This window comes from Pelecanus crispus, chromosome 11 (genome assembly GCF_030463565.1).
Source record: "Pelecanus crispus isolate bPelCri1 chromosome 11, bPelCri1.pri, whole genome shotgun sequence".
Taxonomy (NCBI): Eukaryota; Metazoa; Chordata; class Aves; order Pelecaniformes; family Pelecanidae; genus Pelecanus; species Pelecanus crispus.
Window position 1 is genome coordinate 6,548,010 of NC_134653.1, and position 282,606 is coordinate 6,830,615.

Sequence of the window (282,606 nt, forward strand, 5' to 3'; positions counted from 1 at the left end):
GAAAACGCTTACAGCTGCGTACACATCCATATGCATAAGAGAACAGGCCCTGATCCAGCACATGCTTACGTCAATCTGACGTCACCAAGATTTAGGAGAACATTTAAAATTAAGCAAAAATTTCCTTGCGCTGCAAACTAAGGACAAAGAAAGGAAATAACTCTTGTGGTTAGAGCAGAAGCAGGTGTCAAAGGACTTGGTCCCAGCACAGGCTCCAGCACCAATGCCTCAGGTAACCCTGGGCATGTCACTTCACCTCCGGCTTTACCCACTGAATGCAGCTGCCAGCTCTCCAGGCATGATTCTCTTTAATGCTCTAAGGGGCTCTCAGATGGTGGCAGAAAACCTGGCCAGCTTTGAAGGCTGTTTCCCATGTGGTGTCCATGACCGGCTCTTTATGTGCTGTTTGCAGAAGAGCAGGTCACCTGTAACTCAGCAGCTCCAAGGAACCCCACAAGCCCTGGCTCTGAGGAGCTGCTTGTAATCTAAGCCACGGAAGAAAGTCAGGATTTGCTTGCCTGCTGAAAATAAAGACAACAGCATTTTAAAATAAATGGGGATAAAAGCGAGATCAATAAATGAAACACACTTATTTTTCCAACCTAGACTAATTAAATGAAAAGCATATTACTCCATTCACCATCACAAGTTCCAGTGCAAAAAAGGTGCGTTGTCCTAAGGGCTATACAACATGATGCTGCTTTATGGCTATTTTGTTAGTAAGCCAGGGACCGGAAAGGGGGGGGGGGGGGGCGGGGGGAGCAGGGAATCAGAACAGGAACTAGTAATTCTTCATTGAGAGAGAGGGGAAAAAGCCATGCAGAAAGTTGGGGGCTTTTTCTTATAGTTAATGTGGCATTTAGAGAACCTACAACTGATTTCACAACTGGAAAGGATTTTAATACAGAAGAGGATGTTTCTGCAAAACCATTACTGAAGCTCAAGATTAGCAAACTGATCCACACAGTAAACAATGTGACAAACTTCAATGGGATGGTGGTGTTCACTTTTTCAGCATTTCTCGGGAAGCTTTAAGAATTTCACCCCACAGATTTATTTCTCCTTCTTTCTTTAAAGATGAAGCAGTTACACAAACTCCGCAGCCTAATTTCTGCTCCTTTGTGAATTGGGAAAGTTGTTGAAACATGTTGATTCATTGAAGTTTTCCTTTTACTCTTCTGTGGCAGATGTTCTGCAGAAGCAGTTGCATTATTCCTGTACCCGCACATTTCCCTAGGCAAGGTAAATAGGAGCCAGGCTGAGCAAGCAACACAGGGTGGGCTCAGCTGGGTGTCCATCCCTACTGGCCTGTTTGCACCCCGCAGCCCCAGTCCTACTTGCCTGCACAGCAGAGCTGGGCAGACACACAGCTCAGTCCCATGCCCACATCAGTGTCCTGCTCTGCGGCGCAGTTTGCAAAGAGCCTTTTCCTAGCACAGACCATGTCCTCGCAGCCTCTAGGGACAGAGGCTCAAACCCAGACAGCATAAACGTTCAGTGGTGCCATAAAACACAAGAGATAGGTTTGAACTCCTGGATTTTAAACAGAAAGCCACTTCCAGCAGCTCTCCTTCCCCTTGGGCTACACGCCAGACCTTGCAATTCACTGCTCACCACCGTCTTCCCAGGAGGAAGCAGCTGGAAGTGACATTACTGCACTGCCTCCCTCCATCCCCGGGAATTAATCGGCTCGACAACACCAGCAGTCACACCCCTTGTCCTGCCATCAGGATGGATGGATGCCCTGTCCGGCACCCTCACTACGTCTGCCCGCAGCATTTGTACCTGCTGCACCCTGAGCAGGGGCAGAACCAGCACGAGGGTTATGGGGTTTGTTTCCAGGACACATCCTGGGGCAGGGATAAAGCAGAAGCAGGTATTTTTATACCCCAAACCAGATGTTCAACACTTTTTTAATCATTGCCTTTTTTTGCATTGCTTTAACAACTTTACTTTTTTTTTTTTTTTTTTTTGCTATGAGAGCTCAGAAGGGTGGGCGGGAAAGGCCCCTTCAGTGCTGCTCCACACACACCCCTGCTTTTACTCAAACAGGGCCAAGCACAAACTTTTCGTCACTGCGCTGAGAAGAAACTACTTCAACTGCTCAGCTGTCCCAGGCTTTTTCCTTGTGATCAGACTGACCAACTGCCCAGCCTGGACAGGGAAGAGTTTATTAGTAATGTCACAAGATGAGCACCTGGGCCACACAATTACCATCTCCTGCTAAAATACCTTGGCAAACCAGCAGCATTGGAACCAGTACTGAGCTGAAGTAGAGACATTTATCCTTTGACAATACTCTGTTGCAACAACTTTATTTTGATGATACTGGATGATTAATGCTTACAGCCACTGTCATTTCCTTTGATAGATTTTTTGGGACTGTGAAGTGACATTTGCTCAATGCACCATTCTTGAAAAGCTGCACTCATCGTAGCGTAGAGGAGGGAGATGCTACGTGCATCCAGCCGTCGGCAACCAGACTCTCTGCAAGTTGCAGGTGGCCAGGAGAGTTACTTTGAAGAATATGGGGATGCTTACAGAAAGCCTTGCCTGGTAAAGGCTGTGGAGCAAGAGGAAGGCATATTAAACAGCCGGTGTTGTAAGAAATGGCGAGAGTTTGTTTTACCCAATGGAAAGAGAAGAGACTGTCAGTTACAAACATCACAGCCAAGAGCCGTAGCAGACTGTGCTGTTTTGCCACAAACATGTTGGAAGATCAGATCCCGAGCTGAGACTCTCCAGGGCTGAGCTGCAGCCATACCAAGTTCTCACAGCTGCTCTCAAAGCCAAAAAGCATCCAAAATCAGATCAATCAGTCAGTCAAACAAGACACAGACAAATGTCTTAACCATAGCATTCACTAAGCGGGGGGGGGGGGGGGGGGGGAACAAACAAAACAGAAATTTGGAAACCTAGTGTCTTAACCTCTATGACTCCAAGTTCCCCTCCACCTGTAACATGAGGACAAGAATCACCTACCTCACTCGGCTGTTGCAAGGTTTTCCTAATCAATCAGCTCATTAATTCATGTAATAGATAGATAGCAGATGGATGGCTTTACACAACAGTCTTTTCTACAGCGAAATATTTCTACTTAATTCTCTGCTGGCAGCTGCCTGCCTGCTCCCATCTCACCAGCATGGACTGGTCCAGGCTCACGTGGGGACACCCACAAGGTCTGGGGCAGTGGGGTCTCCCCCAGACCCCAACAGCACCCAGGGCCACAAGTCCCGCATAGGATTCCCAGGCTGGAGACACCCCTTTCACAAGGCTTCTTACAGATTTGATTTTCATCTTGTCATATTTAAAAGCTGTCTCAGGAGCATAATGATTTTAAATTCACTCAGCGCCACAGTCAATCAATGGAGCGGCAGTGGCTGCTAGTGCCTCGCTAGCAGGCGGTGATGAATGGGGCTTTCGAGGCTGCATCGCTCGCCTCCGAGCAAGAGGAGAGCGTGGGTAGCGGGTGGGGAAGAGAAGCAAAGCCAGAAACAAGAATTAAAAGGAAGAAACAGGGCGGGGGGTAGGAAAGCCCAACCTGCTCACTGCAAACTTGAGACAGGTGTTCATCTGCTCCCAGGAGGCACGGCTTGGCAGGAGCAATCTTGGCTTGCATTAGTCTCCCTGATCTGTTATTTAACACCCTATATTTGTAATAAATGTATTAGCTGGTTTATTTAGGATAAGTGCTAACCCTAAACCTCTCTTATGCAGAAGACCGGAGCCCTGGCTGCCAGCCTCTGCCCTGCACGTGTACCCCTGACCCAGCTTCCCCTTCCAGGAGGAGCTGAAGAGCAAACACCCGAGAGCAGCTCTCAAGAGCATGTCTTCCCTCCAGGACAAAGCGATAAAGGGCAGTGTTGAAGGCATTGTCCCTCAACTCATCCCATGCAGAAGCAGACAGACATGAGCTCCACTGGATGACACACAGCACCCTGTGCCTCCCTATCTCTGAGCAGCTTTGGGTGCCAGCAGCGGAGAGGAGCAGCCCTGTGTGCTCGCACCCATGCCAGAGACCACAGAGGGATGGGAGCACCCATGCCTACAACTACCACGAGTTTCCAGGGAGGAGACAACAACTAAATGCGTGCAAAAAATCCTCCTGCTTGGGGGAGCCCAAAGGGCCTAATCCTGCTCCAGCATGCTGCCAATCGTCCTGCTCTACTGAGAGAGGATGCTGCTCAGCATTTGAAAGGAGCCACTTCACATCTGGGCTCTTTTTCTCCCTCTTTCTCTAACTACAGCATCAGGTCAGTGCTGTGCAGCCTGTGAGCGCAAAAATATTCATAATATGGAAAGCTGGTATTACCAAAGAAGCTGCAGTTCCTGGCATGAGCATCACAGCTGGGTGTTATGAGTCCCACAAAGCAGAGAAGGGACAGAGTCAAAAAAATGAAACCCACCACACCAGCAAAATAAAAATAAGAGGCAGTAAAAGTAAATTAATGATGTTGCTCCAATTTGAGCAAACACTAATTAAGAATGTGTAATTGAATTAATGCATTATTTAGAAACTCCAGCAAATCCTGAGCAGGGATATAAATACATTATAGGGTTATTTTGACATCACATATATCTCACACTTCACTACCTGCAATTTATTTTAATGTCACCAGAATCTCCAGATTTATTTATGTCCTTGTCACTCACCATTGTTTTGTATTTATCCTGTATATCTATATCCTCTCTCCTCAATTCCACACACCCACTCCACTCCATATGGGGCAGCAATGCCCATTTGATAAGTCAAAGCTGTGTAATAAATTAGCTTAGCTCATCAGCTGCTTCCTCGCCCTATGCCCAGTAGCCACAGGTCTGGGTCTAGTTTGTTTAGAGCCTGGAAAAAACATCAAATGCCTCATTAAAAAACAAATCCATCTTCTAGAAAAACATTTTTTCCTACAGCCTCAAATGTCACTTTATGCTGGGAAAGGCCCTGCACAAGCAGGATCTAAGCCCAGCCCAGAATCGGTCAAGAAACCAGTGTCATCACACCCTGGATACTTCAGGAAAAAAAAAAAAAAAAAAAGATAGGGTCAGCCCCTCAAAGGTTTCACAGCAGATGTTTTTACCTGCAAAAGGTCCTGCATTTGCAGCTGGGACAGTTTACTACTGCTTTGGGTATTTAGCAAGAGGCTTTACATACATTATTCTTCCCTCCTTCTGAGCCCTTCGCAGTGAGGCTTACGGTTCTTACTACACCTGCGTTTCTAGGAAGAGATACAAATACACCAAAAGGAGAGAAAGAAATCCAGCGAAACTGTTTAAAACCGCTAAAGACACTTGTAAGGAAAGCAGCGTGAGAAAATAACACGGGCGAATCCAAGTTCACACACACATATATATAGCTCTAGGAAATGGAAAAAAGAGGCAGCATTAAAGCATCTTGTACTTAGGTATGAGCATATACTGTAGCAAAATATGCATGCTGTTTATAAAACATACTGGAAGACTTTTCCCTAAAAGATGTCATATAAAGTATAAAATTTTATTATCCCTGCCTGTCCATTTTACAAAGACATACACAAACAAGTTGCCAAATCTGCCTGCAGTTTAACTCCATTAAATCCAATGAATGAGTTTGGCCCACAAAAAACTCTGCACTTATTGTAATAAAGCTAAAAGCTCATAGCAGCCGATACAGTAAAACACATACATTTCCATACACTTATTCCTGCTGATTTAAAAATACGAGTGAGCTATAGAGATTGCCCTTGTCCAGCTCTTAAAGAAACACCGAAATAGTGGAGGAAAAAACCCCAAACCTTGGAGTTTTCCCCTCCAGTTCCCCCTAAGCACAAAGGAGAGAGAGTTGGGGGGAAGCCAGTGGGGTTGCGTTCGTTCGGCTTTTCCCACCAAAAGCCCTGAATGCATACGACGTGCGTGTTCGAACAAAACACCTTCCCAACAGTTTGGTCCCCAGGTTGGGCAGGTCCCACCCAGCAGGAACAGGGGTCTCAGGTCTGGACCCTGTCCTGGTACACCCACTTCTCCCCCACTGGTCCCCAGAGGGGAGAACATGCTCAGGCTCCCGGGGCAGGGATGCGGGATGCTCAGCTCCCCGAGGCAGCTGGCCGCAATTTTGCTTGCAGAGGGCTTTCCTCATGATCGGTGGTTCTCTGGCCACTGGGTCATCTTGAATTACACCTTGAACCTTACATTGCATGGGGGACCACACCAGGTGGTACAGAGGCCAGACCCAAATGAGAGATTGTAAGCCTCCCCTGACCGATAGGGGGTTTGGTTTTTTGTTGAGGGGTTTGTTGTGTTTTGGTTTTTTAAGTGCACACAGCTTTCTCTTAGTCTGTTGTCATAATCACACCAACTCCCATCTCCACCTCCCCAACCTCCTCCTGCATCCCACCAGCTCCCTTACGCAGGCTGATACGCACCCTGCACCCTCAGTGCCACCTCCTCCAGACCCTCCTGACCCAGCTGCACAGAGGCTCCAGGCCCCCTCACCCCGAGCTAACTCTCACACCTCCTTTCTTAGATATTTATTATTATTTCTTAGATATTTATTATATTATTATTTCCTCCTATTACAGGGATGTCTCAGGGACCCAGACAACCCTTGCACTGAGGGCAATACATAAATGCACTGCTCCGGCAGCTAAACCTCATGTATCATTTCATGTTCTTCCTCCTCCTTCTCCGCACCAAGTCCCTGCCACCCCTGTCCTGGGGGTGTAGCAGACATGGGACCAAGGCTCATGGTCTCCACTCTAGCCCCTTCGCCCCAAGGTCCCCACAGTCCTACTGCTTTCACAGCTCTGCCTCCTTCCTCACTCACAGTTTGGGGCCATGCATGGCTCCATAGCTGCCCCAGTGAGCCCCACCCAGGTCCTCTCCTCCCCACCAGTCTCCTCTGGGCCCAATTTGCTGCTGACCATCACACCTCCATGTCACCACACCAACACTCAGCCCCAGTGGTGCCCTGCCACCAGGCTCACTCAGACTCTCCCTAGGACCTTGGTTCATAACACAAAAAAAAAAAAAAAAAAAAAAAAAATCCAGCAACCATACCAGATCACACAAAACACTGCTCAAGGCTGTTCTCCCAGGTCATACCCCCTTGCAACCCTTGTGGTAGCTTCCCCCCCTCCTCCACCTCAAAGCCTTGCTGATGGCTCCACCAGCTGCCTCCCTACACCCCCAACACCCCAGACAGCCCCAAAAGGCACAGCCTACCTGCACCAAGTCACCTGCCCCACATCCTCTCCTCCTGAAACTCCTCACTGCCCTGCAGCAGCTCCTTCTTAAGTCCCTCTGCTCCCCTGGGCTTCCCAGTGCCCCTTGCTGAGAAACCACGTAATCCCAGGCTTTTGCTACACCTGGAGTTAACACCAATTCACTGCCAAACGCTGGCAGCTGGGATGCTGAGGGTGTTGCTGTGCTGCTGTGGCTTTCCTTGGCAGGAAATCTCAGCCCTGGAGCAGCCGGCAGAGAAAATCCACCTGGACCAGTGTCACTGGATGCGCCTGGCCACTGCTTTCTGTATCTCTCTGGGACATGGGGCTACACTGACATAACCCGCTCACTTGTCCCCAGCACATGCACAGGGAAAATAAGCATCGGAAAAAAAATTGCCCAAGGATGGGTTTGAGACTTTACAAACAGGCGGGAGAGCACTGGGCTCTCCAGGGCACGGACCGCATGTCCTGTCCCTGTCGCAGCTTCTCCAACCTCAGCGCTACATCCAGACCTCGGCTCGGAAACCTCAGAAGCACTGGCCACGTCCTTCTGTTTGCATGCATTGTGCAATCCTATATTTAGCATATGATGGGAGAACCTAAATAAATAATCCATAGCTCATAATAATAAACCTTGCACCTCGAACGAGCCAAAAGCCTGACCTTTCATAGTTAAGCCGTCCTGGTGAGAGGTTAGATCTTGTATTTTCTGATCATCAAACAGGAAAGCATTAGCCAGACAGGGAGAACAAGCTCTTATCTAGACCTGATTTCTCTCCCCTCCAGGGGATCCTGTAGGATATTTCAGCTCTCTCTCGCTCGCTGTATGAGTCTTCCCTCCCCCAGTTGCTTGAAATCAGCCAAATTCACAATCTAATCTGGCCGGGAGTCAAAGGGGAGAAAAATCAAGTCCTAATGCAGTGACTACTTTGAATGGGGAATTGAAGCCAATCAGAAAGGCATTATTGATCCCCGCTCGGAGCACCTCGGTCAGGGAGGGGAAAGCTGCGGGCAGCCGCAGAGCTGCCCACCGCAGCCAGCCGGGGCTGCTGCCCTGCCAAGGCCTGCAGCTTTCCCAGCGCTCGCCCGGGCTGGGAGCCGGCATGAGGGGGGAGCTGGCCGCATCCAGCACAAGTTCCCTGCCTCTGCATGTAGGCAGGGAGAGCACACAGCACCCCTGTGCCGGCACTGGCAAGCACCCTCGGCATACACTAGCCCACGGCATACACTAGCCCACGTGTGTGCAAGAGCGTGATCCATGTGCTACCTAGCGTGGTGTGTTTGTGTGCAAACACTTCCAGTGTGCATCACTTTGGAGTGGACCCATCTGCGAGAGCAAGGCTGCTACATCAAATGTTGTGTGTGCGCGTGCATGGGTGCGTGCACAGCCAGGGCTACACGCATTTAGGCAGCGTTAGTGCGGGGCGGCTCTGCGCGGGAGCCAAAGCGCAGGCTGCAGGGCAGGGAAGGGGATGTGCATGTGTATGTACGTGCGTACCTGTCCCCACCAGCTGCCCGCCTGCGTGCCCCGCAAGCGCAGCCCCTGCAGCGGGCAGGGGAAGGCAGCGGGGTGGCTCACCCCAGGCAGCGGGACAGGGGCGGCAGAGGATGGGGAGCAGGCGGACGGGGCTTGGCTCAGCTCTGGGCATCCCTGGGTGCGATCCCGATGCTTTGGCCCGCGTTAGCGCTGGCTACGCGCTCCTCTCCCTTATGTAACCGCAGCAGGGACGTAGCGGCGAAGGGGGGACCGAGACCGGGGGGGAGAGGAGCTCCCCACTGCAACCCCTCCCAAAGCAAAGGGGAACGGAGCAGAAGCTGGATGCCCCCGGCGGGGAGGTGAATCCGGCCGGCAGGCCGAGGCAGTGGCATCGCCACCGGCTGGGCCGGGCCCGGCTCGGGGCTGCCCCGGTGCGGGGCTGCTCCGGCCGCCGGTGCCGGTGCCCCGGGGAGCTGCCGCCCCGCTCGGCAGGGCCCGGGCACGGCTCCCGCCGCGGCGTGCAGCGCCGAGCACCGCCCGGCCGGGCCGAGCCCGCTGCCTCCCTGCCCGGCGGGGGCTGCCCCGGGGAAGGGGCTCAGCCCGGAGCCCCCCCCCGGAGCCAGGCGGGACGCGGGGCGGCGGTACCGGGGCGGGGGGAGTCCTAGGAAGTTTGGGAAATCCCACATTTTGCAAGGAGGCAAGAGAGAACCATTCCCCCTGAAAAAAAAAAAAAAAAAAACAAAACCAAAAAAAAAAACCAAAAAAACAAACCCACGCGGGGGCCCGGTGGCTCCTGTCCCCCCCCTCGGGCTGTGCCCCCCAAGCTGCCAGCGCGGGGCCGTGCGGCCACAGGCACCTCCTTACCTGCCGGCGTCACGTCTGCTGCTGCTGCCTGCCCTGCTCCGGCTCTTCCTCCTCTCCTCCTTCCTCCTCCTCTCTCCCTCTCCCTGCTGCTTGGGGCTCTTTATGAAGATTCATTCATTCATGCCTTCCCATCGGTCCCTCAGCCTTTCCCTGCCTCCCGGAGGCAGAGCGTGTGACGCCTCGCCCCTTTCCAGACACTTTCTGCTGTCACAGAGCGGCGCTGCCCCAGCCCGGAGGGGCGGCCGGGCTGGGACACGCGTGGGCAGCGACGGCCCGTGGGAGCGTCCCCCAGCGCGGGGGGTGGGCACCGACCCGCCCTGGGAGGTGGAGGGGGGGGTACAGGCGGCCTCCGGCGCCCGTCACCGGGGCGTCGGGTCGCCCCCAGGGCTCTCCGTGCTGCCCTCCGCCCTCCCCATCCCACGCCACGCCGCTGCCCATCGCCGCTCGCTCCCAGCCGGCCCTTCCCCGAGCAGCGGCTGCCGCGGGTGGGCCCGCACCCCCCGGCCGGCCCCCGGGTAACCCTCGCCCCCTCTTCCCCTCTCTGCTCGCCCCCCCCACCAGCCCAGCCCGTCCTTCCTCTCCCTCTGCCTCCGCACCCGCGCAGGACCGCAGCCCGCCCCACGGAGCTGCCCGCTCCACGCCGCTCACAAAAGCGCTGACTCAAGCCCGGGGAGGAGCGGCGGAGCCCGGCGTGGGGAGCCAGGGCTCCCCGGCCAGCCAGGCACTGCCCCCCCCGGCCGGTTCCCCCTCCCCGTGCCCCGGGGAGGGCTTTGCTCGCTCCCCCAGGTCACCGGGCAAAGTTTATCCCTGCCCCAGCCTTGCCCAGGACGGGGGTCCCTGCGCTGCCCAGCGCTGCCCGCCCTCCCGCTGCACTTTTGGGGGGCTGGCGGCACGCTCCCGGCCGCCCCCCCAGACAGCACCCCGCTGCCCCCCGCTGCCTGCACAGCCCGCCAAGCCGGGGCAAACCCGGGGTGTGTGGGGCGGGGGGGGTTAAGCCCTGCGAGGTGCTGGGCATCACGGCGGAAGGTGCTGAGGGGGGTGTTGTTTTAAGTGCTAAACTTCAGGCGGATTGCCTCCTCCCTGCACAGGCACGGGGTTATTCTTTCCAGCCAGGCAGGGCGGAAAAATCCGCTTTTTCCTTTAAAGGCACCGTCGGAAATTTGAAGAGCAGCGCCTGGGTTTGGGCGCTGCCGGAGCCTTCAGAGCGACTAACAGCTCCCTCGGGGTGAAACCCCTTAAAAATGCTCCCCGAAGGGCCCCGCCCGCTCCCCGGTGAGCCGTGCCGTGCCGTTTCCACAGGCGGTGCCACCCCCCCCCCCCCCCCCCCTTTGCAACGTCGCCATCCATTTCGATTACCGATCGCTTTATTCACCGCTGCAAACTTCTAAATATTTAATACAGTGCAAACCGGCCCCGAAACGCAGGGAGCTGCCGGGGGGAGGCGAGGCCCCGGCTGGGGAAGGCGTCAGCGGCTGAGCCCGGCGGCCCCGCTGCCTCTGCCCCGGGGCAGCCTGGTGATACCGCTCGCCCCGTGTCCCCCCCTTCCCCCCCTCCGCTGGGCTTTCCCGGGGCTGCAAATCACAGCCCGGACGTGGGCAGCATCGCGGCTCCCCCGGGCTGCGCGGCCCGGGGAAGGCCGGGATGAGCGGGGGTGCGGAGGTTTCTGTGGGGAAGAGCTGGGGGCGGAGGGCAGGGGGCGGGGGGGCACACACCGGCCGGCCCGTCCCCAGCACCGGCACGCTGCTGCCGGCCGGGTCCCGCCGCTCACGGGTGGAGCAGCCCCGCTCCACACCGAGCGGGACGGGGGCTGGGGACCGCCGGGGCTTTGGGCCGGTTGGAGGGGTCCTGCCCGGGGCGGGGGGGTGTCCCCCTTGTGCCCCCCACCGCCCTGGCATCCCCGGGCACAAGGGCATCGCGATGGCAGGCAGGACCCGGGCGGGGGGGGGCCGCGCACAGGGACCCCCCCAGGGAAGGAGGGGAGCGTCCCAGCCCCGCGGCGGGGAGCGGACGGGGGACCCCTCCTCACGCCGCCCCGCGGGCCCCCAGCCCCGGCCGGGCTTCATTAAAATGCAATCAAGAAAATTCTTTGGCAACTCCGGCCGCGGATTTAACACCGGCTCCGCCGACTGGCGAGCGCTCCGGTCCTCCGGGCTCAGCCTGAATTTGGGAACTGAGACGGAAGTTTACACCAACATCTGTCATGATAATTAAAACTGCAACACACCCACCGGGCAGGAACACGCTCCCGTCCGCCCCCCCTACCCCCCTTTTTAAAAAGAAAAAAAAAACCCAAGCGAAAGCGGCTCAAACTCATAGACAGGCACCTGCCCCCGCCTCCCCGGGCCAGCAGCCGTCCGTCCGTCCGTCCGTCCGTCCGCCCGCCCGCAGCCGCACCGGGCGAGGATGCGGGGCCGGCGCCGTCCCGGGGACCGGCCCCCGGCTGGACGCGGGGTCCCCCCCCTCCGGAGCACGGACACCACCACCCCCCCCAGCCACCGCCGCCCTCCTCCACTAATTTTCTTTAATTAAAGCTCTACGTGCGGCACGTTTGGCGAGGACAGAAATAGCCGCTGGGGGGGGGGCAGGTCCGAGCTACCGGCGTGGGAATGCAGAAGGGCTTGGGGGTGGCAGGGGGAGCAGAGCCGGGGAGCGGCTCTACCACAGCCCCCACCCCAAAGCCCCGAGCCGCCGGGGTTATTTGGGGTGGTGGGTGAGAGCTCCGCCCCCCCCCCCCAAGCGCTTGGCGCGGCGGGGAGGGGATGCAGGGAGGGGATGCGGGGGGAAGCCCCCTGCCCCCGGGGGACGCTGCTGCCCGCGGCACCGGGGCTTCCCACCGGCAACAGCTGCAGCGGCGGCACGCAGGGGCTCCCCAGGGCTGCTTCGGCTCGGGCGCACCCCGCAGGCGGTGGGGAGACCCCGAAATGGGGATCCCCCATGGGCGGGGGGGGGGGACGGGACGACGACACACAGGGCGGGCGGCTCCGCGCCCCCAACCCGGCCGGGGGAGCCGCTCCGGGCCCGACCCCTCCTCGCCCCTGGAGGAAGAGGGGAGCGGGAGCGGCTCCAGCCGAGCCCGGGGACCCCCCGCCCGCGGAGGGGAGGGCGCCCCGCTCCCCCCCGCCTGCCCCGCGGCCGTGTCCCGTCCCGCCCCCCCCGCCGAAGTCCCAACCTGGGTTGCAGCCGCCAAAAGTTTGGCGACACGGAGCGGCCACCGCGGGCTGCGCGGGGCTCGCCGGGCACCCGGGGCTCCCGGGGCAGCGCCGGGCGCCGCCGCGGCGAGGAGGCACCGGGCGGGGGCCGCGGGGGCCGGGGCGAGCGGGCCCCGGGCGTGGGGCCGGGGCGGGGCAGGGGCGGGGGGCTCAGCCCCGGGGTCGGGGCCGAGGTCGGGGTCGGGGCGGGGCGGGAGGGCTGCGGCGGGGGCTGCGGGCGCACCTACCTGCTTCGGCGGCGGCTCCCGGCTCCCGGCGCTCGGCGGCGCGCCCAGCCCCGAGGCGCGGTGATGGGCGGCGGGGCGCACCCGCGGCTGCGGCTCCCCGCGCCCCTCCAGGCGGGCGGACCGGGGGCAGGAGGGGGGCAGGGAAACGCAGCCGGAGCCGAGCAAATCCCAGCGCTGGAGCCGGCCTCCGAGAAGAGAAGGGCTGCAGCTCCTCACTGCGTCAGGCGGAGAGCCCTGCTTGTGCAGGCGGCGCCGGGCAGCGCTGCCAGGCCCGGGGGGCTCCCATCGGCACGGCTCGGCCCGGCCCGGCTCGGCTGGGATGGGCTCGGCTCGGCCCGGCTGGGATGGGCACGGCTCGGCACGGCTGGGCACGGCTCGGTTCGGCTGGGATGGGCACGGCTCGGTTCGGCTGGGATGGGCACGGCTCGGCTGGGCTGGGCACGGCTCGGCACGGCTGGGCACGGCTCGGCTGGGCTGGGCACGGCTCGGTTCGGCTGGGATGGGCTCGGCTCGGCTCGGCTCGGCTGGGCTGGGCACGGCCCGGCTGGGCTGGGCACGGCTCGGCTCGGTTCGGCTGGGATGGGCACGGCACGGCTCGGCTGGGCACGGCTCGGCTCGGCTCGGCTCGGCTCGGCTCGGCCTAGCACGGTCCGGTCCGGCTCGGCTCGGCTCGGTTGAGCCTGGCTCGCCTGCGCTCGGTGCGACCCGGCTGGGTGCGGCCGCGCTGCCCCGGCACGGAGCGATGGGCGAGGCGGGCTGGCACCGGGGCAGAGGGGCGGGGGGGGTGGGGGGCGTGTGTGCGTGTGCGAGACACTGTGTGCGTGTAACTGTGTGTGACACTGGCATGTGTGTGACACTGTGCCTGTGAGACGCTGCGTGACAGCTTGTGTGTGTGTGCGTGGCACTGTGTGCGTGTGGCACTGTGCGCTGTGTGGGTGACACCTTGTGAGAGTGTTGGGGGGGGGGTGAGTGTGTCAGGGTTTGGGAAGGTGTGAGGGTGCATGTCCGGGGGATATGCCTGCGTGTGACACTCTGCCTGTGTGTGTGTGCTGACACCTTGGGGCCGCTGCAGGGATGAGTGGTTTTGGGGGGGGTCTGTTGGGGGTATCTGTGTCTGTGACAGGCAGCGGGGGTGCAGGAGCCTGGTGTGTCTGTATTTATGCACATGTGTCTGTACCTCTGTGCGCCCATGTGAACATCTCTGTGTGTCCCCACGTGTGCATGACAGCCCCCCCCCCCCCACCAAACCAGAACCTCTGTGGGTCAAACTGGGCCCAGCTGGGCTGTGCCAGGTGACGCTGGGAGCCCGGGGGCTGGGGTGAGCTGGCTGGGAGAGCCAGGACAGTGATGGGGCTGGGCCAGGACCCCCACCGCAGCCCACCGGGGTCCCCAACCCCTGTGCTCAGCGCTTCCCAGGCATCCTCCTGCCCCAGACCACTCCTCGCCTGACTCAGAGACTGCCATCCCACCTCCCCATTCTGGTTTGGGTTTTTTTTTAATGACATTTTAGCAACACAACACACAACTTCATGGTGATTAAAGTGTGGCTGGCACTGAGCCGTCCCTTGGAATAAAAGTGCTCTTCTGTCTCCCCAGGCACTGTCATTTGAGGTAAGGACTGGCCAGTGTGTTTCTTGTGATGGCCTAAGGCGTCTCAAGGCATCTCCAAAACCATCTCCAAGCCTGCGAGTACCTTTTGCAGCCCTGCAAGGAGGTGGCAGGGGAGACAGAGAAGGTGGGGTGCAGGAGAGAAATTTCATTCCTTTCAGTTTAATAGCAACACCACCACCACCACAGCCAAAAAACCTGAAGTGTGGAGTAATAGAGCTGGGAGACAGCCTGGGAACAGGCAAGCCATGGCCCCTCTCCAAATGGCAGCTGGCAACCTGGCACCGTGCTCGGCTGCGTTAGACACGCAGCCCTGGGGAAGAGCCCGTGGAAACACAGGAGACACCCCTGCGTGATGGAGAGGATGGGGCAGGGAGAAGGGCTCCAACATCCTATGTTCCACAGCCCTGGCCTGGCCCCTGACCCACTGGGGAGGCTGTGGGGCTTGGTCTCCGTGTGATCTGGTTGCTTCCCCTTCCCCCTTCCCACCACCACCTGGGCTCCTACCCCTGAAGCATGGGAGACCCCTCCTGCCCTGGAGCAGGGATATCCCATTTCTCCCAGGTCCCATGGGATGGCCTGAAGTCAAGGAGTTCCCGTTGAAATTGGTTTGGACTAATAAATGTGCAGAGAGTGACATGAAATAGGCAGGGGGCCACCATGAGGGTGGCTCTGGGGTCGATGTCTTCCTGTGGAGGCTGGAGATAAGAGGTCCCACCCCTCTCTGCCTTTGCTGGAGAAGGCTCTCGAGCCCGGGGCTTGGATCAGCGAGCTGTCACGTCTCCCTGGGCAGGGAAAGGGCACTGCCAGGTCCCTCCCAGTGCCAGGAGCAGGGTGTCCCGGGGTGCAGGGCACAGTCCCCTCCTCAGTGCCACACAGCCTGCGGGGCAGCCAGAAGCACCGCGGGTTCATGTCAGCCCTAGAGCTCAATCTGGCCTCTGGCAGCAGACTCGCCTGGAGGGGACAGATATGCCACTGGTGCTGTGCTCCATTGCAGGTCTTCACCCGTGGAGATCAGCAGCGAGGAGAGGGAAGGTTTGCAAAAGGCTCTTTGCAAATTTGCTGCCCACTGGCATGCAGCGCTCAGCTCCCCAGGGCTGCTTTGGGAGAGGCAGCCCCCCCCAAACCTTGAGCCTCACCCATGGTTCAAGGACAGGCTTTAAAGCAGCATCATTCCCACCAGCTGCCAGGCCAACGGCGGGGGGTGGAAAGACTTGGTGCAATCAAACAACGTTGCAAACCAAGATAAATTAATAAAAGAAGCACTTCTGAGCGAGCTGTTCCAGTTCATCTGGGAGGAAGTGACGCCAGCCCAGCCTCTGGCCCTATATTTAGTAAAAATCTAAACCAGATATTGGTAATATTATTAAAGACAGGAAGGAGTAAAAGAAGACATAGCCTTGCTGGGATGACTGATCTATTTACGCGAGACGGCGGGAGGAGTGCTGTGAGAAAGGTGTCTCGGGTCAGGAGAGCCTCTGCGGGCCCTTCCCCTCGACCAGCAGAAGACGACGTCTGACACAGCAGGTTTGAGCAGCCCTAACCCAGTTTAGCAAGCAGTATGGGAGGGAGAGGTGGTTAATAAAACATTGGCTGCTTTTCCCAGCAATGTGGAGGTGGTATTGGAATGAGAGCTCTTCTGCTGCCTTTTGTAGCATCACCTGGAAGGGAAATGCTGGCCAAGGGACAAAGCGCTGCCTGCGCAGTGCTCTGTTTGCCGGTGCAGAACAGGGAGGTATTAAGTTAGGTAAGGATATCAATGGCTCTGAAATGCGGTGTGACCTTGGGCGAGTGACGTCCCTCCTGGCCTTGCTCAGGGCAGGAACCGTGCGGTGCCCACTGCAGCAGTGCTTGACTCTGGATTCTGTTTGTGTCACAGTGATGGCAACAGCCCACTGTCCTCTGAGAGGGGAAAGTGATCCCAAAAACAGGGGAGTCTGGAGGGAAATGCAGCAACGTGACAGCCTTGTGGCTGCCTCTGTGCAGAGCCTGGGGGAGAGTCAGACATCCCCACCCCACCTCCATGGGACCCCATGTGGGGCAAGGGATGGAGGTCTGGGGTCCTTTGCTCTCCCCCCAAAAGCAATGGCTTTAAGCATCTTAAAAATCACAAGCACCTGAACCCCTCCAGCGAGACCCACAACAGCAACGACCTACCACGCACAAAGGACGAAAGTCCAGCCAGCCTTGTGCCACCCAGGGCTCCCACGAGGGCTATGCCTGCAGCTCCCCGCTCCTGCTGCAGGCACGTGCAAAACGCACCAGGACAGGGAGCTCTCACCAGCAAAAAGGGAGAACGATCCTTCCGGGAAGGGCATGATCTCCCCCCTTCACATCCCTACAAGACCAGCTGGTGTACCCCAGCTTGGAGGGTGAGTAGATCTGCTCCACCACCGAGTCACCATCCAGCAACAGAAGGGGATGCTGCCGTGCGGTTCCCAGCGTTGCACCAGTGTGGCTGTGGGTGACTCGCCATGCAAGGGATAAGTTTTTACAGTCTGAGATGCTTCTTAGCTGTTGTTGTCAAATCCTATCCAAAAATCATCAGACTAATTAGAAAACAAAAAATGACATTTTACGGGCTGTTAGTGCTGTAAGTGGACTAAGGCCTTATGGTATTTAAAGAATGCTTGGAAAACAACTGCGATATTTACATCGGGGAAAGAGTTACCGGGCTCAGGCAGAAGCTGCATTTCAGAGCATTTTTGTTTAACATACTCAGCCTTGGTGATAACAAATATTACTGCACATCATTACCCCAATTTTTCAGGGTGTTAATACCTCATCCATTGCAAATCATATCTGCTGTAGACTTGGCAGCTTGGGTGCGTTTTTATAGTTTCCCATTTGTTCTGATTTTCTTTTTCATTTTTGTCTTTGAAACTCTGAAGAAGTCAATTTTGTGTCAGGGAAAGGTAACAGCGGTGGGGATGGTGGACTTCTGCCAGCCCACAGCCCAGGTACAGAGTGGTTGTGCATCATGAATCGTCCTGCTTAGGGCCTCCTGCCTGGAGCTGGTGGAGATGTCCAGGAGTGGTTTGGTCTCTAGATCTACCTTTACTAGGCCTTTGCTGGGCCTAGCAGCTAAGGTGCTGTCCATGAGGATGGTGGAGTTGTCATGCAGACACTCAACCACTCAACCATTTCTCAAAGCGGAGACACTTCCCTACACCATGTGCTGCTTGTACTGACCACCAAAGCTTGAAAATGGGCTTGATTTGGTCCTATTCCTCCTCGCTGATGCTGATCGCTATCTCCCGACCATGCTTGCATCCCTGTGGAGCATAAGGGATCCTACGGCTATGACTCTGGATTCAGCACAGCAAAGGTTGGATGTCCTTCACAAAGGCCCCAGGTGATTCATCCCACTCTTGATGGTTTCTTTTCCTCCCCCCCCCCCAATACCCTGACATGCTATTGTAGTGTAGATTACATAGCACCTTCCACCTGAGGACCTCCAAGCCAGTAAACAGAGTGAATAATTCACAATGAGTAATTTCTTTAAAGATTTTTGTCCTTTTTTTTTTTCCTCTCATACATTGTCCATGAAGAGAATGAGAAATTCTCCAATGCTCTTGTTCAGTGTTATTCACAAGTCTCTCTGGTGAATAACTCTCAGCTTGTGGGTGCTTTCAAACTGGGGAGTCTGTCATCAAATCTCCAAGTTGCAGTTTGGGTCATGGCCCAACAAAACACACATTTCAAACCACATGTCCCAGGGCAAGGTCCAAAATCCACCCTGCTTGTTTAGTCACCTCCAAATGTCAGTGGACGGAGAGAAAAGACTGCAGTCTGCCCTTCTTGCACTGCACAGACCCAAGCATAGACATTATGACCCCTATTTTCACAAGTGGCCACTGATTTGGGGGCCTCGTTTAAGATATTAAAGGCACGCTTCTGGAACCCAAGGCTTAGTTTCCTTTGGGGTGGTGATGGGAGCAAGTCAGCCTGGGTCTGAAGGTCTTCACAGCAAAACCTTTCCTTTGTTGCTGTGCCTTCAATTCTCCTACGCTCCTGGTGTCCATCTAAGGACATCTCCAGTGACCCTTTGCTCGAGGATTCTCACCTTGTCATGCATGAGGGACCTCATCTGTCCCTCAAAAGGCAGAGCTGGTTCAAGGCTTGTCGGTGGCAGTGGCCAAACCAAGCAATGCTATTCCAGGGCTGTCACTGCAATGAAGCTACTTGGCTTTGCCAGAGCCATCCCTGAAGCTGATCCCCAGCAAGAAAGGTTGACAGGGAGCACACGCCTGCCTCGGAGACATGTAGATGCAGCATGACTTTCTTTTTATTTACAGAGCATCAGACTGCACATTCCCTAAGAGCTCTGATTCATCCCTCCCAAACCCTAGAACAAATACTCCAAAATCAGTCTACAGCATGGGGACAGGCTTTGTTCAGTGCTTTGAAAGAAAGCAGGTAAAGTCATTACCCTCATTTTGCATAGCAAAAATGATATGCATAAAGCTGCATAGAACAACCCTGCAAAGCTCAAAGGAAACAAATGGGCGACTTGCACCATGAATTTCAATGGGACTTTGTGCCGCCAGGATAATAGCCAGCAAGACAGTGAAATATTGCATAGAGAGACACTGGGCAGTAAAAACAAGTGCGACTTGCTAATGCGGTGGAATATCCTGCAATATCGCATGGGGGGAGATTGCAGAGCAATTGCGCGGGGGCACATGGAGCAGCCTGAGAGATAACAGAGTGCACTCAGGCACAGGGCAGGAATAATTTGGGAGGGTGGCAAGGGCAGCTCTTTTAAACACAGGGAATTACTCTGCAGCTTCTCACTTGGAGCTGCCCCCCCCCGCCCCAGCTTGAAGAGCTATTTATCCAGCTTGTCTTGGAGGCAGCACCTGGTTTGCAAGGAGGTCTCCAGCCAATTTTTCACATGGGTTAGCTACAGCTTTTGGAGCACCCGACCTGCTGGAGGTCAGCACTGGATGCAGGATGGAGATCTGTAACCAGGTTTCTTATTATTCCCATCAGCTGCCTTCACACCAATCCCTGGCTGCCGAACACAGACCCACCTCAGGTTCCTGCTGTGCTGCAGTCCCAAGCAGGACAGACAAGGGAGAGTTTGCAGGAGAAGGTGCTGGGCCCAGAGAACCCCTGGCCAGGGCTGCACCACCCATGACAGCATCCCAGTTCCATGGGGACGGTGCCCCAAAGTCTCTCTGCATCCTGCGAGCTCCCTGCTCCCCCCACCAGCCTCAGCAGGATGCCCTGCAGACCATGGGCTCAGAAAAGTCTCTAAGTATTGACTGAGGAAAATCATCCTCCCATTTGACACCTGGAGAAAAGGAGGCTTCCACGCAGCTGGGTAACTCACCCGAGGCTGAAACAGAGTGAATTAACATCCTTTAAATTAAAGAGCTTTAAACAGCATCTTCTCCCCAAACTGCCACTATATCCATTTCAATAGTTGCAGCAAACACTTTGCAAGTAGACCCAGAGGAAGAGGAAGGAGGAGGGAGAAAGCCAAGACAGAGAGGATGGGCGATGCTCCCACACGGCGGGGAGGGGGCCGGGAGATGCCTGTTTGCACCAGGAGCAGCCGCTCTGCTACCGAGGCAAAGACGTTAAAGCAAGCAATTCCCTAAGGCACCCTAGAATTTTATAGATTGCTGATGGTGAAAGCAGTAAATGAAAGGACACCTTTGAGTGAGCACTCATGTATTAAACAGTTCCGGAGGTTGTCCCCTTGCTAAATAGAGTGTGTCTTTCAAGGCTGTGTAACTCCACAGCGGATACAACAGAAGAGGGGATGAGGGGTGCTAAATCCAGACAGGGAAACCTCACCAGGACCTCCAGGCTGCATTTTCAAGATGTCCACAACAAGGGGAAATGGCAGTGCAATAGTCTGACTGCCACCGTGGAGACTGGCTACTGGTTCCTGTGCATGGCCACCTGGCTATTTAAGGGTCAGTTGTGTTTTGGGCCAAAGGGAGATGGGGAGAAAGGAGAGAACAGCTGAGGTGTGTAGGTGAAGCTACAAGGCAGGATTGGTTCAGTCACAGCTGTGGCCACTTAAACTCTTTGGCTCCGAAAAGCAGAAAAAAATCTAAGATGGGTGAAAGCAGTGGACAAACTGGAAATTCAGCTGGGAATTCAGCTCTCCAATACACCAAATCTGGGATTAATGACACCATCTCAGCTTCCTCTCTTATTTTAAGGCTGACCGGAGATCCAGGAGAACATGAGCGTATTCAGGAAGAGATTTGGAAATGGGTTCAGAATGAGTCATGCAGTGCATCTCCTTTTCCCCAGGGTCCCGGGAGTGGAGACCTCTGAGTCCTTCATCTTCTTTACCTGACTCCAGGCAGGCTGAGCGCAGCCGTGAAATAAGAGTGCTCGTCCATCCACACCAACCCCGCGCGCCAGGACTCCGAAGGCAGCGCTGGGGTAATTTCGCTTTTATTGACATGCCGTTCAAAATAGCACAGCACGTGGGGCCGCTGACTCAGAGGTACCGAGGTAAGGAAGGAGCCGCCGGGGAGGCTGCAAAGCTGCGAGCAGATCCCACGACAAGACCTGGCCGTGCAGTGACTACAGCCATCCAAAATAGCATTTGTCTCTGCTGAGACTCACAAGACCCTTGGGAAAAGAAGGACCTGCTATTCAGCGATGCTGTCAGATCTCAGGGGAATATTTTGCTCAGAGAATGGGAGTTGGGAGGATTTCTGCAGCTTCCCCTCCCAATCTCAATTTACCTCACCGAATTAAAAGCCGTGTGGGCTGGAAACGACGTTAAAAGGAAAAAGGAGACAGAAAAATCATGCTGAGTGTATTGTTCTGGATAAATAAGACATAGGCATGTTGCGGAAGGTAGCTAAACCCATCCCACAAATGGTCTTCTCCTGCCAGCAAGATGTGACAAAAATAATTACTTGGGCTATACATAATTATTGTGCTGCTTTGAGCAGCCGCCTGCCCTTGGCACAGTTAAGGGAGCCTTTGCCTGGTATTGGTTAATGACATTAACCATTAGCCCATTAATGTCCTGACCCGCTAAACGGGCTGGGATGTAGCAAGTGATGCAGCCGGGCTCCCGCCACTGTGTCTGCCCACCCCAGGGGGGGAGCACCATGTGCCTATTGCAGGAGAAATGTTCCCGGTTGCCGTTCCCAGTTGCATGAGTGCCTGGAGACGGATGGACCCCAGTGCAATCCCACATCAAGATCTCTATTCGGGAGATGCTGGTTGCCACTGGCAGGGCCAGGTTGGCCCCATGGATGCCAGCAGTGCTTTGTGGCCCTCAGGGGAGGTAGGACCAATGCTGGAAAACACAGAATGCGTTTGACGATGAAAAAAGAAAGGAAAGAGGTAATGAAATCGCTTTTTTTTCTCCCCCAGCTGGAGAAAGCTCCAAATTCCTCCAGTTTTGGTCCAGCTGCCAGAAAGGGACCTGTTCCACAGGTCACTTCGGGAAACCTCCGTGGGATAAATTAAATGTTCTTCATTTAATTCTCTCAAAGGACGAAATAAGAGTTTTACAACCAGCTGTCAAATGCTCTGCAGCTAAAATATCAACATAGTATGACAGATGCAAGATGGAAAAAGCCTCTGAGGTTTCCTTTTATTGACTGGGAAGTCTCTGTTTCTTATCTTATTATCTTTCAAGCTAAACCGATATGAGCTGAACAATCAGGAAATTGAATAGGATCATTGGCAAAGACCATCCTCTCCACAAATAGCTGACAGTGATGAATACCTGAGAAGACCCATCGTTTCGGCACGGTGGGATCTAACAAAACAGAACGTTTGGTCTCATCCCAATCGACCCATTTGGCCGGAGGTGATGGAGACCCAAACGTCCTGCATCTCCTATAGGTTTATCTGGCAGTAATCTAATGTTTGGGTCATATGGAGCCGGGTCACAGATTGATAATCGCACACTTGAAGATCACAGGCTATGAAAATTATTGCTGTGCTGGCTGGAATAAATTATGCAAAGCAATGCATTATCTGGAAGCCTGCAACGCGCACGCACATGCACACACACACACTTCGGTGATCTATCACTCTCCATGCAGATGTTCTGCTGCAAAGACATTTTAATTAATACATTGAAAATACGTTTCCTGCCTTGTCTGAGCCGGAGATGAGCAGGGAAATGATGCCGAGTGGGGAAAAAGCCCCCACTGCAAAAGAAATGATGAAGGGAAATGCAGTGACTTAAAACCAGTCAGAACTAAGTGGTGTCTGAACTGGGGCCCAGTTGTGCATTGAGCTGCTGGTGGTGGGAGAATGAGCAGCGGGGATTGAAGACGCTCTCCTGAAAGCACTACGGGGCTGTAGCTGTAGCACAACTCTTCAATACTTATTACCCCTATTCCTCCTGCCGAGGACATCCCTGCACCCACTGTCCATCCCCAGCATCCCCACTGCCTCCATGGGCAGCACCAGGGAGGACCCAGGTTAAGGCTCAGTGAGTCACCGTTCAAAGCAGAAACCAAACCTGACGCATGAAAGCATGGCTCTTCCAGAAGGGCCACTGAAATGAAAAAGCCCAGTCGAGACACCATGCACACCACCACCATCTGGATATAAATGCCTCTTTTTCCAGCCAAGAGACATATCATAGAATCACAGAATGCTTTGGGTTGGAAGGGACCTTTAGAGATCATCCAGCCCAACCCCTGCAGCGAGCAGGGACAGCTTTAACCAGATCAGGGTGCTCACAGCCCCGTCCAACCTGGCCTGGAATGTTTCCAGGGATGGGGCCTCCACTGCCGCTCTGGGCAACCCCTTCCAGTGCTTCACCACCCTCACTGTAAAAAACTTCTTTCTAATGTCTAGTCTAAATCTACTCTTCTTTAGTTTAAATCCATTATTCCTTGTTCTGTCACAACAGGCCTTGCTAAAAAATAATTTGAGAAAGCAATTTCCATCTCTCAATGCAAACAGAAAGGGTGGGTGGGGCATTTGGCTTAAGTAGGAAAAGGATTTTTGCCTTTCATGCTTTTCTCCTTTTCTGTTTTATTTTTACTGACTCTCCTGCCTCACCCATGAGACTCTCCCATATGGACCAGCCAAGGACCGTAGTGGCAGCAATAAATAAAAATGGGCAATCATTGCCCAGCTGTCCTCAGTGCCTGCCCCGAGAGGTGCAGCCCTGTGTTCCCATGAGCTACCCCTCCCCTGTGATGCTGCAGAAGTTAGAAGTGGCTTCATCCATCACATCATAAAGAGGAGGCTTAAATCACCCCACCAGAAGGTGGTTGAAGAGACCCACAAAAGGATGGGAGAGGAGATGGGGAGGCTGGTCAGCAAGACATAGACCAAACAGAGGTGCTAATTCAAGTTTGCATCCTGATGGCTCGGGACAAAATCCCATGAGGAAGGGAGGGCAGAGGGAGGTGGGGAGTTGGGGCAGGAGGAAGGACGAGCCAGACAGCAGCCAGCCTCCCCAGAGCGCACATTCATGGGGACACCACTTGGCAAGCATGTCCTGCCTGGCTCACAGCTGATTTGGCTGCAGTGGGATCGTTGCAACCATCCAATGCATCCTTCTTGTAAAGTGACTCTTGGCCATGGCCCAGGATTAATCCTGGGTGGGAGAGTGGGAACCCAGAGCCGTTTTCCCCTGGAGAGGGGGACGTGCATGCTAAGACACCTTGTGCCAGGAGCTGAGCGGGTCTAATGAAAGGCGACAAGTTACCACCCCAGGGTCTGTCCTTGCCGAGGGGATGCACAGGCAGGTCAGCGTGTGGGCTGCAGCCCAGCTGGGCACCTCTGTCACGCTCCATCGGGACTCATGGAGAGCAATCACCAAAACCCCTGGCTGAATCTAATCAGCATAGAGGGCTCCAGCCTCAAGCAGGGAGAAACCCAGATATATTCCTTGGAGAAAAAGAGATGTGAAATTAGCCTTGCCAGGCTAGGGAGTGCTTTTAAATTGTAGCAGAAGTGTTTGAGAGATAGCTCTGCTCTCCACAGGAGCTTCTTCCCATCCTTGGGATTTAAGCCTGTTAATAGCGGAGTATGATGGTACTATCTGTTTGTATTGCACTTTTTATCATAAATGGTTCCCAAAGTGATTTGCTATCATGTCCTCCGAGAGCCGCTGAAACACAGGCCATGCCAGGAAGCAGCAGCAGAGCAGCCACCACCCCACTTACAGGCAGGGGAAAGGGGGAATTTGGACCAAGAAAACCACGTCCTTGGTTCCTCAGACCCTCGCAAAACAGCAAGGATGCAGGATTTATGGTCCTACCCAAAAGATCTGTGTACAAGAAAGTCTGCTCTGTCTATCTAGCTTGGTGGGATGACAGAGCAAACTCTGACCTTGGCCAGGTTTGGACCAGAGGCTCCCGGGAAAAGCAGCGGCTCCAGCCTCAAGCCTGACCCCTCCCTCGCTGCTCCCCACCAGACCCACGTTCCCGTCAAAGAACACAGCCTGCGTTCACCCCAGCTGCCGGGCCTGAGCCACCATCCTTAGTCCTCACGCAAGAAGACGTGGAAACTCATTTCTCCAGCTCTCCTTGTAGAAAGACACTCACACAGCAAAACTTGGGGTTATTTCTGTAGCCTCTGCTCAAAAAACTGCCTGACCCACCAATATGAGAGCATGGACATGGGGAAGATGGTGTTAGAGGGAAGAGCAGATGAAAGGTGGAGGGGTAGGGGAGCAGGAGGAGAGGAGGAGTGAGACTAGGAGAGGGGAAGCAAAGGAAAGGTTTACCTTCGGTGAGCAATGGCCAGGAAGGGTGGGAGAGGGAGAGACTCGCTGCAGCCATACGGTCCCTGCGCCATGTATCCCCAGAGGATGCACGCGATGCCTCTCCCCGAGGATATCTCTTCCTGCGAAAGCTGCAGACGAGATCCCAGCAGCTGATAGAAGCGGCAGCAGGAAAAAATGAAGCAAAAGCCCTTTGCCAGGTGGGGATACACCTGCATTTCTCACCCTCACATTGACTCTGAGAGGCTCAGGTGTTGGCATCTGTTCTCAGGCTCCCAGCCCAGAAAAGGGAGGATCAATGGGGGTACAGATCTGTGATGGAAAGCAGAAGCTCGCTACTGTGTTTAGAGACAAAATTGAGCAGCTTTCTCCCAAAGCGACTGACAGAGGAGCGCAAACCCTGCAGCCTCCAGGCCAAAACCCAAATAATCCACCCCACCTGGATCCAGAGTCCCCAACTCTGCAGAATTAACCCGGGCTGCCCTGACCTTCCCCCTGACCCTTGCATGGGGATTCCAGGAGCCTTTAGGCAGCTCCCCGTGCCGCCGCTGCCACCAGCCAGCTCCGCTCAAGGTCTGGCAGTCCTCCAGCGCCGTGCCACCGTCCCCCACATGCCTGCGAGGGCAGACAGCGTCTGCCACCGCGCATTTGTTGCAGCATGAGGAACGGCAAAAGATGGTCCCAGGAACCCCCGTGCCTGCACAGGGGAGGCAGCGTGCCATGGCTCATCGTGCAGGCAGACCTTCCCGGGAGCGTTGCCGCGGCTTCACTCAGGCTGAAGCCCGGGGCTGTGGGTGAGAGCGGCTGTGCATACAGCTCTCTGTTTGCCAGGACTAGCAAAGGCAGGACCAGCTTCTGCCTGAACCACCTGGACATCCAGGTTGGAGGACTGCAGTGCAGTTGCCTGTGAGCATCACCTGGCAATGCACATAATTAGGACAAGTACTGGTGCGTGTTTTCCTTTGATACAGGAAGATGGACAGATCCTTCGCAGAACCATTGCCTTCCCTAAAAGCCAAGCGCAGATGCTGTGCCCAATTCTCCTTCCTACGGCCAGTTTTTAATCAGACATACTGGGCACAGGCACACAGAACTCAAGAAACATTGTGGAGAGGGGAGAGCCTGCAGCTCCGTGCTGGGAATATCAGTGGAGACACAAAGCGATTTCACTCGCAGCTACATCGTCGCCTGATTGACACCCTGTAATAAAGAGATTCGCCATGTAATTACCATGCATTTGGGATGCAGCACCATGGGTTTTTTTTAACCCAGTGACAGCTTTAAACAATAGTTTAAGTATATGTTTATATTAATGTCATTAGTTATTTTCATGTATTTTACAGAAAAGGCTTTTCCTTGAAACGGCAATACAGTAAACAACAGCTCAGGTGTCTTCCAGACACATCTCTACCTCTACTTTCAGATGAACTGTTGAGGCAAATGGGAGGGGAAGGATCTGAGCTGAGATTAAACAAGCAGCAGCTTGACTTGATGATAACAAGGGGTGCAGGATCAGGCGCTGCTGTTGGGAGCTTCTCACTACTACAGGGTAAATGCAGGAGCCTGAAAAAATCTCTTCCACACTTAGTGTTTTGCCATGGCAGCAAGGACTTGCCACATCTTCACAAATGACACGCTGTCAGTGGCTGAGACCTGACCTCTGTTAGCACACCTACGACCAGGATGAGGGCAGAATTGCCGTCATATTCAGGTATCTATCCCAGCCTTGCCAGAAAAGATATTAAACTGGGCTTATAACAAATGAGGGAAGGAGCTTGGCATTTACTGGTAGGGAGAAACAATAATAAATGATGTTTTTTATTAAGAAATATTACCTAGAAAGTTTATTTCTATTCCAAGGGCCTCCAACAGCCAGCATTGTAATAAAGAGGAAAATGAAGATGGGAAGGGTAAAATTAGAATAATGAAGATGATCAAATAAAAACACATGCATATATATGCCTTAAGTCAATAACACCTAGACGTCATGGTTGGGTTTGTGTTTTTCTGCAATAAAAGAAAGGCCGCATTTCATAAACTGATACAAATTATCCTGCAATCAAAATGAAAATGGGTACAAAAGAGGTGGTGAAATATTATCAGTCAGGAACAGGAACATGGGTCCTTCCATCACTGTCACTGGGAAGTTGCGGCTCCAGCGGCTGCGCAGAGCTCAGCCCCAGGGCCTGCTGCTCCACCGCAAGGGTTTGGGCAGGTACCAGGAGCCCCAGGAGATGCTGTGGTCTCCCCTCCAGCCTCCACATGTCTCCAAACCCGCCTGGGTACCATCTGTGGCGGGGCACAGCAGCATGGGGGAGAGGCAGGCTGCCCTCCGCTCCCACCAGGCATGGGGGCAAATCCCTGTCCTTCACAATGACGCATTTTAAGGAATCATTTGGGAGTTGGGGGAAATCCAGCTACCAGCTTTCGTGAGGTTCCTGTGCCCTGCTCCTCAACATCCCACCGTCACCAGCAAGCCTTTGTAAATCAGAAACACCATTTCTTTTCTTCCAGAAGCATGATCCTGCCTAAGAGCTCCTCCTCCCACAGATATGCACAGCACAGATGCAGCCAGAGCTATCAGAGGTGCTTTGTACCAGCTCTGCTCTTTCCACAGGGCAATGCCAAAGAACCAGATCACTATAAAGCCCTTCAAGGTAACGCCATCACAGCCATACTGGAAATTCACTAACAGAGCATTTCTCTGAGTATTTCCAGCAGCCAGCCACTGCCCCATTACACCACGCTCTTGGAGGTACCAATGTGGTGGCTTCAGGCCTCTTCGCGAGCCTGGTACAGTTCCTGGTGGTGCCCCTTCATGCCATGGTGGTAACACACCACCTGGGAATACTCCTCTGCCTCCTACTTTGACTTACATCCACTTCTTGCTGTGATGTTGTGTGATGGACATGACAGACCCATCCCGGGGCTGGGTTGCATCTCCGCAGTGGTAGCCACCTATCATTAACTAGGTGACTCAGGCATTTTTCCTGAGCTGCTGCTCAGTTCCCAGCTGGTAGCAGAAGTTCTTGTCATCTGCCCTTATGTGTGCAACCTTGTGCTGCTGGCATTCTTAGATTTAATCACTTCTCTTCTACTCATGTTGAGATCACCCAGGTCTTCTGGTATGATATTACATGCCACCGTATTGAGGATACTTCCCAGCATTGCATCTCCAGAGCATTTCATTAGCATAAGACTAATTTTTATACCAAGGATATTAATTAAAACATTATACGTTGAAAACATTGTCATCCCTGAAACCTGTCCTTGAGAAACTTGGTGAACTGTCAGCCCTTTTTGCTCAGTGCTTCCTCGCTCCACATCGCCCCACCTTTTATCCCACTAATTCCCACCTCCTCTGGTTTAATTAACAGGACATGAGATAGGTGAGGCAGCCAGGCTGTGAAACTGCGCGGGAAGTGAATTTTGGGGTAATAATGGAAAAAAGATAGCACAGCTTTAGGGAAGAGGCTGGTCTGCACGCACACATTTTGCAAAGGTGAACCAGCTCTGAAGAGTGCATCTCGGCAGCCTTGTCTCCGTGGGGAGGAGGGGACCACGCAGCCGCTCTCAGGGACAGACCGAAGCCATCTGCGGTCCCAGCGATGGCCTGGCACAGTGTGACTCTCTGTTCCCACCTCCTGCCGGTCACTGCCTTCTCAGAAGGAGGAAGCAGTGTCTGGATTTAAAGGTGTGAATCTAAATTCACTTAGGAAACACCTTGAAACCTTCCTCTTTGCAGACACCCTTCCACGATGATGCCTGCACTCCACAGCAGGACCCTCAGCCCACTCCCGGGGCACCACAAACCTTTCCCAGCAGATTTTACCATGGTAAGGAGCAGCACGGCTGTAGCGCTGCCACATCACGGAGGGCTGTCACTATTAGCACTCACTGGATGTGGATCACCAAAATTAATAACTGTGTGTGTAACAAAAAGGAGGCCTGCAGAGACTATACTGAAGTGCAAGGGACAAGAAAGAGAAGATCCCCAGTAGATGGAGGAAGCCCCAGTATCCACAAGGAGCTCAGCTGATGGGAAGGGCAGCACACACGTCCTCATGGCCCAAAGTCTCCTTAACTCTTCCCTCCGGCTGAGTGGCAGGCAAGAAGTAACCTCGGTGATTGCATTTCTTTGTATGACCCCATCTAAAACTTTCGGCATCAGATAAACAACTCCCAAGGGTCAATTAACATGTCTTCAGATGATTAGAGTCTGACACTGATGAAACCCAGCAGTAATTAGCAAATTAAAAAAAAAAAAAAAACCCTTTTGATTAGTACTCAGCATAATTCCCTCCAATTATTCAAAGTTCATGACTACAGGGGGTGGAATATCTCCAGGAATATTTATTTATATCCCTATTTTTTTCCAATCAACTTTGTGAATCTAGTTAATCATCAGCACTTGAACTTGTTAACTTGGAGAGTTTCAGAGCTGTCACTCTGTCTGATTGCTGGAGACAGCCTGGGGAAGAGTTTGGGGAGCACAGAGAATCCAAATACCTGTCGCAGCCAAAGAAAAAGCAACCAAAAAACCAAGAAGAAAGCAAAAAAAAAAAAAAAAATCCCAACTCACTGCAGCAGCAGAGAAAATAAAAATACAGTGTTTTCCCTCTCTTTGTTTAGAGTCACAGCTTGGTGCTGGCATGTTTTGCATCAGCCTGTCAGACAGTGCTTTGCAAAGGCAGGCAATACACCTCCTTCTGCACACGGACAAAATTCTCTCCGAAGAGATGCTCGTGCCTGCAAAGCCCAAATATCTGGGCAGAAGCAGCTCAGGCAGCCAAGCTTCCCCTGCAAATATGCTCCACGGTAATGCAGGCAAAGAATGGCCTTAAGCTATTAAGCTCCTTGGCTGCAGGTGCAGTAATTCAGTCCGCCAGCCAGCCCCCACCCCGTTGCAGCTGGGGCAGGGCTGACCTGCCCACCATCCATGGGAAGCAAGGGCAAGCCGCAAAAAAAACAGAGTTACTCTGGAAGTCATCGTTGCCTGCAGGGAAGCTTTGCTAAAACATTTCATGCCTGTCTTCAGATGGTATGAGAACAGTTTTCCTGCCCTAAATCCTCCCACATCCTTTCCAGCAGGAGGGAAGGAACTGGGGACCATGAAGCCTCTCCTTCCCTATCCCTCCCCAAAGCTGCCCCAGCAACCAGTGCTCGTGGCTGCCTGAATGCAGAGGTGGGGTGGGGACCAGTATCCCCACGCTGCCATCAGGGGAGGGTGGATGTATGACCCCATCTGCCCCAGAACTACTGCTGTCTCCTTGCTCTTGCAGATGCTTCTAGACCTACGGGAGAGGCAGATGAACGGGGAGCCACAGATGTCGTTATCTCAAAGGATCAAGGTGGTCAGAGCACTGCGGAGCTTTATTGGAAAACCCTGCAGTGGAGTGAGTGCAAACCTTTTAGATTAAAGCTACACTTTGCAGAGAGGACAGGCACCCTCTCGTCTCCTGACACAAGGTCTCAGCAGCTGTCTCCACCAGCCCTTACCTGCTACAACCGACGATGCTTGAGCAGAGATGCTGTCCATCCTGGTGGCATGCAGGGACTGACCTTGCTGACCTACATGGGCAAGTGCCGGGGGCATGGAGATGTGACCTCCTGGAGAGTGGGCTTGCCAGGCTCTGAGCTGCAACTTCTCCACCCTCTGCTTCATTAAAACCTTCTTCCCTGCCTGAGCAAGCCCTGAGGGATGGAGAAGACTAGTGCCAGATAGGAAGACATACACTTAAACCTTTCAAAGCCATTTTTCATTGGACTTTTCTATATTCATCACTGCAGACTAACAGAGATTTTCTCTCTAGTTTAGATTTTTTTTTTTTTTTTTTTTTTTTTTTTAATTTAATCCTATCCAGCGAGAGCCCTCTAGGGAGCTCCTAACCCTGCTTTAATAACATGCTCATTAGCAAGGTTATTCAGGGAGTGGTTTCTAGTTGACACTCCAGCATCTTTCCAATTAATGTTGCTTTAAAACAAGCAAACCTTAAAAAAGAGAGAATATCAAACAGCTCAGAGTCAGCACTGCGGGAAGCCAGCAATTTCCTCTGGATTTTCATCTCCCTTCTCTCCAAAATTTGGTTCTTAGTTTCTCAGCCATTTGCTGAGACAGGACTAAATTAAAAGACTACAAGGTCCTACCATCCTGGCAGCTCAGAGACTGCAAACCAGCAGCCAGCACTCCAACTGGGACACCAAGGGGGATTTTCTTGAGCTGGATTAGGTCCTGCATGATGCACGCTCCGAGTCACGCATGTGCAAGGTTGTACCAATGCACATGGGCTCTCCCACAGGCCAAAGGACAACAGAGTGACATTCCTTGGCATCTCTGCAACTGGAAATCCCTCTGTCAGCACCTCCCAGCACAGGAGGTCTTTCCCTTGGTCCCTCACTTGAGTATGGCAGCATCTGGGCATGGCAGCATGGGCTGCTGCAGCAGCTGGCAGGATCCTGGGCATAGAGATTGTGTGAGCGAAGGGATGTTGCCACAGTTACTGGAGCAGGGACACAAAATTCTTCCAGTACCTCTCCAGGTGACCTGGCTTACCTCGGTATTTACAGATTGACTTTTCCCTTTGGCTTAGTTATTCCATAATGGGATGGCCCAAGGGCTGAAACAGCTCAGAGCTGAGCTCTGAGCTCACCTCCACCCAGTGGCCTCGCACATGGTATTTGCCAGGCGCGTGCCTCAGTTTCCCTTCCATGAGGGTGAGCTCTGGACACACATCCCACAGCCAGGTGCTGAGGTCTCTTGGTGACCAAGAAGATGGAGAGCTTTGCACAGCAGCTGCCGCAGGAGAAGCATTGCAACATCAGGACACAAGATACCGAAAATGGTTTCAAAACATGCTCAATTTGCCCACAATAAGTGGGACTGAAGCAATTCCTTCACTGCCTACCACTTCCCCCGCTGCAGTAACAGGACCTATTAATTTCATTTTAGATGTAGAAAATTGAAATCTGGGTCAGAAGCGGGGAAAGCAGAGGCACACATGGTACACAGCCAACTGCAAAGAAATACCACCCTTGGCAAGTCAGCAGCTGCAAAGGGAGCGTGACAGGGACAAATTCTGCCCCGTCAGAGGGTCAGCACTGTTCCACTGACCAAAGAGAGCTGCAGCCGTTTGCACCCTGGCTGAGCTTGGTCCCAGAAGGCTGAGAGCAAGTGCTGCTTGGGCCGGGAAGGAAATCAAAGCGGTAAAACAGCAAGAGAAGAGATAAGAGGGTTAAGAGCCTGTGAATTCCTAGAGCTGGTAACAATACCAAGCAGAGATTTGCACAGGGCTTCCCTCTGTGTTGTCCTCAAGTCATTCCCCATGATTTGGACTGAAATAAGTGGATAACTGTGTTGCCTACCACAGCTTGCCGAGCACATGTCTCTGCCTGTGACGCAGGGAATAATGTCGGTGTTACCCGGTTGTGTGAACAGCTAAACTCTGAGTAAGTCTGCTGGCATCCTCTGCTCTCTATTATCACAAGTCCCCCTTAGGCTCTTCTCTTTGCCTTCCCCAGTCTTACACAGAATTTTGGCTCTTTCTTTGTTAATTAAATGACAACCGTCTGCAGCCAGAGCTTGAAATACACCTGCCTAAAGCGATCAACAGTGATTGGAATTGTCATATCATTTTGATTGCAAAGATTCCCACGCAAGTCAAAACAAGCAGGGAGCGCAGGCATACCCTGAGCGCTATTACCAGGGCTGTGAGATGGCTTCCCTTCTGCTGACACGCGCCCAAGGCCTACCCTGAGCTCTTCTTTGCAAAAGCTTAACAGCAAGGCTGAGCAGAATGATTTATTATTTTTTTCCCCTTGGGCTGTGGCTCCTTGTAATGTTTTGCAGTGGGAGCAGAACACGCTGATGCTGGCTGGAGCTGTTTGTGGGACCCAAGGTAGTGCTAGAGATGAGGCACAGCCCACATGCATCCAGCTCCGCTGTTTCAGGATTATTTCTTTACATCAGGCTTGCAGCAGCTGGTGTTTCCCCAGCTTGTTTTATGGCTGTGGTGGAAGAAGAAAAGCCAATGAAAGGGATATAACTGAAATAGGGCAAGTGAGAAGCAGGCACATAAAGATGAAAGGGTACTGATCAGTGAGGCTATATGGAAGCTCTCCCTGGCTAGCATCGTGCCAGGATTTCCCCGGGGATTGTCCACTCCTCTCCACGCTGCACTGCGGTGCTAACGCCAGTCCTCCTCTGCAGTTGCTCTCCACTCCCCTGTAAAGTCCTGATCATACACACAGCAAATGGGATGCCCAAGACTCCCCGGTGTGTTGGGAAAAGTCTGTCCCCATTTGATACAGGCAGAGCTCATGGGAGGCTGTGATGGCACAGTTACATCAGGAGTGCTGGGAGAGGACCTGCGAGCAGCTCAGGGAAAGGAGGGTCAGGCATCGGCTGAACCCCTGATCCCCTGCTTTCACCAGCTCTCCAATCAAACCGGGTACAATGTTTTCAGTAAATATCAAACCAGCCACTAAATGGACAATCCAAGAAGCAAAATTGTTGGTGAAATCAGGCTGAATTTGGAAAATTGCAATGAAAATCCCTGGGGGAGTGAGGCAGAGGGAAGACGTTGCCCTTTTGTAAATGAAACTTTCCACCGTGATTTCAAAGGGCAGTTTTTTTAAGACCAGACCTCACTTCAAAAGTGAAGGAGGGAGAAGGCAGGAAAAGTTTTTGACAGGTCCAATAAAGCAAAACATTTCAATTCAGGTCCAGTGAGACAGCTGTGGTCCCCAGCTGAAAGACGAGGGGAGAGGAGAGGGGGGTACCTGAACCAAATTCTTCCCCCGTGATTTATTGGATCGGATACCAGCCAAAAGCCCTCTGACTCATCAGCTCTGCTTCCCAGCTCAGGACCATGTCAGGGGCACCCATGGGACAGTGCTGGGGGAACGTCTCCCTGCTGCTCAATCCTGCTACAGTGTCATTACTCGGTAATTGCGGTGCCCCTTTCTGTTGCTACAGAAACAGCCATGATGTCATCCCTGCAGATGAGGAGGTAGCTCAGGAGCTCCCGGGAAGGGCAGAGAGGTCACACAGGATCGCGTCCTCTCTGTGCCGAACCACAGGCACCCTGTCCTTGGGCATGTGGAGGTGTGCCGGGGAAGGCAAGAGCTGCAGGAGGAGAGGTGAACAGCTTTGTGTCCTCAGGAAGCACGTTTTAAGCTTTCTGTGCTGAAAAGTCACATTTTTTGGAGGTCTGGAATAGAGCCTTCGATGTATTTGTTTGGAGCAATAATGACATCCAGTGGCTGGTTAGCTTAGTCCTCAAGGGGAATTGTGCATGAGCATCCCCTGTCCTGTCCCTGTTCAAGGGTGTTAAAGTGGGACAGGCTGGAGCAGACAGGGTTGTTTGCAGGTCACTCCAGGCTTCTGTCGCACCTGGAAGGAACAGCACTAGGACGAGCCCTATGGCTCCTCCAGCAGCCAGAGAACCTGCTCCTGGGACATATTCCCACTGAATCCTCCTCGGCAAGCCCCAAGTCTGCTTCTTTTGAAGTTAAAAGGCTCTTGATTTCAGGGAGGGAGCGGAATGAGAGCCAAGAGCTCTGCTTCTTCTGGCTGCCCCGGGCATACTCCAGGCTTGCTGCAGGAGCATATATGGTGAACACCAACCTACAGAAGCGAATCAGGCAGTATGGACGCTATATGTTGACAGAGTTTGTGGCATTGAGTGACAGGAGCTGAGATGTTTGAGGCCAGCTGAGCTCTTTGTGTGCCCAGAGAAACCAGGGGACCCTGAAACACTGGGAGACTGTGACAGGGTACATGGGCCACAGGATGCCAACACAGGCCTACTCGGTGGGGTATTGCTGTGTCCATGCCAAGGGTGACACCGACTGCTGTCCCCACAGCCTTCTCAGCAACTGCCCTGAAAGGGGTCCCCAGGCATGTACACCATGGGGAAGGGGACAATGCCTGGGGCACATCTCAACTCCAGCAACCTCAGCACAGGAGAAGCACCTTTGTCTGCGTGGTGGGCAGGAGCGCATCTCCTTGATGTCAGTGGGATGGTCTGGATTCAGTACCTCCTCCCATCCATGCTGTCCCTCCATCAGTCCTAGCTAGGCTGCGTGCATGACATTTGCAGAAGCAGCAGCCGGAGATCCTCTTGGCAGCCCTCCTCCTGCAAGGTCAGGCTCCGAAGCAGGCACAAAGCCAACCCAAAACAACCCAAGCAGCATTTCAGGGCCTTTGGCAAGACACAGGGAGTTCTTGTCCCTTTTGCCCAAACCAGGGGTTGGGACAACGCCATTTGGGGATTTGAGGCACAGCATATCAGCAGGATTTACATGGGATGAAATGAGACTCGGTGTCTGGGGCTCAGCCACCACAGTGGCTTTGTCACATCCCCTGATGACAGCAAAGGGAAGAGAATGATTTATATGAAGCCAGAGCCCAGCTGTTGGGTCTTTGAGGTCTCTGAATGCGTCCCTTGCAGAAAGCTAAGTTGGCAAAGCCTGTCAGGAGCGGTTTCTCCACTCACCCCTGCCAATGATTGCTGGGTCAGGCAGAGGTTTCACTCCGGAGCTGATGGCTTTACATGCATGGATGTCCCTGGTTCCCCTCAAGGCTCCAGCAGCAAACGCAGCTCAGCTCACGTGCACCTGCCCAAACCCTGAGCAACTCACTGAGACATGAAGAATACAGTTATGCAAGTGGAGCAGCGAGCGCTAGTGCCTCTGCCCTGGCAACTCGCAAGGTGGGATGAACTGGCAGAGGAGCTGGCAGAGACCAGGCTGCCAGCGCTGCCGGCTGCAGCCAAGCATCCCACAGGGGCTCTGGCACCCCGCGTCACTGCCAGAGTGCACTGGATGATTTGGATAGATGTGGGTGCAGGCCATGGCCGTGAAATGGTCTCAGGAGCTTCTCACCCCTTGGCAGCAGCCATGAAGCTCTCCCTTGCATGTGCTGTGATAAGAGTGTGAGGTTTGTCCCACATCTGCTTCTCATCTGCTTCTCGTCTCAGCTGTAACTGCATCTCAGGAAGAGCTGCCTTTGCCCTGGATTAGTAGATGGAGCCATTCATCTAAAGGAGCCTGGGAGAATGCTGAAGTTGATTAAGCCAGGGGTAATACTTGCAGAAGGTCAACAGGCATCTCTCACTGCCCTGGAAGATGTGCAAAGACCCACGAACAGTCAGGGACCCAGAAGATTAGCTGATTTAAGGAATCACTTCTTTAAAAAGCCACCTTAACAGTAAGGTCACCACATTATTGCATGATCTGTGCCCTCCACAGCGGCTTATGTTTCCCCAGCACTGATTGCACCGGTTTCTATCACAGTCTACAAGCACTCATACACCTTCATTTCAGTGAGCCGGTTGCTGTGATGGCCTTTCTCACTCTCCTCGTTCCTTGGAGAGGATCACTGCGGGTGCCCTGCACCCAGGCATGACTGCAGGGGAAGGTGCCTCCGGCCATTAGCAGGGCACGTCCATGGTTTAACAGTTACATGGGCCTCAAAACTGCCTCTCTTGAGCTCACAGGGCAAAGGGACTCTGTCAATGTGGTGCTCCTCCACTGGGCGTTTCACCTAGGTGATTAATTAATAGGCTTCTTGTTCTTTTCTGCTCTTAAAATTAATAGCAAGTGCTCAGTCACACCTGCATGGGAGATGCACTGTAGAGTCTGATGTGTGTCTCTCCTGCTCTTTCTGATGGGCCACCAGTGTTTCAGCAGTGCCAGGAGAGGAGAAGCCCTGAGTCTCTCCCCTTGAAGTGCCTTGTGCCGGTGTGACAAGGAAACCTCTGCTGAAGCAAGGTAGAGATCAGTGATCAGCCACAGCTGGTCCAGGCGTTATCTTGGCCAACACATCAACTGGATGGGATGCCTTCATCTTCACAGAACCTTGGCCAGACACTGCCTGGGCCCGGGAGCCCGGTGGTCTCAGCCAGCTCTTTTTGGCCAGCTGCTGGTACACAGAGAGCAGGAGGTAATCCAGGACCAGCCCTGCTACAGAGCTTTCTCCAGCGAGGAGCAGAAGAAAGAGATTGTTGCACAAGTGCTGGAAAGAACTCAAATGTTTGGTAGAGAAGTTTTCTAGGGGAGGCATGAGGGAGAGCCAGCCTTCATGAGTATGCAGCGCGGTGCAAGAGCAGGGAAAGAGGACACAGGTCTGACCCCAGCAGTAACGGTGCACAACCGCAGGCAATGCTGCCAGCTAGTTTGCAATCTCATTTCGTACAGACGCTGTCTTCCCTGCCTTCAGTTCATTGCTGTTGTCCACTTCTGGTCTGTGGGGAAGGGAAGGAAGGGGAAAGAAGGGGAAATGAAGGGGGAAAAGGGAAAAAAGAAAAAAAGGAAAGAAAAAGGAAAGGGAAAAAGGAAAGAAAAAAGAGAAAAGCTATTGCAGACCCAAAGGATCCTTCCAGCACAACATTTAATAGGCTTTCTACTGTTGTATTAGCACTAGACAATCAAACTGTTCAGCACAAGGTTATTTCCCTCTAGGATAGAGCGGTGACTTGGCGAATGCTTATGGAGATCTAACAGACATGTTATTGCATTCCTGAAGGCTGAGGGATCACCAACAACCCGTGCTGGTCTCTAATTGCCTCTGTACTGCTGGGCACACTGGGTTTGGAATGAGACAAACCAGAGGTCTTGGCTGAGGGAAGTCACCCCAAGCCCTGCCTTTGTCCCAGGGAGGAAGGGACCCGTCCCCCGGCCAGCCTCTGGTATTTGGCATTCCTCTCCCAGCTCACCTGTGCAGACACACGGTTCCGCTGGGCTTCCCAACGCGCTGTTGCCAGCTGCCATTGAACAGCTGCCACTTCGCCCCCCTGAGAGGTCTGTTTCATAATGCTGGTGTCAAATCCTCCATCGCTTCGCAAAGTGCTGCGGGAACGAATACAAATTGTACCGACAGCATCCACCGATTACTCGCAGCAACCCCTCCTGCCCATGCTGGAGACCAGCTGAGCACAGCGAGTGCTGTGCACTGAGCGATCTGCTGCCCACTTCCACTGTGGGTCCCAAACTCCAGCCAGTCTTACTGCTAAAAAGTGGGGGTTGGTTATGTAAATTGATTTTTTTCTCTTCCAGCTCATGCCCATGAGGTACAGCTTTGTCAGTCACTAATTAAGGAAAATAATTTATTTCCTTCCTTTAGGCAGTGCTCCTTACAGCCTGAATCTCCCCTAGTTTCCTCCACAGATTTAATTTCCTTAATCTTTTGTCCTGTAAGTTCTCACTGCAACCTCCCACTCTGGTGCCTTATTGCCATGCCCCGAGCTGGATGGGATACCCCTGTGATCTCCCCTGTGCTGCACAACACAAACCACCTCCTGGGTCTTACATGCAGAACCTCCAAGTGGCACATCACCTGCCACAGGATCTTTTCTCACTTTGTTTCTTTCTCACTCTTTCTTTCTTTTTTCTTTCTTTCTCACTCTTTCTTTCTTTTTTCTTTCTTTCTTTCTCATTCTTTTTCCTTCTTTTCTTCTTTCTTTTTCTCCTTCCTTCCCTTTCTCCTTCCCTTCTTCCTTCCTTCCTTCCTTCCTTCCTTCCTTCCTTCCTTCCTTCCTTCCTTCCTTCCTTCCTTCCTTCCTTCCTTCCTTCCTTCCTTCCTTCCTTCCTTCTTTCTCTCTCTCCTTTTTCCTTCCTTGACTTCCTGCCCTTTTCCTTCCTTTTCCTTTTCCTTTTCCTTTTCCTTTTCCTTTTCCTTTTCCTTTTCCTTTTCCTTTTCCTTTTCCGTTTCCTTTTCCTTTTCCTTTTCCTTTTCCTTTCCCTTTTCCTTTTCCTTTCCCTTTTCCTTTCCCTTTTCTCCTTTTCTCCTTTTTTCCTTTTCCTTTTTCTCTTTTCCTTTTCCTCTTTCTTTTCCTCTCCTTTTTCTTTTCCCTTCTCCACTTTTTTATCTTTCTTTATTTCTCTTTCTTCTTCTCTTTCTTTTTCTTTCATACCTCATTTCCTTTGAATGCTCTGATTTCGGCCTACAGTCATCATTTCTGTCCTACTGTCCTATTGCCCTATTGCCCCCCCTATTACTACATTTTGGTTTAGGTCTCTGATTTACTTGGATCAAGTTATATTATCACAAATAAAAATGTCCATGTAGTTAAAGCTCTGGGTCTGAGAGATATGGGTTTAACTCCCAGCCCTGCCACATTCTGTTTGTACAGTAAGGTGCTTAGGTATGACAGCAGTGAGTCCCATAGAAAATGCCTCCTAGGCTTATTTATAGAGGATGGTACAGTGCATTTGAACATCTAGTCCCTACAGGTGCAGAGATGCTCAAGCCCACATTTTCCTAGTCCATGCAGCTCTTCTGGGAAGTTTAGAAACCTCAATACCTCCCCAGCCTGGCACCGCTATGTTGCTAGCATAAATCCTAGTTCCCCTGTGCTGCAGCAAGCCATTTAGCATGCTTTTAAATGACATTACCTTTTCCTTGTATATTTTTGATCCAACGCACAGGAGAAAACTAGCAGAGGGAAATCAGTATTTTAACTTGGTGATGTGGCAGTTCATAAGCAAGTCAGCTTATACGTGGGTTTGGATGATAAAGAAATTGGCTAGTGGGAAGAATATTTACAGGAGTCTTTTCCCAGCTTTGGAATTAGAGAAAATAATCCTACTAAATTAAACAAAAGTGATAATAATATAAGAGAGTGCTTCTTAAATGTAACAGCTTCCTTCCTTGCCAGCAACATAGAACTCAATGTTTTCAACACATGTATAATGCATTTTTAATGTAAACAGCGGGAGGCATAATTCCAGCATAGGATGTGAAATAGAAAGAGAAATTGTTCAGGAAGGGAGCTGGGGAAATTGCTAATGCTGCACACAGAATGAAACTTTCTCTAATTCCCAAGTGCTACCTGCGGGGCATTACAGCATCCATACCACTATTGCCACACACCATGGACAGCTTATTGCTATTAATTATGTCAGCAAAATAAAGGATCCTTTCTGGCCAGACTGGATGGACTATGTTAAGCCATGCTGGAAAAGCTGGATAAACCTCGTTAAGGAGAATTTGGCACTGGGAGAGATAAGGCTGCGTGCTCACTGAATTCAGGACACTTCAAAGGGAAAAATGGCTTGTGATAATGGATTTCTTGGGAGTCAGAACATGACTGGGCACCTTACTTATCCTGCAGCCAACTGCTCACAGAGGAAGGGAGATCTTCCTGGAAAAGGGCCCTCCACTCGCCTTGACACCTTCTCAGCCACGTGCTGTAATGGTACTGCGTCGTAACTGTAATTTTGGGGTCACAAGCCTCTGCCCCTTTGTTTCAGGGCTCCTTGGTTAAAGAGCAGGTGGTGAAAGGGCTGTTGCCCCAGGCATGCACACAATGGGATGGCAGATCCCTGGGGAGCTGCTGTTTCCAATAGTTGTGTGTCTGTATGGGTGGCTGGGCTGCGCATTCTCCTGGCTCCTGCTCCATCTTGTGTTTGCATTGAAGACATGGGTGAGTGATGAAAGAGTAGGTTTATTATGCATGCAGACAAAAGTGATCAGGGAGGGATGGCAAGGACACTTTGGGGACAAGGCTAGAATTCAAAATGATTCAGACAAGTTGGATGAAATGGCCCCAAACACTGAGGTGAAACAGCAACTGGGGACAACAGCAAGGCACTGCACTTTAGCAGGAGTCACAGACTGCTCACATCCAGGGTGGGAATGAATGAAGGCATGGCCATTCTTCCAGAAAGGAGTTGGGATAATGGCAGACATAGGGCAAGGGTCTGTTATGAGAAGGCACGGAGTCCTGCAGCTCTGTACCATAAGACGAATGGTCCCTCTCTTTATGTAGCCTAAGAAGCATCAGAGGAGGGATGTTAGCCTCGTCCCTCCCCCATCTTAACTGCTAAGTCCTTAAGGCCTTTAAAAGATAACCTTCAGGAGGAAGGGAACGGCCTGTTCTCCGTAGCTGCGGCAGACAGGACAAGATGTCATGGGTTTAAACTGCAGCAAGAGCAAATCAGGTTAGACACGGCGGACTGTCTAACAGGGCCTCTGGAGCAGATAACCTTGGGGTGCTGGGGAATCTCCATGTCAAGGGACTTAATAGCACGAGAGCTGTAAACTTTTCTCTCTTCTCAGTGTACAGGTCTTTTCTCCCTTCTGTGGTGTCTAAAATGCCATCTGTGTGGCAAGAGAAATTTGGGAATTTTACTCATCCTCAAGGAGAGAAGCTGGTCTGGATTCCCTTGAAGCATTTTCCCTAGCACAGGGAGAGGCAAAGCCAGCTCATCATCCTAGGTATTAATACTGCTCTGAATTTTGGGAAAAGATAGAAGTGTTGCTATTTTTGAAGGCAATATTGAACATAAATAGACATGGCAAGGTGCCAGCTTCAAAACACAACTGTTTCCAATAGAGCTGGTGGAGGCATTCAAAGAGTCTTTTGAAAAATCCATACGGCTCCATCAAAACAAGGAGCTTTTCAGGATGACAGACACATAGATGCCTCCTTCAGCTCATTCATTGAAACAAAAAAATCAGGCACGTTTTCTCCTCATTTTCTTTCACTCGGATTCAGCCCCTCCAGGGGGAAAAAGAAAAATCATTAAAGTTTCTGTTGCGGGGAAGAAGCAGCACCATTTCAAGTTTTAACAGACCTTCTATTGATCAGGCTTAAATCCGCTGCACGCTGCCTCCAGTCGAGCTCTCGGCTCTGCTGCACCGCTGCTGACATGGAAGGGACTTAGCAGGCAAGCGGAGAGCTCACCAGTCTGCAACCCTCATCCAACACTCAAAGCTTCAATATGCAGAAACCTTTCAAGGCTGAAAAGCCCAGGCTTTTGCCTTTCCACCAATAGGTCTTTGAACACCTCTGGGTCTTTGTAACAGCAGCGTCTGCTTCATCATTTCAATTTCTGCATGAGTCACAGTTCCCCTCATGTACTACTTTTCCTTTCCCTCTCTGCCTCAGAGATAAGATTTCAGTGTCCCAGAGCGGAGATTTGAGAAACCTCAGGCAATGGATTCATGTTCAGAAAAAAATGAATCTTATCTATGACAAAAAGGGAAAAGGAAGGGAGGGGAAAATGGGTTGGTAGTAAAATTGTTAAGAGACCAAATCGGTGCTTCCTTAGGAAGTCCCTGGGATGTAAAGTACCAATTAACGTGCACATGATGTGAAATATGAATAGGCCAGGGTTTTGACTCATCCCCCAACACAAACCAAGAGAAGAGCTTGAGTCGGCAACACAAGTAGCAATTTGAAGAGGGAAAAGGAAAGCCTTTCATTTCAATCTGGATATGCCTCCAGCCATAGCAGAGGGACGGAGGAAGAAATACAAGTTAGGAAGTGCCAAGATGTGGAGACAGGAGACGGGGGTGCCTGTGGTCTGCCTTGGACATATGCCAGATGAAAGCCCCGGGTAAACACAGTTCTTTCCCAATCATGAATCCAACGACGATTGCAAACTTGCGCACATGAGCAAGGACCTCAGACTGAAAAAGAACAACACACGCTTCAGCTGTGGATCCCCAAGCACTGGGTCACGCTAATCAACCAACCCACTCAGTGCCTCTGGCAGCGAGGTATTTTTAAAAGACTATTTTAGGAGACAGGACAAGGACCAAATTGTTGAGAAAGCCACCAGAACTGGTCATGTGATTGAAGAAGATGCTTGCTCTATATGTTTGCAAGTGAGCTGAAAGCCAGGGAGATTAGGCCCTCCTCTAGGGAAGGTCCTTGGGACCTATCCTTGGCTGCACCCTCAAACTGTCCCAGGCAAAACAGCATCGGGGCCCACGTCCTGCCTGGATGACTGATGCTCTGGTCCAAGCAGGGCTGGTGCTTGGGTGCTGAGGACAAACCAAAGCCTTTTTTGCTGCATCCTCTATTTCCAGCTGCAGCACAATCAAATCCATCAAACGGGAAGAAGAGTTCAGTTGTCACTGTCACATCCCAGAGGAAGGCTGGGCTTACTCAATTAGAAGACGTACATGAGTATTGATTATTGCCAAGTACAAATTCTTTCTCTCTCTCAACTATGTGGTACACTGTTAGTTTACTTGCCCCCTCCAGGTTATTCTTAATTTCAAAACAACGTGATTGTTGTTGTTCCAAATGTACAATACAAATTGACAATATAATATAGCTTGTATTACCGCAGTCCCTATTGGCCTCTGATGTGTTAGTAATTCAGCCATCTGACTTCCTCTTTTTTTTTTTTTCCTTTTTGCTTGTGGATTCTATACTGTCTGAAAATGTATTTCTTGTTCATGTTCAAAGCAAAGCCATCCTGCAGCTGTAGGCTGTCTGAAAGGTTTTTCTTGCCCTTCAACTCCACCATGGAGGAGGCCGGATCTGTTCCAAAGATCTCCTCCTGTAATAGCAGCCATCAGTCACTTATCTCATACCGAGGGAAACTTTCGCCCGAGGCATCCGTGTGGGGTGAGGGCAGGTTCCTGGGAGCCAGCCCCTCTCTGTATGCTGGGACAACTGTTTCAGAGGGGATGGTAGAGCCTGTGAGCCCCCTACCTCAGTTTACACACAAAACACATAGGCTGGCGCTAAGCAAGGAATGGGTGTAGCAAGATAAGGTCTGCCAGGATAAATAAAGTGTTAGATCCTCACCAAATGCATCTGCCTACAGAACTGTTTCTTCAAGTGGGAATTCATCACCTCTGCCTCTGGAAATAAAGCCATTTGAGTACCTTGCTACAAACTTATGCTACAAACTTTATGCTACAAACTGCAGCTCAGTCAGAGTAACCAGAAAGGTCTGACTTTCTACACAAGCATCATCACTCTCCTGTCCTTGCAGTGCAATCTAGGAGCTTAACTTCTTTTGCACCTGCAGTTTCTTGCACGGAACTGGCAAAATGCACTAACTGAGTTGAAGAAGGCTAGGGACTCAGAGGTCTCATGATCTCAACAGAAGATATTAAAATTCTCCATCTTCCTCTTGCCTGATGAAGGAGGGATGAACTGTGCTTGGGCCAGTTAGAAATTAAACTATTTCAAGTGTATAACATCTATTGCTCTCCTTGGGGATGACTCAGGATGTGAGCTACACATTTCTGGTGGAATGGTACTGGAGAGGACAGCAGGGACAGCACTTCAGCTCTGTATTTATGGGTATCATCAGAAAAGCTTTATTAGATACATATTTTGCATCTCTCTCTCTGGAGCACCCAGCTGACTTTCACAATATTTTTGTTCTTTTGCTTTCAGTAACTGATTTTGTACATGTATGTATATACATATATATACAGAGGGAATTTTGGTAAGAATTCCTCAAAGCAGTGGAGAAATGGTAGGTGTTTCCCACTTGACATAGGGAGGGAACACGGAACTCCAACTTTGAGTGCAAGGCCAAAGGGGCTGGAGTGGTTCTGACCCCTCTATCTGCTACTGCATCACGCTTCCCTCCTCTAAAGGAGAACTGCAAAGCGCTTGCCTTGCACAAAGGCTACCTGCCAAAGCTGCTTTTTCTTCTGGCTCCCCGCCAAGAAGTGCTGCTTTCTCCATTTAAGCCACCTGTCAAAGGCACCCGAGTGCCCTCCCTGAGGGCTAATTTTGAGAAGTGCCAGGTCCCTGAAGGCTAAACGCCAAGATGTATTCCTCCCGCCAGTGATCCCTGCCAAGGAGCCCTGTGTTGTGTTTCAGAAGGCATGAAGTCTTCAGTGCATTGTCCCAGAGGCCTGCCTGCCAAGCACTGAGCCCAGCTTCCCCCAGGAACAGTGCTCACACGGTGGCACGGCCAATATACAAGGCTAAACAAGAGACCCATCTGCATTCAGATGTACAACAGGGTGATTCAGTACCATGGCACCTTGATTTTGGCCTCTGTACCAGATGTCCTCATCAGAGTGCATTCTCCTTTCTCCAAAGGGTGAGAGGTCCTAGGATTTCCTCGCTAATGGGGAAAAAGTAAGCAATATTTTGAAATTTTTCACAAAAACAGCATGTCTCACAGGTAGTTTGGGTCAATCAAATGTTTTCTTTTGCTCTCTTTTCCCATGTAAGATAAAATGTGGATGAAAAATTGACATGAAGTGAAATGACTGTAACTTCGTTTGAAAAATCATCAAAGCGGAACACTGTAACCTGAAAGTTACTTTTGAAAAGGGAGTGATCAAAACAATATGGCCTGATGTGTCAAAATAACATTTCCAACAAAAATTGCTTTGACAACATTTTTCTCAAAAGCTCTTCATTGCACCATTCCCAAAAGGACCATTCCTGGTGATAGCATGAAGAGATCATCCAGGAATTTTCTCCTCTTATACTTCCTTTTAAGGCAGTGGCAATGTGCATCGGTCTCTCATTCTGTCTTCCTGTTCTGTCTTTGAGACTTTTAGTCTTTTGTACAAAGGTCTTGTTATTATTGTTGGCCATAGGGAGCATGTGTGTGAAGATACACAACGTTATAGACCCTTGCAGACTTCACAGCTGTATCATGTTTGCCTGCAATAACAGGGGATTGTTATGAACTGACACAGATGTCCCTAAGACAGCAGTGATTTATCAGAAGTGCAGGCACATGAAGGAAAGTGAGCCTGACATGAAGGTTGCACTACACGTTTTGCGCCATTCATATTCATAAGTCCAATGTGCATCTGTTAGCTGACGCACATGTATAGAGCAGATATTTAGATAGGATGGTGTGTGCTTACGCACTCATCAGCGTAGCACTGAGATGTCCAGCACGTAGTACAAATATATATAGGAAATGGTAGTTGGAGCATGATTATGTGATCCCTCAGCTCGAGATAGTACATGCTGAACTCCGTCCACACAAGCAGGATGGTACAGACCTGAACAGAGCATAATGAATGCCCTTCTTCATCATGCAGGTGTCACTTCTCCTGACTCAGATTCAATTACACTCGTGGAGCTGATTGCAGATTTCAGCCTACTCTTGCATATCAAGAGCATATTCAATGTTCCAGGGACTCGATGAAACAAAATGTCAGCACATGGTCTTCCTTACAGCCCCTGGGTCTTGTTCATCCCTGGTGGAGCTACCTAAAGAATGAGTTTGGCCTATTTTGTCACATGCAGAGATATCTGTGGAATAGTATGTTCAATCCTTTATGTCAGGCCATCTATCTCTTCTCAGCAAAATGCATCTGTGATTACTTCTCCGTTTGCTGGTTTTTTAAAATACAGAATTATACAGTAACCCTCAAACAGAAGGAGGGGGGAATGAAAATGTTTAATTTAAAAGTTTATCTAGTCAAAGTAAAGTTAGGGAAAGCACTGAGTATCTCAGGTGCCGGTTAACCTATAAATGAAAAATAATGAAGACAGGGAAGAGGAATATGAAATGAAGTGAATTCTTAGGGGAATCATATCTTGGCTCTCATACAAGTCTGAGCTGCTGCAGGAGAGGAATGGGAAGGCTGGGCTGGGCGAGAGGGGGCAATAGTGTCTTCCCAAGGAAAACAAGGGAAAACCTCAGTGGGGCTCAGGTAGGATGGAAAATAGCTCCACTTACAACACAGCCTCAGCCAGATTCACCCCACATAACAGCAGTGATGGGTTTTGCTCTCAAAAACAAATAGCAAAGCAAGTCCCATGCTCACATACAGCTTAACCACACATGCAGCTGACATACAGTCCTGTAAGGGTTGTTCCCTTTGCACAGAGCTCCTGCCTTATTGTAAAGAAGGGGCTGCAGTATCTGGAAAGCGCCCACAGAGATGGAGTTGCACACTGCTCTTTCTCCTCCAGACAGGGATCCTGTCTCTTGGGAACACACACAGGCTTTTTGCAGATACATCCCCCTTCATAACTTATGGCAGGCTACCTCAACATGGTCCCTGGATGCTTTGCTTTTATCCATGCAGGCATGCAAGACTCAGGACCGGTGCAAGAAACATCAAACCCCGCAGCAGGTCACTCGTCTGGTGGCAAAGATGGGTACTGACACGTTTTTCTCTTAGTCCTGCTCTCTCCAGATTCTCCGTGGGAGCTGATGCTGTGGGACCCATGTGGCATTGTTGCGTAGATAAGTAGAAACTCCACTCAAAACCTCTAACTTGGCTTCCAAGTCAACAGCAAATAAACTTCTGCAAAGAATGCTCAGTTGTAATGCAGGCCCCAGCTGGTTTTGGGCACGTTGTTCTGTTGGAAACCATATTTCATGGTATGTAACTGTGACAGGGTTTTCTGAAGAAGGCCAAACATGTGGGAACATTTCTCGCTCCCTGGAAGTTAATGGTTGTTCCTCAGTACAGATTTACAATTTAATTGAAAAACGGAGAGCAAGAGAAGAAATTTTGATTAGCGCTGCTCTTAATCATCAAGGCTTTCACTCGGCACCACCTGGTTCTGCCAGCCCAACCCATAACATGTATTAGAGCACTGACAGTAGAAACATTCAGAAAGGAGAATAAAACAAAAATGAGGCAAATGCTGGTCTTGCTTGCTCAGGAGTAACTCCATGACATAAGTAGCTATTCCACATTCATGTGGCTGCAGAAGCTCAGCTTGGCCCAGTGCCTTCTCCATGCTGAACATTTTTCCTGCCTTCTAATCTTTAGGACTTTTCCCCAACAAGCAACCCTTCATGCTCCTATTTGTAATGTTTGCATGATATATCAGGAAACATCTCTAAAAAGAGACATCAGTCTATGGCATGGAATCCTCTCTGGGAAATTATCTGCTGTGCTGCAGGCTGTGAAGGGGAGATCTGTTACCATTCAAGAGCTGCCCCATTCAAAAACTGCTGAAGCAAATAGCAAAAATTCTCTGAGCCAACCCTGAACCAAAGTCCTAGCCAATATCAGGGAGCCCTATTCTATTAGAAGAGCCTCTTTTCAGATTAGACTTTCATCCAAGGTTATCTGAACACTTGCAATCAAGTGGCATTTTGTGCTAACATTAATCCTGGTGTCCTGGCCACGCTCCAGTTCGAGTAACAACGTTCTGCCAACCTAAATTCCTCCAGAGGTTTCAGCAGGATGCAATTTTCGTCTTCCTTTTTGTCTTCCATTTCTGGGTAGTTAATTCTGGACAGTGTAAAAGACTGACTGTGTTCCACCCCAGCACTGGCTGCATTTCACTGATGGGGATAGTGGACCTTGAAGTGGGCAGGACCAAAATACTGTGTGAAAACACATTATTAATAACAAATGGCTTTTAAAACAGATTTGCACTTCTCTTTTAAATTCTTGTATCAATTTAAAGTGTAGAGCTGAAATACTACTGAGAGCCCTGAGAAAGATTATTGGCAATCCCAGCAATCAGAACAGAGAAGTACATTTTAAGTTGTAATCAATACACTTATGACACAAACGAAAGGGAGATGTTATATAAGGATTTTTTTTCCACTGGAGAGCGCCCTGACAGCCAGTTACTGCAGTGAGGAAAGGAAGTCATCCAGATGGACTCTCCGTCACACTAATGAAGCTGTCTCATAACTGTAACAGAGACCTCATGTATCTGCTGTGACACTTAGCAAATCTGGGCATGAATAAATAACCAAAGTCCAATTGAATTAACCTCCAGCTGATCAGCACTACTAAACAGATTATCCTAAACTCCGAACAAGATTAGAAGGACTGGCACAGGCCAGAATCATGTGGCAGGAGTGTTAATTCAGTTTAACACGTTTAAACCTAATCCCCCAGTGTTCTCTGATCTCAGGGTTTCAGGGCAAACTGGTTCCAAAATGCTCTTGGAAGAGATAGGAAAGGAGGCTCACATGAAGTTAAGAGCAAAAACATGAGCTCAGCCTAGAGTCGCCTAGAGAAGCAGAAGAATTGCAAGTGCAGAGCAGAGAAAGACTTAGGCAGAGCATTTCTTACAGAGGCAGAAGAGAGTAGGAAAATGACACTGATTTCCTTATGGAATATTCCAACCTCATTTCCAGGACGAAATTTAAAAAGTTGATAGCACATCTGCTTTTCTTGATTGTCATGTTTCTTGTACAGAAACAGGAGATAAGCACCTGTGAAATAAGGGACAATACTTTAATGCCATTTTCCTCAGTATATAATTGTATTTTTCTCCTAAGAGTACATTTCTACTGTCCATCAAATGCACAATTCAATTATCACAAACTTCAGTTCATTACTTAGAATGGCACTAACAAACAATTTCAATACTTATTCCTTTTTATGTTGATTCATAAAAGTCTTTATGTGGTCAGTTAACATTAACTTTAAACTTCAGCTTTAACAGACTCAACATTCTGCAGGCTTTTGAAATGTCAAATCTGCTTCCAAGAGAAAATATTTATTCTATTACTCTCTAGAGACAGGAGCGGATGTAGTAAACTCTACAAGTTTTCTGAAATGGAGATAACCAGGATTTGAAGCACTTCTCCATACCAATTCCTGCAGCATATGCACACGCCTCACAAAATCTTTCAAATCACAGTATTCCTCATAAATGTATTTCCAATCTTCTGTCATAGATAAGTCCTCCAATATGGCTTCCAGTTTCCTAAAATCTCACACTTTTTCAGAGACAGCAAGTGAATCAGGTTAGTGTAGGTAGATGAAGACCGAGATCTGAGAGCCTCTACAGCCCACCGAAGGGTATCTGCCCACATTCTTTTGCCTTGTCATGGTATGTCTTTCTGCAGGTTTGACTTTGATTCTTTATTGTGATTTACAGCATAACTAATGTTTTATGTGTTAAGCTTCAGCAACAGAGAGGATTTTAATTTTGACTAGATGGCAAAAAAATTTGTTTAATGTACTATGAAAGAGGAAGCATTCAGACACCAGGCATTTCCACCATCTCCATCTTCAGCTTCTATGAAGAACTTAAAAATCAGATGCGCCAATCTTCACCTAATATTCAAGAGTAAATCATAATACCCAGAAATTGTTTTGTTATTGTTTCATTGGCAAGACACAGAACCGCCCACTTTGTTGGGAAATGCCTCAACGTTTCCACATATTTAAGTTTTGCAAAATGAATACCTCCTGTAATTCTCAAACTTTTGTTATAGAACCCTCAAAATCGAATCATGACCTGTCTACTGCATACTGCTATTATTTATGCAGTATGTAAACAAAAAGTAAATATTTATTCTCATTTTCCACTGTGTGCACTGACTGATATCTCCCAAAGTTAACAGCAGCATTATGAACTGCAAATGATGACACATTGTCAAAGTTGAAACCATTTGGTTATATGCCTCTTACATTCTCAAATATTCCCAATGCAATTTCATAACTGTCTTGAACATAATGAGACAATGGATTTTTCCTCTTTCAACTGTGTAATAATGAACAACTATTAGACACACTTTATTATTTCCAGAGTTTGAGGGATCAGTGGCCACAGAGAAAATATGCCCTTTTAACCAAGTTTTTAATTGTTTTCTCACTTGAAAGAGGAACTAATTTATTACTGGCAGCACACAAGGCATTTGTCTCATCAAGATATATCATTTTAGCTATGGGTGAATTCTAGACAACACCACTATTTAATTTGCTGTCACAATTAAGTGATTTATACCACTGACTATACTATTAGTATCATACTAATACTCTGGCATTCTCTTGTTGCTTCTGCAAGAGCCATGATGTTATTTTCTGTGCTTTCCCACTTCTTAGGAACAGAGTGGTATGAGTTTTGTTCTTAGAAGCTATGCTACAATTATTTTCATGATCCACTCCATTTGCATGTTGTCTTTCATCTGACAGACCACCACGAGCAGCTGAAAAACTCCTGCATAAACTATAGTGAGCTTTATGGCAATTACTGCTGTCTTTACTGATCCATGGAAATAATTTCTTCAGCCGTTCCAATAATGCAAAGCTTCTGCTGTTCACAGGGTGGCTCTGTTGACGGATGATACCATCCACCAGCGCTGTCATGGTCATGATCTATGTAGGGCTGTTATTTGACAAATGAAAATTATGTAAACAGTACTCAAACTCAATCTTGCTTCATGATGACTCTGTCTGCTCCATACCCCCTGGCTACAGTGTCCAGTACAGCCAACTGTTCTCTTATGATAAATATCGGGGATAAAATTATCATTAGACAGCACCAGGTTGACTGCATGATGTAATCCTGACTCTTTTAGGTAGCTGGAGCTCTTTTAGCTGTCTTAGGTAGTCTGGAGCTATCCTGGAGATGTATTTCACACATTTCAAGAATGTCATTTTAATTTCAGTGGTTGTTGAGATGATTTCTGGATATTTTTTTGCAACAAAATATAGGATCTGCTGGTTTTAAAGGTACTGAATATATGAAAACTACTGCTGTTCGAGATCAAGCACCCAAGAAAGCGTTTTCAGCAACGTCCTTCTGTAGGTGTGACTTGCCTCACTTTTGCCAGGCTCTGCAATCTCAGCAGTAGCCCCCTTCTGAAACTCTCCCCCAGCACCAGGGGAGCTCCTTTCTCATCTCAGCCCCATGGATCTGAAGTACTCCCTCTCCAGCCTGCACAGCAGCTCAGAAAACACAAATGACACAGCATAACAAAGTCCTACAAGGGCTTGAGTACTCCTCTATTTATAGGTTGCTAAATCTGACTAAAAAAAAATTTCCAAAGAGCTCCAGTCAAATTGCTACCTAGATGTTTCCAGGCCCAGCCAGAGTGTGCTGGCTTACTGCCATGTTTTTAAATCCTACCCTGCACGTTGAGCTTTCACAGAAAAATATGCTAATGCTTATATGTGGGCAGTTACTATTTACATAAACATTAATGAACACTTACATATTGTTTCCTTACTAAGTTGCAAATGCAAGAAAACAAAACAATAGCATGACCTGACAGTCTCAGGCATGCAGACACCCGGCACTTCCATTTCAGATGTGCAGCTGAGTGCAGCTGACACAGAAAAGCAACAACTTGGTTTTGAGCTTTATGTTTATTTTTTCTTAAAAGACTGTGTTTTTTCCAGCTGAATTCTACACTGGAAAAAAGAAAAAAGGTTTGATCAACAATTAAATAGCTTAGAGTGGTTCTGCAATGCCTGATTGGTTGGCTTAGCCTTCCTCTTACTCATGCAATGAATGACATAAGAGATGTCCCATACAATAAGAGCCGTGTGGACAACTTAAGGACAAAGCAAACCTCTTAGACTTGTCTCTCAGAATAAGGAATTACACTACTCGTTATCTTAGGGAGCACAGAAAAGGCACCAATGCACAGAAAAGCCAGAATCCCCTCACCTTCCTTCAAAATATGAGCACATAAAATGAGAGCCTCAGAGCTTTAACTCGGAGAATGCTGATCAGCTGTCACCTAAGCCTGGACACGCCTGAACTCCTCAGCTGCTCACAGTTTAACCTCAGGCTTCCCGACAAACCTGATGTCCCGTTCCTGTCCATGTGCAGAAGCAGCTGGGTTTTGGTCACGTTTGGCAGGCCTATACCTATGTCAGGCTGAGATCTAGAAACCAGGAGATAAACCAGCCCACTTCAGCCGCAGCAGGCTTAACTCCTGACTGTGGATGGCCAGGTTCAAAGCTGTGTTTCCACTTTGCACCAAGCAGTGACAAAGCCTCTTTCCACTGACTGCAGAGAGAGCCAGCCAGGGAGACCAGACTTCTGGGGCTAAAGTCTTTGAGAACAGCCCCAGATGTGCTCCTCTACCCGCTTCCCCAAGGGCCTCAATTCTGTAGTATTTTCTGAACACTGCCCCTGCCAGGCTCTATTTAAATGCAGTGGGAACTGCTTGAAAGCACCAGGAGGTGGGTTTCTGCCATCCCTCCTGCCCCTTTGACACCACGGCCCCATGGAGAGAGTGCTCACACAACCCCACACCACCCACATCCCCCCGACCTTGCTGTGACAGTAATATGGGGAAGAGGAGCACACTGATATTGTCTGGCCAGAGGAATGTACTTAAAGGCTGCTCTGCTTCACGTACCTGATTTATAACAAGGGTCAGAATAATTCCCAAGCAGCTCCCGCATCAGGGAACAAACTAATTCCTTTCCTCTCTCCTTGGCTGCGCAGCCCAGAGCCCAGCTGCACCTGAGGTTCCAGCTCACAGTCTATATTCTGCATCATAAAAGATACAAGAGAGAAATCTAAACTAGAGAAGTAATAACCTGTAAACTAATAAACCAACCCAGCACTTTGATAGCTAGGCTCTCCCAAGAGCAGGGATTATTAATGGATGTCCTGAAACACCGTGTGTCTAGTTTTCAAGAGAAGTGGGAAACATTTCTGATGCTCTGTGGATCTTACGCATTTGCTCTATAAAATCAGTTCAGATAAATGCAAAGATTATTATAAAAAGCAGCCTCCTTCCAGTCTACACACACAGAGGCACTTAAGCAATTTAAAAAGACTAGTAGTAAGAAACTGTGCAAATAAATAATAATAAAGGTATAAAGCTGCAATATTATGGGTAGTTTTTCTTGTCAAAGTATGGGGCTGCACAGTCATTGATTTTCTCTGGTAATTGAGATAGTGACATGCATGACTTATGCTGCTTCAGCAGCGAGTGCATGCAAGTGGAAGAAAGGATCCTGAAATCCTGCAGAATCTCCAGCCGAGGATTTGATGGCCCTGAACTGCTGTCTGTCTCGATTCTTTTTTTCCCTTGGACCATAAAATGGGGTATATTAATAATCTCTTGTGTCGAAAGAGAGTTTATGAAGCTAAATGTAATAATATTTGCAATGTGATTAGGGATCTTTGGAGGAAAAGTGCTATAGATAACAGGAGTGTAAGTATGGATACACATCCTTCTCAGCCAGCAAATGCTGGGAAGCAGGTGACAGGCAGACAGACCCCTCGGGAAAGGCCCCGTTATCTGCCACGGTGTGTATTCTCAAATCTCCATCCCCTGCCTCCGTCACACAGACAATAGGAGCCTTCTCCTTAGTTCATTTTTTTTTTAATATATTTACTTTCAGTGATGAAGATTAAGTGCTCAGTTACCTCCTGCCGTCTGCTTCTTGAGTTTGCTATATCCTAGCTCAGCTCCATGCCAAAATGAGATATCCAATTGACTGAAACTGTTAAGGATAACCCTTTCATCCGAAACTAATGAAAAAGAGTGAAGTACAATGTTTCCATGTAAATCTGAACTAGAGTGGACTCTTTGTCCCCTTTTGTAAAAAATAAAACAGAGGCTGGCAAGGATGGCAGGAAGAATCCGGTCCTTTCTGTTTCCTGAAGTAAAATTATTTTCTGGAGAAGGCAGAGCAGGAATAAACTTCTCTGTGAGTCAGGAGGCTTTACTGACAAGAGCTGTTATTATCTCTGTCAAACAGGCAAAGCCTCGAGTGATTGTGGTAAGCAAGAAAGAGGAACGTTGGTTTTTCGCAGTGCTGGAAAACAGACTATTTGCCAGATTGGAAGGAGTGCCAAAAAGGTATCAAGCCTCTCTGAATTAACCACAAGACTAACCTGCTGAATTAAAAGCTTTTCCATGGAACTCTGCTGCTCTCTAACGGTACCTTGAAGGATACTCAGCACAAAGTTACAGCTCTTGCCGTAACTGTAGTGAAGTTTTGTTAAAACTCTTAATGCAAAACAAAACAAAACAAAAAAAAATCATGAGGTCCTTAAGACACGTTACCTGAACAGATAACCCACAACTCAGGTAGCTATTGCTGCAGCCATAGCCAGGACATTTTGTGTGTGGTGGGAATGACGGCAGAGGAGAACTAGCACATAGAAAGTCTGGAGCGTATTTTGGAGCCTCTTTTAGACACAGAAGTTGCAGAAGTCTGGAAGGGTGCAAACCTGTAAGAAATCCCCATTTTCAGAGCTTTGTATAAATAAGTATACAAAATTATTATTCATGAGTACTAGTATTTCAAAGAAAAAAAATAGCACTGAATTAGCTGTACGCAATTAACAGAAACCAATGTTTGCATGTATTTCTCATGGGACATAAACATTTCTTTTTGCACTCTTCACACAGGCGGCCGTATCTCCCATTGCCGCACCATCGGGCAGCCGCCATCGTTCCCTCAAGCCCCACGCTTTGCTCACGGAGGAGCTGGGCCACACGCGCAGAGTATTTCGGCGACAAACACGCCACCGCTCGCCCCATCAGCAGCGAGGTGCGAGGCTGGGCAGCCTGCCTGTGACGGGGAGGGCAAGGCCGAGGGCAAGGCTGCTGCAATGGCCCCAAACCAGCCTTATTTTGATGGGAAATCACACTGGGGGGCTTGCAGTGTGGCCCAACACCACCCACTGGGTGGGAGCAGTCGCATCCCATTGGAAACGGGGGAAAAAAGAATAAAAGATGAGAATTAGCAGCCTCCCCACAGCCCCCGGGTTCGCCGTGTCCCCTCACGGGCCTAAGGAGGGGCACACGCCGCTCCCTCACGGCCACGGGTGGGGCTCCTGCCCTGTGGCTCCCCGCTCCCCGCCACGATGACAGCCCCTGTAAAACGGGCAGAAAGCGGCCGAGGGCGCCGGGCCGGGGAAGGGGCCCAGCCCCGGGGCCGGCGAGGGGCGACGTCCCTGAGGAGAGCGGGGGGGGGCTGAGATGGCGGCTCCCCGGGCGGGAGCGCGGCGGGCGGGCGGGCGCGGGTAATGGCGGCGCAGCGCTGAGGGGCGCGGAGGCGGCGGCCGCCTGCGCCATCTCCCCGCGCCGCGGCCCGGCGGAGGGAGGGGAAAGGCGCCGCTTCCGCCGCGGCGGGGCGGGCCCGGGCGGAGAGCGGCGGGGCCCGGCGCGGGTAGGAGCGGCGGGGGCCGCTGCTCAGCCTCAGCCCGGCGCGGGGGGGACACGACGGTCGTGTCCCTCAGGAAACGCCGAGGCCTGCGGGACGCGGGGTGGGAAGCGGGGCTCGGGCGTCGCCCCCACGGGTGCCAGCGACCGGGAGGCTGCGAGGGAGGGCGCGGCGCAGCGGGTCGGGCGCGGGGGCGGCCTGCTCCGTAGGTGCGGTCACTGTTAAACCGCGATGAGCACGAAGCCCTATCAATGGCAGCTCGTTCGTGCGGGGGGAGTGCAGGCCGTTGCTGCGGGGCAGGTACATTTCCCCTCCCAGTCAGGGATGTGGGATGTTGACCGTCGTTCCTGCAGACACACACCTCCGGGTGCTTTTGTGCCCTGAAATTAACTTAGCGTGGGTATTTCAAATGAAGGGAATGATTCGGGCTTTTTGTAGCCCATGGTCCGTGTTTGTAATCTAATGTTACTTTACTGTTATTGTTGTTTTATTGTTACTTTCCGCAGCGATGGAACCGAGTCCCATCGTGACGTCCAAGCAGCGAGAGGAGGTGGTACGCGGGGTCCCGACAGAGGTGGTGTGCACGGCCTTCTCCAACTCCGTCCTCGTGGTAGTCACACAGTATGGCAAGATGGGGACGATCGTCTATGTGGACCCCAACACAGTCGGTGACAACGTGGGCAGGCCGTCACTCACCACAAAGGTGCTACTGGGCAAGGATGAGGTGAGAGTGCATACCCAGTGCACGGGCAGCAAGGATAAGGGGGAAGTGTAGTAGGTGGGGCTGTGCAAGTTGCCAGGGAGTTGATGAATCACAGCAGTTAAGCGGTGTTTGCACAGTGGTAAGATTAATTTAAAAATATCTTCTGAGGAGAGAGGGGTTCATCAGAAAAGTATGCGCGCTCATCTGCTCTTTGACGTAACAAAAGTTTAACTAACCCTGAGTGGGTTTGGGGATCCGTTATTTTGTGTCCTACAGGATATGGATTGCTTTGCCATGTTTATGGAAGGTTTGATAAAGCTCCTGTTGATCTAAGGGGTGCAAGATCAAACGTACAGCCTTTGATAACCTTTTTTGGGTTTCTGTTGCAGTGAGTTTGTTTTCCTTTTCAAGTCCCTTTTCTCACCACCACCCCCCCAGTCTATGCCAGCCCCATAATGGACTTCTGTTGCCCTCTCCCAGGTGTGCCTGCCAGCACCTACCCTTGATAAAGTTTAATTTGTTTTGCTTCAACAAAATGAGTTTTTATCGACCATTTCACAAAGCTGGAGAGAAAGCAGAAGAAAACATATTTCCAAAGCGTCAACTAGTCAAGCATTAAAACAGAAAGTTACAGAGCTACAAGATTATGAGGCTTTCCATCAGGGTTGGAGCTATCAAATACTACTTGCTAACCTTAACTAGAAAAACTCTAGCAACACAAGTTCCTGATTGTATCTGCAGCTTCCCCTTACGGAGTTCTCTGGATGGGAGATGCTTTGCTTTCCCTGGTGTGATGTCTACTAATTCTGACCACGTCCACCCCAAAGCTGGTTTTGTGTTTTATTTGGAAATGGGAAGTGCCTTTGTTTAGTCTGGCACTTGGTATTTTTAAATCATTTTACCAACTCAATCAATCTAAACTTTAAGAAAAGGCTTTCACTGTTTGTGAGTTTGCTGCCTTCCTGCTTGTCACCGTTAACATACCCATTTGGGATGATGCACACTTCCAAACTACAGTGGTAGCTAAAATCAAGCAAACTCATCCTTCTGATAAATACATAACTCTGGGTGTAAATAAAACCTAGACAAGCTGAATGTCTAGGTTCAGACCTGCACTGGGGGAGGTTTAGACTGGGCATTAGGAAGCATTTCTTTACCGAGAGAGTGGTCGAACACTGGAACAGGCTTCCTAGAGAGGTGGTTGATGCCCCAAGCCTGTCAGTGTTTAAGAGGCAATGCCCTTAATAACATGCTTTAACTTGGTCAGCCCTGCATTGGTCAGGCAGTTGGACTAGATGATCATAGTAGATCCCTTCCAGCTGAAATAATCTATGCTATTCTATTCCAGTCTATTCTTGTTAAAGAAACCTCATTAAGAGGATTATATCCCTTTTCTTCCCTCCTTCAGCCTCACTGCTTATTTCTGGTTTTCATTATTCTATTAAAATAAAACCCATCATGTCTTTTACACATGGCGTGCAAAAACTGTGTGTATAACAGCATTTTGGGGCCTCTAGGAATTGCAAAAATAACAGTTTTTTTTCCAGAGCTTGTCAGCGGAACATACCCTCTTCAGCAACAAATTTTTAAAAGAAAATTGTACTTGGAGACTTCTTCAGAAATCTGGCTATGATGGAAATAGAGGCATTTTGATTCATATAATTTGATATTTGGTGATGTAGTTTGGGTGGGAGGATTAGCGGAAGGAAAGATTCTCCATACCGACTTCCCAAGTTTTCCAAACCAGTGCAAAACTCAATTCAAGTGCAGCTTCTGTTAAGTTGTTTCAGGGTGGTTTGGGTGGCTGTCACTCACGGGTCCAAACTCTTCCCTTTTAAGCTGATTGAGAAAGTGCTTTCTAAAGTTCCCCGTACCGTGGCTTGGCCTTGCTGACCAGCCAAACTGTGTGTCTGTTCCCAGCCACGTTGGAACCGCTTAGCAAACTGCACGCTCAGTCCAAGTCCAGTATCGACAGGCTCTCGACGTGCCCCATGTCACTGCAGGACTCTTCCGCTCCTAACTGGTGTGGGAGGGCTCTCCCAGCTGTAAGAGTGTACATCTGTATACCTTTGCTTTTCAGCCCCTCGTCCATGTTTGTGCCAAAAATCTGGTGGCGTTCGTCTCTCAGGAAGCCGGGAACAAACCTGTTCTTCTCGCCATGGCTTTAAAGGACAAGACCGTGGAAGGAATACAAGCTCTACGGGAAGTGATCCGAAGTTGCCAAGTGTGGTGAAGTTGTGCCATCTGGATTCAAGGAAATGATCTTGAGTCCATGACTCATCACCACTTATTTAAAAGGACAAGAAATGAAAATGATGGAATGTCTTTGTGCTGGTTTTGGACGAACTGAGGAATTTCATGAATTTTTCTCTACTGTGTAGAACATTTGTGGGGTTTGTTACTGTGACAGGTTTGCAGCCCATATAGTCAGTGATGAGACAAGAACAATTGTCTCAATGTGCAAGAGGAGGAGTATTTTTATCACATTGGGTGGGATGTATATTTGGGAAACGGCATGGCTCTGCGTTTGTGTCCTGAGGAGCGATAGATGCCAAGCTCTGTAGCTACGCTGTACCACAAAGGGGGAACACCCAGTGCAGACTGAATAAAAGAAACATTGACGAATCTAATGTTACCTGTTTTCTTTTTTGCTCTGTGAAAATCACTTCAATTGAAATACGAGCGTTGGTAGCAAATCAACAGCAATTGCATAATAGGAAAGATTTTCTTGCCTGTTTTTAAGGAAATGAGTCCTATATGACTGCTTTTGTCCTTATGTCAGACCCTTTCTTGATGTAGTCTGAATCCATTTTCCACTTTCACTCCGATTTTAAAGAGAGGCAGATAATTATGCTCTGCAAATTTCATGAAAGCTGACGTCAGGGTGGAAGACAGGAACCCAAATTAGTGGTGAGAAAAAGACAAAATAACAGCTTATGGATTACATGGTACCAGCAGCACATTGGAGAGGCAGCACGTACATAGCTTGGACCACCTGCAATGAGTTGTCCCTCTCCTGAGGCACCTGTCGTAGCAGATGTGGGGACAGAAGGGTTTGGGGGGGCTACACAGGGGTTTTTCTTCTGAGTCTGTTGGAAAAAAAGCATTGGGTGAAGTTACACCAGTTGATGCAATGCGTAATAGCCAAACTTTTGCCATTTGCTTGTAAAGCACATTTGGTTTTACCTCTTGTAACAAGAAACACCAAGTAGTAAATTTTGAAGTGAGCTGTTACACACTTTTGTCACAGGTGAACTTGACTGAGCAGACAGAGGTCAGGTCTTGCATTCTGGGCAGGGAAGACTTGTGCTGCATTAAGACCTGCTGGTATCAGCAGTATCAGCACAGAGCCTGTGCCTGCCCCGTGTAGATGTTGCTGGGTCATTTCTGTTGCTAAAAAAACCCCCTAAAAGTAGAAAAGCAGAAAATGCATTTCGAAAGGACTTCTTTTCTCTGAAGTAAGGGTTATTTACAGTATTTAAAGGATTATGAGAAATGAAACTTTTTTTTTTTAAAGTACATCCAAACAGTGCAGGCTTGCAGCTGCCCTTGACAAGAAATTTCATCTAAAAATAATTTTCCGAACTCTGCTTCCAAGAATCAAAGATTTGCATCTGTCAGAACTCCAAATATTCCCTCTTTTACACTTTATTTTTTTTTGTCTAGGAGGGCTGAGAGAGGCATGTGGAATTTGTTAATGTTGATCCTGGTTTGCTAGTCGGGATTCTTTCCCGACACAAAATTCAATGTATTTCTCAAATCCTGGTGCTCTTATAGTGTCCATAGCTCCAGCAACTTGTGGAAACCATACATTAATTAGCAAATTGAACGCAAATCACATCCTCCACCACGGTGATATGGTGGCATGCCACCGCTATGCCCCAAAGACCTGAGTGTTACCACCTAAAAGCCAACCATGAGTTAACCACCTTAATTTCCTGGCTCTGTGTGCCGCCAGGTCTGCACAGGGTGGCGGGTAAAGAAAGGACATGGAGATCTCTCCCATTTGATGCCAAGAGCCAGGACAGACTTACTTTGCTGCCTTTCCACAGGCAATAAATCAGACCACGAGCAACTGGTCCTTCGTCTTTGCTCATCTCTGCTCTGCAGTAAACCAGGGGGAAGGCCTGCCCCAAAAAACATTCACAGGTCTGCCGGTACCACCATCTGCCTGCCTTTTAGTCATCGCTATCCTCCGGGTAAGGATTAATTCCCAACTGCAAGAAAACCTGCCTTTGCCGCCCACGCAGATCTCTCACCCACGGCCACAGGACGTGCGCCGGGCTGTGGGCAGCGGCATCAGGCTGCACCGCAGCTTTCCATCCATGTTTGCTTTCCGGGCGTGGGTGCAGAGCGTGGTGGACTGGAAAGGTAAGTTTGGTAGCTTTTCTGCAGGAGGCAAAGCCCAACCTGCTGCTCCGGCTCCCGCAGGGCCCAGGGTGCAGCCAGGGTGAGCGGGGTGCTGGCAGGGCCCGCCGCCAGCGGGCGGGCAGGGCTGGGACAGTGCCCGGAGGAGGAGTCTCCCGTGGGTGCAGGTGGAGGAGGGCGCAGGGGATGCGGAGGCAGGTGCACGGGAGCCAGGCCCGCTCCCGGAGGAGCCCCGCAGGGTGAGTGGGGCCCTGGGGGGGTGCGCAGCAACCCAGGGAGCAGAGGTTGCCCCAGCCATCGGTCCTGAGCACCCGTGGGAGCTGCTGGGAGGGCAGAGCCTGCTGCAGGAGCCCTGCGTGTGCGTCACCCACTCCTCCGGACGGGCTTTAAGGAGGGCTCCGTGCTGCCCTGCCTTAATTTATAGCTGTGTGCTATAGGTCTTTCCTCCTGGGTGGCCTGGGGGTGGTATGGAGAGGCTGGTGGGGTAAAAAACCCCCGTGCCCTGGCTTTATCCAAAAGCAATCAGGAAAGGCACGTCTGCTGCGCTGGTGGGGCTGAGCCTGGATGCTCCCCTCCCCGGGAAGGGGGTCAGGGATCTCTCCCCCCTTACCGGGGCACACAGCCAGCACCGCAGAGACGCTGGTGGGGGGCTGCAGGGGCTCGCCTCCCCTTTCTGACTGCCCCAGCCCCATAGGGGCTGCCGCCGAGGCAGGGATTTGTCCCGGGTGCTTCGGGAGACTGGGAGAGGTGTGAGTTGGGAGTCCGGGCTCCGGCAGCCTGCAGATGGAGGGGAATCCCTGACAAAGTGAAAAACCCCATCCGCAGGTGGCCCGCCTGAACGCAAGTTTCACTGCTCAGTTTATCTTCTCGGTGCTCACTTAGCATACCTAATATCCCAGGGAGTGAGCGTAACAAGCAGGCACTGCACGGCAGGTCTGGAAACAGCCAGACTGGATGTGGCACTGGTGTGGTCCCGTCAAGGAGCGGAGTTTTGCAGCTAATATTATTCTCTATGTCTCCTCACTGTCTTTGTTTTGGAAGCAAAAAGCCCTCTTACTGCATTGAATTGCCTGGCTACCTTGCACAGCCGGGATCTAATTACCTCCGGAGCTGGGAACCCTGTCTCCAAGTGGCACCGAGGCTTTTGTTTTTAATGACTTGTTCCGCCACATTCAGAGTGTGACAATGTAGGGGAGCCTGCCAGGACCGGCTGCTGGTGCCACCGTGCTCGTATGGCGATGGCTGGGAAAGCTAATAGGAGTTGGGATGTCTTGGGCCAAGCATCTGTGGCACAGCGCTGGGTCGAAAACAGAATAAATGGGTCTAGCGATGAGCACAGCTCTCCGCCGTGTCCTGGGAAGAGAGCTGGATCGCATCCTTCCTTATCGTGACGTTCTGGCAGAGGGAAAAATGGCCAAATCTGGCTGTACGGCCCCAACCTGTGGCAGGGCAGCCCCCAGAAAGAGCAAGGAGCTGCAGGGAACGGGGCACAGCCGGGTTCTCTCCTCCCTCCCTGCGCTGTGAGCTATCTCCGGCCTCCTGTTAATGTTTACAAGGCAGGTCTGGCGTCGTCTGTCCAAAGACCAGATCCCTTCCCGGCTCTCCCCGGGATCCTGCTTCCTGCTGGCCAGGGCAGGGCCACTGGACGGTCGCAGGGAGGGAAAACCCGGCTCCCTGCTGCCTCCGTAACACTATCGGCCCCGCTCTCCCTCCAGCCGTCGCCGGCTCCGCTTCCCCGCTCGCGGGCGCAGGTACGCCGGGTGAGCTCCTGGGACCTCGCCAGCACGACGCCGCCCCGGGCATCTCCACTTACAGGCGGCTCCTGCCAGGCAGAGGGGGGGAAGGTATTTTTAGGGCTGTTGATCAGACACCAGCTGAGTTTCCTCCCCTGTGAGGTTGGGGTTTCGGGGAAAGGGCAGGAGAGGAAGCCGCCAGGCGAGGTCCTGCTTTGGCTTCTGTGTTTAATTGAACCGAGGTCATTCCCTACCACTTTTATCTGTGGCAGATATTTTCTCGCCTCTCACCAGTTTGTGCTTACGGTTTTACCCCTAGGCGATAGCTATCCAGCAGCTAAAATCTTTGTTTATTAACAATGCACCAAGAACCATCTATATTGTTAGAGCTCTGCTCGCAGGTGGTTCGTTTTGTTTTTTTTTTTTTTAAACCACTATTGTTATACTTGGGAAAAAGCAGCTTTCCATAGATTAGCAGAGAGGCCAAACATGGCCGTTTATGCATCTGTTGGCCTTGAGATATGAAGCTGTCCTATAAATAATAGCATATTATTAGGTTGGTCCTTGCTGTCTGGAGCCGCAGGGTACACAGTGCCCGTACGCCCTGGTCACCCTCTGCGCTGGGAATGCTTGGCGCCTTGGGTGACTGGCTTCAAGGAGCACAGACCTGTCAGGGAGATGCCAGGGCGCTTCAGCATCCCGAAAGGGCAGCAGCTTTGCCTGCTCTGCCTGCAGCATGGCAGGCTTGCTCCCATGTGCTTAATTCGGGTGTGGGAGGGACCACTGGCCACCCTTCAGGTCTCAGGATTGGCGTTGCTGGCACAGGAAGACCCCCATGATCCCAAAATGGCCGAGGCTGGCCAAACACCCTGGGTGACGCCAAACCTCTGGCTTCTTGGGCAGCCCTGGTGTTTGCCCCTGGCAGGCCATGCACAAGGAAAGGAGACAAATCTGGGGGAGGAACCACAGGAATCCCAGTGTTTTCTGGGCTCCCAAGGAGGACATCAGTGTCTTGATGGCTCGTTGGTAAGGGGCTCGCTATTATCACGGGTGAGGGATGAGTTTAACCCTGAAGTCTGTGGTTCCTGATGGAAAAGGGTCCTGAGCCACAAGTGTGAATTCACAGGGGCACAAATGCAGCCAGGTCTTTCCCTTTCAAGCGGGATAGTGACCCCTGAGAAAATCAGAAGTAGCAAGGCTGGGAAGGAGAAGCATGTGTTTTGGGGGACACAGGGACTGCATACACCTCCTCAGAGAAAAGAGGGTCCACTCTTGAAGGACCTTTGCATTTTCCTGCTGCGAGAAGCAGACCCAACCATGGTGAATAGGCTGGTTTGGGTGAGGAACACCCTGGAAAAAGCTTGGGGAGGAGACAAACCTCACAGGAGGTTTGTCCACACTTTGTGGGCTGGGAAATCTGCTGGGGCCTTCCCCTTCACCAGCTTACCTCAGTCCTGCCTTCCTGCACTGCTCCCCTTGCCTCTCCTTCCCTGCAGATGAGTAATGCCACACGTGCCTTGCCCTCTCCCATGGCGCCCAGTGCCCCGGGGCCCGGCACGGCGGCCAGGCTGGCCTCGGCTCCCCCGTCCTTGGCCCTCGGCCTGCTCACGGCCGCCCACAACAACTCTGAGGATGGCCAGCAGCTTTTCCTGACCACCACAATGGCGCAGGTCATCTCCGGCATCTTCGTGTGGTCAGCACTCATCGTCACCTTCCACCAGGTACGGGCTGGAGCAAAGACGGGGCTCAGCACTGGGGTTGATGCAAGGGTGAAACTATTGACTGCCCTCAAGTTCATTGCAAATCACTCAGCTCCGGATAAATATTTCCTCCTGTTGGTGACCAGAGGGGATATCTCTGTTGTCAGGAGCCCAGTGCTGGCAGCTCGGGAGGGTGGACTTTGCCCATGCGCTCCCCGGGCGGCTGCCAGGCCCAGGAGAAGCTGCAGGGCATCAGCACTGCCCGGAGGCAACACCCAGCGGGGTTTCTCATCTGGCACCCCGGGTTCTGTGCCTTTGCGGTGTGCGCCACTGGCTGCCTTGAAATGTACTGCCAGTGGGTATGTTTTTGGGTGCTGCGTGGATCTGTGCTGCTGAAGGCAGCCGGTGGGGCAAGCTGCTGCCTCCGAGCGCTGGGACGGGGCTGCACGTGGGGTTGCATGGAGGAGGGCACGCTCCTCACACAGTGCCAGGGAAGGGACCCTATTTCCACGCGTTTTTGAGGAAGGGATTGCCCCGGGGACCAGGATGGAGCCCGTCTCACGTGTCTGTTCACTGCGGTGGGTCTGTGGTGGAAAGCCAGCAGTGCTCTCATCCCCGGGAGGAGGGTCAACATGGGACGAGCCTCCTGCAGCCCCCCAGGCTGGGGGCACCTCTGGTTCCCCTCCTGAGCAGCGGTAGCCACAGCTCTGCATGCTGGGCACTTTGCAGATCTACATGCACTTGAGGAATTACACCATCCCCAAGGAGCAGCGCTACATCATCCGCATCCTCTTCATTGTGCCCATCTATGCCTTTGACTCCTGGCTCAGCCTCCTCCTCCTCGGCAGCCACCAGTACTACGTCTACTTCGACTCAGTGCGTGACTGCTATGAAGGTGAGTGCAGCCTCTCCTTGGCAGGGAGGCTGATGGCAAAGCAAGGCTCTCGTCTTGCTGACCTGTGTCTCTGGAGTGTCCTGGATTGCACAAAGTGGCAAATCTCTCTCTCTTTCACTTCCCACTCTCCCTTCCTCCGTGCAGAGGTTTTTCCCCTGTCCTTCTCCATCAGCAGTGGGCAGGGGATGCCCCACGGGTAGACACGAGCTGGTGCCTTTCCGCTGCCTGCCTGCAGGCTCAGAGGGACCCCAGCATCATGTTCCTGGGGAAAGAGGTTTTCTGGTTGCTTTTGGGGTAGCAATGCAGCTTCTCTAGAGCAGAAGGCAGATGTACCTAAGAAATTGTGGAGTTGGGGTGTTTTGAGGTGCAGGGGAAGCTCATCAGGGTTGAGGTTGCCCTTCCATCTTGTTGCTCTCCCCCTAGGGAACAGAGGGATGTGGGCATGTGTATTACTTCAGGTTTGGAGTATATGAAAAATAAGTGATGGGGATGTTCAAGAAAACTGTTCAGGACCTGCTCCTTGCTGGCCACCAGCTACTTGTGCTTCCCCTTAGCAATTCTGAGGTCCTTCCATGCAGATGGTCCATGGCCATTGCACTCCTGCCTGGGCTTGTTTGGGTGTGCATGGGGGCCGGCTCCACGAGCACTGTTGCGACGTCCGACTGCTGCCACGTGCACTCAGGGTCTCTGTGTGCACGGAGGAGCTGCCGCATCTACAATGAACCCTGTGCACATGGTGCGGTGCATCTGACTCTGCTTGGAAGTCAGATGGATTTGACCTGCTCCTCCTCTTGCTGGGCTCCCACCTACCAGTGTCCCAAATTCTGATGCTGTGCTGGGGTGGATGAGAAGACACCTGAGCAGGAAGGGATGTGAAATGTAATAACACCCCCTTCCTGGATCTCCATCAGCCCCACTGATCGTGTCTGCCCTTGCCTTGCCAGCTTTCGTGATTTACAGCTTCCTGAGCCTGTGCTTCGAGTACCTCGGAGGGGAGAGCACCATCATGACAGAGATCCGAGGGAAGCCCATTGCGTAAGTCGCAGCATCCCATGAGTTCCTCGACCCTTCACCCGCTTTCCCCATCCAGCAGCCCCAACGGCATCTCCTCGGCTTCTGCTTCCAGGTCCAGCTGCTTTTATGGGACCTGCTGCCTTCAGGGTATGTCCTACTCGATCGGGTTCCTGCGCTTCTGCAAGCAGGTGGGTACCTGACAGGGCAAATGCTCCGCTCCCCTCCCATGAGGGCTCTCTGGGTGGCAGGTCCCTTCCCTGCTGCCCTGCCGAGAGGGCTCTGCTTCGCTGCTCTCCTGAGATGCTCTTTTTGGCTTTTTTTTTTTCCTCCGAGGGAGGCAGCTCACGCAGCTCGCCAGCACCTGGCCAGCAGCAGGGCGCCGCGCTCACTGCTCTTGCCTCTGACTCACTGCTGAGTCAGGGTCTCCTCCCACTGCAGAGCTGAGATTGCCATCTCTGTCCAGTCCCAGGTTAGCCTGGACGGCTCTCTAACTCTCCAGGGCTGCGCTGCGGGCCAAATCCTGGCACCGGTCTGTCCCCAGCCGCATGGTCACCCCCCCTCGGAGTGGCTACACTGCCTTTCAGGAGCTGCCTTTTGGGAGCCCTGCTCCCTCCCGCCTGCAGACCTTGAGCTGGTTCATATTTCACCGTGCAGCATTGGTCACTCCTGGGATGGAGAACTGCTCTCTCCTCTGTGTCTCTGTCCGAGGAGCAGAGGGGTTGGCTCGCGTGGAGGGGCCAGGGGTGGCTGGAGCTGCAGGGAGGGTGGTGGGACGTCCCCGCTGCCCAGGGTGCACCGTGTCTCTCCCCTGTGCAGGCCACGCTGCAGTTCTGCATTGTGAAACCCCTCATGGCGATCGTCACCATCATCCTGCAGGCATTCGGGAAGTACCACGACGGGGACTTCAAGTGAGGATGCTGGGTTGGGCTGGGTTGGGTGAAGGGGCCAGGAGGGGTCCCTGCTCGATCACAAGGGACAGGGTGTCCTGCCAGCCCTCCCCGGGAGCTGCTCCACAGGTAGTGAGAGCAGAGGGAGCCCAAAGCACCGGGGAACAGAGAGTCACTGCTCCCAAATAAGAAAAGGGACGAAACTCTTGTGAGCCATAATAAAAGAGGTCCCAGCAGCAGAGGAAAAGCTGAGAGTGGCCCCCTGCTCCCCCCTTTCTCCCGGCCTCTCCTTCCCCTCCTGGGCCGTGCTCTCCCCCGTGGCAAAGCCACACACTTCTCCCCCTCCATTTCTTCCTTCCTTGCCTCCAGTTGCACTCGCTTCGCTTCTCGCAGCCCAGGGCAGCAGCTCTCTCTCTCTCTCCCCCCCCTCGCAGCGTCCAAAGCGGCTACCTCTACATCACCATCATCTACAACTTCTCCGTCAGCCTGGCACTTTACGCCCTCTTCCTCTTCTACTTCGCCACCATGGACCTGCTGCGCCCGTTTGAGCCAGTCCTCAAGTTCATCACCATCAAGGCAGTCATCTTCCTCTCCTTCTGGCAAGGTGGGTCCCACCACAGATGCCCCGCACTTCTCCTCCTGTATCCCCACCTGACCTGGGGACGCAGGATCAGAGCTGATCCCTCTCCCTCCCCCTGCACAGGGACACTGCTTGCAATCCTGGAGAAATGTGGGGTGATCCCTGAAGTTCAGATCATCGATGGGAAGGAGGTGGGAGCTGGAACGGTGGCTGCTGGCTACCAGAACTTCATCATCTGCATTGAGATGCTCTTTGCTTCCATTGCCCTGCGCTATGCGTTCACCTGCCAGGTGTACAGAGAAAAGAAAGAAAACTCGACAGGTAACTTTTCCTCTCTTCTTCCTTCCTTAATCAGTGAATAAGGAAAGAGGAGACACCCCCACCCCCCTTATAGCATTACCAATGGGATGCTAAAAGCCACCAGAGTTTCTTCTCCTGTGCTCCATTAGTTCCTTCTCCCTCTTCCCTCGTGATACCCATGAGCCACAGTGAGTGGATAGGAAAAGAGACCTTGGTGCGGATGGGCAGAATTAGGGGATTATGGTATTACAGCACATGCTGCTGGAGAGGTTCCATCCTCTTTGAAACATGGAGCTGGGGTTGCCTTTCTTCTCCTTGGCGCTCACCACCGCAAGCTGATGTGGCCGACAATGAGGCCCTCATTTTGAATTTCTAAGGAAAAATGTCACTCCAGTCTTGGAGCGCTTGGGCACAATGACTGCTGTCCCATCACCCTCCCGCTCTCCCTGTTTTTCAGCAAACCTTGCCCCAATGCAGAGCATCTCGAGCGGGCTGAAGGAGACCATAAGCCCCCAGGACATCGTGCAGGATGCCATCCACAACTTCTCGCCTGCGTACCAGCAGTACACCCAGCAGTCGATGCAGGAGACAGAGCACAAAGTGCCAGGGGAGAAGGGACACGTGGCCTCCAAGGGGGAGGGACCGAGTGGCAGAAAGAGCAAAAACATCGAGAAGAGAGTGCTGATCCTGTCGGACGAGGAGCTGTAGGAGACATCAGAGGGGACAGTGACACTGGAGAGGTTTAAACCCATGCAAATGGGAGCTGTCTTGAGGCTGAGACAACCTGGTCTAATCGGAATATCGAGAAGCCAGGAACTCTACCCAAAAAGCCAGTCTCTTGAAGGGAAGATGCAATAACCCAGGGAAAGGTTAAATCAAATAGTGCCAGCTTCTGCTGTCCCATCTCCACTGGTGTTAGGGACTGGGCTGACTTTGCTCCTGCGACTCAGCAGCCCTGTGTTGCTGTCTGGGCTTTTCTGCCCCACTGCCGGTGTCTCGATGCCAGCCTCGTGCCTGTGCCCACGCTGGGGGATGCCAGGAAGGGAGGGAAGCCAGGCTGCGGGATGGACCAGCCGCCCTCGCCCTCCTCTTACCTCCAAGCAGTGCTGAGGCCCGAGACAAATGCTTTTCTCAGCACAGTTCTGCTCTAGTTTCTCCCAATTTGAGTAAAAAATGATCTCTAAGGGCCCCGCGGAGAAAACCAGCCCAGGAAGGTGACTTCACTTCACCTCAAAACCCGGTAACAGTTGAAAGACGTAATTTCTTATTTTTACATCTTCCCCCCTCTCCTTCTCCCAGAAAAGCCTACGGGGTTGTGCAGAAGACCTTTACTAGGGAGGAAGAATAAGTCATCCTCTTGTCACCCCAGCTGGGGATGCAGCTGTCTGAGTAACTCCCCTGGGAGCAGCAGTGAGGTCCCACTCGGGGCTAACGTGAGGTCTCACAGCTGCATTTCTGAGAGCTGCCGGTGACAGAAGCACTTGTTTATGTCTAAACCAACTTATCTCTGAATGGATCAGAAGTTAAAAGGGATTCCAGCTTCCTTATCAGAGCCTTTATTAGGAACCAGACTGTGACTGGTGGTGGTAGGAATGTGCTTATTGTGAGCTGTCTGTTCGTCCTAACCCCTCGCTATTTACCGTCCCTGGGCTTTGCCCAACCTGCGGGAAGGCAGGTGGGAGCTGAGCCCGGCCGGGTGACGGTGGCGGGGATGGAGCAGCACTGGGGGCTTCCACTGCTCGGGGCAGGACCGCCGGTGGAGGAAGATACTGCGTGGAGGGATTTTCCCCGTATCAGTGATGGAGAGCACACATCCTTCTGTTAAACTTCCTCTCTGTTTTTTTCCCAATTTTTAGTCCAATTTCTATTCCCCTATTAATCAGATGATTCCTGGGAACTTACTTAGGCACTGGCCAGGCTGTTGTTTCAGGGTGGGAGCTGGGTAGTGAAAGGACAAGGGCAAATCTGCAGCCTCAGATTCAGAGTCGCGTGGCAAACCAACGAATGGGTAAGGCTTAGAGCCATTCTACACACAAATCCTAGAGGGTTTTTTTTCCCCTTAGGCTGCACCCTTAAGCTGCAAAATGTAAATCACAACATGAAATTATTTTATTTATGAATTTTTTTCTAATAAACAGCAATTTCTACCACGGAGTGAGCAAGTGTTTTCACTTAGCTCAGCAAGCAAAGCCCACGATCTGCCTGTTCCTGCTCTAATGCTGATGCTCTTAAGCTCAACGTCCTCTCTGCCCTGCAATGCTGGTCCAGCAGAAATACCTGCACACACAGCATCCTGCACATTTTGGCATTCCCATGGGATTTATGCTCATCTTTTTCACTCCACAAAGAGCGTGTGTGTCCCCTGCTTCCTCTCCTTGCACTGCACCTCTTCCAACCCTCGCCTAAGCTGTGGATGCAGCAGTTCAGAGCTGCTGGAGCCACTTTAGCCAAGCTAAGCCCAGACTCCAGCAGCAACAAGACAACCTCTATTTATTATTATTGGTAAAATCTTATTGTGCTGGAAGCCCAGACTCCACACTAGCAGCCTATAGCTAAGCCAGTGTTGCAAGTCCCTCTGCTCCGAAGCACCGCTGCTCATACCTGCTCAGCTGGTGAGACTGCTGCCACTTTTCCCGCAATGAGGTCCATAAACAAGAGCCATACGCTCTGTGCATCCAGGCATCCATCCAGGATCCTGTGCATCCTGGAAGCAGGACCCTCCTGCCCGCAAAGTGCAGCCTCGATGCTCAGGGACGAGGCTGCCTGGCTTTGTAATGCAGCCGGCACCGAAGCAGGGACATCTCTCAGCTGAACATCTTGGTCTCCTCCACCCCTCTGGGAGAGGGCCGGCCACAGCTGCAGAAACAGAGGCTGCTCCGGCTCCCGGGGCGAGGACAGACTGCAAAGGTGATGATGGCGCATCTGTCGGTGCGCTCGCAGCCGCTGAGATAAAGACTTGCACAAGAACACAGCAAGAAACGTAGTTATACTTCATTGCACAGATGATCGACTCCGGTGCATAATGGGCTGCATTCATTGCTCTTGCCAGCAGGTGCAAGTCCCACTGCAGACAATAACATTTGCCTATTTATGTCAAGCCCTGATTACTGTATTATATGTAAAACAGGTCTTTCTTGCAAGCAAAACAAGGCAGGGGGCGCGGGGGGGGGGGGATCAGCTGTGACTCATCCAAGTCAGCAGTGTGATACCAGCCTGAAGGAGCCGTGCTGGGCTGGACACCAGCTGGCTGCTGCACCGTGCAACAGCAGGCAACGCTCCCCTCTCCAGCAGGCGCGAGCTCGGCCTCCCGGTCGTCCTTTTTCTTGGAGAACGGAGAGAGGCAAGAGCTCACGGCTCAGGCTGGGCGCTGTCACGGCCCTCAAACCGTTACGCTGTCAAAACGCATCCACAGGGAACAGAAATACCAACGGCATCGTAGGCTGAGCGCGTTCCCCAGCAGACACGGTCCTGCGCTCCTCTGCTAATGCGTCTCCTCCACCTCAACAAGGACGCGGGGAAAGCTGGCGGCGAGCGCACGGGTGACCTACACAGAGGCCCGGCTGTGCCTGGAGCCACGCCAGCAGGCAGCTTGGGAGGAACAGGCTTTTCTCGCTGCCAGCAGCAGGCTCCGGTGGTCGGCAGATTTGTTTTCCAGTTGTCGCTTGTCCTCAGGCTTTCCCCAAGGACAAGGCTGGGCTGCAGCTATTGTTTCTCCCGGTGCTTTTTGGGCTTGGGTCAGGCAGGTTTACAGCCTGCTGGTGTCGGGGATGCATCCTCATGGGGCACGCCCCGCCATCGCACCCGCCAGAGCTGGGGCCGACCACGCGTCCCCCGAGCGGAGGGGAAGGAAGGCGGCCGCGAGCGCCGCAGCAGAGCCCGTGCTCTCCCGCATGGCTGCTTGCCTCGCAGCGCCCAGTCGGAGGCAGAGAGCCTTCTTTTTTTTGGGTGCTAGCACCTACCAGTGAGCGCCCGGGCCCAGCTGCTGAGAGGCAGCTGACTGCCAGACCTACATCGGAGAGCAGGATTCGTGCTTTTGCAGCCCTGTTTGCAGAGACTCTTCTCCCCCCAGCTCTAGGACTTTCACCTCCCCTAAGCATGGTGAAGGTTGAGTTTCCTTTCACTGCTGAACCTCCACCTGGCCCATTCCCGATGCCCTTTTCCTCCTGAACTAACGCTCCTCCATCCCTCCAATAGACACAACTGGCCTACCTCCCTCTCTCCATCGTCACCGGCTGCTCGCTGCCCTCTTTCCAGGCAGGAGCTGAAGCAGCTGATGATGATTTTCTTGCTCAGCACAGTGACTGCAATCACCCCCCAGGCTTCACCCCCGTCCCTGCTCAGCCAAGCCTGCCTGGCCCCACCTCTGGCACCTAATGACCATCCATTACCTGCTGACACACAAAGCCTTTGCAGCCCTGCTCCTCTCCCCTCTGCCCTGCCTCTAATTCCAAATTTGGCCGACGCACCCATCTGTCTCCAACCTGTTGCCACAACCCAGCCCAGGCCAGGTATTTTCTTCCTTCAGCTGTCCCCTAAAAAAAAGAACAACCATTTGGAATAGGGGATTAAAGCTAACACAGACCCTAGGAGCTCACCGGCACAAGGTACCACCTCCTTAAAGCCCCAAAAGGGAAAACCAGAAACACTGATTTAAGGGGTTAAAATAGTTTATTCACAAGCAGCCGCAGAGGAAAGCGGTGAAGGGATTATTTCACAACCCAAAGGAGGAGAGGGGAGCACCTTTCGCCAGCACCGTGACCTGTCTCACAGCACAGGGTCCCCAGGCCTGGAGTGGCCTCGTGCAGCCAGCTTCAGCATCACGACTGCAGGCAGGTGCCCGCGGAGCTGTCGGGCCCCGCTTCCGCTGCCACAAATACCCTGGTTATACACAAAGGCGCAGCTGGGTTAGAACAGATATGTGTGGTCTGAGCATAGGATCTACCAGCCAAGCAGCTTGGACAAGAGCTATCCCGTGAGCGTGTTCCAAATACAGCAGGGAAGCACCACAGCCATGCTGGGAGATAGGTGAGCTGGCTGCGCCGGGCTGGGTCAGATGCTTGCAAAAGCCGGAGCAGCAGTGACACTCGCCTTAGGCCAGCCTGCCTCCTAAAAACACATCGCTCACCGGCAGCACGGCAGCCGACAGTCAGCTGTATGCTGCACCGGGGATGGGCAGGCAAAAAAAAAAAAAAACCCAACCCAACAACAACCAAAAAAACACCAAAAAAACCCAACAACAACAAAAAACCCCAAACAAACAAAAACAGAAAACCCCACACCAAAAAAACAACCAAGCCAAACCAAAAAAAAAAAAAAAAAAAAAAAACAACCCCACCAACCCCAAAAACCCCCATGCCACTGAAGATCAATTTAAGCTCTAAAATGCTGACCATAGACCAGGGCAAGTCTGAAACCAGAAAATGCTTTATTGGAAAGGTACAAAAAAACCAGTCACTGCAGCTAAATTTACAGCAATAAATTACGTTGTGGCTGTCAAGAGAAAGTAATGGACACATACACAGGGCTATTCGCCTTACAAACAGGAATCCACATTGCTTGGTATATCAATAATTTATTTTATAATAAAAAAGCAGCACAAAAATAAATATTGAAATGAAATTACTGAGTAACCACAGAGGATAGAATGAGCTGGTGATAAAAAACAACTTAAAACAGAAGACTTCTATCATTAAAAAAATGAAAGCAAGTATCCACCATCTACGGAAACACCCCAGCAGACTGAAATACAGACGAAGGAAAACAAATCCACGTTACAAAAGTTTTTCGGTTTTGTTTCTTTTTTTGTTTGTTTTTTTTTTAAATAAAAACAATCAGGACAATGAAGTTTAAATGATTCGAGAGAGAAAAAAATGCCACCTTCTCCTCCTCCCCGGGTCCGAGCCGTCCAGTGGCCTGAGCGCTCGGCGCTCCCGTGGCATCGCGCCCGGCCCTGCCACAGCTCGCCTCCGCGCCGGCTCGCCCGCCAGCACCTCGTCCCCTCCCCAGCCGTCCCCGGAGCTGCGGTGTCACCCAGGTCTCTAAGCTTGCGCTTTGCGGTCTCCTCCGGCAGACAGCAGAGTTGGGCAAGAGCAAGAGACGCTGACTTGCTTCAAAGGGATCTGGAGCTGCCCTGGAGGGAAAGGTTCCCCGCTCCCAACAGAGAGCACAGCAAACACGTCTACAAGAACAAGAGATGGCCCTCCCGGTCCGGGCCCAACGCTTTCGTCTTCTCCTGCCTCCCGCCAGCCCGCAGTTCCCACCTCACGCTGCGGATGGGGAGCAGCCAAAGAAAGGCCAGGCCCAGGGGAGAGGATCCCAGCACTCAAATCCAGAGCCCCCGCTCCTCAGCGGGGCGGGGGAGGACAAATTAAGAGGGGCAGAGAAGGGAGCCCCGGCATCCAAACTACTGCAGCAAAGAGACAAGCGAGAGGTACGGCTGCGGGGGAGCGCCGGAGCCGCCTGGGCGACTCTGCGGGCAGCAGCCAGCTCCCCACGCAGCGCTCGCCCTGGGTGTCAGGCTTGCAAGTGCAGGACGGAGAGAAAAACAAAACAAAACAAAAAAAAAACCCAACAGAAACAAACCAAACCCCAGAGGAATGCAATGCGACAACCCCAAGCTGGAGGGCCCTCCGGGGCGGAGGGTGGAGGAGCTGGGTCTCCAATGCAGTCAACAGCTTTCGGGTCATTCCTCCCTCCACGTTACCTTGCAATTCTGATCCCTCTGTGGAAGTTTAGCCAGGACATTTCATTCCCCTCCAGGTCACCACCCAGGGAGCCCTGGACTGGCAATTTCTTTTAATAAAGATTTACAGTATCAAACTTGGAAAAAAAATTATTTTTTTTTTTTTTTTACGAAAAATCTGTACGATAAAATGTATATAATTATATATTTATATATATATTTCTCTCTCTTTAAATATTTCCACGTGGTCCTTATGGATATCCAATATGGATTACCTACCATGGCTATGGTATCAACAGCTTTAACAACACCCAGGCCTCTTGTTCTTTATCGAGTGACCAGAGATTTAAGTGCCTACCAGCACTAAACTAGCAATCACTTGGACAAGCCTTTGGCACCCTTCCAAGAACTGGAAAAAAAGGAATACTTGGCCGCAAGGGAAGTGCCACGTAAAGATATGTTTCTCAACTCATTCCAACAGCAAGAAGACCCCATGGAACAAAGTTCGACCTCTTTCCCCCTCGGTGCGACTGGTCTGATTTCCCCGGCGGGGGGGGAGGGTCAAGGACAGCCAGAGGGTGTTCCTATCTAGCCAGGAATGTTATGGAGCTCTGGAGCTGTTTTAAAGACTGGAAGCATTTGGGCATTTTCAAGTCAACTGGCCTTTTTCATTAAAGTTTTCATTTAAAGCCCCAACAGTGCCAGGAGTCTCCATTTTGCCTGTTTTCGGAGGCACCTGTAAGGTCTGGGAAAGTTTCCAATGTCTGTGAGCTGGAGAACATGAGAGGACCAGGAAATGACAGTAACATCTTTCTCTTCCTCAGCTTCTGCTGTGGGAGTCAATAACTGGTACTGATACACAGGACATCGATCTGCCTGTTCGGAGATAGGGAGGGAGTGGAGGAGAAATGAGGTAACGCTAAGTGTCATCCAAACTCTACGTGTTGGAAAATCACTTGAAGGAAACTCCCTGCTCCCCTCCATAACACGTGGATCTGGCAGGGGTAACGAGCCTTCAGGAAGCGTTTCACTTACACCCTTTCTGGCTCAGTAAGGTCACGGATGTCGATGTTGAGGACTGAACGAGAACCAAGTCTGAGGTTTCTCTTTTCATTAACCTATTTCACAAAGGACCCTCCTGGGAAATCCAGAGACTCTGATGACAAGGTGAAAAAAAAAAGAAAAAGCAAGCTAACAACTTCTTCCAAAGACAAGTAGGGCTTCACTAAATTTCTACAAACTTACTGCCATTCAAGGCAAGACAAAGCCTCAAACAACAAATTATACTGGGTGCCTGTTCACTGTCCCCTTTGCAAAAACGGTGGCACTTGATTATTCTCTTTCAGTCCAAAACACTCGTGAATTCTCCGTGATCTTTGTTTTCTGTTGTGGAGCCCAAATCCTTTAAGCTCTTCTCCTCAACTTAAACTTCAGCAATCTCATTCTCTTCTCACCTGCGTGACAACAGGCATCGTCCATTCCACAAGTCTCTGACCTGCCCTGCAAAACTCACAGTCCCTTTTCTTTCCTACTCCAAAAAGAAAAACAAAACAACAACAAAACACACAAACACCAACATAGCTAATTTTTTTTTGTTTTTTTGTTTTTTTTACAGTGACCTGGAAACATTCGTCTTTTCAGCGCTGCTGCGCAACAGCAGAATCTCTCCTTTCGGCTTCTCACCTTCTGCCCATTGCCGAGCCAGAAATCCCTCTCCCAAACCATTGCTCAGAGCCATACGAACGACTTCTCGGTCCCAATTCTTCCATCCCCTACACACACACACACACACACTGATTTTCCATCCTGCCCTCTGTGGGCCTCTTGGGATAATTCACCCATTCCCAAGAGAAAGCATCAAGTTTCAGGGTCACATTCACACAGGTTGTCTGAACACTGAGGGTTGTACACTGTACTCTTTGGATCCCAACTTCAGCGCCTGACATACTGCGGAGAGGAAAAGACTTTTCCAGCTCCCATCCGACCTCTCCATAGCCCTTCTCCGGTCAAAGACTGGTGAGCCCAGCTCTCCAGCTGGGATGTTCACTGCTAACCTACCAATGCTTTTGTCAAAGAGGAGGCTCTGTAACTTCTCTCCTCCCGTCTGAACACCATTGCCCTCTAGTTACACTTCAGTGCTTTAAAAACATCTTTCTGAAATACTCTGCACAAACCCCTTCTCATAGTGCTGATCCCAGCAGAACTGTCCCACCTCCTCACAGCCAGTTCTGCCTCCACCTGGTAATACTTGCAGCATTTTTCCTCCTCATCTCCCCTTCTCCTCCCCATCACACAGCTCTTCACAGCATTTACTGTGCCCCCCTCCCTTCAGCTTCAGGGAATCCAGGAAAAAAAAAAAAAAAAAAAAAAAAAAAAAGAGCCACTACTTCAAGACCGCGGATCATTTGGAAGAAATAAACTGCATAAATATACCCAATTCACAGGCACACCTTAGGGAAGGAGCTATCAGGAAACTTGGGCTTGGAATACAGGAGGCTGCAATGTAGGTTTTTATAGGCCACACAGGTAATGGGGCATATTAAAATATGTAAAATATATGTATTTTTCCATATTTTAACAGCATGGATTGAAAACAAAAGGGTTATTCCTAATGGGTGTGGTCAGACCCAAGCATTAGTCTCCATCGTCCTCCCGCTCCCACCCACTCATAGCAGGATGAAATCTAATCGAAAAAGCCTATATCCCTGCCCTCGTAATATCAGATGGAAGTGGGGAAGGTAGGGGAGACCCTTCTTAAAGGGAGTAGGATGCCACTAAAGGAAACTCTTTTTGCCATACATTCATCTCACGTGATGATTTCTACGGTCCATCTGTTTCCTGGCTCTTGAGCATCATTCACAAAGACTCCGGAGGCTCCTCAAGTATCTTCTCCCAGCTGGAAAACTGCCCACAGCTGAGAGGGGTTTGGGGAGGCAGGGGGAAGAAGGAAGCAGATCTTGCAATTTGTACTGCATACAGAGCTCAAATCCTGGACACGAGAGGTTGATGGAGCCACCGAGTCCAGACAGAAGCAGCCAGTTAAGTTCCCTTTGTAGGTTTGGGTTTGTTTGTTTGTTTTTTTTTCTTTTTTTCTATTTTTTGCACTTTTGGAAGAGAATTGTTAAAATGCCAATTCTTGACGTGACCAAGGATTCCGGAACAATGCATAAGAGCCTTTTCCCCTCCCTTCTGAAAGGCTGCTAGTTCCCCCCACCGAGGGCACTAGGACGCTGCTGAAAACGGCACAGAACTGGATGAGATTTCGGCTGATTTCACAATGGTGATGACACTGGTGGTGGCAACTTTGGTCGGGGTAATAGGCCCTCGCGCCACAGTACGAGCAAAGGTCTGGAGTGCTTCGTACTTGGAGCGCAAGGCGTCCAGCTCTAGCTTCATGCTGCTGTTTTCTCTGGCCAGCTTCTCCACTTCTTGCTGCAGCTCAACCCGCTGCCTCTCGAGCTCCTCTTTCTGAGTCACGCGCTTGATGCGGCAGCTGGCAGCGTAGCCCCGGTTCTTCAGCGTGCGCCTCCGCTGCTTCAGACGGATGACCTCCTCTTTGGTGAGACCCCTCAGGTGCTGGTTCAGCTCCCGTACGGACATTGACACGAGTTCATCATCACTCAGCACTGGGGCATTCTCTCCTGACTCCTCCTTTACCTGCAAATACCAACAGCACAGGGGTAGCAGCAACCCTTACGCAAACTGCTGTTCTGGACAGTGAAAAGAGACAGGCCACCCCACAGCAACGTGACACCCCTACCTGGAAAACACCCCCGAAGCACGGTAGGGAGCACATGCTCCACTAAGACATCTGGATAAAACATGACAGAGATCTGAGCACTGCTGTTGTCTGGGTTTGGGTAACCCTCTTAAGTCGGAGAAAACAGTGAGCCTTACACACCCAGGATGAACTGAACAGCAAGATTTTTAAGGAGATAAATGTAAAGCAGACTGAAGCCCTTTGCATTCCTTTGCCAGGACCCAGAATTCATACTGAACGCTAAAGATGACACCTTTTCCCAGCATTATGCTGGGACACCAGTACAGCATCTCAAAAGCAGAACAGCCACTTGTATGCAGGGTTTAATCAACATTTTGTGGCTTTTCATTGAAGACTGCTCATCCAAGTAGTAAACAAAACCAACCCTGCTTGGCTTCAAGGACCACAGCCTGATTTGGGTCTCCTTGTGCACGGGCCAGACTCTGAAGTTACACGAGAAAGACACCAAGGCCTTGTGCCTTTTTCGCAAGCAGGTTTGCTGCCACAATTATTTTCAGAATCATAGAATCATTTAGGTTGGAAAAGACCTTTAAGATCATTGAGTACAGAACCTTTGAGCCATCATCCTTTTGTCTCTTCAGAAACTGCAGATCTGGAATGAAGAGCTAAGACACTGGAAAGAAACTGCAACAACGCATGCACAACCCATGCGCCGACCGCCACCAAGCTGGTACGTCCGAGGCATTTACTGTCTCACAGATCTGAGAGACACCAGCTGAACACAACCTTTCCCTGGTGCCTCCCGGTCCTTAGAGTAGAAGTACTTCATTGACAGGCCTGGGAGCACTGGTTTCAGGATGCTGCCAATACCTGCTACAGTCAAAAGTCTCGTGATAGCAACTGGGATACTCTAGTCTCCACACCATCCCAGAGACTTTAGACTTCTTTCTGGGTATCACCGGTATTCTTCTACCCTAACCTTTTCTGTAGATAGCGGGAAATTGTATTGGTACCCATTTATAAGAGTCTCTCAGAATGAAAAAGAACAGTCATGTACGACCGACGTCGCATGGAGCATGGTTTTGCAACAGCCCCCCCCGCCACCCAGCGTCACCCACTTGGCCTTCTTCCCTACCTTTAATGCCTTGTTCGGTTTGGGATTAGTCGTCATAACCTGAGCACAGTCTTCTGGACAAAACCGCTCAGAAATTGCAACTGGAAAAACAAAACAAGATTTTCAGGTTACAGTAATCTCGGAGATGAAGGTAGGAAGAAGATACCCAACACACAGTCCAAACCTCCAACTCAACCACCATTAAAAGAAATAACCACACAGTTGTTTAAAACACTGCGATGGATTCAGAGATCAGTTTACCCCACTCATCAGATACAAGAAAGAGAAATCTGTGTTGATAAGCGCATTGCTGTTTAACACTAAAGACCTCATACTTTGCTATTAACTATACTAAGATTAAGCAACGAAGACAGGGCAGGGAGGGGGGAAAGGACACCGGCTCCCGTCTGTAAACAACAGTGACCCTAACCACCATACACCGCCTTGCGATACGCCATCCCTTCTCACGGGGAGCGCAGAGTGCGGCCGCCCAGGCCCAGTCACCTGCTCACCTCCCTCCGGAGGAATCCCAGACGCTCAGAATGGCCTATTAGGGACTGAATTAAGAGTTACCTCCGCTCATAAAAGGCACTGAAAAGCCACAAGACAACAACTCCCTTCATTCTTATTTTGCTTATTATTACCCCGGCTCGAAATTGAATCAGCAACCCAGAAAGAAGCTGCCTGGTTTGTAACCTGCTTTCAGTGCCGTCCCCACCCAAAGGAGACACTACCAGAAAGCCCAAGCAACAGAAACAAAAGCCCCCCGATAACAAAGCAAGGCAGGAGTTCGCCTCTCCCAACGCACCAAGACTGTTGCTTCCCAACGCTCTTGGCCTCTCCAGGCTGTGAGAGCCGACCTGCCTGATATTTCTAGTGACGTGGAGGCATGTCCACCGACAGAGACCATCCCCTGCCGAGACGCTGCCCTTCACTCTCACCTTAGCCGGCGACTACACCCCTTCGATCAGCGCCTTGCAGAAAATCCACCTGCCCGCACCTCCACCCAAAACCTTCGCCCCGCGGTGACGGCAGCACGGCGGTCCGTCGGGTACCTACCGCGAGAGAGGCGACCGCAGCCGTGCCACCATCACAGCCTCTGCCTATCGCTCCCCCAGCGGGGAGGGCGCGAGGTGCCGGTCCCCCCCCCGACGCACGGCGGCTTCCAGGGCTGCACGCCCAGCGGCACCGCAGAGCGCACAGCCTGTCTGGGGGGAGTCCTCTCTCTTCCCCCCCCCCGCTCTCCAGCCCAGCCCAAACCCTCCCCGTTTCCACGTCTGCATCGTGTCACACATCCTAATCATTCATGAAAAATCCAGCCAAAGCATCCCAAGCATGATTCCCTTCTGATAGTTGCCATGGTGACCTTGGGAAAGTAGCCAACCCGGAGACAGTCGCCATGGAAACAGAGAAGCCCAAAAGCAATGACTTCAGGTCATGTCTGTGCAAAGACATCACGAGGTCGTCGGAGAGTAAACAAACTCATTCATATCTGCAAACAGGGGGTGGCGGGATTCGGGGGGGGGGCACAAAGGTGGGGTGCAGGGACCAGCGGGAGCTGTGTGGGTGAAGGTGCTGGCTCAGCCCGCGCTGCTGTCACTTGAATTTTATCAGTCCAGACACCTCACCGTCACACGACTTACGTAAAAAATCAAGATGAAGAGCGGGGTGGGGGCGGGGGGGGAATAAACCTGTATCGCAAAGCTGCGAGATACTATCCTAGATATTAGGGAGCGTATTTAGGCGCCTCCTCTATTTTTAAGCCTGAGACAGCACAGCTCTCCATGTCTGGAGGAGGGACAAGGACAGCCGCACAGCGCACAAGCCAAGATGCTCCGTGATGAATGGACCACTTACAGCAACTGGTGTGCGCTGCGTTTTCTAGAGCATCACCGAGTCCCTTCCTCCTCTCCTCCGGCACCGAACCCCACCCTGGGCACACCTCCAGCAGCCCCTGCCTCACCGGGGCTGCCGGAACGGGCCGGGCACGGGGCAGGGGAGCGAGTCCCAGTCCCCAGCAGCCGCCTCCGAGGGACGGGGATGCGCCCAACCTCCGGCTGCTGCCACGCTGCGCGTTTCGCGCGGGGGCTGACTGCAGGCAGGGTCTCCCGCGAGCACGGGCGCCTCTTCAGACCCCAGCCCATTCGCCGTCCATCGCTTCCCCTCTGTGCCGGGCGTTCGCCGCCCACCCCTACCTCCAGGCCAGAGGCGCAGACGTAGGCGCTAGCACGGAGGAGGAAGGAAAAAGTTCCTCGTCCCGGCCAAACGGTCCCGGCGAGTTCAGGAGAGCAGAGGCGCTGCCAGTGCGTAGAGGAAACGTCCGGCAGCCCCCTCCCTGCAGACGCAGAGCGCCGCGGGCCGCGCAGGCAGTTGGTGCCATAGTTATGCAGTGAGTCACCAGCTGTTTACAGAGTTTGAGAGCTCACATTCCCACAGCATCAGAAACTCTTCCTTCCCTCGGCATCCCCCCCTCCCTCGCCGCCCCCATCCCTACAAGGAAAGGGGCACGCTGCCGTCCCACTGGCGGCACTCCGCGCTGCTAAAACCGGAAAAGGAAAGTCAAAAAGGAGGGGGAGGCCGACGACAGACCCGTCACACCCACCGATTACACAAAAACCCTTTTGATCCTCACCCAGCGCGTCTTCAAAGCGCTTTCTACGCCAGCCGATGGAAAAACTGAACAGGGCCGCTTGGCTGCGTGGAGATGGAAAGAAATGTAAAGTGTCGCGGAAAACAAGAGCCGAGGGGTGAGGCTGCCTTCCAGCGGGGGTCAGCGCGTGGGCTCGCCTGCCACCCCGAGCAATGCTCCGGCTCCACGTGACAAAACCCCTTCTGGTCACCTGTTGCTCCGTGTCGCCAAAGCAACATCTCCTTACCCCGCGCATTCCTCGGCGGACGGCACGGACGCCTTCACGCTCGGCACGGGGTCTTGTGCCACACGCCTGTCACCGCTGCACACCAAAGCGCCCCGGATGGGCCGGCATCCCTCCGAGATGGGCTGCGATCCATCCTATTGCACCAGGGGCGATGTGCCAACGCTGCTGCTGGCACAGAGATGAGCAAGGAGGTTCGGGGCACCGTCAGGAATCGCGACGCCGGGCCCCCCCTCAAACAAGGGTGGGAGATGGGGGTCTGCCCTGACCATAAGGGCAGGATTTGGTAGCGCAAGTAGAAACGCTCAAACAAGCTCAAGTCTCGCGCTCAGACACGAGCGCCAGCACGAGTCTTATCGCTGCACCAGATGAACTCACAGGTGTGGTCTGGGCTCTACTCGAAACCGATACAACAACACTCGCAACCCTCACCGACAGGCCTCCAGGGCCTTGGGCTCTGCCTCCATCTCGCCACCTACAAAACTCTTCCCATCAGGACTATTTGGGACTATTCAGCTACCAACCACAAGCAACTAAAACCAGCACAGCATCTCCCACAGTTAGAAGGCAAAACCCCCATGACAAAAATCATAAACCATCGTGCAAACATGGCACATCCAGCAGCGTTCCCTAAACATGCCGCACAGGGGTCTTCGGGGACCCTGCCCGCGATTTGATTACTAGAACCCTTTTAGTCTTTACCCTATTCCTGCCCTTCTTTCCTTAATTGCATTTGCTGCATCACGTCTAAAATTAGGAGCTCAGCTTTTTGGAACAAGGACCACATTACATCTCTATTCTGTAAGCAGCGCGACACACTTTGAACGCTACATAAATAAAGCGGCGAGTAGTAATACACCAACTGTAAGGGGCAAAGGCTTTTCCAGTGCAGCTCCACGTTTGTATTTAAACCAAGTGTTTTGACTGTGGGTTACATAAAGAGCCCTTGTAATCCTGCAATAAAGTTACCCATTGATAGCCTTGCCAACGCCCTCTCCCTCTCTCAGACGACTCCTACGCCTCTTGCAGCATCCTCCCAAAAAACTGGAGGTCTCCAGCTGACATCCCAAGCCTGATGGTCTCTGCTTGGACCATCTAGACATCCCCTGTTCCTTTGCTTTGAAAGGGGAAGACGGCAGAAAGCCTGACTCGGGCAGAGGTAGGACAGAGTTTTCCACACAAGGCTTGCAAATTAAGAAAAAAAACATGCCAGAATGAGATTTCAGACTTTCCACGCTACAGGGCTTTCAAAGCACGTTACTCATTAAGGAATTACTATAAAGTCGCTGCCGACACCCGACAACTGCAGATGAACTCGAATTTTAAAAGTCTTTCTACACCGAAAGACAAAGCGCGGCCACAACACGAGTGCCTGGCAGACAGCCCTGCTGGTGTTTAGCTTCCATCCTCAGACACATACAGCAAACTGAAAACATGCAACCCTCACCTTCAGCCAGGCCAGCGATGACTTCCAGAGGGCAGAAAACCAGCGTAAGGTTCAAGCAGCGATGGGGATCTCTGCCATCACATCTCAATTCAGCACCGACAGCTATGCAGGGAATACTCTACTCATTCCCAAATGTGGTGATTTAATTCCCAGGCAGCCGTTTTACTAAAGTTATCTGAATTTCTCATTTATCCGCAAGTTATTCCCAGCTCCAGAATGGTAGCCAAACAGATGTGCCTACCAAGGATAACATGAGAGCTGACAGGTGAAGGGAACTACAGATGCTTAAATCTTCGTCACCGTGCCTCTGCCGCTCGGAGGCACGACACGGATTCCCAGCACATTGCAGCATGGTAGACAGAGCACCATCCCTCTCCCCATCATTCAAAAAGCCATTCTCCTGCTCTGACAGTCTTCACACATCCTGTAAGGCAGACTGACGCTTGTCACTCATTTGTAATGAGAGCGGGGAGGGATGGGCTGATGGTGTGAATCAGAGAGTAGAAGCATATGCGAGGCAATATATTTGACATGAAGAGAGAGAAGACACAAGGAGGGGGTGAGTCACTGTTTACTGTTCTAGAGGAGCTCCATGCAGCCCTCGCCCAGCTGGCCAGCTTTCCATTTCCCTTATGGATCGGAACCAGCATCCAACGGCAAAGAGGAGATTCAGGAACCTTCAGAGCGCATTTGAAAGCTGCCAGGACACGGCTCTCTGAGGCGCTCTCTGGGGAAGCCTGGACACGGATCAGACAGTCTTCAGTGGTTTGGTAAACAACCTAGTCAGATGCTGCAGAGAGCCTGTGGTTAGGAGCAGAGGATACAGAGTACCAGGATGGTACACTTGCGTGTCACCTCAGAAAATTCACAGAGGAGGTGGCTGAAGGGGAAGGGTATGCAGCAGACAGCCCCGGTACTGACAAGCATACAGTACTTCTTCCATCATGCGCTTATAAAACGCAGTGACAGAGGTACACGAGAATTACACTTCAGCATCACCAGCCCAGAGATGCATCTGCCCCAGACAGCCAAGCTGAGCCACCGAGCAACAAATAACTTGCTTGGACGCACAGACGGATCCTGGGGCAGAGCTGGGATTCCTAGCTTCACCGCTCCTGACCCCACGTGTCAGCCACCAAGTCAGACATCTTCACGGACTGCTAATAATGGAACACAACGGCATCGCTATTCAGGGTCCTGCAATATTGCAAAGCAGTGGGATTCACTACACAACCCGTCCCTCCGCTCGGGAGCTTAGCGGCAGGGCAATCGCTCTCACTACTGCCTTTGCCCCCTCAGCTCTTGTGTTGATGGTCACGCGGCGCTGCATCGCTTTCTGCTTGTTTCATGCTTGGAAGGCTACTCTGCCTGAGTTTGAAGATAGCCTGAAACAATAGCTCGGACAGAAGTGGAAACTGCCTGTTCATCTCTATAGGGTGCTGAGCCTGAAACTTCCCAATAATTGAAAGTGCTAGCGCTGCTCAAGTATTTCACAGCTGGATGTTTACAAAAATAATCAGTGAGAGAGCTTATCCCACAAACCCCGACTGCCGCGGGGGCCAGTGCTCCCAGCTGTCCTTTCTTTGCTTCCCAAACATCTCACGCAGCTAGAGGTTTTCAATACCAAGTTCTGCAGTGCATTCCACGCCATTAATCATTTTCCAATGTTGATGAAAACAAGAGTGCATCAAGCTGATCTGTATTTTTCCCTTTCAGGAGGCACACAGCGGTACCAAACTCCTTGCCGCAACAGATTGCCGAGACGGGCGACGGCGCAGAAATGAGATAAAACATGACAAAGCACACTGTCCTTGACAGGCAAGCAAAAGAGAAAAAAAAAAAAAAAGCGAACACATTTCTGCCTCTGGTTCAGAAACACTTGCAAAGCAGGGTACGAGCCTGGCGTAATACAGCTAGGAACATCTAACACGGCTCAGGTACAAAGCCCTGACAAGCTCAGAGCCCGCAGAAGCGGGCAGGGTGTCCTGACGGCGAGAGTCACCGCACGCCCTGATCTTGCGGCAATCGCCCCGTCGCCGCCGGACAGCCGTCCGGCACCTCGGCGGGTAGGAGCAGAGTTAACTCCGGTGCCGCGCAGTCCTGCGCGCTGCCATTGGGCAACCACGGCGTCCATCACCTCTAGGAAGTGACTGCACGAGGAAGGCTTCTCCGCAGGCAGCACCGCGTACACACGGAAGGAGAGGGGGAAAAGCGGAGGAACGCGCGCCCGTTTCATCAGTGAGAAAAATCACAAGGTAAAATCGTTTGCTGCTAAAACCCTGACAGCACCACGGCGCAGCGTGCCGGCTAGGGTGCAGGGCTGCGCTTCTCCATGGACAGAGCTTACAAAGACTGAAAGTTCAAGAAAAAGGCGTGCAGCTTTCCGGGGAAACACTTTCCTCTTACCGGCTCCCCCCGCCTCCACAGGCCCAGCTCAGCTCTAGGACTGCGCTGGCAAAGGAGGGGGCGGCCAGGTGAAAGCGAAAATGGAGGCCTTTCCCTTTTCTGTAACAACTTTGCCCAAAGGGGGCTCGTTCCTAATTTGAGACCTCATGGCCTGCTTTCGGCGGAATCTGTAAAATAAATCCTCCGCGGAGCAGCCCACGAGGGAGGGGAGCGGGTTCTCAGCCTGAGGAAGAGGAGGAGGCCTTTCTCAAACAGAGCCCGGCACACCGTGAGAGTTCGGAGATCCCAGCTCCCCTCGCTCGCGGCCTGGACGCTTCCCCAGCTTGTGCCACCGCCTTCAGCGGGAGCTGGGAAGAGGGTTCCCCCACCCGCCCCGTTTCTGGCTAAATCCCCAAGCCGTCCCGCGCCCACCGGACAGCCACACGCCGCTGCCCGCTCCCAGAACGTCGCCGTCCCCTCGCCTCCCGCCGGCGTGCCCCGGGAGGCCGCGGAGCGCCCCGTTTTCGGGGCTTCCCCCTCCTGCACAAGCATCCCTCCCGACAGGCTCCGGGACCAGCCCGAGCGCACCACGGGTCTCCCCCCCTCTCACCCCAAAAAGAAGCGGTGCTCGGGGGAGATAAGCCCCCCGCTCCCCACCACAGCCCTGACCCCCCCAGCCCATCCGACGGGGAGCGAGCAGCCCGGCCGGCGCTCCCCAGCGGCACCGGCTGCTCCCGCCCGATAAGGCGGGGCGGCCGGGGCTCACCGAGGCGCCCGCCACGCCCGGTCGCCGCCGCACGCCGCTGCCACGCTGCCCGGCACCGGCTGCGCCCCGGTTCCCTCCGTACTACAAAAGCAGCTATTTTTAGACTGCGCAGCGTGCGGCGTCACAACAGGTTTCCTCGCGTGTATTTTAAGAACCATTCAAAGGCAGAGGCAGGCTGCGCGCTCGTCCTCGGGGCGGGGGGGGGGGGGGGGGAATGAAAATAATAACAGGCGAGCGGAAAGCATCACCCGGGCGCACACCCGCCGCCCCCTCCCGAGGGCTCCCCGAGCCCCGCGTCCCCAGGGGGGCGGGGGGAGCCGCCCGCCCCGTCCCGCCGGCGACCGAGCAACGCGGGCCCCGCGCTGGGTTTGAGGCGGCGGGGAAGGCGGCACCGCTGCTCCCCGGCGCCCGCCGAGCCCCCGCCCCGGCTCCCCCGGGCGCTTGGGGGCAGCGCTCCGGGGGCAGCGCTCCCCGCTCCCCGCTCCCCCGCGGCGGGGCCGCCGCCCCCCCCCCCTTCGCCGGGGCCCACGTGCGCGCCGCCCGGCCCGGCCCGGTGCGAGGGGCGGCGGCACCACGTGCCCGGCGCGGTGGTGACTCAGCACTTTTACCTCCGCCGCCCCGCCCGCCCGCGCCCAACCGGACCCGACCGGACCGAGCCGGGCCGGACCGAGCCGCTCCCGCCAACACCCCCCACCCCCCCCCGCCAATCGGCGGCAGCGCGCGGCTCCCCCCTCCCCGCAGCTCCAACACCCCCCCCCGCCCCCGCCCCGCCGCGCCCCGGCGCCTCCTCACCTGCGTGCCGGCGGGAGCGCGCGCGCGCGCCCGGGGCGGGGGCGGCGGCGGGGGGCGGCGGCGGGGGCGGCGGGGGCGGCGGCGGGGGCGCTGCGCGGCTCCCTCCCTCCCTGCCAGCGAGTCCCGCGGACAACAACAAGCGCGGGGCGGCCCCCTCCCCCCCGCCGCGCCGCCGACCAACCAGCGCCCCCGCCGCTTCCGGCATGGCGCGTCACGCCGCGCGTCACCCCTGACGGCCCCGCCCCGCCGGCGACGCGTCACCCCGCCGCGGCCACGCCCGCGCGCGGTTCATTCATGGGGAAGGGCGCGGGGAGGGGGGCGGGGCGCCGCCGGCGGCACGTAGCCACCACCCCCGCCCCCCCCCCCCCCCCCGAGGCCTGCGGCGCCGAGCATCGCGCCCCGGCCCCCCCCGCCCCGCCCCCCGCGGGCCCCTCGCCGAAGGCTCCCGCTGGCCCGGGACAGCGCGGGTGGAGGGGGCGCGGCGTGGCCGTGGGGTTCGGCACCCCCGCGGGCGGGTGGGTTTGCAGTGAGCCGGGGCAGGCGGCGGCGGGGGAGCGCGTCCCGGACACCTTGAGGATCGCGGGGGTGACCGGTGGCGACTGTGGGCCCCGGGCTCCGTGAGGTGGCCACTGGCGGGGCTCGCCCTCCTCCACCGGCCACCGGACCGGCCTTGGCCCCGCCGCCGCCAGGTCCCAGACCCCCCCCCGAGGGCTGCCACAGGCCCAAATCCTGCCCCAGCGCCAGGTCCTGCGCCCAGTCCTCGCTCTTTGCTTGCGCGATTGCGAGAGGTGCTAAGACAGCGCCCTGACCCCAACGGCGTGAGCAGCGTTTCGGACCCTGGGAACATCCAACGATGATGAAAATGCGTCCAAAAAACGTAATAACAGGGCTGGTTGACCAAACCCAACTGCCTCCATCGAAACTGGGCTCCCTTTGATTTTTTTGCATTTGTAACTATATTAGAAAGTCTGAGTCGGCCCCGTGCAATTTGTGCTTTCCAGCCTTGGGGCCAAATATCCTCGTTGGGGCAGATCTAAGGGCCATAGTTGAGGCTTTGAGTAAGATCCCATCTTTCGCTGCTCCCTTTGCACAACATGAGCTGCAAAACGCAGAGAGCCCCACGCCTGGCATAGCCCCCCGGGTCCGCGCGGCCGGAGCGAGCCTGGGCTGAGGCAGGGTTTGGGCAGATGCACCACCCCGCTATTAAGAAACCCCTGTTTTTTATTGGATCTGGGCTAATGAGGTTGGTTAAAGCTCCCAGGCGATGGCACAAAGCTGGCGCCTGGTGTGACTGCAACAGCGTTGGCCTTCACCTCTCCCAGATTTGCAGGCTCTGGTTGAAAACCTGCCCCAGGCGCTGGGGCCAGGTGAGCTCAGGTTTGGAAGGCAGGTTTCACCCATCCCTCTGGTCCCCGCTGGTGCCTCTGAGGTTTGTCTCTGGATCTCCTTTACATTCATGGAGGGTTCTGGTGCCTCAGAGAGCCAAGACAAACAAGGAGAGGGGTGCTGGTCGTGGGAGCCTTGGGGCCACCGATGTCCCCAGCATGGCCACCTGCCCCGCTGCCTTCTCCGGGTGGTAATAACCAGGAGTGGCCAGAGCTGTCCTGCATCATCCAGGGCTTCTCCCTGAGATGCCCATAAGATGGCGGTCCCCCAGGGCAGGAGGGATGGGCTGGCTGTGTCCTAAGTGGGGGGTCTCACCCTCCCTGGTGACAGCCCCACGCATGGGGCTCAGCAGAATTCAGGTATTTTCCCCAGTCTTTGCAACAACATGAGCTTGATGGATCACGCATGGCATAGGGAGGGTCATGGTGCCTTGAATTCGATTTCTGGGTAAATCGCCCTGTTCCCAACAGCTCTTACTTTTTGTTTTCATTCCCTGCGGAAAGCAACTGTGTTCCAAAGGTCTGTTGTCCTTTGCTGCTGACCTTTAGACTGTAGGGGCCTTCGACAGCAAGCAGCGAGCAGCTCTCCCCCAAGAGTGGGAAAGCCTGGGCAGGGAGCGTGCAGTTGCCTACACTCGCTAACCAGATGAACAGGAGTGCATGGGAGAAAGGACCTCTGGTGAAAACCTGGATGGAAAAAGAGCTTTGTTTTGGGAAGTGTGGGGTTTTGTGGGGCTAGCCCACACGCTATGGGCTCAAAAGACACCCGGCATCACGATTCCCTGAAGCCATGGTGCAGGATTCAGCACAGGCACCTCTTCCCTGCTGCTTTGGGAAAAGTGCTGTCGCCCTAAAAGGAGGGTAGAGGAATTAATACACTGAGTTTTGAGCCCCTGCGTGCATTCAGGCTGGGGAAAATCTAAAAAATCGCTGATCTCCCATATTCTCCACCTCGGGGCTATTGAACGGCATTGCATGTAGATACATATATTTAAAAAAAACCAACCCAAAGCACACGAACCAGAGAAGCGAGCGGCTGAGGAGCCACCGGTGAGGCGTGTGTGGAGGCGCAGCTACTAGAGAGGAGCGGTAGGAGCCGGGCGCCTTGTAGGGTTTTTACGGTGGAGCAGGCAGAGCTGCAGCGGCTGGGAGCCCTGCCTGAGCCCTGCCTGCTGCCTGCTGCCTGCCCGCTGCCTGCTGCCTGCCCGCAGCCACAATGTCAAGAGGAGACACGTGTATGTAAGCGCCTGGCATGGCCGGAGCGGGGCCCAGGCAGGCCGAGCAGGGGGGTCCTGGGGTGCGATGCCTCCCTGTGCCAGGCTGGGGACCCCCCCCCAGTGCCACCGCTGCAGGGTGACATCGCGGGGCGGCCTGGCATGAGCATGGGTGCATGGGCCGGTGGCATGCCGAGGTCCTCGGGGAACGCATACCGGGTGCGACGGTGCTGGCTGGCCGCGGTGGGTGGGTGCTGCTGCCCCCAGTGCCACCCACGCGTGGGGAAGCCACCGGCGCTTGCATAAGGCTGAGGCGCTGCATGGGGCAGGCGCTGCCGCTCAGGGGTGGCTTCGGAGCCAGGCCCTGGCAGGTTGAGCCATTTTGGTGCCGGAGCTGGGGGGAGGGCTGCCAGGGAATAAAATCTGCTTTTGGGGGAGAGCCGTTTTGCCGAGCTTTTGCAGGTTGCAGGGCGGAGGCGAGCAGGGTCTGAGTGCCTATGGCTCGGGCAGGAGATGGCGAGAAGAAAGTTCTGTCTCTTATTTAAGGTGCAGAGATTGCTCCCTGCACTCAGAAGGAGCGTGGGGGTCTCCTTTGCTTACAGTCCGGGAGATGCTTGCCGGAGAGGTCGTTAAAATCAGATTTCATCAGTGAGAGGCAAAGACTTACGGCACATTCCCTGCCATCCCTCACCCAGCTCTCCCCAGGGCTAAAACCTCTGACTCAGGGTTTTGGGCGCTGACAGAGGATGCTCGAAGTAGAGGATGCTCTGCACCTCAGAGCCACAGTTCCCAGCACCACGGCTCTGCTCCGATGGGCAGAGCGAGCTTGGTTTTGCTTGCAGCTTCCAGAAACACTGCAGCCTATAAATTCAGAGCTGGGAAAAACTCCTTGAGGGGTCGCTCTGCCACCCCCAGACAGCAGGTGGGGTTCAGGCGGACGACGCTTTGACCCTTGGGGCTGCCGGAGAGTTGTTGGCAGCATCTCTTCCCGCTCCAGCAGGGTCAGGACCACCTGACCCTGGCAAAGCCATCCTTTGCAGAGTTTGCTGCATGCATCTTAGCTGAGGCCACAGACATCACGGTGCAAGGTGCAGAGGCGGGCAGAGGCGGTCAGGCTCTGCCTGAACCACAGGCGTCAGGAGCGGGGAAGCTGTCCTCGAGGCTCGGGTGAGCTCTCCCGCTCCAACTCCTTCACATCTGCCTCCATCTCCCCTTTGCTCCAGCACCAGGACGATGAAGTCGTACCAGAAGCTGACGACGGCCGTGCCACAGCCAGCGGCATGCCGGGGGGAGGAGGAAGGGGCCGCACCGATACCCGCCGGCCGTGGGAAGCTGGCCCCGTGGTGGGTGGGCAGCGGGCTGCTCGTGGCCACCGTGCTGCTGAGCACCATCACTGTCTGGGTGCTGCGGCAAGTATCAGGGGGCTGGCCCAGACCTGCGCTGCCCCCCAAATGTCTCCTGGTACCCGAAAGCCACCGCTTTGACTGCTACCCAGAGCGGCACGTGGTGGTGACCCAGGAGCTCTGCGAAAGCCGGGGGTGCTGCTTCATCGAGAGCCCCCTGCCAGCAGGGGGCAAGCGGGGGGTACCCTGGTGCTTCTACCCCCCTGACTTCCCCAGCTACACCCTGGAGAGCCTCAACCAGACGGCACTGGGCATGGTGGGGTTGCTGGTGCGGAGGAAGAAGGCCTATTACCCCCGGGACATCGAGATGCTGAGGCTGGACGTGGAGTTTGAGACAGACACGCGGCTGCACATCAAGGTGAGCTCCCCACTGGCTGCCCTCCAGAGCTCGTGGCCACGCTGCTGCACCCCTGCACCCTCCATCCCATAGGTGACCGTCCCCTGCTCAGACCGAGTCTGGAAGCTACCGTGCTCCAGGCATGGCTGTATGTGGCCTCAATGAGCACCTCTAACCCTTTGCCCCCTTGCTTTGCTGGTCTTTAAAGCGTGTTTTCTCCCTTTTGCAGATAACGGATGTGGCCAGCCCGCGGTATGAGGTTCCCCTCGAGGTTCCCCGGGTGATGAAGAGAGCAGAAAACCCCATCTACAGCCTGGACTTCTCCTGGGACCCCTTTGGGGTGGTGCTGCGGCGCAGGGCGACAGGGACAGTGCTGTAAGAACCCACCTCTTCTGCATCCCACAGTGGGTGGGGGAAAGCTCATCCCACCCTAGGCAGGCTCCAGCACGCTTCCTGGAATTTTTTTCTTAGGGAAAACCACACTGCGGGATCTCCAGCCAATAATTACTCTTTGTCTTCATCTTTCCAGCAGTGCTTACATGGGGATGCGGCAGCACGTGGCTTACCAGCCCCGTGGGCTGGCCACGTGCTTGATGTGACCGTGGCAGGGCTGGGTGGGATCAGCACCTCTCCAAAAACCTCCCAGTGCCCAAATTCCTTGCCAGGTCCTGCAGCAGCCAAACAGTGTGCAGGTCCCTGGAATGTCACCGATAAGCGACCTGGTGGCTCGGGGAAACGGCCACTGAAGGGTTGTGGCTTTGCCTGTTTCACCCTGCTTTTTGGTTTCCCTGGCTGTCCAAACTGCAGGGACACCCCCAGCTCCAGGCTTTTTGTGGAAAAGGACTGCAGGTGGCTTTGCTGCACTGCTGTCAGTCACCTCCATGGCTCTGTGCACTAAGCTGTTGGTGCGCACCAGGGGCTGGTCAATGTATGGCCTGGCCAGGGTGTTTTGAGACCCCATCCTTTCCTCCTCCTCGTTTGCTGGCGCCTGTGGTCCATACTTTACTTGGGAGCTGCTTATCAGCAACGACAGGCTGAGAAACCCAACCGCTGCATGCCTCGGTGGTTAATAATAACCTGGGTGGAAACTTGTGGTGTCAAAGGCAAGGCTGTGCCGCACTGGGTCAGGCTGGTTCAGGCTTGGGCTGTGCCTTGTATCCAACCGGACCCAAATTTGCCACCTGGACCAAAGTGTTGGGGCTGGATGCAAGGTGGGATGCTGCCCTGCTGGCCTTTGGGATGCTTCAAGAGGGAAGGGGTCAGTTGTTGGTGGGCAAATGGATCCAGATGGATCCCAGCATCCCTTCTTGACTCTCCCTCGGTGTCACCCCGGCAGGCTCAACACCACCGTGGCCCCTTTGATCTTTGCTGACCAGTTTCTGCAGATAGCCACATCGCTCCCATCCAGGTTCCTCTACGGGCTGGGGGAGCACCGTGGCACCCTCCTGCACAGCCTGGACTGGAGCACCCTCACGCTGTGGGCACGCGACGTCTCTCCCACGGTACCGTCTCCCCCCTCCCCGTGGTGCTGCGGGGGGCAAGGATGGGGGTGCCGCTCTCCAGTGCATTGGACAAGCCCTGGGAAAACATGGCAGGGGGGTGGGCAGCAGCACTGGGAGAGGCAGGGGGTGGTCGAAGCCAATGGGCAGAAATGTGCTGGGGAGGATTTCAGAGCAATTGCAAAACGCTCTTGGCACTCCGAGGGCCCCGGGTGTTTTCCGCTCCACCCTGCCGCTCGTGCAACAGGTTGTGGCGAGGCAGGAGGTTTCCCCCTTGCCCAGCCCAGCTCAGTAGCAGCCCCCAAGCTGTAAGGAAGAAGCAGCCTCCCATGGCCTTCAGCACCAGCTCCGAAACCATCCTCATCCCTCTCTGTGTCCTCCACAGGGGATGACAGATGCCTGTTTAGGTGGTGGCAGCAGATGCAACTCGGGGCCATTTATTGGCCCCCGGTGAGACGGGGCTCTGCCACTCTGCCCAGGAGCTGCTCTCTCACCCAGCACCTCTTCTTGCAGGAATCATTCAACCTCTACGGCGCTCACCCCTTCTACCTGCTGATGGAGGAGGGTGGAGATGCTCATGGGGTTTTCCTCCTCAACAGCAACGCAATGGGTAGGTGTCCCAGGGGATGCCGGCTGGCTTGTCCCTGGAGGATGACCTGGCAGGTGGGGACAGATGGGAGCTGCCAGTTTGGGAACTTGGGGCGAGAGGAAGCCATAAACGGGAAAGATGTGGTTTGATGGCTTCGTTATTGAGCGTAGCCATCTGTTTCCTGGCTACAGCGAGGCTCTTTAGCAACTGCCGAGCAGTTTAACCACACGCCCAGCTGCCAAGTTGCCGTCAGAAAAGCAAGTCCCTCGCGTGCGGGTCTGTGCCCGTTCCCTCTCCGCCCAAAACAGCCTTGCCCCCAGGCCCGGCGGCATGGCACGGCTGGGGCGCAGCCGGGGATGCCGTCTGCCACCCGCGCTCTTCCCAGCTGTGCTCCGCTGGCTGCGCCATGGGATCCTCCTGTGTGTGCCAGCTGATGGCACAGCAGCTCCCGCGGGTTCCTGCTGTGTCGTGGACGGCACGGGTGACCACCCGTCCCTCCCAGCAGCCGCTGCTTGTAGCCAGCTGGGCTGATGCAGCACGCGCCGGGGCTCTCGTAGCTCCAGCTGCGCTCTGCTTTATTGGAGCGATGCTCCTGAGTGGAAGCTTGCGGGAGATGCAACCACCTGAGCTGAGGTTCGAGGGCTTGTTCATGTGAAAAGCTCTTCCCAGGAAAGCCCTTGCTCCCACATACTCGCTTGTACAAGTAGCTCTCAATTCACTTAGGAGGGGATCTGGGGGGAGGACGTGAAGGACAGCCATGCACGTGCTTGGTCTTTAAGTGGAAGCCAGGAGAACGGTGCAGCTTTGGGCTTAAAGAGCAAATTTTTAAGGTAGTGAGCTTTCTCCCTGCATAAACCAGCGATCTCCCTGGGCTGCAATGATTTAAGCCTCCAGATGCCCATTTAGCATCCGCTGAGCGAAAGGCAGGGATTTCCCCGTTTCCCTGCCGGAGGTTGAGCGTTGCATGTGGTGTGGCCTGGTCCATGCCATGGTGGTCGGGGTCTGGGGGTTGCTCCCCAATTCTCACTGGTTTTTCTCTTCCCCCTTCTACAAAGAGGTGGCCCTGCAGCCTGCTCCAGGCCTGACCTGGAGGACTATCGGGGGGGTGCTGGATTTTTACATCTTCCTGGGGCCTGATCCCAACATGGTCATCCAGCAGTACCAGCAGGTGATAGGTAAGTGCCTGCACCCTGACGTGGCCATCTGTGGGCACCTTCCCCGCACCCCCGTCCCTGTCTCACCCCAGTTTCACCACCATCCCTAGCCCTCCCAGCACATCAGGGGTCTGCCGTCACCTCCTTTCTGCCTTCTCCCCTTCCCCTCCCATCCTTTTGAGATGCTCCTGTTGTCTCAGGGCAACCCATCCGTGCTTCTGCTCTCTCGCTGCAGGTTTCCCAGCCATGCCACCCCTCTGGGCGCTCGGCTTTCACCTCTGCCGCTGGGGCTACGGATCCAGCAATGAGACCTGGCAGACCGTGAGAGCCATGAGGAACTACCAGATCCCCCAGGTAACCCCCCAGACCTGTGGAGACAGGGTCCGGACTCTGTCACCCATCCCTGAGCCTCTGTCCCGCAGGATACACAGTGGAATGACATCGATTACATGGACGGGTACCGGGATTTCACCTTCGATCCATGGAAATTCGCCTCCCTCCCCTCGCTGGTGGAAGACCTCCACAAACACGGGCAGCACTACGTTATGATCTTGGTACTCCCCTTCCTCTCCCCCTGTGCTGTCTTTGCTGCAGAGCCAGGATGCAAGGCTGAGGCGTAAGGGATGCTCGTGGTCCCAACTGGTCATCCCCGGCCCTGGGGATTTTTATCCGAGGTCGGTCCCCAGTGCTGGGCAGGCAGCTGTAAACTGCTGCTGGAAATCCCCCTAATGCAGAGACAGCGGAGACACAGGCCAGGTTCTCGTGCTGTGCTCCTGTCTGCTGCGGGAGTACAAGGATGCCCCTGTCCCCCATGGGTGAAACCATGAAGGAACTGTGGGTCAGGCTGTTTAACTCGTGGGTGCTTGGCTTGGGTGCTCCCACATCCCCACGAGTGCTGGGATCTCATGACCCGGCTGTGATCTCTCTTTTTCCCTCTGCGAGGAAAGGGGGTGCAGGTTCTGCTTGCTGGGGGCAGTGGGGACCAGGGGGTCCTGGGGAAGAAAAGGTTGGGTTCCCTCTCCATTGAACTCCCCGTTGTAGTCCAAGCCCGGCCATGACCTGATGTTTCTTGCATAAGTGCAAAACTTCTTATATTTGTCCCCCCCTCCCCAAAATGCCTTAACGGGTCCTGGGGACTTGCAGAAGTGGCATTTTAGAAAACACGCCTGGAAGTGTTGAAGCAAGTTTCTGTTCCCCTTGGGGGAAACAGCCGCCGTGTGTGGGCTCTGGCTGACCCCGTCTGGGTTGTCATCTTCTCTGAATCACACCGGCCTGGCAGGGGGAAGGGGCCGCCGTCTGCTGCGAAAGGCGCTAACCCTCTGCTCCGTCCCCAGGATCCCGGCATCAGCAGCACCAACCCTAATGGCTCCTACTGGCCTTTCGATGAAGGCTTGAGACGGGGCTTGTTCCTAAACACCACCCAAGGGCAGCCGCTCATCGGGCAGGTGAGGAGCTCCGGGGGGAAATCCCAGTCCTGTGGGGTTGGGCAATAGCAGGGTCGGGATTTCATCCCTCACACCGGAGGGAAAGCTGAGCAGCCATAGGACCTCTCTGGGATGATTGCCAGAGCCTGGCTCAGCCCTCAGCCTCACGTGTCACCTCCTGGCATCTCCACCAGCCCCAGGAGCCAGCCCATGCCCCGGCAGAAGCACCCGTGGAAGTCATATGAGCTTAACGGGGTCGGTGGTGCCACTCGAGGCCGGTCATCTGATTTCTTTGCCTTCCTGTTTCTGGGGTGAGGGGAGGTTGTCCACAATGGACACATGCCTCCAGATCTGCTCCACAGCAGTTCCCTCCCAGTTTGTCCCCTCCTTTCCCAGCCGTTTGCTCCCGCCGGCTCTCCCTTGCCATCTACAAGGAGGGGGCTTTTAATGTAGCCTGAAAACATGGGGAAAAATGAATCTGCTAAAATTCCTGGAGTGAGGCAGGGTGTGGAGAAATCATGGCTCTTCCCTGATGTGCCCTGGCCTGGGTGGTGTCAGGGCTTGTGCAAGCGTAGGCAGAGCAGCTGCTCCGTAAGCCACTGCTGCCCGCCTGGCCCTGTGCCCCTCGCCCGGCTGCGGGGGTGTCCCCAGCACCCCGAGGCTCCTGGGTACCACGGAAGCAGGAGGGATGTTGTATGTGCAGCATCCAGGACTCAAAGCACTCACCCCCCCGGTCCTTTGGCATGCCCACAGCCCCTGGCACCCTGTTTGCCACAGCCAGCCCCCCATGAGCTGCCTGCCCACCGAACCCACAGTTTTGTGGTCTCCCTGCAGGTCTGGCCCGGCTTCACTGCCTTTGCAGACTTCTCCAACCCGGACACGCACCAGTGGTGGCTGGAGAACCTGCAGCGCTTCCATGCCCATGTGCCCTTCGACGGCCTCTGGATCGTAAGTCCCTCCTTGCCCTCCGGTCACTCCCTGCTGGCAGCTCAGCTCACGCCTGGTGCATGTCTCTCGCTGGCCCTGGCAGGGTCATCTGTCCCTCAAATGCAGCTTTTCCTGGTCTATCAACTAATGCCCAAAACCTCCCGCGATTTTCTTTCCTTAGGACATGAATGAACCATCCAACTTCATGGATGGGTCTGAAGACGGCTGCCCCCCAGGAGAGCTCGACAGCCCACCATACACCCCGGGTAAGGAAGGAGATGAAATACAAGGCTGGGCTCATAGGTACCACGTGCTTTGAGATCGCTGGCAGCTGAGTGCTATGGGAGAAAACCATTTTTAAGAGACATCGTGTCTCCATTTTACACCCTGGACATCTCCCTTCCTACTTGTGTGTGCCAGTATCCATGCCCAAGCCTTGCACGCTTGTCAGGGCCATGTCAGGGTGCAGGGTGGGACCATCTGCGTGAGCTTGGGGTGCTGGGTTGGCAGCAATGGCTGGCTTCTGTGTGCAGGAGGGCTGGCCCAGAGCCAGCAAGCGTGTCGGGGGGGGTCCACGTCCCCTGCACTCCCCCCCAGCCACGTGCCAATGGGGGCTCTCCCTCCTGGCAGCCGTGCTGGGCGATTCTCTCTCTGCGAAGACGGTGTGTGCCTCGGCGAAGCAGAAAGCCTCAGTACACTACAACCTCCACAACCTCTATGGGCTGATGGAAGCCAAAGCCACGGCGAGGTACCCGAGCATCCTGCTTCCTGCCGGCCTGGGGATGGGATGGGACAAAATCCTGCTGCTCAGGGCTGTGTAGGAAAAGGGCACGGAACCGAGTGCCCGACGCAAAGCGGGGGTACTCTGGCTGCTCACAGCCTCCAGTATGGGAATAACCCAGCAGAGGAGTGGAGCCAGTGCTACTCCGGGAGGGATGGGTGGACGAGGCCGGTCCTGGCGCTGAGCCTTCCCCGAACCGCTCGGGCCAACTCTCAGGCACTGCAGGCCTGTGGTGGGGCCAGACGTCTCCCTCCACTCCTGAGGGATAAGGCGAACTCCTGGTGGGCTGCTCTCACCTCCTGCCCCTGGCTCTCCCCATTATCTTCCAGCGCGTTGATCAGGATCCGGGGGAAGCGCCCCTTCGTCATCTCCCGCTCCACCTTCCCCAGCCAGGGCCGGTACTCGGGGCACTGGCTGGGTGACAACCAGAGCCAGTGGAAGGACATGTATTACTCCATCCCAGGTGGGTGGCACGGACTGCATGCAGAACCCCCTTACCAGCACTCCCAGCTCCATCGAGCTTTCTGCTTGTTTGGAGACATCTCCAAAACTCCCTGCGCCCTGCTGACCATCCCTGCCCTCAGGGTTGCTGAGCTTCAGCCTCTTTGGCATCCCACTGGTTGGGGCGGACATCTGTGGCTTCTCCGGCAGCACCTCAGAGGAGCTGTGCACCCGCTGGATGCAGCTCGGCGCCTTCTACCCCTTCGCCCGCAACCACAACACCCAGAACGAGAAGGTCGAGGGCAGCGTGCCCGGTGGGAGGCATCCCAGGGGTGGGGTGCGGGGTGCGGGGTGCGGGATGTGGGATGCGGGATGTGGGAGGGCAAGGGCAGTGGGGATGCCCGGCAGGGATGGGGCAGCCACTGACTCCCCACATCTCCCCCAGGCCCAGGACCCGACGGTGTTCAGCCCCACGGCAAGGACGGCCATGAAGGATGTGTTGCTGACTCGCTACTCCCTCCTGCCCTTCCTCTACACCCTGTTCCACCGTGCTCACCTGCAAGGGGACACCGTCGCCCGGCCCTTGTTCTTTGAGTAAGAGCATCCCCACCAGGAGCTGGGGAGATGCTTAGGCTGGATCACGGAGAAGCAGCCGATCCAAGCGGCATCTCCATCCTGCCGCAGGTTCCCCCGGGATGTGGCCACCTTGGGTCTGGACAGGCAGTTCCTGTGGGGCCGGAGCCTGCTGGTGACGCCGGTGCTGGAGCCTGGGGTGGACTCGGTCACAGGCTACGTCCCCCGAGGCGTGTGGTACGACTTCTACACGGTGAGGAGCACCGCGGGGCTTGGCCGGGGGCCGGGTGGTCCCTGCTCAACCATCTTGGGGCTGCGGGTGGGAAGACGCAGCTGAGCCCAGCAAGCCCCGATGGAGGAAGGGGTGGGGATGGCTGCTCCCCAGACCCATGCCTGAGCCCACCACTGTGCCCCTGGCCCCCTCACACCCATGTCTCTTGCTGCCTGCCCAGGGCTCCTCAGTGAACAGCAGCGGGGAGATGCTGAAGATGTCAGCCCCCCTGGAGCACCTCAACCTGCATGTCCGGGAGGGTTCCATCCTGCCCACCCAGGTGAGCACCCACCTGTCACCTCCCCAGGAGCTGTCCACAGCATGTGTGTTCCCACCAGCACCTCAGCTCCCAGATCCCCATCCTGGGTGCTCGCAAGCCTACAGCACCCATGTCTTTGAACCCCAGAAACCAGGGATCACCAGTGAGGCGACCCGAGGGAATCCCCTGCACCTCATCGTGGCCTTGTCCTCGAGTGCCACTGCCTGGGGGGACCTCTTCTGGGACGATGGTGAGAGCCTGGACACCTTTGAGCGGGGCAGCTACTCCTACCTAGTGTTCAACGTCACGCAGGTGGGACACGGGGGGGAGGGCAGGAGTGGGGGTCCCGTGGCACCTGGCCACCTTGAGCTTATGCTGTCCCCTCCTGCAGAACATCTTCACCTCCACCGTGCTCCACGCCAGCACCGAGGCCACCGAGGTCACCATTGGCACACTGAGCATCTTTGGGGTGCGGGAGCCACCCAGCAAGGTCCTCCTGAATGGCCAGGAGAAGCCCTTCTCTTACCTGGACAACCAGGTATGGCCCCATCTCAGGGTGCCCTGTCCTGGGTGTCCCCATCCTGGGGATCTCCATCCCTCCTCCCCCAGCCCTTGTCACAGGGTTGGTGGCCGAGGAGGTGGGTTAGGACTCTGGGGTGGCTCTCCTGCCGTGTCGGGGTTCAGGGGGAGTGGAGCTCAGCCAAGCTGGGTAGGGGAAAGGATGCTCCATGTCCGTCTGTACCCCAAAATGTCTCCTCCCGCAGGTTCTCACCGTGAGCGACCTCGGCCTCAGCCTCAGCCAGGGCTTCTCTCTGCAGTGGCTGTGAGCGGGGGGACGAGACCACCTGTCCGGGAGATGCTTGATGCTCCAGCCCTTGAGGCCGGGAAGCCGCCATGGAGGAGGCGGTGGGGACTGTCACCTGCTGCCCTGCAGCCCCCTCCAGCACGGCTGGAGCCGGGGGGCGTGGGGTCGGGGCTTGGCTGCCGGGTGCCCCCGTGTGATCCGGGGTGGGCGGTGTGGGCTGAGGTGTGGGTGCCCGTGGTCCCTGCTGCAATAAAGGCACGTGGAGAGCTTGTCCTGGGAGCGTGACGTGGGGACAGGGGCGGTGGTGTGGGGGGGCAGCCAGTTGCTGCAGGGCCCCCCAGGTTTAGTCCCTGATCTCGGTCCTCCCAATTCCATCCCCCCCCAATCTCAGCTGCTCAGTTTCAGCCCCAATCCAAGCCCCGCCCCGCCAATTCCAGCCCCAATCCAAACCCCACCAATTCCAGCCCCTAATCTCAGCCCCCCTCAAATTTCAGCCCCTGATTCCAGCCCCCCTATCCCAACCCCCCCAGTTTCAGTCCCTAATCTCAGCCCCTCAATCCCATCCTCAGTTTCTTCCCATAATTCCCCCACATTCCAACCATCCCATCCCAGCCCCTTGACTCCCCTCTCTGTTCCCAGACTCCCCCCCATCGCAGCGCCACCAAACAGCCCCCCGATCTCAGCCCCTCCAGCCCCCCACCCCGCCTATCCCAGTCCCTCTGTGGCCTCAGCCTCCCGCAAAGGGCAGCGAAGCTGGGGAAGGGTCTGGAGCACAGGGATGGTGGGGAGCGGCTGAGGGAGCTGGGGGTGTTCAGCCTGGAGAAGAGGAGGCTGAGGGGAGACCTGATCGCTCTCTACAACTGCCTGAAAGGAGGGTGTAGTGGGGTGGGTGTTGGGCTCTTCTCCCAAGGAACAAGCGATAGGACGAGAGGAAATGGGCTCAAGCTGTGTCAGGGGAGATTTAGATTGGATATTAGGGAAAATTTCTTCACGGAAAGAGTAGTCAAGCATTGGAACAGGCTGCCCAGAGAGGTGGTGGAGTCACCATCCCTGGAAGTGTTCAAAAAATGGGTAGATGTGGCACTTGGGGACATGGTTTAGTGGGCATGGTGGTGTTGGGTTGATGGGTGGACTGATGATTTTAGAGATCCTTTCCAAACTTAGTGATTCCTAGTTTTTTCTTTCACTAAAAAATAATCCAGCCACCAAGCCAGGAAACATGAAATTGCTACTCTCCCCTTAATTGGTGGACTTGGTAGTGTAGGTTAATGATTGGACTGGATGATCTTAAAGGTCTTTTCCAACCTAAACGATTCCATGATTCTATGGTTCCAACGCCCCGCCATCTTCCCCCATCTCCCCTGCTCCCACCCCGGGCTGCAGTTCACGCTCCATCCCGCTGGGGGGCGTCGCTGCCCCCCGCACCGCGCCCTCCCGCCAGCAGGCGGCGCTGTCCCTAGAGCGGGGCGGGAGGCCCCGCCCCCCGGGTCAGCAGTGCGGGAGCGGCGCGCGGTGCGGCACTTCCGCTTCCGGGTGGCGGCCCGTCGGCAGCGGCCTGTGCTCGGCGGAGCCATGAACCGGCCGAAGGCGGCCGCCGTGCGGCGGCCCAGCGCCGTGCCCAAGCCCTCCGGTGAGTCTCGGCGGGCTGCGGCCGCCTCGCCCGGGGAGGGGGCCCCGGTGGCCGTGGGGCCCCGGTGGCCGTGGGGCCCCGGTGGCCGTGGGCCGGTGCTGTCACGTCTGCCCCCTGTCCCCTTGCAGCGCACCCGCCGCCGGGAGACTTCATCGCGCTGGGCTCCAAGGGGCAGAGCGGCGAGGGCAAAGCCGCCGTCACCCTGCTGAAGCCGGCGCCCCCCGGGCTGCCTTCCGAGCGCAAGCGGGACGCGGCCGCCGCCTTAGCGGGCCCGGCGGGGCTGACCGGCTTGACCAAGCGCCCCAAGCTCTCCTCCACGCCTCCTCTCAGCGCCCTGGGACGCCTGGCAGAGGCGGCCGTGGCGGAGAAGCGAGCCATTTCACCCTCCATCAAGGAGCCGTCTGTCATCCCGATTGAAGGTGAGGCCTTGCTGCGCTTCTGCCGTGACAGGCAGGCAAGGATGCAAACTTCAGCTTACCTTTCCCTAGAGCTTCAGCCCAGGAGCCTTCCTCTAAGCCCGTACACTAACGTTAATGCACTGTTCTCAAGGGTTTCCCCTGCTGGATATAGGGCTGAAGTCACAGTTTTGTCTCCTTTCCTGTTTGCATTGGGTTGTGTTCATCCTGTCTGACAGCTGTTTAATAGCAGCATTTGACAGACTTCCTGAGGAAATCTTTCAGTCTGGATTGTGGCTTTTTGTTCATATATTTCTTTAGTAGGCTCTGGAGCTGAATATTGTTTGTGTTTTGAAGTGTCATTCCATTTCCTGGTGTTTGCTACATTTGCAGAGAAGTATTCTAGCATGGACCAACCGAAAAATAATCAAGGGGTGTTGTCAGGTGTGAAACAGAACTTCTAATAGCAATTGGGTAGGGAAAAGCCATTGCAGGGCTAAAGGTGAGCAAGTTCACACTTTGCTTTCCTGGTAACTGGCCCTGTCAGGGTCTCGGGGCAGGTTATTTTGCATGATAGTAAATACTGATGCCTGTGGGTTGGTGATTGCAGTTGTCCCCACGGTGCTGCTGGATGAAATTGAGGCAGCAGAAGCAGAAGGCAATGACGACCGTATTGAGGGGGTGCTGTGTGGAGCCGTGAAGCAGCTGAAAATGAACAGAGCCAAACCTGATACCACGCTGTACCTGAGCCTCATGTACCTGGCAAAAATCAAACCAAACATATTTGCCACTGAAGGGGTTATCGAGGTGAGGGCTGTGCCATGTTGGGACTTTTGGGCTTACTGACATATCTTTGCTGCCATATTGCAAGTGTAGTTGCAGTTGCTCTCAAGCCAAAGTGTGTTCTGCATGTCTTTGTAAATACCATAGCTCTGCGGCAAGCTGCTGCAATTTGTATTTCTTTTTCTAAAGCTTTTCTGTATACCTTCCTGTGAGTTGCCTTGATATTTTTTTTTTTTTAATTTATTTTTTGTGGATGATATTCCAGGCACTGTGCAGCCTGCTCCGAAGAGATGCCTCTATCAATTTCAAGGCCAAAGGGAATAGCCTTGTGTCTGTCTTGGCCTGCAACCTTCTCATGGCAGCTTATGAAGAGGATGAGAACTGGCCAGAGATCTTTGTCAAGGTTGTTGAACCAAGGGGGCTTCTGCCAGAATGTGGGCAGACTGGGTAAAACTGGCCAGGGTTGGGAAGGCTGGATGTGTTGGGGGCAGGACAGAAGCAGAGGATTTTTTTTTTCCCGTTGCAAGGGAAGGGGGTATCCAGTGGCCTGTTGCCCAGTGTGGGGAATGCAGCCGGAGGAGGCAGAAATTGGAGACTGGGCTTATACTGTATTGACAAGGGAGAAAACCAGAGCCCTTGTTTTTTTAAAGGAAAATCTCCACTGGTTGATGAAATGCTGTGGTCTCCTTTGCCTTTTGTTGCCTTATCTCTACTCTTTTCTGGGATGCCTTTGACAATCTGTATGATATAACTGTTTCAGAGACTTCTTACTCTTTAGTTTGTCTATAGGGATTAACACAACTGGTTGATTTAAAAAGTTTAAGCTTTTAAAATACCAGCTTCTATATTTTGGCAGTAGAAGTTGTTGTAAAGTCTTTGCTAAAGCTTAAGCAGCTCTGCTGCTTGAGAGGGTTGGTACCCAGCAGAGCTTGGGGTGCAATGGTTTGGTTTTTTGCTCTTATGTGACTTGCCTGCAGTCATCTGGTCTCCGTTTTTCATCCATGCAATGGTTATGCTACTTTCCTACTTAACAGCTGTATTTTGAAAACAAATAGAAACTTTGGGAAGCTGATAAATACTTGAGATTAACCAGTACAGAAAAGGCTTGAGCATGGTTTGTGTTCTCTTCTGCTTTCTATCCTGTAGGTTTACATTGAGGACTCCCTTGGGGAACGCATCTGGGTGGACAGCCCTCACTGCAAGACATTTGTGGATAACATCCAAACAGCTTTTAACACAAAGATGCCTCCTAAGAGCATGCTCTTGCATGGGGAAGTTGGACGTAGCGGAGGGGACCTTAGCGCTGGTAAGAAGAGGTTTAGGAAGCGGGAACAAGGGGATAGGGAGAGGATGGAGCCTGGTGAGCTTATTGGCTGGTGAGAATAGTTTGTTACTGGATGGAGTCGCATAGACCAGACTTTGAGTTCCAGGCATTGCTTTTGCTCTCTTTGGGGCTCTTCCATTTCTAGGGGATGTTTGAGGGCAGGCGGTGAAAGGGGCTTGGACAGTGTGCCTGTATGTGATAGTGTGACGAGGTGACTAGTTGTGGCCTCCTTCAGTGTTGCTGAAGGGGATCCTTGAAAGAAGCTGAGCCCGTAAGAGCGTGAATGAGTGATCTCTAGAAAGAAGAGCTGTCTGACGAAGCGTGCTGCATGCTGGTCTCTCCTAGGGAGTAGTCCACACCCTTCCATGACAGAGGAGGAAGACAGCCAGAGTGAGCTGCTGATTGCAGAGGAGAAAATGAGCCCAGAGCAGGAGGGCCAGCTCATGCCCAGGTACAGTGATGCCTCTTCTCCTGATGTAGCCATGTGGGAGATCTGTCTGTGCTCACCTACCCTTGCAGTGCTGCAGCAGGGAGCTTCCTCTCTGCACTAGCTATCCTGTGGCACTTGCCAGAGGATGTTGAGCATCAGATACAACTGGTTTTAGGAGAAAAAAGTAGGTTGGTTGTTGTTTGTAACACATGCCGTGAACAAGAAAGGATGCTGATCTCTGGACACAGCAAAGTGTGACCAAGCTGGCTTGTGTGGAAGTGAATAAAATGCCATTTGTGTGGCCCAGGTATGATGACCTTGCAGAGAGTGTGGAGGAATATGTCCTAGACATGTTGCGGGACCAACTCAACCGACGCCAGCCAATGGACAATGTCTCCAGGAACCTCCTTCGACTGCTGACAGCAACCTGTGGCTACAAAGAGGTGCGGCAGATGGCTGTGCAGAGGCTGGAGATGTGGCTGCAGAATCCAAAGGTAAGGACAGAAGCTGTTGAAGCACAACTCTTCTGGACCTGGTCTGGAATCCAGCCAGGAGGGCCGCATGCTGTGTCCCAGTTACATTTCTGATCTGTGATGGCAGGTGGCTGTAGCCCTTCTGTTTTTCCTCTGCAGTTGACCAAGCCAGCTCAGGACTTGCTGATGTCAGTCTGTATGAACTGCAACACCCACAGCTCAGAGGACATGGAAGTAATCTCCAACCTGATCAAAATTCGTCTCAAGCCAAAAGTCCTTCTCAACCACTACATGCTGTGTGTCAGGTGAGTGAGGGACTGTGTCTGTGATGGGAAGAGAAAGCCCTCTGGAAGATGCGTCCAGGGCCTTGACAGTCTTAGTATTTCTGCACAGTGTTTTTAAATATCAGCTTGGACCATGGGGTGTTCTGTGTAACATTTAAATGAATTTCATTGGCCTGGAAGTCTTTCAGTAATCCTTTGATATTGCCAGACATATGTGCTGCTCCATCCTCTTCACTTTTGTGTGTTAAATATTTCAAAGAGAAATCAAAACTAGCTGCAGTGAAACCTCAGCTCTGATACCTCTGGTCTTCCCTTGCAGAGAGCTGCTGAATGCACACAGGGATAACCTGGGCACCACAATTAAGTTTGTGATTTTCAATGAACTGTCAAATGCAAGAAATCCCAACAACATGCAGATCCTGTATACTGTGCTTCAGCATAGCTCAGAGCAAGCTCCGAAGGTAGGTGTAGTGTCTTGTGTGACGGCTGGTGATCCTAGAACTCCACCCGAGAGATTTTGTTGAATTGAGGCTCAAATGAAATCTTTCCACAGACAACTGTGTGATCTGTATCATACTGTTTTGAAATTATATTATTGCACTTGTTGGGAATAAATGTGCATGGGCGTTTTCTAACTCCCACGTTCTAGGTGACCAACCTTGTGGCAATGAAGTTTCATGAGAGAAACGTTGTTATAGGTCCCCGGGGGTCTGAAGGACAGGCATACCACCAGCATTGTTTCCTTGTGTCTTTTTGTTTTGTGGATGCAGATATATTACAATACACTGAAAGTTTTTTTTTTCTCTTTCTGTATGGCCTCAGTACCTAGCAATGGTGTTCCAGGATCTTTTGACTACTAAGGATGATTACCTGCGGGCTTCACGGGCTCTGCTGCGAGAGATCATAAAGCAGACGAAACATGAGATCAACTTCCAGGCCTTCTGTCTGGGTCTTATGCAGGAACGGAAGGAGGCCCAGTACGCAGAAATGGAATTCAAGGTACCGCTTTCTTTGACCCTTGTGCTGCTGAATGTACCAGTGGTGTACTGGGCACTTCTATATCTCTTTTTCTGGCCATTCTTTCTTTTGCTCTTTGTTATCTGAGTGAGTCAGTATTTCTGTCTCACATTTCATAGCAGTGCTCCATATCCCATTTCCAAACATCTACAACTGTCATGATGAAATGCTTTTCCAGAAGGCAGCTTTGGGTATTGCTGATTCAACTCACTTTTTTTTTTCTTTTTTTTTTTTGTAAGGAGCGGTTTGTCATCCACATAACTGATCTGCTAGCTGTTTCCATGATGCTTGGTATCACAGCCCAGGTGAAGGAGGCTGGAATTGCTTGGGACAAAGGAGAGAAAAAGAGTAAGCAGAGCAACCTTGGTTCCCTCTGAAGATGGGCAGCTTGGTAGATATCTCCTGGCAGTGCTGGGGTTGGGGGAGCATTGCGGCAAGAATTAGGAAGGGGTGTAAGCCTCCATTCTGAATAGAGGGACAGGAGTGCTTGCTGTCATCCTGAGGCTGACAGAGCTGGCAGATGTGGCATTTGCATGGCTGGGTGAATACACGGGTGCTTTTCATATCTATGGAAGCAGTGGTTGAGAGGCTGGGAAAAGGGGACTGTGTATGGAGGGGACTGAGGAACTGGGTTACACCTGGAGGGGCAGCCACAAGGATTATCAAGTACCTAATGCTGAGAAGACAGGCCTTTGGGGTGGCACTGAAGTGACTGCCCAGGTGTTGTCGTCTCACAATGCTAATTCATCCATGCTACATCTTGGGGTTTTGTTGCAGTGTGCATCAGAAAGCCAAGCACATGTGCTGTCAGTGCTGGGATGCTTAAGGCTGTCCGATATACCTCTCCCCAGTTTACTGTTGATGCTTTGGAGCCCTGGTTACTATCTGCTCTTGAAACAGCTACCCTCTCCTGCTTGGCTCCTGATGGGGCTCTGATAAGTGTGTAGTTTGTAACCTTACTGTTTTTCAGACCTGGAAGTGCTGCGCTCTTTCCAGAACCAAATTGCCGCTATCCAACGAGATGCTGTATGGTGGCTTCACACGGTCGTTCCATCTATCAGCAAGCTGGCTCCAAAGGACTATGTGCACTGGTAAGAGAGTCAGCCTGGTAATCTGCTGTGCATAACCAGTTGCTTTCCCAGCAGTGCATGACATTATGAAAAACTATGCATATGCCAGGGTTTGGTTAGATCTCTCTCCCCTTATCAGACGGTGAGCAGAAACAGTGTTTGAGCAGGATTCAGGCTGGGACTGTTTCCCTCTCAGGAATTCCTGCAGATGCATCATTTTACCAGAAATACATGATAATGGAAAATATTTCTCATTTGTATTATTTGGGTCCACCCAGTAGGGAATTTCCAGTTACCTGACAAAGCATGATCCCTGTGGACCCCTTGATGTTCTTTTGCCTGATGTGCTTTTTCAGGCTGTACAGTTGAGGGCTCCATAGATAGTGCTGTCTTCTCTGCCTGCTTCTGGCTGTATCCTGGGGTCATTACTGAGGCATTACTGAGGCATTACTGAGGCAGGTCAAGCCAGAATTAATAGTATCTGAGATGTATTCACTGGAAGCGTAAACACCCAGTGCCCATACAGTATAGTCCTCTCTGCTGTGATTTGAGTTGTTACTTTTGCTAGACCAGCTTATCTGAGGGGGCTCCTTCCTGTGTAGGATGGGAACCATTAGCAGGAGTCTGGGGAGACTGAGCTGGTGAATGTGTTCTTGAGCCTCGCACAGATGGTCTTCACTGTCTTCTTCATCTCCACAGTCTCCACAAGGTGCTCTTCACAGAACAGCCAGAAACCTACTACAAATGGGACAACTGGCCCCCCGAGAGTGACCGCAAGTGAGTGTGCGCCCCACCCATAGCTGGGTACAGGCACGGAGCTGCTGTAGCTGGAGGCAGAGGCATTGGTGTTTTCTCATGTTCCTTATATAGCTCTGGGTTCGAAAGGCTTGGAACTGTGCTTAGATTTTCTCCATCTCTTACATAGCCTTAAAATTGAGGGATGTTGCTCTATTCTCCATCTGTTTGTCTTCCTCCTTCATTCCTGTTCCCTGTGCCAAGCTGTTCTGTGTCTTGATGCTGTAATTGTACAAAGGGCAGCCCTGCACTCGTTTGTACTGGGGTAATGTTAGGGAGCTCAGAGTCGAGCAGGCTGAAGTGCAGAGGTACAAGGCAACGCAAGCAACATTCCATAAAACAATTTGTTTCAGGTAGTTGCATTTGGAGCTGGAGACCAGGGGAGGGGTTGTAAACTAAGCTGTGATTTATCTTCTGCTCACATGAGCTTTAGGGTCTGTGGAGTGTTTCAGCAGCCCTCGTGCTGCTGTCAAAAGAAGCATGATTGATGTCTCATGTCTCACGCAGCTTCTTCCTTCGGCTCTGCTCCGAGGTGCCTATCCTTGAAGACACACTGATGCGGATCCTTGTGATTGGTTTGTCACGGGACCTTCCTCTTGGCCCTGCAGATGCCATGGAGCTTGCTGACCACTTGGTGAAGCGGGCTGCGGCTGTGCAAGCAGATGGTAAGACTGCACAAAGCTCCAGCCAGCAAGTGGTTACTTGTGTCTACATGTCCTCTTATTGCCACCCGGGGCTGAGGTGGTTCCTACCATGTACCAAAGAACCTTTGCATCGCTTAAAGCATGTTTTAGTCATGATGGCTCAGCATTTGGCTCAAAGCCAGACACATATTGCTGTTACTTTCGCACTAGAGAAGCTTCTTATTTTTGCCTACTATTTCTCCCTGTTACTAATTTTCTATCATGGAGTCCTTGGGAAATTATTGGTTGTGTTGAGGATAAGGGACTGTGAATAGCCACCCAAAGTTTTGAGTTAGCATTTTTAAATTCAGTTTAGTCCTTTATACAGACCATAAAATGAACATAAAGTTTTAGGCCATCAGAAAATGAAAGCGTTGGAAGTTAAAGTAATTAACCCATGTATTGTATGCTCCTCGCAATTCCATTATTCAAACACTATTACAGAATGTCAGTTACAAAACCAGCCTTAATTCTTACCCCTTTTATGAATTCATTCAACGTTTGTCCTGAATTCCTGCATCCTTGAAGGGTATGTCTGTTCAGTTGAGCTATATGTGTTTGTGTCAGAGTTGAGGGGGTTGTTAGAGTTTGATTCTAAAGCATCTTATGTGCTCTTAGTGCTGACTGGTTAATAGCAAAGTCTAATCCAGATCTGGTCAGTGCAAGTGGAATGAGCTAGACTTTGTTGTTGAATATCCTGTGAAAATGTGTCCAGCCTCTCAGTATAGCATTTTAAATGCTGCTCCATTTCAAGTACTGGAAGTCTCAGAGTTAAGTTAGAGTGAGTCTGAAAACTTGCAACGAAGTTGAAATTAAGTTTTAGTTCCTCTGAGCCCCAGAAGTTCTGACCAGATTCACTGCTTACCTGAAGGAGCATCTTTGAGTTCTGAAAAAGATACAGGTATCACATTGGATGCATTTGGGGAAAAAAACTGCCGTTATGAAGAACTTAAACCAAATTGCAGCTGAAAAGCTCAATATCCCTATATATTGACTTGTAGCTTTTTTAAGTGTTGCTGCTTCTTAACTGTTGTTGGTTTTTTGTTCCTGTAATATCATAAGAACAAACGCACAATAACATAGTTGCTTGAAGTAAGATTTTTGTTATACTGTGACGCTTTTCTTGAAGGACTTTCAGCCAGGTAGACAGGTCAATAACTTGCTTAGTCTTTTCTTCTCTTTCTCCAGATGTCGAGGTCCTGAGGGTAGAAAGAATCCAGCTGATCGATGCAGTCTTAAATCTGTGCACTTATCACCATCCAGAGAATATCCAGCTGCCCCCAGGGTAAGGCTTATCACATAGACAGTCTTGTGATCTAGCTTATTTTCACCTTGTGACTAACAATACTAGCTCGCAGATTTTAAGATGCTTTTCCCTATTACAATTTCTACTAACAAAATCATAAGGAAACCTTTTCAATGTCACGTTCAGGTGGGAAATTTTCCAGGGCAAGGAAGACTGCAGTCATGAAATGGACTTCTTCTGCAAGCACTCTGACCTTTCTGCTCTAGAAATTTTCATCTGAACCCTGCTGTCCCTTCTGAGAGAGGCTTCTTGTTTTTGAAAGCCACTGAACTGATGTGGCTGAATCTAAACAGTGCATGATTAAGGAGAAGAGCAGTCTTGAGATGGGCTTAAGTAACCAAATCCAACCACTTGTATCTCTTGATGGCTTTTCCAGATACCAGCCTCCAAATCTAGCTATTTCTACCCTCTACTGGAAAGCCTGGCCTCTCCTGCTTGTAGTGGCTGCATTCAATCCTGAAAACATTGGTGAGTGTGGACATTTCTCGCCATACTAGTTCTGCTGCAAAAATTGGCCAAGGTGCTGTCTGCTGAAGTCTGGTTGCCTGTGTTCAAGGCATGTGCTGGGTTGGTGAGAGAACCGTAGTTAACTAACTGTGTATTCCCCAAGTGTAGAAAAACACAGTGTGGGGGTTTGGACCAGCATGTGGCTGGAATCACGTTGTCTGTGCTTTAAGTGTGATGAGTTGTTCCAAAGTGAGTTTGTTGTGTGTCTCCCCACCTTGGAGTGTGTTAGAAGATATATAAAGACCCTCACTTTTTGTCCTGTATCCCTGATTGCCCTTCTTTGCTGCAGGTCTGGCTGCATGGGAGGAGTACCCCTCTCTAAAGATGCTCATGGAAATGGTCATGACCAAGTTAGTATGCTTAAATCCCTACATAAATCAAATAGGCCACTGAAAACACGTATTTCTGAGTGAAGTTTGTGCCTGGCTCCTTCGTTTCCAGTGGGACTGGTGTAGAATAAGCTGGCTGGCAGCAACACTGCAGTTTGAGTGGGAAAGGTGCCTGCCCCCAACAGAAATATTATAAGCAAGAGAATAAAGCTGAGAAAAAGGGAGGGATGACTGTGATGTGCCTTGCATGAAAGATCTCAGTCTCCCTGGCCCCACTGGGAAGCTGCCTTGCTTTTTCGGTGTTGCCTGATGGAGCTGAGGTCCTGGGGACTTTCTGACTGTGGTTCATGAGTTTTGAATAGGTCAAGATAACTATTTTCTTTTTTAACTTGTTTTCTCAGTAATTATTCCTATCCTCAATGTACCTTGACGGACGAGGAGACGCGCACAGAGATGATTAATCGTGAACTTCAAATTTCCCAGAGAGAAAAACAGGAGATTCTTGCATTTGAGGGTCATCTGGCTGCTGCATCCACAAAACAAACAATTACAGAGAGCAGTAGCCTCTTGCTGTCCCAGCTGACAAGTCTGGACCCTCAGTAAGTAGCCTTCTGTGGTCTGGTGCCATAATGAAATCCCAGTTGATGCTAGTCAGGAAACCCTACTGCTCATAGGGTGGTTGATGTGGGCAAGAAGAGACCTGAGACTTAGTAGCCTGTGGGATATGTGTCGCATTTGGTTCTTGTCTTTCTGTTGCCACCTGCATGTGGCCTTCATGCACTACTGAACTGACTGATCCTCATCAACACCAGAATGAAAATATGTCTGCCTGTGGATAACAACTCGTTTCTCTGGCAGGGGCCCCCCACGCAGACCTCCACCACATGTCCTGGAGCAGGTGAAAAGCCTGAACCAGTCGCTTCGCTTGGGCCACCTCCTGTGTCGCAGTCGTCATCCTGACTTTCTTCTCAACATCATTCAAAGACAGGTGGGCTCCCTCGATGTCTTGGCAGTGTTGGGATCTGATTCCTCATCTCTGAAACTTGAGCAGAGTGAGGGGCAAAAGGAAGCTAAGTAAGATGCACGGGAAGGTGGTTTGCTGCTCAGGAGTGTTCTGCATCTATGTTCTGCTGATCTTGCATTGTTATTCTCCTGCTTCCTAGGCCTCATCACAGTCAATGCCATGGCTGGCAGATCTGGTTCAGTCCAGCGAGGGCTCCTTGGATGTCCTACCTGTGCAGTGCCTTTGTGAGTTCCTGCTTCATGATGCTGCTGATGAGTCGACCTCAGGTGAGGAAGAAGAGGAGGGTGAGAGTAAGGAGCAGCGTGCCAAGAAACGCCAGGTTAGTAGCGTCCTGGAGATCAGTTCTGTTACCTACTTTCTGTGCATCCCAGATTTGATTTCATTGGAAAGGCAAATTTCTTGCTCCACAGAGACAACAGAAACAAAGGCAGTTGCTTGGACGGTTGCAAGACTTGCTGTTGGGTCCCAAAGCAGATGAACAGACAACCTGTGAGGTGCTTGACTATTTCCTACGACGCCTGAGTTCCTCCCAGGTGGCCTCACGGGTCTTAGCCATGAAGGTGAGCAAAATGAAAATCTTCTTGACTAGGATTTGTCAGAAGCTGAGGGCAGAGTCCTAGATTCTCGTGAGTCCAGAGCCAGCACAGTGAAATTGTTTCATGTCATCCTTCAGTAACTTGTCTCAATCTCCAAAGCCCATCAAGTGCACTTCTACTCCCTGCCGCTCAGAAGCCTTCTTTGTTCAACAGCCAAGTAGTACTTTTCTTAAGATAGAGCTGGATTTTGCTATGTTTCCTGTGAAGTTCAGGTGTAGACTCAGCAGATCATGTGCTACATGGAGTAATTGGCAGCAGCTGTTGTCTGTGGGGAATGTAAATAAGTGAGTGCCGGGTGCTCTAGAGCATAGTCAAGGCAAGCAGAATTGCAGAAAGCTCAAGAAGATTATGCTTACAGAGGACTGAAACTTCAAGCAGGGTAGCTGTCAAGTGAACACATTATACGAGATACGAAATCTGTTGTGTGATGCATTTGGATCGTTCCATGATGTTTGAAGTTTGTTTCTATTATATTCACTAGTATGAAACTAGTGGTCCAGCTGTGGCTTCAAGTGCAACAGCTGTGTCCATGTGACTTCTGCAGGGCCTGTCCTTGGTGCTGTCAGAAGGGGGACTGCGTGATGGAGAGGAGAAAGATCACCCCATGGAAGAAGACTCTGGCGATTCCGAACTGCTGCAGGGATATCAGTGGCTGCTGAGAGACCTCCCGAGGCTGCCGCTGTTTGACAGTGTTAGAGCAACAACAGCTCTTGCCTTGCAACAGGTAGGTGTTAGTAGCTGGAAGGGATAAGTGACCAGCTTATTCTTTGTCCTACTCATGCTAAAACGAATCTGAGCAAACTGCGTGTGGGTGCATTATCAACATATTTATATGCTTGCAGAAGAGTTTTTCTTATGCTGGTGCTTGTTTTCATCAAATACCTCATTTCTAACGAGAGGAATTCTCATTCTAGGCCATCCACATGGAGACAGATCCCCAGACCATCAGTGCTTACCTGGTGTACCTCTCCCAGCATGCCCCAGTGGAGGAGCAGGGACAGCACAATGACCTCGCTCTGGTGAGAGGCCGGGTTGCTAGGGCAGAGGGATTGCACGGGGGAGCCCTGGCGTGTCTCAGGAGAGTGGTTCTCTCAGGAGATGAGGTTCTTGGGAGCATGTGAATCTGATAACTGTGTGTTTGTGTTTCTGCGTATGTGTTGGAAGGCAACCTGTGTCTTCAGTTTCATATCATGAAATGATATCGGAGCAATAACCACCAGTCCAGCAGCCCATCTCATGTGCTATGGGGGATGCAAGAGTGGATAGTGATTTGAAGGAGATCCCACCACCTGGTAGTGTTTCACAAGTAAGCAGGTACTAAACCTGCAGTCACATATATCTGGGGAGAGAATGGCAAGTCAGGAACCTTAGTGGTGGAATACATACTCTCCTATAAGCAAAATTGGCCTTCTGGATTTCTGATAGTTTTTTTTCTAAAGGTTTTGGCGATTTTGTTGTTTTTTTGTTTTTTTGTTTGGGTTTTGTTTTTTTTTTTTTTAATGTTGGACTTTTATGCTTGCCCCCTGCCTTGTTCTACCTCTGGGTGCTGCTTTTAATTGCTTTTAAGTCCATTGAACTACATCCTTTGTGACAGTCTTTTGGAGATAGATGCACGGATCTAGAGGCTCATGTGTTCTTTCTGCCTACATAGATCTGTTTAGATATGTGGAGAATGTTAAATGATAGGAGTCAATAGGAGTCAGTAGATCTGTTTCTTCAGAGAAATGCAGATTTTTACTAGGTAAATGCTCACTTTGTAATGGGATGCATCAGAATGCAGCTACAACTGGGGACACTGTAAGGTATCACAAGATGCATGCAAAGCACTGGTGTTTTCCCTGTTGTGATGGTTCAACTCTTGACTCTATGTGTTGGTCTCCAGAGTGGTGTTAACTGGGCTGATGATGGAAACTGGAGTATGTGATGCAATGAAGCAGGAGGGCCTGGCTGTGTTGTTCAGTAGAGACCTCATGGGTCTTTTCCCCTTGCAGGATGTAGCCCGACTCATAGTGGAGCGCTCTACCATCATGTCTCACCTCTTCTCCAAGCTCTCGTACTGTGCTGAATCAGATGCAGTGCTTGTTGCTCTTCTCTCCATCTTTTCTCGCTACATCAAGCGCATGCGCCAGAGTAAGGAGGGCGAGGAGGTGTACAGCTGGGTGAGTGCCTCCCTGCCCTTCTTAAGCAGGTAGAAGAAACTGGACAAGTTAACAAAAGAGAAGCTCATTGTGGGTTACTGAGTATGTAGAAACCATGTCTGGTTCAAGAATTCTCTGATCTGAAAATAGTTGGAGGTTGGCATAATATCAGAGCCAAGTGTATGTGTACATAAAAAGCTTTTTTAATTTTTCCTTGGATATCTTTTGTGGCGACTGTTGGAGATGTTGGGCTAGATGGAACTTTGGTCTGACCAAATTTATCCATTCTCATGTTCTCCTTTCATCTGCATCTCACAGACCTCATTCTCCTTTCTCTCCCTACCTTTGTTCATCCTGTTTTTTTCTGCCTTTTTCCAGTCAGAGTCCCAGGATCAGGTGTTCCTTCGTTGGACTAGTGGGGAAACAGCCACTATGCACATCCTTGTGGTTCATGCCATGGTTATTCTCCTGACGCTAGGGCCACCTCAAGGTTAGTGAAGTGTGCTCAGATTTATTCAAGGGGTCATGGACAGTACAGAGAGCCTTTCCTCTGTCTGCCATTTCCTAACAGGTCAGGCTGGTGTTAATCTTTCTACTCACTGACTTGGCCCTTGCAATATTTGTTTGTAGCTGTAAGATCTATCAAAATGTTGCTGCACAGAGTGAAGGATTTGCAGGCTTATTTTTTTTGCCTTAGGCAGACAGCAGGAAATATTAAAATGATGGTGTGTCACTCCCTGCTAAACAAGAAGGACTCAGAGACTTATTGTAGTGAGAACTGGGCACTCAGATATGTAGTTCACATTTCCACTTGATAATGTTTATTCTCAAGTTGTTTCTGACCTTTGTACAAGAAAATGTTCTGGTGTATTGATTTGTATAGAGAAGGGTAGAGCATTCTAAGTGCCTATGAACGTCGGAGATAATTTTGTATCCACTTTTAAGCAGGGGACGGTGATTTTTATACCTTACTGGATATATGGTTCCCGGAGAAAAAGCCCCTTCCTACTGCTTTTCTGGTTGACACCTCAGAGGAGGCTCTGCTGCTCCCCGACTGGCTAAAGCTGCGTATGATCCGCTCTGAGGTCCCGCGCCTTGTGGATGCAGGTGAGCCTGTGCGATGTTTGTTGGTGTTTCCGGCCCTGCTGAATGGAAAGGGAGAGGCTTCCCTGCTCAAGTCCTCTGTGTGCCCAGCCATCCTACCTGGATGCCTTTGGGTGGGGCCATCAGTCACTGCAGATGCTGCAGCTGAGCAGGGAGCTTGGATTTAGAAAGCAGCGTGTCTCTGGATTTTGTGACAGTTGCAATGTAAACATACAGTCGATTCTTTGCTACGTCCCTTAGGGCTGTCAAACAGATGTACAGAGTATGAGCTGGTTCTGGCCAGGGAACGTTATGGGATGTCCCAGCATGACCCCTGCTTAGCCATGATGTGTAGTTCATGTACCAAGGGTTTGAGAACGGATACAACCTTACTAATCATCAGACCTCACAGGTTAATCCCCACAGCATTAAGAGCAGAACCTGGTGAAAGCTGAGACTGAAGAGGAGGTCAGTGCCTTTGGTAGAGCTCCTGCCACTGTGGAAGGCAGTTCCTCCTACTCTGATCCAAGTGCTGAATCTTGCTGGCTTTTATAGGCAAAGACTATTACTTTAGAAGTAAGGGGGAGAAATCTGTATGACTGTTGCACTTTCTGTGTATTTTAAAGGAATTGGGGGACTTTGAATTGGATCCCATCTTTGTTAGAACAATTCAGATTGAATTAAGCTACACAGTCACCAGACAACAGGCACAGCACTGCTTCCATAGGACATGGTGTGCTTGCAATGTGGAGAGCAGTGTCTGAAGGATGTAAGCTACACCTGTAGTTACTTTTGTCCTTGCATGGCTTGTCAGTGCTCTTTTCTTCTTGGTATTCAGCGCTTTCGTCCCTTTCTTACTAATTAAATGACAGCTCTCTGTAGCCAGTGATTGAATTATTCAATAATTCCTGCCTGCAGCCATCAACAGATAGGGTGGAAGTTATTTTTTAATACGAATGATTGGGTTCCTGAGGTTTTGATCAAATTAAACAGAAGATCAAATTAGCCAGTGAGTGAATTAACTGGAAGATGCAATAAGAAGGCAATGATTTGCAGAGCAAAGAAAACATAGTAGACAGCTGTCAGACCTCTGGCTTTGGGCTCTCTGCAGCCCTGTCATTAACATGTCACTTGGTCCAGCCAAAAGCACAAAGATCAGGTAATAACGATGATGCTCTCTGAGCAATTCAGAGTTCTGAGGACTCAGTGTTTGTGTATTTCAGCCCTGCAGGACCTCGAGCCACAGCAGCTGCTTCTCTTTGTTCAGTCCTTTGGAATCCCAGTTTCCAGCATGAGCAAACTTCTGCAGTACCTGGATCAGGCAGTATCTCATGACCCACAGACGCTAGAGCAGAACATCATGGACAAGAGTAAGAGCTTCATATGAGGCTGACTACACATTTTACTTTTTCTTGAACAGTTTTCACAAGTATCTCCTGTGACTTCCTTGGAACAATCCAAACTAGTTCAGTAAACTCTGTGCACAGGCTGCTTTGGCAGCCTGTTGTCACTGTAGACACCTCCCTAGGGTTTGTTTGGATGGCCCTTGGCTGATTTTCTGGATTGGATTGTACAGTCTAAAAAATAATTTGGAGGCTAACTTGTAAAAAAAAACAAGGCTTAAAAGCATCATGTTTACAAAGTCCACAGGAACAGCAAATTCCCTTCACTGTGGGTGCTGTACAAACAGCAACCAATTCTGTCCTGATTTAATAGAGAAGGCAAGATGATGATGTGTTTGTATCTTCTTCTTCAGACTACATGGCTCACCTCGTGGAGGTTCAACATGAGAGAGGAGCGACAGGAGGCCAGACTTTCCACTCCCTGCTCACTGCATCCTTACCAGCCCGCCGAGGTACTGCCTGGGATAGCCTAAACTTCCAGAGATCAAAGCCCAGACTTCCTTCCTCCATTGCTGTTGAGAGGGACAGGAAGAGCTGTCTTCAAAAGGGGTTGTGTTGCAATATATCAGAAAACTACAGTTAGACACCAGTCCTTGCTAGAGTTTTTTGCTCCTGGTGAAGGGGGAAATTCCAGTATTCTTGGAGTTTACTACAATGAGTTGTTCTGAGTGGTATGGAAAAATAGGTTTTGCTTGTCCTTGAGAGAAAAGCTACTGAATTCCTTGGTAGTTAGAGACTGTAAAGTTGAAGGTGATCCAGGGTGGGACTCCAGATGCTAGCTACCATAACAGCATTTTTTTTTTTTTTTCTTTTATGCATCTTGCAGACAGCGCTGAGACTGCAAGGTCAAAATCTAGTCCTGAGAACTCTCAAGGCCAGAGCCGAATCCGGGCCTTAAGCCAGGTCCGGGTTCTGGGCCCAGAAGATGATCTAGCAGGCATCTTTCTGCAGGTACTGGTATAATCTCTAGCTGATTAGCTACTTCCCTGCAGAAGCTTTATGAAACCTGTTTCTCTTACACTTCCATCTTCTGACCCCCTTCCTCCTGCAGTGTTTGCAGGCAATGAGGCAGTGCCATTACAGCCTTGTGGAATTGATACTGGAAGGATTTTTTTTTTCTTGTAGTTTGAACATGATGTGGCTTTTTATCATGCCTAATATTGTCAGTGCCTACTAGCATGTTACTGTCTCTGCACCTTGTTTGTTCTGTGTATAGTGCCTTTCCTCTCAGCAGCGGGCGGAGGATTTGTGAAATGCTCGCAGGGCCTTGGTGGCAAAGCTGTGTGTAAACAGCATTTGTACTCTGGCTTGTCTGCTTGCAGAGCCTGCTTCTCTCCACTGACTCCAGAAAGAGCCTACAGGGAATTAATTGGCCAAGTTAGTTGCCTGTATTTTGGTAATATGGTGGTTCCCCCACGGTGTCAGTATTGATAGTCACGTTGGGGTCGCATAGATGCTGCACCTGTTCCTGTACCAGGCACTAAAATATTGAAAAAGCTGTATCAGAAGGTTCCAGTTAGCCCACAGTCAGTATGATTGTACAAGGTAAATCAGTCCTCTGCCTCAGGATGTTTATTGTATAGCAAGTCCTTCCATTTGCTCTCATAAACGTATTTCCTTCTGTATCCTACCAGCTTTTCCCACTAAATCCAGACCCACGATGGCAGAATTCAAACCTGCGCCCGCTTGCCCTGGCGTTACAGCAGGCCCTGGGGCAGGAACTGGCTCGCATCCGCCAAGGGAACACACAGGTGACCGGGATCACAGCACGACTTCTCCAGGCAGTAGCTGCACTGATGAACTCGCCGCACAGCGGCGCATTGGTGATGGCAATGCATCGTAACCACTTCATCTCCTGCCCACTGATGCGCCAGTTGTACCAGTATCAGGTGAGCGGTGTAAGATGAGAATCTTTGTAGCATTTAACAAAGAGAGGTGAGGAGGAAACAGAAAGTCTGCAATGCATCTGCTCTGCTGTGTGCAGACCCGCTACCCGTGTAATGCTGGAAAGGAAGCCTAGGGAGCATGACACAGAGGGACTCAAGTTGCCTGGACATAGGCATCTGGATGCAGGCTGGCCACACTAGCCTACCACTGCTGAGAACTGGGGCTTACATGCAGGGTTAGGTGTGCCCTACCTAGTCTGGTAACTGTGCAGCACTGTGGGTTTGCAGCTGTGGGTCTCTGCTGGGTTTGGGATCTCTAGTCTGCTGTTTTGTAGCATGGACATGTCTTGCAAGCCAGGGCATTTGCAGACAACTTGAAAGCTGAAGTGTCTAATTCCTTAAAGAAATCTTCAGAGCAGGCTGCAAGTTATTCAATGAAATATTTCATTCCTTTCATCGTGATGAAAGAAGGCATGAAGTTACCCCTATTTATGCTGGGAGAGGTAATATGTGTGTGTGTGTGACTGAGTCTTCTGCCTTGCATTTGTACACTAGAAGCTGATGCCTTGATTTGAGTGAGCTCCAGTCCAACAGAATAAGTGTGCTCTGTGTATTCCTGGCAGCATGTGTCACAGTCTGCATCTTTCCTGATATCTTTGTTGTATGCTTGAAGTGTGTATAAGCAAGTCTCTTTTGCTGTTCTCCCCAGCGCTGCATGCCACAAGACACTGCCTTCTCCTCGCTCTTCTTCAAAGTCCTCATGCAGATGCTGCAGTGGTTGGAGAACCCTGCAGTGGAAGATGGTCCTCTGCGTGCTCAGCTGAAGGCCTTTGCTGTGCAGTACTCCTCAAGGCACAGGATCAGTGATGGTACTGGCATTGTGCAGCTTATGGGACTCAAGAGTGGGACAAGAAAGGAACAGAAACAAAACTGCACCCAGAGCAGAAAGTGGGATGGGCTGCCTTTTAGAGAGGTGCACTTAGGAGTAGCGAAGAGGTTTTGTACTGTGCTATATAAACTCCATGAGGATGCAGACAAGTGATTTAGCTCTGGGAGTTTGCAGTAGACACCTGGTAGCATCCCACCAAGCACAGCAGATCTTTCAGGGAAAACTTCCAATTGCATGGGCCAGGAATTCTGTGCTAGCTGTAGTCCTGAAAGATAGGCGTGCAAGAATGCCTCTGGAACAAGGTCACATCATGACTTGTAGAGCTATTTATCATCGCCACCCGTTGGGAGGAGGAGTCTATAACCAAAAGCTTAGGCATGGAAGTGGATTTGTGGTTACAGAGTTTTCTCTTAGCCACATGTCCCTGTAACATGCAGAAGAACTGTCAAGGGTTTTGGTGGGAGTAAAATTGCAGTAGATTATAGTGTGTTTGTATGTTTGAGTAGTTGTACCCTGGAACCACATTGGGTGGTTCCCTTCTGTAGAAGGGAAGCCTGATGTGGGGGCTGGCCTGGCCCTGTGATGCCAATGCTGTGATTTCTTTGCAGTTCGAGGTGGCTTCTTGCACCTCACAGAAGCTCTGACTTTCCGTCGTGACCCTGACTTGATCAGCTCCACGGTACGTGCCATCATTGCGACCCTGAAATCAGGAGAGAAGTGTAATGTGGAGCCGGAGCTCATCAGCAAAGGTATGGCTGTCCTCCTGCTCTCCTTCCCTGTTGCAGCAGCAGGTTGAACTGCCAGCCCAGCAAGGGAGTGCCTAGTGTGCAGGCTGTGGGAAGCTGCCTTCTGCCTGGATCAGAAAATGTGAACTGATCTAAACTTGGTCCTATCTTGTATCAACTCCTTCCCCTGCACTGGTATGTGGGTTTATAAACTGTGATCTGGGGCTGGGATGTCTCTCGGCAGTCTCTCGGCAAACTGTTGGTTTCCACTAACAAAATCAGAAATGGAAGCCTACTATCCCAGATAAAAATGGCTTCCCTCTTCCTTACTGAGCCAGGCTCTCGGGAATGCTGGACCGATTGCCTTCATGATACTCTTACAAGGTTCCATAGCTTTCACCACATCCTGAAGTTAATGAGTGACATCTTTTCTCCCTCTGCTAGTCCTTCAAGGTCTGATTGAAACTCACTCTCCATACTTGGAGGAACTCCTGACTGTCCTCTTCTCAGCTACTGTTGAGACCACTGCCAGGTTTCCTGCCATGAAACCAATTGCTGTGGTGAGCTCCTTATTGCTCCAGGACAAAGAAGAAACACCAGTGAAGAAGGAGCTGGACAGTTGCAGGTGAGCCTAGGCAATGATGGGAAATCACTGATAGGTCTGGGTTCATGACATCACCACTCATACTGGCTTTGTTTTCTCCTCAGTACTGAAGCAGCTTGGCTAGGGCCCTCCTCCGGTCTTCTTAATGACTGGCTGGAGATGCTGGACCCAGAGGTGATCAGCAGCTGCCCTGATCTCCAGCAGAAGCTACTGTTCTCCTGGAACAAAGTAAGAGTTGTTGAGTAGAGGGACTACTGTGCTGAAACCGCCTTTCTGGGCTACTGACCTGCACCTGGAAACAGGGCAAGGGGTAGTTCTGTGTTTTGCCACATGTTGCTACACCAGTTCCAAAGCAGTACAGGCTGACTAGGAGGGGGATTCTGGTGCAACCTTCTCGGTGCAAGGCTTATGTTTCATCTTATCTTGGTATTTTTCAGCTGTGTTCTTTTCAGGACTTTGAAGTGCATAACAGACACAACATAGTCCCATAACAGCCCAGCCAGCTGTGGTATTGTTGCAGACAGATAAATAGCTTGCCCAGAAGTGCTATGCTGAAGCTAAGACTAAAACTGAATTTCATGGCTGATGCTGTGTTCTGTTAGAAAGTACTGCAGTTCAAATCCTAAATCCACGTGTTGTCTTCTGTGTTGTCTGCTTGCCTGCCTCCTCATCCTTCTGTAATATACATAGTATCTCCTACATCCACCTCGCAGCAAGGATCTGTTTATTACATCCTTCCTTGTTTGGTCCTTTCAGGCAGGGTCCCAGGTGCCCTCCTTCCACCCGTATCTCTTGGCTCTTCTCACTCACCAGTCCAGCTGGACTACCCTGCACCAATGCATCAGGCTTCTGCTTTCCAGAAACCGGGAGCAAAGGTGAGTCTTGTTTTTTGGGCCTAACAAGGAGTTTTGAGTTGGGCAAGTCATTGCGTCTGAGAGAGAACAAACAGAAGCTGAGAACAAGAGCTGCCACGTTCCACAGTGCGTCTGCCAGGAGATGTAACCCAGCCAAAAATAAGCTTTATAAGAAGGATGCTGATTTTAGTCATGCTGATTTGTGTACCTTGATATAAATATTACCTGCTGTTTGATGGAAGCAGTACATAAAGATTTGGCTGTGTTCTAAACAGGAAGTGCTAATCACTGAGTAATCGATCTAGCATTGCCCTTGTTGATAATCTTTATGAACATGGGGTTTGAAAGATGGCTTGGATAGCAGACTGATGGCAGTCTCTGTACCTTGGCAGGCTCTGCTGGATCTTTTGGTTGTACTAAACTCCTTTACCAGTCTTTCTCTAACCCCCTTCCTGGCATCAGGCTCCCAGTTCTGATCTCTGGAGCAGCCCTAGCTCTCAGCTTCTACACATTGCTCTCAAATACTGAAGTGCCACTGTAGCAGTACCTTGCTTAAACTTGTATGCTTATGGACCAGGAAATGCTAACACCTAATAGTAGTAATTCAGGACATGACTAAACCAGCAATACTTCTAAAGCTGTCAGCATTTCAGTTTGTTTATTATTTTATTATTGATCTCTTGCTCACTAACAATTTTATTAATTTCTGCAATCCAGGATAACAGCCAGGATAGGATGTTCCGTACACTGGGACAGCAGGGTCACTGGTCTGATTGTACCAATTGTTTGTGCTGATGACCAGCTTCTGGCCTTGTGGTGCAAGACTCCGTGTAGCTGCCACACTCTTGCTGAATGCCATTTGTTCAGCTCCGTACCCTGTGCTGTGCTTATTGCAACAAATATTTAGTCATAATCTGGGAACAGAACCAAACCCCTTCTCAGGACTTAATGGATCCTATTTTTACAGTTGCAGATGTTTCTTTCTTCACAGTACTCATGATGTTTAGAGACACTACCATGTGTTTGTGTGCTGCCCGAGGGCTGCGTTGACTCTAATTACAAATCTGTCTTCTTTTGTCTTCTGGCAGGTTTGACCCAACTGCATCCTTGGATTTCTTGTGGGCTTGTATTCACATCCCTCGGATCTGGCAGGGAAGGGACCAAAGAACTCCTCAGGTAGTGGTTCAGTTCTTCCAGGATTCCTCTCTGGATGGAGTGAGGCAATGCTTTCACAATGCCTGATTTTTCCATGGCCCAAGAGGTGGCTGGAGTGATACAGGTGCAGCATGCCAAGTTTGCTGCCTGTACCTCAGCTGGTTACTTAGCTGCTCTGCTATGTTACATATTACAGTGGCAATTTTGAGTCCAAAAAGCTGATATGAACACACATAAGTTTGCTTGCTTGGCATTTCCTCTGTAGCTGCTGCACCAGTTGCCACAATATCTGTTAAACATCTAGGCACAAGGCTACAGTGGTGAGCAAGCTAAAACCCAGTGTGGGATAATTCCCATTTCACCAAGAAAAGGGGGTTGCATCTCTTCTCCACAGAGGAATTTCTTTGGTTTGGTGACTGAATTACGGTTTCTGTCACATCACACATGCTGAGTTGAAAGTAAATGAGTTCAGAAGTAGAAAAGGGGTAAAGAGATTTCATCTGGGGCTGTGATGCATGCTTTCAGAGCCCTAGATATGGGGCCATTCTTAAGTCTAGTCCTAAGAGATGTTCTATTCCAGTTGGGGAAAGTGTGACTAGAAGGAACTAAGGATCTAGGGATTCAGTTTGGATTCATTTTGGGTGTTCTCTTGCATTACAGAAACGCCGTGAGGAATTTGTGCTCCACCTAAAGGCATCAGAATTGATCAGCATGGTGGAGCTGATCCTGGCTGAAGCAGAAACCAGATACCAGAACACAGAAGAGGCCTCCTGCACACTCATCCAGTCTCGACTGCCTTTGTTGCTCAGTTGTTCTCATGGGGACCTTGAGAGCATCAAAAAAGTAACTGAGTATCTGACCAGCTGCATCCAGCAGTGGGGAAGCAGGTGGGGTTGCAAATGGGGAGCACTGTCTACTCTAATTGTAGTTACTTGTCATTTTAAGTGGTACTTGGACCAGGAAGGTGACTTTTAAAGTTACATTTCAAGGTCCTTTTGCTTTTAGGACTTCAGAACAAAATGCTTGCCATGTTTTTTGTCATGGTTTTGGGGTTTGGGTTTTTTTTTTGTTTTGGTTTGGGTTTTTAAAGTCAATGGTTATTTTTAATTACCAGTTCCTAACATGGGATTTCTTGTCTACTCATCCCTTGAATCACTGCTCATAACGCATCCTGCTTCTGACCATTATGATTGCTCTCAAAGCTGAATGGAGACTAGATTGTTTCCTAACAGCTATGCTAGCACTGTGGGAAGAACAGGAAGATGGTGTATTTGTGGCAGTGAAACAAACTGACATAATCCTAACCTCGCTTATGGGGGTGTTAGAAAAGATACTGAGTAATCTCAGTTGCCATTGCATTGTACTGCCTCCCAGTACAGACTATGCCAAGGATCTGTGGAGGGCAGGTGTGTAGAAAACAGGCTGTCTAGTCTGAATAGTTGTGTTTCTGACTACTCTTCCAGCTGGGATGGGGATGACCATGAGTACCATGTACAGGAACTCTTCACTGGAGATGTAAACAGAGCTTTCTTGTCCTGTGCCCCTTTGTAACTGCAGTTTTCTAACTCTAAATGGCCTAATGATGCATCCCTGTAGACTCTGAATGATTTGAGTACTTCAAAAGAAGCAAAGACTGACAAAACACTGATTCATATTAGCAGTGGCTGCTCTTTTACATGGTCTGTTTGCCATATGCAGGAAGGCTGTTACTAATCTGATGGGTCTGGGATGTTTGCTGGTTGAACTAACGTAGTAACCAGTGGCTGACCTCTCTGTCTTTCCTTCAGCTCTGTGGGAAAGTGCTGCCAGGACCTTCTGCTTCAGATATACCTGCAACTACCTGAGCTCCTTGTGCCTATGCCCGAGATGCTTCTCACCAGTGAAGGAGCCAGAGACAGCAGCACTTGCAAGGTAAAGTTAGAGGCATAGGAAAGCCCCTTTCTAGTTGTGCACCCAGAGTGGATGCTACCTTGATGCCCAGTCTAAAAGGAGAGGACTGGCAAAAGCTTCCTGGGTCACTTGTTTTCTTTACCTTGCTCTTCTGTTGCCCCTTCTCAGGAGCAGAGAGTTCAGGTGTGGTTTATTTTGCAGTGTCCTTCTATAAAATAGTATAAGCTCCACAAGCTTCTGTGTGCCAAAGGCTTCCGTAAAGCACAAGTGGGCAGGTGTCTGTCTGCTCCTGCTTTGATGTCTGTAGGGACTGTGGACTTCAGATCATGTGCCAGCTGGAATGTTGCATCTGCTCGCAGATTCTACATGAAAATAATTTCTGTTAACCCCCACTGTAGTTGGAAAGGAATTAGGAAACGCTGCTGAAGAGGCAGGGGCTTGATTGTGCTTTAAACTTCTTAACTGTTTACTCATTACGTTTCTTCTAGCTCGATGCCCTGGTTCACAGATTCATTAACCTCCTCGCAGACACCAGTGACTCCAAGTCATCAGAAAGCCGTGTGTGGGATGCCAATATGGCCTGCAGGAAGCTCGCTGTGGCCCATCCCATCCTGCTTCTCAGGTACCACTCTCCCCTCTCTCTCTGCGTGGCTAGCGTTCATTGAAAAGCATCCACTCTTGTCCTAGAAGGGGACCGAACTTGCAGCAATCATGATGGCTGTGACAGAAACTGCATTCGTGTGCAAAAGTCAAGACAAAGGGCAGCAAAGTCATATCTCTTTTAATGAGGCAGCACCTCTTTTGGCTCCGTGTCTGTCTGGAAACAGTCCTCTTGGAGTTGGAGACTAGAGAACAGAATATAGGTGGGAAATGGGGCTTGCTGATTCTTTGGATACAGGGATCAAATCCAGAATCCTGGGAGAGGATAAGGGACGCTTCCTTCCAGGAACTGAGGTGTAACAACAGGTAACTTTCTAGGAAGAGGCTAGATCTGGATTTTCTTTTGTTTGGCGTTTCAGGCACTTGCCAATGATTGCAGCACTGCTGCACGGCCGTGTTCACCTCAATTTCCAGGAGTTCAGGCAGCAGAACCACTTGACCTTCTTCCTCCATGTCCTGGGGATCCTGGAGCTGCTCCAGCCGCAGGTCTTCCAGAACGAGCACCAGGCGGCACTATGGGACTGTCTCCTGTCCTTCATCCGTCTGCTGCTGGTAAGAAAGTCCTTGTTCCCCCTCCATGCGCGGGCTGCCAGCCACTAGATGGAGAAGCTCATAACGCAGGGCCAGCCCAGCTCTCTTCCATTTGAAGGGAAAACCTTCATATACCTAAGAACAAAAAAGTGTATCAAGTACCTTGGAGAGCTTGAAAGAGGAGGCAGGAGATCAAGAAGCTACTCCCTCATCCCCAGAGGTGCAGGATGGGGCAGTACATCACTGCTTTTTTTTTTTTTTTTTTTTTTAACTCTCATCTTCTTGATCCTTTCTCAGAACTACAGAAAATCCTCACGGCACCTGGCTGCCTTCATCAGCAAGTTTGTCCAGTTTATCCACAAGTACATCACATGCAATGCCCAGGCAGCTGTCTCCTTCTTGCAGAAGCACTCGGATCCACTCCAGTAAGCTTCCTTACTCCAGTTAGCCCATGCTTGGCTCATGGAGAGCTTGCACAGTCAGACAGAAGACAGCAAGAGGATGTGACAAAATAGCTATTAATATGGCACTTTTTCACCCTTAGCTCCCTTAAGTCTCTATTGAGATGAGCAGCATATCCCTTTTTATAAGTGAAAACTGAGCCTAAGGAAGTCAGATGATGATTTCAACTCACTTAATGGCCTAAACACCCTATTGAGGCATTGTAGTGCCCTGCAGTCATTTCCAGAGGGCCAGCAGGAGAGTCTTTTCCCTGAGCGATGGCTGCAGGGTCCCACCGGCAGATATGGGGAAAAATGCATTTGAGTTCCAGTTATGATGAATGGAAAAATCTTGTTTCTGGTTCTGAGAAACTATTCATTTTAGTGTACGTATATGTGCTCTTACTTGTCCTCATGATCTTACTGCTGTCGAAAGCTAAATATGCCATCTCTTCCCCCAGTGACCTGTCATCAGACAACAGTGACCTAGCAATGCTGAAGTCCCTCCTGGCTGGGCTGAGTCTGCCTAGTAAGAGTGGCATCCTGGACAGGGGCTCTGATGAAGAGAAGGATGGTGAGTCTGAGTGGGGGGAAGAGTTATCCCAGCTGGTGAACCTGCAGTACATTTTGGAGCACAGATGCTTTTATGGGCTGCATGCTGTGCTTGTTCTTCTCATAACAGCCCAGCGAAAGGGTACTTAGGGTGGTGAATGGCAGTTGAATACACAGCAGTTTGGAACCAATATCTGGGATGGGTTAACTTGTTTTCCTGTCAGTGATATCACTACTGGAGCAGAAGAACAGCTCTTAGCACCAGCGAGTTTCATTGTTGTGGATTTTGCGTTCCTCAGCCACACTTAAGGATTGACCTGTCAGGAGACCCTAGGGGTACATCCACTTCTCCACTGTTTTCTTTACAACTTGCATGGGAAAATTTTTCAGTACTAAAATAGCTCAAGAAGTTTCCTTCTCTTTGCATCAGCTGAGGAGTACCAGAAGATGCAGTGAGGCTAGAGACATTTGAGAGCCAGGAATTGTATTGCAGTATTGTTGGCTGGCTCATGATACACCGCTATACTGGCAGGGAATACCGGACCTGTTAAAACTACATAGACAGGTCAGGAGTGACCTGTTGTCTCGCTCGCTCTCCCCACCAGATGAAGCAGCAGCTGGCTCTCTCCCCCTTGTCAGCGTGTCTCTCTTCACTCCTCTCACGCCAGCTGAAATGGCCCCATATATGAAGAGACTCTCTAGAGGCCAAACGGTTGAGGGTAAGTGAGGACCTGCAGAGCTGTACAAAGACACAGGACAAATGCAGACAGATGCCAACCCTATTACTTATCTGTCAGCTACAGGCTAGTTTCCTGTTTCAGTCTTGTGTTTGGAAGTCTCCAGCAGTTAGGATGTAGCTTTGTTTTGGATTAACTTGTCCATAACTTTCTGTGATTCTGTGACAGAGGCTTCCTATGATGCTATTACCACTTAGCTCAGCAGTGCTGCAACTGCCTCTGCTTTGGGGCTCTTCAAAGATCTTGTAAGTGCTCTGGGAGATAGTATGAGTAATTCAAGGAGTGCTGCTGTTCATGTTGAGCCAGGTCTGGAGTGCTGATAGGAGTGCCATTTTTTTAATGATATAAAAATCCTAAACTGATGAGGAGCAGGATTTTTTTAGAAATCCCCAAATGTCCTTTGTGGAAGAAAATTGTGTTGATCTGGCATATGGGAACAAGATGCTTCTTCTCCGAAGGTCTTCTGAAATCACAGGTGTCCAGTGTTCAGACCAAAGTTGTGGTATTGGGGTGACAGTTTTACTGCCACACTAGAAACAGGGGGAAGAAATCCTGCCTGGACACTGTTTTTAAAAGAGGCTTTCTGTGAAGATCTTTCAGTTACAGAAGGAGGTGTTCTGGCATCAAAACCTCACACCCCACTCCACTCCTTCTCCTGTCTGAGGCATGATAGTGCTGGTGGCCTCTGCCTGGGCAGGTTGGGGTGTGCTGATCTAACACGTGACCCATCTGCTCTCTTCCTTTTTGAAGAATGCCTTTATTACTCTAGCTCTGTGTGCAGGTGGGAAAACTTGACTGCTTGGGAGATTGGATTTGTAGGGAAAAAGATCCTTTGCTGGATCAGTGAATTTCAGTCACCCCTTTCAATCTGTGTCTTCCATCAGACATCCTGGAGGTGCTGACAGACATTGATGAGATGTCCAGACGGAGGCCAGAAATTCTCTCCTTTTTTGCTGTGAGTATTAGTGTCTCAAACTGCCACTGGAAGGAAGAGATTCTTTTCACCAGAGTCTGTGTTGCACAGCCAGCTTAAATACTGCCCTTCCTCTGCTTTTTGGGTGGTTATTGCAGCATCTTAGGAGAAATTTATCTTCAGTTAGGCCTTCTGACAGCAGGTGGTATTTACTTCCCTACCATCTTCTCTCCATTGCATACTGGGTCTGCCATCATCCACTTCAACTTCTTTTTGTGTCAGAGGAAGAATTAACCCTCTGTCTTCTTCCCAGTATTGGGGCAAGGAGAGAGCAGAACAGCTCTGTCAAACACTGGAGCCCGGGGAAAACTCAGCTGTCCCATGTGGGCTAAGATTACAGAAGGGTGCTTTAAAGTATTCAAAACCAGGATAATCCTTCTTACAGAAAGGGATTTCCTGGCTCAGCCAGTACCTGCTGGATGTGTGTTGGGCTGGATTGGTGCTGGAGAGGTAGTAATGCAAGTCTGAGGAGTTTGTGCTCCCTAGATGGCTCTGCGATCCTAATTTGTGCATCTTCTTTCAGACAAACCTACAGAAGCTGATGAGTTCATCAGAGGAGTCATGCCGAAATCTGGCCTTTAGCCTGGCTTTGCGCTCCATTCAGAACAACCCCAGGTAAGGACCACTGGAACTTAGGCTATCCTGAGTCACTGATGGGCACTGGATGCCTATCTTGCATCCCTGTTGATGGTGATCTGGACTGTACTGACACTATCATGTTTTGCTCCCAGCATTGCTGCAGACTTCCTTCCCACCTTCATGTACTGTCTTGGCAGCCGAGACTTTGAGGTGGTGCAGACAGCACTGAGGAACCTGCCTGAATACACCCTCCTTTGCCAAGGTAAGTTGATACTTGTCACCTCTGGTGCATGCTTGGCCTCACAAGGGTCAAAGCTGGGCTCCTGTGCTAGGAACAGCCTCCCTGGGATGCTGCCAAGGGTCAGTGTTGCCTAGACCAGGCCATCAGACACTCAGGTGATCTATATCAATAGTAGCTTTGGTCTGAGCATCACAGGGCAGATCTGTCATAGAGACAAGGGAGGCTTCCTTGAAGTAGAGTTGCTCCCTTAGGATTTTCTCTGCTTTGTGAGCCCTCACGTGATCACATGCGTACAGAGCTATTAGAGCGTGGTTTGTGCCATGTTCTTATGGAAGGAGAGAATTTCTTGCACAGCTGCAAACGTTCATCCTGGTGTTTGTTGGTGGATTGCTCTTGCTTGTATGTTGGAGCTCTTGGGTCAGTCCTCATGCTGTCTTTCCCTTTCACAGAGCACGCAGCAGTGTTACTGCACAGGGCCTTCCTGGTGGGGATGTATGGCCAGATCGACACCAGCTCTCAGATTTCAGAGGCCTTGAAAGTTCTGCACATGGAGGCCATGATATGAACATGTGGTTCTGGGAGCTCTACTTCCAGAGGAATTAATTTAACTGGACTCATTCAGCTGCATTGAAGCCCTGTAAGAAGACAGTGTATTTCAGTCCATGTGCTGGAGGATCAAAGAGGTGATGTAGCAGGCCAGACTGTGCTGGAAAAGGAGAGCGTGCTGACTGAAGATCAGAAAGGGGCAAGGATCAATCTGGCTGGCTAAGACACCATTATTGTGGGAGAAGAATCTCCTGAACATTGTGCCAAACAGGGACCACTTCCTTCATGGGGTCTTGGGGCAGTGGCTGTCAGTTTGTTGTTTGAGTTTCTCTTGTCTCTCCAAGAAGGCAGAGCTGCTGGGAGAGCAGAAGGGAGTGCTAGCCCTTGCACTTGAAGTCTCTGCACCCTCTGTGTTGGAGGGAACATGCAGATCTGTGCAGGGGGAGAGACCACTTCGGTTTCTGGGGGTGGGTGTTTTGGTTTTTTGTTTCTTTTTTAATTAAAATTCTCTTTGTTTCCATTGTGCCTTTCTCTGCTCGGTGCTGCCTTGGGTGCAGCTCGACATCCCTCTCTCCCTGTTCTTCAGCCTCTTGTTATTCTAGACAAAGCATCTCTGGAAGACCTGTCTCCATGGCCAAATGCTCACAGAACTATCTTGGCCTTTTACAAATATATGCAGGAAATGGAGGAGGTTTAGAAGGGCCGGTGGGGTATAATAGATGAGTTTGGTCAGCAGCAGCTGCTGACAGGGCAACTTTTAAGAGGTTCCTTAGAAAACTTTTCTTTAAAAACAAATAAGCAAACTTCTTGGTACATCTGCAAACATCCCGGCAGCTGGCCACTGTCACAGTGGAGTCTTCGAACAAGCAGCTGGGTTTCCTCTGTGGGATCCACCAGTTCCTCCCTGTGACTCTTCTGGCCACTGCTGTCTGGCCCTTGTCCGCTGATAGCGGTGATGGCTGGTTTGCCAGCTGTCATTTGAGGACAGAGGAGGAGGTGTCTTCCTTCCCTCTGTTCCAGAGAAATAATTGCCACATATGCTTATTCTCCAGTCTCAATCCTAGTCACCAGTTTGCTTTCATGTCGTTTGTCTCTATTCCTCTGGCACTCCACTTGTTAGTAGGAATCTTCATAGTATTCTGAAGACAAAGATCCCAGAGGAATTTTATAGATAGTTGTAAATACGTCTGTATCTCCTTGCTGGTGGCAGGGACAGTGGTGACCTCATGGGTGGCTGGGTGGAGAAATACTGTCCATTCTTGCAAATGAGGAGTGCCACAGATGAGCACTTTTGCTAATGTGTCAAAATACGAATGAATGTCTGTCTGGCTTTGCAGAGAGAGGGAGGAGAAAAGGGAGAGCTCCGAACCTCTCATCAACTGTAAGTAGCCTTGCCTCTAAATAAAGAGATTAGAGCCATCACTTATGGATGCAACATGCTCCTTTCCTCAGCAGCATCTGCTTCGCATCCGGAGCCACTACTGTGGCAATTAGCTACATATAAATTATGGGGAAGAACAGCTGAAGAACATCAAGTCAGTGAAATGGTTTTCCTGAGGGGCTTGGTGACAGCAGGATTAATGCCTGTCTAAAGGGTTCCCAGTGAGATTACTGGCTCCTCTTACCTTAGTCCCTTATCAGACATCATTAAGGTACTGCTCAGTTTGTCGGAGCAGGGAGGTTGTTCTTTTGGCACTGCTGTGGGCCTAGAGCAACTGGGAACTTGTGTGACTGACTGGGAAAGGGCTTTTCACAGGACTTCAAATCAAAGAACAAGGAAAATGTCTCAAAACTGTTACCGTGCAAAGACAGTGAGTCAAAGTAAGTAGTGGGGCTTTCCAGAAACCCCACTCCAGGGCTGTAACTAGAAACATTTACGGGCAAAAACAAATGGTGTAGTTGGCCCCAACTTCTGCTCTCTCTGTTGGGCAATGCCTGCTGTGAGCAGACCAGCTCCAGGAGAGCTGGTTTGGAGGAGTTGGGGATGTTTGGATGTTGGCAGAACTTTTTAATGACCACTCACAGCAGGACAGCTACACTTTGCAGAGCAGTGGGAAGAGATGTGTTTGAGAAGCTGGAAGGGGCACATCTTTATCCTCATCATCAGAAATCATCTTGGGAGATGAGGAAACAAATTCAAAGGGAGGGAGAGTGGGTGGAAGTTATTCTGCAGAGCTGGGCCTTCCCATAGATCTCCCAATACAAAAAGCATCATCTATGATTTGTTGATCTTTGCTTTTTGCTGTATTGAAGGTTCCTACCATCCTCTGCTTGGACCCAGTGGAGCTGAGCAGGTTGCCCTGGCTTGGAGCACATCACTGAAAACAGCTCAGGGCTGGGAACGGAGCTGTCAAGGGGCGCCTGGCTGTGCAGAGACAGCTCAGGGCAGGAGCCCGTCCATCCTGTCTGCAAAGGTAGCCGTGAGAGCTCTAAAACAGCGATGGTGTACTGATGCCCTGACGCTCACCTGCCTTTTAATCAGCGTTCTGTAACTTTTATCTCCGCCTGGCTGAGCACCTTCTCTCCTGCCATCCCTGCTGAGCTGACAGTACTTCATGGGTCCGCTGGGCTCCTCCCGCGGGCTAGGGCCATCTTCTCTGTCTTCAAGGAGAGCTGGTGCCGTGCTGGAGGCGGTTTGCAGGGTTGTTCCTGGCCAAGCCCGCTGGGGTCCCCGTGACTTGCCCAGCAGAAATCGCTGTTCCCGTCTGCATTCCAGACAACACGTCCCAAGGTGGTGCAAAATCCCTGCTTGGACACTTCTCTACCACAATCTGCTGGTAGTCAAGAGCTTCCTAGGAGAGCCATGGGCTGCCAGGGCTGGTGTCTGAGGGATTCTGCGTGGGGCTGGGGAACGTACTCAACACTGGCTTGTGGGGAGGCTTTTTTGTCATCTCGGATACACTGGAAATCCCATCCCCGCTCTAGGGGAGGCACGATGGGGAAGGGAAAACTGGCTGCAGGTTTGTTCGGCATCCTGTGGCTGCACCTAGCTCAGGGCAGGGCTGGCAGAACCCCTGTGCATCAGCTGGCCCTGCTTTGGTGCCTGCATGGCTGCCGCTGGGCAGAGGTGGTAGAGGGCTGGGGAGCGAAGGGAGCCCAGGAGGAGCTGGGCAGTCCTGGAGCAGCCAAGGGGCTGCAGGGCCCTTTCCCTAAGTACCAGCTGGTAAGGATGGGGCAGGAATGCAGGAATAGCCAATTCCAGGCTGGGAACAGGCCCCAGCATGCCTGGGTGGAGGTGGTGGCATGGTACAGGCAGGCTGCGGCAGGAGAGCTGAGGTTTAGGAGGAGTGGGACGTGACACCTCCTCACCCATGTTGTGATGGCATTCACATCAGGTCCTCTCAAAGCTCAGCTGCTTCCCCATGGAGGTGACCGGGTCCCACCTCCATACCCTGCAAGCATCAAGGGATCACAAATCCCCTGCAAACACCAAGCACCTCTTGCGATAGTTTCCTACTGCAAATTATTTCTCTCTGCTGCAAAGATCAAATGGGTTTGTCACCCATGATCAAAACATCATGTTTTTATGACCCAGGTGTGGCAGCCTCAGGAGGGAGATGGACACTTGTCCAGCATGCATGAGATGGACCTTTTCTGCCTTGGCTGGGCACAAGTGGGCATCTCTAACCTTACCATACCCTATTCCTGCCAGACCCGGCGTGGCTGGGAGCATGGCCCCTCGCACGTGCTGATGCCCCAGAGCAGGGGTGCAGCTGTTTGACCCAGCTCCGGGCAGGATTGTGCATGCCAGGAACTGTGAGGGGCATCCTGGAGCACGACGTGAGTTTGGCCGTTAGCAGGGCATGACTAAGTGGGGAGGTGCCAGCGTGCTCCTGAGTCAGTGGCAGCTGCCTCTGGGACATGTTTGATGTTGGGGAACTGGAAGAATCCCAGCACTGAGCTCAGAGGCAAATCTGCCCGACACACTACGTCAACAGTGGAAACGCATGGAGAGGTATACAGGTAACAGCCAAGAAATGGGATTTCATGGTTAAAGGCATCAACGTTTTGCCAGCCATTAGAAAAGAGGAAAGGTAGAGAAAGAGAAGCCTCCCTTTGCAAGGAGCAGCATGCAAGAAATCTCGTGCAAAAAAGGGAGAGGAAAACTCCATGTCCGTTACTTATCGTCTGTGTGTAAATGTGAGCCATGGAGGCTATTCCCGGGACTGCTCCCTGGGGCCCTGCCATCTTCTTCCTCCAGCCAACTTCATCGGTGACCTCGGTCAGTGACAAACACAATCCCGGCTCTGCCTGCCCTCAATTAACTTCCTTCTGGCCATACCACAGGTCAGGATGGTATGATTCACGCTTAACTCAAGGAGTTGTTTGGTAAAAGCTAAAAATGGTAAGACTTCTGTTAGCTTTGGGTATGTAAGTAGCCTGGCTTCTTCAGGGGTAGCATTTGCCTAAGGTGGACTGATTTTTAAACCTCTGCATTGCCTCTCCATGTATTTAGATAATTTGGCCCTAAAGCAGCAGAATATAGAACTTGCATTTTCCCCTCCTTTTCATTTCAAGAGACCTTTATAATAATATATCTGCCTGTCCTGTGTAGCTGGTGGTGTTTTGCCTTTGGTGTTACCCTGTTTGCCTGAACAGCATCTCTAACACAAGAAGATAGTGGGCAAAAGAATGTCAAGACCCCCAGCAACAATTAAAAAAATTTATTAAGCTACAATAGACCAGTTATTGCTGAGTAATTATTAAGCTGTAAGAAGAGACAAGAGAGAAAAAGACCTCATTTACCCCCACTGCCAGGAAAAGGAGACCACTTATTCATGTCCACAATGAGCTTGGAAGAGGCAAAGTATTTCTTTCCTTCAGCATGTTAACATTGTTAATCACTAACAAGTGTCAGTTTTCCAGGCTTTAAACTCTGCTCCACTGATAAGACACAGCCTTTCAAAGCAGCCAAGCCAGCCCTTGCCCCAGGGTGGGTCCTGCTCCCATGGTGATGCCATGATAGATACGGGTCACCTCACCCAATCTCGTGATCCAAACAGGTTTTGATTAGCAAAACGCACCTTCACTTTTGCTTTCTGATGAGAGCGGTGAAGTTTGCAGCTCCTGGAGGACTGGAGGGAGTGTTCTGCCAGGGCAGTGCAAAGATTGGAGATCACCACCGCCTGTTTCACCTTCCTTGGAAGAGGAGGGGAGGTCACCTTCTGAAACACTGTCCCTGGTCCCCTTGGAGAGCTGCTTTTAGCTCCCTGAGACTCTTTGGTAACCCACCAAGCAGCTGTTTATGGCCTCTTCATTTTTTCCTTCGCACATGGTGTGTAGGATGCAGCATGTGAGCAGTCTCCCATCCTTGTTGCCTGGAAATAACTTTCTGACATCAACCTCTAGCCTGTTCCGCACCTCACTGTTTTGGGGGACAGAAAAGCTGGCAGGTCATCTTGCCAGTGGGCAGGAGGGACAACAAGGGAGAGAGACTGGTTTCTTTTTTGATGTGACATTGTGTTATACCTAGGTGACAGGACACACTTTGCTCTGATGCTCACTATTTTTGGTCCTTTGAGGGTTTAGGATAACGGCTTTACCATTCACGAGCTTCTCAGAGGCATGTGTTGTGGAGAGATTTACCAAAGTGCCGCCTCCTGTAACTTTACATTTCACTTTCATCTTCTTTCAGTGGAAATTCATGTTCAGACTTGAATTTTTTAATAACATTTTTTCTGCTACTTTGCAGGTCAAACCAGCCAGACTCCAAGGAGAGGTGGGTATCATGTGGAAGCATTTCTGTGTGAGTAGCTGTGAAATTGTTGGGGCTCTCTTTTCCCTGGCTTGGGCCTTTCTGTCTCTGTGGAGTCAGCCTGGCTGCCTTCTGGGAAGAGAGAGCTGATGAGGCATGTTACTGATGAGACGCATACCTTTTCCTTCTCATTTTGAATCCCTCAATTTAATACAAGCATTGGAACGTATGAGAGCTCTTGGCTACGACACACGCTTCCTATTGTTGGGAGTGAGCAGCCCTGTGTACAGCCTGCAGCAAAATTATGAAGTAGCTCAATTTGATCAGCTGATTTCCCACAATAGTTAAAAGATGTGATTTTTGTCTATGATGTTGCACTCTTATGAAAAAGAATGCGTTACTTGATTCTCAGCTTCATGAGACCCCACGTTGTCTGATACAAGGAATCGACCCTTTTCCCCTTCCTTCAAGTCCTCAAGCTAACAAACATTGGTTGTTTTTCTTTGGGCTTTAGGGTGGTCCTAGTCATATATTTAAGTTTTTTCTCTACTAATGGTAAAGTCCAGGCTGCTGCCTATGGGAACTAGGATAAATTTAAGAGATAATGGCAGAGGGTGATCTCCACTAGCCATAGCAACCATCAGGAAGCATTCAGTATTTCTCCGTTGCAGTTTGGTATCCAGGAAGAGAACTGAAAAGGACTGTGGAAGAGAAAGAAAAGGAGACATATTTGTAAGTAGAGAAGAATAAATCACAATGGATCTGTGGACTGCTGCTCTCCAGCAAGCTTCCAAACACGCCTTGGGAAGGGATCTAGAGGAGCAGGCACTGCATTCGCAGGACGCGCTCTGCTCCGTGAGCTGGCAGTGCATCACAGGTAGAAAATTACACCCAGCAGCAATGGGAAAAGCTCAGTGAGTGCAGGCAAGGTCCACAAAATAAGGCTCCTCCAGGAAAAGATGTAGAAGGGAAAAATATAATCCAGAGTAAGGATTTGTAAGCATCATCCCGTGAGGAATGTCCTGGGAAAACAGCAGTTGTGGGTAATGGGTAGGCAGCTGCACAGGCAGCTCTGCTCCCTTCCTGCCCCGTTCTTCCCTCTAATGCTTGTTAGTTTACCTGTTGGTGCATTAAAGACTCATCATAGCTATAAACTCCCGCAGAGCTCTCCTTAATCACCAACTAAGAACACTTCACAAGTCGCTGATGCCTGTATTTTGAAAAGCCATTATTGGGCCAGTAGTAATACTATTACTGCATTAGCGAACTCCTTCAGCAATGTCATTTTAATCACCTTAGCGTATAATGTGGACCCGATTCTTCTGGTGTACCAAGGGCTGTACCTCCAACCTAACCCCCTCTTGGGATGCACAGCTTGGAGCCAGCGACTAAGTTGCTTCTTCTGGTGTCTGCAAGCCTGGATGCCTTTCTGATACGACCGTCTCGGTCAAACACAGATGACCAAGCACAGTGCAGGGGGGGACGAGGTGAAATGTAGTGGCCTGTGATATACAGAAAATCGCAGCTGCTCTCCAGCACCAGCCTGGCTTTCTGCTCCGTGGGTCTGTGTCCCCTGCCACCCAGCCCCAGCTGCCCCTTCCCAAAGTGCGAGGTAATGAGAAGAGACTAACCGCATCGACTCATTAAGCTGGGTTTGTTAGAAGACAGATTGTCATGTTAAACAAATATATTTTTAAAAAAGTAAATATTCCCTGGGCTGCGCCCCATCTGGGCCATTAAGTCTGAAAGGGGTAACTACCACAGTGTCAAAGCTGGGCTCAGAAGCTGATTTTCACTATTTGAACTACTAGCAGTTGGCAACAATTCCATTTTCAAACATCATTTTCTTCTCCTCGTTTCCCAGTGCTGCACGATGTAGACTGCAGGCACGGCAGGGGGATGCACGCTGCTAAACAAAACAGTCTTTGGGACTTACAAAAAGAAACTCCACAAATGCATTTCCTAAACCCACTGCATGCCCTTTATTTCTCACCAGCCGCTAAGTTACCTGATGAGAGAGGATGAGAAGGGCTGCCCATCGTTAGGCAGTTGTTTTTTTGTAAATTATGCAAATTTTATCAATCTAATGAGAAGGTGGTGTGGAAATGAAGCGGGACAGCTCAGCTTTCAGGGCTCCAGCGCTGCAAGTTTCCAACTTGCAAGAAAGCAAGCATCTGTTTCAAGGGAGGGGAAAAAACCAACAATTTTGAGTTAATCCAGCATTTCTTTTGGTTGGTCCCTTGGTACTCTGATTAATTTTGAGTGCAGATGTTTATGCTTTCCTTCACAGAATACACCCAGTACTTAGGAGCAGCCTCACCGTGCCGTATTTCCTCCTTGGCACACCGTTCTTGTTACGGTTGTGCAGCAACACATGCTAAGGCCTTATTACAAGGGATTCCTATAAATGGCATAAAGGATTAATAATGTATTTATAACACAACTTTGTTTTAGTATAAAGTGATCTATAAATTCGTAATAAATGTTTTATAATGTTTTTGTAGCCTGTTATAAATGATAAATGGGAGACTATAGATGCCACATCAAATATTCATGCTGCATTGTGTGCATTATTATGCCGTTACTGTTCAGGAAACCATTAATAATAAAGTGAATGGAGATGTAAAAGTTGCTGACATGCCCAGCAAGCCATTTATAATGAAATGTATAATCCTTACCATAAAGTAAATACATTGGCCAGTGATTGTTGATGAAATGGAAACACGCTGAATTATTTGTGAGGTATTTATATATTAATGTATATTATCCATATCATGTCATAGAAATGCCATTAATATATGTATTATTAATTATTTTAACCTAATTTATAGGCAGCTCTTAAAGTGTTACCTTGTCTCTTCTGCAGTTTTGTCAGCCGCAGGAGATCTGGCGAGGTGGTTTATGTGACGTGCGTGCCGCGGGGCAACCGTAATGAATTGGCAGTCGTGGTGCTGGCCCCGGCCGTGGCCAGCCCAGCGGCGCAGGACCGCAGCGGGCGGCCGCCTTTTTGGCTCCTCACCCCGCCACCCCGCTCGTGCCCCTCTGTGGGGAAAGGGATGATGGCCGGCGGCCCCCATGCCACGGCCGGCCTTCCCTCCTTCCCTCGCCAGGATGAGGCCTCTGGGCGCCATGCTTCCTCCTCCCCCATGCCACGGCCGGCCTTCCCTCCTTCCCTCGCCAGGATGAGGCCTCTGGGCGCCATGCTTCCTCCTCCCCCATGCCACGGCCGGCCTTCCCTCCTTCCCTCGCCAGGATGAGGCCTCTGGGCGCCATGCTTCCTCCTCCCCCATGCCACGGCCGGCCTTCCCTCCTTCCCTCGCCAGGATGAGGCCTCTGGGCGCCATGCTTCGTCCTCCCTCCTCCTCCTCACACCTCCCCTGTGCGGCTGCACCTTCACGAAGGAAATCTGATTTTATTTTTTGTTTGTTTGTTTATTTATTTTGTGAGTGGGTGTGAAGGAGATTTCCGTTGTCCCCGCGGCAGAAGCCCAACGTGTGGGATCCCAGGTCGCGACAGGGCCATGGCGGGAGGGCCGGGCCGCCCCGGCCCCTGTGCACAAGCAGCCGCCCCCGGCCACACACGGCGCCCGCCCCCGCAGGACGGCCGGTCCCCTCCGCCACACGCACGGTCCGGGCCCTTTCCCCCCGCTCTCGGCCAAGCTCGGCCCCGCGGCGAGGCGGAGGGAGGCCCTGAGGGGCCGCCGCCCGCCCCTCGCCCGCCCCTTTCCCCGCCTCCTGCCCGCCGCGGCCGCCGCCACACGCCGGCAGCCTGCGGCCGGGCTCGGCACGGCGAGGGGCTCCCTGCTGCACCGCCGCGCCTGCCGCCGCCTCCCCCCGCCCCGTCGAGGCCATGGCGGCCATCCAGAACCTGCAGCTGTGGTGCAAGCAGCAGTGCGAGGGCTACCGCGATGTCAGCATCACCAACATGACCACCTCTTTCCGCGACGGCCTCGCCTTCTGCGCCATCCTCCACCGGCACCGGCCCGACCTCATGTGAGTACCCTAGCCGGGCGTCGAGGCCGGTGCGTGGGCTGCCGGTTCGGAGGGGCCGGGACCCCCCCCGGCAGCTGAGGGCCCTCGCTGGGCCGCGGCCAGCCCGCCATGGAGCTGCGGAGCCCGGGCCCTCCGCCCGCCGTGGGACCTCGCCGTCCCCGCCGGCGCAGCCCTAACAGAAGTCCCAGCTCTTTGGGAGATGCTGTGGGCGCCTGGCTGGCCGTCGCTGCGAGCTCGGCTAGCACCCACGCTGCAAATCTCTGAGCGAAGAGCTTCGCCTACGTGCTTTTTTTTTTTCCCTCTATCATTTTTCTCCTTTCTTCCTTCTGTGGCTGAAGTATAAATACTTTAAACGCGTCCTTTCCATTACAAAACAAGTTCAGGCACCGGTTTTTGCGAAAGCGTTTCCTTCTTTGCTGTTTGTGTTTGCTTAGGCTGGGCTTTCCTCGCTCAGCCCGACGGCTGCTCAGCTGCTCGCGAGTCAGGAGGCGAGGGCTATTTAAACAAAATACAATAGAAAGGCAGGGCCCGGCAGCCGCTGGATTGCTGAACATCGCTCCTTTTTCCCATCTAGAGTTTTGTCTGTGGGAGACAAGGTGTTTCCCAGCCCTTGCTGGCGCTGTTGCGGTGCCCTGTTGGCTTTGACCTGTGCCTGCCCAAATGTTAATGTCTGGGAAGGTGAATCGCCAAAGGGAGATGTAGATCCTGCTTCCTAGTTTTGGGGGTTTTTTCCCCACTTCTGGGCTCTTTGGACTGGACAGGGACATGTGGCTGGACATGTCCACTGGTCATGGACATAAATCCATCCCTGTCCACACTCGCAGGTGAGGGGGAAGGTCAAGGCAATGGAGCAGTGTGAAGATTGCCCAGGAGTTGTTAAGTGTTAGGCCTCTCCTAGTCAGATGTGTCCAGGTGGAGGACCAGGTTGGGTTTTCTGTACTGTGGTTTTCCTCCTGTTCCTTCAATTCTGCCTTTTGCCTCGTGCTCCCAGGACAGCCTGCCGCTTGGCTTTGTGTGCAGAGATCTCCCTTACAGCTGTCTGGCTTTTGGTGGAAGCCCAAGGAGATGTCCTCTTGCTCTCTCTCCTCTGTTGTTTTGAAACTTGGAAGAGGCAGGAGCAGGCTTGGGCAGCGGGAGGTTCAGGCACGCTTTCTCTGTAGTCCCCAGTGCTTGGGCAGTCACCATGGTGTTGCTGTGTATGGCTTCCTGACACACTGTCCTGTCTATGTGACTTCAGATATTTCCTTTCCTTCCTTTGATTCACAGTCCCAAAGATAAAAAATACCAGGGCAGAAAGGCTGACGTGACCAGGAGGTGCTCGTAGAGGGAACGTGACTGCTTCCTGGCCGACTGCAGCTGGCCCATCCGGAGCATGGCTGTAAACAGGGGCTCAGCAACTTGAGAGCTAGAATAATCCTGTTGATGAGTTTAGTGGGTTGTTTATAATCCTTGAACTGTGCATCAAGGGTTGTGGACAGACAGGTCTTAAATAAGTTCTCCTGTGCTGAAGAGGGAAGATGTTCCTTGTGGCATCTCTCTGTTCCCATTCATTTTCTTTTATGATGGAAATTCTGCCTGACTTTATTCAGCACCTTACAGAAGCTCTTTCTGACTTGGACCAGCTCAGCAAAGACTGCCTGAAGGTTAAAGAAAAGCTTTTATCAGTGACCTCCCTCGTCGGTGTCAGTCGTGTAATGCAGGAAAGCACCAAGCGTACCCTTGGCTGGGCAAAGTCCTGCTGGAAGGAAATTATGCTTTCAAGTGGTTGGTGGCCAGGGCTGCCGGGTGTCATGTGTCGGATCCCGTGGCTGAATACTTGTGCAAATTCTCCATGTATCTGTAAAAGCTTCTCTGAGTGTTGGTGGTGCAGGAGCCACCAGCAGAGAAGTGCGGCTGGGTGCACGTGTGGCTCTGACTCCTGCTTCCCAGGGGCTTCAAGCGGTTTATCCTCAGCTCCTCCCCTTGCTTCTAGCAAAGATTCTAGTTGAAGATTAAAAGCATCATACTGAAAATAAAACTGGAAAAGGATAATTGGTGTTCGGAGTACTCGGTGTGTTTGCAGCAGCTCTGCTATATAAATCACTTGCAGAACATGATTCAGTCACGGCATCCAAGTTTTGCAACAGTGTGTTTTCCGTCTTGGTTTACACAAATGAGATTCTTGGGCTGAGGAGTGCAGGGGATTTCTCCTTGCAGGAGTCTGAGAAATTCCCAGGAAAAATTCAAGCAATTACAAAACATGGTCATAATCACAGGCTTCTCTTGTGGGGTATGTGGCTCAGAGGACAGGCTGGTGGGGGTCTCCCCCCCTCTTCCTGTTTTCTTGCTGGAAAACATATGGAAAGTATGATAACTTCTCTCAAACTTGGCTGATGTCGGTTTGTATGCTATTGGTGAACAGGGCAGGCTGTGTAAAATCAGAAATGCATTTCCCACGCACTTCCCACTCACCCAAGGATGCTCTGGGGGAGTGGAGAAGCATGCTGAATTACCATGGAAATTCATTTCTCTTTTGTCCCAGCTGAAGAGTGCTTCATAGCCAGCCCTAGCCAGGCATGCACACTGTGTCTGGCAGGTCCCAGCCCGTTTTCTGGGATGATTGCGGAGCCCTGAGGCTCCTCTCATCACAGGGACATGAAGCCTCACTGCAGGGTGGTGGGAGGCTGAGGTCGGCAGCTGCCACGTGTGATGATGATGGCTGTGCAAGCTCTGGCCACGGTTTTAGTGGCCTTGGCCGGGTAAGTGAGTTAGAACAAGCAGGGGAGCTGTGCACACTCGCTCAGATATTAATGCCAGATGTTAAGGAAAGGTTTTGATTAAGCTCCTTCTTTTTGTCCAGGATCTTGCTCTTTCCCAGACTGTGAGCTGGTGTTCAGCTCAGTGTTCTGGGAATTGACTGGTTCTGAAATCCCCCTTGGCAGCTGAGCAGCAGCGGGTGCCCATTCCTCCAGCAGCATTTCCTGGGCCACTGTCAGCTCAGCGGGGCAGGATGAGGCCGACAGTCACCGATACGGACAGGGAGGGCCCCGGCCGTGCTGAGGACGGGTTGCCCGCAGTCTCCATCTCCTTAGCAAAAGGCTGGGATGAAGCAGAGCTGCCGCTTGCCTGGCCTCCGCGCGGTTGTGGTTTGTGTGACAGGCGTAGGCGAGGGGAGGATGGTTCTGGGGTCGGGGAGTCTCGTCTGTTGTTAGTCCCCCAGCAGCACACTGCAGCTTGCCAGCAGGACCAGAGCAGTGTGGAGCAGGCATTGCTGAGAGGAGGTGGAGCACATGGAGGACATCTTCCACCTGGGATTCCCAGCCCTGTCCCCTCTCCCCAGGTTGTTCACACCTCCAGAAAGAGCACAGCTGAAAGGTCCTGTTCCCAGCAGAGCATGCTGGATTTGAACCTTCTGTTCAAGGACTGTGAGCTGGCAAAGGGTGCTTCACTCTTCTTCAGTGATCCTTTTGACTGTGCATATCTTATTGTCTATAGAGAAAATAGTACAAAAGTGATGAAAAGCAGAAGCTTTTTTGGTACCATCATGGCTCTGGGATTTTTTTTTTTTTTCTCAGTCTGCTCCAAGGGCAAGTTTCCAACCAAGTTAGTGCTTGCAGCAGCAGCAGAGATTTCTCCTGTAGAAGCACATGTGCTTGCAAAGGACCGTGGCGTGCTTTGCGAGCACTGGGTCTGTGCAGATGGAGCAGTGGGCAGTCATGGAGATTCATGGACATGAGAAATGCTCAGCCACTTTTTGCTAAGAGAAGGATTTTTTGGGGAGTTAAAAACTTCACTTCTATCCCTGTGCTAGTGAACTCCAATCTGTTTTGTTTCCAGCACTGGAGGCCCTCTTTTGGGTCAGGTTTATGTTTCTCACCTCTTCCAGTTAATTCAGTTGCCTGTTGTTTCTCAGTGGAGAACTCCTACTTCTCCATTTGTATTAGCTTTGCTTTCTTGGGATTACATTGGTCAGAGGGCTTTGACATTCCAAGATAGGAGATGCACCAGCAAGATTGATTTCCAAAAGAAATATTGTATGTAAGCAGTTCACCTGACAAGCCAGGGAAGGAGTGATGCTGAGAGGGCAGGAGACTCTTGAAATGACCAGGTAACCTGGTTGTTCGCACTCCTTTGGGGAACAGAAGGGAATTTCAGACATTCACCATGAAGAGATTCCGGTTTTTAGGTCTCTGTTACATGCCACGCAGTGTGAAGCTGCACACACACTACCATAGCAAACAGCATTCAGCATGGCTGAAGGCCACTGACTAACAAGAAATAGGTAATTCCAGTATGTTATGTCTTATGTGTCAGTATGACCGAGGAAGCTGGAGCTCCCCTTTGCTCTTGCAGGTGTTTTCCTGTGTTCAGGATGACCCTGCTGCTGAGACTTTATTTGGGAACAGAACTGGGAGTGAGGCAGAGCTGCAATCACCTCCTTCAGCTGGCTCTTTAAAAAGCTGATTTTCTTGCCTGACACAAACCAGGGTGATTGTATCTATTGTTTCACTGAAACTTTTTTGGCTTGTGATTGTTTTTGTTGCTCTTTTTAATCCATTGTCTCAGGGAAGGAAAATCTCTGGGCAGGAGCACTGCTTGAAGAAAAACCTCTGCAAGTCCCTTTGATTTTGCACAGGAAAGAGTATGTGATTTAGAGGTGGGATGCGCCTTGTCTTTACATGCTTCTTGGGGGAGTTGGGTCTTATCTGTCATTCGTTCTCTCCTTATCTCACATAGCAGTACCAGATTGGGGGGGGGGCGGGGCAGGGCAGGGAGGAGGCACAGGCTGTGGCATGATGGACAAACCTGTTCGAAGGCACCTCTCATTCATAATGTAATGCTCCACTTCCTGTATGAAGCAGGTAAAGGACCTGGCTTGCTCCTTGCTGTTACAAGTCATGGAAAAAGTTCCCCTGCTGCGATACAGATCATGTGTTTGTCTCATGAATAGGTCACTGCAAGCCAGCTTTGCCCTGGCTTTCACACGGTTGTCCTGGCTCCTCTCAGAGGTGAGGGACTGGCTAGCAAGGGGAGGTCCACGTCGGTTATAAAGGTGCTACGTACAAAAATGCAAAGTTGGTGCTGTAGCCTTTTCTGTTTGTGGTGGGTTTGACCTTGGCTGGATGCCAGGTGCCACCAAGCCGCTCTATCACTCCCCTCCTCAGCAGGACAGGTGGGGAGAAAATGAGATGGAAAAAAATCCCCCAAAACCTCGTGGGTCAAGATAAAGGCAGTTCAATTAAAAAAAAAAAAAAGCAAAAGCAAAGGCTGTGCATGGAAGCAAAATAGACGGAAACAAAGATTTTTATTCTCTACTTCCCATCAGCAGGCGATGTCCAGCCAGTTCCTGGGAAGCAGGACTTCGGTACCTGTAGCGGTTGCTCTGGAAGACAAACGTAAATAACGAATGTCCCCCCTTCCTTCTCCTTTCTCTTAGCTTTTACTGCTGAGCCAACATCAGCTGTCCTGGCTATGTCCCCTCCCAAGATCTTGCCCACGCCCAGCCTACTCGTGAGGGGGGGAAAATGTTGGAGAGACGGCCTTGATGCTGTGCGAGCACTGCTCAGCAGTAGCCAAAACACTGGTGTGTTATCAACACCTTTCTAGCTACCAGTACAAAGCACAGCACTATGAGGGCTGCTGTGGAGAAGATTAACTCCATCTCAGCCGGGCCCAATACAACTCCTTATTCCATACCATTTGTGTCATAGTCGGTTTTGTGTTCCTAGTTTAGCTTGTGACAGTCAGTTTAAAATAAAGCTGATGGTGGCTGTTCCCTAAGCAAGGGACACGCTCTGCTATAGGTGAGAAGGCACGCTGTGTTGCAGCTCCACTTCCAGTACCATAAACTCACTCTTCCCTGGGCTTTCTTGCCTGTCCTGCCTGGTCCCAGTTTCTGAGTTGCCAGCACAGTGCAGAGAGCGGTGGCATCTGGGTTGGACCAGAGACGGGGAGAGCAAATCTGGGGAGAGGGGAAGAGGTAGGTGATATTCAGGGAGAGTAGAAAGGAAGAAGGATTGTTGATTTTGGCTTGTAACTGCAAAAAGTAATTGTCTCTTCCTTTTCAGTTATTGGTTATGATTACAAATCTAAAGTGACAGCCATAGGGAAAGGAGAATAAGATTTATACAGGCAACTTTGGTGTTATCAGCCACAGTATTGTGTTGTGGGCAGAGGTATTTCCCAGGCAGATTCCTGGTGCTGGTTTTGTGGAGCCCTGCCAGAGAAGAAAAGAGGATTTGAAACCAGAACTTGTGTGCTGGTGGAATCAGCAGCTTCTGAGGTGCGTCAGAGAAGCGTGTGATACGTGCAGCGTCTGAGGTATCCGCGCCTCCTTGGGGCTGTGAGGTCTCTCTGTGTGGGGACAACTTGCAAGATGGGAGAAGAGCGTGGATGTGACTATTTGGGAAGTACTTCCAAGGGAGAGAGTGTTGCAAATCTGGCTGGCAGACATCAGTGTATCTTTTTGAGGTGGGAGAGGACCAAGGCCTTTTTCGGGGGGAAAAAACCCCACCCCATGAGTTAGAGGTTGCTCCTGGCTGCCTCATCAAAACCTGTGAATCTGCATGGGATGTTTTGGCATCAGCACGTCCTGTCCGCGGGAGGCTGCGGGAGTCAGCCCTGCAAGGGTAGATGTGCCAAAAATGTGTTGTGCTGCTGTGGGCAGATGGCTGTGCCTGCTGCGTCTCCTGCATGTCTCTGTCCTGGGAGGTGCAGCAGGTCTGTGACTGTCTCGGACAGGATCTGCCACACTGCTCCCTCCGGAGCGTCTCTGAGAAGGCAGGGTGGGAGGAGGTGCTCTGTCCCCTGAACCAGTGAGGCTCAGAGAGGTTCAAGAAGCTGGTAGTGAAGCAGTTTGCTCTACATTGCCAACCTGAGATTTTTCTCTTTCTGTATTTCAGAAACTTCAACTCCCTCAGTAAAGAAAATGTGTACGAGAACAACAAGTTGGTAAGTGACTTTTAATGTTTTACTTTTGGTCTAGTCTATGACCTGGCACCTTGCTTATGTGGTGTAGTGACAGAAACCCTGCAGATGCAGTGGGCGGAGTGTGCCGTATTCAAATCCTTTGCTTTATTCTGCATGCGTCCAACCTTCTGATTTGAACGGCAATGTCCAGGCTTGCTGGCTGCTTGAAAGCACCCTCAGACTACTCACACTTCTTTGCTGGCTGCACAGCGATGCCTGTGTCCAGTGTGTCCTGTGGCAGCAGGAGCTTGGGCAGAGATGCTGGAGGTCAAGACATGGGCATGGACATGTTGAGTACGTGATGCTCCTGAGGGATGGAGCAGGAGCTGGGAGGTAGCTGGTGTGAGAGGGGAAGTGCAGGAAGTCTCCCCCTACTTCTGCTCATTCCCGATACAGGGAATCAAGGCTGCTGGAAGGTGGAGATGTCCTAAAACCTCATTGTGCCTGGACACTTCACTCGAGGATGGGATTTGAGTTTCTCTTGTTCTTTCCACGAAGAAGGTAGAAGTTGGGCAGGCCAGCCCCCTTCTGCACTGAGCTTAGTGCTCCAAGGAGGGATTTTTTCCTCCCTCTCTCCCTTGTAAAGACAGAGGGAGTGGATTAAAGTGCTTTTTTTCCTTTGACATTGCTCCACGCAGCTTCTTGGCTGCTTGGCAGGAGCTCTGGATGTGAACCACAGCAGCTTACTCTTGTCTGGGCTGGAGGAATGACATCCTCTGATGCAATGAGTCGTCTGAGGTGGTCCGTGCCTCCGGGAGAGCTAAACTCACCACCCCATGCTCCTTAGCTTCCTCTCCCCTTCGGCCCCAGCTGTGTTCGCAGTGCCTGTGACGGACCCCCCTCTCCTCAAGCTGGGGCTGCAGTATGTGAGTAGTTACTCACACTCTCTGGGGTTCAGCCCTGCACGTTCCTCTCCTCTAGGTGAGGTTCAGACTGAGCGTTTTTGCCCATGAGGTTTGCTGTTCGGCAGGCATCAGGGCCTCTTCGCCATGGACAGTCATCCCAGCCAGAGTGCTGTGAAGTTCTGAGTGTTCCTCCTTCCCCAGCTGGGCTGATGGTGTCTGCTCTGCTGGCAACTTTGCTTGTCTCTGGGAAATGAGCTGTATGAGCCATTTTATTAATGAGCTTTTATTAATGAAAAGCTTCTTTGTGCCTCTCATAAAAAGAGTTGCTCCCTCCTTTGTCGCAGCCTGTGTTTCCCTCCCTCTCCTCCCTCCATTTCTTGGTTTCTTTTATGTCCTTTATTTTGTGCTCTCTTCCTTATTCCACCTGCTGTAGGAAGACTTGTCTGTGTTGTGCTTTCACTGCTGGTGTGCTGCTGCCTTGGCTCTGCCATGACTGGGGCTGACTCCTCCGTCTCCCTGTGGGCTCCTGGACTGGCCTCCCCCCTCGGACTGCTCTCCATCCTAGCTCCTACACTTTCTTCCTCTGGCTGCCCTTGTGACATGAGTGGGTCTGATTTCTTCCAGCGCTATTCCTCTGCTATTGTTCAGACCCTCCTTGATGCCTCACTATTCAGTAACTTCTTTTGAGGGGCTATATTATTCAACTAAAAATATCTTGTTTGGGCTGCAATTTGCCACCTAAGGTCTTCTGCTGAGGAAGAATGTGTCACTTCTCAAGTGCTAATAAAAACAACCCCAAACCCTAGAAAAAATTCAGTTGGTGGCATTTTTTTTTGCTAAAGATTTCAAAAATATTTAAAGATGAGAAGATTTCTAGAGATATTGGTTCTGGTTCTTTCAGTGCTAATGGATGGTGGTGTGGTGTAGCTGATACAGTGGTAGCATGTGTCAGAGGAAGGCTGTGCCTGGCCAGCTCAGATGGCCTTGAGCATATCACTTTGGGTCCTCTATGCAAAATGGAAGCAGTGACACTTACCTCCTTCATAAAGCACTTGGAGCTGCACTGATGAAAAATATTATGCAGAAATCGTATGTTGCTTCTTTAAAGGTCAGCTTGGGCAGACAGGTAGAGGAGAAGGGCAACTGGGCTATGTTAGGTGGTGATCTTGTTGGATCTTCAGGCAAGAGCGGTTCCCAGGAACATGAGGATGCTGTAGGCACAGGGAACACTACATCCTAATGCTGCTCTCTGCATTGCTCCCCTGGTTCTGGACAAACCAGTTGTGTGCATAGAGCATCCTCCTCTTTGTGGTCCCAGCAGCCCCTCACACTTGTCCTATGCCTTTTGCACTGGTCTCACCTATGGCTTTATGTGGTGGGAGGTGGCATGGCCACTAGACTGCACAGCAGGAATGTCCAGCAAGAAAACTCCACTGGTCAGACCAGTTGTGCAGCCAGTGCAATGGGGAACGCTCCAAAGAATATATTAAGTACCAGGTTATGAGGCAGGCGAGTGCCAGGCTGTGCTGGCAGCCAGGATGACGCACTGGAGGTAACTGGCTGAAAGCATGTTTAATGTCAGCACAGTTACATTTTTACTGGGATACCCGATGGAAAAAAATGGTAATTATCTTGCTGGAAAATAATGGCTGTTTGTTTCTTCTAAGCAGGAATAGTTGGCTTGTACACCAACACTGTTCTGTGTCTGTGCCAGAGGTCAGATGCGGAGGGTTTTAATATGTTCGAATCTTTCTTTAACCCTTTGGCTATGGGGTTCAGCAGTATCCTTCCTTGTGCCTCCGCTCCTGCAAGTGCTGTTTTCCTTTGAAAGGGCATGCTCCAAAGGGCGAGGCAAAGGATTTTTTCCTATAAGCCAGGAAGGAAGAGGGCTGAAGAAAGTCCCTAAAAAAAGCCCTACACTGAGCAAGGGCGATGTTGCTTTTTGGACGTTGGGGTTTTTTTGTCCTCTAGTAAAGACTCTCGTTCAGAGGCAAAAGAAAATAGCTTTTCCCTCTTTTACCTAACTTTGATCCTGCAGTTTCAAAGCAGAGGGGACCACAAAGAGGAATATTTGCCCCAAATGCATGTTAGGCAGCATGGAAATGGTTAAGCTGGAAGGGAGCTAGGTATCAGGAATTCTTCTGCATTATTCTTCTCTTCCCCCTCTCTAGTCTGGGAGAGAGAGCTCCCTCCTGAAGCCCACAGTTTCCCCTTTTTCAGATGGGGAAGAGCAGGCGGTAGGCAGGAAGCCTTAACATTTGCACAGCACTTGGAGATAGAAAGCTGCCTGCAAACACCTACCAGCACACCGTTAATTGGGGAGTGCTCCAGGTTGGGCTGGAAGCCTGGAAGCGAGTCTGCCAGCCTGGACTGACACATCCCCTTCTGCCAGGCCTCGCTCTCCGCAGCTGTGCATGTCCAGATAGAGGCAGGCTCAAGGAAGAGCAGGGGAAGCCCAGGTGAGTTCCTGTGCAGTGAGCTATGGCCAGCTTGCCAGGCCAGATTTTTGGCTTCCTGCCTGAATTTCTCAACATGGTGGCTGGAAGCCATGACTCCGTTGGTTCCTGTAATGGCCGTACGATGTAGGAGTTAAACTGGTACAGCTGTTCCCCAGTAGAGTTATTATTCTAGTGTGGCTGTTTGCAGTGGAGTTTCTTACTTCTGATGAGGAGCAGCTCTGCTGCCTGGGCTGGACAAGACCCCCTTTTTTTTTTTTTTTCTTTTTTCCCCCTTCTCTAGGCATTTCGAGTGGCAGAGGAGGAGCTGGGGATCCCAGCCTTGCTGGATGCAGAGGATATGGTTGCTCTGCGGGTACCAGACAGGCTGAGCATCCTCACCTATGTTTCCCAGTATTATAACTACTTCCATGGACGGTCTCCTAGTAAGTACCATATTCTCTGGAGGGGTGGGAAGGATTGGGGCTTAATTTTATGCTTTCCCTTGCCTCCTAACAAGCCTGGAAAAACAAAACAGACTGCACAGAGTCCTTTTGGTACCAGAACTATTTCAGTGAAGGATCTGAACTCTTTACACACCGGCCTACAGTAGCACCAGTGCTTTTGGAAGGGCACAGGGCTGTGCCTTGTCTTTAAAACTAGTGCCTTAAAATTTAATATACAGTCTAAAATTTCTTACGGTTCAACCAGACAGGAGTAGTTGAAGGTTCCCCTCTGTGGTCCCCACCTCAGCTTTCCTTTCTCAAGCACCTCCATCCCTGCTCCAGTCCTTGCCACACAGGAGGGCTGGTGAGAACATGGAGTGTAACAAGGCTGAGCTTGCCTGTGAGGCTGTGCCAATGTAACAGCATCCACGGTAGGGCTTGTACAGCACAGCAGTGCTGATACAAAGAAGTAGAAGAAAATGACCCCCTTAACTGACATAATTGTGATAGCAAATTCTTTCAAACATAAAACAGGCCACAGAGCTGCCAAGGCATTATATTCAGGTACTGGAGAGTTTATCTGGGCTCACAGGAGCATTATTGTAGGCTTGGTTTATATTTGGCTTTAAGCTCATACAAAATGAAATAATACGATAAACCAATTTCACAGATTCCTCCAGAGGAAACTTTAGAAAGTGGGACATGAATGACTTAACTGGTTAAGGTGAATCTAGATGGAGAAGACAGATAGGTATTGAAAATGTCCTACATCTTGGAAAGAAAGCGCAATTCACTCTGAGAGCTGCCTTTAATGTCTAAACTCTTCCCCTTTCTCCACCTCTTTACACATTTAAGCATGCTTTTTCTCTCCCTCTACAACCTTTTCCCTCCCCTCTCTTCATTTTTTATTTCTTGTTTTAAAACCATTCTGATTGAAGTCATACAAATTCCATTGCGTTTGTGCCAAGTGGTGGGAATCTGGGTCAGTTTGGGGTCTTCACCCTCTCCCCCCCCCAGCATCTTGCCTACCACGCCACCAAGCACAGCACATTTTTATATTCTCTAGTGTCCCACAAAACGCTCTGGTTGCATTCCTGTTGCTGGGGTGAATACGCGTGTCTGAAAATGAGCCCAGCCAGGAATGTGCCCTCTGACACCAAGCAGACTCCTAATACCATAGTCGTGCCCTTCGAATGGGCTCCAGCAAGACCATGAAATAAGCAGGACACAGGAGGCCAGAGGGGGCCAGCAGCCAATATTTTATTGAGGTCAGGTATTTACAGAAGAGCAGAGCTGAAACCACCCAACTTTGTGCTGGGCTTTGAGAACTTGATAAAAGGCACGAGTAGGAAGTGAGGGGGCAGCCTAAGTCTAAACTGTTTGCTGGGTCGGCTGTCACCAGTCCACTGGTCACTGTGGTAAAAGAGCCCTGGGTGTTTATTTGGATAGCTTGCTTTCTTGAGAGAAGACTGCCGGGAACTGGGCTTCCTCTCTGCTCCCTACACCCACCCAGACTCCATCTGTATTTACTGAAAAGGGTATAATCTCTTTTCAGATGGGTGGTCATTTAATTGGTCGCTCTTCAAGCAAATCTGTGGCACAGATATCTCACAAGGAACACAGAGGCATCTCATTCAGAATAGGAACTGGCACAAAAATAACATCCCTGTGAGACAGATGAGGGGTCAAGTCTGTAAAAATTGTGCATGAAGCCTTATTTCCCAGGGAAGTCTCCCTGCACTTCCCAGAGCACAGGGCATCATTCTTTGCTTGGCTGAAGTGTGTGGGGATTCTCTTTTCTCCACTTGTGAATTTAGAGGGTTTCTCTTTTATATGCAAAGAAGAGAGGATCGGGCATTTGCAGGCTTCTTGTGGCAAGTCCTGTTGGTTTCTGCATCAGCGCCATCATGGCACCTCCAAGTCTCTTGTCATAGAATTACCCATTTTTATTGGTCATTTTTTCATTTGACAAGCCTGTTTGCTCCATGAGAGTCCCAGCTGGGATGTGGGGTGGACACCCACAGGAGTGAAGGTTCAGGGTGTGTAGGAATTCTGGAGCACAGCAACCTGAATGAAGCGAACCCTCCATGCTTCAATTCCTTAGCTAGCTGTAATACCTAACAGCAGTGCCTGTTTCAGTGGTGATCAATTCCAGCCAAACTGTGGGCCAGGTACAAACCCAAGGTCTTGTTCAGTCCATTGACCGATGGTGTTTTGTATTTTTCCACTTTTTCATTCCCCCTCCTGCCCATGGAATTCCCTCAGAAGAAGAAAAATCAGCAGTTTCAGCTACCAGATGATTCCAGCATATGTTGGTAAAATTCACTTAGTGACTCTTGCCCCTCACTCCACTACAGAACTGCTTGTGAAGGAAGCCTGTGTCCCCTTGTATGCTTTGCAAGTTATCCATCAGGCACCTCTGGATCTTCTTATATTGTAAATGACTCCTAAGCTCATGGGTTTTCCTTATGTTACCTTAAAATCTTCCCTTCTTCCTTTCTTCCAGTTGGTGGCATGGCTGGAATCAAGCGTCCTTCCTCTGAACCTCAGGAGCAGCCTCTTGGGAAGAAAGTCGTTTCAGAGCCTCCTAAGCCAGTACCACCAAAACTGCCTCCTGCCCACCCGCCAGCCAGAGCTAAGCCAAAAGAAATCCCCCCAGTCACCACGGTAGGAAATGTGTTTTGGGGTGTTCTTTAAACCTTAAATCTCTTCAGTGAGCTAGAGAGTGTAATGCTAGTTCAAGGCTCCTAGTGGTAAGGACTTAGTCCCTAAATTTTCTGCTCACTATGGGGGATTTAATCCAGAGGTCTGGGTACTGAACAGATTCAGGTGGGAGTCATTGGAAAGCCATCAGGCAGCTGAGATTTATCTAGTGGCGAATGGGACATGGGTGTCTTAGGACACACCTGTGCTGTTCCTAGGCCTTGGGGATGGAGATTTTTAACAGAATATATTATTTTTGCTAGAAAACATTGATTAAATTCTTGGAAATAGTTTCAAAGCAGAGTAGGGACAAAAACAGGGTGAAAGAAAGGAAGCTCCTCTCTCAAAAGGGTAAGGATGTTTCCCAGCTAATTCAAATCAGAGACCTTTGCTCCTCAGTTTTCCACAGACAGACAAAACACCTTGGTCCTCTGGCTTTGTGGGAACAAGTCCCCCTTACTCTATCCTCCTGAGGGCTGTTCCACTTCGTTTGAACACAGGGTTAGTGGGAGCAGGGATTTTCTGGATATCACTTCTCTGTCCCAGCCAACTGGCTGTGCATGTTGAACTCTCACCTGCCTGGGACATTCGTAGCTGTATGCAGGGCCACGGTGCTGCCTGCTCACCGACTGCGTTTCCCCACAGAAAGGGGTCCTGGCAGAGAGCGGGAACTTCCCTAGCAGCAGCTGTGGTATCTGCGGGAACCATGTGCACCTGGTGCAGCGCCACTTGGTCGATGGGAAGCTCTATCACAGGAACTGCTTCAGGTACAGCTCTTCAAAGTGGGGGCACAGGCCTGTGGGTCACAGAGGGGCAGCCTTGTTCCTTTGGGACTGGAGAGAGAGTGGTGTGAGGCACTCAAGGTGATGGAGGACTGTCGTGGTTTAGCCCCAGCCAGCAACTAAGCACCACTCAGCCGCTCACTCACTCCCCCTGCCCGGGTGGGGTAGGGGAGAGAATCGGAGGAGTAAGAGTGAGAAAACTCCTGGGTTGAGATAAGAACAGTTTAATAATGGAAATAAAGTAAAATAGTAATTATAATAATAACAATATAACAATAATAATGTACAAAGCAAGTGATGCACAATGCAATTGCTCACCACCCGCCGACCGATACCCAGCCAGTTCCCGAGCAGCGATCACTCCCCAACCAACTCCCTCCAGCTTATATACTGAGCGTGACATCATATGGTATGGAATAGCCCTTGGGTCAGTTTGGATCAACTATTCTGGCTGTGCCCCCTCCCAGTTTTCTTGTGCACCTGGCAGAGCGTGGGTGAGCTGAAAAGTCCTTGACTAGCATAAGCAGTACTTAGCAACAACTAAAACATCAGTGTGTTATCAACATTATTCTCATCCTAAATCCAAAACACAGCACTATGCCCGCTACTAGGAAGAAAATTAACTCTATCCCAGCTGAAACCAGGACAAGGACATTTTTGTCAGAGTGGAGGCAGCCTGGCCCTGCTCTTGGCCCGTGCATAGGGGAAACTCTCTGCACCGGTCCGTTTTCATCCACACCTCTCCTACTTCAGGCTGTGCTATCAGCAGCTCCTATTTTGGTGCCTGAGGAATGTGCATGCGGGGTCTGCTCACTGCCAGTTTGATACCTTCACCCTCCCTGTGCTGATGGTGGAATTGTGCCTGCACTCTCGGCTGTGTGTTGATGGCCTCCCAGTGCTCTGGAGGATGTTTTCTGAGACTTTTGTATCTACAGGTGCAGGCAATGTTGGAACGTGCTTCTTCCTGGAAGCTACAAAGCTGGGCCTGAGCCCGGTACGTTCATCTGTTCCAGCCACCAGCAGCCAGACAATGTCCAGATCTCTGGTCTCGGCAGCACCGGGAACAAACCTGAGAGTACCCCAGCCCCTACTGCTGCCAGGGCGTTCCAGAAGGCAGCAGAACCAAAGAAACCGGAGCAGGTGTTGAAGAAACCCAGCCAGGAAGGCCTTGCTAATTCAACCAAGCCATCTGTTTCATCTTCTGGAAGCTCTGGCTTCAAAAGTGTAAATACTCCGTGGTCCTCTTCAGCTGTAAATAGATCAGATGACTGCAAAGGTACCCCATTGGGAAATAAAACAGATCACCGTGAAGGTACCCCGTCAGGGCCTCTTTGGGCAACCTCCACAACAAAAACACAGCAAGCCCGAGAAAATTTTTTTCAGTCATTAGAGTCGTCCAGCAATAAAACCTCTGACATTAAAAAACAAGTCCCTTCTTCTCATGGCCCTGGTAAAACTGCCTCTGCCAGAACCACTACTGAGGTCAGGCCAGTGAATGCTGAGAAGGCTCAGGCATGTAACAATATAATACAGGCTCTGGCTGGATCAAACACCTCTCCAAACAGGCCAGGAGGACTCAGATCCACTGACTCCTCAGCATCCAACAGGTAAGTACTACTTCTCTTTCCCTTTTTACTCCCAAGATGATCCTTGGGATAACTTGGAGAAGTCCCTGCATCTTTCTTCCTGTTTCCCTGACTGCTTTTGTGGCTGAGATTTAAAGACATGTAGAGGGACTCATCCAAGTCTTTGGAACAGAGGCCAATAAAAAGGTCTGTCCTTTCAAAAAGACTCACTAGATTGTTTTTTTTTTTTGCAGTGGCAAGTTTTCTCCCACCAGATCTCAGTGGCAGAGTCCAGCTCCAAAAGCACAACCCAGCAAAACAGGGTATACAGCACTAAAACAGGAGAAGATTACAGACCCTCTGCCCAAGAGCCAGGCTGCCAGCAAAGCTGTTGACTCTGTGCACAAGCCAGAGCCGAAAGGCATCAAAGGTGAGGATGACTGATTCACATACAACCCTGCCTGGACACAGCATGCCAACTTTATGCCTTTCTCTTGGACCAGTACAACGAATATGTCAGTCTCCTATACTTTCTGTCTGTACCACCACATAAGGGTTTTCTGAGTTCTGGGGCTCAACACATCTCCATTTCTCCCTGTGCAATTGCTCCCTCTAGCATGGTGAGTTTTTCTTCTCTGAGGATCTCCAGGTATTTGAAGTTGTACTAGCTGTCGTGAAATGTTGGGATCCTGGTGGATTTCAGAGGCTTAGGTAGACTTTCCCAGATGGGAGACCTTACCAGAACTTCAGGATGATTTTGTGATTGCAGCTGGGACTCGCCCAGCCTCCTTGTCTGTTTTGAACAAAGCTTCCACCATGGTGGCTGAAAAGTGGGCTGAGGGATGATGTTCTGGGGGGTACCCAGTGTCTCAACCACTTCCAGATGGCCTGTCTTCTTTTGGGCCAGAAGCAGTATCTGTCTGCAGTTTGCTGTGAGTGTGTGGGTGTTTTGTTCCTGTCCCCTGCTTCCTGCCCCATCCTTTGGTCTCTGAGATCTGAGCTGTTTGTGTTATATTGCTGCCAAACACACCTGTTCATTTACACCATGGCTGTGTTTCTGTAGCTGTGTAGGTTTTAAAGCATTTGAGCCAAAAGGGGCGAAATGCCATGAAGGTTATTTACTACCTATTGTATATGAATCTATCCATGTTAAACTTGTTGAAGTGGTGCTTGGTTGCTGCAATAACATCATAGTATCTACCCGAGTGCATGGCTTATCTCCTAAGATCCTCCTGAGACACAAACCTGGCTTGTTTCTTTTTATTGGATCTGATATTATCTTGCAATGTCCCTTCCTTTAGGAAGCATGAATGTTGGTGAAGACAAGTCTGAGAGCCCAGCGGATTGGAGATCTCTGTTGAAGCCTGTAGTCAGCAAGTGAGTGTCTTGGAGCTGATGGGTCTCCATGACAAGTGAATGGGGATGTCCATGTCTGCAGCTGTGTTTATTGCTGCAGGTCTGTGTGCACATAGGAGGGAAGACGACCTGTGTTTTAATGCTTCCGTGTTCAACAATTTGATGGAAGAGGCAAAGGCTTTTATTTCTGGGGAGGGAAGGCGTATTTCAAATCGCTGGACTCTGATTAGAAAAGTGTGACCATCCCAGATGGAGATTCAGCCCAGGATGTCCAGAACACTTCTGTGGACCATTCTGCCAGAGGGATGGTTTCCTACCTTTGTCTTTCTTCTTTGCAGAGACCAAGGTGGCTCTAAGAAACCTACTGATAACTCCCAGGTGGGAACAGGGAGCCCAGCACACAAGGAGACAAAGCCAAGTCCATTAGTTGTCCCATCAGCAAAGCTGGACTCTGGTATGAAGGATATAAGCTTTGCCTTCATTTTGCTAGTCAGGCAGGGGACAGGCATTAGTGCTGCAAGGCACATGTAAGGAACATGTTGGAGATGGTGCCTGGCTTTCAGGGATTTTTGCTCTCTGCACCTGCTTTGGCCCTGTGGTGCCTTTATTTGGAGAGCCTTCCTTCCCCAAGGAGAGGGACTCGGTCTTCACAGGGTGCCCTTCTTCTGCAAGACAGCTAGCAAGATTTCACTTACTCTCTCTTGCATAAACATGTAGTGGTGAGAAATCTTGGTGATAGTTACCAACCATTTATTTTTCTCCTCCACCCTTCTCTCATTCTCTGGCCTTGTAATTGGTGGGTTTTCCCTGTTTCCTTTGGCCTCTCTCTTCCTAGGACAACTAGGATTAGAAATGAAGGTGCCTAGTGGCAAGTGCCAGAGATGCTGGGCAATAAAGGGTTTTTTATGAGATGAGGGTTGAAATTTCATACCCAAAACCTGTCTGTGCTTCTTAATCCAGCTTCATCTGGTGGATTCACGAAGAAGTTGTTGATCCCCAGCTCAGATCTTATCAGGAGCTGTCAGAATTCAAAGCAAGGCCGGGAAGACCCTGGGGGCTCTGCCAAGAAGGAGGAAGAGGGCAACCAGTTGAAGAAAAGCACTACCGCATGTAAGGTCTCTTCTGCCTGCTTAAAGGCACTCTCTCCTCTGCACTGTCAGGGGACAGCCTGAGTGGTCAGTATGGGAGATGTGTCCCCAGATTTTCTGTGGCTAAGCCTGTGTCTGTTGTCACGGGGGAAAAATCTCTGTCATTACTTTTTATTAGCCAGCTTGGCCTGAGCAAGAATCAGCCAGGCCAGAGAATTCAGTGGGAAGGGAAGAAATTAAAATGCGGATTTGTGAAGGTCACTGCCCTATCATTCTTTAGTCTCAGAGCTATGAAGAGGACCATCTCCTAATTCGGGGAACTGGGAATCTAGTTGATGTCTCTGTTCTGCTCCAGTTGAGTGGCTTTGGAAAATGAAAGGAATGCAGAGAACTGTCAGCCAGAGACTTCAGCTGGCAGGACCCATGGTAGCAGCAGCCAAGGCTGCTGCTTCTTGGACATTCAAAGATGTCCTGACCAGTTCTGACCAGTTTGTCCCTCGCATTAATCCAGTTTCTTACTCCTGTCTGTTCAACCACAGCTTTACTGTATACCTCTCTCTCCTCCTTTGCCCAGTTGTCCTTCCTCCTATGTATCCCACCACAATGCAGGTGAAATTTCCTGGAACTAACGTGATGTTTGCTGTTGTCCTGTTTGCTTGGCTTGTTTGTTCTCTACTTTCCTTACCCCATCTGGCTCTGTCTTATCTGTTTGGACTAGAAGGTCCTCACAGCACTGCTCAGCACTGACTCTGGTGTTTGTCTCAGAGCAAGCAGAATGGGTCCCGATGACTCAGTGGCCTCATGCTTTAATATTTATTAGCTGGTTCCAGCATTGTCCTTAGCCTGCACCTCTGACAGCTACAAAGCGTTCAAACTCCAATTGTGTTGTTTATTTTAAAAGTTTAGCATGCCTCCACTGCCAGCATTTGCTCAAAACTTTCCATCTCCTTTTTCTTCAGACTCAGCCACAAGGTTCAGCATTACATCTACCCCAGGAAGTGAGCTGTTAAGATAAGGGAGGCTGGATTTATATCCATCTTTCTAAAGCTTAATGATTGCTGTTGGGGAGTGCCCACTATGGGCAACTTTCCCAGCAGTCTCCCCCCATTTTCACATGTGTGCAACTCTGCCATCTGAAAGGCTGTTCTCTTGGCTGCTGTCGCTTGGCAGCCTGTGGATTAGGGACAGACTTGTTGCTCCTCTGTATAGGTCTATACCTCAGTGGTCAGAGAGACGCTGTGAACAGTCAGCTACCATTCCTGCCCTTAATCCTGTGTGTGTTGCATGGGGCTGTGGATGGTGAGCATTTCTATAGATCATTCATTTTCTTTGGTGTAGGTAGCGTTTTCTGTTGAGAAAGGAGGTTCCAGGGTTTTCTTGCCAACTGTCCTACTTCCAGTTTGTAGGCAAGCAGCCAACCATCCTGTGCCTGTCAAGACAGAACTAGGGGATATCAGGGGATATCAGACCCTGAGCTGGTCAGGAGAGTGTCGTTTTACTAGCTGTTCCCCTCCAGTGACCTTGATCTTCCCATGATCAGTGGTGCAGCTTTCTGCCTTGGTTGGAGGTGCTGCAGAGATCACTCAGAAGGAGCGTGGAGATGCAGGGCTGAGCTGGGAGAGGAAGGTGTTGCTCAGGCAGTAGCAGCAGGCTGCTCATGGCAGGCCAGGTCCCTCTTGGAGGAACCTTTAAGAGACGTGCGAGTCGCAGGTAGTGTACAGGGCAGCAAACCAGCAGCATCCAGAGGGAAGAGTACCCTAACAAAGGCCAGCAGTGCAGGGACAACACAGCTGATTGTCACATCCAGCATCTTCTCCTTTTGCACTCTTCCTAGAAAATAGAGCAAGGGCTGGGCAACTGGAGAGCTGTCCTTGAGCTCTTCCTCGAGTCAACACCAATTGCCAGAGACTCTCAGGGGGCTCTCCTAGTCTGTCCTGTCTTTTTCCTTGTGTGTGCTAAGCCTGCACCGCTGCTGCCTTTCTTACAGCCCTGCTCTTTACTAGAGTTTTCCTTCCTTATCACATCATCCACGTATGCCTCTGTTCTCTCTCTGTGGTAATTATCCAGCCCAGCCCCTCGGGTATCCGAATACCTCACACTCTTCTGTAGTTATCCTTGCAGCACAGTTGGGCAGAGGAAGCTGAGGCACAGTGGAACAAATAGACTTTGCTTAAGGATTGATTTTAATAGGTGTCCAGGGCCTAAATAATGCTGTGTAGTGGGGCCTAAGGGACTTCTCACCTAGGAAGTGTTTTGTGGAAGGAATTGAACCTTAATTTCCTGAGACCTATGCTAAGGTCCCCTGGACCATCTTTGTTTCATTAGTATTTACTGATACTACTTTGTACAAGAGCGCTAGAGGGGCATTTTTAAGTGTTACCTGTGACAGTAACCCAGTATTTCTGTTCTATCGTTTGGAAGCTTAATAAGGGGTAGCTTTTGCCCCAGTAAGTATCTTGGAGTTTTAACAAGATGGTGAATGAACATGGAAGTCAATATTCTCGGGTGCAAGGTCCCAAGTCACACCCAAGTTTGGTGACTGCCTATGCTCTGGGGATGAAAGCAGCACCCTGTGACTGGAGGGTATCTGAGTGTCCAGCCACGAGGAGTAAATCGGGCTGTGCTGTTTCCTGCTGACACATCTCTCGCCTTAGGCGTGCCGATGCATCGTCAGTGCCCTCTGTTGGGTGGCAGGGACCTGTTGTGCTCTCTGGTGGTGTGGGCACTGTCCAACACCACAAAATTATTTAGTTTGTTGTGGTGTTCTTTGTTTTTTTTTCCTCCCTTCTAGTTAAACCCTCTGTTCCGAAAAGCATCCAGAGCCCTGAAGCAGTGTCCCCAGCGAAGGTATGGCTCGACACCAGGTGTCATGGAAACAGGCTGGGGTTGTTGGGTATCCTGCTGGAATGCTTGCCCAAATATATCTCATTTTGTCTTATTGGGAGGGTTTGTATGAATTCCCAAGGAAAGGGTGAAAGGCTCTGGGGCAGAGACAAGATGGAGAGACTGCAGGTTATCTCCCATGCAGGGGGACAATAGAGGCTGGAATAAGACAGAGCCAAACAAAATTCTGGTAGATGTAGCCTTCCCCAACAAAGGAATGGGAATGTCTGTGGATTAATGAGTGTGGGTAGATGTTATCACTCACAGTGAATATATCACAGCGCTGTAATGTTGCAGTGGCCACCGCTCCATTGCGAGCAGCCAGCTCTGCATCTCTGCTGACTTGGCTTATCCAGGACATGGCTCTGCAGCTGGGCTCCTTCTATCATTTCCCATCTCTGTTGGGGCTGTGACCTCAGCAGGCAGTCTGAGGGCACTAAGCTGTATTTATTCCTACATTTGTTTCTCTAGCAGCACCCAGACTACCTGCCTGAGGAGAAAATCCAGGAGAAGGTGCGTGACATCGAGAAGCAGCTGGATGAGCTGGAATTGAAAGGAGTGGATCTGGAGAAGCAGCTGCGTGGCTGCGAGGGAGGTAAAGGAGACTGGGGTCCAGCTCTGTTACAGTGGGAGGTGTGAGGCTTATGTCCTACCCCTGGGCTTTCTTGACTCCATTTCTAGGAGCTCATGCTACATGTGAGACACCAGGTTGCCAAAGGTACCTGGTATAGCAAGATAAAGCCCTGAGAATTTTGAACCCTCTCCGGCTGTTTCCTAACCTATTGTTTGAGCAAGGTCTTGTGTTTACTTGGCTGAAGATCAGGGAGTTTTGGGAGTGGAAAGCTGCTATTGATCTGGCTTTTGGAACCTAAGCCAGACTGGTCATCGTGGCTGGCTCCAGTTTCGCAGGGCTTAGTGAGTTCATTCTGAATGTCAGAGTTGGGCCAGCCACATGGAAGATTATCTGGGTGCCCTGTGACAGAGTATCTGTGAGCAGCTTCCTTGAATCTGCAGGGGGTAGTCTGCATCCTTTCCCTTGTACCCAGGAGTACCAAAGATGATCTGTTTTCACTTGGGGTTGGCTATGGCTAATGTAAGTTATGCTAGGCTCTCCCTCAAGTGATTGTGTGTTTCAGTCAAGGGGAACTGAACTAACGCAGCTTCTGGAGGTGTCTTGCCCTTTGTCTCCTTTGCAGACGAGTCTGAGGATGCCCTCATGGTGGATTGGTTCAAGCTGATCCATGAGAAACAGCTGCTGCTCAGACAGGAATCGGAGCTGATGTACAAGTAAGTACAACCAGAAATTCATCCACCTGCTTGTGCACTTCATCTGTGAGCAGTAAGCAGGGAAGGATAGGGAGCATGACAGCCCAAAAAATAATGTGCCAATTGGTGGGATAAGGGAGGGCTTGAGGACATCTCTGGGAGAACTGCCTGAGGTATCAGCTGATGGGCCTTTGAGCACTGATGAGCACCCAGGGTCTGTGGTGAACTTGTGGGGAGGGAAACCTTATAAATGCAATGGAGGAAGATTTGCCCGGGACCCACCAGCCCTTACCCAGGTGGTGGGCAATGCAGAGATGAGGTTTTAGCATGATATGAGAAGGGTCCAGCCCTGGGGCACGGAGGGGCAGTAACTCATCACTTCTGTGGTTCTTTCCAGGATGAAACAGCAGAAGCTGGAAGAACAGCAGTGGAACATTGAGACAGAGCTGCGACACCTCATGAACAAGTCAGGTAAGGACCAGCGGGTGCACTGAGAGTCGTGCTGGCCCCTGGCTGTGTGGAGCCCTCCACTCTGCGCACCAGCCCTGGGATGTCCTTCAGATCTGAATGACGCTGCCAGGGATCGCAGTTTCTCTGGGGGATCTCTCCTGACTGCACTGTCGGGCTGTCAGGTGCAGGCTCCCTGTAACATCCAACTCACCTGCACTTTCTGAGGGGATGCAAGATGTGCCCCTGAGTGTGAGGATAATAAAATTTGGGCCTGTGAGAGGGACTTGCTGGAGCAGGGTGGAGGCAGGAGCCACAGCGGGGAGATACTCACCTGTAGCTGTGAGATGGGCTTCCCTTGTCTTGTGCAGAGGAACTGAAGACACCCAGGGAGAAGGAACGAGAGGAGGAGCTGCTGAAGTCATACCTAAACACGGTCAATGATCGGAATAATATTGTGGAGTGCCTGGATGAGGACAGACTCAGGTGAGGGCCCTCAGATGGTGGGAGATAAACCAACACCAGGTTGCACTTGCTCCGCTGCCCAGGCTGTAGGGGTGGATGAATGGCTGTAATCCAGACTTCTGCTCCCTGAGAGGTGGGTGGTGACCTGTCATCAACCATCTTGTCCTAAATGCTGCTGCCATTGCTTGCTTGGCAGCTGTTAGAAGCTGAGATCAGGACCGCAGCCATGTTCAGTGCTCTCTCAAGCTAACGCTGCTCTGAGGACAAGGGCTGTGAAAATGGAGAAGGCAGGGGGAAGAGAGGGAGAGGCTGGAGGTGGGGAAAAGGGAGGCAGCATGGGAGCTGCAGGAAGACTCTGGGAACATGAAGCCAGGAATGTGTTCATCTGCTGCAGCAAGTGAAAGAATAACTGTAGCCAAGAGTTGGATCCCCCCAAGTTCAAAGGAAGACTTCTGTGTCAAGTAGCTGGGTTTGTGCTTCCTGTTGCTGAGAACAGCCTCTGTTTCTTGACCTCAGGGCACCAACTCCAGCTTGAGCATTCTAGTAATGCCCAGGCTTTTGGCTCTGGCCTTGCCCAGGCACGAGGAGATAGCAGTATGTTTGTCCCAGATGCAAGCACCTCTGGCAAGTGGTATCTCAACCTGGTGTCTCAACCTTTATTCATCTCCTCAGGTGTGGTGTTGTCTCACAACTCGGTGAACTCTGACGATTTATAGGCCAGCTCAGGGAAGGGGCCTCCCTGCTGCAGTGCTGGACTGCCACAGTCTGGAAATCCCCACACAGGCCCTTGCTTTCAAGGGAACCAGATGCAATTTGCTAATGTCTAAGACTCCCCTAACTGTGGGGTTCTTTTTTCCTGCACCCTTCTCGGGGTGTGCTATGGAGGTCGGTCATTTCCGACTGGGGGAATGACAGTAGCTTTTACATGTTTTTCAGTGTCTACCACCTTATCATGAAACACAGCAAAGTTTTCTAATGCCATGCTGTTCCATTACAGAGAACAAGAGGAGGACCAGATGCTGGCAGACATGATCCAGAGGTTGGGTAAGGGCCCGTTCTACTCTTATGGAGCAGCACTGGGTGGCACTGGGGCTGTGGGTCTCAACCTGCTCAATGTCTGCTCATTGTCCTGCAGATGGATCTCTGGAGAGCCAGGAGCCACAGAAGAAGAAGAACAAGTTCCGCTTGTCCATAAGAAAGCAGAAAAATAAGAATAAAGCGCAGGAGTGATGTTCCCCTGCCCAGCGGCCCAGAGAGGGATATCAAAGGGATGTTCCTTTCTTGCTGCTACTTGCCTGGAATCGTGCAGGACTGTGATGAGGCTCCTCTGCTCTCTGACATGGAGACTGCAGGTTTGCGGACCAAGGGGACTGTGAATCCCCTCTGGCCTTGGCATGGGGCCCAAGGACACCTTTCCCAGAAGATTGACTTTTAAGACTGTTTTCCTTCTTTGGATGTAACTCAGAACTGGCTTCAGCCTTGTTGGCAGCTCAGGAGGCCAGAGCTCAATCTGCCCATCCACTGCTCGGGTCATTACAGTCCTGAATGCAGGAGCATGGCACTGCATGTTGCTCCATGGTACCCCAGTCATGCCAGCCAGGGCTGTGCCAAGGACACTGCGTTGGTCTGCTAAAGGGCGGCTCTCCCTCCCTCCCTTCCTCCCTCCTTCCCTGCATTTGCTGTGTCTCTCTGTCCAGGATCAGAGACCCAGAGAGGGACGTGCTTTGGGGCATAGGAGATGGAAGGCCTCCCCCTTACTATGTCAGTGCAAACTGGAGCTGCAGGCTCTTACAGCCAGGGCAGGCAGAGAGCAGAACCACCTCTGTATCTATGGGATGGGATGTCCTCGACCCAGAGGGGTTTCAGCAATAGTGCTCCATTTCAGAGCTCCTTTTGGGAGTTGCAGTAAGCTGGTTTCTCAAAGCCATGAGGGGTCGCTCACTGCTTTATTCCCTCTATGGCTGAGATTTGTAGCTTCCTTATTTCTCTGACTGCACAGCGAAGCAGGGTTTTCATTGTCTGTGGCCCGTCCCGCTGATATGAACAGAAGTATTCTTTTAACAACCTGGTGCTAACTGGGAGTGGAAGGGAGTTAATGGGTTTGCCTCACCTGTGAGTCTTCTGCATGGGATCAGTATTTCAATTCCTGAGGCTCTGTCCCTGGGCAGCCAGTGCCCTCAAGGGGTGCTGCAGTTTGCCTTGGTGGGACCAGGAGAGTACGAGCAGGTCCTGGGCTGTTGGCAGGGAGTCTTTCTACTCTTCCTCAGTCCAGAGTGACTGCAGCCAGACACCTGCCCTGTGTGGCAGCATCCTCTCTTCCCAGACAACCTGGGGAGCAGGGAAGGAGACAGGCAGGGAAAGATCACGATGCCTCTAGCTCTGGTATGTGCCGACTTTGCTCCTCCCTCCAAGCCAGGTACTTTGAGGTTTCTCCAGGTCTTGTTCTCCAGCAGGGCCTGGGATTTTGCAAGGAGGAGGTTTGCTGCCCGCCGTGCCTGGTGGCAAAGCAGAGGCGATGCGTCCCTTACCCACGAGGTGGCAGTGGGACACTCTGTCCCAGGCAGCCTGCCCTGGGCACCGCAGGGGTGTGCTGGGTGAGGTACCGGGTGCCCGAGGGGGTTCCTGGTGCCCACAGTGTGTGCCATGTGTGTACATGTTGTGGGTCACCCTGTACCTGCATATGCTTTTGTCCAATAAAGAATTACTGGAGCAAATCCCAGAGTCCCAGCACGAGTTTGGATGTGGGTTACTGTGTGTGAGCTGCCCCGGTTGCTGCGAGCAATGACAGTTCCTCTCTGGACATGAGAGTGCCCGGAATTGTGGGTGGTAGCAGGAGTTTGGCGTACCTGTGGTGGAGAGGCTCCTCTGCCCAGAGCTCACAGACCAACTGCGGGTCCTGGGACAGCAGCAGAGCCAAGGGGGAGGTGCTGTGCCTTGCCATCCCAGTCAGCTTGTTGGGAAGCAATTCCTTTCCCAGGGCTGTGTGTAAAGGTGAGGGAGGAGGGACCCTCTTCCAGACCTGGGCATTAGCAGCAAATCCCCATGATTAAAACTGCGTGCGTGGGCTGCCAGTTGAGAGGGAGGGAGCTGAAACCACCTTTGCTGAAGGAAAGAAACACCCTTCCTAATGAGGGGATCCCCCTCCTACAGCTACCCCAGGCTGTCATTATTGCTGGACTTTCATCTTTTCAGGCTCTCATCTTTTCAGGTTCAGATTCTCCAACCTCAAGAAGTTTAGTCTGTATGGATTTGGGGGTGGCAGCATCATCCAAACTCACCCAATCCTTCCCTCTCCAGGAGACATGGGGCAGTTTAACTTTTGCCTGTCTTGAAGGCAGGCAGGAGATGGGTCTACACAGGAACATGATCACAAGGTGCTTAAACTCCAACCCCCAGGGCCCTGCAGTGGCAACGAACACATGGTTTGACCTGCTGTAGGGTTTGCTTTCATGAGAAGGCCAACTGCTGCAGAAAGCAGGCACTCATTACACCTGCTAGCTATGTGCTTACCTGCCTCCGAGAAGAGGTTTTGAAGGGAAAACTCTGCTGCTTCTCCTGTCTGGAGTCTGTTGGAGATGGTAACTGTGGTCTAGGGGATATAAGGCTCACCTGGAAATGCTATTTGGGTTTAAAAGGTTTAAGTGGTTTCCTGATAGAGAAATACTGAGAACAGGAGTGGAGACAGTCAGGGCCCCCAGCCTTCCTTGCTGCACTGGGAACAGGAGGTTATGGGCTGGTGTGAGGCTGACTCCATGATTGATCTCAACTATTTCTTCACCAAAGGTGAGTGGATAAATAGTGGAGTAGTGATCCAAATGGATCCTGCCCAGAGGCCCAAACTGTTGTCTGCACTGATGGAGCACTGTCTGGTCATGGCCAGGGTCTACTGGTACCAAGCTTGTACAGCCTCTCCAGCCCCACAGCTTCTGCACACCCAGAGAGCTGCTGGTTGTGAACAAAAAGACAACCCAGTTTGTTCCTCCTTCCTCTACCTTCAATTTGGGACTCAGGGGATTTACATTTCCACCACTCTCCTAATCCAAGGCTTGAAATGAGCCCTAGATGAACTAAGCCATTGGCTAAGGTGGAGAAAGGGAATGGCTTTTTTCCAGCTGGCTGCTTTCGGCTGAGCCGATTCCCCCACCTGACCCCCGTTTGCTCTCCCTGCGCAAGCAGCTTTGCTCACCCCATAGAAGTGCTCCAGGAGGCAAAGCAGGAAGATTTGGCCTTGGGACTGAGCAGGATGGGAGGCTGCCTCTCCACAGCAGTTACCCCTGAGTAATTAGGCAATCCAGGCACCCTCCTGTAACTGAACAGGAGTCAAATTCCTCTCCATTCTCTGTGGGAAAGGAATGTTTGTGCTCTGCTCCAGCCCCATCAGACACCGAGCCCTGAGGTCAGGCTAGCAGGGGGTTGACTGATACGTTGCTGTGTGCATGTGGGTGTCTGCATTTCGGTGATGACTGAGAGCTTAATTACTCTTCTAGGTCAGCTGCTCCACTTCTAAAATGGTTTTAAGGGGGCTGAGCTTCCCGCTCATTTCCTGATGGCCTCTGGTCGGGTTTGTGGCCTCACCAGCTCCTGGATACCCGGAGTGTGGCCGCTGCTTTCTTCGTAGCTGAAGAGGAGCGTGGTGGGCTGTACGGGGCCTGGGGACTGCACCCCAGAGCCTCTGCCGTTTAGGAGGTTCTGGGGGTCCTTCTGCAGGCTTGGGGTGATGGGGAGGCTGCTCTCTACTCCAGCACTTCAAGACCTGCAGATGAAGCTGTGATTAGACAGCGTGTGTGTCTGTCTCTCTCTTCTGCCGTTTTCTATAATTACAATCTCAGAGGTAATTTCTGACGCATCATTAACAGTTCTGAGTAAACAAGGGGAATTCTCCAAATTATTCGCCATGAGCACAAAGGGAAATTGGCTTTCATCGTCTCCCTCTTCATCCAAGGAAGAAGCTGATCTGCAGTAGGCACGGGGAGGGAGCATCGTGGCTGCCCTCAGATGCCTCCAAGTCAACTTGAGATGGAGCAGCAACCCATCCAGTTTATCCAGCTGACTGAGAGGCCAGCTCTGCCTGCAGCCTTTTGTCCCTACTGCTGAGCTAAGTGGCTGGGGCCGGGGCTCGACGCGGTTGGGACTGTAAATGCAAAGTGCCTCTTGCCTACGAGAGCTTTGGGTGCTGCTTTTGACTGTTCACCTCTCGTTTCCAGCTGGATGAATTGGTACCCGAGCTGCTCAGGAGACAGGACAGACCAAAAGCATCCTCAAGGCTGTGTCTCAGCATGGAAGGTGACACCCCGGTCCTTGGCTGTTGGGGTGAAGGGTAATGACTGAGGCCAGCGCAGGGTTGGGAAGGGAAGGAAGGAGCACTCATATGGAGGGACTTGGGGCCTGGGAAACTGGGTTTGGTCCAAAGCAAGAACTCAGAGGGATGCTGGTGCACCCTGTGAGAGCAGCAAACATGCCTGGCAGCTGGGGTGGGAGGAAGTGGCTGGAGAGAACCTCTTTGCTGGGAGTCCATGGGAAAGCATTCCAGCCTAGTGCAGGGCTCGAGGGAAAGGGGCTTTGTTAGAGGGGTGCACATGGAGCTCAGAGGAGGCAGCTGCACCAGCTGGAGCACCCACACCGCTCCCCACGCTGACGGCCCCTTCACCCACGCTCCGGCACAGTGGCAGTGCGTCTGCGGTAGCAACCAAGGGAGCGAAGGTTATTTATATTCATGTTGTAGCTCTGCCAGCCGTGACTCTGTTATCTGCCATGCATGAATATTATTTGAATACAGAGTTTGTCGTGACTATTCTTCCATGCGAAACGAGGGATTTGTTGTGGGATGGGAGCCCTCCCTCCAGCTGTCAGTCAGGAGGGGTTTCCTTTTCCTGTCTCATTGGAAGCCGCGTCCCCAGCAAGGTGAGACAGTGGACACTTTTTCTCTTGTTAATATCCATGTCTAATCTTCTCTCAGAGGGGCCCTTTGTCCTAGACTGCAGCCAAGATGAGTAATTCAGGGATAGATGAGACGCTATAATTGGTTTGTGACAAATTAAAACATTTTTCCTTCGGAGCTGAGAGCAGGACTGTGGTCTGGAGCTGTCAAGCGTCACAGGGGAGGGCGATTTTCGGAGTAAGCGCATTGCAAATTGGCTCCAGATATGCCTTGGAGTCTGAAATTAAACTCCAGCTGGTGACTCCTCTCAGTTGGGGTTTTATTTTAGGGGGGGACAAAGGGAACATATGTGGGGAGGGACAACCTGATTGATAAAGTGAATGTGACTTTTTTTTTTTTTTTCCATCATGCAATGGGCTGGGGACCAGAGTGAGTCATCGCGGGGATGCTGGAGGGCACCCAGAGGCATGATGAGAGTGAGCGGGCCAAGAGCCAGAGTCCACCGTTGCCTGCCTTTCCTCCATGCTGCTCTCAATGGTTCCTCCATCACATCCCAGCAAGGAAGGACCATGATGGAAAGTTGCAGCTCACACCAACTCTTCCCCTTGGTTGTGCGTGGGTGCCAGGTACAGAACCTCCTCAGGAGTTGCAGGCTGGTCCTTGCCCTGTAATACTTGTTTTCCTAATACTTGTTTTCCTGGGCTAAGGAGGGTCCCTCACCTCCACCTGGAGAGCAGAGGACCAGCTAAAAGTCAGGAACATAGCGGTGATCAGGACAGACAGTTTGGTGAAGTACTTGGTTTGACCCCAAGGTGTTTATGAGCTGGTTTTGGGCAAAGGGATGGAGGTGGGAGGAAAACGACTTCTTGATGCAACTGCTCAGCACTGCTTAATGGAGAGTGCTACAGCAGCGGCATCTCTACCTTGCGATGGAGATGGATGGAGAATGAAGGAGTGCATGAACAGCAGACTTGGGAAGGAGGTGAGTCTGTAAAGGGGGTTTAATAGAGGCAAGAGGAGTTACCATGTGGGCTGGTTTGTGTGTAAAAGGCGGTGGGGAAGGAAGCTCTGAGATCGGAAGAGTGGACAAAGTCCAGAGGACAGGGGTGTTGGGGCTGGGTCTTGCCAAACTGGTGGGCTGGAGGCCACAGGCAGGTTCAATATAGAAATGGGTCAGATGAGTGGAAATGAGGCCTTGAATTCTTTGCCTCAAGATTTTGTATCTGATACTGAAGAAAAAGAGACCCAAGGAAGGGGTGCCATGAGTTTTCCAGGGGGGCTGTATCTCGAAGTGATGGAGATGGTCTGGAAGAGAATCTTGCAGGTATCAAAACAGGGAAAGCACAAAGGCTGTCAGGGAGTTGGAAGAGTTCAGACCCTGGAGGTGTTGGGTGAGGAAAGGAGGAGGAGATCTGGGCATCTCCCAGCTATGAAGAGTATAACTAGCAGTCCAGGGTGGCAGGGTGATGGTGACAGGGAGTTGGAGGACTTGGAAGGAAAGATCACAGGATCTAGTTTAGTAATGGAAAGTGCATAGATGCAGCAAATCCTGAAAGGCAGGATCAGATGGTGAGCTGTGACTGGTGTCACTGGCATTAAGACGTTAGCTAATCCGGTTTAAGGGGATAAGCCCAAGAAAAACTGTGGAGACCTAAATTGGAGCTTGTCACTCTCCTGTGGAAAGCAGAAGTGTGGAGGAGGAGGATTTGCTGAATGAGCCCCTGGATGGTTGGTCAGAAACAGGGCAGGTGGAGGAGGGCTGCGAAGATGAAGGATCAGGGGGTATTGGGTGGGAAGGAATGACAGGAGTCACCGAAAGCTGCACAGGGTAGAGAAACCATTCACTGTGGCAAGGAGAGGCCATGGGAGGGACAGCCTCCATGAGAGGTGTCCTGGACAGAAGATGACCTAGCAGGTGTGGGAGGGGAATGGATGGGAGAAAGCAGGGAAAACCTGCTTAAACAGAGATGCCCGTGACTTAGTGCAGTGAAGGGTTTGCCGTATTTCAGAATTCACACTCAATTTTACGGTCTTTTCTTACTGTAAGTGAGATGTTGCAACAGAATAGCAAAAGGATAGATGAAGTTCAGTTGTCTTGCTGGTGAGGGTAAAATAAATACTTCGCTGCATACTTCTTATCAATGTTGCTGGATATATTTCAAAAAGGAGATGGGGTGGCACTGAGAGTTTGTAACTGGAAATTACAAGCTCTGGAAGAAATCACTGGTCTAGTTTCAGTCCATATGTAACTTCTCTTGTTACAGTTTGTCCAGGAGCCTTCCGGGCTGCACAATCGCTCTTTTAATAGCTGGCCTATAGCCCTTCCCATTGGTGAAACTGGTAAGGTAGCAGCAAATCTATAGAAACCCAGTGATTATGGTCTGGGAAGCTCATATGATGCATATCAAAGCCAGTATGTGAATTGCATAAGTGTGATGTAGGTCTGGCACTAAATTGATAAGAGTCATATCAAGGGAATAACTTAATTAACTGGTCTTGATCAAAGAACTATATGAATTCAATAGCCCAGTTTTCAGCGCTAAATGATGAAGTTTAGAAAAACTGTACTTGATGCAATTATCAATTTTCCTGTCCGAGGAGCTTTGAAGTGGCATTAAGAAGGGACAGTCTGTTGTTCCATTTAGGACAACTTCCTCCCTCCCTCAAATAATGAGGAGGCAGAGAGGCTCCCTCTCCTTTTCAAGTTCTCATTTGAAATGGTCTGAAGCATAATAAACACTGGATGCCAAGGGGAACAGTATCTCAGCTTTCACGAGTTAATTGTTTCAGATGGTGTAAATCAGGAACAAAGAGCTGTCCTTTCCCTGCCAGCCAGAAAAAAATGTTTTAATTTCCCTACAGCTTTCCTTTTGCCCAGGATTTTGGAGGGGATGTGGTCCCGTTTAACTTCCAACGGTCCTGGACCTTTTGGTCCTTTGGCATGTCTGCCTGGCTGCGTGCTGTTCAAACAAGATGCTAGGTATGAGAGCAAGGAAGGAGTTAGGCTGTAGAAAGGCTTCTAGAAGTCTTTAAAATACCAAATGCCATGTGTGTTTATCCAATTTGGATGTGTCTATATGTACCATAGTGTTTGGTGTCTATCCCACAAGTTGGATCTCTGTGCTGAACGACTCTTTGGGCTCTTTGGGGAAGTTTCTGGCCAGCCTGAACCGCAGTGGTCCAGACTTGGACGTTTTGTCCACCTGAGCTTTTTCTTCTTGATGGGTCCCTCAGCTGCCAACTCAAATGGGTACTGGAATTGGGTTTGCACCTTGATTACAGTGCCTATAAAGCACTGATATAGTCTCTGGAGGATATACACAGAGGTGTCCTGCCACAATTCACTCAAGCTCAAGGAGGTGGATTTGCCCCTCCTACAGGACTGGTGCACCCAAATCTGGCTGCAGGGAGGGAGGATGTGCAAGTGCTCTGCAGAGTAAGAACATCCCAATCCCTTACTTTGAATTCACTCAGAACCAGTGATAAAGTCAATACTGAAACACTGAGTTAGAAAGAAAATATGTCCTCTGCTAAAGGGGTATCAACCCATGCCACAGATCAAGGGACAAACAATCCTGGAACACAGTGTTATATTGAGTCTGATGTTTCTTTATTTTGTCAATGTTTGTAAAACAAAAAAAAAAGATATTTTTTAAAAAAGAGAAATCAAATGCTGAAACATCGTGAGGAATAATAGTGAAAAGCCTGTTCTGCAGAGGGGTAGGGTTTTAATGGACTTTCTGAGCAAAATCTGGCCTATGTATTTGGTCCAAGACTAAAAATGGTGTCATGGTTAGTCAATGAGATATTTGGCTGATGAAATCCACCTCGTTGTGGAAGCTGAGGTTTAACCTTCTGCACAACTTTGCAGCTATTTTAAGGGAGATGGGGAGGCGGGCAGCCCTGCACTGCACCCTCCATCATTGCATGTGTTCTCTTCCATTTGTGGATGGCTTCTCTTCCCTCCTTCATGTCCAGCTGATGTCCTGGAGACTCACCCTTCCGCTTAGGTAGAGTCAGTGCAGGAGATAGTTCCTTTCTCCACTGTTACCTTGGCAGACCTCAACTAGGTCTTCCAGAGAGGTGAGCCAATGTGTTTGGATTCAACTCCTGGAAAAGGATGCCTAAACCTCATTCATCCATCAGTGACAGTGATGGGAGAAAAGCCTTACTGCTTCCAGCTGCTCCTACCAATGGACAGACTTCCTCCCTCTTCTCCATCCCCTGGGCACTGTGTCCTTTCCACCAGTGAGTACCTCATTCCCAAGGCAGGGAGAACTAGGGATGTGTCGTGTCTGCCAGGTACGGCGTGAGGCTGCTGTAAAAAGCTGAGAAGCCTCAGAAAGGCCCTTGGGAAGTTGAGGATTAATTCGATTTCCTTACGGCTCCAGGACTTCCCGCTGCAGAACACAGATGGACTTCGGTTTTGCTCTCTGAAATGAGGTGGTTCCTCCTCCTGGGCAGAAAGAGGGAATGATTTCCAAAGGCAGCAAGCCCAAGGTCCACTTGCTTGGGTCTTTCCCAGAACAGGACTGAGCAATGGAGGTGGGATGATTTGCTCTCCGAGCCGCACCGCTGGTTTTTCTCCAGGAGATGGAAGGAAGCTGGGTGCTGGTAGCTGGGAGGCGAAGCTGCAGCTGGCCACGCCGGCTGTGAACAGCGAGGGCAATTAGAGATCAGAAGAGCTGGGGTGGCTTCGTCACATTTCCCTGCTGCCGTTCTGGAGGTAATAATACAATTCATATCAGAAGAGTTAGTGGGCTGAAAATGAATTGGAGAAATCAATCCAGAGGGTATAAATGAATTAGCATGTAAATGAGGACACTTGCTCTACATAGTTTAATATTGCCTGCAGCTGTAAATAATTCCAGGGATGGAATCAAAAGCCGCAAACAACTTCATTTTTGTGCTCCTCCCCCGTCCGGGAGCACCTGCAGCTACGACCGACCCACCCTTGCAGAATCATTGCATTGCAAGGGAATTAAAGGAGATGAGATGTATATACATTTTTTTTTTTTTTTTTCCCCTGATTGGCCATTATTTACAAGGCTGCTGCTCCTGGTTTCGTGCACGAAGTCGCTGTTTGTGCATGCACATGGCAGTCCAAGCGGCAGGGAAGGGGGAGGTGGGGTACCAGCTTGCAGCAAGATCTCATACAGTGTATCACGAGCCATCCTGGTCACCCCATGGTGGGTTGACATGCGTGTGAAATAGCAGTTTCTCACCAAGACCTGCAGCATGAAAGGCCTTGATTGGGGTGGAGGACTTGCCCCTCCTGGGGTGCCTAAGGGTGGGAGAGGTGGGTGCTTGGAGAGCAGGAGCCAGCCAGGAGGAGCGGCTGCTTAAATATGAGGGTGCTTGGAGCTACCTGGAGAGATGGCATTTCCAGGAGAGACGGAAAATAGTTTGCACTGGAAGCATGGTGGGGCTTTGAGTTCTGTGTACAGTCTGGAAAACTGGAAGAGGTGCAGCGACAAGTCATCAGAGTGGGGAAGGTGTCGGAAAGCTCCTTTATGAGAGGCGACTAAACAAGCACAGCTTATTTAGCCTAACAAAATGAAGGCTGAGAGGAGATGTGATTGCACAGGCAGATAAACACAAGGGAGGGAGAAGAGCTAGTTAAGCTAAAGGCCAATGTTGATACCAGAACATGCAGATACAAACTAGTCATGAATAAATTTCAGCGGGAAATGAGATGGAAGTGTCTAAGCGCCAGAGCAGAGACTATGGACGAGTGCTGGAGAGTCCGCACAACCAGGCTGCTCTTGCACTGGCGTTTGAGTGTAAAATAGGATTATAGGAGCAGGTCTCTCGAGATCAGGCAACTGTGTTTTGTGATCCAGGAAGTCCTGCCTGTTGCCAAAAGCCCCTTTAATATTCTGGCAGGGGAAGGATGCAGATCTGAGGAGGGCATATGTCTCATTGAGTGACTCCAAGAGCGGTTGTTGAGAGCTTTTGGAGTGGTGCTGATGACAGGAGGTTAAAGATGATCCTCGACAGTCTTTTATCAGTGCTTCCCTCTTGTTTTTGACACTGACGGATCACTGAGTTCCCTCTTTCATCAGGTTGGAGTTTCAGGTTCTGCACTAACTAGATCTCCCAGGTGGACTGGAAACACTGATTAAGATGGATAGAGTGAAAGCAAGTCCATTAAATTGTTAATAAAGAATATTACACACATACCTTAATCTGCAGCTAGCCTGACACTTTATAAAAGTACATTAGGATATAATCCAATTGAAGCCACAATATCGAGAACATCTTATCTCATCACAAATTGAAATTATATCATATTCCTCATTTCTTAAATTAAAAAGCTAAAACCTTTTAGTTTGCTCTCATATGCTTGTGTAAAACTTAATCAGTGGTTTTAACAACATTATTTTTCAATATGGGCCATTTCTGCTCTCATTTATTTACAAGAGAGAACTTCCTGGTAGGAGAAGTGATTCAATTTGCAGGAGGATACATCAAGCACTTAAGGATTTTGTAGGGATTGATTGATTATTTATCGTGTTATCTTGCCTGGAGACGTCTGATATGCCTGTGCTTTTGCTATCTCTCATTCCACCTAATGCTCTTCCTTTGCATCTGGCTCCCCTCCAGCGCTAAGGGCGCTCTTCCCGTGCGCGTGTGTCTGCACGAGTGTGTTGGAGGAAAAGGGGGTCAGGGAAGGCAAGGCTGAGGCTGTCTCTGTTGGGATGAAGACGCTGGACTGCGCAGATATGAAAGATTCATTTCCCTGGAAGATAGCACAGAGGTAAGAGAGGTTAAAGGGTGGTTTGAAATTCTGCTGGATTTTAACTGCAGGCTGCTGTGCTGCTCAGCTGTAGATCTCCAAGCATGTCAAATATGTCCTTCCTCACAGAGGAAGGAATTGGGGCACAGAGAGGCCGTATGGTTTGCTTGAAGTTCCCCCAGGAGCAGAAAACAGCCCTGAAGGGCTGTCAGCTGTGGTTGGTAGCTGGTCACCTCGGGCCACACTTCCCAGGGTAGCCGTAAACACCTTCAAGTTGCCCAGCAAAGCGCTGGATGATGTCTGGGGGCCTCTGTGGGACAACGCTTCCTGCTCCGCCGAGCTGTCCTGGTGATGCACTGCCAATGGCTTGTCCAACGCTTTTTGCAAAAACACTCTTGTCCCTACATTTGCGATGAATCTGGTGACCGGACAAGGGCAGACTGGTGACTGGACTTGGGGCAGAGAGCAAAGGGACATTTCTTCATGCTTAAAGGAAACCACTCTCGTAGCAATAGCTTCGCAGGGCAGGGAATGCTAATTGTCTTCTGCTGCCCCACTGTTAGTGATGGCATGTCCTCCACGGAGGTGTCAAGCTCGAGGCCAAAGGGGACATACGCAAGGTCTTCATCTGGGAGGGGATAACCCCCAGGAGCCCTGCAAGTGGGCTGCAGCTTGAACTTCATCTTGAGCGTTGGTGCTCTTTGGTGCTGCGGCATGAGTGGGTGAAGGAGGGATGCTGCCCACGGAGGCTCTCGGCCTCACATCCCTGGTGGGGCTTTGGGGCATTGGATATAGCAAGAAAGAAAACTTTTTTTTATTTTAAGCAAGAAAACAATGACAGCAGAAACTCCAACCACACCCTCAACTGCTTGGACTGTGGCTGTGTTTCAGGCAGGGGGAGGCACTGCGAACAAGGACGTTTGCTGTTTACTCTTTTCACTGCTGCAGATTTTGGCAAATTACTCTCCCTGCCATAGCTTTCCCTGAGCAGTCTGAGATCAGCTGGGTTTATTCTTTTATAAGTATTGGAGTGCAGGAATTGCTCTCTTCTGGTGAAAATAAATACAGAAATCCTGAAGCACGACTCCAAAGAGAGACGAGCCTGCAAAAAAGCACCATGCTGGAAAGAGAGTACGTTTGGGTTTTCTTATTTTTCTTTTGCTTTCTGGGCTTTTAGGGTTCCTGTTGTAGGGATTGCATCGAGATGACAAACTAGAGAGGTTTGAAAAATGGAAGTGCAATCCCCTGACTCCAGGAGCTCAGACTTAAATATCAACAAATACCTCAGGATGCACTTGTGAGTGCTGATGGAGCAGCTGACTCGGCGAGCACGGAGGTGAACAACTCCAGAGCCCCGCAGAGCCACGCGGTCCTGATTTGCTGAACCCAGTGGAATAAATTCCTGTATAGGATGATCCATGTGCATGGGGCCCCGCAGGACCAGGGCCAACGTTTGCAAAGTACTGTGAGATGCTTGGATGAAAGGGACTACAGAAGCGCAAAGTATTACTTTTTCATGATTACTGCAATTGCTATCCTTGGGGCTGTCCAAATGTTGTTGTTCCAAGTGAAAATATAAAACCATTTTGGCACATTTCTTTTTTGTGTTGTGATAAATAGAAATGCAGGAGGAAAAAAAAAGAAAAATCTCCTAACAGTGAGAGAAGGAAAGCAGTCCCTGTGCAATTTGTTACACATCTCATATGTCTCTGCTAGCAGTACAGATATTTAGAGGGAGTATTTAGCCAACCCAGTGCACAGCCTCTGGAGTACCAGCTTCTGCTTTGGTCCATGCTTGGGTGAACCTTTACAGCAGCTTTATGGTTTTTTGACACAGCATTTCAGGAGAGGCTTCAATTCTGGAGGTTGCCAACTGCGCCAAGTGGGGCTAAGATGATTAATCAAATTATTTGAAGGGTGTTCGCCAGAACTGGGAAGTGACCAGTCTCTGTCCTAATCTCTGGATTGAGATGTCAAGCTAGCCTCCAGCTCAGAGCACTGAGCTCGCCAGAAGGCAGAGGGTGGAAAGAAATCTTGCGCAGCAAACAGCCTGGTGAGGCTGCCCATGGTGTGGAGGGATGCTGGCCGTCAAGGGCCATGGGATGGTGCTGCTAGGTGGGCTGGGTGATGCTGTGGGGACTTTGCACAGCAGGAAGACCAGACAAAGCTTCTTCAGCTGCTGCAGAGCAGGAATAAGGTCATGGTTGTCCCTCAAGCTGCCTTCCTCCCACTGGGCCGTGGGGAGGGAGGGGGAATGGCTGGGATGTGCTCTGCTCCTGCAGCTCCCAACCGGCCACAGGCTCCTTTGCTTCCACCCTGATTTTAGGCCTTTGCTGAGCAGGATGGAGGAAGAAGTGGCCTGGCATGGAATAGACACAAGCACCAAGTCGTTTTGAACTCGGTGTCAGTGTCAGGTGCTTAGAGGAGCTGGGGCTTTGGTTGAAGTCTTGCAGGGGGTGGCATAGGGCGGACAGCGTGGGACCATGCTGACAGGGCTGGCAGAGGGCTCTGCGAGATGAGAAACGGAGTGGGGAGCGGGGGCTCAGCTCCGACGATGCACTTTTCGGGGACCAGATAGGTTCGTTGCCCATCTGCTTTTGCTTTCGTTAAGTGTTTGGATTTATCCACAGTTAAAGATAAAGCCAGAGTACCCGAGAAGAAGGAGAAGGCATGAGCTGCAGCAGCACAGCATGGTGCAGCCGAGGCTGGGTTGAACACTGTGGGGTTAAGAGGGCAGCCACCCACACGGGGACGAGGGACCCCCTGCTGCCCTCCTTCCCCTGCCTGCCCTGGCTCTTGCAGGCAGATGGACTTTCCCCAGACCCAGGGTGAGCACTTGGCACCGCTGCATAGGGAATTGCAGGTCTCAGCTCTGCTCTCTAGCTGGCTGGGTGGCTGGTGTCCCTGCTTCTATGTGAGCCCCAAAGCGTGCCGGGATCCCCTTTGCAGCACGAGCTGACGGCACCTGGGGCATTTCAAGGACCGATGACCTGAGCATCTTCACTGTCTGCCCTCCCTGGCACGTTCGATGCCACTTTCCTGTTCACCGCTCAATTCTTCCTCAGCAAACACCTCTCGCCCTCTCTCCTCTTCCAGCACCGAAGCGGGGGGCACTTGCCCTCGGCCGGAGCAGGGCCGGGGCCGTGCGTTTGCAGAGCTCCCGCTCGCCATCTGCGCGGCGCAGCGCTGGCGGACGCTGGCTCCCGGCCAGGCCATGGCGGGTTGAGCCGCCGGCAGCCCCCAGCCGCTTCGCCGGGCGCCCCGAGCCCGGCACCCACGGCACCGCGGTCACGTGCGGCCATCAGCTGATGGGGAGGATGACTCAGCCAGCAGCTGTCGGGCCCCTAAAATAATGACAAAAACAATTAGCAGTCCAAGCAGTAGCCTCTCCTTAATTATCTCCTCCGAGTTTAATTAACTAGCTAAATTATCAGCAGTAATGTAGGCATTAATTATGTCAAATTACAGTGTAAAAATCACAAAGTGTGGAAAATGTCAATTCAGCTGCGCTCACCTGCCGGGCTGAGACAGCGCCGGTGACAGAGGCTCAGCCTGGCGCAGGGGAAGGGGCCGCTCCCCCTCCCCGGGGGATCTGGACGCTGCCACGGCACCCTTGGCAGGACCCGGGGGGACACCGATGCCGATGCTGACAGGAGCTGGTGGCACGGTTTTGGTCAGGAGCCGCTGCGGGCAGCCTGGACGGGTGCAGGAGTGGGGAGGCAGGAGAGTTTTGGCTCTGGCGGAGGGAGGGGAAGGAGCGTGGCTCCCCAAACCAGATGGCTTGGATGCTGAATTATTAAATTATGAATATTAATACAAATCAGACACGGAAGAGGTAATAATTTTGCTGCCCTACAGAAATAATTAACATAATTTTGATAAATGACATGATAAGAGAATCTCAAAATTGAGGTAGATTTATCTTAATTAATATCTTGGACTTGCTCCGAAAGGTAAATTGTTCCACTGGGGACCGGGGAAGGGTGAAGAAGGGGTACCCAGCTCTGCGAGCTGGACCCTTCCTGGGGTTAGCATGTGCAGGGGGACGGGGCAGCCCCTCCAGGCTGCACCCCAGCCCCAGCTCGGCCATGCAGAGGGAATGGTGTCAGGGTTATTCCCACCCCCATGGGGATACCAAGTGACTTATTTCAGGTTGCATGGGTCGGTCGGAGAGAGGAGGTTTGAGCTGGCATCTCCAAACTCCTGTATACCCAGTGCCACCCTCCACTGGGCTCTGACAGGCATTCTGCTGTATTTCTCCGTGGAGGTGGTGCTGGGCATGCGCTGAGGTCCAAGCCTGCGGGATAAATGGCTTCACCAGAAACTGCTGCCCAAGTGCCCCTTGACTTCACTTCAGGTGCCTCTGCTTGGGCACACGTGCATCGTGACAAGTGTGCCTGTTGTATTCATCCATCTGTGCTGCTGCACACACATGAGGGTGGTTAGTGGCTTCTTGTTTTCACAATTCATGCAATAATGTGGGCGTCTTCCCTTGTCCGTGTCTAGCCAAGGGCTGGTCATGTGAACAAAACCTCATACGTTTTCCGTGCTTGCACGCGCGTGGTTTTTGTCCTTCCCAGTGTATCCTTAACACCTTCATCCACACACTGGAGACAAGCACGCTGCAGAGGCTGGGGAATGCTGCCTCCCAGGGCCTGCTGAGCAGTGTCCGTGCTGCGCATCGACAATACCTCCAAGGGACCAGGGCAGGGCTGCATCCCAAGCAGATGGAGACACACCAGGCAGGTACGGTGTGTTTGTTTTCTGCAGATGAACCACCAAGAGCTGTGTGTGGTTGAACCAAAGTCAGCTGGGACATCCCAGGGTGGAAGTTAGCCTGGAAGGGAAGGGGACGTTCAGTTATCGAGTGATTTGCTTCACCATCCATCATCGTGGTGTTGGGCTGCTTTGCCACTGCCCCACATTGTTTTCTTTCAGCTTGTGTGACTCCGGAGAAGCCCGTGTCCCTCTCCAAGCGTGCATGCAATGAATGGGCAGTGCCCTTCCCCTTTTCCGAGCCGTGGTGCCGTGGTTGTTGCCAGGGTCTTTGTCTTGGTGCTGCTGCTGATCATCAACTCAGCCTGCAAAGGTGCATATCTGCCCCAAAAGGGTGTACAGGTGGGGTGTGCAGATTTCTTTATGTTGCATAAAATTTTGCACTCGAATCCCAGAGTCATCCAGGAGAGTGTAACCTCACACCTTCAGCAGAGGTGCAGCCCAGAGCAGACTCGGAAGCAGTGACTTAGCCCCTGAAGCAGTAGACATCCCCCAGGCATAGGCAGTGCATATGCTGGTATGGATATGTGTATGGAGATCACCGATAGCTTGTGGCATCAAAGCTGCAACTCAAATTACAAGGCTAATTGCAAAATTAAAGGAAATTATGCATTACTATGACATTTTTGCAATACCAGTTCAAACAATCTAGGAGAAAACGTTATCTGCACATTAATGGTGTCCATTTAAATGTCCAGAGCACTAGCTCCACTGCAGTCATATCTGTAGCCTAGTTACATTTCAAGTATGTGTCTGCTGAAAAGGCTTATAGCTCGGTTACTTGATATATTTCTGACACGGGTGAGCGGGAGGAGTGTGAGGAGCAGCCAGGAGAGGCTGCTCTCAGGAGGCTTCGGTCTTGGTCTCGAGCTCGAGAGGTTTTTAGATTCACATCCATGCGTTTGCCAGCTTAATTGGCAAAAGCTTTAATTTTTCAGAAGGGTTAGAAATCTTGTTGATCTGTTCCCACTGGCAGTATTTAAAGCCTCAAACACTTCCCTTTTTCAAAAGAGCCATACAAACGTTAACTAATACAGCCCCAGTTAAGCATAATCTCTAGATGGGTACGCTGCACGAGTCCCTTAGCCTGGATGGGGGAGTTGCTGGGTCCCCGTCCCGTGCTTCATCTGAAGGCGCTGTCATCTCTTCTACGCCTTCCTCACTCTGCCTGATCCCCTGGCCTTGCTGCTGTAAAATTGAGCTGTATTTCATGTTTTTTGGCAGGGGAGAAAATAATGGGAAGAAAAAACCCAAAGCCACTGACTGCTGTGACACCAAGGCACAGGATGGAAGCAGAGACTTGTTGTGATGTGGCAGTGTTGGTGCATCCAGGTGAGACCGGAGATGGTGCCCAGGATAATAAGGGATATCCTGGGGCACAAGGAGCAGTAGGAACTAGTACTGGGAATATATTAATGGGAAATAAACAACAGGAGAGCCTTTGCCTTACTCGGAGCTTTTAAGTACAGACCGAGCGCTGCAGCCACAGGTTAAGTTTTTTTAAGGAGAGTCAATGCTGTTATGGAGCATGTGGGCCAGCACCCAACATGGTCACCGTGACACCCCTTCCGCTCCCCACCCAGTTTGCAGGGTGGCAGAAGAGGGAGGTTCCCTCTTGTGTGGACCCATCCGACAGTCCCTGCGGCTGGAGCTGTTGGCAGCCCCGGCAGCAAAGAGGGATGTGAAGCCACGTGTCTGGACAGCGCTGGAAATCCTGTTCAAACAAGGGCACCCCGCTGAGGGCCGTTGAATGTGGCTCCGTGCCACCCGCCACCTCCGCTGGGTCCTGCCAGGGCTTGTCCGGGTTCACTAGCCACCGGCCACCCGCCGCAGCCGGCTGAGCAGCCCTTCCTCGCAGGCGTACTGATGGGCGCCCAGCTTCCATAGCAGGGCGAGCGCACCTTGGGGCTTCTATATACACATATCTAGATATTTTCCTTGCAGCAGCAAGTTAGAGCCCGGGCTCTGGTGTTGCAGGAATACCCTGCGTGCATCGCGCCGCACAGCCCTGGCAGCATTTTTCGGCCGGCAAGCCTCACGCTGTGTGTAGATATATGCATGGACACACACAGGGATGGATGGATGGGCACCAGCGCTGCATCCAACGATTCAATTTGAGTCCAGCCTTAACCCCTTCACCACTGCAGGAGGCATGTCCTGGGGCTTGGTCCCATTGGGGGGGGGACACACGCTGCCAGTGGCACTTTGATGGAGCCATTGAGATGGGAAGAATGTGGCTGGCCCTGGAGGACCAAATTTTTCAGCTGTGTCCAAGACAGGGGGTGGAGAAAGGAAACTGAAGCCCAGTGTAATGTAGGGCACAAAGGGGGGATTGTAGGAGGTATGGGTGGCAGGAAGGTCGGATGGAGAGTGGGGCTGGCAGGGCCCCTCCTTCAGGCAGCAAACCCCGAGCCGTAGGAGGAGGGTGTGGAAGGTGGGGGAAACTGAGGCAGGGAAATAGGTGGATACATGTGGAGAGGGGTGGTTGTTGGTGTGACTGCCCTGCTTCTGCAGAACGAGGATGGGGTGTGGGGGTGACAGACATTTGTATGGGGTGAAGGAAGCCAAACTGAGACAGTAGGAGAGCGCAGGAGCCCACCCCTACATGTGCACACACATGGGTGCGAGCAAGACATTCCCACCTGGGAGAACACACCCATGATGAGGAGCTGGTGGAAACCTCATCCTTCCCCTCCTCTCGCAACCTCCCCTCTGCTGGGGCTGAAGGTGGGGAGAGTGGCTCTGCTTCTGCCTTTTGTGGTTGCTATTTCCACTTTGTTTCAGGTTTCTCCTCTGTTGGGACTTTGGGCCTTCCCGTTCCCCAGTAATTATATAATTACTTCACAACATGCTGCAGGAATAGTCGGGGAGACGGCTACAGCTAGCACAACAATGGTGACAAGTAAAACATTAATTTCTGGAGTTCTTTTAATTAATTCATCAGGAATCGTGCTGTGCGGGATGATTACGTTAAAGTGTTTAATTACAAATTTATATGTAATGATGCACTTTAATTACTTTGGACTGGTACAATATTATTGGGCCCTTTTCCCAAGATTCCTGGCACTGGGTTTGGGCTGCACATAAGCAGTGCCATGGATGCTTGTGCCTCTAAATTATTTACATGGCATGGGAGAAATCCGGTCCTGATTGATGAGAGCAAATTCCCCCCTTAGCTGAACGGGAGCGAGGGCCATGGGGAATCGAGAGAAGGAAGGTCAGCGTGGCATGTGTGTGTCAGGCAGAACATCAGGGCATTTTTTGTTGGAAGAATCGAGGTTAATCTGGTGGAAACTGAAGTGATAGAGAGCCAGGCGCGATAAATATTTATCAAAGGGACCAGTGTCAGGATTCTGGTTCACCGACGCAGATATGTCCCGGATGGATCTCACGAAGCAGCATGAGATGCTGCTGCAAACAGCCCTCACCAGGCACGCAGGGTGGTTTTCTCCAGCTCTGTTCCTTTTGCTTGTCCCTCTTTCCTTTGTCTTGCCTGTCTTTGTGTGCATGTGTGTGCGTGTGCGTGCACGCTCATTTTCTTTCCCTTTAGGCTCCCATTCTCCCCTCATCCCATCTCTATTTGCCTCCGTGCATGGGGAGCATCTGTCATTCTTCTTTCTCCTTTGTCAGTGTCCTCCCAGGCTAGACGGAGCCCAGAGGGGCAGCCATGCTGTTAGAAAGGCCTGTGAACTAAAGTGTTTCAAGTTAAGTTTGAGGTTGGCCTGTCTTTAAGCTGCTCTATGTGCAAAATAACCAGTTATGTAGTGCAGATGTGTGTGTGTGTGTATATATCTCTATATCTATATATATCTGTGCTACACAGAGTAATCTGCAGGGCAGGCACTGCCTTGCTGTCATGGGTTCACAGTGTCTGGCACACGGGGGTCTGGCAAAACCTGTTTTGTTTTGCTTGAGTTTGGAGAGCAGGATCTGGCAAGGAAGAAATCAGACAATTTCCTCTTCAAGAGAGAGGGAAATAGAAATCAGCTCTGGGTACGTTACACTGGTGGACGCTGGCAGATGCACCGGTGAGGTTAGGTGTAGTGTCACCGACACTTTTCTTGCAGTGGGTTTGTGTCAGTGTAATTGCAACCAGAATTTGCTGGCAAATAGCAGCAAATGGACCCTGTGAGATGCTCTGCTCCACTGCAGCCGGGATTTTGCATGCTTATTTCTTGTGCAGTTGCACAGATGATGCACTGCTTTGTCTAGGACCGGAGGGTCCCAAGGTCCAAGCCATTTAGTTGTGTTACTTCGCTTTGAACGCACAAAAAAATAGTCACTTGCAGTAGCTGATGTCGCGCTGTCTCTTTGCATGTGTGCAAGTTGTTTTTATTAGTGAGCTGGTTTCCAGTGGACCTGGCTAGGAAGAAATGGGGGTTTTCCTGGAAGATGGCAGAACTGTCAGGGCAGATGGTTGCCCTCATGGCCAGCACCCATTGCCTGCACCCTGGAGCACCAGAGCTCAGCGGCTGCTTTGCTGCAATTAAGCTTCAGACCTCTATGGTAGGTGCTGCAGCCATCTCATCTCCTCCATACAGACAGACAAAGCATGTTTCAGAGCTTTGCCTCGCTGCTGGGCCCCAGCAAGATGGTAGGTGAGAGCAACTTCAGTGGTTTAATCTCCTGGGGATCTCAGTGGAAGGAGACTGTGTTGACTTTCCCCATTTTTCTGTTTTGCAAGATTTGTAGCTATTTTTTTTCATCTCCTTTTCTAGTCTCCCTCTGTCCTGCCTCTTCCCACCTTGCCTTGACCAGTCTTGAGCTGCTCCACCACCTCAAAGCCGTATTTCATCATAGCAGTCCTGTAAAGGGAGTTTGTTCTCCCTTGCTGGGTTAATGGTAGGGGAGCCTAGGTTTAGGCAGGTAATGCTGAGGAGCTGCCATGGGAGGAAGAAGGTCAAGACATGGGCCTGGAGCAGTCAACAGCAGAACAGAAGGGGATTTAACAGAGGGGACCAGACCCCCATCTGCCCAGCTCTGAACCCAAAACACCTCCTCACCTGCAGAAATGGAGTAAAAATAGATCTTTTGGTAATCTCTGGGTGGCTGCTGCCTGGAGGCACGTAGCTCAGACGATGCCCAGTGACAGCCCAGGGAACATTAGTTGCAATTCAGTCTACAGCTGTGGAGAACCTCATGATGAAAGAACAAAACAGCTCCTACAGGGCTTAGACGGGCAGGAAAGTTATTGCCAGGGTGACTGGGCATGAAACAAACAGAGAAGTGTATGGGCTCACTGGGTCCCATCTGAAGTGCTTGGTGTTCATCTGCTGGACCATCAGACCACTGATGTGTGCAAGAACGGGGTGCTGTAAGGAGCTGGTCCCTGCAACATTCCCCATGCGAGAGCTCACAGCCAACACTGACTGTGCTCATGCTGTCAGCTGGGTGCAGCTCCCAGGGATGTTCATTATCTTGTGAAAGGTGTCAGGGCTGTTACGAGAGGCGGTGTAGCTCTTTCACCATTAGCAGGAATGGCAGAGGGGTTCGGATGCCCTCCTGGCAGAGCAGGCAGTGCCTGGTCCAGCTGACACAGACCTGCAGCACGGGGAGGCTGCAACGGCATCAGTCATTTCCTAGTATTAGTTATGGATCCAGATTTGCAATCCAAGCCTTTCTCTGAGCTCCTGGCCCTCACCACACAGTGAAGATGGAAAGGGTCATGATGACCGTATCCTCCAAGAAGATGTAACGCAGGGCATGTAGGATAAATCCTTGCAGCGCGGCGTGCCCACCCTGGGCAAGCAGGAGGCCAACAACTGCTGAGTGAGGGAGGTGCTGGTGAAGTGAGGCCATTCACGTGGGCTGCACATGGGTAAGCAAGTTGGAAAGAGTCCCGCTGGGAGCCAAAATATGCATTGCCCTGCTGACTCACAACAGCTGCTGCTCCTGATGATGCTATAGATGAGGTGAGGCAGGGGGGAACCTTTTTTTTCCATGGGAAGGCAAGGTGTTTGCAAGCCCAGCTTGTTCTAGAAAGTTTTGTCTCCTGCATATCCCCTCCTGTGACGGTCAGGCTTTGCAGAGGCTGTCCCAGCAGATGGAAATGGTCCCTCGCTGTACATGGAGCAACTGTGTTCATAAGACGCAACTGCATTTTGGCAGGGAGCTGGGAGCGCCGGACATCTCAGTGAGCACAGAAGTGCTTCTTGCCGTAGCTCTGGTGTTTCCAAGCCAGAGCTGGTCCCAGCATTCGGCATTGCACATGCTGGGTCATGCAAACCTTTTCCTGGCAGTCTTCAGAGGGAAGGGTTTTGCGAGTGATGGCAGGAGCAGGGCTTTCCTGGAGTGGGAGATAGGGGGGCTGCAGTCAAGGTACAGGCAAAATGTGTCAGCATCACGAAGAGCAAACCAAATGGGCTCGTGTTCATCCTGAAATCCTAGAGTGGGACGTATCCTGCAGGTGTTTGTAGTAGCTGTAGACTCTGCATGATGGACTTTGTTAGACTGCCATGCAGGCTTCGGATGTCCCTTTTTCTTTTTTAATTCACTTTGACATTAGTCCAGACATCCAGAAATGGTTTTAGTACTGATACTTACCACGGGAGGAGGAGACGGGGTGCTGCACAAATAACCCCCTCTCCCAGGTGCGCCATGCTGGTCAGAGGCACAAGGCAGCTTTCCAGGGCAGACCCCCCAAGCAGAGAGATCCATTCTGCTGTAAATAATTCCCGTTTGTGGCTTTTATCCTGCCTGCACTAGGCTGGTTCAGGCGCTGGAATCAGAGGCTGCTGCCTCACCGCGATGTGTTGGAGCCCCATGCATCGCGCTGGGGAGGGGTCCCTGCGGTGCCGAGGAGCCTCCCGGTGCCACCTCCCCACCGCCTGACACTGGAGGGGCTGGGGGGCTCCTGAGGAGCCATGGAGGTGATGCCTGAGCTGTTTTAATGCAGCTGAGGGTTGCCAGAGGCTCCCCTTTGCATGGGGTCAGGCTCGCAGCAAGAAACCCCCCTTAGCCCTCAGTGCCTTCTCTGAGCCCTGTCCCCAGCGGCATTGTGGCACCTCGGCTGTGCCGAGCGTGGCTGGCACCGTCCGTCCGTCCAACCGGGCTGCCAGCGCGGGGAATGGCTCCTCGGGCGGCAGGCCTGCCAAGGCCAGATGGTGTTTGCGAGCGGCGCCAGGTCCCAGCTGAGTGCTGCCCGCCGAGACGCGCGCAGAAGCTGCCGCCGCAGCCGGCGCTGCCAAACCCGCGGCATATGCTGCGCTCTGCCCTACACCTGCCGATGGGCAGCCTCCGCGCGCCGCTCGCGTGGCACCGGCGTGAAGGAAGGAGGAAAAGCGGCAGCCCCATCTGGAAGGAATTTAGCGGATAAACAAGGGCAGCGAAACCCGAAAATGAAAAAAAAAAAAAAAAAAGAAGATGGCGCAGGGGGAGCCGCAGCCACCCCGGTAAGGTCACGGGGCGCAGAGGGGTGCAGGGGGCGAGGGCTGAGCGGCACCCAGGGGTGGTGGTACATGGGCACCGGGTGGCCGGGACGTGTCCCCCTTTGCACAGGCACCCCCATTTGCCCGTGCACAGCCCAGGACCGGCTGCTCTGCCACGTCCCCACAAGCCCCAGCAAAATGTGCTGGGAAACTGCTGGGGGATATTTAACTTCTCCTTCTCAGGAGAAAACCCCAAATGATCATGAGCAGAATTGATGGGAGAATATACTTTCTGCCTACTTTGAATTTACTTTGGTAAACTGTACGCACTCGGGGCTCAGGTCTGTAATTTATTGAGAGGAACCAGACTGAAAACCAGCTTCATACTGTGAGTAATTTCTAGCATCGCTGTAATCTATCACCAGGAGACAGGGCACTCTGTTTCTCTGAAAAATTATTTTTATAGTTGGCTTAGTAACAACAACAATTATTATTATTAATATTAATAACTACTTGTGTAAGGCCTTTCATGCATGGTTTAGAAAATGCTTTGCGCATGGGTCAATAGGTGTTAGCTGCATCTCACGGGAAGGGAAACTGAGGCACAGATTTGGCCACTGACTTGCTTAGGTTTACCCTGGCATGCAGCATCCTCACTCCCAAAATACAGCTTGGATCACTGTATGCTGCTGCCCTTCGTGTATTTCTAAAATATTTGAGGGTTTAGTAATGATGAAGGAGCAGATCAGGGAATTATTTTCTTTAAAATTTGGGTCTACTTGCATTCATTCAAAAAATTATTAAGAAAACTCCAGAAAGAAATTGCCCTTTCTATGCCATCGTGGCTAGAGCTGATGTGCAGGTTGTCCCCTGTGTGCTCCAGCTCATTCCCCAGATAAGCACAGAAACAAGCACAACATCTCCGCTTGGAAACAGTGACTCAAATATTTCCTTCACTTAGTTTTAATGTAAGGGAAGTTGAAAATTTTAAAGGGCTTTGATTTCCCCCAGATTGGCTCCCCAGTGCCTGGCCTGTGCCCCTAACACCGTCATCTGGATCGTGAGGACAACTGCCTGGATGCAACAAGCAGGACCTATCCTCAGCTGCAGTGGTGCCAGGGCTGAGATCCATGGGACGCCCGTCCTTAACTCACCAGCTGGGCTTATTAAATAACGCGGTGCCACTTCACAGGGATCTCCCCAGTCCCACTTTCCAGAGTGGAAAAATGCCATTTCTGGGTAGAGAGCAGCAAAGACCTGCTGCTGAAAACACACTGTGTGCTGGAGATGGTGGGGGGAGCCCCCAGCCCGGCTCCTGGGCCAGACAGACATGGATGGGGACACCTCAACATCACCCTCCCTCATCCTTGGCTGCCTGCTTAGGCCACAGGCAAACTAAATGTGGTGGTTCTGGACATGCGTGAACTTACTGTAATTTAGAGAGTGAAACTACTCCAGGTGGAAATTGCATTCTTCTGTGGAAGTGGTGTAAACTTTCTATCCATACATCATTCAAGACATTATTTTATCTGTAATGAGAGAGCTCTTCAGCTGAACTTTGTTCCTGTCTCTTTTCACTTCTTGTTTTGTAGCAAGAATCATAATATTTAACATTTATGGAGCACTTTACATCTTCAAAGTCCATTTGCAGGTATTAACTAATGAAGCCTTGGGCTGCTCCCATGAGGTGGAGGGGCATGGCAGTGTTATCAGCATTTGCAGGTGGAAAATTCAAGGCAGGAGAGGAGGTAGGGCAGAATCAGGACTGGAGCCTGGACTTCCTGCCTGGCCCCAGGCAGCATCCTTCAGTGCCTCACTGTGGCCCACCATCTCTGGGTTTGCTTGCAAAATGTTCACCTCCAGTAAGAAAAGTGGGTTAAAAAAAACCACAACAGAAAAAAAATCTTTTTTCCCCCTCCATTAGGAACTTTAGCACCTTTTGGCATTTTTTCTTTATTTCTTTAATGCAATGAAAAATGTTCAGAGCAGAGCCATGTTCCTTAATCCTGTACAGCGGTAATATAATCTGCATTTGTTCAGAGCCATTCAACCTGAATCATCCCTGAGCACTGAAGCTGACACGCAAGCAATGCACAGTGATAAATCCACCCACCACCTCGATGTGGGCGCTTCCAGTTAAAACACAGCGAGACAGCCTGGGCACAGGTGGGGCAGGGCGACGGCACTCGTTCCTTTACCCAGGAGCACATCGAAATGAAGCCTTTTTGGAAGATGCCCATTTCTGCTCGATTTGCTGTGCCAAAGTCAGATGTGTAGGATTTACTGTGCAGGTACATGAGCCCCAGACGTATTTTGCCTGTGCTGTCCATCCATCCAGGGTTTCTGGACACTGGTAGTTCCAGCAGGGTCATGAAACATCTGCATATCCCTGAAAAAAAATTCCCCTTTTCCACGTGGAAAAAAATTCCAAGAAGGTGTGTTGGAAGAGACACGGCGCATGGTGGTGGTGGTGGTGGTTAATTATCCAGTATCCCAGTGGGACTGAGCTGTCACTGTCATCAACGCTGGAGAAGCAGAGCCATGAGGAGGGCAGCACCACGGCCCCGCTCACACGCAACGCCAGGCATCAGATGGAAAAGCAAAGTGTTTACGCTGCCAGACCCATCATCTCTGCCTGCAGAAGTTAGAGAGGAGGGCAGGCAGCAGCTTGGGGAAAGCCGGGGCACATGTAAAATTTTTTTCTCCCCAGTTTTCTCCCGTTTCCCAGGACTTTTGAGGGCTTTGCGCCGTGGCAGGGTGCGGGAAGCCAACAGATGGCACTGTGCTGTTTCTAGAGGAGCCTAGCCTTGCTGGAGGCCAGGCACGGGATGCCCGAATGCTGGAAAAGCCTTGCACTTCAGGGAAGTTTCTCCCCGTGCGAAGGCAGAGGTGAAGTCTCCCCGTGGCCCTTCCTACACCCTGAGCTGCTGCTGCTTTGGCCCGATGCAAAGTGGATATGTTTGTACGCAACCTCAGGACATTACCTGTTAGGAAAAGGGATGCAAAACCATCCTGCAAACCAGGCGACTGTTAGAAAAGCTCAAATTCCATTGAGAACATTTTTCTCCCTGCATCCTCTGTGGCAGGCGTGGGCAGATCGGACACCCTCAGCACTGTGCCACTGCCCAGCTGAGGAAATCAATAGTGGGCAGCTGATTATTTTGGCAGGAGGCACAGGGTACCTTGGGAGCACAGCTGGATCAGCTGGTGGCCCTCATCTGGAGTTTGACTTTAGCTCCGGGGGCTCCTGCTGTTTGGGACCGGCAGAGCAGAGGTGAGGGATGGGGTGATGCTGGGGGTGGTTCCTGGCAGTAAAATCCTGCCTGTTCTTTTCGTCAAGCCTCTGTTGTGCAAGAGGGCTCTTGATTTTGCACATCCCTTAGGTTTGCCCTTGCTGCTCTGGGAACAGACACACATTCACAGCACCAGCCATAGGTCTGTGCCTCGTAGCAGGGTTGGGCAGGTGATTTGGGGTGAGTTATCCCCACCACTCAAAATGTGCCTGTTTTCCAAGCTGAATCTCTAACTCCTCTCCAGTCCAGTATTGTGAAGTCCTGTGGAGCCGTTCCCCAGTGTTCCCAGTCCTGCCTGGTGGGTATCACTGTCATCACTGATGTGCTGGGCTCCCTTGTTTCCAGCTCCTTAACAAGCTTGCATGCCCCAAGATCTCTTCTCCCTTCTGTAATGGTATCGCATCCTCCATTCAACAGCAAATACCTGTGATGGGGAAAGCTGGGCTCCAAACCCAGCGTCAGGAGCTGCTCTTACCTGGTAACTACATCTGAGCAGGCTTAGCTGTCAAGGTGGGGGAAACTCAGAAACACAGCCTGATTTTCTTGCCTTAAACAGCAAGACCTTTTCTAGCGAGCGGGACCAGCAGTGATTGCGTACCACAGCTCTGCACCCTGCAGTGCAATCTCTCCACCTCACCTTCCTACAATTTGCCATTGCTCTTTTTCCGCCTTCCTTCTAAAAACCCTCTCAAGGTCCAATCCAGCGGGGGTATGCAGCATTTACTGCCAGGTCCTGAGCATCCCCGTCTCCCGCAGAGCCCCTGCGCACCCTCCGAGGACGTGCTCGGCATCACCACAGCGCCCAGCCGCCCCCTGCACACGGCGGGCTTGACCCCACTGCCATCCAATGCCGCCTTTCAAATTGCTGCAGTCAAATTAGGGTAAGTAGTTATATTAGGCTGACCTATGCTTTGTCAATCTTTACATCATTCAAAGGCAATTTAGCCTATTCATTCATAACAAGAGGCTATTGATTGAATAATCTCCGTTATTAGCATTTGGGTAGAACTTGTTCTTTGGTTTATTTTATTATTGTTTTTGTTGGTTAGCTTAAACCTGCTTCTGTTTTGCCCTGCTGTAGCTGCTACTGCAATTACAGTAAGGAGTATGAGCAGATACTTGATTAAGCCTTGCAGAGATTATTGCAAAGCAAGGCCTCTTTCTGAATGCACATATTTCAGAAGAAATAGCATAAAGAAGCATGCACGTATGAATTCCTAGAATCTGCAAGCACAATTTATCCTTGCAGGTCAATAGCTCATATTGTCTGCTCTGCCAAATTGTTCAAACATATATAATGCTCTCAAAACATTGCTTAATTAGATTCTAGAGAACATTGACACACAAACAAAAGATATTAATATCAAGGATTTCAGCATCAAATGTAGTTTACACAGATCAAAGAACATTTTTGGTGCAAAGAGGTTATGAATGTGACAGGTTGTTACTCCACAAGTGAAGAATATGACAAGAGAGGGAAGCAGTGATCAGAGCACAGAGCACAAAGAGGAACGAGTACGGACTCGTGAGGGATACGGGGAAGATAAAGCTGCAGAAACAGAGAAAAAGGAAGATTTCTGGAGAGGCAGAGAAAACACCTTACAGAAAACAGTGACAGACTGGTCAGATGGTAATTCCGCCTAAAATGGACATGGAGCTTTTGGGGGGTATAGGATTGTGAATCGCTGCCATGGGGTAGGACAAGACTTGTACTCTTTCATAGGCATGGCATATTAAGAGCAAGATCCAAAACTTGAAAATGTGTTCATAGGCAAAATCTTCCTTGAAATTAACGGCTAAGGTCTGAATGGAGACTTGGTCCTTAGCTGGGAGCCTTGTGCTGCCTAGCCATTTGATGTGGTCTGTGTTGCTTGAAATTGGGATGAGGCAGTGAAGAGGTGAAGGAAGGGGATGTGGACATGAGCTGGAAGACTCGTGAAGTGACAAGTCTAAGTCAGGGGTGGGTTGTCAGAAGATGTGCAGTCCTAGCCAGGCCTGGGATCTTGGGGGGCAATAAGATAGGAAAGGGGACAAATGTAGTTGACAATTGTCTGTCCCGAGTTTCACAATAGCTGCTGAGAACAAGTGACATATCTGCATGTGCCTGGTGTGGGGGAGATTGATGGTCTCCTTGGGATGTGGATATCCTGTCCCCATCACCTTGGAATAGCTACAGGGTCTGAGAGCAGCTTTGTGGAGACTCGGTGATCCTGGGACAAGCAGGACTGCCCCAAACCTGCAGCCTGAGCTGGGAAAATTTTCAGTCTGGTCAACAAGATCTTAAATCAGCTCATCCATAGCACCTGGAACAGAAAGTGACTCTCCGGTGGCTACCTGGAACAGAAGCAAGGACCTGGGAAGAAAACATGGGAAATGGATATAAGGGTAGGCACAAAGTAGCAGGCCAGGAAAACAAGCAAACAGCTAAAAGAGCAAGCAAAGGGGAAGTCAATAAAATTGACTTAAAATACATATGAATGAAAAAAATAATTAATAAGCCAAAGCTGTATTTAATGTCAATATTGTTGTAGCAGTCTGAGAAATCATGAATAAATAAAAGCAGATGGTGGATTGATCATACAGCACCAAGAAAGGCACTTGTGAAGAATATTTTCTTCTCAAGGCACACAGACTCATCCATGTGTTTCTCGTTTGCTTTAACGGGAGTTGCATTTGCAAACTCCTGTGTATTGAGAAACAGGTAAACCTCAATGGTTAAGGCTTGTTTTGACAGAATTGTTTCCTTATTCTTCTGGAAAGTATTAACTTCTGTTTCAAAAGTGTTCCAGCTGCATATTATGCTATATATCACAGCAACCTGCCAAATCCACTGTAAATTATTCAAAAATACACTGACAAATCAAGGCCTCACATTTTAAAGTATGGGTAATTTGCAGCATTATTGAAGAGTACCCTCTCCCTTCAACTTTCCCTGACAAGCACTAAAAGCAAACTGTCCCAGTGGCTTCTGACAAGGGAAGGATTACCCTCATCCAAATGCTGGCCAAGCTGCTGGGACCTGCACCTTGGTCCTGAGAGATGCCAAGTGCTCTGAGAGCCAGCCACATTGAAGAAGCTCAGCTCCTTGCCCAGCTTTGCATCTACTGATTTTTCTACATGGATAGTGCATCATAATATCCCATTTAAAAAATTGGGAAGAGAGGAAACTGCATCATGATGAGCTACGTATTCCTGGCACAGAGGGCTCGCTATTAGGCCCTATTCCAGAAGGTCATTTAAGCATGCACTTTCTGAAAAATCTTATTTTTATTAGGCTCTTTCATTAGGTAGGTCCTTAGTTATACTGCAGTTGCAGAGACCAAGAAATTTGTCTGTCAGTCTATCACGAGTTCTCGTTGCTGTGGTATGTAGCCTTCAGAGACTGAAATAACATCCTTAACATCCCCATGAAAGTGCATTATTTGTCTTAAAATGTAACTCCTATTATTAAAATCAAACTGAGAGCAGTAAAGAAGTGGCCAGGTACAAAATCATCAGAGTCTGTTCAATTATGTGCCATTTTTAGCCCAACTTTATCTCTCCTTATCAACAGGAAAAACAACTTTTGAGTTTTTTCTTGGAGAGTTGAAGATACTGCTGTGCCAAAGCATGGCATGGGTGACGTGTCCCACTTGCTTTGGAGAGTTTTTGGAAAAGGGTGTGGAGGCAGAGCCATGAGAAGAGCAGAGAGGTGCCCCTGTTGCATGCAGTTGCTCAGTCAGTCCATGGCCACTTTGGGCCACTAAGCAGGAGCGGTGCGAGCTGGAGGGGGCTGGTGCATGGTTCAGGAGCAGGGTTGCTTCAAGAGCACACTCTTGCTGTCTGCTTGTACCTTACTGACCACATTGCTCTGTGCCTTAAGCAATTCATGTTTAGAAAACCTCTGCTGTAGCCTTCAAGATGGATTGCTTTGCATTTTGATCCCTTTCTGAAGCCATGGAGCTGCCAGGAAAATTTTGCCTACTTAGAGTGAGTTGCTGAGGAGCACCCCAATGTGGGATGTCCATTGCGTACTTTGAGAGATGGTGAACTGCCTGTTGGTTATGGTCTGATCCTGTAGACTTGCTCTTTGGTCCCCAAGACGGTGCAGAGAAAGCCAAAAGCCTCTTCATTTGTCCCTGTCACAATTTGCATCCTGTTTCAAACCTGGTTTTGTAGATCACAACCCGGGTGTTCTTGCATTTAGATAGTGCCTATAACAGTGAGAACAAATTTATTTATGGCTTGTGCTCTTCAAGTGTTTGACAGTTCTGGTTTATCTGCCCCAGGAGTTTTGGTTTTCCCCTGGAAATGATTAGGTGGTTGTGAATTGACATGAGGAGCTATCAGGAGGAATAGGCAAGAACAACATTAACAGTCTGTAGAAAACACAGGAGACCTGTATCAACAGGTATTTCAGAAAGGTATTTGGGGAGTTATTCTCAGCCCTTGCTAGAGGAAACAACTTGCAAAGCTATGAGCTCGATTGCCACTGGAGTTTAACCCAGCTTATAAAGTCACATATGGTCCAAGAGCGTACATATGCCCATGGTAGCTGGGTGGGCAGGCAGCCCATGATCCTTGCAAACCTCAGCTGTGAGGTCCTGGGTATGCAGGCTTGTGGCATCAGAGGTGGAGGCTGCCTCTGCCTTTGGTGACAAAACCAAAACTCCCAAAAAGCAGCAGTTGGGTGCAGGACAGACCATGTAATACTGAATCAAAATGCTGCTAAGTGTTGGCTACTCATGGCTGTGAGCACCCTCAGCTGGGGAACATCAGCAGTCTAGGGATGGGAGACCCTTGTGTTGAATCAACAAGTAAGGAGATCCAGCCCCTTGTGACAAGATGCAGATGCACAACACGGGTAGGGAATGGTGCTGCCTGCCAGGCAGAGTTGGAAAAGGCTGAGGGGGGATATGGCCGAGGTTTAGGAAAACCTGAAGGCAGTGGATAAGCTGGACACAGAATGCTCATTCACCAAATCCTGTAATAGAAGAACAAGGGGCACTCAACTGAAAACAGTAAGAGATGAAGTTTGAGATAGATAAAAGAAAGCACTTCTGGACATGGCAGGTAGTGAACTTTGGGAACTTGCTGCCACAGGACGAAAAGGAGATTAGACAAACTCATGTCAACAGCTTTCTAAATGGCAGCTAAAATCCCTGGGCAGGGATGCACCCTCCAGCAATCCCTGCCAAGACAGCTCAGGGAGCTGGGGAGCATGAGGGGCATGGAAAGTGGACAAGGTACCAGGCTCTCCTTAAACGCCGTCTCCCACTGTGCCCGTCAGAGACAGCCTGTTGGGCTGGACATCCCACTGGATGGAGCCAGCCAGGGCATCCCATTCACCAAGCCTTCTGGCGTGAGCATTTCTGCTGCAGTGCGCAAACGCCGGCTTGCACAGGGGCTGGCACGCTTCCCGTGCCAGGCGTGCGAAGGCTGTCGCCCTGCAGCTTATTCTGCATCAAGGGGCAAGTGGCACAGCTGCTGGTGGTGGTGTTCACCCCCCATCCTCGGGGCAGGGGTCTCTGCTGTCCCCAAGCTCCCCATCCTTCCCGTGCCATTATGAGCTCCAGCGATGGCAGCTGCCGGGAGAGTACCTCGCCGCTACAACATAAGATGCATGGATCAATTAACTCAGTTGCTGGGTTTCGCTTTTGAATCAATTAACTGGAACTGAAATTAACTAAAAATATCCTTTGCTTATTAACAGACTGAACTAATTGCAATAAAAGGTGGAAAAAAAGGAGAAAGACAGAGATGCTATTTGTCACAGTGAATCTCTGCCCTCATCTTTATTGCAAATATTCCTCATTTACTAGATGGACTAATGACTCCACAACCTCCAAATTGGTAGTGTCATCCCAATATGAGGTGGCTGCATTTCCCACCATCCCCAGCACATCCGGGTCTGCGGGGATGGGATGGGGCCTGGCTAGGACCCACTCTCATCTCCACCAGCCCTCCTGCCCCAGCTGCTCCGCGGGGCCTGGCAGCATGCAGTCCCCTTTGTCTCGCCTTCCTTCCCTTTGTTTCTGGCTCCAGTTCTTTGTTTGCCTGGCTTTCCCTTTTTTTTGTTGTTTGCATCCATCATTCCTCTGTTGGCCTTTCCTTCCTCTTTCCTTCTTCATGTGTGCCTCCACCCTGTCCCAGGGATTTCCATCCGTCCCTCCCAGCCCTTTCTTTCTTCCCATTTCCACCATCCTCTTCCCCTTCCCTCCGTCCGCAGCATTATCCCGCTCCTTCCCTCTGTCTTCGCAGCTGCAATTAGAGCTAATCAGATACCTGAGCAGCTCTGCAAAGCTATTAGTGGCTTCCCGCTCATCCCCAGGGGAGGTGAGCAGAGCTGGACAATTAGGCTTTTCCGTGCAGCCCCCAGTCTGATAAACACAATAAACAACATGGGGCGATGGGCACATCTCTGCCGCCGGTGGGACCACGCTGGGCACGGCACGGTGAGCATCCCTGGCCACACCGGTTGTCGCACAGTGGGACCTGGCACGTGGGGTGCTCCTGGGGAGCATGCCCGGCTGCCCTCTTCCTGCCCCTGCTCCTGCCCTCACTCCAGATCACCCCATTTTAGGAGCCTGGGGGGTGCTTTTGGTGGGGGGCGCAGCCTCTTCCGCAGGGCCGATACACGGTGTTTGTTGCAGAGAATTTCCCCGCTCGCTCCGCAGCCTGGCGCACCCCTCCTGCTGCTGGATCTATGAGCTGTGTGTGTGTTTTGTAATTAAGCAGTTAATTGCACTGGAGTTCTTGATTAGCTTTGGGGGATGGTAATGTTCTAGCAGGATGAGATGTTGTGTACAGTTCAGAATCATTTACAGAAATTGGAGCTAATTTTGCTGTCTGTGCTTATTACTGCATTAATTTAATTTGGGTTGCTTTTAGCTCATTAACACATCTAATTAATTCGTTGACATCACTATTAAGATGTCTCTTTGAAATTGGCGTCTCCAGATAATCAGGATGGAAGAGGCTGACAGATCAGGCGCGAAGCTGACTGGGAAAATGGGGAAGAAAAAAAAAAAAAGGACGACTAATGAATTTTCCATCAGAATCACACGGTTTGTCAGAGTTGGTATCAGAGAGGCAGAGACAGAGCTAGCGAGACAGAGAAAGGGCATGAGAGAGACAGCAATGGTAAAGGGAGACTAGTTCTTTCAAAAATATTATATCTGTTAGGAGAGCAAGCAAGACGCATGAGAGGACAATAAATATTCTTTAGCAAATTGACATCAAGGCTGCATATTTCTTAGTTAATTTTCCTCTCTCCCTGGTTTTCCGTTGCGGCCTTTTGGCTGTTTTCATTTTTTTCCGCACCACAAGTGATTTTGTAATACCAGTGCTGGGGGCTTTGATAGACTGATTGGGCTGGGGGCCGTGTGATGCCCCTCCTGCCGCTGCAGGTCCTGCTCTGCCAGGGATGGGGGAAGGCTGCGGGGATGGGAGACCATCCGTGCCCTGTGCTGCGGCGAGTGTGGAGTTCAGGGGACGGATGGACAATTGCAAGCAATTAAATTATGGTCATTTAATGAGTTAGCACATATCAGCAGAGCCTCGGTATCTGGCTGTATGCTGTCCCGGCTGCATTTGTGAAATGAAACAGCTTAGTTTAAGCCTGCCTTCACGGTGGCTGTAGCTAGCAGAACAGAGATATCTTATGGGCTTGGAGGGGCAGCTGTGGCTCACTGGATTGGGTGGAAAGTCACAGCAAGGCCATGCACTGGTCCTGGAGCTGCTGGTCCTGTCTGTGGGCAGGAGACCCAGAGCAGAGGTGGCTGTGGGGCACCGGGGCACCCAGCGCAGCCCACCCACCACACTGGCTCTGTGAGGAGGTAAAAACACCCTTCATGACATTCATAGGTGACACTGAACCTGGAGCCTAGGACGCTGCTGGAGGCTGGGAAATCACCCGCATGGGAGCAAATGTGAGCAAACCCAGCAAAGTGAGGCTGGCAGCAAGGAGGCAAATAATGCCTTCCCCCAGGTAAAGGTTGGTCCCCTGTCCAGGGCACAGACTCACAGTTCATTTTTGGGTGCAGCCATGAAGATGGTCTGGTGTCCTGAGGCTGGGTGGTGGCAGGGATCGGGGACTGTCCCTGTCCCTTGGCAGGGGTTGGAGTGAGGTGGGCTACAAGAGAGCAGGGAGAGAAGAGGAGCCGACACTGACCTAGTTCCATGACACAAGTTGATAAGGATGCAGCACATGCTTAAAAATGATCCAGAAGAGCTGTTTTTCTGGCTCCAGGGCCCAAATTTGGAGGGTTGATGTGCAAGGGAAGGGGTTGGGGAGCACAGCTGGTTAAAAGCACACAAGGAGGGGGTAGAGGGGTGGAGGGTTTGCACAGAGGGCAGAAATATCATAGGCAGAATAAAACCAGAAAGGCACAGGGGGGTTCTTCTGCAAGAGGTGAGAACTGGGGGAGTCCTGGTATTAGAAATATGTACTAAAAGGCGAAGCAACACTTGAGGAGCAGATGGGGAAACACTGAACAGGGACCCTTTCCTTTCTCTTTAGCCCCTCTGATGTCCACCTCTGCAAGGTGCTGAGCCTGCAAGTACATCCCTCAGCATGCAGCCAAGCTCTCCAGCCTTTTGGGTTTTCACTGTTCTCATATTATTTCCCTGTTTCCTCCAGATTTACCCAGAAGCACCTGGTCAGCACAGCACAGAGCTGGGACCTGGGAGCCTGAGTGTGGCCATGCTGCTGTAGTGGGAAGCTCTTCCCTCTTCCAGCTCTGGACACATCTTCCCAAAACCACGGAGGTCCCAGACACAAGGGGAGGAGGGAGCAAACACAGGTATATTTTGAGGTTGATTATGGTTTTCTCCCATAGATAACCCCCATCCAACTGCAGAAGACACAACCTCTTTCTGTTCCACATTCCCCGTGACAAGTGGGACAGGAACAGGAGAAACAGCCCCAAAACCCACTTCACTCATGGTTTTAGCCTTTTTGGATTCACAGAACCCGCAGGTTTTCATGGTGCATGTGCAGATCCCTCCATATACTTAAAATTTGTGCTGACTGACAGCAAACCAGCTTTTCCCAGTTACCTTCCACAACCCCTCATGGGTCCCTCTGGAGTCTGTAGGCAACACATTGAAAGCACCAATCTAGTTAACTCAGCACACTCCCAACTGTGTACTGGATGCACCAGCCAGCATGCTTGCTTCTGGAAGCATTTTCAGTGGAGTTAGTAACATTATCTGGGCTACAAACATAATGTTCTCTTCCCACCATCCCTCTGCCCCTCTCAAGGGAGACACAATGTGGATGGAGGCAATAGAAGGAGCATTTTCATGGGAATAGCTATCCTGCAGAAAGGATTCTGTAAAATGGCTTCAAACTAATTGACTTTAAAAGAGAAGAAAATCTCAAGTTGCAGTAGGAAGGCTGTTATAGAGGGAGAGGATGATTTTAAAGGGTCCATGCATTGTACCTGATTCCATGAGTGGACCTTGAAGGCTCTGAGATCGGTCTGCTGCCCTGCTCGCTGAACCCAGGCAGGCCAGCCCTGTGCGCCTCAACTCCAGGGACATCCCTGTCCTCATCAGATTCATTGTCTGTGTGCCCTCTCAGACTGGAAAAGCCAAATGGGGCAAGAAATTTCTTCCTCAGAGCAATTACAAGCCTTGCTGAGAGTGAGAGGCTGCAGGAGATTGTAGGCAGGAGGGCTGGACCCTGGGAGAGGAGGGTCCAAGGTCCCTCCAGGCAGGGTCTAGGTGGTGGTGAGGGGTTGCAGAGATGAAATCTCCATCATTACTTTCTTTGCTTTGCTCAAACCTCACTTGGGAGAAGCTTGTGGTGGTGGATGGAGGTGAAGGAGAGCCAAGACCTTCCCATTACAAAGATAAAGGTAGTTGAGCTTTGTGTTGTGCACCATAAGATGGGTAGGGGGAGGCTGTGCACTGCGGCCAGGGTTGTCAGTCTTGGAAATACATGTCATATGTAGGCATCTACCTGGTTTTCAAAGGCACCAAACCAGACTGGGGACAAATTATAAAAGCAGAAGAGTGGTTTTAAGAGCCTCTTTTATGGCAGTCTTGGTTTGCCCCACTGCCATCAAGCTGAAATGCCTGGGCTGGTGGCACCACTGGTGCTGTTATCTCTTCTCCTCCCCAAATGGAGGTCAAATCCTCCTTTCAGCCCACCTCAAAAGAGAGAAGCCCAGTATCATACTGAATACACAGGCACTCTGAAAAGCCACAGGAGTGAATTGCACTGGCTTCCTGGGATTCCTTCTCCAACAGCAGTGCTAAAATGAAGAATGTTTGTAGGTCTCTTCTCCTACCTGTGATTTGGGAGGAAAAAACCCAAGAGTATCCCCACATCCTCAGTCTAACAAATAAACCTAAGCAAATCTTTCTCCCCTGCATCTCAAGGTTCTCCCTATGAGGAGCACAGGGTGATTTACTCCAGCACTGAGCTGCAGTTTCCATCTGGGGAAGAGAAGTTTGCTCAAATTTCTATTCAATTTCATTCAAGGGAAGAATATTAGAAACTCTACTCTTTAGCACTTCATTAAACACTTTAGTTTAATAGCAACCTCCAGGGAATCCCAATCTGGACCACGTGAGCCAGGAGTAAACAGCTGCATCAATTAACCCCATAATCTCAAGGGTGCTATTAGAAGGTGAGATACCCTTAGAAAGTGCATATGCCTGCAATTAGGCTTAAAATACTTATGTGTCAATAGCTTTAGTTATTTGTGCTCTTTCCTATTGATCTTGCTTATGTTTTCCACATTAAACAGTCTTTCTTACTTCATCAATAAATTAAGTGCTGTTTAGATTTATTCACTTTTTCTATTAAATGGTGCAAACTCCCAAGCTCCTGACCCTGGCCTGGCTCTATCTGAGATGAGGGACTCCAACCCTCTTCACTGGCAGCTCCATCTTGCTTTTGTTTCAGGAGCTGGGGAAAGCAGCAGTGGGAAAAGAAATGCAGGAGCTGCCAGCCTGGATTGACCAGTAGCAGAGCTCAGGCATGGCAGAGGAGGCATTTGGGCTGGGTTTGCTGGATATGCCACTTCATGTGTTTGTTTTTCCTGCCTAGGTCAGATTTGGAGGATATCTTAGAGAAGGCCAGCTTTCGACACCATGAACATAACAGAAATGATTGAATTTCTGCCACACAGGGAGGGATTTGAGGAAGGGGCAGGATCTACAAGACCATGCAGAAGATGAAGCTCTCCCTGGCTTTTCTTCCCAGTAAAAGGCTTTGGGAAGAGCTTTAAATCCTCTGAAACGGCAACTGAGCAGGCAGGGAGCAGTGCTGCCAGCAGTCACCTCACCAGGAACTGGTGGGGTGAGAGGAAGGGCTGGTCCTCTCTTTTTCCTCCTCATATTTTCCATCAACTTCATTACTGATTGCAGCCTCTTCCTGCAGATTATTTGGCCCAAAACCAGGTGTGTGCATAGACAGAAATATGATGGTGCTCAGTGTTTCTGGCTGGAAGCTGAGACCTCTCTGAGCCATACAGGTGTTCCTGAGTATCAGAAAAACCTGAAATGTTGGAGGTACGTTTGCCTGCAGAGCTGGTTGAGAGGGGGACTTGAGAAGGGGGAAAGATTTATGATTGTTTCTTTTTTGTAGACAGACTTTTAAGTCCTAATTCTTATTCATATGGGAGTGGATCAAGGCTGGGGTGCTGCTGCAGGATAAGTGCTGTGGTGAGGGTTGAGCACACTGAGCAAAATAGCAGCTCTTGCCAAGGGCTAGTAGCATCGTATGCTGAAAATATCTACTGTCCTTTCCATTCTTTAAGTTCTTCAGGAGTGTTTGCTTGTTTTCACCAGCTCCCCTTGAAGACCTGTTGGCTTTCTGTAAGGAAATTGCACAATTATTTTCATTGAAAATTATTCTGGAGGTAATTCTTTTTTTTTTTTTTTTTTTTTTTTTTCCCCTTTGGTCATTCTGGCTTTTCTGTGCTATGCTTAATGAATGTTGTGGTGTTTCATGAGGAGCATGGGTGGAAAAAAGGAAAACTTAAGGTATTTAAAAGAAAGGTCTCTCAGATAGTTTGCATTGTTTAGTTTGCTGCTCCCCTGCCCATCTGGTGTGTATCAGTGCATGCAAAATTTTATTTTTAACCAGGCTCTCCTGACCGAACAGAGGCCGGCAGGCCCTTGTTGTTACAATTAAGCCATGTGCTACTTTCCATAACTCATTAGCCCTTTAGTTTCTGGATTAATTCAATGTGCAAATAATGTCACAAATTGAATATTAGTAGACTTCTATTGAGGATTAAGCGGCAGTAAAAGCATATCACTGTGTCTTCATTTTGGTTTGCACAACTGTGGTTTGTCCAGCGTAGCAAGTGGTTAGTTAACTACCCAATAGCTTGCCTTCTTTCCCATACTGGTTTTTCATGTAATATCCCAGCTATTAGAAGAGAAAAACAACAACTGTGCATATAAAAGTGGGGGTATGCAAAATGACTCTCCCTGTTAGCACTACACTGTGTCCAAATGTTTTTTTAAAGAAGAGCTTTGCATGAGGATGGCCCAACCTCTTCTACAGTTGCTCCTGCAAACACCCAGCAGCATGCAGTCAACAGCAGCCCACGGTTAGCTAATGCATTGTACTTGCTCTGAGCCAAACACTTCACCTGTGTTATTGCATGGATTTTGCAATGCCTTTTATCACCTCTAATTCTCTGCAGATACAAAATTTTGGGTGGGATTGCTTAAATGAGCCCAGGCATCCCTGTTGTTGCTACAGAGTTGAACCAGAAAAGCAAGCTTTGGAAGGGGTCAATGTCCCATCCCAGTCAAAGAACTCCATGTGGGTCCTAGAGCCTACCCCTGAGGGTCTAGTTGTGGGTTTGGGACCCACAATGGGCACTGCAATGCCAACACGAGCCCAAAGATTTTAATTTCAAGTGTGTTGGTGGTGCCAATGTGAGGAGAATGGCTCCATGCCACGAGAACTTTCAGGGCATTGCTAAGCAAAATGGGTGCAGCTTTCTTATAATGCACTGAAGTGGAGGCAAATTTCAATCTAATAATGTAAAGCAGCAATAACCATTATAATTAATTTATATAAAAGACATTATAAAATTACACTTGATGCATTTAAATCCCATCCAGGAGCAGTGCTCGTTTTCCAGTTAAGCTATGGGCTGTGCTAAGGCAGATGGGGAAAGAGGTATTTCAATATTTCTTATAATTTTATATTCTTTCTAATATCTCTCATGCTAATTTCATTATGCAACACAGTCAGCACAGTGATGTAATTATTGAAAAGTAATTTTGCAATAAATGGATTTAAATGTGTTCGAGTCCATTGTAAATTCAATCTCTTGGTAAAGGTGGATTGAACAGGCAGGAAAAAGGGAGCAGGGACATTGCTGGGTGAAACCTGAGAAGTCCTGGGCATCCCATGTTGAGCATCTGCTTACACCAACTAATAATATCCACTTTCAGATGGAAACTACTCACGGAGCCAGCCTCCCTTCCCTTGAGCCCCCAAAGCTGCTGCTTGCAGAGGGCACTTCCAACCTTCATGGTGGGGGAAATTTAGGATCAGTCAAGTCTCCTCCTGGAGCAAGGCACTGCCATTGCTGGGTGCCTGTGCTGCTCTTAGCAAAGTGGGTCCTGTGTGGGTGTCTTAGTCTGGATTAAGGGCTCAGTTACTGGGCAGGGACATAAAGATATTCTTCTGCATAAGACATAGGAGATGTGATTTCTATTCCTGGCTCTGTCAGAAACTTCCTGTGTGATACTGGGCAAGCGGTATATCATCTCTGTGCTTCCATTTCCTCATCTGCACAATAGGGATAAAGAGTGCTTCCCCAGCTCATCAGTGAAATTAATGTAACATATGTAAAGTGCATGTATATCCCCAGATGAAAGGTGCCATTGTAATAATATTCAAATTATTATGGAAAATAGATAAAGCGACCAACCCCTGCTAAATGATCGTCTAGCTTTTCACCAGATTCATGAGATCCACGCAAAATGTGATAAGAAAGCCTCAGATGTCAAGTGGTTTAGAGTCAGACTTTGCTCATGAAATGGAGCTGGCTGTGCCTTTTAAGTGGAGGATGAGAGAGTGAAGAATTTGGGGCTTGGAAAGTTGTTGCCGTGGTTAAGCTGCCCTGGTTTACTGGATGCCACCGCTTGTCTAGAGGGGAAGCCTGGGGAATACATCGCCTAATGTCCAAATCAGGACCCAGGAACCCTTCAGTGACGCTGAAATCAAAGTGATAAAGCAGTGCTGTTTGGTTTTTCTGACCCTAATGGCTGCATATTGGTTTCGGATATCCTAGAAAGGTCATGTGCGTATGGAGGTGACAAAGGGGAGATTGGAGGAATTGGCTTAGTAGGAATACTTAACCCGTAAGACTCATGTTAGATTTACCTAGAGGTAAAGGAAAGAGCTCTGGTGTCACTTGTAGAGCAGTAGTGGATACTGTAATGTGAGGATGTTCAGGTCTAAGTATGGAGATGATGATATGTCTTCGCTGATGTCCTTTGTGCATCTACCCCTTTCCACAGCATCACTGCAAGGCATGTTTGGGCAGCACAAAGACCTCTGCCATATAAGCAGTATCCATGTTCTTGGCAATAGGGCTGTATCTGGCCAAGGCTGGTAGCAGGCAGACATTTGAGGGTTTTCTCTGCCACAAATGTACTTCCTGGAGTTTCCTTCCATTGTGAAGGAGGTGCTGGCTTGGCCTCCGAAAAAGCCATGTTGGGGACCACTTGAAACCTGAACTCACTGGAGATTTGACTCTGAAACTGCTGAGCTGGTCTCTTCTGGCACCATTGTATAGTTGCCCAGCACCAAATGCTCAATTATAGACAAAATTGAATTTACAATTTGCTTTTGGGCAATGTGTAAATTGGCCCTTCATTGATTATTAATGAAGTGCTAATTGCTCTTTGCAACCAATTTTTATGCAAATGCTATTAGTGCTATTTGCACAATCCTGCAATTTACAGTTTTCCATTTGCAATGGCCTGGTGAAAAGATGAGAAAAGATGGCAGCTTGTCCTAAAAGAAAACAAGAAGGGGAGGGGGGAGGCAAGCGCAAAACTTGCAAAACTTGGAGTAGCAAAATAACACAATTATGAATGAGAAAACATTTTAAAGGGAAAAAAAATCCCAACGAACAAACAAACCCTCTCTCTTTATTGATTGTTACAGATTCAGCGTTGACAGGGGTTGTTCTGAATGTAACAGGATCCTGTAGCAGATGTAAACCAGACTCCAGGCATTCGCTGTGTGTTTCACCAAGGAGGTCAGTGTATGAATTTGCCTGTGAAAACATTGATGCGAGGCTGCCAGCTTTACCCATTCAAGAACCGGGTGCTTTTCTTGGTGACAAATGACGCAGTGTTAGTTTGCGAATCAAGTGTGGGCAGCTGCTGAACTGTTTTGGCACAGAGCTCCTTTCCAGGATAACACCTCTCCCCTACACGGGGCTAGGAGCTGAGTGCTTGCGATCATCTGCCCACGGCTGGTGTAAATCCACAGCCCTCCTGCCCTCCTCTGCCATCACAACCAGCTTCTTTAGACCTCCCTTTGTTTCTGCATCAGAGTGGTGCCTTGTAGATGGTGCAGGGAGTTATATTTTGGTTGGGTCCTGCAGAACGGGAGTGCTGTGGGTCTCACTTTGTTAGTGGGGAATGAGGGTTTCCTGTAAGGGCTTCTTTGCAGGTCCAGTTTCCTTAGAGGCTCTGGGTGTTGCTACCTGCTCTGAGGCTTCACAGAAAGCCTTTGGTGGAGTATGAAATCAGATTCATCTCCAAGCTATTCCCTAATTGCTTCCCCTCTCTCAGACAGACTTTTCAGTGAACTTCACTGAAGGTGTCTGAGGCAGCAGAATGGCCTTATCTGCTGTCGGGTGACAGATGCTGCTGGTGGAATAGGGCTTGCTGAGTCCCTAACAAGAATGATTTTTTTTTAATTTGGGTAGGGGCAGGCTGTCATCATTAGGACCCGGGGAGGCCACAGGTAGCCCCTGTGTGATGGGATAATAAGGAAACTCCTCATATGAGTGCCTGTACGGGTGGCACTAGTTGGGCAGGTTGAAAATAAATATGATTTGGGGAGCCTTAAGCAGGGCACAGTGAAAGTGGATGTCAACTTGAACCTGTCCGTATTGGGGAGAATGAGATAACAGGAGGGTTTATTGTTGATCTACAGCCACCCTTCTTTATTCTATTTTATTATTCATTTTATTGCTTATATCTTTGAGCAGAAAGATCCTGTTTTTTCTTTGGCTAGAGCAGCACACTGGGAGCTGGTGCTGAGCTGCTTGTTCACGGCAGCTCCTGGTCCCTCTGGAGCTGTCCCTTTTCCAGGTACCTCCCTCTGTGCTTTAGAAGACCGCTGCGCTCTTCCTCCTGACATACGTGACCTACCCTTGGCCATGTTAATGTCTTTTCTGGGACAAGTCCAAGCAGCCAAGAGATCCTGACTGCACTTGTTTCCATTCTGGTTTTGTGTCATGCCCAACTTTCCCAGCACTGGTTTAAAGTTTTCTTTCCAGAGCCGTAATGAGAACATAATTTCTGCTAGACCTCGTGCCATTCTTGTCTTCAGCTTTCAGAGGAAGGAGAAAGCAAGTGGATCACTGCCCAGGTGTGTTACCCCCATCCAGACCTTGCTAAGGGCATGAGCAGTTGGGCCATATCCCCAGTTTGTGGCAGAGCCCTTGATGCGTGTGAAGGTCTCTCTGCTGCCCCATTGCCGCTCACAGCTGCCGCTTGCAGGGCTTTCCCATGGTGCTGCCCGCGCAAACGCTCACTGCCTGCTCTCTTTCCTCGGGCAGCACCACAGGAATTTTGCTACAGCTGCAGGGATCACTGCCGGCTGCCTCGCTCTCACCGGCAGTGGAGGAAGGTTTCCTCTTGCTTTGATTACAGCGCAGGTTGTTTTCTCAGTGGGACTCCGCTCCTGGCCTTCCCTGCCATGGCCACTGATAGTGCAGGAAGCACAAGGGTGCCGGGGAAGCCGCAGGCACAGAGGACGGGCTGCAGTCAGCGGCTGTGTTCCCCCCGAGGAGCTGCGTGCTGTAAGGCCCCACACAGACGCAGCGTGGCACTCTTTTCCAGAGCACCGTGCCTGGCGCCCGTGGGAGCCCGTCCCCACGCCCGACCCTGTCCTTGGCCTCGCCGGCAGCTGCGGGAGCCTCGGAGCTCTCCCAGCCCCACTCATGGCCACCCTGGCTGCCGAACCTCTTGCCCAAAGTTGGTGCTTTGCTAAGGATCACGGCTCAGAGACCTGCAGCTGCCTGAGCCGTCTCGGGGCTCAGCCTCAGGAAAGCGTTCAGAGGATGCTTTACAGCTGCTCAGAGTGTATGTCAGGATGCGTGCATCTATACACCACCAACGTTTTGTGGATAGACCAGCCAGGAAATAAGTTCCAGAGGGGTAAAATCTTCATTTTTAATCCTGGGAGTATTGTTTGGATGTGACTTAGAGGTATTGTTGGTTTGCCTTGGTTTTGGGGGATATAATCTGGTCTTTCTGGGTTGATGTGGTCCTAATCTGGATGAGGACCCAGATGTGACAGCTGAGGGTCCAGGAGATGGGAATGCAACCAAACCACCCCAGGGGCAAAAGCCACCCAGACACCTCCCGCATGAAAGCCCTGCCTGATGCATGGGGCAAATATGCACTGTGTTCAGGGGGAAGAGCTTTCTTAGACTAGAAAAACCCAAGGAGCTGAGCTTGGCCTTGGCCCGAGGTGGCTGGTGATGCTGGACAAGTCTCCTGGTACTTTAAGATGGATGCAACAACACTCACAGCCCCCCAAAAGCAATGCCCCGGGTGCAAACAGCCTGCAGGGAGCCCTGCTGGGAACCCCCCGAAAAAGCAGATGTCAGTGCCGCTCTCTCTACTCCCAGAGCAAGAGGGTTGCAGCTTCAATTTAAATAATTGTTGCCAAGGTTTCGGAGGTGACTCATTAGTCTCTGAAACAGGATCCCTTGTTGGCAGGGGGCTATCTGGGGAACACCCCCCCGTGTTGCCAAGACACCTCAACCAGAGGGACTTTCTGCACCTCCTTCTGCTCCTTCCTCTCACCTTTTGTTTTCCAAAACACCTGCCCCGGGTTGGCAGAGCTCCTTTGTGCACCTTGGCTCTGTGGGTGCAGATGGGGTGCATGCGCACAGGGTTGTGCTGCGTGCACCCCAATAGGGCTCTGCTTTGCTACGGCGACCGGGGTCTCATGTCTTTGGTCTCTGTTTTAACAGAGGTGGGGGGAGAGAGGCCATTTTGCCGGGCCTCCGAGCAGCTTGTGGGGCAGTCCGTACCACTTTGTCCCCGGGATGTCTTCTGCATCCCGAGGTCCCAGCACGGCAGTTCAGTGTTGGGCTTCCCTCGGCCAGGTGGGCACATGGAGGAAAGGCGAACTTGGGACGGTGAGACGGGAAAGGAATAAACCCACTCACACTATTTTAGCTTTCAGATTCCCTCCAGGCTTAAAGCATGCTTTAATTTTCAGCATTTTCTTCTGTATTCTTTCCAACATCTGGTTTGGAAGGCTCTTCTACCAATGAAATAGGAATAAAGTTGTGCTTTTCCCTACTCCTTGGCAGTGGCTGTCTGCCACCGGCAGTGGCAGTGGCACTCGGGGGTAGACTTTTTCAATTCATCCTTAGTCTCCAGACAGCACTGGGAGGCTCGGAAGATGGCAGAGGAAACCTCTTCTCCACCTGTTACAAGAACACTTCCCTCCATGTGCTGCTTTGGTGTCCATAAGAAAGTCCCTCCCATGGAAAACAAAACCAAGAAGAAATTGTGGGTCTTATTTTTTGGGACTAGAGTCCTAGCAGGACCTTATATTAAATCCCCCAAATTTGAGGAATATGTATTTTAAATATGATGTTATAAAAACGTAGTAAATATTTAATTTTATTTTTATTAAATACTAAATTGATGATGGCTGACACTTTATTAAAGTGTCAAAGTGAGTGTTCCTACATTCTAATTACTTATTCTAACAAGGAGGCAGCCTCGTCAGGAGCCGCGCGCTGGCGTGCGCAGGCGAGGGGCGCTCCCGTTAAGTAACACCTATTAAACTATCATTTGCACCTAGAGGCATCTCATTAATATCTCGACTGGTGAGACTGCGCTGCCAGTGCCTACCTGACCCGGGGCGTTGACAGGAGAAATGGCTCCAGGAGGCCTTTCCTCGCTCTAGGCTCTCCTGTACAAATAATTCCTATAAAATTAATAACGACTATTCCACTTAATTGAATTCCTGATAAATGAAGATTCTTCCAGGCCCCTGTTAAATGCATCCAAGAGATGCAGGAGGAGTGCTGCACCGCAGCCTGGGGAAAGTTTTGTTCTTCTCCTCTCTCCCCTCCCTGCTTCCTCCTTCTCTCCAAGATTCTTCCCACCCTATCCGTCTCCCCTGCTGCTCTCTCCTCATCACTCTTTTCTTTCTCCTCCTGACCATGTCTTCTCTTTTCTGCAGCAGTTTCCCTTCTGACCTCCTATTTGGCTCCCTCCCACTTCTCTGCCTGGATCTACCTTTATGGCTATCTATCTCAATTATTTATTTTCCTTCTGGAGCCTTCATCTTCTTTGCTCTCTTCCCCTTCCATGTTTCTTTCCCTTTCTTCCATCTTCCATTTGGCAATTCATCTCACCAATAATAGCCATTTTTCTCAGGTTTCCTTTCAGGCCCCGAAATGTTTGTCTTAGATGAATCTCCTCGCTGGTGTGAGATCTCTGCTGGATGAGGTCTTGGCACTGCATCTTCAGAGCTGTCCAGTCACTGAGAAGATATGTCCTCCACAAAAAACTTGTGGAACATGCAAGTCTCCTTTCATCCCACCTTCCCCGTGGATGGAGAGATACCTGTGTAAGAAGAGGATCTTGTCCTCAAGGCAGAGTTTATATGGTCAACACTTGGATGCCAAATCATTGCAAGAGAGGTAATGGGCTTCTGCAAGGGACACTTTGGAGTCTGAGGGGGGGTTTATTGGGCTGCAGGCCTGTCTTTAATGTAATTTGCTCTGCTCCTGGCAGTAAAGGAGCTGCCTTTTTGCCCTTATCCTGAGCAGCTGCACTACTGGCATTGCAGTTTGGTCATTGGTTTTGGAGGGTTTGCTTTTTGTCATTCCTTTAATAAATATAAAAATACCCACTAAGAAATTCCATTCTATTTTTATTTCATTCCAATTAGGCAAACAAACGAGAAACTACACTTAATATTAAAAACACCAACTCAAGATTCAAAACAAGCAACTTAAAAATAAATAAATACATAATGGGAAAAAAATCATTAAATAACACATGAATAACAAGTAATGGGATTTTAATCTTCTTGCTAGGAGAGGCTACTTCTTCATCACTAAAGGTGACTCACAAGCAGCGTCACTCCAGGAAAGTTAAAAGTGATAATTCGATAAGACTGGAGGATTGTGTGGGACTCAAAGAGGGATAAAACAGCCTTGCAGGGGGCTCTCCATCCTCTGTCTCTTAGTGATGAATGAAACTGGAAAACCTGATCAATTCAGAGCTGCTGAAAAATAAAGCATGGTCACATCTTCATGAATAACCAGGTAGGCTGGAAATCACTGCCCCACGATGCCATGAAGGCTGAAAGCTGAACAGAGTTCAAAAGAAGGTTCAACATTTTTATGGATAACTATATTCAGAGTTGTAGGAATTATTATTAAAAAAAAAAATCAAACAAAATAACAACAACCTGTGAAGGGGTCTGAAGAGCATCACTGGATGCCTGCACCAGGACTCTGCTAACCCTCAACTATCAAAGTCAGGAATAAACTTTCTGTGGTGGTAAGTTACTCCCAAAACAGGGTTTCTTGCAGCACCTTCTGCTGCCTACAGTGGTGGAGCGGAGATGGAGCCTGAGACCTCTGGGGCACCTGGAAGTGGGCCTGTTGTGTCCAGAGTTTGCACTTGAGTGGTATGTTTCCGTTCACATTCTTCTGTGGAGACATCCAGAATAGAGTGAAAGAGATGGAGGTGGGAAAGGAAAATAATAAGTCAGGGAAGGAAAAGATTGGTCTCACAGTGGCAGGGGGAAAGCCAGAGGGGAGGAAGGGGAAGATCTGAAAGAAAGAAGAAACAGGTGGAGAAGGAAGAAGGTTTTATTTCTCCAGGTAGTAGGAGGTTTTCGGAGGCCAGTGCTAGTAGATGAGAACCTCTCACTGAAATCCAATGGCAGTAACTTGGGGCAAGTCTTTTGCAATATATCAAAGCAAGCAGAAAAACGGATTATTTTGATTGGAGTAAATTGGTGTTTGATACTGGGATGGAAAACCAGGAACAGACAAATATGAGCTGTGAAGAAGAGGTGCAGGAAATAAGTTGAAGAAAAATTTTATGTAAGCAAAGGAGAGGTGTACAGAGCACTTAGAGGGACTGATCAAACTATGTGTGTGGGATGTTTTTCACATTTTAGTCTAAAAGAGGTGACAACCAGAAGTTGTGAAAACTTGAAGAGGACATACCTACTGGTGTGTTTCCTTTGAGTGCAGAGAGGATGGGCAGGTGTGGCAGGCACCGTGCTGCCTTCTCCATCTCGTGGATAGTCATTGCCAGTGGTATAATTTAAGGCAGAATTTGGCCTTTCTTACATATTACACTTACTCCCTCGATTTTAATTGATCCCATTGTGTACATTTCAGCCATTTCATCTGCCTGTGGTACCTGGTTTCCCAGGTCAGAGGGAGGTGAGCACTGTTCCTCTGCCAGAGGGCAGAGGAGAAGGGAGTGCTGTCTGTGCATAAGCTTTGGGATGGCGAGAGGGCGGTGAATTGGTGTTGAACATGGGTACACCTTGTAATATTTCTACAGCTGCTTTGCCTGCCTCAGTTCACCCTTCCTTTCCCTCCACCATCCTTCTTTCTTTTCTCTGCTTACACAATGTTTCTTTATATTCATGGCCTTTGTGGGAGCCCACCCTGCTCTCATTCAGGGTTAGCTCTGCCACCGTCACAGCCAGGAGGCTAATGGGGGCTTTGACGAGTCCCTTGGCTGGAGGTCTGGGCATGGGGTGGCTCAGGACACTGGGTTTCCCTGTCTCCATCATGGAGGCAGGGTCCCTGGGGCTGGTGCACTCTGTTTGGGCAGCAGCACCACAGTGGGGCATGGGGCAGGGTGCTGTGTGTCAGGGTGCAGGACAGAGGTGCCATGCCACTCCTCTGGTGAGCAACCAAGTGTGTGCCCTGCTCCTTGCATGACGGTGGATGGGGCAGGCTGGTCAGAGGTACAGCTGCCCAGCTTCAGATTAGTGTTTATTTTCCAGGCTGAAAGGAAGCTTGTGATCCCAAAGCCCTTCTGTGTTTAGCCAGACCTCTCATTCACTTGCAGAGGAAACCCATGTCAGCCGCTCCCCTTTGTCTCCCCTGAGCTATTGCTTTGAATCTGAAAGGATTGGGTGCAGATTTCAAGGGATGTTCAGACAAAGGCTGTTTGAACAGCACTTGTGTAAATAATCCATGAAAAACTCTTTGAATAACCTCAATGAAATTTTCTCTGAATTTGCTATTCTTTTTCTCCAGCAGCAGAAAGAAGTGGAAGTCAGGAAAGGGAGGAGAGTCAGAGGAAGGGAGGGAGAGAGGGAGGAAAGGGGTGGGAGAAAGACCGACACTTTTTTCTCTCTGCCAACTTCTCTGAATGCCAAGAAGTAGCTTGGCTAGGAAAAAAATCTCTTTGTGATTTTCACAGCTTTAGGAATAATCTCATACGGGACCTCTATGTCCTCAAACTTCTCCGTACATTAAATGTAAGGGGACACCCTTGTATTTAACATAGCAAGGGTAATGTCGAGCCAGTTAATTATTAGCCGTATGGTTTAATGTTCACTTGCTGTACATATGTACAAAACAATTCCCCTTTAGCATGTCGTTTAGTTTGCATTAAAATGGAGATAATTGTTTTGATGCCAAATGGTCCCACCCGCCCCCCACCCCCCGCCATTCCTCTTCATACAATTTATACAAATTACATCCTTAAACAAGAGGGACAAAAAGTCCTTTGATTTGGCTTCTTTTGAAGATATCCAAATTGAATCCCGTGCTGTGGCTGGGACACCTCAGCCCAGGCTGGATGAAGCGGGTTTTTCGCTGGGTCGTGCAGAGATCGGGGGGGACCTGCTGTGCCTCCCCCAGAGGACCCTGGGGTGGGGCTGGGGAGGCTGCACCCACACGCGGAAGGGACTTCAGGGGCTCTTGGCTTTTTCGGGAGCCGGTTCAGTGGATGTCCAGGAGATGGAGCAGTGTTTCTGTGGCCTCTGCTGCTGGTGCCCCTAACGAGCCAGTCTGTCTGAACTCGGAATGAATTTTGTTCCCTTTTCATCACTCTCTGATGTCCAGCTGCTCCTGTCAACACCTTCTTATAGCATGTAATTCATCGCTCAGACTGACAGCTGGGGCCGTGGGCCTGGGACCAGCTCCTCCTGCCATCGGCTGCACCCACAGAGGGTCCCTGGCTGGAGCAAGGGCTTCCCTCGCCCCCTCCCCACACCTGAGGCTCACCAACTCTCCAAAGGATTCCCCAGACAAAACCCCGAGCAGCCTGGCTCGCCCTGTCCCCCTCCTGCTCTCGGTGGGTAACCTCTGGTGGGGGCTTTGCAGGGGGACATCTCCCTTCCAGACCCCCTCCCCAGCGGGTGCTGTGGGGCGAGGGGAGGCTAATGAGAAGAGAATGAGGCAGGGCTGCGAGGAGGGGAAGATGGCCAAGGCCATGCCAGCAGCTCCCACAGGATGGGGTGTCATCTGGGCTGTGACCACCCAGTCCTTTTATTCCTGGGTTTTAGCTTATTTTGACTGTAGGTCAAAGCAGGAGCAACCTTGTCCCCAGATTTATGGGCTTGCACCCAAATAACAAATGGTGGCTGTTGCCCCACACCATCCCCAAGGTGCATCTAACAGGGAGGTGCTTTGCTAATGCAACTGTGCACAAAATCATGCAGCTTCCATTTGTACCAATCCCCCTACTCAAATGCCCTCTTCCCTTCATCTACCAGCCAGTTTATAATAATTATCCTTTAACTCAGCACTTCTGCCTTCAATTCTCCTCCTGCACCTTCCTGTCTTCCCACAATTTATTCTATATTTCACCCATTTCTTGTCCTCATTTATAATTCTTCTTTATTTTATTACTTTGCATAATTTCCTTTTAGGATTTGTCATAAAATAAATTCTGTCACCTCTGCCTTCTCATTTCTGCTCTCAAGTGTCTGTGTACACTCTCCCGCAGCAGTTCCCAACACTTTCCAAGCCCCTGTGCTGGAACTACCCCAACCTTGGAGGACCTGGGGAGCCGTTGAAAGTGACCTCAGTTTCAGAAGGGCCTTTCCAAATGAATCAGCACCCTGAGTGACATCTGGAAAGAAGACCCTGAGTGTAAACTCAGGGTGAACTTCCAGCCAGGTTTTTTTTGCTATGGTGAAATGCTGACATGGGCAGAATCATCATCATCATCACATGATTGCCCAAATCGGAGTTAAAAATGCTGATGACTGAGTGAATGAGGAAGCTGAGGAGAAAAACTGCTGATGTACTGATGCCCAATCTGTCCTGGAAGGTAGGAAAGCACATGGGGAAACTGAGGCACAGAGCTCTAATCCAGATCCTCCGAGGTGTTTAGATGCTTGGCTCTCTTTGAAACCAATGGGAAGGAGGTATCTGACATTTTTGACAGTTTGTGTCTGATTCAGCTGTTCAAGGTCACACAGGACACTTGTAGAAAGGTGATAAGGAAAACTGAATCCAAATTTTCTGTGATTCATCCCAGAATCTGAATCTTTTAGCTGAAAGATGGCCCAGTATGAGGGAGAGCAGAAAACCTGGATGAGCTGCTCTATGGTTTAGTGCACCCCATCTCCAAGGAAAATAGAAACTAGTTATGTGGAGTTGGAGTCCAAATGCTGTTGTCTGCTGGTACATCTCCTGGAGGAGAAGGTGGACCTACCACATCCATTGAGCAGCCCCAGAAGCACGAATTTACAGTTACCTCCATGGAGTGGAAATCTGAAATTTGCTGAACAACTTTTACACAGGATGGAAGATTTGGGAAAACTATAGGAATCCTGATTCACGAATGGTCCTTGCTGCCCAGACACAGGGAGCTGCCAGAACATGAGCTTGTGACAAGGCTCCCTGACCCTTGGAAAGTCCTTTGCAAGAAAAGGTCATCCAGGAAGAACCAGCTCTACAAAAGGCAGTAGAGCCTTAATACAGAAATGAGATCTGGAAGGGGAGGAGGTTGCCTTCACCGGGGGTGAAAACCAATCAAATCCCAACCCTGGTAATGTGGCCCCCTCCTTGAAAGCACCTTTTCCCCTGCAGACACAAAGAGGTCCCATTCCAGCACACACTTGGAGCAAAGTTTGGGGCCATTCCTGGAGGTGACTATTGCAGGGAACCAGGAGTCTGTAGTTCATTTTGGTTTTAAGTGAGAGAGTCCTGATAGGAGACTATAGAAGCAAATGAAAGCACCCTCTCTGTGCCCAAAATCTGTAGTGGTTTCTTCAGCTGCAGACATCTTACCTCCTTTGAAAAGTTTGAAGTTATGGCACAACACACTAAGGTTCATGAACCCTTTTGAAGGCTCTTTTTGAATGAAGCCGGGTCAAAAAATGGCTTTGTATATGAGAACCACATGGTCTCATTTGCCATTCCCTCGATTTTTAAGATCCGCTTGGATTTGAAGCTCAAAGTAAAACCTGTGAGAACAAAACCTCAGGGGGATCAGATGGAAAACGTCCTCCTGATTCCCTGTGCTGGAAGAAAACCACCGGCTTCATTTTCCTAATGCATTTTGTTTTGGTTTGATTTTTTTCCTAGTATGGAGAGATCCCTGTGTGGTTTGGGTTTGCGAGAAGGATTTTCCCTTCATGCGCTGCCACAACAACTGAGATCAGCTGAGGCACTCAAGTGAACGGATCCTAGATGTAATTGTCTGAGGGCTGGTGGCCAGGTTTTTTCAGAAGAGGGTCCGACTGGCTGCGTTTCAGTTCCACCTCTGCCTTGACAGAGCCTGTCTCCTTTAATCATTAGAGTTCAGTGCACGGCTTTTGCCTGGCACAAGTTGGAATTTCATTTGTTTTGGAGAAAGATTGCTTCTTTTGTTAGTTTAGGTCTTTTGGTTCCAGTTGTGTAAACTGGGACAAGCCGTTCCCATTGGCTCCGAGGAGCTGACGGCCAGAAGGCTGGTCTGCTATTCAGTTTTGGGGTTTGGTTTTAAATCTTTAAAACGCCATCCCTGTGTCTATAGAAACATTCTGGTTTCTATAATGAGGCACGTTTTACAAACTGCGAACAAAATGAATGTGTGTTTTTCCCAAACTCAGGGAAGTCAACACAAACTCAGCACCATAAACTGAGTTTCCTGAGTAAACTGAGTTTTGAATTTATTCAAGTGAAAGTGAATGTTGCGTTATTACAGCCTTGCAAAACTCCAGTTAATTTATGATGGTGTAAAATCCATTTTTTTAATGACTGTGACACTGCCAAAATCTTTGCAGATGCAGAAACAGCTTCACAGGAGAATTTCAATCTAACATCAACAGGAGATTTGGAAGATGAATTGTGCAAGGATCTCCTTCCTCCAAAGATGCTGCTTTGTTTTGCTTTTTAGCATTTGGTTTGGCTCTAATATTGTCTGGTTTATGATGGTTTAATTATTGTTGTTTATTTATTATAATCATATTTTAATTGTTTGTGTAGTGCCTTGAGTGCCTTGGCAGGGGGGCATATTATAAATTAAATTATTATTAAAAAGTTATTATTATGTGTACCTACTCCAAACTGAGCTAGAGCAGGGAACACACTCAACTGCCTGAAATTAATTCCCCCCCTTTTCTTTTCCTTTGTCTCCTCTCTACTCAGGAGCATAGTTCAAAGGGTTGGAGAGAGAAAATGATGTTTCACTGCCTCCTCCTGGGGCTCGGCGAGGCGAGGGGAGCTCTGCTCTGGGCTCCCTTGGGGACCTGGCGCTGCCTCCCGTGGGTGCCAGGGATGAAGTTAGGAAAAGGGTGTGCTTTGTGGGTTAGGCAGGGGTTGGAGTTATTTTTTAAATCCTTTCTGCTTCGCCCCCTCCTTGCTCCTGGAGGGCAGATTGCTGGAAGAGGCTGGTTGATATTTGCTGCAGTACAACAGGATTTTCTAGTTCTTAAATTAAAAGGGAGACTGTCACGTGTTCTTGTGGTGTGCTTGGAGGGAAGGAAGGGGCTGTCACCTCTGTCACCTGATGGCAGGGGCTCTTGGCCCTGTCTGAATCCCACTTGGTGTCTTCCGACCTTTCTGGTTTGCTGCAGACATCTCCGTGCCCACTAGCAGGGTCCGTGCCAGCCCAGAGAAATCCCATCTGGGGACCCCACAGCTCTTGAAATTACAGCCAAGGTTTCAGCCCTCTGGTCCCATTGCTGGTGGACAGGGTAGATGCTATGGCTCCTCCACTTCTGCTTTGACCCCTTTGAGATTTCCATGTGCCACAAGGCAATGACCAGTGGACGTCTCAAGGCTGGTGATGGAAAGCCAAAGCAAAACACCCTCACCCCCAGCTCATCCCAAGACTAAATAGGGCAACTCTGAGACAAAGCTGGTGGAGAGACACATTCCTTCCATTTTCTTTTCATTTATGTCCCTGCAGGTTTTCTCAGACCCCTCTGTCCCAAAACGGTCTGGCTGTTGGTGTTGCAGCACGAGCACAACCCTCCCCTGGGACAACAACTTTCGGTGGGACTGGGATCCAGCTTGAAGGTCACCAAGCACTCAGACCAACTGATCCCATCAAGACTCTTCCCCAGCATGGAAAGAAAGGATTTTCCCCTCCCTCAGACCTCCTCACCACTTGCTTGGAGGCTCAGGTATGGATTATTCAGGTTCTCCATGGATAATCATCTTGCTGCTCCTCACAGGCATGCTGCAGGGATGCTAGAGGCACTCAGATGTTATGGTGATGGGAGCCACATGAGTACCATTGATGGATTAGTGATAATGTGAAGGTCCCTGTTACATTAGCCGTCAGTTTGCTAACGAATATTGAGACAGATGTCATATGAGCATCTCTACACTGTGGAGCTGGTGGCAAACTTCACACCTTCAGCTCTCCTAATAAGACAGTATTTCATCCCGCTCAAAATGCTTATTATAGCTAGTCTGATAGGTACTGTAAGATCTCATTATTTATCTATCTGCTTTATTTTGGATAGATAATAGAAAAAATTATCTAGAAGGGCAGCAATTTATTCCTACCATTTAGGAATAAAATTGTGATTTTAACTTATTCCAGTTTGTGGAATCCTGAATGAAGTTTTCCAGTGGAGGCACAGATCTCTCTGTGTGTTTCTCTGGAGCATAAAAGATCTTGCTTGATTTCGTGACCTGCTACAGACCTCCATTCACAATCCATGGGAGTCTGGAGGCCACAAGGACAAGAGAGGGAAATAGGTTTGGTGTCTCTGTAGGACTCCTAATGCCTTAATAAACCCTCAGGGTTTCACTAACTGCTCTCCCATGGTGGCATCAGACAGGGTCAGCAAAAATAGCGGTTCCTGCAGATGTTTGGTGTCAGTCCTAAGAGAAGTCATCTTTTCTGTCTCCTTTATTCCTGCTGTTTAACCAGAGCCACATGCCAGGCACCTTCTCCCTCCCTGACACGCATCCATTTATCGGTCCTGCTTTGGGCGCTGCTGTTCAGCCTCCACGTTTCCCACCCCTCTCTGGCATGTCCCCAGGGATCTCCAGCCAGGGCTCTCGAGCTGGGGCTCAGCTGCTGGCCTTCTCCATATGCACTCCCTCTTCCTCAGGCCCTTTCTGCCTGGCCTTGATGGGAAGGGAGCTGCAATTCCCCATCCTCCCGCAAAGCCCTGGTAATCCTGCACCCAGGGGCCATTTAGCCCTGTCTGCCTGGTTTGCAGCTCTGCCACTGAAGGGTCCTAATTTGGTGTCATGTTGAGAGAGGACCTGGAGGCAGGGCAGGGCTCCTGAGGGTTGGGGTCTGCTCCTGATTTTACACCCGTGCCAAGGGTGAGCTTGGTGAGCCCCTTCCCCTCCAGTCCTCACTGCAGAGGTGAAAAAAGGCTGCGAAAGTCTATTAGTTAAAACCAAGCACCCACCAGTCGTGTTGTTACTCTACATCTGCTTTCCTCCTCCCAACATCCAGGCTTAAGGTTTTAATTTTATTGTATTCATTGCTGGTCATTACTAAACTGATGCTGTTCTGGCATAAAGACTTTGAGCTCCTCTGATTCTCTCAGTCTGTAATAGGGCAAGTAACCCTGTACTTGGAAAAAATTGGCTTTAGACCCTCTGCACCAAGTATTAGCCTACATACTATGTATTTTTTATCTGCTGTGGCTGGTAACGCCTTGTTGTGTCTAAGGAGAACATTTGAGTGTATTTGGCTCTCCAACACGATGCTTATTCCCTTTCCTGCCCTTTGCAGAGCACAGGCAAAGGGGAATCACACCTCTCCCTCTGTTTTTACGGCTGTTTGTGGCACCAGTTATCATTGCCTCAGGACTGGGAGATTTGGAGGCTGCACAGCTCACTGCAGAGCTGTACTCAGGCTCTGTGACAAGGAGTGCTGCTGGTGCCACTTGGGTGCTGGGTGTCACTTTGGTGCCGGGTGTCACTTCTGCCTGAGCTTCTGATAATGGAGTAACATGCCCCAAATCTCACTCTTCCAGAAGTGTCCTTCCCATGTAAACTCTTAGGTTGTGATACGAAAAGGGGATACCCGAATGGCTATTTTCTTTACTTCTTTCTCTAAGGAGCTTACACAAGAAATCTCAGGCTGGGAAAAATACATCCACCCCTTACCCTACCCACCATACTCTTGCTGGGGTAACAAAAAGGAAAAAGCACTCTTTTCCAGGGGTTTTGTCTTCAGTCAGGAGGGCATAAGGAGGCAAACACACTTGCCTCCCTCACATGCTGGTTGTAGTGGACGTAGCCATGGGATATATGTAATATAATATACTGCCCTGTGATAAACCCCAGTTATCTCAGCTCCATTCTTCCCACTAACCCACCTCCAGTGGGACTTCCCCCAATGCTGCAGACCCCCACATGCTTCAGGGATTGGTCTTTTTGAAAGCAAAACCAAAACAACGACCTGCCACCTGCCTGGGCGTTGGGTCCCCTGCAGAAACAGGCACGTGCTGCCCCAGCTCATTCCTCTGCCCACAGACCAGCACAGACTATCCACTCTCATGCCTCTCCACCCAGCCCTGCTGCCTGGGAGATTTACACCCCCAGCCCTTTCCATGGAGTTCTCCTGGATTTATAAGAGGGCAGGATTTGACCTGCAGAGTTTAACAATGGTTGTTAACCTTGACTGTGATCAAATTAGGCTGGAGCACAAGCTGGCTGTTGTATTGGGAGCTAAATGCAACCTGCCTAGAAAATAACATGCATTCTCTTCTCTTGCATTAACATATTTTTTTTCCAATGAGTCGGGATACATTCTGGCTGTGTCTGTGCTGGGGAGGAATCAGCAGGATAACAGGAGTTTCTGACCCAGATGGGCTCCATCCTTTTCTGTTATCCAGCCGGAGCCAGAGGAACTTTTAACTGAGAACAAATGGTTTTAGGCCCTCTCCATGCTGCCACTCTTCAAATATGTTTGAAAGTGTTCTCCCCAATGCCTGATGTGTTTGTAACATGTTTTAACCTCAATGTGACTAAATGCTCAGCTCTTGCAGGTCTGCAGCACAGCTTCTTGTTTGCCTGGCTGAAAATCAAATCTATATGTGCATTTGCATACCAGAGCTGGGCTACGATCCTGCCAGCCAGCTAGTTCATTCCCTGTGTAGACCAGTCCTTAGTGTATCTGTTTCCAGACAAGAAAGCCCTTGTGGTTGAGACGCTAAAAATAACAAATGTGTCTTCATGCCTTGAGTAACACGGGCCATGGGTGGGCACAGCCTGGCTTTTAAAGGGTTAAGGAGGCTGTGTCCTTGGTGACATGCAATTTATGATCTTGTGAATCCTTTTTTAATTATTTTGCTGTGACAGAGGTGGAAATATCCAACTTCAAACGACTGGCTTTATTGATATGCTGCTATTTGTGCCTCTGTGGAGGAACAATCCCATAAAAGCAATAAATTAGAAAAACCCCTTTTCTCATCAGAGAGAAAGATACTTTCTGGCTGGGAGTGAGAGACCTGGTGCAAAGGCATTTCAGCTCCACGAAGGGGCTCCCTGTGATCTGTGGTGAAAACCCCTTTCTTACTAACCAGGCACATTTATGGTGCACCCACCTACTCGGCTGCATGCACCCCTCCGAGCCGGGCCAGGCTCATTGCATGGGGCTGGAGTTTGGGAACGGAGGAGGAATTTTTGTCTGCATTCACGGACATTGGCTTAACAGCTGTAAAATGTTTATGGCTTTGTGGCTGTTCTTATTGGTTAGTTATTTACCATATTTGCACTGAGAGGATGATCAGAAAGCACATTTTAGGACAGAAAAAGGGATTTTAAAGTACAATTAACTAATGCTGTTGGAGATGAGCTGTTTGAGGCCAAAATGGCAGTGTTTATTTGCAGACACGAATGACTGGTTTTCACCACAGGGAACGTAACAAAATCCATCTCATGAATCCAGATGAGAGCAAATATGACATTGTATATTTTTTTTTTAAGTGTAAATAGTTACCCGTAACAAAGATGTACAGGCCTGGCCACAGGAGTACCCAGGCGCAGCCATACAAACACCAGCAGTTATGAAATGATTTGTGCTTCCAGCTGTATTTGGCAGGTGCTGGAGCTGAGCTGGGCTCTGCCAGCATGCATGGAGTGAGCGTCGTGTAGGGTCTGACCCATTTATGTCACGTGAGCAAGCCCCTTCTCCTCTCTTTAGACAAGCCCAGTCAGACGTGGAGCAAAACATAGATGGAGACTGACCCCGCGGCCCCAGGGACACCCACCGACCCGACCGCAAGAGTCCCTGCTAGCACAAAAGCTGCTCAGCCTTGCAGGGAGACTTTGGTGGGGTCTCAGTCCTGCGGCTGTTCCATTAACGACCCACATGAACAAGGACTGATCTTCTCAGCTGCTTCTTTTTGCCAAACATGTTACTTGGGGTAAGATGCTCTGAGGTGCTCAAGGGACTGTGATCTAGCACACCTGTATATCATCAGGGCAGGTGGTAAGGTCCAGTTCTGGTCCATACTGGGGGCTTTTGTGCCAGCGCAGGAGTGTGGATGGGGCAGTAAGAGCAAAGAAGTGATGACGGCTGGAGTTAGTGTCCAACACAAAGCTATCAGTGTGCTCGCGCTATGCTCATGGTGAAAAGTCATGTAGATTATCCCAAATCTTTAATGGATACTAGTCCTGAGGAGGGTGACGGGTCTGGAAGGTGAAGTCCTCTTGGGTTCAGCACAGGCTCTGTCTCCTTTCCATCAGTACAGCCCTGGAAACCACCCCTCAGATTGGAAGAGGTTTTGCCTCTGTGTTGGTACACACCTTGGCTTCTCCCTCATGGATGAAGTGAGACTGCCAGTCAAGGCCAACAGCAAAGACACTGTAAGTCAATGCCACAAAGGAGTTGCGAAGTTTGGAAAAAATTGATTCTGTGCTCATCCTGGCCAAAGCCCCTGTCTATAACTGCAGCTACGGTCTCCTCAGTCCTAACCCTAGAAGGAGAGGGAGACTTCACTAGGGCTGAGCTCACACATTTTTAACAAAAGTCAAGGATCAGCCCCAAGTCTCATCTTTACCAAAGGGGAGACAGCAGTGTACCCTGAGCTGGAACCTGTCATTTGTTTTTGTTAAGAGGATCTGTGAAATATCTGCTGTTCTTGTACCAGTGGAAATTTTTACTGTACCCAAGACCACCACTCACTTCAGAGGCTGTCCTTTGATAATGACTTTTGCTGGCAGCCAACCTGGCCCAGGTCTGAATCGATGACCTCAAAGTAAAATTGCTCCAAATGCCTTCATTATCCCCTGGAAGCACCCAAAAACCAGAAGGTAGGGCCTGATTCTCTTTTGCACCCTGTTATAAATCAGGAATGCCTTCACTGAAGTCACAGGCACTTCACACACTCTAGAGGTGGTACAAGAGAAAGATGAATTAGTCTCTGAGTATTTACCTGCCGTTGATCTAATCCTGAGATGCTGCAGTAAATGGGATATTGCTTTTGACTTACACAAATGCTGGATCAAGCCTACAGCGATTAACATTCAACACCTGTGCTTCAATCAAGCTACTTTTCTGTAGTAATATCATTTATGCTGAAACTTCTTCTCCTTCAGTCACTGATCTTAAGGCTTATTTGCCTTAGCCTGGTGTAAATCCAGGGTAACCCTGTTCTTATTGGAGTTATTCCCGATCAGCAGTGGTTTAAATGAAATCTGAATGTGACCCACAGATGACATCATTTCAGGGCCTTGTAAAGATCAGAGCTATAACACAAGTTCACTGGTATTGATCAGCTCATCTATGCCGACCAGAACAAACAAAGCAACGTGGCTGAGACACTATTGTGTTTTAATTCCTTGACATGGTAAAATCTATTGTGCAGCGGAGTCTTCAACATTCTCTGTTTATAGGCATTGTTTTCATGGGGGTGGGAACCACCTACCTCTGTGCCGGCCCATCCTCAGGGTTTCTCCTCCAAATCCATAAAACTTCCAGGCTTGGCACATGCCGCACTGGGAGAGATTGATTGGAGCCAGTCTCAGGGATGGAGAACATTTCTCATCCAGGGAGAGAAGGACTGGGCAGGAAAACAATCCTGGCCTTGGGAAACCATATCTGCTGACAGATGGAGCTGGTCATCCACGTGGACAGCCCATCTTCCAGATGGGGGGATTTTACCACAACACCCAGAAAACCCTTTTCCTGAACTGCATGCAGCTCAAAGTTACCCCAGGTTCACACCCCACCAGGAATGATGCCTTCAGACTGGCCACCCAATGCCAGGGTGCCTTCCAGCTCAGAGCCCACCTGAGCTGGGTTTTCAGAGCCCGTTTCCTATTTCCACCAGCACCTTGCCATGCCCATGGGAAAGATGAAGCACCACCAGGATGAACAGCATGGGACCAACCCCAGTGCACCGCTGCATAGCTGGAGCAAACTGGACCCTTGTCCAAAACAGTCTTTCACTGGTGCTTGGTCATATCTTGAAGGTCACCGGTGAGGCCAGGCAAGGAGAAGCCAGTATCTGCCACCTTGCTGGGCCTCCTGGGCATGTTCACACCTCCGACCTTGGGACCCCCCAGGAAATCTTCCCACTAGAGGGCACTGGGAGTCGATTTTCCATCCCCTCCTCTTAGTTTCTGCTCTTTATTTGAGTTTCTCCTTGCTTAGTGTTCTCCCCACCTCTCCCTCCTCTTTGCTGGCCAGCTCAGACTGTTTAAATTGGAAATTATTTGTATTACTGTCTGTAAATAATAGATGAGGGAGTGAAGTGGAGTTGGTGTCCCTTCCATAAACTCCTCCTCACTTTAATTAGTGCGAAACAGCCTGGTGAGAATGCGAGCTGCCTTGATGCTGGTAATTAAAATTGAAACCACTGAAAAGCTGCTCTATTTTTTATCGGAGCTGCTGTTCGGAGCCGGGAGCCTGTGGACGGCTCTGCAGTAAAGAGTGATAATGAAGGTGTGAATTCCCAGGGGGAGGAGGGGCAGCTGTAGCGATGGCTGAACTTACACCAGATGAAAATGCAGGAGCAATTAGAGGTGGCTGTGTACAAGCTGGGCATCAGAGATTAGTTGGCATCTTGGGAACATGGCAGGGAGGGACAGGGAAGGGGGAGGGATTTTTTTTTCCTTTTTGAAAAATTTTAATAACAAAAAATATAAAGGGTGGGGGAAACGGGTGGTAACTTAAAATAAAGACAAACATGCCCAGTGTCCCTGCCTGGCTCTGCTGGCCTGCCCAAGTGAGAGATGGGAGGGATAGTGGAAGACAGGGCTGCAGTACAGAGCATGTGGGGTGGGAGACAACAGGGCCCCTCGCATTGGGGGACAGCAGCATTGGCCACACTGGATTTTTGGTCAGCTCCACAGCTGCCCTTGCAGCAAAGGCACAGGCTCGTCACAGCCCCCGGGTGTGCTGCTCCTGAACATGGGATCAGTGCGTCTGAATTTCTCTGTCTGTCCTTGCTCCTGCCCATGGGACTGATCCAAAGCTGAGTGGTGTCCATTGAAGGCTTCCTCTCATCTTCGGTTAGGATTTGGATCAGACCCTGTCCCTGAAAAATAATAACTGTTAACTTGGGTATCTGAGACCAAAGGCAGCAATGACAGGAGATGGACGAGCACAGGCAGAGAGGCCTTTGTTATTGCTAGCCAAGGAGGAGTTTGGGAAGAGCTGCTCTAAGTAATCAGATGCTGTTATTAATTGCTTCCTGCCCTGGCGCGTTCACCCTAGTGTGGGCTCCACTGAACAGCTGATAGTCTCTGTTCGGCAGCAGAAAAGATGTCAGCTAATATAATGTACTCGGTCAGAGCTGAGAGCCTGCAAAATCTTCTGGCTACAGCCACTTTGCAAGGAAAACACTCCCTGTGAAAAAAAGCATGTGAGACAGCAGTGCTTTGGCGGGAGAGGAGTTCCACCATCCTCCGGGGCCCACTGGGAGCTGATGGGTGCCTCCACCCAAAGGGCACCTCGTTCCAGCCCAGCTCGTTAGCTACCCAGACACTGGGGAACACCTGAAGGTGCCAAATTGTCTTAATTTAGACTGAAGACAAGTTTTGTAGAAAGGAAGTTAAAGAGGCTGTAAATAGCCTATGCCGAATCAGTTGGGATTTCAGAGCATCAGTTGTTGGGTGCTCCTTGGATCATGAGTTGCTTCCAGAGACTGGAGCTCCATGGCAGCTTGCAATGCCATTCCTGTTGTGAACTTGGGTTTTGAAGTAGGAGAAGATCAGACTTTCTGTAGGAATTTTTGATATTGGAACAAAAGGCCAAAATTTTAAAATTGACTATGAAAGGAACAGATTTAATATATCCTGTAATATCATGATCTCAGAAGAGATTTAAAATAGCCTGTTCATTAGTGTTCTTATGCACTAAAAAAATTAAAAACAATTGCTTAATTTGAAACATACACTTGGACCTTACGAGAATGAAGGATTCTGATCAGTTTTCATTTTAAAATTCAATATACTGATTGATTCCTAGCAAACTCCATGTCTTTGTGGAGTTTGAGTTTTCTGGTGAAAAGCTGCTCAGCTCTGGTATCTTTTCATTATCATTGATTCACAGTAATAAAATGTTTTTACACTTGAAATTTATCACTTGGTGTCCTGGTAGAAGAATCTGAGGGAAGACCGAGGGCAAAGGAAGGAGAGCCGAGATACCCACAAGAGGTACTTTCGTGATTTTGTTTTTAGTTAACATGATATTCTCAGGAATATGCTGATCCGGGTATAACAGACTATCCACAATACCAACTAGTGCTTTAGCATATTATTGAGATCTCAGTGATTCGTATTTATTTCCTAGGTGTTCTCTACCTATGAGTTTCTAAGGTTTCTCTGTGACTTCATTTGTAAAGCATGCACATCCCTCAGAGAGACTTTGCTAAGCTCTCCAGAGTTTAGAAACTCTGGCAATTTATAAACCCTGGAGATGGGCAAGTTTAGATTCGTGTGGTGCTTAGAGACACTGAAGAATTGTATTTTCACTTGTTTTTCATTTGTTGTAATGAGGTTGTTTTATTTTATTATAAACCAGACAGGCCTTCCAGTTGGATTAAGCATTTGTTCACTGTTGTATACTTTGTTCAACGTTATTTTCTCAGTTAATAGGTTCTGTTTTTCTCACCTGTTAGGCATGATACCAAAATGTGATTGAGCAGATTTCAAAACTAAGAGAGCGTTTTCTCACATCTACAGGACATGTTTGTTTATCAACTTCTTTCACACGCTGGTCATTGGCTGTTGCTATTTAAACCAGAAAGAAGGAAAGACACATTTGTATCTGAGCCATCTTGTGTACAAATATTTAGGACTCTGAATGTGTCGTGATGCTTTTCCAAAGAATTTTTTCAAGACAGCTGAGCTATCAATATGTTAAAAGGAAAAAAAAAAAACAACTCTTTAGAAATGCTTATTTCCTTTACTGAAACTTAGGAAATTCCCAGGGAAAAAAAAAACCTTATTAGGATAGAACTAAGTTAGAAGATAAATTGAAATCCTTTGATTGAAAGTAATGTTATTAAAAAGTTTTAATTATTGAGAAGAAAATGTAGGAAAGGCACTCAGAGCTAACATAAAAATGATTGGAAACTGGTAATTAAAACAAAATGCTTGAAAATTAAACATCACAAAATATGAAAATGCAAACTTGGCTCTGATTCATTACAACACTTAAAACCTGGGATTGCTATTAAACTGTAGATGGTTGGTTTGAATTCTGCAGGTCTACACTGATGCTGAAATTTGGGCAAACACTGCAGCACTTTGCTGACCAAGGTCACCAGGTTTCAGATCCCATCCTTATCCTCCCCTTTCCCATCTCTCGCCATCCTCCATTTATATTTCTACGCTAAAGCAAAGCTTCTTGCTCTTTCAGAGAGTATCTGGATGCTACATTCCCTATATGTTTTTAAAGCTCACCAGTTCTACCCTTTCAAATATTTAAGGCTTTATTTTGCAATCCCGATACAATTACTTTAAGTGAAGAGTTGTGTCTCTCTGTAGAGCACCAATTTCTGCTCAACAAAGGTTGCTTTCCTCAGGGGGCAGCCTGTAGATTTCTACACAAACTTCTCCAGAACATCCTTGGGATCTTCCAGGACTGGGTCTACGTTTCCTCAGGAACCTTCACCTGGCAGTTGGCATCAGACAGTCGGTTCCTGTGGTCAGTGAGCTGGTTTGGGAGGCTGCATTGCCGAAATATAATAAGGAGCCCTGCAATAGGTAGGAAGTACCAGCACACTTCTGTTGACATTTTTTGTACCAGGAAAGCCACCACCACTCTGATAGTCATAGCCAAACAAGACCCATCCAGCCATCTTTTCCTACTAACATATTGGGGGGTTTAAATCATTACATTTTCTACATTATCAGAGCAGTGAATGTCACCTTGTTGCCATCCTCTGATGGAAAGACTACCTCGTGCCTGCCTCAGGGACATCTAGGAGAAACATCGCCAGGCCCGCACAGGACAGCTGTGGCTCCCGCAACCGTCTTTGCCCACGGTGCTCTTTCCCCGGAGAGACTGAGAGAGAGAGCAATCTTACACTTGGAAGAAGGTAATTTGAATTGGATGTGAAGTTGTTACTAATTTAATGTTTATCCAATAACAAGGACTTTGCAAAACCCCTTACCTTTTCATGAGCCTCAGGTAACACTGTCAATTCATAATTGCTATGATCCCTTTATCCTGTGGTTTAATAAATAATTTACCTAAATTATTAAAATGAAAATTTCAACATTATTAAAAATTAACCAGGTTAAATGAGCAAACAGTAAATAGTGCTGGGCTTGTCCTGCGTGACAGGAGTCCGCAGCTTTTATTGTCTTTTTCCCAGGCACAGAGGGTACGTTTCTCCCTCCCCCTCCCCCTCCCACCCTCCCTGTCTCCACTTTCACTGCTCTACTCTTGTCTTTCACAAGCTCCTCTCCTTGATATTAGTTTTCTTCACAGCCTGTTCTTTCGTCTCTGTGTCCTCTTCTCCACTGTTGGTTTATTCTTCCTCCCCATGAACCCTCTGCTTTCCTGCCGTAGCACTAGGCATCCGTCTCCTCTCTGCACATTATATTCTGCACACATATGTAGCACAAGATGCCTGGCGGGCCTTTTTGTGCTTTCTCTCTTTGATCCGCGGCTGGCAATCCCATCTGATGCCAGGAAGACATAGATCCAGGAGAACACATGATCTCCAAAGAGCAGAGAGTTTGTCAGCTCTTCAGGATACGGGCTGCTTCCATTCATGAAAAATTTATTAAAATCTGACTGCTCTTAAAGGATCGCAGCTCTGTCATTTTTAATTGAAACATTCAGTTTGCCCAAAATGAAGTGCTCCATCTTTCAAGCTGTATCTCTTGCCAGATTTTTTTTTCTTCTCTGTGATTCCTGCTGAACTGCTCCTTCTGCTGTTTTCTGGCAGAATTCCTCATTGACTTAAAAGGGTTCCCCCCTATCCCAGGCTTCATCCCATCCATTTTTCCCTTCAGCACATGCAAGTCCTGGAAATGGCCTTTTCTCCTGCCTGCCATTTTTCACCCAAAACACTTGCACCAGCACAGACCTCAAGGCACACAGCTGATCTTTTCCTGCAGACCTGGGAGAATTAGGGACCCAGCTCCTGTTGAGTTTTGGAGAGAGCTTAGCACCTGTGGAAACACCAACAAGCCTGTCCATCCCTTCTCCAGAGTGCCCATAATGCGATTACACATCCCCTGCAGATATTTGGGCACTGACAGGAAGATGTGGGCTTCTTAATGTGCTCTAATAACATTCTTCTTTTCTTTCTGCTGCTAAGAGACCACAAAGTGAGTAAGGCAACATTTGCAACCAAAATTTAGCTTTGTAGACAGGCTCCTTCCTATCCCTTTCTGAGCAGCCCTGGGGTAGTACCCAGCACTGTTACAGCTCTGCTTAGGATGGAAAGCTAAGAAAAAAATCCCACCTGCATGCAAAAGCAGAGGTGGTGTGAGCCAGAAGGAAAGCTCAGCTGGAATGTGTCCAGGAGACTGTACCTTGAGTGCCTGCTCTTACAATACACCCCACAAGACAAAGCCCCGAGGGTCTGGTCAAAGTGAAGGCAAATGGATGCACTAAGGCATTGGTGAGACCCAGAGCCTATAAAACACGGGAGCTGTGTCCATGGGGAACGTGGCAGTTATTGACTGCACTGTCACATGGCATGGCCCTTTCCTTCCACAGTCAAGGCTGATATCTGAATTACTTTGGATTTTTAACCACAATTAAAGAGCTAATCAAGGTGAACAGCTCCTTTCAAATACAGTTTAGTACAAAATCCTAATGCAGGAATTACACAAATTGATATTGTCAATATAATGGATTCAAACCAATTGTGCTAAACAAGGTTGTATCAAGACTGCGCTCTGTATTAGGTGAGGGCTAATTCGGTCTAGCAGCAGTGGAGGCGAACAGAAAAACAGATACATCAAGCCTTCACGGTTTGCATTTATTACTGAGGCGGTTTTTACCCCTCTCAAAGAATTAATTAGTCTAAGAAAACAGTGCAGTTCCAAGGATTTGGTTCCATTCAGAAGGCAGAAGGTGCAAAATTGAACACATACAATGTATTGGTCTAATATATAGGAGATACAAGGAAGGATCTGTCAAGAGAAATGATGAGCCTGGAGAATAAATCTAAGCAGCAGCCCTTGGTGAAAATATGTGGTGACAAAAGACTCTGCTCAGGTACCCAAATGTATTGCACTGCTTGAGACATCCTAAAGTATCCAAGACACCAGGCATGGCTGGAAGATGTGACAAGAGACCTGTAGAAAACCCATGCTCTTCCAGCATGGCAGAAACTCTGGTGTCTCAAATGGACTCTAAGAGATCTAACCCTCTCACATCAGATGACATCTCAGCAGTGAAGATGGCCTCTTATTTGCTTTTCCTCTGAGGTACTTCAAGGTTTCACCAACACTGATCACTTTGACATCCCAGGTGGTCCCTCTTTGATAGGTGTGAGCCTTACTGCTCCCTGTTAGGCATGTGGATTTAGAGACACATCCACAGTCACTCAGTGTGTCAGTGATTTTTCTTTTTCCTGTGTTGTTTCCAACCCAGATTCCAATATTTCTGCTGTGAAAGGGTTTCTGGGAGGGCAGGCTGGCTTTTTTTTTTCAGTTGAAGTCAATGACATCCCCAAAGTGGCAAGACCCAAGAAGAGAGGAGGGCTTTCTCCAGGGAATGGGGGATACCAAGGACTGCAGAGCACTGCTATTCAGGAGCGGGAGCTGAAGATGGTGGAGCTCCTGGAGATAGGAAGCCCCCTGGGTCTGTCCATGCAGCCGTCAGAGAAACTCATGGGGCCACCCCTCAAGGTGCCCTTTCCTCTTGGCAGCACAAAGGCAGCCCAATACCATGAGCAAAGGGGACAGACTGCACTGCATTTGTTGCTATACATAAGGAAAAGACAATCCCTGTCCAAAGAGCTACTGGTGTGAAGGACATGTTAAGGATTGGGAAAATGGCACCTGATGAAGAATCAGCCTAGTTCAGGAGTGGAAGGTGGTGCCTTTATCCCTACAGGTAATGGGGCGTTAGATCCCATCTGAAAGTTTCTTCCCAGCTTTGTAGATATGAGCTAGCTCCTTCCCTTCATCTCAGCATCCACTTTTTGACTCCTCCTCAGGGAAAACATGTGGAGTGACCCCAGCCCTTGCTCCCATCCTCCAAGCTGCTTTGGGAGGGTGGGAGACAGTCAACCTTTCCGGGGTCCGTGTGAAAGAAGCTAAATGGGAACATGAAGGTGGTAATGGAGTGGAAGCAGAGCAAGGAAAGCCTTGCTGATGGATTATTAGGCACTGTCAAAGTTTCAGCAGAGTGGAAAACTTGGAGGCTGGAGTGAGTAGTAACCCATGAAAAATCACCTCTTCCTTTTCCTGTTCATGGCAGGGCAGCGTGTCCAGATCAAAGCCACCCGTCACCGCTTGGCCTCAGTTGCACAATTTACGAGGCACTGGGGCACCAGCCCATTAACAGCCCTGGTAATTCATTGCAAGGGCAACAGGAGGTGTAAATCCCCTCCCCTCCAAACTTATACATTTACCTAATTGTCCCCCAGTTGCTGGACCTGGGCATCAGAGGGGCTGATGTTATGAGCCAGGAGGGCCACAAGAGGTGCAACAGGGAAGGAGAGAGACTGAGGAGAGAGTCTGGGGTGGTCAGCGTGGGTGGGAGAGGCATGACCCAGGAGGCCGACCCTCTTTCCTTTGCACCCATTAAGTAGCAGAAAATCTCATTGGGTTTAATTGCATTTTGACCTTCCGGAGTTCCACTCGGCTATTTCCCTTGGGATCAGAGTTGGAGAAGGAGCATGCTTCATGCACATGGGCAGCTGGGAGGCCGCCACATTTTTCAAGGTTTGTGAGACATTTTGCTTTACACACATAGCAGTCCCTGCTGCCAGCAGCTGGTTCAGAGGCTCAGCAACACCAAAATCATTGATGGCAGCAGGTAACACCAGCTAAGGGGAGAGATGAGGTCCCAACATGCTTTGGGACCTCAAGTTCTAGCAACCCCTAGGGGGATGACATTCATCTATCACTCCATCACTTTACTGGTGGTACTCAGACATACTGTCTTCTCTTATGGTCTCCTGCAACATGCCAATGTTCAAAAACAGCTTTGCAGAAAGCAAATTCTTTGTTGTTCTGCAAAGATAACAAAGATCAGCTTTACTCTTTATTTTCTTGTTTCTGGCTACTCAATCCATTCACTCTCACTCTCTTTCTCTCTGTCTTTACCCTCTCCTTAGTCTGCCAGGACCCCTTTTTGATTTCCTATCACCATTTCACACGCTGTGCTCTATTTTCCCTGCACTAGTACCTTTCTGCTCTTTCACACTTGCTCCAGCTGTTTCTGGCTTTCAAAAAGTTCCCTTCAGTTTGCTCTTCCCTGACTTTGTTCATTCTTCTGGTGTTCCCTGTGTAAATGCTCAACTCTGTAACATTAGCTAATATTTGATATCAGAAAACTTGCACTCAGGTACATGAGTAGGTTTAAAACACCTATCTATTTATAAGAAAACTTTGAATGTGAGTTTTCCACTTCCACAATCTGTACACTAGAACTAAATCTTTATCAGAGGTGCTTGCCTTAGAGAGCAGAAGTGGAGACAAATAGGCTCTGAAGCAGAAATGGGAGGCCCACCAGTAGTATTGAGTAAGTGAGATAAGATGGCCAGATCAGTGGGGTGTTTTCTTCCAAAAACTTTTGAATTTCCCTAAAAAATGGCCTTTATAAAATGAATTCCACTACCATTTCTTTTGTGTCATTTTTAAGTTACTACTCCTCATTTCTTTTTGAAGCAAAACTAGAAACAGGTTTCCATGAGCAATTTCCCTCAGAAATCCACTTTCTTTTTCATACTCTGAAGTTCACAACAAATACACCTAATTTCCCAACCACTGTTTGCCATGTACTTGACCCCCTGGTCGCGGGAGCAGGCAGATGTGCCTGCAAGACAGGAGAGCACTAGTTTGGCTCAGCAGGGGACAGGGTAGCAACCAGCTAAATGGGGATGAGGTCTGAATGTTTCCTCTTCCTCCTCACGGAACAAACGCTGGCCCTTAAAGCATGACCAAGAATAAGAATCAGGCAATGATCTTTGGTTAAAAGATAACCAGAAAGGGGGTAAATGGAGAGAAAGTGCAAATGAGAAGAGACTGGTCTAGCTGGGAGAAAGGGGCATTGTTAGGGTAACAATTTGGAAGGAAAATCTATGAGATTTGGGTTCATAAATGCTTGTGACTCTTGAAAATGTGATTTAGGCATTTCAGTGCTTTTTAGGTGCAAGAAATGCATTTCTGGTTAAGAGGAAGGAACACAGAAATGTAGTGATTCCATGAACAATTTGTAGTAGAGGAAAGGCAAGTTAGGACACTTTGCCAGTCATCACTTACTGGAAAGCAGATCTCAGCCTCACATGCAGCTTCTTCAGGGTCTGTAACCCTGGGAGGACACAAGAAGACGAGGAAAGGTTTTGATGGCTCGTCTGTGTTACTTTTGCAGAAAGGAGCCCTGTAAATGTTCTTGGATGTTGCCATGGGAGTTACAGCCAATTTAAGAGTCAGGGTTATGGTTTATTCCCACCTCTACAGGCAGATGGCTTGTCTTCACCAATCAGAAGGTAAGAGGAGGGATGAGATGAAGCCCTTCAGCAGACAGTGAGAAATGAAACATGGCCATGAGGTGCCAAACCTTTGATATTGCACAGAAGAGAAGTCCAGTGTGTGAAAGGGCAGAGCCTCCACCAGGTCTTGCAACACATGTGAAATCCATCAGGGTCACCGTTCCCATGGTGCTCTGTTGTCCAAGCCATAACATGACACCCTATGGGGAGGGAAAGGCATCTTGTGGGCAGGGGGAAGAGCTATCTGTGCTTTTAAGAGGTTGGCTGGGAATTAAGAGAATACTTTATGGTGGTTACACTCTGAATTTATAGTTTCCTCCTCTTGCTTTTTAATGTTCTGCTGCCAAATTACCTACGGTTTGTCTCGTAACTTCAAGCTGCCCTGTGGTCTGACATGTCCCAGCACCACCTGGGACACATGAAAGAATAAAAAACAAACATCTATCAAAAAAGAGAAGGGCTGGACTGCAAAATGTAGATCCTTTTCTGGACCTAAACCCTAATTGTCCAGACTCTTGGGTCAGGATATAATAGATTTGCCATCTCGTGGTAGGGCAATGGTGACATTTAGATACAGATCAGAACTTTCTTATTCCAAAAGTGTGACTTGGGCACCCCATTTTCAAGAAGCTTTTGGCTGTGAAGTTCTGCAAACATCTACTATTAACTAACCTCTCTGTCTTACCACTTAGAGGTCTGAGCTATTCTGCACACACCTATTCTCTAGAGATAGAAGAAGGAAGTTCATCACCAGTATCTCTCAGACCTTCAGAGCACAGCAGGACACCTGCTCAGAGCACTACCTTCTGGTACTTCCCATTACTTTCCTGGAGAAGCTAAAATCAGGTCACATGCAGCTGCCAATAAAACTTCTGCTGAGAACCTGCCAGACATTCATTACTTACAGGTGAGTAGTCCCAGAGTCAAGGGTTTGGGAACCTATGTAAAACATGTTTGGAAACCTGGCCATATTCTGTGGATATGTGGAAGCTCGGGTGATTTTTACAGAGCTGTCTAGGGGAACCCAAAAACCAGCAGTGGACAAGCCACTTTCAGAGAGCAGGGAGAGATCTGGGAAACCTAGATGGGAAGGGGGCAGGTGTGCAATAGAAGAGGAGATCTAGTGTAAATGTGAGTGACCACCCACGGTTGCATCATTTCACTCACAACAGACCTCTCTCAAGAGTAAGCACAAACAGTACATTTGCAAGTGCCTGCTAAGATGCTGCTGCAGCATGCAAGAAGAACTCCCAGGGCATGATCAATTCTTTTTTTTTTTTCCCCCTTTTTCTGAAAGAAAAAAGCCTTTCCTAGTCATAGATGCTCCTGTCTTAGTCTCTGTGCCATTGTCTGGCCTTCAAAGCAGCCCCTCAAAATTAAGGTCGTGTACTCCCAGTGGAGAAATTCTTCTGGTAGCAGAGGAGAAGAAAAAATAAAGCCTTCTCCACAGGTGGCACTGTTAACATGACCTTTGTTTCAGAGAGTTAGTCAGGGTTTATAACTGCTTGTCTGTGTGTCCTGGGGTCTGCCTATGTCTTTATCTTCATTAAGGTCTTTTCTCATCTCCCAGGCTGTGTCCCCCTCTGTCCCTCTGCAGCTGACCCATCTCTCCTTCCATCCCTGGTGGATCCTCCTCTTCCTGGTGGGGAGCACAGGAGCTGAGGCTGCCATGTGTGGGCTTCCAGCAGAGCAGTTCTCTGCCACATGTGTCCTCACCAGGAGCAGAAATGCAAGCCCAGCGGTGGGAATGAGCTGCCTTTTCTCTCAACTGCCCTCCCTGATGCTGTGTTCCAGCAGCTCACCTCAGTGGCTCTAAAACAATTAGGAGGTTTGAAGTTTCACACGCCCCAGCAGATACAGACAGGACAACTCATCTGTTATTGCAGCCCCAGCGCACAACACTTTGTAATGATGTGGGGAATCCTGAACTTGGCAACCCCTCCTTGACCTTTGCCTGAGAGTAGGGTCATCCCTAATATCCGGGATGGATGCTGGTTGAGCTCGCATACGAGTCTCTTTCAGCTGCAGTGCAGGGAACCCAAGCATCCCGACACAGGACATCACCTGCCAACTCAAGCATTAAACACTAATCCCAGTAGGACTTTCACTCCTCCACCTCTGAGGTGGAAGCAGATTAGGAATTTGATCTACCAAGATTTCTGTGTGAAAGTTGCCCTTGAATAGGCTTCCTATGGCTTGTCCATCTCTTTGGGGTCTTGCCTTTCATTAGATGCTGCTGCCCTTTGGGATTTTTTTTTTTTTTGAGGTTTTCTTCATTCATATGCAGGGGGACCTGGAGGGTGCTCAGGTACTTGGATGCTAGGCTGCAAATTTGGAGGAACCATAGTGGTTGTAAGACCTCCCTCAGAAGCACAATGCCTACACTGTGGGGCTCCATGGCCATTAGGAAGTATTTCTTTACCAAGAGGGTGGCCAATCACTAGAACAGGCTTGCTAGAGAGGTGTTCAATACCCCAAGCCTGTCAGTGTTTAAGAGGCATTTGGACAATGCCCTTAATAACATGCTTTAACTTGGTCAGCCCTGAACTGGTCAGGCAGTTGGACTAGTTGATCATTGTAGGTCCCTCCCAGCCGAAATAGTTCTGTTCTGTTCTATTCTATTCTATTGTACTCTATTCTATGGCCAAAGGAGAGCTCAAGGGTCTTGCTGGGACTGTGAGGAGTCCATAGTTGCAGGAGAGGACAAAATCACTGCATGCGGTAGTGGCCATTTTACCCTGTGGACAGGGTGAAGGAATAACCACCAGTGTGGTATAAAAGGGTTCACCTGAGACAGGCACAGGGCCAGATCTGGCAAAGGAGGGTGGCTGGTATCAAGATGGCATGGAGAGCAAGGTCTTCTCTCCACTCTGTAGCCTTGGGGACCCAAGCTCTGGGTATCTGCTCTCTCATTTAGCTCTGGAAGTATCTACCTACTTTCTCTGTCCTCCTTTCTGCTCTGGTTATGGCTGTGCAGGTTGGGTCGTCTGTCCCGTGGGGACTCTGCCCTTGCTGACCTACTGCAGCAGCCCCAGCCTCTCAGATCACAACTTAAATCTTCCACTAATCACTGAAGGGCTTTGAAGAGACACACTGGGTCTCTTTGCTTTTGTTTCAAAAGTTTAAAGACTTCTCTCTCTTGACTAAAACAGAGAAAGGCTTAAATCCTTCTTCCCCACAAAAATAGTTCCTTCAATATGTTGCCTCCAGGAGCTGAAACTTTTTAGAAAATATATAAAAGACAACTGGTATTACGCAGCTGGTGACAAAACCATGTCCTAACATCGTTATCCAGCAGGATCCCCTACCTACCTGCTGTTGGTTAGTCCTGGGTTTGATCAAGGAGAGATGTCTCCTTTGCAGAGGAGGAGAGGGAAGTTTCTCCTGTTCCCACCTGCAATGTTAGAAAAAAACACTGCATGAGAAAGCAGAGACCTGGGGCTGCTCTTAGGTGAGGTGGTGTCTCCTCAAAGGGGAGCCCACGGTGTGGGCATTGAGAGCGTCTGTCCTTGGGGCTGCTCAGCCCTTGCTGCTGCCTGCCAGGGCTGGGCAAATGCAACCACATCATCTGAGGTTTGGGAAAGGCAGTGAGCTGAGCCTGTGTTGAAATGAAAAAGGGGGAAATGAAAAAAGGTTAATTCTTTCCAAGTTCTGTTTTCCTTGGGACGAGCAGCCTGATGATTTAGCAAGACCACCTGGTTATTTTTCCACATTGCTGCCTTTGGCCCCTTGTGTGGAGCCACTGAGCTGGAGAGATGGAAAGACAGCAAACTCTGGGGAGGAGAGCCAGAGCTGGGGGCTGATGCTCACCAGTGTTGGCTTGTATCTGCAAAACACACCAGAAAGAGCAGGAGACCACAGGAACCTCCTCCACAGACCTTTTCCTCCTCTGACCCCAGGACCCAGCATCCACCAGGCTCAGTGTGAGTGTGGGCAGTGTCCTACAGCACCTTTTGCTCCATCCTAAAGTGCAGAGGGAGCAACCAGCCCAGGGAAATGGCACCCCAGCCAGAGCCCTTCTCCCATCCAAATTCCTGTCCTTGCAAGCTCTATGCAATTGCACATGGTCACCGTGGCCTTCACCCCACAGAAGTGCTGCAGACCAGTGGGAGAAAAGTCCTTCCCTGCCTGCCCACCATTTCATGCCCAACACTAGCATATCGTGTCAAAGCAGGTAGTCATAAACCCTCCAACCTGCCTCCACCACCTTTGTTTGGTCCTGTCATGATGGAGAGAGTCAGCCCCTACCTGAAAAGTTCTTATGAAGTTGGGCCAGGTCCCCAGGTCTCCCCAGCTCCTCCTATTGCTATGGGTTGCTGTATGGGTGGAGAAACCCATCCATCCCATTCCCAGCTGTGCCTGGTGGGGAGGTGGCAGTGCTGAGCGTGATGCTGTTTAATTCACGTTGCCGTTCTCCACCGACAGCACCTCTCACAGGGACTGCAGAGTAGCCAGCGTGCTGCAGTTGGATTGAGCAGACAGATTTAATTAAGTTGCGATTTAATTACCTATCAGCATCCCTATTTAATAAAGCTCAGGAGGATTTTAATTTTAAAAAAATAATAATAATAAATTATATGGCCTGACACAGAGTGGTGGTAACAGCACCCAGTCCAGACAGGACAGCGTTGCGGGCAGCGTCCCTTGCCCTGTGGGGACGAGGCAGCAGGAGGTGGCCGGGCTCGAGCAGAGACTGCAAGAGCCAGCACAGATTGCAGGGGGGGGACCGTGACCTGCTTTGGCAGCCGGCACGGAGCCACGTGCTTGGGGTTTGCCTCCGAGTGCTCCCACTCCTGCCTCCGCTTGCTCGTTTCGCCTCTTGCGTGTGGAGATTGAAAGGGACTTGCAAGCCTGCACCCGCTGCCAACAGTCCCTTATTTTACTGAATATGGTTTGTCATTTTTGCCGTCTGCTGAAGCTTTCTGCCTGTGACGGGAGGTTGGCTTTCATGGTGGTTGGCATCTCTCCGGTGTCCTTGTTAGACAGCAAAACCAGGGTGTGGATGCTGGTTGGGTTTGCTGGTGGGATTTTGAGTACCCCCAGAGAGACCCAGTGGGTTATTTTAACCTGAGGTTTAGTTTTGACTCACTAAGCTGAAGTAAAAGTGCAGATACCCAGCTGTGTGTGATGCTCAGGGCCATCAGGATTTGGGGACGTTTGGAGAAGACGCTTTGCTTTGGCTCCTCTCTGAGCAGTAAGTTAAGATGTCAGTCAGTGGCCATGCCCAGAGTCTGGGAGAATTTCCACCATAGAAGATACCCATCTACTTTAGCACTTTAGCCACTATCTCTTTCCACGCTCACAATGTTGCACACAACATTCATCTCACTGTTTTGCTAAGGATGTTTCCTAAGGGTTAAATTTGTGCTTGAGGTTTTATTTCTTTTGGGCCAGACCCAGCCCTGAGGCAAGCAGACGTGATCATTATCCCAGGGTGAGACTCACCAGCTTTACTTGAGTTCCAACACTGGCCGGGGACCTTCTGGTCTTTGTCACCGGCGGGGACACGTTCCGTGTTCTGCCATCTGTGTTCATCCTGTTTTCTGTTTTAGAGCTTTTCTTTAATGGAGACTCACCAGGGACCTCTGTGTCTTGCAGGGCTCCGTTGCATGTCCCCACTGAGAAGGATGTGTCGACACCAAGTTTAGCACTTCTTGAACTATGATAACTGTAAACACAGTATGATATAAAGGAATCTGTGTTTTTAAACAAGAAAAATGAAGGAAATCCCAAACCTTTCCCCAGTCACCAGCATCACACAAGACGAGATCTAGCCTGAGCTCTAAAATACCTCCAAGGGGATCATATATCCATATGTGCTTCCCACCTGTGCCTGGGACATCGCATATGGCTTCCTCAGCTCTTGCTCTGGCCCCTAGAAGACATCTAGGTTTGGGGCACTCACTTTTAGACACCCCTGAGTTACATGTAGTGGGTCTCCTCCCTTCATCTCCCCTAAAAAGCCACTTCCCAATGGGGATAACAGCTGAGACAGAGAGAAACAGACCTTGGTATTTCTATTGTTTCATGGTAACAGCGCCTGTCCTGAGACCCCGGGCCTGACAGATTGACATAACAGGTTAATAAGTGCTTTCCACTTCTCCTAAAGGCTAATTAAATATTAATCCACTTGGTGAGGTCAGCAAAAATAACAAACAATTGGCAGAGTGAAATTCGTTTAATTAATTCTCCTGTGGAGGTTTTTCAAGCATCTTCCTCCCCTGACACACCGCTGCCTCGGCTGTGGTAACCTACAGTGAAATCAGACCTTATTGGTTCTGGGTCTGCTTTTCTCAGATATTTAATTTTGCTTCTTTATTTTGTTTTTTAGTTTCTGAATGCTTGTTGGGTATTGCCCAGGGCCCTAAGCACAGAGATGAGAGGAGAAGAGAAAGAAGAGAATGCAGAATTGGGGTGCAAAGATGAGGAAGGAGAGATGGACAAAGTCTTCTTAGAAGGCCCCAACATTCAGCTGCCAAAGGCATGAGGTGCTCTTAGTCTTTGCAAAATGAAACTCAGGCACAGTTTTTTTGTATTAATTTTATCACTGGAAATATCAAGAAATAGGTATCTTTCTTATTTCTAGACAAAAACTCCTTGTAGAGACTAACAGGGTCCGATAGCAATCTGGGCTGCCTGTGAAGCAGCTGTCCCACCATGATCTCGATTAACTGCACGTGGATTAGTGGCTTCTGTGACAAATAGGTGCAGTTTGCAAGTAAAAGCACCAGCAAATCCAGAACATGCAGGGATTCAGCCCTGGTACTGACAATGGCATCCCCAGCACCCTGTACCCTCCAGTACTCCCAAGTCAAGCTGTCTGCGCCTTGCTTCCCTGTCACCCTCTCCAGAAGCCTCTGTGCCTCTGGGTGCTGTGAGCACCCACAGCTCCTGAACCTCTTCATGCAACCACACACCTGAGTGTCTTTCCTCTCACTATCAGTTCCCTTAAGGATAACTGCAACAGGATGCCTTGAACATCCTTTTTGGTGGCTGGCTTGGTCTTTTCACCAGAACAAGTTCACTTCCAGTGTAATGAAATTCATCTGACTAACGATCCCTATTCTAACAGTTCTACAGCAAGACCCCATTTGCTTTGGTAATAGCTCCATTAAAGCACATCCCTGCGTGGCAGGGGATGCCAAGGGTTGCTCTGGAGACGGTGCTCTTGCTGTCTTCTGTGCCCACCATCCTTCACATGAGCGCGTCACTGGCTTGGTCGGTGTTATTCTACTCACTTCCAAAGAATCTCCCTAGAAGTGCTGCCTGTTGGTGTCCATTTTGAACATTTCTGGATGTGGCACCTCGCTGCACTCTAGCAATGAACACTGCATTTGTGTTCATGCACTCACTCATCCCTCCACACCACAACTGACATAGATGCAGCAGCTGGAAACAGGCAAGGAAGACTGGGAATTCCTCCTGTCTCTGCTAGAGGACAGACCCATTACAGAAGTAATTTCTCAAGTGACCCCTATCTCCTCTGTCGCAGCCTTCGTGCTGCAGCGTGCCCAGCATTTTGAGTGGGAGCACAGTGCCTGGGGCATCTGTCACTGCAGAAATCATGCAGCAGGTGCCCCTTAGCCTTGGTGGGGGTGGTGTGGGGTAAAAGGGGGGCAAATCTCAGCCAGCTTTCAGGTAAGCCTTTAGGTGCCTTTCTTACAGCTGTAATCTTGGGAATGAGAGAGAAAGGGGTGATGCAGAAGACAGCGCAACTGGGAAGCAATGAATATCTCCAAGAAGGAAACCGGAACCTCCTTGCCTCCAAAATGTGCTCTTAGAAACAAATAACAGAAACCTCCCAGGGAAAGGGATTCAGAAAAAAAACAGTCTTCATACACAGGAGTTGCATTGGGTCTGACTCCAGCTATTTCTCCACGCATCTTCATGTCTGGAGGAGGGTGGTCCCCATGGATGCTCCATGGCTGATTTCCCTGTGCCACAAACTGCAACTCAAGCTCACCTTTCAGCATGACAGGGGAAAGCATCTTTGGGCATGGAGCCTTCCAGGCATCAGTTCAGACTTGGAGAGAACTGACAGAGAGTGGGGAAACTTTCTCCGGGTTACTGCTTTAGTTCCACGTTAATTTTTTATTTATCTGAAAGTGGCACTGGAAGGGTTTTCAAAGTGAGTCTAAAGTAATTAGGCGCTCCTGCTGATGGATTGCACTGGAGAGACATGTGGATTATTTATTACAAAGTCACTTGCTAGAAAGGTTAGAGGCTGAGAAGTAATTATTTTTTCCTTTTCTTCCTTTTTTTTTTTTTTTAAGTGGAGGAATCAGCAGGGGAGAGCAGCTAAAGTTCCTCTGTGAAATATTCCCTCCTGGCTAAGTCCCCCTTCTGTCCCTTCTCCCATGGTGGCAAATGGGACGGGACCCCCAGGGAGGATGTGAAACAGCAGCTCATGAAGCCTCGACTGCTGGAAGTGTGTTTTGGATTGAGATCCCTGCCCAGCACCCACCCTTCTGCACCAGGGACACTTAGGGGTTCCCCGCTCTTTGATCTCAGCATGTCATACCTCCAACCTGGGTCAGTTTTGAGGCTGCCCGGATCACCCAACCAAGCCTACAAAGGCTGTGAGGATGGCTGGTTCACATGGCACATCTGGCACGTGTCTGGTGGATGTTTTGAGCAATACCAGGAGGATTCAACGCCTCCAGCAACCTCAGCTGCCTTCTCCTCTCCTGCCTTGTAATCTACGTCTAGAATGGGAATTGAATCCAAAGAAATGCAGTCCTCGACCTTGAAAAACAAAGCCAGGCTTGGCACAGTCTATGGATGAATATGCAACAGCCCTAATCAGGAATCCTTTGTCAGAAAGGGGATAATTGTGGCTAACAACATGTTAGTGTACTTCTGGATCTTCAGCCTTCTAACAGCTTATAAAATCAGGATCCTTTTTTGGTGGGAAAGGCTGAGCGAACAAAGACTTGCTCAAGCAATTAGTCACTGGAGAATTCAGTTCCTGCTGGACAGTGTTACAGTGTTAGTGTTGTGCAAACTGCACAAAGTCTCGCGACATTCAGAGCAAGAGCCTGGGATGGAGTCAGGAATTAGAGGATGTTCTCGGGGGAGTGGCGTTGACACAGGGAAGTTGGGAGGATCGAGCATTAACAGCTCTGCTCTGTTTGTGTTCTTTAAATAGTGCCCATTGCCATGGTGTCTGGGCATGTATTGTCTCAGCTTTACAGGGGATGGCTGTTTGAGGTCCTTGCCAGAAAAAAAAAAATACTGAATAACCCTTGTTCCCTTGCAGGGGTCAGTCCGGTTTTAGGTGAAAAATGATATGAGCTGCTTCAGGCCAGTGAGCAGGTATCAGTGCTGAGGCCGGTGCTGAGGACCCCCCAGCCCTGGGCTCCCATTGCCCGGCCACGTTTCCAGTTGCCGCTGGCCGTGCATCAGCACAGCCCTGGGAAGACCCTGCCTGTGGTGTCACCACCTTGCACTAGTCACGTCTGCCTGGGGTGCCCAGCTAGGGACATAGCCTGCATTTCCGGGGCCCGTTGTCCATGGCTGGCTTCCAGGCCACCCAGGCAGAGCTCTCCTCTGACAGCAGCAACCCCCGTCTTGTGGTATTTATAGATCCCGTCCATGTCCTCAGCTAGGAAGGCATCCGTAATCTCTTACAGATGTTGGCGAGAACAAAGCCAGCCAGTGACTCGAAAGGACCGCCCAGCAGAGTAATGGATGGAGACCTATTTCTTAGTCACCTCTGACATTCCTCCCCCTGCACGCTCTCCCTCTGCCCCAGGAGGCTCATTGGGGCCTGTCTGGTGCTCCCCAGTGCCCCAAAACCTTCCCTTGGGCAGGGACTCATCCCCATTCCTAGCAAAGGGAGTGTCAAGAAACTGTCCTCCATCCTCCCCAAAAGGGATGGGATGTTCTCCTGGAAATCCCAAAAGCCATATGAAAGAAGGAGGAAGAGCACAGGAGGAAGGTGCCCCTGTGCACTGGCATAGCACATGGCTCCTGCCTGGTGGGCTGGATGCTCTGACAGGTACAACCACCCCAAGGTGCTCCCTGCCAGCTCTCCTGGAGTTTTGGGGTCAGGCAGCACCCATGCCACCCTGCTGTATGTGCACATCTCCTGGCTTTCCTGCACATCAGGGTGTTTCACCTTCCCCTAAATCCTTATATTACCACTTCAAGTTTTCTTCTCCAGTTGTCAGTATCTCCTGCACATGAACAAAAAGCTTCTCTGATCTCTTCAGCATCCTTTCCCTTTTTTAACTCACCACCTCCAGTTTCCTCTTCACTCCTGGGTCAAAGCCCATGCCCAAATTTTCCCTTCTTTCCCCTTCACTTTCTTTTCCCCTTTCCCTTTCTGGACCTTTTCTGTGCCTTCCTCCAATTTCCCTCTTGCCCTACCCCAAATCCCGCCCTGCCTTCTGCACAGGGAGGCTTGTACTTGGCAGTGCTGGTGTGGGGCCACCCAGCTGCCCCAGGGTCTGGCAGAGCATGTCCTGTCCTCGTTTTCAGGTCGACGTCCCATCTGCCAGGAACCCAACTGTTTGTCTGGCAAAAAAACAAGGTGCAAGATCTGATTAGGAATTTACTTGCCTGGATGTTGTCATTTACCCCTCTGCCATTGCCCGGGACCTCAGTCCCTTTGTTGGGTTGTCTCACGGAGGGTTTCTGGGGAGCTTTGCGAGCTGGTAAGGAGCAATAAGCTCATGGACTCACACCCCAAGCAGGTGAACTCAAAATAGCACTGGCAAGAGGGATGAGCCAGTTCAGTGGAAAATGAAGCATGCAGAGCTGCTGGACACAGTCTTCTGGCAGCACCAAGGGGAAGAAGGGGTGTTCTGGCTGGAGAGGTTCGACTGGGAAGGCAGCGCCGGCTCCTGTCCCCTCTCCACTTAATTGCACAAGGATCTGCAGCCAAGCAACCTTTTAACGAGGATCCAATTCGTAACACATACATTCTCCTTGAATCACTGCTAGAAATAACTTTGAGGTCATATGTCCTGGCTGACCACCTGCTGAGCTGGGCGTAGTGTTTAGGGGCTCAGCTATTTCACATGTTTTGGAGCCGTATGGGAGCACACTGAGCAGCTCCCTGGCCAGCAGTCCTGTCCAGCTACACCGTGCTACAACTGCGTTTCACTTGCTTTTAATTGCATCTTCTGTGGCACCTTATGCTGCCCAAAAAACCCAGTACAGGAACCGAGGCAGCAGGTAGAGGGAAGCTAGTTCGTCCCCTTGCTTTGCTCAAGTCTGAAATCTTTTGCCCCAAAAACCAGCCACATCGAGGCCTTCCTCCTTGCCGCAGCATGGCCTTTTGGATGGCCGTGCAGGAATTTGCACCTGGAATTTCCTATGAGGCTGAAGTTGCTGTTAGACCCCGACTGAAGCTCAGCTGTGGGGAAGAGGAGCCCTTTGGAGACCGCCTTTGAGGCTTGGGCTCCTTACCGGTGCCGACCCCCTCCACGGGGAGAGAGGCAGCATGGACAGACGGACAGACGGGTAGGCAGTGGTTTGGCAGCACTTGGCAGAACAGTGCCTTTGTACTGAGCTGGAGCAGGACCGGCCGAGGCCCTTTTAATGAGTTATTCTTGTCAGGGCAGCCTGCCGAGACAATATTCACATTGATGCTCAGGCTAATGGCAAAACCGGCTTCCAAACCCACAGCGGCCAAGGGAGGGAGAGGGGCGGCCGCCTGCACGCAGCAGGGACCAGCGCCACCGGCATGGGGAAAGGGGAGGCTGGAGCAAGAGGAGCAAGCGGGGAAAGGAGGCGTCTCCTCCCATCGCCGACGTCCCATGCAAAGGGGACAGACCTCCTGCTTTCGCCGCCCTTTGCATTTGTTGGGTTTTTTCCCCTCCATCAGCCCTTCACCCCTCCCCAGCCCCTCCAGGAGCATGTGCAGCTGGAGCTGTTTTCGTGGGGCGTGGGGTCTCCCCGGGTCTGTCCCCCGCCCCGCGAGAGCCGCCATGCAGCCAACGCAGCCGTTGGCGGGGCTTTGTCAGGAACCAAACACAGTAACTGTTTAACGATTTAACTGCACTAATGAATATTGGGCCAGATATTTTCAAGGCCTGTTCAGACTGATTACTTGGAGAGCTGAGTATGTCTACCAATTACCCAGGCAATTAGGCAACTAATTAAACACTTACCCTCAGCTTCATAAACAGAAGAGAGAAGAGGGGGGGGGGAAGGAGGGAGGGAGGGAGAGAGCTGGCTCCGGTTTCTGTGAAATATTAGCTGTCAGAAATTGCCGCTTGCAAGAAAAGGTGCACAAAGGCAGACAGATCTGGGCGGACAGAAAGACTGACAGCTCTCATGGGGGAGCACAGCCTTCGGACCCTTCCCTTCACCAGTGCCAACAGCATGGAAGGGTGCGGAGCCACTGGGTTTGCCCTGCCCGGGCAGGCGATGGGCTTCAGGACACATCCAAGCCGTCACTCCCTGCCCCTTTTCTGCTTGCCTGTGACCACCGGAGCTGCAGAGCCAGCGCTCATCAACACGCCGTCATCCTGCACGGCACTGGCAGGGAGGTGCCAGGGAGGGTGCTCACCCCAGGGGTGCCTGAGCACCTGGTGGCTCCTGCCTCATGCAAAAATATGTGTGGTGGAAGAAGAGAGCAGTGAGCTGCAAGCCAGACCCCTGGGAGAATGGCTTTGCAATGGACAATAAGCAGAAATAGCCCCAGAGTGTGCATGCAATAGGGTTAATGCCAGTCAGGACACCTTGGGTTTGATCCTTTTAGAGATTTTTAGGACCAACACTGGTGACCAGCTCGACATCTTGCCAGAGGTGAGAGGGTGGAGGCCATGCAAAGATTAAATCCCACGTCTGGCATCTGCTCAGGCCGCTGCTACAAAGGAGTTCTATGTTAAACCCAAAGCTCATTTGACGAAGTGAAGCAGCATGGTTCCCTCCAGTCAAGGTGCAGCAGAGGCATTTCACATTGGGCTCCCTACTTCTTCTGCCATGCTCAGCACTGGTGGAAGGGACCAGCCAGGTCCTGCCATTCACCTAACCTCTGCAGAGACATGTATTTTCCTAGAAATAAGAGGCTCAGGAAAGAATGTTGTTAGAGTGTGTTCAGAAACACTCATGGCTTTGGAGCAAATTTTGACAAAGAGTTCTGCCTGGAAAAAATTGAAAACATTGGGAAAAGGTGGAAATATTTATATTATTTTTAATTACTTTGCTCTACAGTTCTCCTTTTGAAAGTATGCTTGCCCTTCCATTTTTGAAGGCAGATTTTGAAGAATTTGAAGACATCATGGGAGCTGTGCTCCTGCCTGATGCAGGGTCAACCCCATGGTAGTGAGGAACCTGCTTGGAGGCTCAAAAAGACACCAGCCATACTCTTTTCAGCAGGTTGTGAAGACATCTGCCAATTTTTAGATGCGTCAGGTCTTCATGCCGTTTGTCCACTCAGGTGCAAATCTGAAACCAGGACAGGATCAGAGAGATCATAGAATCGTAGAATCATTTAGGTTGGAAAAGACCTTTAAGATCATCCAGTCCATCCATTAACCTAACATTACCAAGTCCATCACTAAACCAATTAAGGGTAGAGTAGCAAGACGCTCAGTGATAGATTATTTCCACATCACAGCCACTGGGTTCTCTGCCTGGCTAGATGGGATCTTGCAAGGGGTACATTTTGTGCACATTTGGGGTATCTCAGAGCTGAAAGGGCAGGAGGAAAGTCCTAAAGTCTCTCTGCACTGAGACACTCCAACAGCGTAGACCTATCTACTCTCTTTTGACACTGTTCATCCTGAAGTGGTGTTGCCTTCTGAAGTCCATAACAAGGTGGATCAGATTGCTTGGGGGTAATTCCAAATATTTCAGAGGATAAAGTCACCCCCATGAAGGTGGGATAATACAGGAGCTGCCTTGACAAGCTATATATTGGTAGTATGGGCAGATGGACTTCATCTCGCTTGTAAGTATTCAGATATAGATGTACCTTTGCTGAGCGCAGTGGTGGAGCCAGTAGGAATAACTGGATGTGACACGCGGTTGATAAGGCACAGATGGCACTTAACAAGGTAAATGAGCGAGCTGATGGGCTTCACTGGAGCCTTCAGACAAGGCAGAGATGGAGTGTGCATAGCCCTGGAGTTTGAATGACCTAGAGGTTATTCACAGAAGGGCTTTCACTGTACCTGCTCAAATGGCACATCTGGGTTCAGGGCAGGTATAGCTGCATATGTCCTCTTTCCAAGCCCTCCAAGACTTTTTCGCTCTTTGGCATTGTGGTCCTTCAAAAATAGCCCCTCTGTTACCATGTGGCCCAGGAGGACTGGATGATGATTCACCAAGGCATGTTTCATTGCTGGGCTCGTCTCATCATTCAATTCCCTCCACAACCTCCTTCCTCTGGGCTGCCTGCACTGGCAGCTGACAGTGGCTCCTGGATGAGCATCCTGACTTTCTATGACCACTGCAGCCTTGTTCTCTGATGCTTTTTCAGTTGTCTTCTCCTCCACATCATTGAACTTCCCAGATGTGCACCACTCACCATGCTGGGAAAACCAGCCCAACTTTGTATAATGCCCATACTTTGTATAATGCCATACTTTGTATAATGCCCAGACATAACAATTACTGATGAGCTGTTTTTATTCAGATCTCATTTACTAAATCAAATGTTTTTTTTTCTCTTCATGTGTATTAATTTCCAAATCTTAAAGGTTTCCTGTCTCTCCCTTCTCCACCTTTCTGAGATGTAGCCCTGAGGAGCTGAGATTTCCAAGGCCCCAGGGACTGTGGTACGGCTTTCTGGCTTGCAGATGTCCAAGTGACATGGACAAAAGGTCAATCAGCTGTAGGACACTGTGAAACTGGTGGCCTGCCATCACAGATCAGCCTATAGCAGCATTGTTTGGTGATGCCAGCTTCTGCCTTGCATTTCATTGGGAAGCCACGATGTCTCCACCTTGGTGTAGGTGGAGCCATGGCAGAACTTGCTTGAACTGGTTATGCTTTCATAAAGAAAGGCAGAAATACCCTCCCAGTAGCAGTGGTGTCTCTAATGTACCATGGGGCTCTCTTGGATTCAGGCCCACTGGGGGCAAGGAGAGTTTTCTCACTGGTCCAGGGATGCAGGATGGGACCCTTAACTATTACTCCAAACAACACAAGCTCTCCTGGTAATTGGGGTAGGTCTGCTCTCGCACCGGAGACTTGAAATGTTTATTGTGTGAAAAATCAGAAAAAGGAAAGGAATCTGCTGGGAACACTTGGTTCGTTCCCGTACAACATGCCCCAAGTCTCTGTTTGAATGCCGGGTCTGTGGCATGGAGACGGGAGCTTGTTTTGATAGTTTCTCTGCATGCAGAGGCATGAACACTTTACAGTTTTCTGTTTAAATGACCCATTTCTGAGAGCGGAAAGCACCAGCCAATAAGCGCCCGGGCCCCTCCGTATGTATCCGGAGTTTACAAACCGTCCCCACCGATCCGTGGTAGTTAATGGACACTCCTGCTGCTTAGGGGGGCTGGAAAACTGTTCCAGGTGACTACCAGCCTCGGCTAGAGACAACTCAGTCCCCAGAGGTCTGAGGAGACACATGAGAATGAACTCAGCATTTCTCTCGAAGCATGATGTTGATTAATGATGGTACACAGCTACGTCCTGCTGGCAAGCAGCTCAGTTGATGCAATCTGCGGGGAATAGCTGTATATAAAGGAACTGAACGCCAGTGTTCACAATGAGCCAGTCGCCGACTGTCCGCAACAGCCTTTCAGACATAAAATTGGCAAGCGGCTTTCAAAGCTACACCTCGTCTCTTGTCACCTGCTCACCCATTTTCACCTGGCATTTTGGCTTCAGCCTTCAGACAGACTCCCCGGACACCATCCTCCTTGGGGACTGACCTCTTTTTGAGCTGGCTCTGGTTTTGGACCAAACAGTGCACTGGCTCTTAGGGAGCTGGAGCAGTGCTTCTGCCAGAAAAGCTGGTTTTCCTTCTTATCTTTGTTGTTTCAGCTCCTCCCTGGGCTTCCGCAGGTGATGGCTGAGGCTAGAAGACACCATGAGTTGATCTAGTCCATCTTTCTGCGTAATACCAACTCCAGTAAGGTGGGCAAGGAGTTTGAAGGAAGGCTGCAGAACCTAATTCTTTTTGGTGTCTAACTCTTCACATCTGTCATCCTAAGGAAATCTATACGTGGGCTGGAGACTTAAGCTCCACCTAAGTCCTCGTCTCTCCTCAGTGAACAATGCTGAGCACATCTGACACGTGGCTCCAAGCAATCCTTCTTGGGGGTCTCTGAGCTGGGCATGACAAATGCTCAGCACAACAGCTTGGTTGGAGCTGAGGCTGCCTGGATGTGATCCTTCAGTCTTCCTTACCATCTCCAGGAGGAGTCTGTTCTACCCACCCACCACTGCATGAGTGATGGAAGGTCTATGCACGACGCTGTGCTGTTGCTGTGGAAGGCTGCTGCTTTCTGCTTGCTCTCTGGCACCATCCAGGGGGGTCTGGGATTATCTTGTGCTAAATGTCCTCAAATATGTGTGAAATAGGAGTTTGGTATCTAGGAAGAGCTGGAAAACCCTTCTCTTCCAGTAGGATAAGACCACAGCCTTGAGAGCAGTTTCCTCCAGAGTTGTTTTCCTGCTCACCCCAGAAGTGCTATGCGTCCCTTCTTTGCTCCTTCGGGTGGGCAGAGGAGGAAGACCCTATCGCCTTTGCAATCTCAGCATAGTGCAGGCACTGAGTGAAGTGTGGGTGTCTTAGCATCTTTCATCCTATGTGCTCTGCATCTGAGGCTTCCTGGGAGCTCCTTGTGCAAGGTTGAAAACATCTGCAAAAGCAAAGGTTAAGATAGCTGCCGGGGATTCATATTACCTCTCTCCCTCGAGGACTCTGTGACTTCCATTCACACCACTTCCCGCATAATCAAAAAACAAACCTTGAATGCCCGAGAATGTAACTTCTCTCAGAGGTAGGACCCACTGGTCATAAACCCTTTGTAAAACAGCGGGTTTCCTGGTAAAACGCACTGGCTGTTTCCCAAGGGGGGTGATGCTGTCTCTACAAACCCAAGCAAGATTCACAGCAGTCAGGTTATGCAAACAGATGCTGGGGCAGGAGTGGTTTGGGGTGAGGAGAGGTAGGAAGTTGGTTCTGCTTTTGCCTGGGATGGTGGGCGAGGAGCTGATCAGACACCCTTTCATCTCCTGCTGTCCTTGGAGGATGGCAGAACAGCAATGACTTAGTAATGGGTTGCCAACCCCCAACCAGATCTGAGACTCACTTGAGCTGGCTGCTGAGGATCTGCTGTGCCCCTTCCTAAGAGCTTTCTTTTGATACAACCAGAAACGAATTGGAAAGGAAAAGGGAAACCCAATGCACTTTGCAAGAGAAGAGATAAGCAGCTCCCAATCAGGGCATCAAATCACCCAAGTGCCACCAGAATGCCCTTGGCTTTGCTTTCATGAAGATTACATTTGCTGGAGTCATTTGGATTAGGCTCCCAGTGTGGGGCTTACGCGGGAAGCAAAATATTAGGGCTTGGAGGATGCTCTTTTAAAAGCTGCATACTCTTTTGGGCATCTGCCATCATTTGGGGAGTTGGAAGTGAAACAGAAGTCCATGTCTGTCTGTTTAACACAGGCCAAGCTGTGTCTGCATATTTATTTATATCCAATGCACATAATATACACTCTGGTTTCCATAACCTACACTCTGATGGTGCAGCCGAAGATGCAGTGTCCCATTTGCCCTTAGTTCAGACAATGCCAGGAGATGTCCACGGCTTTCTGTGACGTCCAAAGGAAAATGTCTGTTTATTTCTGCATGAGCAGCGGGTTTGATTGATACGCTGCTATTGATTCAAGCAGCAGCTGGGCTGGATGCAGGGCGCCCAAATATGAAACCGAGGGGAAGCGTGTGCGGAGACCACAGCTGTCCTGCCTCCCCTTCCTGTCTGAAGCCTCCTGACCCCTCTCCTATTAACCACAACCCCAAAGCAGGGTGCTGGCAGGGTGGCTGCCACCTTCAGGCTTTTGACCAAACCTCCCGCCCACCCTTGGTCCTGGCACCCAGCCACAGCCGCTCTCGGGATGGCCGCTGAGCCCACCCAGCGAAGGGCATCTGGATGGGCTGGTGGAGCAGCTCCAGGGCACCTCTGGAGCTGGGGGGTTGCAGACATGTGGGTCAGGCTGATTTCTGGCTGTAACGCTCCTCCTCCCTCTGCCATGGACTGACACAGTCATATGGCAGCAGCAGATAGGCAGGACAGGGAGGAAAGCACCAAAATTCAAAATGGACGGGTGTAGGATTTTTAGCTAAGGGAGATGAAGGAAACTTTGTTCTTTTTAACACATCTGCCCGTGTTTATTCCTGTGATATTTTTGAAAAAAAAAAAAAAATTATGAAACCCTAGACAGGACAGAGAAGTGAGTATGAATGCTGCCCTCTGGAAAACAATTGGCGTAAAATAATAACTGAGAAAACAAGGTAACCTGCAAAAGCAGGTGGGAACAGAGTGAACATGCAAAAACTTTTGGACAGGTATTTTTTCTTCCCTCTCTCCAAGAGACGGCAACTGCAGGAGTTTGGGATCCATCTCCCAAATTCTCCACAGTTTGAAGGAGGGGGAGGTCTCTGCTCTGTGTTTCTAGTGCGAGTGCATGACCAGAAGCCAGAATAGTTGTGCCTGGATTTTGTTTGTGTCGCTCCAGTCTTGTACCTGTATCGAGGTGTTTCCATTTCAGTGTCCTCCTGGTGCCAAAGGAATACAACAGCGCTTGGAGGTGAAGTATGGCAAAGTTTCTGGAGAGCAGGAAAGAAATTCCCCCCAGAGTCTGGAAAGACCCTATCATTTAAATTAAATGTTAGCCTTTGAGAAGACAAAAAGAGCACTGTCTCCAACAGGGCTGCCTGGCGACATGGCTAATATTTATTACAGTGCAGGTAGTTTAAGAAAACAGAGGCATTTCACTGGGGATTTGAATCTTCAGCCTAACTAGGAGCTTGGGCTGGAAAGGTTCAGTTGCTAATTAAATCTAAGTTGGACACTGTTCCATAGAGGGCAGATTGTAACTATAAGAGGATGTTAATGTGGATTTTAAATATTTATTATAACTGAGGTAGGTTATAAAAACAGACATTCTTCCTTTCAACACTCTATAATGTCAGATTTAGAGGTTTGTCTCGGGCTGTGAGTGATTTCCCAGCAGCTGTCAGGGGCTGGAGGGCAATTTATCACCCTCCCAGTGAGAGATCTCGCCGGACAGTGAAAGATTAGCATGCTGATTTATGGCACACAAGGAAAAAACAACGTTGTTCGAGCGGGTGCCTGGGTGCTGATTTTCACACACCTGTTCCCAGCCCGGCTGCACGAGTCGGTGATTTCACTTCGGCAGCGCCTCGTGGAGCCGAGACTTTAAATCACCCTGGTGCTGCACGCTGGGACCGGGCGCCCCTGCTCCGAGGATGGCATGGGCTGAGGGGGCAGGCAGCCCAGCTGGGGCAGCGGGGCTTGGTTTTTAAGGGCCTTACAGAGCCAGTCTTGGTTGGAAGCTTGTGGTTCCTGGTGGGGTTGGGATTTTTCTTTGCCAGGGCATCGTTGCAATGAGCTCCATCCAAGTCAGGACGATGGAGCAAGAGCTGGTGGCAATGCACACACCTCTGCAGAAAGGGGAAAAGTTTATCAAGGGGCAAACGGTGAGTATTTTGCCCCTGGCAGCAGCCCTGGTCCCTGGCATTGCCCCTCAGAGGGCATTCAGTACCACCCCAGCAGATAGGCAAGCATCTCTCATCTCCAAAGAGCACAACCCAGCAAGGGTTAAAGCCTCTTACTCAGCCCCATAGGGTAAATCTGCTTTAAACCATGATTTCCATGTCTCCCAGGGTCCGTAGCCCAACGGGGGTACGCTCACACCCTGGTGCTTTGCCCTTCTCCTGAAGCCAGCCCACGCACAGCCCCAGCCCCAGGCTCTGCCCAGCCCAGCAGCACGGTGATGGGCAGCCGCCGCGCCAGCACTCCCTCCCGCTGGCCCCACGCAGCGCGGCTCCCTTCGAGGGACGAGGGGAACCGGGGGCCCAACTGCCCCTGGATCTCATGACCACAGTAATTGCTGCATAATTTAGGCTCTGCCAGGGAAAGTCATTTATAAGGACGCCTGCTCTGTTTAGCTTCTCCTCCTCCCTCCTCATTATCTCTCCTCCTTACCCCCTCTTCTTTCTGAAGACGCTTATTAATAGGCATGTCTTCAACACATGTTCAGGAGCTTGAAAGCCCATCTTCAAAAGATGAAAGGGAAGGGACAAGAGGGAGCTGGGGTGTAAGGATGGCGGGAGAGCCATGCGGGAGGTAGGGGTGCGAGGAACCAGGGCTTTTGTTTAACTGTAAATGATGCTCTGTTCAAAGGCAGGATTGAGGGTCCTCAGTCTTCTCAATTTGGGCCCAAATCTTGGACGAAACTCCACAGAGGTGACTTGGTGAAGCAGGACAGATCACTGGCACTATACATCAGCTGTTTACACCTCCCTGGCCACAGGATGTAGTAAGGATGGGAGAGGTGATCACCAAAATTATTGATCTCCATGTCACCTGCATGAGTGGTGGGGAGGGAAAAGGAGAGGGGGGTCCCCCAGTGACTGCACTGCTGGAGCCCGGAGTGGGCCTGGTGTGGAAATGTCTCTGGTTTGGTCACCTTGGAAATAACGCGACTCTAGGGAGCCAGAGTGCTGGTCCTGTGGAGGAACGGGTGGGCACCGATGGCAAGGCAACATACAGAAGACAGAGGTGTTTTCAGGGAGCCCAGCAGAACTGGGTTGAAAGAATCATGAAAACTGTGGCTTTGCAGTGAAAATATCTTTTAAAAGCAGATTAATCCTATTGCTTTCAGTGAAACAGAAGCATCCAAAAGGCAAGCTGTCCTGTCCTGCATGTGGTCTCAAATCCACACGTGCTGAGTCATGCTCTGACAGGTCATCTCTCCCCAAACCGCACATGACCTTGGCATGAAGGAGACACCCAACTTCCACACACCTGAACCTGGGTGCCTCCGGAAAGCTATAATCCCCCTATAGAGGTCCCCAGCCTTGTGAGTGCTGGACCTTGAATGCCTGGGTCCACTCCTGTTTCCTCCCTCCCTCAGCCTGGGATTTATTGATACCTTCACACGCTTTGTCTCCACCAGCGTAGCACGGCTGATGCCCACATCCTGAGACATGGATACACTTGTGCAGCTCAGTCAATTAGAAGAGACCATGCCGTCATCTGATTTGGTCTGTTACTTAGGGAAGGTGACAGTGGAGACAGGATTGATTCAATAGTCTAAGACGAAGCTTGGGATGCTCGAATAAGGGGCTGTGTGTAAGTGTTAGTGATTGGTTTTAAATCAGTCTTCCGTCGCTCTAGACTTCATGTGGAGGGGGGCTGGGACTGAAAATCCTCTTGTCGGAGAAAACGTGCTAAAAGGGCAATTTACTCACTCCCTGCATTGCCATCCAGGCTCAGCAGGGCTCTGGAGCTGTAGGACGCCTTCTAGTTAAACACTTAGAGTGGAAAAAACAACTTTCAGGTGTGGTTTATGACGTACCGAAAACAGATCCTGTGGGTCTGCCTGGTGCACAGCCATTTCTAAGAGGCAGAAAAGCAGCCGAAGCACCCAGAGCCTCAGCAGGGCTACACTTGGCACTGGCTCTCATTTGGGCATCCTTTGTGGGAAGGAAAAGTCTGGGATGGTCTAAGATTTTGCAGCCATTGGGGCGGGGAGGGGTGCGGGGAGGGCACAGAGGGGGTCACTTCTTCATAAAAAGAGTGGGAGGAGTGTTTGGGTGTGGGCCCCTCTGTCTCCCAACCCAGGATGGGGGGTTTGGGAGGGTGACACTGTTTCTTGCTGAGATTGGTCTCCACTGGAGCCAAAAATGCCAGATTAAAGGCCCTCATGAAAACATGCATTTAAAGTGAATCTTGCTGAGCAAAATATGACTCAGAAATCCAGGAAACAATCTGATTCCCCCTTCCAGAAATGTCCTGGTCACTAAACCAAAATGGTTTTAAATCAAAGCTGCCAAAGAATTCCATTAAACAGGCTGAGCGGGAGAAAAGAGGCTGTGTGCGGCAAATAACTGCATTAGCCACACAAGAAAACAAATATAACAAAAGCCTCCAAACAAAATTACATTTCACAATTAGGGAATGAATAACTCTTTAGACAAAAGCAAGGCAATGGAAAAAATTTTAGCATAGACTGACGCTTCTAATTGTCTTTCTTTTAGCTCCTCTGTTCACTGATCCATTGAGCAATGATAAAGGCATTAAATTTGGTGATTATGTTCAGTGTTTCTAATGACAGTGTTTCTGTGACTTGACTGGCTGTGCTCAGGTGCGGGCTGGAGGGAGCCGTGTGCGTCTCTGCACCACACCGTAGTGTGCAACTGGCTATACGGAGGAGGTGAATCAAGGTAAAGCGTCTCAAGCGCCTCTGTCCTTAGCAACTCTGGCAAAAGTCTTGTCCCTGAGCTAGGGCAATGGTCTGGTGTGTCAGTGTAGGGGAAAAATCCTGCTGGAGATGTCTATGGGTGCGTTTACCTCTTGAGATGGCAGTGATGCCCTGGAGCTGGAAGCCCCTCGCTGCGGGTGCTTGTGTCCAGGCTCTTGCCCTGGAATGCTGAGAGGTGCTGAGCGCATTTGGGCTGGGCTGTCTCGCGCTCCTACATCACAGCCTATGATTCCCCCTTTTATTTCTTTTCTTAACTGTAGGAGCTTGCTTTCCCAATGCACATCCCCAGCTACTGCTAGCTTGGGCTTTCTTCCGATTCAGATCAAGTTCATACTTATGGCTTTGATTGAAATAGGCATGTGATCTTATTATCCATATGTCCACCGGGGTGCATGTCACAGCTTGCCTAGCACATGGTAGTGCTTATAATATCATTAACAATGTCTGAATAACAACTGTTAGTTAGAGTCAGCCTTTATTATCACATGGGGCTTCACTGGGTTTTCTTTGATTATTATTTTTTTCCCATCTTGTTGTGAATGTCTCCTGTTCTGCGCTAATTAAAGGCAGTTGCCTGCAGAAGGATGCAACAACACCTTTCGAAGATGCTCGTGATGGCCTCAATGTGGGTGAGAGGTGGGATGTGTTTCAAACAACTGCTCTGGTCCCAGGCATGCCAACGCTGCCTGAGTTACGTGACCCAGCTCTTTGGCATCTCCACTCCTTCCAAATGAGATTAGTGCAGAACAAAGTCTGGTGACCAAAAATGGTCTTGAAGTCCTTCCTTCTGGAGTTTAAATCTCCACCATGCTGCTATTTTGCCAGAGAGATGAACTTCTTTTTGTCTGTTTTCAAGGTGCTCCGGTCCTGGCTTATGCTTTGTGTCTGCTGTGGGTGGCTCGGCTCCTTGGGAGGATGATGGGGATGCTGTGGCTCATGGGGACATCAGCATGTGGTGTGCTGGGACTGTGGCTGGTGCCAGCTGTGCAGGAGGAGGAGGAGAAGAGCATCGCATTACGCATTCAGTCTGTCAGGGACTGGATGGGGCAGGGCATCAACACCCGCCACAAGCTCCGAGGTCTGGCCCTGCCCACAGACACCAGTGGAGGATGGGGGACCATTGCACTGTGTTTTGCAAACACATGGCAGGGAAATGGTGGTGCCAGGGAGGCCTTTGGGCAAAGGCAACACAGAGGGAAGAAGGTGACTTGCCCAAGACTTCACTGAGTGCAGTGAAGCAGTGTCAGAGCCAACACTAGACCCGAGCTCCTCCTGAGTCCAATGGTCATAACCATTGCTCTGCATGGGGTTATTCAGCAGCTTTTCCTTCACCTCTCTCCATGCTTTAGCAAGTGTCTAAGCTTCCATCAGCATCCTCAGGCCGGGAAAGTTCTCAGCCCTGGGGATGTCCTGAGCATCAGGGGAAAGGGAGCATGGTTTGCCCTGCATCAATGACATGAGTTTTATGCCTCTTCCCTTTCAAGTGTGTGCCCTGTGATGTATTGACCTGCTGTGTTTTTTCAGTTGTGTTGTGATTTGGAGAAAAACAGCTCTGCTCCTGCAAGTGAGGCAGCTCCAGGCTGGGGCAGCCTGGGCAGGATGAGCTTGTAGAACTCTGCTGTGAGCCATGATAGATGGAAGGGGAGAAAGAAAGCCTCCACGGCGCAGGAGGAATGTGGAGCTGGTTTCCATCGCTGCCAGGTTGAACAGGCACAAGTCACAAAACAGCCGATGACCTGACTGCAAGTCCCTTCTTTCTCCAATGCTTCCTAAGGGCTGGGTTTGTCCCCAGCCTGGGCTGGAGAAGAGGCAGGACAGAGGCTGACGTGAATATCCTCACTTAGACACTGCTGCCCGCATTGTCCCTACACTGGGAAACTCATCTGCTTGCTGCAAAGTACCTTTTCACGGGGCTGTTGCATGTGCATGTGTCCTCATGGATGTCCCCTTCCCTGCGGTGGCCCACACTATGCAGGAGCATCCTTGGCTTCTCTCCTCCAGCCAGACTCATCACCAGGATGAACCCCACAACCCTGAAAAGGTTTCAAGTGCTTTTCACCCAAATTTGCTGCCCCACCCCTCCCTTTGTGCTGTCCTCTTGTAGACCAATCTTTCCAAACTCTCCTTGCAACTACTGAATTTTGACACAAGCTTTTGACAAAAACGGCCTGCTGGTGCTGCAGGCCCAGGCACAACAAACCTGACCATACATTGATTTGTACGTTGTGTGCCCTGACCACAGCCATCCATGCCTCTCCAGCAAGCAGAATGCGCTATGTACTTAACTAATGAATTAAACAACTATAATTAATTCTATTTATAAGATGCCTCTAGGTGTATTTACAACAAGAACAATAAAAACAATAACACATTACATGATGCCAAGCAGCATTAGTTAATACAAATGAGAACATGCCGCAGCCAAACCCCAGCGCTGGCTGCGCTGTGCCGCAAGCCTGGCTGAGCAGCATCACCTGGGCCACTTCTCAGTCTGGTTTTCCTCCTCTCTTCTCTGATTTCATGCACTCATTGGCTTTTTGACAAGGTCCTTTCTATACTTTCAGTCACAGAGGTCTCTTACGTCTAATAATCTTCAGTCTTAAGATGGGTCTTCCTATCTCACCATGCCCAGACTTCAAGGGACAAGTGTGTCCACCTCGAATAGTATAATTTTCCACCTATTTGCACTCAACTGCTGCCGCAAAGCCCCAGGAGAACCTAACAAAGTGGGGCTGGTGTTGCCAGAGGGCACCAGTGTTGGGCAGCAATGGGAGCAAACCCCAGCATGATGCAGGGCCCAGCTGGCAGAGACCCTGCACTATCACCAGCCCCACAGCAGCGTCCCAGCACAGGGACTTGCCCACAGCAGGCAGCAGCCAGGGATGGAGGTGCAGCAGGAGCACTGCCGGGGGAAGAGAGACCCAGCTGTCTCCTGGGAGGTAGCTCATGAGCCATTAGGCTTTGCAGGGGGGATTTCCCGACGTCCAGTTTTATCACCACATCCTTCTCCCATTGGGATCACTGGGAGTTTGGGCTGGTGGCTGTTGTTGGTTTGGCTTTGATCATTTGATGACAAGGTTGGGGTAAAACATTCCCCCCGCCTCTGCATACTGACTCTCCAGGGTGAGAGCACGTCTAAACCTTCTGATGGCTGTTAGACTTGGTTAAACCAATACTCTTTTTTTATTATTTTTCTGGCAATAAGCATATGGGCTGTAACTCTTTTTGTCAGCACTCCAAGAAGGATTTAACACCTTCCCTGTAGAGGACAGCCTACTGATTACCTGCTGCTCTGCTGGGATGTCTGCAGCCTGCCTTCCCTAACTCCAAATTCATTTACAAATCCAGCATGCCTGATTTCAGGGAAAGCTGCAGCACTTTCCTTAGCACAGGCACGTGGTGGTCTGCACTCCAGGAGAAGACACATATAGTCAGAGCCTGAGCTTGGAGGTTGCTCACTCTCCACTTGCTGTAGCAGCTGGGGAAGGGACTTGGGTGTAGCAGAGGGTCTGCCCCTTTCCAGGGGTCCCTGCATGATCCTCAACGGGTCGTGCAAGGGATGGTGAATGTGCTTGGTGAGGGTTTGACTGTCAAAATCCACCTTTGTGCCATCTTGGGATGCCTTAGGCTGCACACACGGTGTTTTCCTCTCCTTCAGTTCCTGGGGCTGCCAGTTATTGATATGTTGAATGATGGGGGCGGTGAGCAATTAATGATGAGAGACTCCAAAGATTTGTTGTTCCACTTGCGGCTATCGGGTGTGATATCTGTCTGCAGCAGCGCTCCTAAGAGCCAATTTCCCCTCCAAGAGATCTGTATCGTGGAGATCAGGCACGATCCAGAGCTGAGCTCAGCTCTGCACTGGCTGTCTCTTGCTCCCATGTTGTATGGACTGAGCCAATACCAAAGATATTTTGGGGGGCCAAGGCTGCAATATGCCAAGGCAAACCCACTCGCCCCATTTCCATGCTCTGGTTCACTCCAGCCACCAATGGCAGCAATGGGATGCGGCTCCTTGCAAGCAGTCAGTCCCCAAAAGCAGTGAGCCCCCTGCCACCCTCCTCTGCAGCCCCTCTGCAAGGGGGGCTGTGCAACCCCCCCATCCTTGCTTTCTTTGGCAGGGATTTCCTTGAGCCTTTCAGTTTCGATAGCTCCTCCTGGCACACAGCCAGCCAGCTCCATGCACCTCTTTGCTCATCAATCTTTTCACCAAAATGTGGTGATATACACTGTGATATACACTGAGCAGTGTCCCCATGGGCTCCCACAACCGCGGACAAATTACCAGATTATTTGTGAATTTTAGCCACCCAATGGGAATTCAATGCTTCGACTGTAAACGTGAAATCAGCTACTTCCTACAACTTCAAAACAGGGAGCTGTTAACAAGTCAGGTAAATTAAACAGCAGACTCACTCCACTAACAGGCAGAGCTGTCAGGAGAAGACAGATGTGTGCAATCAGTGTGGAGCTCAGCCTGGCTCTGCGGGGTCCAGGCTCCCCATCCCTGGCTTGAGGAAGAAAGCACTGACTTGCCCCAGACCCAGTGCCTGGGAAGTTACTCCAGGAGCAGATCTACCCCATGCCTCTGCTCGCTCTTTGCTGGGATGCTTTTGTACAAACCCAAACTGGGCAGTGGTACCTACCCATGACGTGGCGCCTAGCCCCAGCATCCTACTCCATTTTGGTGCTGGTCCCTGCAAATCCTTAACACCGAACATCCAAGAGCTGCAGGAGAAAAATGTCCAGAAATTACAGTGAGCACAAAATAGCTTTAAAACCTCACGTTGCCAGAGATCAGATAGAGGGGGGAACAGCATTCAATCAGAGATCTAGTTGAGAGTATCACTCAGCTTGAAAAAAAGCCACTTTCCCCATAAAAAGCCATCAAAACCAGGGTTACAGGGGCTCATCCTCTCCCGCATGCACGGGGGTCTGTTAAACCAGAGCGTAACTCTGAGTGCTCCCAGCCAGAGAAACTCTGACAAGGGGAAAATGCAGCTACACTTGAATTTGTTAGGTAAATTTATTATGGATAATTTAAATACACAGCAGAACTTAGCGTGCCGTATGCACCCTTTGATAGTGCTCCACAGTGCTGTAATCAACTAGTGCTGACAATAGGAAATGCAGATTTATTAATTCTCATTTATGTACTGGTTTAAATACCGTAAAGTTAAATAAGCAGATTTTTTTTTTTTTAATTCCCCCTTCTTACTGCATGGCAGATCAGGTTAAAATTCTTAAGAAGAGTCACTGGCATGAACTAATTCATATAGCACTCTTTTGAAATGTGAAAAGTGTTCACCAAAATTAATATTTTGGGGGTTGAAACCAGGAAAAGGCATCAGGGCGGGAGATTTCTTTTTTTCTCATCTGACCGCTTGGAACAAAGTTGTTATAGAGAAGCATATGCCATTCTTGCACCTCCCTTGGAAAATTCTTCTACGGCTTATTTAAAATATTTATGTGGGTACAGAAGGAATTACTCTCAGCTTTGTGTCTGCAAACAATTCCCAGCAAAATACTGCAGGAGGCTTTCAAGGTTTGGGCCTTTTTTAAAGTAGTTAGGAGCCCTTTGCATAAATGTCATCTGGTTTTATTGTTTTGACACTTCTGCAATCATAAATATTGTTACTGAAAGTCAGCAAAACAGATGGATGGCTGCCTTGGCAAATTTTGTGAAATCTCGTGCTAATTAAGGGACTGTCAGAAAAAAAGAAAAAAAAAAAAAAAAAAAGAATTGAGATTGCACAGGGAAAAATGCAGCAGCCTGCCGAGTCAAACCTCCTGCAATTCCAGGGGAGTTGTGCTTGGTAAGAGCATCAGGTCTGCTCCACAGCGCTTCCCGATGGTGCTTTTCACAAAAGCGCCGTTGGACTTCGCCCTGCACCCAGAGGCATCTCTATTTCTCTGCCCGGACTAATTTGCCTGCTCTTTGCCCATGCCTGGATTCTGCCACGCATGGCTCTGGGGTGATGGCTGATGCATGAACACTCAGAGAAAGGATGTCCCCATAACTGTGCCACTGCTGATGGAAAGGTGCTGCTGGGGCTTGAGGAGCGTATGCCTTGAGGGGCTGGCACCTCCTCACCCTGTTGCTTGCTACTCAGAAACCTAGCAAGTTTTTGGAGTAATGTTGCCTTTCTCTGAGTTTTAAAGAGAGTGGACAGTCTCATGCTGGAGGGCAAAAGGTGTTGGGAACTCAGTGCTGAAACAGGAAGATGATAAAACTCTCTGCATGCATCTTTCTTGGCCACGTCCATTGGGGCGTAGACCGGCGACTGCAGGACGGTCTCAGACCCAGTGACGAAAAAGCAACCAGGGACCCCTCCGGGTCCGAGAGAATGAGGGCAGAAGAGGTCCCGGCGCTGGGCAGGGGGGAAGGGATGCAGCACCTGGTTGTCTTTAACTGAAACAGCCACAACATCAGTAAAAAGTTACAGGCTGGCACGAAATTGATTGGTTCTAGGAGGTAAAGATTGAAAAACACCGGTGGACTCCAAGGGCCGGTGGGAATGAGGAGGACCTGCCCAGGGTTTTGTTTACACTTCCAGGTTCCCACCATTAAGCAGAGGAGCCGCCAGGGTTGTTTTCCTTCCAGCAGCTTGAACTCATCTGTTTATCTTCATCTCTATTTGCAAACAGCAGCCCAGGGCCAGCTTTGCTTTCACTTTATCCTCGGCACCGGGGAGAGCTGCAGAAACTAGAGCCGCAGCCCATCCAGCAGCATGAGGGATGGGAAACAGCTGAGTGGGGAGAGCCCTGATACTCTGAGGAGCCCAGGTTAAACAAGCCAAGTGTGGGACCCACGGGTGTTTGCAAGCCTCCCCGCCAGCTTGGGAAAGGTGTTGAAATGCGGCCAAAAGTGTGCCATCACTGTGGGCTCTATACCTTCCAAGATCCCTTCTTGTGAATGGGCAAGAGGATCCTGATTACATCCTAGACGATCCTGATTATCCTTGATAATCCTTGATTAGCATCCTTGATGCTCTCCTAAACACAATTTTTTTTTTTTCTGAGACACCTAAGCTATGTAGTGTGAGGCAGCAAAATGGAATGGACCCATTGCCAGTCGGGGATCCAGGTGTGGTTGAGTTTCAGCACCAGATCTGTCACTAACTCATTGACTAAGTTAACGATAGTTCATCAGGGATATTAAGTCTTTTCCATCATTGCAGCGTTCAGTTGGTTTCTCCCACAGCAACCTTATATACATCACCAGGGCAAACAGTGTTGACAATAAAAATCCATCCTTCCCCAAAGGGAAGGGACCGTTCATCACCGGGTGCCTCTGCTGTTCTCGGGACACACACGGGTGGTTGGAAGGAGGCCATGGTTCATCTCTCTCATTCCTCCCAAAATATTCCTGAGGATGTTTTAAGGAGAGCGATCCCAGACCTGGATTTGTCTCAGCACTGGTTACCTGGAGAACTTTGGTGGGAGCTTCAACCCTCTGGGTGTCTTCTCCAACCAGAGCAGTGAGTGAAGAGTTCAGGGAGCAATTTCTCCAACCCAGGAGGGAATTGCTTACCATGATGTCCCTGCACAGGTACCAGCCTGCTGTCCCATGGTGAACAACCCCCACCACGCTCCCTGCAGTGGCAGAGTCCATCCCCCCACCCTAGCTTCTTCCCCTGCAGCAGCACCTCACCTTTCCACACCCAGAGTAGCCAACTATTTCCCCACTTTCATGGGGCTTTCCTAAACAGCCCCTTACTTTTCTTCCTCAAGACATCCAACTCTAAAAAGACCTTTCCACTGACATCTGGGGTCCCTGCTCCTGTACTTCCTATCACTTCCTATCACTGCTCAGCAGCATTGTCCAACCTTCCCCCCCCCTCCGAATGGGAACCAAGAAAAGAAAGCCCAACCATTGCCCCTTCATTTGTCAGTAAGCATCTCCCGACCCTCCAGACCTCCAGAGGACTTGGCCTTTGTAAGCTTGGCCAGACCTTCCTTGGCCTTCATACTTATCTTGTTGTTGCATTTAAGGCTTCCTTTTAATTTAAAAAATCTCATTGATATTTTGCATCTTTCTTTTTTTTTTTTTTTTTATTTCCCAGGGTGCTAATATTCCTTTCAACAGACCTTGATTAATGGCTGAAACCTCAGGAATATTCCTGGTATTCACTTAGCCAGAGCAATTACACTGCAAAGAACAGCATGAGGACCCTGGTTTGACATGCAAATAGCCATGTTACACAATTAGTTGATGCACAATTAATTGGAATAACGACAAATATAGTCAAATAAGGCTGGATTTAGGCTGTGTAAATCTAAGGCATACCTTAGGGTTATACAATTAAGAGAAGTAAGGAGACAACAGCAGAATCCTTCAAGGACAAAAAGCCTATTCCTGAGAAAAATGTTTTTCTCTTTAGATCCAACCTGAGAAAAACTGGCAAAACAACAGGCAAAGTGACCTGACCATGACAAAAACTAGACAGACGCGTGTCCCTCACCTACATGGGCTTGCACTGAGAATTACCAATGCCAGCCAGGGCACCTCACCACAGGGACAGGTGACAGGGGACAGGAGGAAGGAGCCCAGGAAGGGATGACCTCCTAAACCTGTTGGCACTAGAGGTGCAGAGAGGGAGGCACCCCAGTATGGGTGCTCCTGTCCAGCAGCACCCAGGACCTTGCACAGGGCTGCTCCATACCAGTCTCACAGGCTTGGCAAGGGTCAATCACCCCCAAACCTCCCCAAGCCTCACAGGACAGTCTTACTTCTGTTTATCATCCTTTTTTTTATAACCCAAGAACCACTGAACTTTCTTGGAAGAAGAAGAAAAAAAATCCCAAGAATATCTTGCATGGCATTGCCACAATGATCTCCACTACAACCCACTAAAAATGAGGATAAACTTTGAATGTTCATCTATCAATTTTATCTCCCTCCTATATGTTTCTCCCCAGTTTGCAAGCCCAGAAATGGGGAGAGAAAGTGGGATGCAAAAACTTTTTTTCTGGAGCTGCTTCAGAGCTTGTCTTCCTGTCCTCTAGGCTGTCAGTGGTCTGTGATCCACACAGTGACCAAACCTGCATGACCCCACGATAACAAAATAATTAACCAGCAGGCAGGGAGCACTGAGGGTTTCCTGCAGCCGAAAAAACCCAGGGCACGTTCGTCACTGGACTGTGCAGAGGACGAGCATGCCTCAGAGTCCTTGCAACGTTCATTTTATTTTGTTACTACTTTATTTTCCTGTCCTTTTGAAAACTGCTACATTAACCCCCAGATCTTAGATCTTAGATATTGAGCTTAGCTGGTGTTAAAAGTTTAATTACTCTTATTGTTAATTACAATGCTTGCAGAGAGCACTTGCCGTCCAGCCCTGGCAAGCTCTGATTCCCTGCACATTTTTAATGGTGGGATGAATTTTAGGGGGAGTTTTATGCCTTCTGATGAGAGAAGCAGCCCCCAACAGATGCCGGGTGTAGAGACACCAAGATGTTTGGAAGCATCCCAGGACCGCCCCCCCCAGGCAAGGTCCTTCAAATGTGGCAACAAGGCAAGATATCCTGGAGGTGTCCGATCCAGTCTACACTTGTTTCCCCATTCCTGGTACCCTGGTCTATGGACTTGGATGACCACTTCAGTTTTTTCCTGGTCTCCTATTAACCTTTGCTCCTGCTGTTTCTTGCCCATCTTCCCAAACACTTCTTTGCTCTAAGTTCCCATCAGACAGACCTACAGGATTGGCCCCAGCATAGCTGAAGCAAATTCATTCAAAAATTGAATAGATTTGCAGAAAACTTTTCTGCATGTTTCACCAGCTTGTGATATTCTGGATACTTTCACAGGCTTTAGATATCCACTTATTCTTCTGCCTTGATCAGTAGTTACGTGCCTTAGCCTTACTCCATTGGTAGAAGAGGGAATTAATCAAACCCTATAAAACATTCTCCACGTTCAGTCTCTTACTGGGGTTCTATTGAGAAACAAATGATCCTTTAGGACTTAAATCAATGTCCATTGAGCCAATACCCTTCACGTGATTTCAGTGGGGTTTGGATCAGCTCTTTAGCATGCACATTATTACAGTAAGTGTTATTTATCTAGAGATGATATTTAGCCTTGAAAAATGATCAGGAAAATTTTAAGCAGCCAAAGACAAATTCTACTTGATCACACATACAATAATGATTGATGGTAATGGAAAAAAACAAATGCTATAATGATGATTTACTCGCCTGTCAAAAAAAATTAGTCATCCTAGAATTATGCCAAGCTTATGTGGATATGTACACGAACACATGTGTATAGGTACATATGCGATGTTGCATCTGTGACGGCAGTGTGTGCGCACGTGCTCTGGGGCTGGGGAACACAATGACAAAGAGTCTCTTGCATAGTAGAAAATATAATTCACAAGGGTGGCAGCAGTAGTTTGCAGAGGGATGATGAGAGGAAGCATCTAATTATCAACATGTGCCATATGAATTCATTGCTGGCATGTAGGAGAACATACAAAACATGGATGCTGAGGCCTCATTTCACACTGTAAGTTAAACCGATCTATTTGTAAGCATGGACCGTCATATTTCATCCCAGGGATTTCTGGTAATACAGAATGGAGCTGATTTTGCAGGACTCCAGTGTCATCTATATACTGTCACATATTTGAAATAGATGTGCAATGTATTTGATCCAATATTTATTTTTGCCAGCTGAGCTGTGGGGGTTGCTGCTATTAAATGTTTAGGTTCCTTGCTGTTGATCGGGGAGGGGGGCTTTTTGTGGGTTTTTATTTCTTGGGTCCCCCCCACCCCCCAGTACAATTTCAGGTAGTTTCAGGTCACTAATGTTGGGGCTGAACCTCCCCTCACATTCAAAACCAGCATGAGGGCACAAGAATGAACGAGACCATCCCAAGATTTCTGTTTCTTTACATAAATCAAATTCTTTTACAATCCTTCAACATAACGCATTAAAATATGCCTGTCTCGCCCACTCTCTCCCAGCAGCGTTCTCCCAGATTGCCTGCAAGAGGAGTGGAGACCCCTGGGAATTGTTTAGCAGCGATTCACTGGGTCAGTGTATTAGAACAGACTCAAGTCTATCAGCCAGATGGTGACTTCAGAAAAAAATTGACACACCATTTCAAACTGATTTCACGCAAACCCTCCTGAGGGGAGCCAGTGGGAATCCAGCAATCAGATCTGTTGTGAATAAATATTACAAAATTGTCAATTACAAAAGGGATGTTTAAAATGTTTGACTGATTTAGAAGTCTATTCATTCCTTGCCTTATACTTTGAGGACGGATCTTTCAATATCACTGACTGATTGCTTCCCTTGGCCAGAGAAATCGCAGCTTTTAATTTTTTTATTGGAAGAAGTTACTGTACTGCCTTTCCAGGCTTTTATGGTAAGCAGGCATCTGAGATAAAAGCTAAGCCAGGTACAATTTGGAGCATGATGTCTTCTACAGATAGTGGCTTAAAAATGAGCATTGGACTTAATAAGGTAATCAGGTCTGAACACTTTCAAAGCTACACAGGACCGAGATCTCTCATGGGTAAATTTAATCGATGTACATGCAAATGTCTGCCTTTGCAGAGAGGAGAAGTTGGAATATCCTTCCAAGCACCAGCTATACATGATCATCAACTTAGGTATTCAGCTGAAAAAGGTATTTGCCTTGCATCACAACTCACAGTGGAGGCAATTTTTGCTGTCCTGCTACCCATGCGACTGCTGTCGATCCATCACTTTCTCTGGCCTTGTTTCTTTGTCTTGAGCTCCACATCCAGACGGGCCCTTCTCATCTCAGCAGGGCTCGCTGAGCCTTTCCCATCCCTGGCCACCCTCTCCCTCCGTCTGACTGGGGCAACCCACAGTTGCCTTTGGGCCACCTGAGCCCATTCCTGAACCATTGCAGCTTCCTGATCGTAGATGCCCCTGTTTCCAAGGGATCTTTGATTTTACCAGCACTACTGGACCACTCTCTGCTTCCCTCTGATGGAGACCAGATCCTTGATGTGGTCACAGTTCACTCCTCTTTTTTTATTTTTCCATCTCTGAGGTGGCTTAATGTATTGTCCCAGGTTGATATCACCAGTTGTCTCTCTCTCTTTAGATCTTCATATAGTAAACAGTAAAGCTCACCTCCGACTGAAATTGTTGCTCCCATGTGGCTTTTAGCTGGTCTGTGCTGGTCAGTCTTACCAGTTCTTCACTCCCACCAGATGGAGATACAATCACTGGAAAGGAGAATGAGGCATAAATCAAAGTTTTTCCAGAAACAGAATTTCAGAAGGTTTTTAAGGATGAAAATGAATTGTATAAAGCTTTATTAGTGCAGTATTATCTAATTGTACCCAGATTGTAGTAAAGACTGCGATTTATAGGAATTTATATACTATGTTTCCATCCTAGATTTATGTCCATTTCTGAAGGATTATAGCACATTCTAGCAGTCCTAACATTTCTTCCATAAACAGATAAATCTCTCTTTTAAAAAAATCCAGATCCCAGGCCTTGCCTCTCCCGATTATATGCACAATTCAGCCATCAGCCTGAACACAAGCCAGGCCTGGAAGAGCCTTTCTCAGCAAATATTTGTCCACCTTTTTAGAGATTTGGTTTGCCTGACTGGGAGGCGCTCTGGACGCAAGCGGCAATGTGTGGTATTTATATTGCCTTTCACTGCGCCCTTGCTCCCTGTGCAATTGTCATAGGCAGCTCCAAAGAGGAAAGAGCCATAAAAGCTGATGTCTCTGCCCAGGAGGGATGGAAGATGACCTCACATCTGGGTGACATCTGTGGGTTCTGTCCCTCTTGCTCTAAATAGCTGCCGTTCATCAGCACAGCTGCCCTGCTCCTTGCTGAAACACCTCATGCTGTAGGGACAGCCCGGGTCATGCTGGTTCATGAGAAACCCTCACTGCAGCCCCTCTTGTTTGGGCGCGCACTGCCCTCCCCAGAGCAGTTGTACCCCAGTGCTCTTCCTTGCTCCTCCTCCTCAGCGCAGATACAGCATCGCTGACCCGCCGGTACCCCCAGCCCTGGCTTTGCCTCTCCTTGAAATTGTATCTGGCCACCCCTCCAGTGAAGCGTGGGAGAATCGCATGCTTTGCAACAGCAATGTCACGGTGCGACAGCCCCCAGCAGTCCTGGGAAGCTGAGACGGTCCTCGAGTCCCTCTGGCACTGGGAGCATCTCCTTACCACCACCCCCTCAGCACTTTCTCCCTGTCCCTGCGGTCCCCCAAGTGTTCAGCCACTGCTGGTTCCTTGGGATGGAGCAACAAACCAAAGGCAAAAGTGCACATGATTTGCATGGCTGTGACTGGGGTTTCCATGCTGAGGTCTGAGGCTCCTCTCCAGCCTGTCCTGGCCACCAGGTCCCCGCTCTCCTTAACGTCCTTCCCATGTGCTGGAGAAACACTTTGCTGGCACCAGAGCTTTGCCATCAATCTCCTGCAGAGCTCCTCCTTCCCAGACCTCTCTGCAGTTTCCCAAATTCAAGAGCCCCCGCATGCCCCTCAAGCTCTCTCCCCAGCCGTCCCCATGCCCTGCTGGGGTCCTGCCATTCGGCGCTTCAGACGGCGTCCAACCTGCTCGCCTGGGAAACTGTCTGCCATGGGGACCAGTGGAAATAGAGACCCAGGGACATCAGATTGAGTTGCATGGTCATTATTTCCAGGAACCTCTTGATCGGTGGTATGAAAGGCGACAACAAAGGTCATCCTGAACTTTAAACTCAACACCGTGCCCCATCCCCCCAACAAAGCACTTTCCACTCAGGCAGTAAATCTTGCCACAATAAGGGAGAGCTCACCATTTCCAAAGAGCAGGTCCTTCCCAGACATCGACTTCAGCGTCTGAGCCTGCGTTCATCCAAAGGAGAGACCCAAACATTTGGTTTTGAAGATCTTACCCAGCTCAGCTTCCACCTCTGGCTTCTTTGCCACCACAAGATGTTGGGTGACCCAGCCCTGGTCCTGCACTGGGCTGTCCCTGCAGCACAGTGGGGTGTGGGGATGGGTCTGACAAGCTGGAGAAATTCCAGGCACAGGAAAACTCAAGGGACCTGGGTCTACCTGCCACTCAAAGGCAGGGAGATGTGGCATGCAGTGTTGGTTTTCTCCACCTCTATGCTCTAGGGGGATTTTCCATCACAGGGAGCATTGAAGGCTTGTTGGGAGTCAGTGTTCCCAAATCACTGCCAGGCTTTCAAAGAAGTGTCTCTCTCCATGGTGGGAGGGGTTCTTTAGAATATCTGCTCATTGCACACCAAGAGGCATCACTTGTAGTGAAGAGAAACACCCAGAGAACAAGAAAATAATTCTGTGGCTCCAGAAATGCTTCCACCCAAAACATTCAGATTTGGGTCAATATTCTGGGGATTTTTTAATGAAATGAGTCAGAAATTTCCCCCTGAAGAGCAATCTGAAACCACTTTTGTCGGCCACTGAAATTGCCTCGCACCCTCCTAGGTCGTCTCTGAGGTTTCACACTCTTGCATGCTCTCTCTCTTTTTTCCCCCTCTTCCTTCCCTATAATAAGATTTATTATTGGGTTATTCTTCATGGTATATTAGCCCTTAGCTAGAGTTGGTGCTGACAGAAATGTTAGTCATTTGGGCTCTGCTTAACCTGCTAAGAAGAACTGAATTTACAGAATGGGACGAGGCTTTTTATGATTTCATTCCAGAGCCAAATCAGATAAGAATAATTATCCTCTCCTGGGATATTAGACAGCACCTCCCCAGGACCGGCAGCTGACAGCTGTTTTATTGGTTGAGTCACTTGGGTCTGGAGTCGAGGATTAATTGTTCGTGTGTCCGGGTGGCTCCAGGAACAACAGCGAAAGGTTCTTTCTGGAGATGGGAGATAATTTATTTTCAATTGTTTTCATGCACATGATTTCAGTGGACATGGCGAATTAAAAATAAAATCACATAAATAACCCCACTCCCACCACCTTCTGCATCCATTGTTAAACACTGACTTGTGCATTTCAGATCTGGGGATCTTTAGCAGAAACAAATGTAACATCAGAGGGGAAATATGCTCCTTCCAAGGTGAGTCCAAGTCCACTTTGTCACCAAATGTCCTCTCTGGCCGACCCGTGAAGACAGTACCCAATGCCCACCCCTGCCCTTCCTTGGCACCCACTCCCAAACACTTTTATTCAGAATTAATTTACTTCTGCCTATCACCTGCTTGAGATTATTCTAATGATAATGGCCACGATCCAAAGCAAATTAAAAACCAGTGGCGAGGCTCTCCCTGACTTCAGCAGCCCTGCACCCAGCTGAGCGCAACCTCGCAACAAGCCACCCTCTTCCCCCCGACGGCAGGATTTGGCCTCCTCCCCCTCACCAGGGACACACGCTGTGCCTATCTGATGGGCAGAAGGGGCCCAGGATGCAGGCGAGGAAGGCAGTTGCCTTGAGCAGCAGGGGCTTGGGCAGCACAACACCCACCACCCAGCTTGCCTGCATGGCTCTGCCAGCACTGGGGAAGCCAGCAAGGTTTCCTCACCCATCCAGCCCTGGGATGCAAGTGGCAGCAGGAATAAAAGTCCCCCATTCTCCAAGGATTTGCTGCCAGCTTTCTGCCCAGCATCCCTTCTCCTCTGGCTCGTGAGAGGTACCTGTCCATGGGTTGTGTTTTGCCTGGGTGCTGTGGAGGGGGAGCATTGCCAAGGTGTTTTTTGGGCTGAGGTTTGCTGCTGGGCATCACAGTTTGTTTGAACGGGATGGGGCAAGTCCCCTAGCCCTCTTGCAGAGCTCACCCTAGTGCTCCTATGGTTGTGGCTTATTCTGCAACTGCTGTACCCCAAAACAGGGGAGATGTTCTGGGAGAAACAGCCAGGCTGTGTAGGGGAAGAAATTTAAAACCAGTGTTTCCCACCCTTGCCCCTCTGATATCTTCATGTCATGTCCAAATCCATGGTACAATCCCTTTGGATGGCCAGGGGAGTTTTAAGTGCATCCCAAGAAGAGGAAACTTTCAGAAAGAGTCAGGCCAAACCATCCGTGGGGCTCACTGAGCGAGTGGGGGGTCTTACAGCTCTGGAGCAGGGTGGGTCCTTGCAGTGCTGCACCTCGAGCCCAGGGGAGCAGCCCCTGATGCCAAGTCTGAGTCAGCAAGGACCAGACAGAGCCATGGGGAACACAGGCAGATATAAAATGCACCGGTTGCTGGCTTTTCACCCAGCATTAAGAGTATGAAACAACATGGATACAGAGCAGCTCCCAGACAAGCCTTGGGCCAAGGTCCAGGTGCTGCTCCAGCCTGGGGGTTGGAGACCTTTTCTCTCCAAGGCAGACAACCCTCTTCTCCTTTACCATGGCCCTCATTCTCTGCTAAGGACCTTCTGCAGTGGAGGTGGGTGCAGAGGATGGAGCTCAGGCTTTCTGCACTTAATCAATAAGCTGGTGTGCACCGCGCCAGCACCAACCCCATCCTGCCTCAGGAGACATTTCAATGTTGTCTTAGTGCAAAATATGGAGGAAAAAAATATGAATGTGCCTAGAGACAGAAATACTTTAAGACAGACTACATCAAAGTAAACATGGAGGAGGAGTCATCTCCACATTTCTGCATGAGCCAGGGTTGTTCCTGTACACCACAGTACCCCCCAAGACTTTTTCCGTACAGCAGATAAAGGAGCTGAGGACTTTGTGTGCATGGAAGAGAGGGTGGACAAAATTCAGGCTTGGCACAAAGTGAGCAAAACTCCCACTGAAGCCAACAAGCATCTTTGCCCACTTCTGCCAGGGCTAACTTTGTCCCTGAGGCTATTACCCAGGGGCTCTCAGGCGGTTCGGGTGCACAGTGCTGATCTGTCAGATGAGGAAGTTATGAGGAAGCAATGGAGTGTCACGAAGGGATTGAAGAGAATTGATACGTGAGCCCGGATAATTATGAGGTTGCCAGTCCAGTGTCATTTCACGGCTGGGCTGGCTCTTTGTGGTGTATGATACCCATCAACGCAAAAATGGAAATGAAGATAAATGGGGCAATGGCAGAAGCAGTTAGATCTATCTTGCAGGCTGATTGCTGGAGCTCTGTTGATTGAGGAAAGGCACCCTCCATCAGCAACAAGGGGTGAACTTGTGAGTCAGAAAGTGTGACTTGCTACAATCTGCTATGGGATCCACAGTGAGCCATCAAGGACTGCAGTTACAAGGCTGAGCAATTGTAAGAAAGTAGGTTGCCAGACTATACTTTTCCAAGGTAAAGCTGTTGCTCTGCTGTGTCTGCTTTGCATGTTAGGATGAGCATCATGGGCAAGGCTGAAGTAGGACATTGATGCAGCTAGGCTGGGAGGACATGAGGGAGTGATGAAGCCACAGGGTGGAAATTTTAAGGTAGATAAATAATAAAGTGAACTAAGACAGAGAGTCTTAGAGGATGTCACAAGCAATAAAAAATATAGGAGAAGCAAAGGCTTAACTTCAGGAAGAGAAGAAGAAATTGTTTCCATGCAAGAGAGAGCTTTCTCTGATGTACCTGATCTGAGTCCCAGTAAACAGGACACTGAGGCTCAGCTGGGCAGCGTGGCTTTCTCAAGGTCACATCAGTTCTTCCTTCTCTGGGAGGAAGAATGTGTGTAGGCTGTGAAAAGTTGGAAACTTGTGATTTGTACCAGCATATGTTGCATCATCTTGAAGCCTACCTACACTCACTAAATCTGTCCCTACAGCAGTTGCAGACAGGTATCCCTGAAAAGTCAGAGAAGCAAAATTTTAGAATAAGTAAGACATTTCCTGCAGAAAGAGAGTTGTAAGAATTACAAGAAGAGGAGGCACTGCAGAAGATGCCGTGCATTTAAAAAAAAAAAAAAATGCTGGCTATAAATGGATTTAGATAGGGAAATTGTTGTTGCATGTACACAGCTACCTGTAGCACAACAAACTCTCTCCAGGACTGACAATGGAGATCCACTGTGGAGGCTCTGTCTAGAGAGGTGCTGGAAACCCCAAGGCAGTTCTGGAGGGCCAAGTGGTGGAGGGGGCGAAGCTCTAAGGATGATTTTGAGGAAACAAGTATTTTTATTGTGATCCCCAGCCCTCTGCAAAGGGGAGCGATGCCAAACAGATGATGACATGATTTATTTGTGAAAGGTTGTGCCCTCACCATGCATGAGATGTCCAGGAAATAAAGGCTCTCAGACCTCAATTAGCAATGAGATTCCAGTGATAACGAAGTGCTGATTGCTGCCTCAGCTGGAGGAGAGCGAGACCTGATTAGGGGAGTAGTGGAGGGTGTCTCTGTAAACATGGCCAAATCCGGGGCAAAAGTGTTGGGCTGACACCCTCCACATCTCCCCCCAACCTCCATGAGCTGAGAACATGTGGGAGTATTAGCCCACATTCACTGCATGGTCTCCACAGAGAGGACATCTTTTTGGACCCAAGAGATGGAGATTTGGGGAACAAGCACTTGCAGCAAGTGTGCACGGTGTTTTACAGATCTCAGTGGGGATGCTGCTCTGCACCTACTTCAGCCAGAAAAGAGAATGGCTTAGATCAAGCAGAGGAGCGCTGTATAAAATACAGCTGCACTGAAATCACCGCTTCACCCCACATCCTGCTCAGGATAAGGGGAAATTCAAACATCCTCCAAGTTTAGGACACTAAACTAAGTGAGGAGCACTTGAGGTCCCATCTCGCCCCTGCAGAGAGGAGCACTATTGAGGAGAGAAGACAGACTGTCCATATTACAAGCCTAGCAAACATTTAATACGAAGGCCAGCAGCTCCAGATGGTTCCTTCGTGAAGCATAACTAAGACGTTGACAAGGGATTTAAAAACTTTGCCACATCAATGCAAGAAATTGGAACTGGATGCAGTTTTATTGGAAATGTGGGGTTTTTTTCCATTTCCATGTTCAATAGAAAACTTAAGATTGAAAGGAGAGCTCTCTGGGGATGGAAAATCTCCTGCAGTTCACCCCACGGCTGACAATGGGGACGATAGCTTTTCAAACCAGGGCTGAGACCTCCCCTGGGATGAAAAACTGCAGAAGCAAGGTCAAAAGGTTAAAGCTTAAATTTAGGAGACTTGTTTTCCTCATTACTTTTTAATTTCACACTTTGAGAGAGAGTTTAATAGCACAAATTTGGGGAATATTTCAGTTTTCCCCTTAGGAGGTAGTTGTATGCAGTGGGTGCAAGCAGTGTTCCAGGGTTTCACTCTATTCCCAGCAGAGCAGTGATGGGAAGTTGGTGGGTTGAGGATGAAGAGACCTCATCTGAACCAACTCACCCCATGACCTAGGAGCAAGTTATTTACCCTTTTCTGTTTTTTCTTCTATGTAAGAAAGAGTGCAAAACAAGTAACTGTAGCTGAAAAGGACTGGCAACTACTTGGCATGGTCCTTGTCAGCAGTACTCTGGACTGTGTCATGCCCCTGATTTCTCAGGGAGGTGGCGGGACACTCGTGCCTGTGCCTCAGTTTCTTTGGCTGTGGCAAAGCTGTGCTGACCCCCAAAATGGGCTGGAGACGTGCTAATAAATCAGCCAGCTAACAGGACTTAGAGCTGCTGTAACAAAAGCAAGAGGGAGAAAGTTGGTATCTTTTTCTTTTTTTTCCCCCCCAAATCAGATGCAAACCTACTCTGCTCAAATCCTCTTCTCTTAATGTGGGACACTGCCAGTTTAAGAGCGGGGCAAAGCGGGGATTTCCGATGCAAAATTCAGGACAGTTGAGAGGCGATGTAATAATTGGCAGTCCAGAGAGCATCCCGGTGCACATGTTCAGAGGATAAGAGTGTCACCAGAGTCTATTGTCTGTCCCCTCTCTGTTAAAGTAGAGATAAGGCTGGGATAAATCTCACTGGGACATTCTGCCCTATGATGTTATTTCATGCCACATCACCTAATAGGTGTATTTTCACACTGCTTGCTACTGCTGTGAGGCTCTGCAGCTCCTAGCCAGGCTGACAATCTCACTATATGGAGAATGGAATAGTGACGGCTAATTGATTTTACAGCAGTACCGAAGGACAGACAATGAAAGTACCATCAATTTAATCCACTATTTAATGGTTCCAATTTAGCCTCTGTAAATGCTCACTAAACTAATTTCTCTGGGTTCAGCAATCTGAAAAGCTATCATATCTCTAATCTCCTTCAATATATTCATCTGGAAAAGGGAATTTAGCCAATTCTGATGTGCGGAGATGATCTGTTAGCACAGTGTAAATGTTTATAACACGGCAATCTAGTTCGTTTATAAGGATATGAAAAGTTTTATTGGGGAGGGCACTGAAGTGGAACCACGGGATAATAGGCAGTTACCCAGCAGTCTCTGGGAGCCAGGGAGCGGGCAGGCATGCAGAAAAATACTAGGATTTACTTTAATCCCAAATTGTAAGCTAAAGTTCTGCCCAGTACATGATGCACCTGGGACTGCTGGAACAAAGGATTGTCTCCCGTCCCCCTGTGACCCAGGCTTTCACGCTACACCATGATAGCAACAGTCATTTTGTTTCCTCCAAGAGGCTGAAAATTAGTTTAGTTTTAGCACATATATATCTCCTCGACCAGCCAAGTTGCTAGTGGGGAGCTAGTCTTGAGGGCACTTTCTCTCCTGTAAGGTTTGGGGGATTTGGGTTTTGGCTTTTGGGGTTTTTCACAGAGGTTGGGTTTTTCTTGGTTAAGTCTGGTTGTCCTCAAGACCTGGACCCCACCGCTGATTGTCTGCAGCTGCCAGAGTCCCTCTGCTACTCGCTCAGCTCCCAAACAGCCCTCAGACCTTCCTGAAGTCAAGGTGGAGTTTTGTCCCCAGTTGCAGTAGGAACAAGCCCCAGTGACCTGCCTTTAGAGGGGAAAATTCCCTTGAGCATAAATGTTCATCTCCAGTGACTCATCTCTACCTCCCTTCCTTTGGAGGAGTCTGTCCTAGGTCCAGGTCCAAAAACTCAAAATTGCCACAGCTCCAGAGTGAAATGTACCACGTCTGGGATCTGGGCCCTGTGCAATCATCATCTCTCCCTCTTTGTTTCCTATATCATGAAGAGAACAGAGACTGGTATGTGCTGGTTCTGCTCCCAGGAAATGGTGGTTGTTACTAAAGCTGCTGTGGACACTGGGAACATGAGACAGACCATTTTTGCATCTAGAAATTTTAAAAGTCCCATCAAGATTACACTTGCGGGGGGGACACTCACTTTTGGGAGAAATTCACAGCCTCAGGGTTTTGATGGTAAGAAAGAAGAGATAAAGTCTTGCACCCCATCACAAGAGAGGGGGATGACAGTGAAATAGTGTCTGTCCGTGTTTTTTATTTTATATATTTCTATTCTTTCCTCTAATGATTGCCACATGCCAATACAACTGCAGGAGAGGATCCACCCATGTAGACATACACACAGACCTGCCTCTGTGCTTAGATGTGTGGGAGCAGCTCACAGCATGTCAGAGGAGCTCTTCGTCCCCAGCTTGCCACCACCATGCCTGGATTGTCACTCCTTGGCATTTCAACAGGACCTGGCAAACCCGTACGGGCATCCAGGAGTGAGGCTGGCATTAACTGGCCTGGGCTGTCGAATGTCTTTTATGGGAAGAGCACTTCTGGACTGCAGCGGCTTTGTAGTTCAACCATCTTTTTTCCCTTTTAAATTCAAAGACAATTCCACAAATGAGCTTCTGCTTGATTAGTGTTTTAATGAATATATCTGGATACACCACAAGTCCACCAGCCGTGACTCCAGAGCCACAGGCTATGCTATCCAGATGCTGCCTTTGTGCTGTCAGTTTGGGGTGTTAATGTCAGATACGCCAGGGGAGAGAGAAGGGCAATAGTCAAGGAATAAGCGTCCTGTGAGACTGTGATTTTCCCTGGACCGAACTCTCCAGCTTCGGCGCAGGCACTGCAAAGTCCAGATGGGCGATGAAAGGCGCTGGGCCGTGCTCCCGCCTGCCTGGGATCCCGTACCGGGGCAGCTGGGACCCTGCACCGGCAAGCAGCCCGACCTGACGCTCCCACTCCAGGCAACCCCTTTGCTGGAGCTGCAGCACAGATTAATTAGCTCCTGTTTGTTGGCTGCGTTGCGGATTGAGAAAGGGTTGCTTTCTCACCGAGTGTGGCTGTGATTACTTTGGATAGGGAAATCCTGAGTGAGGTATCGCACTGCATGTTTCCTTCTGCTCCTGGACTGATCCCTGGAAAGGGACACCGCACGAGACAGTTTATGGCAGCAGGGCACATTTTTTCCCTTGTAAATTATATTTAACATTCCAGAGAACTTTATTGCATTTGGTGTTAGGGTTTATGAAAAAATCTGTATTTAACTTCAAGCCCTGGTAAACATCTTTGCTTATGTTGTTATGTGATTCCTTATTTGAGTATTTCGATTTAATTTCACAGTTCATATACCTTAAAGTTTTGATTTTTTTTTTTCCCCTCCCCTCTCATTCAGGAAGCGCCAGGGCTGGCCAGGAGCTTGTTGGTCTCCAGTGAGCTCTACTCTCCCTCAGGGTGGGTGATCCTGGGCTGCTCCCTCCCATCCTCAACCTACAAGGGGCTCCTGGGCATGGGGAGCAGCCAGGAGACCCTTAAAGGATGGGGAAACTCTGCATCCGAGCCCACTGCCATCCTCAGTGGCTTTCAAGAAGGCAGTCTTCTGAAATAAGTCATCCCTGGGAGCTCCCAGGGCTTTCCCAGATGGGAGATGCAACGGGCTGAATGTGGGTCAGCACAACGGGAGCTGTCCTGGGGACCGCATGCAAGTTGGGTGCCAGGAGTCCATCCCAAAATCTGCTGAAGTCTAGAAGAAGTTTTCTGCTGGCACCAGTGGGCTCTGAATCAAGCCAACAAATGCATCTGTCACAGCCTTCACAGAGGAAGGAAGGGGAAGATGAAAACCAAAAGGACGGCAGCAATACAGAATGCAGGAAACCTTAAATATGGAGCTCAGTGGCAAATCCTCTCTAGCTGGCCTCCATGTGCTAGGGCCTGGCCGGTGAGCATACAGGTTATATTGATACCATGACATAGATCAGTACCTTGGGTCTGGGTGGCTTCCACCTCTGCCTTCATCCTCCCAGTCTCATCAGGGATGTTCCATGTTCACCTCCTGGGAATCACCTGCCCAAATTCTCCTGCAGCTCTGTGGCAAAGGGAAGAGAAGTGCAAAGGTTTGTTCCACTTGGATAATTCATTAAAAGCTGGTGAGGCTGCTGCCCAGAAGGCAAGAAATGGTGATCTTGGATAGTCATGGGGATTTCTGTAGTTCTGGTTCTATTTAAAAGGTCTATGTGTACAGCCTTGCTTCCCTATTTATCCACTCTTCCCATAGGATTGTCTCTCTCCAGATCCAAGTGCAGCGACACTTTGGCAGCTAATATGGCCACAGCTGTATATCCACTTCCCACCACAATTTACGCAACTCCGTTTTTAACTTGAGCCTGTTTAAATTGTCTGACTGATGATATTTAAAAAAAAAAAATAGATTTAGAAATTTGGGAGGGGGAGAGTTCCTTTTCACACTTAGATCTTTGCTCTGATTTTTCCATAGACAAAACCCATGACAACATTGCTGAATTAGTATCTGTTTTAAGAACACCTTGTGGAGGAGAAGTGACCTTGTGGGCAACTCCATGCAAACAGGCCACACCAACAGGACAAAATATCTTGTCATTTTTGACCAGATGGATTTTTTTTTTTCCAGTCCTGTACGTGCATCCTGTATACTGGAGACTTCCTATTTACTTCAGCCTGCCTGGCTCACCAGATAATCACTATTTGCATTTCAAAAGACTTTCCCACAAATGCATACATCATACTGACACACAACTTCATTTCCTTTGGATGCTCTAGACTGTAAGTTCTAGTCTTGAATATGAAAATCCTGTCCTGGAATGCCAAAGACCTCAATAAATCCAGCAAAAGGAAAACATTTTTTATTATTCTTCAGTAAAATCAAAGCAGACATAACTCTTGGTCAGGAAACGCACCTCTCCAAAGAGGAGGGTGTTAAACTACATCCAGAAAGGGTGAACAAAATTGTGTCTTTGCCTTTCTCAATGAAGAGTCATACTCTACTGCTCATCTTTGTACAAAATTCCCATTGACACCAATTTCACTTATTTATTGATTTTTTTTATGTGCTCAACGCCATAGCAACGGGCTGCGTTCCATA

General features: G+C 50.2%; 6 protein-coding genes across 9 annotated transcripts; 5 read left to right on the forward strand and 1 right to left on the reverse strand.

The window, feature by feature from the left end:
* The first annotated feature begins 56,312 nt into the window (after window positions 1–56,312).
* Window positions 56,313–59,011, forward strand: PSMG3 (proteasome assembly chaperone 3). The gene is made up of 2 exons (XM_009488712.2): window positions 56,313–56,530; window positions 58,590–59,011. The coding sequence occupies exons 1-2, from the start codon at window positions 56,315–56,317 to the stop codon at window positions 58,740–58,742; spliced, it is 369 nt and encodes a 122-aa protein (XP_009486987.1). The 5' UTR covers window positions 56,313–56,314; the 3' UTR covers window positions 58,743–59,011.
* A 3,411-nt stretch (window positions 59,012–62,422) lies between these two features.
* TMEM184A (transmembrane protein 184A) lies at window positions 62,423–68,694 on the forward strand. Its single transcript, XM_075718902.1, is given in 11 exon segments — window positions 62,423–62,470; window positions 62,472–62,504; window positions 62,506–62,628; window positions 64,107–64,331; window positions 65,040–65,205; window positions 66,150–66,240; window positions 66,332–66,407; window positions 67,036–67,127; window positions 67,541–67,710; window positions 67,810–68,007; window positions 68,444–68,694. Coding segments are annotated over 11 exon segments (1,473 nt in total).
* Window positions 68,695–73,964: 5,270 nt separating this feature from the next.
* On the reverse strand, window positions 73,965–87,796 carry MAFK (MAF bZIP transcription factor K). Of its 3 annotated transcripts, none has more exons than XR_012831481.1 (3): window positions 79,525–79,596; window positions 77,468–78,325; window positions 73,965–77,000 (listed from the first exon to the last, which is right to left on the reverse strand). XR_012831481.1 is itself a non-coding variant. In XM_075718306.1 (3 exons), the coding sequence occupies exons 2-3, from the start codon at window positions 79,558–79,560 to the stop codon at window positions 77,891–77,893; spliced, it is 471 nt and encodes a 156-aa protein (XP_075574421.1). In that variant the 5' UTR covers window positions 79,561–79,604; window positions 87,767–87,796; the 3' UTR covers window positions 77,208–77,890. The 3 variants fall into 3 exon arrangements, 2 of the variants coding, with proteins under 2 accessions (XP_075574421.1, XP_075574420.1); XM_075718306.1 differs by lacking the exon at window positions 73,965–77,000 and adding an exon at window positions 87,767–87,796 and having other exon boundaries at window positions 77,208–78,325; window positions 79,525–79,604; XM_075718305.1 differs by lacking the exon at window positions 73,965–77,000 and adding an exon at window positions 83,824–83,931 and having other exon boundaries at window positions 77,208–78,325; window positions 79,525–79,604.
* A 3,802-nt stretch (window positions 87,797–91,598) lies between these two features.
* On the forward strand, window positions 91,599–100,908 carry LOC104038052 (alpha glucosidase). Its single transcript, XM_009492300.2, has 19 exons — window positions 91,599–92,126; window positions 92,335–92,480; window positions 93,442–93,607; window positions 94,118–94,214; window positions 95,249–95,368; window positions 95,583–95,701; window positions 95,770–95,901; window positions 96,682–96,792; window positions 97,606–97,719; window positions 97,880–97,964; window positions 98,329–98,446; window positions 98,809–98,942; window positions 99,064–99,215; window positions 99,366–99,514; window positions 99,605–99,746; window positions 99,946–100,044; window positions 100,171–100,335; window positions 100,415–100,561; window positions 100,788–100,908. The coding sequence occupies exons 1-19, from the start codon at window positions 91,599–91,601 to the stop codon at window positions 100,848–100,850; spliced, it is 2,787 nt and encodes a 928-aa protein (XP_009490575.2). The 3' UTR covers window positions 100,851–100,908.
* Window positions 100,909–102,400: 1,492 nt separating this feature from the next.
* On the forward strand, window positions 102,401–137,871 carry INTS1 (integrator complex subunit 1). 2 transcript variants are annotated; one of them, XM_075718198.1, is made up of 49 exons: window positions 102,401–102,458; window positions 102,587–102,877; window positions 103,464–103,660; window positions 103,902–104,039; window positions 104,783–104,942; window positions 105,306–105,411; window positions 105,698–105,884; window positions 106,023–106,168; window positions 106,467–106,608; window positions 106,970–107,146; window positions 107,404–107,512; window positions 108,135–108,255; window positions 108,934–109,011; window positions 109,537–109,694; window positions 110,901–110,997; window positions 111,395–111,486; window positions 111,815–111,875; window positions 112,256–112,453; window positions 112,713–112,842; window positions 113,018–113,197; window positions 113,289–113,438; window positions 114,019–114,198; window positions 114,389–114,493; window positions 115,466–115,633; window positions 115,991–116,102; window positions 116,558–116,719; window positions 117,919–118,065; window positions 118,452–118,550; window positions 118,925–119,049; window positions 119,733–119,987; window positions 120,694–120,853; window positions 121,482–121,622; window positions 122,043–122,223; window positions 122,307–122,436; window positions 122,959–123,077; window positions 124,145–124,232; window positions 124,872–125,098; window positions 125,999–126,122; window positions 126,590–126,723; window positions 127,121–127,313; window positions 127,590–127,717; window positions 128,194–128,306; window positions 128,890–129,003; window positions 129,906–129,976; window positions 130,518–130,609; window positions 130,726–130,835; window positions 131,264–131,827; window positions 137,053–137,106; window positions 137,727–137,871. In XM_075718198.1, exons 1-47 carry the CDS (start codon window positions 102,401–102,403, stop codon window positions 131,377–131,379), a joined length of 6,570 nt encoding a protein of 2,189 aa, XP_075574313.1. In that variant the 3' UTR covers window positions 131,380–131,827; window positions 137,053–137,106; window positions 137,727–137,871. The 2 variants fall into 2 exon arrangements, with proteins under 2 accessions (XP_075574313.1, XP_075574314.1); XM_075718199.1 differs by lacking the exons at window positions 102,401–102,458; window positions 102,587–102,877 and having other exon boundaries at window positions 103,527–103,660; window positions 116,561–116,719; window positions 122,307–122,430.
* Window positions 137,872–140,904: 3,033 nt separating this feature from the next.
* On the forward strand, window positions 140,905–165,936 carry MICALL2 (MICAL like 2). Its single transcript, XM_075718623.1, has 17 exons — window positions 140,905–141,047; window positions 147,929–147,977; window positions 151,580–151,721; window positions 154,228–154,388; window positions 155,070–155,191; window positions 156,142–156,813; window positions 157,026–157,201; window positions 158,073–158,148; window positions 158,466–158,581; window positions 159,088–159,237; window positions 162,007–162,062; window positions 162,570–162,693; window positions 163,295–163,385; window positions 163,762–163,835; window positions 164,183–164,297; window positions 165,274–165,320; window positions 165,412–165,936. The coding sequence occupies exons 1-17, from the start codon at window positions 140,905–140,907 to the stop codon at window positions 165,504–165,506; spliced, it is 2,409 nt and encodes an 802-aa protein (XP_075574738.1). The 3' UTR covers window positions 165,507–165,936.
* The last annotated feature ends 116,670 nt before the right edge of the window (window positions 165,937–282,606 follow it).

Excerpts from the sequence above, each read along its gene's own strand:
- PSMG3 (XM_009488712.2), top strand. The coding sequence starts at position 56,315 with ATGGAACCGAGTCCCATCGTGACGTCCAAGCAGCGAGAGGAGGTGGTA. Across the intron at positions 56,531-58,589 it reads TGCTACTGGGCAAGGATGAG|CCCCTCGTCCATGTTTGTGC; the intron begins GTGAGAGTGCAT and ends TTTGCTTTTCAG.
- MAFK (XM_075718306.1), bottom strand. The coding sequence starts at position 79,560 with ATGACGACTAATCCCAAACCGAACAAGGCATTAAAG. Across the intron at positions 78,326-79,524 it reads AACCGAACAAGGCATTAAAG|GTAAAGGAGGAGTCAGGAGA; the intron begins GTAGGGAAGAAG and ends TGGTATTTGCAG.
- LOC104038052 (XM_009492300.2), top strand. The coding sequence starts at position 91,599 with ATGAAGTCGTACCAGAAGCTGACGACGGCCGTGCCACAGCCAGCGGCA. Across the intron at positions 96,793-97,605 it reads GGCAGCCGCTCATCGGGCAG|GTCTGGCCCGGCTTCACTGC; the intron begins GTGAGGAGCTCC and ends GTCTCCCTGCAG. Across the intron at positions 98,447-98,808 it reads GAAGCCAAAGCCACGGCGAG|CGCGTTGATCAGGATCCGGG; the intron begins GTACCCGAGCAT and ends ATTATCTTCCAG.
- INTS1 (XM_075718198.1), top strand. The coding sequence starts at position 102,401 with ATGAACCGGCCGAAGGCGGCCGCCGTGCGGCGGCCCAGCGCCGTGCCC. Across the intron at positions 115,634-115,990 it reads GCGAGGAGGTGTACAGCTGG|TCAGAGTCCCAGGATCAGGT; the intron begins GTGAGTGCCTCC and ends GCCTTTTTCCAG. Across the intron at positions 126,123-126,589 it reads GAGACAGCAGCACTTGCAAG|CTCGATGCCCTGGTTCACAG; the intron begins GTAAAGTTAGAG and ends CGTTTCTTCTAG.
- MICALL2 (XM_075718623.1), top strand. The coding sequence starts at position 140,905 with ATGGCGGCCATCCAGAACCTGCAGCTGTGGTGCAAGCAGCAGTGCGAG. Across the intron at positions 155,192-156,141 it reads TATCACAGGAACTGCTTCAG|GTGCAGGCAATGTTGGAACG; the intron begins GTACAGCTCTTC and ends TTGTATCTACAG. Across the intron at positions 157,202-158,072 it reads AGAGCCGAAAGGCATCAAAG|GAAGCATGAATGTTGGTGAA; the intron begins GTGAGGATGACT and ends CCCTTCCTTTAG.